Below are 222,793 nucleotides of genomic sequence, written 5' to 3'. Positions count from 1 at the left end.
CTCTCCTCCAACCTTCTTTCTCTCTTATGCTGCAGCAAATTCACTTCAGAGCAACTGGTAAGCAAAGTTTACCTCAGGAGGCAGCAGTGGGCAAACCAGCAGCACCAACAGCCTTTTTCCCCCTTTTCCCTCCACCAGACAAGCTGGATGCTTTTGGGTTTGAAGCATCCAGGGAGACAGCAGCAGCCCACTACCACCATCTGTGGAAAGCAGAGATTTCTATTCTATTCCAGCATATATGAGGCTGAGGAGAATGGCTCACTGCTCCAGAGACAGCAGGTTTGCAACTGTATATTAAGCAAGCAGCATGCAGGTAAAACCTCTTAGAACTCAATTCCATGGTTTCCTGGAAGGTCTCACATCCCTTCAGATTCCAAACGTGGCACTCAAGAGAAGGGTGTCTACTACTGTCAATAAAATTAAACTACTTTCATAACTAAAAGTGTCTGAAGGTTTGTGTTCTTTTAATAAAGTGAGATTTTGACAACCATCATTCACATTCCATGTGCAGGATTTCTCTCCCAAATATGCTTTACTTTAAACAAATATATGGATTTAAATCAAAACAGGCAGACTCAGAAATATGTTGGATGTTACTAAAAGATATAGCTCACTGCATTAGTTTGTTTCTTTTTTCCATCAACCATAGAAAGCTTTATTCCAAGCCTCATCACACTTTCAGTTACAAAACGTGGCAAAAAAAATAACAGTCAACACGCAAGATGTGCCATATTTCTACTTGCCTCTATTCTCATACTGGATTTTCCATATTGACGGATGGAGAATAAACCTCTCCCATTTTTAACATAATGAATATACCTAATGGTAGCAAATAAAGGTTTTTATTATTTTTAATTTCATTTCACAAATCTTTTACTTTCCCCAAGCCAGCATTTGTTAGTGTACCAATCCAGCACAGTGCTAGTTGCTGAGGTATACATGGTTAAACTAATTTCACCTTCAAATGAAACCACAATGTTTTCCCTCCCTCCTTTCCTTTTTTTTTTTTTTAATAAAAAAAAAAAAAGGTAATGAAAGCTCTATATTCACTATTTTAGATTTTTAAAAATAATTTCATTATAGAGTAAAGAATGGTTTTGTAACAGTGACAGGCTGTAAAAAGCAACAGCCTTATCTTTTATAACCCATAGAACTCCTGCTGTACTTTTTTTTCTTAAAATATATTTTGTGCAAAATTAAGTTCTGTGTAGGTCTGTACCATAACTTGGAAAAAACTGTGTATAAAATGTACTTAATTTTTAAAAACAATCCCAACATCAAACAACAGAGAAAGAAGAAACAGATCAGATGCAGCTGAAGTTTTCACATGAGAAACTAAATATAGTATGTTCTTAAAGCTCCAGTAATACATTCTTTCAAAAACCAGAATGCACTTTGGTCATTATTAAATATTAGTACAGAGGCAAATAAAATACAAAATGCTTGTTTGTGTTGCTTTATATATAAAAATATTTTTATACCACATAAGTTTAAGAGACATTACTTCAAAGCTTTCAAGATTCTGAAGATTAGCAAACATAGTGCAAAGTCCAGACTCTTGCCACTTAATTTCTTGTCATTTTTCAATATGAAGCCACTATTTTAGAAACATAAAATGTAAGAATACTTGTGCCTGGTGATATCAATCCTCCCAATATAATTTGTAGATGGAAATGTTGTTCCAAGTAACCTAATTTTACATGGACTGAACACCTGTTTGTCACATGGAAGAACCACGGATCAATATGGTCCATGTACGGAGGGCAGCAGGAATGGTGGGGAATCCCGGCCAGGGCCTGAGCCCTGCTGGGGAGGGAGGTGGGACAGGGGTATCTGGAGACACAAACCTCCCAACACCAGGCTCAGGAGCTCTACCAGACAAACTTGTTTTCTGTTCTTAACTGTTCTTAAACTTCAATGTGGTATGAACGGCATATACTATAGTGTACAAGAGGGGAGCATCTACCTGGCTTATGCTCTGTCATTCATAGCATTCCTTCCACTAGTAAATCTTTCACTTGTTTAAATATGCAACTTCAACATATAATATATACTGCTCCATAGTTCACCATAATATATTCCAATTAATATACATTTATATGTATATAGATAAAGTTTCTCATTAAAAGTAACAATAAAAAGTGCACATATTGAGCATGCACAGTCAGAGCTGCGCAGAACAGCCCAGTATTTCAAATAAATACAATATTTAATTTTATCAAAATATCATACAGCATGGTAACCATTTACAGTTATTGCTCTAATAAAAGTGTTATCAAAGAGCACTTGTTGACTTTTTATGTAATACCTTATTAATATCTCAGGATACTTAAACTGCAGCCTACCTGATCCTGGAATTACTCAAAATATTGAAAATTCCCACCTGCTTCTAATAGCAATATAAAATATTTCTGCTACCTGTCATACTGTATTGTCAGTACTTCATTATTTGTATGCATCTCACTTTTCTATTGCAACCAAACATCTATTGATGTTTTGTTGTCTTCATAAATGACTGAGGCAAATGAAATATCCTAAGCAATTTTACCACGCTATCAAAAATCCAATTACTTCCATACAGTATTACTGTAAATAAAAACGTTCAGCGTTGGCTTCAGCTTTAACAACAGATGTAGTAACTTAGCGTAATCAACTTCCAGGATTTCAAGTTCTCAGATACACAGTTTTTGATGCTTCCCAAATCTGACCATTTCCAAAACTAAACAAGGAAGTTTGAAAATAAAATATAAATGTCTACTAAATTGAACATAAAACAGTGAGAATGTGAAATAAATACAAAGATTGCACAAGACAGTCAGATGTAAACACTTCAGTTTTCCAAACGACATCCTTGAAGAGGTTGTAGCATTTGAAATACAGGTTCAGTGGCTGCTTTGAGGCAGTTTTGTCAATCAATGAGCTTTTCTGTAACACTGTGTTATCGCATCTTCTTTATATATTGTCAAGATTTGATCTTCCAGAGCTGGAAAAGTTAGAGCAGTAAATCAACATTATTTGCCATCTTAGTTTTCTGTTTACCAGAACTGCAATATCACCACGCTTTTCTTTTTTTCTTATTGTATTTGCTGCATATTCTATTATACACAAAATACATTTTACATTCATTTACTTCTAACAGGAAAAAAAGTGTAGATGTAAGCAAACTCAATGGCCACTTCAGGGCTTTGTGCTACAAGCTTGTGGAAACTCACATGCCTCATAACCTGAACCTTGACATAGTTTCCAGTTTGTAGTTCAGAAGTCACCAAGAGCAGGACCTAACAAGAGAGTCCTTCAGCCATGACAAAATGACACTGTGTAAGACTGGTCACAGTAATGGCTTATCTACTGCAACGCCTTCCTGCAGTGCAAGACAAGGATAGCTTGCAGCTCTCAGCACCCCTTAAAGTCAACAATGAGAAATTCAAGAGAGAAATCAGATCTGAGATATGAAGAAAAATTAAATAAGGTCTTGTACTTATGTGTACAAATGTCTCTGTATTTATTTCTAAGATTTCTTAGTAATTATCTGTCCTAAACAAAGTTAGAAAGCCACAACAATGCAGAAATGTTAAAAGGGCTGCTTTGACAAATACATCACTATTCTTCTCACATAGCTTAAATTTCATAACAATTTTCAGACAATAAATCTTCTAAATAATACATTTAACAATTCATTAGGCTGCAATATACGATCCATCTATCACAACCTTCTGAATGACATGGTGAAGAAAAGGATGCTTAGCGAGGAGTTACCTTTAGATTAAATCCAAGCAAGTCACTGATGACACCAGAAACAGCTGACAGGATGACAACTTGGGTGATGTTATAAAGCAGTGGATTCATTGTGAGCCCATACAACCTAAATGGACTGTCCAGTTCCTAGTAATGCAAAACAATGACATCATTAAAAAGCAAAAACCACACAAAGAAGGTTTTGTTCACATACATATTGAGCAACATTAGATAGTTAAGGAAGTCTTCATGTCACAGTGGAGTAAAACATTCTCCTGTTCTTCTGCATATAAAAACAATGCACAAGAAAATAACCACCACATTAACTGACTTTTGACCGATGGTTTTTAAATAACCCTTCAGAAAATTGGAGGCTGCCCATCTAGAGCATCTATCGATTTGCTCACGGAGCCAGGAAAAGAGAGAGCTGGTTTTCCTCGCACCAAGTTGCCACCATTTTAGAATTCCTTATAATCTTCCAGAAATCACTTTCTGTGTTAAAAGAGCTAAACAGACAGTAGCACCACAAAGAAACAAGAGAAGAACTTTCTGCAGTAACAGAAGGCTACCTTACTACTATGAAAAAAATGCAATTTCCCCTCCCCTTTTACGTTAACTTTGAGAACAACTACTGGTGAACACAGCCAGAAAAGGAAGATAAAGGAGAAAAAAATAACCATTTAACTGAGAGTATTTTACTTTTTTTTTAATTGGAAGGATAAAAAATTTAGCCAAAATTAATCTTCAACAAACTTAACAAATAGGCTATTTCACCAATTTTCAATTCTTGGTGTGTGAATAAAGTCACCCAAACTTTCCTGACCTAGAAATATCAAATAAAGGAAGAAAAAAAGAGTTTTAAAATATAAGAGTGGATGTGGATTATACAAAAGCGTAACAACTATCACTGCTTGGGTCGTTCATATTTTCTAGCTTTAATTTAATCTTCATTCCTCTCCTGCATTATGTCCTGGGCCTTGAACAAGGCCTTATAAACCCCTTCCTAATAAAGAAGAATTTGAGAGCTCTGACTCTCCTTTCAAAAAAAGTGAAATAAGAATGAGCAACCTTTTCATTTAGACGTAATGTGGTATAAAACTCTGCTGCAAATACAAAAGATACAAAAGACATGACTCTGAGAAGAACAGTAGAGAAATTCTTTAAGGAAAAGGTTTTCAGCTTTTGGATTCATCTTACCAGTTTTGGGAGAAAGAAAATAGCAAGAAAATTCAACATAATATAGTCTTCAGTAAAATCTTAAGGATCAAAAGTATCCAAAACCAAATAAAGTCCAAACCCCACACCTCCATTTAGCTATTGGGCATAAAATACATAATTGCATTGATCGCTAACTACCAGTCTCACTAACTACCACACAAGTCTATGGGGCCAGACAGGATCCTGCCAAGGGTACCGAGAGAGCTGGCAGAGCCATTTTCTATCATTTATCAGCAGCTCTGGCTACCTGGGACGGTCCCAGTTGACTGGAACTTGACAAATGTGACACCCATCTAGAAGAAGGGCTGGAAGGAAGATCTGGGAAATTACAGGCCTGTCAGTCTGACCTTGTTGCCAGGGAAGGTTATGGAGCAGATCATCTCAAGTGCCATCACACAGCATGTACAGAACAACCAGGCGATCATGCCCAGTCAGAATGAGTATTCGAAAAGAAAGTCCTGCTTGACCAACCTGATCTCTTTCTATGACAAGGTGACCCACTTAGTGGATGAAGGAAAGGCCATGGAGGTTGTCTACCTGGACTTCAGTAAATAGAGTCTTTGACACCATTTCCAACAACATTCTCCTGGAGAAACTGGCTGCTTGTGGCCTGGACAGGCAGACTTTCCCTGGGTAAAAAAACTGGTTGGATGGATGGGCCCAAAGAGTTGTGGTGAATGGAGTCAAATCCAGCTGGTGGTCAGCCACAAGAGATATTCCAGAGGGCTTGGTATTGGGGCCAGTTATCTTTAATATATTTATCAGCTATCCGGATGAGGAGATTGAGTGCACCCTCAGTAGGTTTGCAGATGGCATCAAGTTGGGTGGGAGTGTTGATCTGTTGGAGGATTGGAAGGCCATATAGAGTGATCTGGACTGGCTGGATCGTTGGGCTGAGGCCAACTGTATGAGGTTCAACAAGGCCAAGTGTCAGGTCCTGCACTTGGGTCACAACAACCCCAGGCAGCGCTACAGGCTTGGGGAAGAGTGGCTGGAAAATGTCTGGGGGAAAAGGACCTGGGGATGTTGATTGACAGCAGCTGAACATGAGCCAGCAGTGTGCCCAGGTGGCCAAAAAGGCCAACAGCATCCTGGCTTGTATCAGGAACAGTGTGGCCAGCAGGACTGGGAAAGTGATTGTGCCACTGTACTGGGCACTGGTGAGGCCACACCTTGAATCCTGTGTTCAGTTTTGGGTCCCTCAGGACAAGAAAGATATTCAGGTGCTGGAGAGAGTTCAGAGAAGGGCAATGAGGCTGGTGAGGGGTCTGGAGCACAAGTGTGATGAGGAGCAGCTGAGGGAACTGGGGCTGTTCAGCCTGGAGAACAGGAGGCTGAGGGGAGACCTTATCACTGTCTACAACTACCTGAAAGGAGAGTGTAGCATGGAGGGTGTTGGTCTCTTCTCCCAAGTAGCAAGTGATAGGACAAGAGGAAAAGGCCTCAAGTTGCACCAGACATGTTTCAGATTGGATATTAGGAAAATTTTCTTCATGGAAAGGGTTGTCAAGCATTGGAACAGGCTGCCCAGGGAAGTGGTTGAGTCACCATCCCTGAAGGTGTTTAAAAGACGTGCAGATGAAGTTCTTAGGGACATGGTTTAGTGGTGGACTTGATGACCTTAAAGGTGTTTTCTAACCTAAACGATTCCATGATTCTATGAATTCCCATAGAGCTCACACTAGGTGGCTTAGAAATCCCATCTCACTTTTGGGCACATTCTCATAGTAACTAAGTGATGGCCAGAGTTTGGGATTGGTGCCACGAAAGACTAGTATCGTTAATTAAAAGTTATATACTGCTAATTTTAGTCTAAAACCACATAAGAAATTCTAGATCTAATTGATCTTATTTGTTCAAAAAAGTCAAACCTAAAATAAAAAATGTTTTCAAATTCTTAATCACTCTTTATCAGTCTTACTTGGCATTCAGGTAAATCCTTACTTAAGTTTTGCATTAGGGAAAAGTTTAGTTTGAAGGAGAATGAGACAACTCTGGAGCAAGAATTAAGCTCCCAGACAACTTCCCAAATTATGACAGATCTGTGAGCCTGAAAGAACAGAAGAACTTGGCAGAGGCAATTTGGGATTAAATGTTTCTTCCTGAGAACCTCAACCACTGCTTTGTTAATAATTATAACAACAATAATAATAACAACAAGTTTAAAATAGCCCTCAGCATGTCCAGGGTGTAGCTCCAGATGAGTGAAAGTAAGATGATTTTTCTTTTGCAAAATCTAGAAAGTGGAAGTAATTAAAAAAAACCATGTTCTCTCACTGTGAAGAAGTATCTTCTACCCACCCAGTATAGTTGGCTGGCAAACAGGATAATATAATATTGCATAAACAAAAATATTTTCTACTAATCAGCAAATCTCAATGCAAAAAAAAAAAAAAAGCCAAATAGTTCCAGGGCACAGCTGACTTAAATATTTGAATTACACACATGAACATTACATCTTTAATTCACTTCTAAATGGATCTATGCAACAACTTCTCTGTCTTCCAAAAGGATTCTTCCTGTGACAGTAAGTGAAGAAGACATCAAGAATAATACAGTTTTGATTTGAAACACTGACCACTGCCAGTTTTTAAGGTAATTATTTTTCTGGAAGAATACAAATCCTCCACTAGCTTATTACTAGAAACATTATCAAGACTCAAAACAGACAACAAAATTGCATCATTTCCCATTTATTTCCCTGTCCATCCCTAAGTATCTTTGCTCACACTGCTTATATACTGCTAAACAATAAAACTTACTCCATATAATAATTTCTAATCCACAATTATAACAACATAACAGACTGTAGTGTATGAACAAGTAGCATCGCTGTAACAGTCACAGAGCAGAGTTAAACTGAAGCACACTGTGCTGCTTGCAGAAGTAGCACAAGTGACTCATTAAGCAATCTATTCTGCTTCTGTTATATGTAATATGACATTATTAATTTAATTCTTACCTTCAATAACTTAGTAGCAAGTTTTAAAACATTGTTCACTAGTGTCAGTTCCTCCTTCTTATTAGGCTTTTTCTCCATTTTCAAGTACAAGTTTATCTGAGTTAAATAAAATATAAGTATCAGCACTTATTCAGAATTTAAAGGAATTCTCTTGGAAATATTTAATAATAAAAAAAGTGATTACTCAGCAGCCATATGATAGAACAGCAGTGATTCTGCAAGTAAGCAATTTCTTTTTCTTCTCTTTTAATATTTAAGAACAAATACTCAGTATCATAGGAAAATACAAAGTTTTATGATACAACAAAATACTTTTGACACTATTATAGCAAAAATTTTAAAGTTTAATGTAAACTACAAATTAGGCATGAAAAAAACACCACGTATGTATGGTTTGCATAATTTCTTTTTCTCCCTGTGATCACTGTCTGAGGTTTGTCAATTCATTTCCAGAAGGTTTTATACTAGTATGCAGACCTTACAAGGCTTAATATCTCCCAAAATTATTGAACAGACTGAAATGATAAAACATAATTCCGTCAAAGTGTAATTTCTTTTAACATATTTTAGTGTAATTGAGTACTTCATGTGCAACTCGAGTGCAGAAAATCAATCTTTCCAGTGCCTTCAAATACTTGAAAAATTATTCAAGTCTTTGTTGCTGCAGAAGAGCAGTATACTGATCATTTCAACACTGAGATCCAGGCTTTTTGAGGCCATTGTTTCTGAGAAAGTTCAGTTAAGAGTACAAATTAGATGTTTTTGAAACATCAGCTTCATTCTCAAATGACCCATCTTTGATATCCTAGACCAGGCAAAGGTTAGTTTTTCTTTTTTATCACCTAACAGAAGCAAATCAAAGGAAATATTATCTTGAAAAGCCATGAACTGTTTGTTTTAGGACGACGACCTTCAACAAAATAAAAAATGAACAATTTACCAGTATGCCAAGACAGTCCTTCAGATGACAGACTCTTACCAAGCTACAGAAGCGAAGTTGCAGAAAAGAACTGACGCTATATGATGCTATGATATATTTAAACACCTTGTTGTGAGGTGGTTATTGAAATGCGGGCCACAGACATCTAAGCAAAGTAACTGAATATTATCAGATCTCCCTAAAAAGGTCACTGTAAGTTTCTTAAGTTAAAAATCAAAACTATGCTTAATATATTACAAGGCATATTAAGCTCCTGACTAACAATTTTATTTTAAAGCAAATCATGCTTCTAGAGGAAAAGAAAATCCAGTTTTTAAATATAAAATTACTACTTTCAACAATTCAAGTGTTTCTAAACAGGAATAAACTAAGAATAAAGGCTCTATTTAGCAATGTGGGGAAAAAAATGGTAAGTAACAAACCCTAGGAAGGTTCAAATCACTTTAAAATGTTACTGTGATTTCATTAACTTATGAAGAAACCAACATTCAATTACAAACTTTGGAGGAGGGGAGTTCAAATGCATATACACACAGCTATCTACCCTACCTATTCTGAGACTTGAAACTGGCAAGACAACAACTTTGATCAGACCATACCTTGTGTTTTACCCTACAAGGAACCACTGAGATATTTACAAAACCAATTCAAAACACTGTCAGAAGGACTTGAAAAAGTACAGGCAAACAGCATACAGTCAAAAAATCCCTTGATGTAACCGGATTGATCTTTCAGTTTCACACCATGACTCCTAATCATGAAATTCCTAAGTTGAATATAAAGCACAAAGAAGTGGCTGGAACTTTGATGACTGAAAGCAGAATTTGCAATTTCCTCTTATCTGTGAAACATTGAAATTGAATCTGGGGGTTGAGGTTTGTTTTTCCTTTCGTGGCTTATTTTTTTTGGTTGGTTTGGGTTTGTTTTGTTTGTTGTTGTGGGGTTTTTTTGTTTGTTTTAAAGCTTCATTCTCTTCTCAATAAGCCTAACAACACTGGCGTGTGATTTTCAAGAACACCAGTTCAAGGTGTGCATCTTTAGATCAAGCAAGTGTCAGTCAATTGCTCAGGATTTACCTCTCACAAAAGGCCAAAATATCACACTTCAACGCGTCTGTCTCAAGAACACTGTCAATATGCTGTGGTATCCAGCTGGTATGTGAAACCAGTCCAAAATTAGTTTTACCCAGGGTGATGAGTATCCTTTTTATTTTCTGAGAAACAATTGTGAATTCTATTTTGGTTTTCATTTCATGAAGCTCTCAGGCATTTTTGAGGGAAATTACTTATAACAGGATAAGCTGGACTAAATACAAAACCAAGCCTCTGATGGTGCCGTATCTTCTGAATTTTTGTTTGTTTTGTTTTGTTTGTTTGGGGTTTTTTTAAGTTCTGGGGACATAGAAAGTGCTTCTTTCAATGTCCACACTGGCTTAAAATGTTCAAACACTGACTCTCATGAAAAGCATAGTCTAGAAACCTATGAAAGCAAAACAAAGGTTTGACGTTCTCTGTCTCTCTCTCGCCTTGCTCTCTGCAATTTTTTCCCAATCCTTACCCCAAACACTTCATTTTCATTCCAGAAATAGAGGACATGAACCACACTGGGACATCAGGCTAACCGTACCCTGAGGATCAACAAAACAATGCAAAGCTCTCCAGGCTCCAGAATTCTGACATGTTTCACACTGGTGCAAAACACAGCATTCAGGACAAAGTCAACAGGCAGTCTGACTTCTCAGTGTCTAGCCCAGGGGTGTCAAACTCCTTTTCACCGGGGGCCACATCAGCCTCGTGGACATCTTCAAAGGGCCAAATGTCATTTTGGAGTAGTTATATTTATACAGTCCTATACATTTATACAGTCCTATACATTTATACAGTCCTAAAATTACATTCAGCCCTTTGAAGACATCCACGAGTTTGACACTGCTGGTCTAGCCTCATCATCTTTAGTCAAGACAGAATAAACTCTCATTGAGCAAATACGTAAGCAGTCATTTATGCCATCTGTCAAAAGCTTCACCTCCTGACTTTGGGAGACTCAGTTTGGAAGATGTTATTCTCCAACTTGAATGCATTTCCAGTAGGAAACCTGTGAAGATTTCTTGAATTGCTTATTTACCTGTCGGGAATCCTGTGTTCTGCACCAGTGAGAAAATTCTCCAAGCAGAAGGGGATTGCTGCTAACCTGACACTAACTGTACCTGCTTAGCTGAGAAAACTATCAGCAGGACCAGGCAGAGCAGAGAGGGAAGTTCAAAGGACAAATGCCAACTACAACATTCCTGAGATGTAGACTCAAAGCTGAGCTTGAAAGAAAATGTTTCCAAGGAATCTAGACCTAGCAGTCAAAACTATCAGACTGGAAACAGTGACCCATTCTGCAGAGGATAAGTTTGTTTTCAAGTCTTTTACTCTCCCATCAAACACTTTGAGAGTTCAAGTTTCTTCTTCTTATTTAAAAGTTACTTTCAATGTTTATATTCTGTTAGACCTTTTAATTATATTAAATGGCATATACTGACACCTCTAAGCCCACGCACTTAAGAGAAATCGGGCTACGGCCATCTCAGTGTTCCGTACAACTTTTAAACTGAGTCACACACTTCCCACAGAAACTGAACTTCAAGTTGTAAAGTGTTGTTTCACTACATCATAATTAACTCCCTAATCCAGACTATTTTAATACATCTAAAATGCATGCCTGAGCCCTACCACATGAATGACTTGTTTAGATATAAAAATACATGTCCATAACAAATTCTCACCTGCTCAGTAAGTAAAATTGAGGTATTGCTGTACTTTTTACTGGTTTCAGATCCAAGAGTAACAAATCTTAAGAGAAAAAGAGTCAGTGAAATGCACCAAATGACAAGTTCCCAATTGTAGTGACAATCAAGGAAGATCTCATGCATGTGAAGCAGCTGAAAACAAAAGAGGAAAAAAATATAAAAAATTTAATGCAAAGGAATAATTATATTACAACATAAGAAAATAATTCTGTATCTCTCAAACTCCAAGAAAAATTTCCCAATATTAAGTATATAGATAGGTTTTAGGCATAAATGATTTTTTAGTCATAATTTAAAAGATATGACGTTTGACAAAATGATAGGCTCTGAAAGGCTCAATCAGAATTTAGACATCTTTTTTTGTATCCCTAAAGCAATATAAAAAATATACACTTTAAGACAATTTTAAACTCGCATTCAAACTTGCAAAGACACTACATGGGATGAAAAACAAAATAAGTAGTTACTGCCAAATTATAATCTTATTAAAATATTTATACCTAGTTACCAGAAAAACACATAATATTAACTAGGTAAGAAAAGTGGAAGTGGTAATCAGAAGCCATTCAGAAGCTTCCCCTTATTCTGAAACAAAAGCTCAAAACACTTAAGCAGTAAAAATAATCCTTAAACATAGATTTGCTCACTAAGACAATCCACTAGAGGGCAGGCTAATACAGCCAACAGCCTTGGTTCGCAAAAACCATCAATCGAGGGCAGCCTCAAGTGGCTTTTGCACAAGTGTTTTGATGCAAAACGTTAGAAAAAAAAAGTGTTCCAAAATCCGTGATGCAAAATGAAAGAGGACGCAGATCTAAAAAAAAATATCACGTTAGGAATTATGCTATCAATAAGTTCCTTTAATTTTAGAATAATATCATAAAAATGTACAATGTAAATAGAGCTTATTCTTCTAAAAAACTGTTAACAGCTATTACTGATTTTTCACTATGGTCTTTTAACTTAATAGGAATCACCATGCAACAGCACTAAACTACTTTAAAAACGATTTTAAGTCATGGCTGATTTTAGACATGTAAGATTTACTCACCTGTGCACAACAGATAAACACAACTGAGATAGTCAGTAGGAAGGCAGATGAAACTATTACATCGACAGAGCGTTGAGGACCTCGACGCTGAAAATAAGGGAGAAGTATATATGTGAGTGAAAACCTACCCAGCCAGCACTGATATGTAGCACATCCTGAGAGATTCACACTTTGAATCTGTTTCATCCTGGCTCACAATTCAGCAACTGAAGTTCCAAGCACTATATTTGAACCTAATTATATCACTATATTTGCATACCCTTAAAGTCATGTGAGATTAATTGAGATGCAAACATTTAAACACAACTATGAGAAAATATTCACCACTTGTTCAGTCAGCTCCTTCAATTTGGGCAGCATTCCCTGATGTAACAAATTCAATACAGCAGTAGGCTTTAACCCCCAGTATCAAACCAGTGCTAACTAAAGATTTTTGGATACCAGATTGCAATGAGATATCAACATAGGATTTCAGAGGGTTTGTATTTTCCATTACCTGTACCTTTTTGGCAACAAAAATTGTAGCTGTAAATCGCTGTCCCATTGCAGAGTGCAATAATGTCATTATCTCACATGGAACAGGCTGTCCAGGGAAGTGATGGAGTCACCATCCCTGGATGTGTTTTAATGTTCTTAGGGACATGGTTTAGTGCTAGTTAGGTTATGATTGGACTCGATGATCTGAAGGGTCTCTTCCAACCAAAACGGTTCTATGATAAACAGACAAGTAATATGCAAGTGTATTTTGGACAAATGCTATGCCAGTATACGCCAGCAGCTCCACTGCAAGGCAGCCCTGTTCCTTAGCTGCTGCTCTCCTTGCCTTTCCTTGTGCCAGCACGGGCATGACGGAGCTGTGCAGTGAAGCAAGTCAAGTAACAGACGGAGGTGAAAATTACTGTTCGTGACTGGTGATTTTCCAGTTGGGTCAGTTCCCTATGCACCTGCCTCTGACCATTGTCTGATTGCTTTTTTCTTTGCCACATAATTACACAAACGTTTCTTGTGGTGTAAGAAAAGGTGTGTTTGTGAGGAAAACAGATGTGTTTGTGAGGAAAGAAGGCATGACACTCCACAACAGTGCTATCACAAATAGCCTTTTAAGCACTAGAAGTACTTTTTATTGTCCTAGTGAAGTTAACCTCCTTTCTTCCCATCCAGCAACACATTACAGACTACGAGGAAAAAGATACAAGTGTCTCAAGTGTAAGGTTTAAAGGGCATCTCTTTTTAAAAACCTCCCCAACAGATACTTCCATAATACAAGGGGTATCATAAATCAATCACCTCAATTTCTCTTAAAATTATGCATCTTTTAAATTTAAGATTGTGCTTTACATTAAAAACTTTGCCTGCTTTCAGGTCCTGCTTTCCACACTCTCCAGTCTGCACCCCATAACTTGTTTATGCTTTCATAATCCTTTACCTAATTCTAAATACTATTGATAGCAGATTTCATCTAACCCGTCTTAATTGCTTTTGAAAGCATAGATGCAAATAAGGTGATTACCACCACTAACAAGAGATTGTCAGTTGCTGTTCACCAAAAAAACCTGCTTCTATAGAAATCAAACAGGGAAAAAATCTAGCTTCATCTGACTTTAATTACCTAATGCAGAGAGAAAAAATGGAAAAAACCTAGGGCAGAAAACAAAACAAAACAAAATGAAATACTAACCCTGAGTTAGATAATACAATCCTTTACACAAAGAATCATCAAAATGTTCTGGTTTGAAAAGATCATTAGAGAGATATAAGGAGACTGCTAAAATATGAGTTGAACATACACTAGAGAGATCAGAATGTCTTACAGATAACGCTTGGGCTAATTTCTAGTTCCCCCTGGTACATACCACTCACAGCACAAATATGCATGAAAACTTGTCTTGCTTCATAAATTCCTTCTGCACTAATGACACTAACTGGTAGGGCTCTTACAATAAAGTATTGTCTGTATTATGCTACAAGTGGTCATTTTTACTTGACATATTAACCTGAGAGACTTTTCTGCTAGCATTAGTAATACCAGACTCCAACTCTGAACACACTCATACTTTACTTCAAGGTAAAAACTAGACAGTTACTTTCTCACAATCTGGCTGCCTATAGACACTGCTGGCCCAGAGACTCCAAAACAAAGGGATAAGTGCACAGAAGGAAAAATTCAGACTAGAGTACCAACCTTCCATCAACAGCATATGAGTTATTTTACATTAAAGTGGCAGCAAAACTATATTTTACCTTTAGATAGGACCTGAGAGAAAGCCACATTTTTATATTCTGTACTTTCTTCAAACGGAAGTGAGGAACCTCTGATTTTCTTGCCCTTCTGGCAGATGTTAAATGACCAAAAAGTTTGGCAAACAGTAGCCTCTGCAGAGAATAAATAAAAGTTACTTGATTTATTTTCAAGGGCACTAAAAAGAAAAAGGAAAAAAGCTATCACTTACTATGCCAAATTAATGTACAATGTATCAATGCAAATTAAAATATGTTAACAGTGCAGAAATAAGAGTAGGAAGTTCCTATTAGAGGAGACACACTTAAGAGTTTTAAAAGTCTTCTTACTCTAACAAAAACCAAAATAAAGCTACACTTCGACTTCCTTTCTTGAAATTCAGGCAACAGATCTGCTATGCTATTTAAAATTTGGAAGAGAATCAAACCTGTCAGTCACTTCCATTAGAACCTGCCTGTATCACAGAAGTTCCTTCCAACAGAAATTGTTATTAGAAGCAGGTTAATTCTATTCTGCTGTAATAAATCACACATTTTGGCTATCATTTGAGAAAATAAAGTATATTTTTTTTTTCCTGCAGACCAGCAAGTATCTATACTCCGCAGTTACTAAGGGATATTGATACTCTCTTAAAAGTTTTATTGCGATAACAAGCAATAAATTAAGAGGTGTATTATTTCAGATGGCAGCTTTCATGGTCTCCAGCCATGGAACTGATCTACCAGCAAAGCAGGCAGGGCTCTTGGCTGAGGTCTGGACTGAACTGTTTCGAATTAAACTGAAGACTTTGAATTAAACACATGGGTAGAACTAGGTTTTTAGAGTTCTTTCATTGAAATTATTTTTCCTTGGGGAAAATTGAGACAAACTGGGACATACTGAAAGCTGGGTTAATTCATTGAGCCCAAAATCTGAAATAAAAGATTAAAAAGTTTTCCTTCAGAAATGCTCTCCGGGAAAAAAAGTTTAAGTAACAAAGACTGTACAGAGACTTCAGTCCATTGCAACTGAGTCATCTCCTAAACTGTAAGCCCACTGAAGTATCTCTCATCATTGGTACATTAATCACAGTGCACTGAAGAAAAGTCTAAAATATCCACAAAGTAAAAAAATCCACAAACACTAAACCTTGTTTTGCTTTGTATGAAGCCTCTTGGTTTGCTGTTCATACCTGTTTATATGTCCTCTCTGCTACACACAGCAGAAAAAAGAAAATCCACACTAGAGACACTCGGACCACAAAACTGATAGTAACCATTGAGATAACCAGAATGTCTCCATTTGATCCTAAAGCAGTCATACAAAGTTCAGTGGCAGAATGTGTAGCTAGTTGTTCCAAATCTTTAGCTTGGGAAAGTCGAAAGACAAATGGCATCAAACCCAAGATTAAAGATATGATATGTCCAAAAATCTGATAACCAATTCCTGGTATATAGCTGTTCACCTAAAAACAAAAGAAAATAAGAGTCTGCTTTTAATTTTGGAATTAAATCATTCAATTACTAATGTTAGTATCACAAAGAACACTTTATAACCTGATAAGTTATATGAAACCTTCAACTAAGCAGCTTCACAATTTACTGTTAAGAAAAACAAAGTCCTCAAAGAGAACTTAATGCACTGGAACCAAATATGACAAATCATTTAAAAACCAACAACATAACATTGCCGTTAAATGCTTTTAGGTCATTTGTTTTTTTTAAGGAATCAAAGTGTTCACAGGTCAGACAAGACTGGAGTTCTATTGTGATGGCTGTGGCTTTGTTAATTTTATTTCTGCTGTGGATTACACCCAAAACTGTATCATCTCTGAGTCAGGTACAGAGATCTGAACTAAGTTTGTGAATACAAAGCTTTTTAACAAGCTGGAGATGGTAAGTATCAACTTCTCGGGATTAACAATAGTTTTCTTAAGCTATGCTAAGATTTTATGTTCAACTCTACAAAATGCCTACAATGTCTATACTGAAAGAGAGTACGACATCAATTAAATGCTGTTCCAACTGTTTTCTGAGAGGAGTACTAGGACAAAGAAGGGAGGACTAGTGAGACATTTTACTCATCCTCTTAGATGTTTATTTCCTAAAGAGGAAAGCTCCCTTTCCAGTCTTAACTTTAGCACCCAGATACTCAGGTCTGTTTATTCTTAACCCAACATACTAGTGGTTCATCAGAATCAAGGAGATAAATAAGAATATTCAAAGCATATATCACTTCAGGACAATAAAACAGAGGTTGGCTATCTTAGTAAGCACCTAAGAAGCAAATACATTTTACTGTCCCAACACTTAAGATTTGGTTGCTCTTTTATCTGTTAGTAACAAGTAAATCACGGTACTGTAGGACATGGAATAATGTCAATAAAAGATACTTAACCAAAACAAAACCCATAAAACAAGCTTCATTTTGGTAATGCTTAGACTTGTAAACACATTTGCATAAAGTAAAAAGAATACTCACTCTGTTCATTATCATACCACTGATTTCAAGCACAGACATATCTGCTTTCTTGCAGTCATTACCCTCCCATACAATTGCACTTATTTTTTCTAGTCCTGGATTCAAACTGTGGATCCAAGGCAGATGACTCTGAGGAAGACAAGGAATATATTCCATCAGAGATAAAAATCTGTCGTTGCTGACAAAAACTGCTTTAGACTGACATAAATATTGTTATATAGCATTTTATTCTACACAATGTTAACCACATTCCTCAAAATCATCCACTTCTTCTTCAAGAAATAGCTTTGAGTACAGACATCTCTCCTTCCCCATACTTCATTTTCTACTAGCACTGAGTTATTGTGGTTGAGGATTAATTGGCTTCTATTTTTGCTCAAACAAATCAAAGATAGAGGTATGAAAACAAAGGTCTATTTATAAGCCACCTTTAATTTTGCCATGTGTTTAATGGAATATTTTATTTTTCTGATTTTTTTTCCCCCCTTAACATTCTGAAAAGTACTCTTCTCAGGTTGAGCCTAAAGCTAAAAATTTTTTTAACTTGCTTCTAGTGATATGGCTACAAAAATGATCAGAGAGATGGAACACTTCTCCTATTAAAAAAGGATAAGAGAGTTAGGGTTGTTCAGCCTGGGTGGTGAAACACTGGCCGAGGTTCCCCAGAGAGGTGGTAGATGCCCCATCCCTGGAGATGTTCAAGGCCAGGCTGGACAGGGCTCTGAGCAACCTGATCTAGTTGAAGATGTCCCTGCTCATTGCAGGAGGTTGGACTAGATGAGCTTTGAAGGTCCTTTCCAACCCAAACTAATCTAAGACTCTCTATTCTATATTTAGATTCTATATTTATCTACTTCCCAATCCCTGTCACGGCTGAAGGTCCCCCCTTTGCTAACCAGATCTGGCAACACTCAGAGCAGCCAGGGTTTAATCAATACATGCTGCTCCAAGAGCCAAGCGATCCCAGCCTCATCTACTGAATGCACTTGTGGCTGAGGCACTTTTACTCGAAACAGAGACAGGTGAGAAGTGAAGGATCTGGAAAAACGTTGAGGCAACAAGTTCTGCTGTGGCCATTTCTTGAGTTCCCTCAGTCCAATCTCACTCATTTCCATTTAGGTTATTAAAATTGCTCTCAACTCTGCCTGATCACGTAGCACTATGTGCATCAAATTACTGAAATTACTGGAAGTGATGCTCCTGGGCAAGGGGAGAGTAACAGTATTTTCAAAAGCTTTATTTGCCGTTGACTAAAAGTAAAGCTTTTTATTTTATTACTTGCTTTAACAGTATTTATCTGACAACTTTGTATTCTGCTAAGTACTCCATTATCTGTGTTTTTTTTTTTCTGTAGCATGAAAAAATAAATTAAAACAATGCAAATATTAGTTGCAGGATTTTCTTAATCACAGATTGCCAGGATCTACCTCTAGAGGGAGTATCAACACCAGGAGCTGACGCTCAAAACCCACAATCAAACAGAAAAACATTCAACTGCAGAAGAACAAAGTCAATGAAAATACTGCAATTTAAATCCCTATTGAAAGGCTCCAGTTTTAGGGTTTATATGAAATGGAAGCAAGAAGAACTAAAAATAAAACAAAAAAGCAAACACTGCATGAAATCCAAATTGCTGTCTCTTTTGTTTTTGTTTTGTTTTTTTTGGGGGGGTGGTGTGGACGAGAGAGTTGGGGGGTTGTTTTTTAAAATCAACAGATACATGATTTTCAAAAGTGAAAAGCCTGCCTTTTGAAATGTTTATCCTTATTAACACCATCTCTTGCATGACATTCCTTAGTACTGAGGTACATGCTACCAACACAGGACATGTTTATCCAGGAAAATGTTTCACGTTCTCTCTCTTATCTTTACTTAAACGGTTCAAATTAGCAATGCGATTAACATGCAATTTAAAGATAAGACTTGTACTACAAGTATAAAATATAACTGACACTGTGACATCCAAATGGATTTTATCAAATAAAGACGAATACTTGATTGTTAATGATCAAGTATTACCAATGGATTCTGTTTGACATTAACCCAACTGCCTATATGTTGCTGCAGAAAAGCATTAAATAAGGAAAATAAAACTATTAGCTTTAAGGTAAAAATAAAAATATACCCAAATAGAATTTAGACATACAATACACATGTAACATCAAATATATTCATTATATATATATAAATATATATACACAAAACATTAAATAATATGTATGTTATCTTGCTGTTTGCTTTTTTATATATACATCTATATACAAGCAAACAGAAAGATGTCTAATACGTGTTCAAAAAAAAAAGTAATTCCACTAAGGAAAAGCAAACAAAACGTCCACACAGAACCATCTACCACAGAGGAAACTTAAATCAATTGGTACTTGACCTGAACTAGAACTAAGATTCAAACACTCAAATATTCTGCAGACTATTTTGGTATATTGTCGTATTCTCTTAATTTGACAAATTAATGACCAAATAGCAGAAATCAAATTTTCCTTGTTTTAATTCTATCAAATTGCTTTGGCTTTGTTACTTGCATTTAATATAGAGTTTTTTTCTCCCAGGCCTTCAGTCCTATGATATAGCTGATAATACTGAACTTGTGTGCAGTGCAAAAAAATCAAAATGGGTGGATACCAACCTGATGAAATGGGTCATCTCTGTATTCTTTCTTCACACACGGGTTCACTTGAGGGCTTTCCACATCCGTCTCACTGGTACAGGAGGAGTGACACTCCGCACAGTGTAAGAGATCCTCCCACAGCACATCTTCCGTTTCCGATTCGGGTCTCGCACTCTCAGAATCTTGTCTGGAGCTTGAACACCGAGAACTGCAGCTAGTACCTGATTTAGGTATATCCTGAAATTAAAATATGCATGGGAATTAATTAATGCAGCTTTTGTATTCTACGTTGTCTCCTGACAGAAGAGTTATAAAGCTCTAATTACTGAATCTGTGTTTATCTGGTTTTTATGTTCCAGCCCACTGACACCGTACAAACGACAGTCCGTGATCCTGCTTTGCTGGGGAGGGAATCACATAATGATGAATCAAATCATATTAACTATTAAAAGGAAATAGCTATTCTACACATTTTTAGACTTGAACAGCAAGTATGAAGCCATAAACTCCAATTATGTATCAAAGTTCTGATTTCATAAGCTATAGATTAAGCCTCTTCTAAAACACTTTAGAGCTTCATTATTTTAGTGAAAATGTGAAAAACACAAGTGAGGCTTAAAGCCATATACTGGACTGAAATTGTAATTCAGAAATGTGACTGAGAAAAGTATCATTCACAATGTATTTTAAATTAATTTGACATTTTCATTTTCTGTCTCTAGTTGTTTGAGCTGAAGTACTTTAGCTATCTATTAACTTCTGCATACGGTACGGAAATCTTTCTCTAGAAAAGGCAAGACCCCGGAGGAAGACTGGACAGGTATTTCCAGTCATCCGAGACCTGAGGCACTCAAACAGCCTTTCAAGCAGTGTGGACACAATTGAACCGGTTGTAAAAGAAAGCTTGGTATGGTCCACAAGTACATTACTAAATGTAAGAGTCTGTGAATTGTCTCTCGAAGTCCCCTGTAAATCACATTTCCCCATTGTTACTACTAACACAGCTTCTCAAAGGCAAAGAGAGAGTGAACTTGTTTGAAGACAGTTATGCATCACGTCTAAAGCGGAAAATTAAACAAAAGTATAAACAGCTCATGTTAGGTATATGTGTAATCTACATAGTCACACATAAAATCTCAATTATTTTAAACAAATTGTGCTTGAGAAACATGCCTTATTATGCTCAAACTTTAGCTATATCTTGGACAAAACTCCAAAATATTAAGGTTGGGGCATTCAAATCTCCCCATGCATACATACAAAACCATCTAATGTTGTCTTCAGAACAAGAATGCAGCACGTTAGACTACTTTCTACAGTAAGCAGAATCCATATCCTGCAAGACATGTAGGTAGTCTTAAAAGTAGTACCATCCTACTCATCACCATCTTCTGGCACTTTCTGTTCCCTCTTAACACAAAATTTATTTATTTCTACTGGTTTCTCTTCGGAATATACACAATTTTTACACTGAAAAAAATAAGTAAGCAATATTTCAGCAGACATCCTAATTCAATTATTTGTAATGCATTACTATCTGAAGAAATTTTGTTCTTCCTGAAAATCATGCTTAATGTCTTTTCTGTAAGCAATTTTGTAAAGAAATATTTAGAAAAAACTTGGTCTGAACTATTTCCTTTACGAAGTGGGAGATAACATCAATGCAGAAAGAGCCTGAGATAATTGTTTTCTTAAAAAAAAATATATAGAAGGCAGTCTCTACTGGGCACCACTGAGTCCTAAAGTTAATAAATGAAGAACATTAGAAAGCTTGCTCAAACAACAACTAAGCTGACAAGTAAACACAAAGATCAAGAAAATGTAGGACAGAAGTTGACAGTATATTCACTGACTTCACGATTTTTTATTTTAATACAAAGAAAGCTTTCACAGATTTGAAAACTATTGTTTCATTTCCTTTGTAATCATGTGGGGGAGGCGAGTTTGTAACAGCAAAGAAAGGCTTCCTCTTTCAGGGCATCAGCCAGAGCAGTAAACGGGGAACAAGGGTAAAGCATTACTGCCAAAGCTACACACATCAACTTCAGTCTTTTCAGTTTCTGAACATACCTACACAGTCTTCCCTCACTCTGAAGCACTCGATGCGAGAGAAAACATATTTAAGATTAAAAAAAACCTGACTGTACTCATGTCTTTCTGATTCCTCTTGTCAAGCACTACAAGTTGTACAAGTATACAGTCAAGTGGTGTCTTCTGTAATATGAAACAAATGGTTCCAAGTATTGACCTGTTCAGTTACCCTAAACCAAACACGCATACGGCATTAAACAGTCAAATCAATTAGCCTTCTGGATCTTTTTAACCAATGTCTGTGAGAAATAAATGGAAGATTACCTAATAATATTTTTTACAACAAAACGAAAAAACAAGTAAATAAAAAAATAAACATTTCAAAACCGTCATTAAAAGAAAAAAAATCTCTGTCCCCCACTAGCATGACTTCCAACTAATAGACTCCTAAAATCCAGTATAGGAGAAAAAACGTTTGAGGAGAATATACACATTCAATAAGAAAACGAGAGGTTTTAACAATTTACAGAAAAGAAGCAATAGAAAATAACATACCTCCACAGGATAGTGTTTCTTATAATGGTGAGATTTCCTGTTTCGAAGTGTACAATCACTAGAAGCACGTTCTACATTGCGACGTAAAGAATATCCAGTTTCAGGCCCTTCCTCACTAGAAACTTCATCTGATAAATTTGTCACGGTCCTGTGAGTATCCTAGTGCAAGAAATAGAGTATTTCTAGGACATACACTTAACCTTACTAGGTCTTGTTCTCAACTACTGAAATTCAATTTATTTCTACAATATGGTTATCTATGCTCAGTTAAATTAGATATTAATACATTTCCAATTGTGAAAATTAAGTGGTACAGAAGGAATTATAAAACAGAAATTGTAATATCAAAATAAACATTCCTCAGATGATGAAGGGCTAGCTCATATTATACTAAAGAACATGACATTCTTCTCTTAAATGCGACTTTGTCTAAAGCAAACCTACTAGGAAAGGCTTAGAGGCAACAATAGCCAGAAGATTTGAAAAAACAAACCAACAAACCTCAACAAAACTGTGATAATAGACACTACAATGTGGAGTTATCAACACATACAGTACAAAGTTAACATTTACCTCTTGTTCCAATGATAAAGTGCTACAGATTACATGTAGAATACTCAGATCATTATTTTATTCCACTTTCCAGTTTCCTGATTTTGAACTATAGTTAAAGTAGCCCTTTCAGTAACAGAAAGAAAAAAGGGCAGTGAAAGATCACTCAGCTGTCAAAAAGCTTTTTTGTGTGTGTATTCTCATTTATTATGAGATCACCAGAGACTATCCTGCAAAGTTGTCTTTGGAGTCTTGCTGTCATCACTGAAATGCTAAAAGGACAAAAATAGTTAAGCTCTTCTCTACAAATACAACAAATTCTTTCCCCTCTCTGCAGCTCAGACATCACTCTCTTCCATGATGAATGCTGTTTTCTGAGATGCTTCAAGGTCAGGTCATTTCATTTGTTTTAACAGCAGTGTTGCACAGAAAAAGGACACACAGAACAGTCTGGGGTGTCTTATCTACTACCTTTTGCAGTGGCACCAAAATCTATTGACTGTCTTTGGGGGAAGAAAAGAGGAGGAGAGAAGACAGAAGCCTATTCTAGACTCTGCCAACTTCTCTTGAATGTGGGTGTGTACTTACTGAGTATGTTCAACACAGGCAACGTCTCATCTATTTTATCAAAGAAACTCAAAACTCTTAAAGTCACTTTTTCTAAAAAGTCCTTGATTTGTTGAATTTCATCCAGAATGTAAAATGCTTGGAACTGATAACGAAAACTGACCCTCAGTTACTATCACTGCTGAGAAAGCACCTCCTGCAGAGCAACAAAATGAAGTTTTTGCCCCAAGATGAACCTTCAACACCTCCATTCTGACTCCATCTATGGATCTTTAAGGGGCTGTTAAATAACTTGGCTATGAAATCCACAAAGAAAGTCTTTCCTTTATAAAACTGTGTACTTGTAGACTTCCGTAGAATAACCTTTCCCCCTTTGATGTTATAATGGAAAAACTCTGTCTATGACTGATCACTGATGGTCAATCCCAGTGAGACAGAGTCAAGTGTAAAAGCTGTAATGACAGTCAATATATGTTCAAATACCACTGACAGGCGAGCCAGGAAAAATGTTTTGGAAAAGTTATTGCATAGATGAAAACAGGATATCCAGGAGATAATCAGACCTAGCCAAATTAAAAGTTCTACACTCCCCATGCTTCCATCTCATGCCTGTTCCTTACTCTACAGAGTCCTGCCTGTTTCACTGAGAGGGAAATTGTGCTTTCCTCATCTTCTACAAAGATCAGCTCCTCAATAAAAAAAAAAAGGAAAAGATGATTCAGAGGTGAATGCTCAGAATGACCTCAAAATTGTAAATTGTCAGTAATCTAAACTTGGTTCCATTTTAGCATGGAGACAGACCTGTGCCCAGAGTACCAAAGAGGCAGGAAAAGGTACAGTGTGTTCAGCTGGTCTGGAAAAACCCACAGCACACAAATTTGTGCACTGAAATACAGAATGGCAAAGGATGTTTAGATGTCAGTAAGGAACTTTCAACAAGAAAAAGGAAAGGTGAGGAATATAAGGATGAAATAAGAAGACTTAACATAATTTTTGGTCCCAGGGCCTTAAGTCCGATTTCATTTTAAAAACATTTTTAAGGATAAAGTAGATAAGAATGCATGAAAAGCATCATAAAGATACACCTCACACATCATTTGACAAGTGAATAATCCTGCTTTGAAAGCAATAAGCACACTTACTTTGTGATGACTGTGGTTGGTGAAGGCATCTCGCACTGGCGCTGTGCTCCAGCCCGACTCTTCTGGCTTGATCACTTCACATCGACGTTCATGGGCCTGCACACATTCTTCACTGCTTTTACCTGTCTTTTTCCCATCAAGGGACACGTAGCCATTATCAGTCTCGGTGGATTTATCTATTGAGTTTTTTGCTTTTTTAGATCTATATTTGAAACAAATATATGTATTCAATTAATTATCTCAATTTTTTTCCTAGTCTAAATTGTGTTTACCCCTCTCAACCCATGTTTTAGTTTTAGTATTAAAATGAACACAAACTAATAATATTAACATGACACAAACTAACAATATTAACACTTCATACACTACTTGTTACAAATTGCTACAAAAGAATCTGTCAGTCTGAAAGAAAATTACATCATTAGCTATTGAGAGAACAGTAAAGGCAATCCATGTTTTAAAACTAGAACCTCCCAGCAACTTTGGCAACAGAAAAACCACAAGCCTAAAATCTAAATGACAAACTTCCCTATTCTATCTTAAGAAAAAAATAGGTATGAGAAATGTTTATTTAAAGTGTTATTAATTCAAAGCTAGTGGCCATTTCCTGAAGCCGCAAACAAACATGCTCTGTTTAGTACTGTGTACACAGACATTTTTTGATGTTTAAACACACTTTGCTTATTGAGAACTCTACTAAACAGACAGTGATTTACCCTTTTCCATATTATCCAGTAACACCCCTGGCAATATATTTCAATATATTTTACAAACACAGTAATTAAACTTGTTTTCAAATCACATGAATTATACTTCAGTATTATTGTTAAGGCTACTGATACTGATGAATAGTCTTCCAAAACATTTTCTAGACATCAGGGTCCTTATCTAGTCAAAAGATGTAGCAGAAAGAATACCTAATGCCAGAAAAAGGCTTTCTCAGAGCAAAAATTTCGATGATTACACTTCCAAATTAGAAAGTGCAATCCATGAAGGAATGAAAAGGAGTAGCAGCTTGCAACCTTATCAACAGAGGATACTTTAAGTCTTCACTTAAGTTTCTGTATTCTCAAAGTAAATGACAAGGAAAATATCAGAAAAGCAATTAATATCTTACATTTATTATATATTGTTTGTTAGATTCCCAGAATACTTGGAGGGAGGAGGGAGAAGTGTTATAAATCAAGTTTCCATACTTTTAAATTTTTATTAGAAGTTAAACGGCTGGACATTGGCACAAAACTATAAAGAATCTGTTCAACTGATTGTGTGCTTCTGCAAAGGAATGTGTGTTGCCTTTCTCTTTAAGGAGTGAGGAATTCTGTGAGAGCTTGGCTTGCACAGCAGAAGATTCAATTTCTCTTTAATATGTACATCAAACGAATCAGGATAGTCACCTCACATTCCTCCCAAGGTAAGGTATTCCACATATACAGGAGTGACCTGAACACAAAAAAATATCTAGGGAGAGCTGGATAAAATGAAAAAATCCAAGAAGGAATAATTCATCTGTTGGAATGCAGATGAAATAGTGAAAAGGCAATGTTACTAAGGTGTTTCATACTCTTTTCCCATCTTCAGTCTCACTCTACCTTCCCTCACCCCTTCTTGGAAAAATGCTAACAACATTTATAGTTTTTTTAAACTAAAGTAACTGCTGCTCCACTTCTCTTGTAGGAAGCCATAGGGCTCACCTATAATTCGCTGATCTATTCACAAAATTCTTAGTATTATTTCTAAATTAGTACAAAACCAACAGAAACTTTTTTGTAGTTATATATCTGCACGGATTAATTTTTATTATAAGCTTACCAACTAAGAGCCAGCAAGGCGCTTTAGCATGTGGTTTGTGCTGGAGAAGCAGTTAGTAAACCTCCTCCTGTCTGCAGATTACCAATGTGCTAGCTCACATACACAGTTTTAGTTTTCTATGTCCGTTAAGAAGGTCATCGAAAACATGACTGAAGCTTTGGACAAAAAGGTCAAACTATCAACAGTAAACATGTTAGAAGGTTATTTCTGTGCCATTCAATAATGTCGTTGTTTAACTAAACAAAGATAAGACAAATGAAGAAAGCTTAGCTTATTATTTAATGGGAAAAAAAAACCCAGTCATTCTGTTTCAGGAATAAAGCAAGTATCAGCATTGCAGTGGCAACTCTGTAAAATAATACGTTTCAGTAAACTCAGTTGTAAGCACTAAGGAAGTAGCACTTACATTAACAAGCAGGAGCCCAGAGAGGCCAATTTTTAATGCATTAAATACACTTTGGGCACTTCTAAAACATTTCCTTTAACAGTGTAAAAGGGAATGCAGTTCTCCTCAAATACACACATGCACATGTCCAGTCAGAGAGATCTGCCCCGAAATTTACTAAGCTGTGTGAGTGGAGTAACAGGACAAGTCTTCCAAGTATGACTTGAGAAGTTCTTCTACATTTCACGTGAAACCTGAAAGCTACTAGGAAGAAGTAGCCTCAAACAGTTCAGTAGGAAGAGATAAGAGTAAAAAAGAAAGTATGTGTGTATGCACAATTTGTTCAGATAGGACTTTGCTAGTCAAGCAATGTGTAAGTGCTAAAACCACAAGACAAATACTAGTCTGATATCAATTAAAGCTCATTCTGAGAAAACAGGTAACTTGACTGAAGTCTTCAATTGTTTCCAATGTAGAAACCAAAGTTAGTTTTTGTATGAATACCTAAATTCCAGTGTAAATCATAAGCCAGAAAAGCAGAAATTTGGGCTTAAAGTTAGGCTTCCATGCACTACACTGTGTTAAAAGAAAAAACAATAACAAACATGAACAATACTCCCTAGCTGACAGAAATGTATGGTTTCCTAGAACTACTACATATACACATCCTTAATCAACTTCTAAACTTCCTAGTTTACAACTTGGACAACGCCAAGAATAAATCCAAGAAGGTCTTAATAAGTCTGAACTGAGTCAATAATTACTTTCAGTCCTATTCACACATTAGCTAGAGAAAATATTAAGGAAGATTGAAAGCCAGTTTCTGGAAGACTGTAGATTTTCACTGTCAAGTATTTAATTCCCATGTATTTTCATTTGTGTTGGTCAAAAAACTCTTCTCCCTGTCCACACTGCAAAAGGCTTAAGAAAGTTACGGTTTTCCAAAACTGGAATAAGGACACAAAGAGAGCAAAGTCCCTAATCAGTACTACGTTCTGAATAAATTATTTATTTGGATATTGTGCTCCCTTCCACTGAAGCTAATAAATAGTCTTTTCCAAATTCCCCCCGTGCTGGATTAAAGTTTAGACTTCTGTTTTATTAGTGAGACTGAGTTCTGGTATTCAGAAGGATATTTATTGAATACACAGTTTCAGATTACCAATGACCTGAGTGTAGGCAACTGGTCTACGTATGCAGGAGCCTGCTCTAAAGCAAAGAACATCATTTCTGAGGTTAATTTTGAAACCATGTTTAAGACCTATCTTCAAAGCTCCAGAAAATGGTATCTCAAGGCTTAGCATATGTGAAAAAATAAATAAACACTAATGAGACATTCTAATGTGCTTATCTAAAGAGCTTCAAAATATGTTTCAAGAAACAGGACACATGTTGCTGTACAGCTTCCTTGCACTGAGGCCTCATCAAATTTTCTTCAGCAACATCACTAAGTAAAGCAGTCGATGTACCCCCCACTGCACTCCTGCTTACTCATTCCCAGCCCCACTCTGCCATCCCACTGTGCTGACAAAACTGTTCATGTTGCCATGAAAAAAATGACATGAAGAAACTGATCTGCGTGATCTCCTGGGGGAAAAAAAAAAGGTTATTTTTCAGTTGGATGAGTTCCTGGTGTGGTTTGTACACAAACAACTGGGAATCCGCAATTAAAGAGGTAACAACTGACCAGGGGCTACTTACAGCTTTCTCAGCTACTCTGAGCTCTTTATCCTTTGAAGATACTGTATATACTAAGTAGTCACCACTGAGGCTTAGCATCTCTCTCTATATATATATATACATACATATATACACACTACCTCTCATTAAATGGTTTAAACAAGTCTTTAGAGAAAGTCCCACACATCCTTTCTCAACTGAAAACACAGGGCCCTATATGATGGAAGGTAAGGAAGGAAAACAACCAAACAAACCAACCATGCAAAACCCAACCCAAACAAACAAAACAAAACAAAAACAAACACACAAAAAAAACAAAGCAAAAAACCCAAACCAACCAAACAAACAAAACCCCAAATCTTCCCACACTGCTCCTCTTACTGCAGATCAGTATCTTCAATGAATGGAAATATTAAAAAGTTTACAAGATTACACTCCAACCATATCAGATATGGTTGCATACAGATTCAAAGAACAGCTTCTCAAAGCTATTATAGATTAAACTATATAGAGAAAAGTCAAATGAACTCTGCTCTTACAATATTTTTAAACATTTTTATAACTTTGAGTTTCAACTAGGTATTCCCAGAACGTAACATAAGGTAAGCTTTACCAGTGGTTAAGAGCACGCATCACGAGTATGACAGACATGTTAGTGTTGCCATATTAACAATGCAGCACGCACAACGAAACATCAATATAATAACTTGCAGTATCCCTTTTCTCAATTTCATACCATTTTATGAGCATATTTTCTCTTGTTAATAAACGCTCACATATAGCACTCACAATACTGTGTACAAAGCATATCTTGAACACAACCTGTTACAATTTTTTTAAAAAAAACAACTTTTTACTTGCCCAGAGCACTCCATTACCAGATTGATCGTTTGCAAAACAGCATTAGAATCTAACAGTGTTAGAAGTTTCTTCCAGTTATTAGAAAAAGCATCTTTGATGTTTTATTTATAAACTAAATGCTGTGCTAATCTGAATCCTGAAGGCTTCTCCTTCAGAAAAAATGTGTGATTTGAGGAAAGTGATAGAGTTCAATAAGCACTCTCTGAGTAATAAGCAGCTAATGTAACAAAGTAATATTAAAGAGTTACATTTTCTCATCGGATTAAAATTGAGAAACTGAGTTGGTTTGTTCCTGATAGCCCACACAGAATACTCCTACAAAACAGAATTTAACTAAAAGTTAATTCCACATCTTTTCAAAATTGCATCAGCATTTGCAAAAGTCAAGAAACAACAAATTAGTACATGTTCAAATACGAAGATGAGTTGATTATTAAAAACAATAACTGGATCAAGCAAAGTTTAATCAATGTTTACTTATTTAGAAAAGGGATAGCGCATCTCTAACACATATGTAGCCTTGAATAAATACAAACCCTGGTAAAAAGAAAGCAGCATGCCAGATATCTCTGAAGACAGCGCCAATACTGCAAGAGGTGCTTGTACCGTAGCTCTGCACTGTTCCCTCCTGTGTGTTATCTGTGGTACTAGAGCCATCTCCTTCCCTATGTACTTCCAAATGTGCTGCTTTCCTTAATTTCCTTCATCAGAAGAGATTAAAATTGGAAGGTAGCTTTATAAGTGCAATCAACTAGTTCTATAACACGTTCAGCAATTTAAGCATGCAAAACCAAGCAAGATTTTAAAATACTTTGCTAAAGCCTTATCACATCAATTTAATAAACTCCATTTAATAAAACCAAGCATAACAATCATTACCATAACCCTTAAACCCAAAATGTATTCCATCTCATCATCAGAGGCTTAGATATGCAAGAAGTCACTGCTGCAGGTTTTCCCATTTTAATGGGACAAGTCACTGTAGCAAACCTTATTCATTTAAGTGCTGGGAGACAGGTTCCAATAGCATCTCTTTTAATGTATATTACCCACAGAGATCATTAGTCAGTATTGCACATAAAACTAGATTTGCAGTAACATAAATACTGTTACTCCACCACTACTCAGATATAAACCTTTTTGAGGCAAAATGTCAGATTCAACGCATTAAAATTTAAACAATGCATAATTAGTCAATGCATAAAAGTTGAAAAGCACCGATTAAGTACTCATTTTAAACTTTTAGATAAAAACTGAGCACCAATTTCTCTTCTCTTGCAGAGCAGAGACTGTAAACCCCTACATTTTTTCATGCACATTGTTTAGAATAGTTTAACAATCCTAAACGATAAGTACTTTAACATGGACTATACCTTCTTCTTTTACCCCCTGTGCTGGGAGGTGGCTTAGGAGTTCGTGTTGAAACAATCTGACAATGCACAGTTCCAAGTAGCAACATGAGCCATATTGGCCCAATTACTTCAGTCAGAGGTATATTATGTGGGCTTTGGGCTGTATAGAATAACACTACAGCAGCAACTGGAAAAGAAGGGAAATGAAGTTGAGTTCAGTATCTGAAATGTCTGAAATGGCCAGCTCATCATACGGCTTTTGTCAGAAAGAAAAACAGTCAGACGTAGTCCTTTAACTGCATTTTAAACCAACCCATGTAATTCTGAGAGGAAGGAATTATAATTGCAACGAAATAGGCTGCAATAAGATTTAAACAGTTGCCTACTGTCTTAATATCCATCTCTTCTTTTACACTTGTGTTATTATGTCTATTGCTAAAAAAAAGGTGGTAGAATTAAGAGGGGGGGGGAAAGCATTTGGAAAGCTCTGTCATGAAACAACTTTAAATTAAGGTGAAACTTCTGTAAGAGACAAAACCAAAAAGCAAATGTCACTCTTAAAGCAGCCTGAATAAAACTAATTCTGTATCACTCAAAATGATGCAGCACAACCCAACAAGTTTGGTGGGTGCAGGAGCCATCAAACCGGGAGCAGGGTGTCCAGACAAGTCAAAGTCTCTTCATCCTTGGAAATACTCCAACCCAGACTGGACACAGGCCTGAGCGCCCTGGCCAGCTGACCCTGCTTTGATCTCCAGAGGTCTTTGCCAACCTCAACTAACCTGCTACTCTGGGGAACCAGACATCTATTTCAACACTGTAAGCACCAAGAGACTAGAAACTCGTTGTACTCTCTAGCACAGAGCATTTTCTCCATCTTCCAGTCAAAAGACAAAATTCCCCATACAGATAGACAGACATGTGTAAATGAAACCCTGAATACATTTCATATATACTTGTATGTATATTTTCTTGAAATACTAAGATCAAAGGCAAACCACGTAAACTATGAGGCAGTCCAGCTGAAGTGACCAGGACTCCAACTTGCACTCATGGTTGGAAAAGGAGCAACTTCCAATTCCATAGTGAAGCCCTAATTTTGTGACCCTATAACCAGCTTTTCATATATAGCCAACACACATGCAGCTCTCCTTGCTCCTGTACCCAGAGCCCAACCACTTCTACAGCTCAGAAATATCTTTACAGGCTTCAGGTCAGTCTGGACACATTCAACAAGCGGGGGGTAAACAGACAAGGCAATCTCTCTCTTTTCTCTGCTATTGTACGTTCTCGATGAGCTGCCTCCATGGCTTCAAGTGCTGTGTTTCATAACTGAGCTGAGAGAAGCTGCCAAGGAAAAAAACAGAAACTCCAAGAAACAAGTCAGAAACAGAACAGAAGAATAATTCCCTGCTCCTAACATCCACATATCCCATGAGAACTTGGGTTTACCCTTGTACCACTAAAGAAGTGAAAATCCCATAACTTAGACCTACTCCTAGCACAAGAAATATACCATACAAGTACAACAGCTTTCACCACTTCTCTACTAAAACTAACTGAAAAAAAATCCAACCACGGGTAAATCTGTGTGCCATATTCAAACACCCAAAATATACCACATGAAACCACACCTAACACAGCAGATATCTGGCTGTGATGTTTTCCACTAAAAAGAGATTAGATGTGTTTTTCATGAAATAATCTTTAGCAAGGTAACCAGTAATAGAAACATAATGAACATACAAAACAATGGAATTATTTTTTATTGTGGTAAACTAATTTCCCATCGGTCTTTTTCCTAAATTAAAGCACAACAGTCTTACATAGAACACATAGGGGATCTTTTATTACTATGCGTGGACCAAGTTTTTGCTGTATGAGATCTCAGAAGGACAGTATTCATCAATCAGAAATCAAACTTACTACAAAATAAATTTTAAAAAGTACAGACAGTAAAAGGTACAGATAATATTCCCTCTTTCTAAACGAGCTTATCTGAGTTTCTCACACATATAATAGGCTTCAGAAGACATAAAGTAGCCAATTGTGACTTGTAGCATACAATTTGGATAAGCATATAGTTCTGAGTACATGGAGCTCCACGGATCCATCTGAAATCATTCGCAGGAATAGGCCTCCACTAAATAATTCCAAACTTCACTACAAGATTTCTTCTGCTACTTAAAAAACACTTTAGCAAAGCAGAGTGATCTAGAAGAAACTATCTTTTTCCAGAAGACACAAATCTGTAGATTGCAGATTCCCACCAATTCACACAAATTTAAGAAAGTGTCACCAATCTTTTCAGTAGGATTGGGGGGGGTTGGAATCCAATAAATTATTTCTGCATAGTGTATCAATACACTATAGTTCAGGTTATCCTAGAATTGCTCCTACCAACAGCTAGGTCATGGAACAGAACTTCTCACACCACTTTTAATTAGTTCTATACTTATTTATAGTATTTGGACTGGGACTTTGCTAAATTACAACAGTTTATTTTGTGCAATGGACACAAATGAAATTATTTCACACAGAGCAAAAAGCTGCATCAAAGAAAACAACTGTACATTTCAAAGGTCAGCATGCATTTATTTTTAGAGCATTTAAAGCTTTGAAATATTTGTATTATCAAGTTTAGAAATGCATGCATACATACATATATATGTATCACAATAAACAACCGTTATATAATTATTAAAGTTTCTTGTTTTACACTTAAGAAATACATCATAGAGAGACATACTATAACTTAAAAATTTTCCTATTAGAATATAGAAACATTTTTAAAGTAAAAATGAGGTAATGCTATAAACTAAACGGATAAGGAGTCAGAATAAAAAGGCGTTACTTCTGCCTTTATTTATCAGCCTGTTCCGTGACCTTGGACAAGAAAACATTTCTCTGTAGTTCTCTTATCACACATTTAGCTAATCATACTTTATACTAAAGGAAACCAATGCAAATAAAATCTGGAGTTTAAATCCACAGCCAAGGAAATAATTCTTTTCTGTTGACTTACAGAAACACTAGCAAGTATTCTTTTAAAGGAGAGGCTTGTTGAGGGCTTTTTAAAATAGTTTCCAGTCAAAAATTTTGTCAATTTAATTTCACTTATACGTACATTACAAATCTTTCAATTGATTCAAAAAAGCATCAAAAACTCTGCAGTTAATTCAGCACAATTTAAATGACAAGTGTTTCAAATAGTTGGATTATAATGTACTATAGAATACTACTAATTTTTTCCACTATTTGTTAATTCACAACCTCAGAAATATCAAAAATATTTTGTCACATTTCAGCCTATATGGATTAGGGAAATGATGCAGTCCAGCCATAACTTTAGTAAATCATAGATCCCAAGAAATCTGAAGGGGGAGGGAAGTAATTACAGAGCTATCTTGTAATTAAATGTCCAAAAAGCCTGCTTGCACTCAGAATCTGCACTGTCTTACTATTTTGCTGCTTTTAGAATCTTACAAAGGCTCCACGAACAAAGTATTTTTGAAAATAAATTTAAGAATAGGAACACAAAAAAATACTATAATTGTTTTTCTCAGATTAAGCCACCTATGCCATGTTAACAAATGAACTACAACTTACGTATTTTACTACCTGTATTACTACAAATTAGATTAAAAGTATTAACACTATAGGATCACTTACCACAGTACACATAAATGCTAACGTACAGAACAATACTTCTTAAGCACCTATCTCAGAAACGGGGATAGGGAGAATTTTATAGGAGATCACATGACTATTTGTCAATATTTCCAGTTTTGGGGCACTGGCACTACGAAATTCATTTTATACATCACACAAGAGACACTGTCATCTTTTCTTTTAATTCCGTTTCTTGTTTTAAATATCATTTTCAAATGATACACTGATTCACAACTGCAAGGACAGATGGCTAAATTTAAAAAGTAATATTGTATTTTAATTGGACTTCAGTGGGAAACTTATCAGTCATTTAGCTTCTCAGGGTACTTAAATTGCTCCCAACTTCCATTAACCTTCTGTTCCATTTCTGTTGTACACGCATCTGATACACTTATTCTTTTGGTGACTTTAACGCTGTTAGATACTCACTCACTACATTACATTCTTCCCTTTCTAATTTTCTTCTTATATAGTACAAATAATTAAGAAAAGCACAAAGTCAGAGTACCAGAACTCAAGATTCAGCATCCTGAAAGCTGTGAATTGCCTTCTGTTCATTAACAGTTGTCCAAAAGTCCTTCTACAATCTAAGAAATATAAAATTAAGATGCGTAGTCTCCCCATTGCAATAGAAAAAAGAGCAGAAGCCCATAGAGCAATAAGCCCCCCATCTGCCAGTCATTCAGGAGCATGGCTGAGGTCTGACTAAAATATAAGCCAGACGTTCGCTGCCTCTGATGTAACAAAACAACAAACGTAAGGACAACGAGAAACTGGTCAAACAGATCATCCAACCAGGCCTCACAAGCTGCACGCACCTTGGCAGGTTTCGCTGTGCTTTCTTGATCAGAGCTCTTGATCTGCACAAGTACTGGAAAGATTAAAAGCCCAAGACAAAACACACGCCCTAAGTCAAAGGTTCCTTTGATATTGCTTAGTCCTGAGTTAAATTAGATAGCCTTGAAAACCTACATTATATACAGAGATGAGAAGCTAATGTGTGCTAAATGCTGAGGAAAACCTGTGAGGAAATCCTTAAATCTTCAGTATGCCCCCTCTACATATGTAAAAGGAATGTCAACCAAAAGACATATGCTTGGGACTGTCTCATTCCAATGCTGGAATTTATCTTAACAGCATAAAGCAAACCAACTAACATAAAGTAGCTTCCATATGGTTAAAATAAGACATTCAGTTGAAGCTGTGCCTGTAATACAACTCTACCTTGAAGAAGGTAAAGAACAAGCAGCCAGAAAAAGATGAGCCTCGATGTCACTTGTAGCCACCACCTGTAGAAGAACGGAAAGAAAACAACTCTCACAATTCCTTTGCGGGTCAGAGATGTCCAAGGACTTTCAGGCTTTGCTTTAGCAAAAGCAGATCCTTTAAAAAAAAAAAGAAAATAAATTTCAATATATTTCATTGTTAGAGCTCAAAATAACCTTACTTGTTCAATAGCCGAATAGTTGAGACAGTCATTTAAAATAGTAATTGTTAAACATAATTATTTGAATAAACCTCATACTTCCATTGTTTGACTATCTCCTCAATCCAAAATTTGTGAAAATTGTTAGTGGTCTGTTGATTGCCATTATCAGGAACTTCTACAAATACCTAGATTTTGGAACGTGTGAATAACAAAACATTGCCAATTCTTATTATTTAAAGATAAATTATTAGAAATTATTCTGTTTCACTGAGGTATCAGAAACTTGCTATGAAGCAACAGGAAGTCAGATGAGAACTCCACACGCCTGTGTGTGCACAGCAGAGCCCTTTCCTGACACAGTAAAGGGATCTAAAACAACATCTGTAAATTGCTCCAGCCATGTCATTCAGGAAAATGAAATGAGGTTGAGAAGTATAGAGTAAGTATCTGTCCAACTGAGGACTGGCCCCAGGAGCAGGGAAGCCACCTAAAGCATAACTTATCTTTGTTTCTCCTACAGCATTTGCACTTCGCTCATTCAGATGTCCTTTCTCTCTCATATCCTTCCATTTCTTTTTCTTCCTGCACGTTCCCACTTTTCTGGCAGCTAGAAAACTGTGCAACATTTACTTAATTGGGGTGTGACTCAAGTCATGCCAAGGTTACTGCTTGGGAAGGGCAACTACTGTGTGCTGCTTTGCCATTTCCACCTTTTTTACGAGCTGAACTGGCATTAGTGAGCTTTCCTGCTGGCACAGGTAAAACATTGCCCATACTGGAACTACGTCAACGCCAACTTAGACATCCATGCAGATTAGTAATTTAAATGCTATTCATGTATACCACTATACTGAAGTGGTCTACTACTGTTCCTAAATTCCTACAAACATTTAGTTTTCAATTCTGTTTCTTCAAACTTCAAATGTTATTTGATTTTGTTTCTTTCTCTCACATTCCTATTTTTAACAAGTTATATTGTTAGGTGATGTGACAAAAGCTCATCTGCATGCCCACAGAAGAGCTCAGAGGCAATGGCAGGAGGGTGAGCCCAAATAATACCCTGCCAGGGTTCTTCTAGACTCATCAGCCCTTTGAAGGCCCATCTCCACAAGGCCAGAGCACGACACACAAGGGCAGGCTGGAATTCCAAATCAAGGAAAGACCTTGACCTTAAGCAGGCCCTTCCCAGGGGTCCCAGCAGAGCCATCAGCCCTGCTGCCCTGGTGGAAACCATCACCATGAGCCATTGGAGCAGCTCCCCAGATCACCTTTCAGATGAAAGGGGGTTGGGGATTGCTGTCCAAGGGTGTGGAACTCATGGGCTGCAAAGGAAAAGGAGCTCAGATTGCACAGGACTTGCTATGGAATGTTTAAAGAAGGAACCAAGAGTGGGAGGAAGCAGGTGTTTAGGTGATTTCAGAAGGAACAAGTGTGGTGCAATTGAGGAGCCAGGGGATAAAAAAGGCCCATTGCACTTTAACAGCTGCTAATCAATACGTTGCTTATCTGGCTGTGCCATGTGCCTGATCATAGAATCATTGCAGTTGGAAGAGACCCTCAGGATCATCGAGTTCAATCAGAACCTAACCTAACTCTAGCACTAAACCATCAGTGCGGTCTGTCCTGCCTTCTAACCGAATTCCTTTAAGTCTCTCCTGGGTGAGGTGGAGTCTATTCCCTGTGCACACCTGCGCAGGGGGGCTGAGTGCCAGCTCTGGGAGCCAGACCCCAGAGCACAAGTTGCGGCTGTGTGTCCCTGGTGCCAGCAGCCCCAACGAGCCTGCGAATGCCAGCAAAGACAAAGCCAGACCAGCTGGTGATGGGGGGGGACGGGGCTGGGAGCAAGGGGTGCGCGAGTCTCTGGTGCAGGCTCTGGGTGTGAGGGTACCTGGGTATCTCTAGGACGAGAGGACAGTGGGGTGCTTTGGTTAATTTGGGATCTGAATTCAAAGAGCACTGCCTGAAATGGAATCAGGAGACCATGCAGGCTGCTGGGCTCATGGAAAATAAAAGTATTTTTCCTAGCCTTCGTGAGGCATGAGGGAAATCAAATAAAGATAAAATAAACTAGAAATAAATGAAGACTTTCTGAAAAGTCTCTTATCATCTGACCTTCTGTTGCTGTTTTGTTATTTAAAACAGGCAATAAATATTCCAGGCCTATGCAATTTTCGCTCTCCAGGAATTTAAACATAACCTTTCCTCTAAATGTCAGGAGATTTGGAAGAAGTCCGAACACATGGAAATAAGAGATTTCTGAACCAATAACTCTAAAACTTTAATCCGTCACAATCACATATTTCTTTTTTTCTAAATCTATACAACAAAATTTAAATCAAGTTTTTAAGCCTTCAGTGTAATCTAGAGGTCATCTCTTAACAATATTTCTTACCCATTTTCTTTAGGTAGGAATTATGTAGCATTGTTTGGTTTGTTTTTTTTAATACTTACTAATACACTTGTTACAAGACACAGGATAACAGTTATCTTTATACTGAGAAATTCAGCTTTTTCTAACTCAGGACCTACCTCTTACAAGATCAACATCTATGAGGTCTGGTTTCACATGTCCTGTTTTCTTTGGTTTGTTTCTCAAACCCTGCAATACGCAAATGCTATCAAAATGTATTCACGCAAATGACAGACATTACAAAAGAAAAAATATTGATGTGGTCAGTAATTGTATTTAACCTATACTGTTGTTGAATATTCAGACAAATATGTCAACTTCATAGATTTAAAGTACTATAAAATCAACATTCCAAGGAACAAGGCACAATAAATGCTTTTTACACACTTTACAATCTAAACAAACCCAACCAATTACTGACCCATTAGGTGATTTTTCAAACATAGTTAAGCACTGAGCACTCATCTCCCATGGCTTGGGATTATGCAGACAACATATGCACACACTTGCAAGAATTAGTAATACATTTACATTACATTTGCAGAACTTTTGCAACAAATGACTCTCCTGGATCTCTTTTCTCCTTAGATGTCTAATTAAACTTCACAAAATTCTTACATTGTAACTCCTTAATTCCAAATTTAGACAGCAAATCATGTTGGAATGCAAGAGCCACTAACCGGCAAGTTCCACTGTCAGAAATCCAAATTATAGAACAGCATTGACATTTTCTTAATAGTAAATATAGATTAGTTAATCAAAAAGAGGAAAAAAAGCCCACATAACAGAAAAAGGCAGGATAAAAAGCAAGCTTGTTTGTCTTTTAGAAATGCTATCTTTCTTCACTGAAAAGCCAAACAACCTGCAAACCTTTCACTGTTGTTTGTAATGCTAAAATGTGATACCATACTCTCAAGCCTCAGAGATAGCTGTGAGTTTATTCTGACCCCTTTAGATCAGGCTCTTGGTCACACCAGCCAATAATGATTCCACAGAGTACAATTCATACTGTGGAAAACACAACGTTTGAAAAAAACAGTTTGGGTACAAATGGAATTATGATGGAAGTGATTTAACCGTTTTCATTCAAAAGCAGTTAAATTCACTGGTGAGCTGTAGATTTCCACCATGGTCATATTTCATCCATGTGTAAAAACATGTATTACTTGAATGTAAACATTAAATTCAGGAGAAAGTATAAAAATTAAATTATTCTCAATGACAGAAATATCAGTGAAATCTGGTCATGTTAATCCTCATAGGAATGATATCAAGTAAATTGTTCATATAGGTAGAGTGAAGCTCATAATATTTCTCACATCTAAATGCAATGGGATTTATTTTTCATGCTGAAATAAAAAAGAACCAAAACAACAAAACCATGACACCAAACTGTTCACAATGAACTACATTATATAGTCATCACTTGAGGTGTCATTTAGAAAAATGAGAGATTGCTTTAAATTAAACAAAATTAATACACAGAACTCAAACATGGAGAGGACAAAATGTGCTCTGAGGATGACGAATAGAGAAAACCAGATGTACTGTAGACTTAAGCACTGCACAGAGCTTAACGTGCAAGATTTTTTACAGAACAGCAGTCTTAAAGCTGCAGTAATTTAATGTGGAATGAGAAAACGAGCCCATAATTAGAACTGGAAATTATTATAATTGTAGAACCAGCTACAGATTCTTGTGAAATCTTGCATAAGTGAGCTACTCCATTTCATAAAAAGATCTAAAGCTTAAAAATGAAATACTGAAAGATACTATAATTTTCAAATGTATTACTGCTTATGGGCCTCGAGATTTTTCTTGAAAGTCTACATAAAGAGGTATCTTAGAAAAAATAAGCCCCTGGAAACACATACACAATCCTAGGAAAAATTTACCACTGTGGCTAAAATTATGTTTTCAATTGAAAGAAAGAATTCTGCAACAGTATGACTGGAAGCAGCTTTCATAGGAAAAGCAGTGGTGACACAGTCTTTAAAAACTCCATTGGTCAAATCCCAAACACTTTCAGTGTCCGTGGAAATGTACAAATGCCTGTAATATATGCAGGAAACAGCAGTGTTTCAAACTAGGGTTAATGAAAAAAAAATCATCCTGTTTCATACTGTTGAAGCCCATCTGGTTAGTTCATACAACTTCTATTCTGCACTGAACACATTTCAGCTGACTCATAGCAAAAAAAGAAGTTAAATAAAATCCTTAAAAATAGTTGCTATTATTGTAAAATTTTTTTGCAGACATTTTAAAATTAATCTTAATAGATTCTATTATAGTTCTAACTAAACTATAAATTTATACTATCAGAAACAGGTTTTCTACTAAAAAAATTATAAATGAACTTTACTAAAAAAATGTAACAGTACTGTAGTAGCTTGGAGATTAAAGTGCTAACATGCAATGCCTGAATCTAGTAGTCTGGTTCATTACTCTAAATTCATCAGCACAAACTCATATAGCGGGCATCATTAATTTGTTAGTTATTGGACTACTGAGCTAAACGAGATGCATTTTTAATAAGCGCAAGGCATTATTTGCAATACGTTGTTTAAATAATTTTAATTACTATTTTAATAAGCTGGCTGGGTCTGGTAGCCACGGGCAGGACAAGTCGCTGCCAGGGGGTCAGGTGGGGTCCCAGGGGGTGCACTATGTGGGGCACCCTGTATCATCAGCCAGCCCGGGATCAGCAGCACCGCCAAGATCCAGGCACAGGGTTTAGAAGCGCTTCTCTCCCACTTAGAAGTTAATTTGTAGATTTTTGTACAGAAATCAAGTAACTCTGTAGTTCAGGTCAGTAAGTTTCCATATCGTGCCAACAAGTCCCTCAGCACATTTTGTTTAATTATTTAAGTGCTGGGGAGGAAAGAAAAACAAACAAACAACCACCCACAAGGAAACGGAAGCCATGTACACTTCGCTGATGTTAGGAATTAGGAACGCCTTGAAACTCATGCAGTAATAGCATATTTTTTGTGTGCAATATTTGAAGAAAAAAGGTTAATTGCAAGGAAATGTTAATTAAATTAACATAATTGAGTATAGCATGATATAATATACAATCCATAAAACTCTTACAATTAGGATTGATTTCTTTTTCTCCAAAACAATTTAGCAATGTGGCAGACACCGATGGCACTGTTAGTTAAACCAAAATGCAAAGAATGCTGTTAAACTGCTTGTTCGGGGAAACAAAGCCTGAAGTACTTACCAGTCTAATAAACTGTACAAAACAATGACAGCATCATAAAGGAGGAAAAGTAAACTGCAGGTATAAGGTAACTAACTGAAAGTAAAGAGAGCTCAGATAACTGACATTAGAATTCATCACAAAGAAAAGTGAGAGACAGAGGTATTACAACAACTAAGCCCTGGCTTAAGATAACAGAAAAGAAAAAAAAGTACCGAGATACAGAAAGGTGCAGCACTTTAAAAGCTGCAAAGTTATTAATTATGTAAAATAAATAGAGCATAATATGCCGGTTACATTTGGTTACACTCCAGAAGCCTGGTTTTACTTTACCAGTATTAAATACCACCACATACACTGTAAATTACATCAACATACACAATGACGGACACCACTGCTCACAACTGGAAAAAAATAAGTTGAATTGCTATATTATTACCTTTATTTCTCTTTGCTCTACTGATTTTTCCCATATTTGTTGATCATATGCTCCAATCTAAAAAGAAAACACACACACACACAAAAATCTACGTTAAGTTTTAAAACATTTTGATCAAACAAAACCAACCAATCTTCAGCAAGACAAGCATGAAGACGGCAGGTTGTTTACTCGGGGAGGCTTATTTACAAAGAAATCTTTATCTTCTCCATTCCGTCTGGGCAGGAGTGGGTGTAGCTGAGCTGTGAGTGGTGTCAGAGCGAGCAGGGAGTGGGCAGACACCTCAGCCCATGGCACGGCCAGCGCAGCTCTGAGGATGGGGCAGCCCAGGCTGGGATTCCAGTCTGTGTGCTGGCACAGAACTGACCCACGGCAGCAACGCTGACAGGCTGTTAGTTAACTTCAGAGAAAACACTATGCACATCTCACTGAACCCACACCTTAATTCATTATTTTTAAACCATCTCTGTATCTACGTTGTCTTTAGCTTTATTTCTTAAAATTGCACAGCAACAAAATACATGGTCAGGCTTGTAAGCAACCAGATTACAGGCCAGGGAAAACCCAAAGAACATCGGGAAATGGCACTTTTCCCACTGAAGCTCTGATGAAATAATGTTTCTAGTAGAACTACTTCAAAATTTGCCCACTCTCATTAAGCTGCTGGTCTACTTATTCATGAAACTCCTCTAATTGCTGACAAGTATTTGATTAAAAAAATGCAATAAAAAGGAATTGTTTTCTCCTAGGCTCTAACTTCACCACAGCAGTGTAGAAAACTTTGTGTATTTATAAGAGCAAAACCATAGAAAGACTAAGGGTTGATTCTGCAAGCACTTACAATCCTAGCACTAAGAGCAGTTTTGATCAGTTCTCACATTTTAAATAACTATCAATACAGGTAGCTAAAGTTAATTTAAGATATTACAGTGTGTTTGTTTATAAAAGAATGCCACTCCATGACTATGAAATATTTTGAAGAAAGGCATCCTTAAACTTCAGGAAATTCACATATAAGATAAAGTGACAAGAACAAGTCAATATATGAGACAATATTTCCAAGTTTTTGAAGAAGTTATCAAATTTCAGATGGCTTTGAACTCTGCACAATTGGTGTTTCCAGATGATATTCAGTAATCATCTCTTTTATTACGTTGATTTTAAAGCTTTTCCATCCCAGCAGTTTTACCTAGACGTACACACGCCTTCGCTCACACACTGATGGGTATCTGGAGTTTGATCAGATCGTACCCTCTGAGCAGGTAAGTGCAAGACTGCTTTTAGGTCATGAGGGAGAGACAGATGCATGTTCCAAGATTAAAAGTCCTTTAGCGGCTGTGCAGAGAGCGCTGACACAGGCAGCTTATTCCAGACACCTGACGGACAGGAAAGAGGAACCCCCACCAATTCAACCTTCCTGCAGGGCCATGAGTTCCCTTTCCACTTCACAAACTGCAACAGACAAAGGCCCAAGCACAAGCACATACAACTCAAACCAGAACACTGCTTTGATTTGCCTTTTACTATTGCAGTGGTAAACAAAAGATGTCACATATTTTAAAAAAATAAATTTAAAAAAAAGGCTATTCTTGGTTAAAAAGGATCTTTTAACCAAGGATCCAACATAAATAAAAAGAGACATGAACAAAAAGCCCTAGAGGCATCCTCTGTGCCTCTAAACCTGACCCAGCAGGTAGGGATGGGGTGGGGGGAGAAAAACAAAAAAAATCTAATTTATAGCAGTAAAATCCAAAGCATATCTAAAATTGAAAGTGAGAACAGTGAAGCAAATTACCCATTCTCAAATTCAAATAATATTTCCAATTCACAAGAGCTAAGTACCAAAACAATTTTTATTTTGTTACCTTAAAACTATGGAAAAAAAAAAAATCTACTGGCTTTTTGGCAATAATAATATACACTTTGCACCTCTCACTTGGAAAAAAAAAAATGTGGACTGTGGAAAATAATTAGGGAGTTGGGCACTGTACTGGGCAGAATTAAGCACTTGCTATGATTAAAGTAATTAAACCAAAGGAAGTTTAAGAGCTAACTCCACCTGGATAACAGCCAGCAATTAAAAAGTCAGTATCTTGAATAACCACTCCACCCAGACATTTCTATCTAATTGTTCTGGCTTTTTCTCTAAATACAGTTTAAATGAAATTTCAGGTCTTCCTGTTTTTCATAAAATTTACTGATAAGAGCCCCAAGTAAAGTTTTTGTGCTGCATAATATTGCGCCCTCCCCTCCTCACTTCTAAAAAAGATTTCTTTCTACAGAGACAGAAAAGGGGATGCAAGTCTGTCTACTTCTTGATTACGCAAGAAAGAAATGCGGAAGCCCTTGTGCCAATAAAGCTGTGAAAGCAAACTGTATTCCTAATTCCATTCATAGCTGAGACTGGTTTAAAGTTGAAAGAGTCTTTAGACGAGCATTCTTCTTCCAGACAAATAGCAGACCGCTTGTTAAAGGAATTCTGGGAAACAGATCCCAGAAGATATCCGAGGCAAGGAAGTTGACTGATTTAAAATTTGACTTTGTTATATTTTCCTACAAACATTTCTTCTCCCTCAAGGCTACGTAGAAGCTTCAGTCTCCACAAAAGAAGACAAATAGTGATTTTGCCACTCACATTTTTCTCTCAACATTGCCCCATAAAGCAATTCTTCCAGCAGGAGGTAAAATGAGAGAGCCAAAACAACTTTAAGGTCAATGGTCTTTTACAACTGTTTTATTAGCCTAGTGGATCTGGCCAGTCACCTCTGATCAACTTTAATTATTAAAATCTCAGCACAAGGCTATTAAGTAAAAGCATATTATTGCAAACTAAAAAGAGTTAAAGGAATAATTACCGACAGTAATTATCATTACAACCTCTCACAATTTGTAATTTTTTTAACCTACCAAATTTCACCTCTTTGTGTTTTAAGAAAGTTTAAGGAGTACTTTAGATAGCAGGTGTACATGCTCAGCCCATCAAATTTAGACCCAATTTCCCTCCTGAATCCCTCTATACTTCTCTTGCACGTGTACCAAAAGGAAACACATGCAGACAAAGACATCGTTATGCAGTAGTGTACTGGCACACTGCATTTCCCACAGTAAACAAAAATAGGTAAAACTACTTTTACTGAAACAACACCAAAAAACACAGAGGCATTAATATTTTTTTTTTTTTGTTCTCTACCTTATGTCAGGAAAAAAAACATATACAGTTTGTGAAACATATCTTGCAGATTTCAATGAAAAGTGTTTTACATTAACAACAAGCTAAATTACAACACAGAATGATTACAAGAGATGCTTGGACACCTGTATGAATTCAAGAATGTAATTCCTAAATGAATTCAAGAATGTAAGTTAATACTACCAAACCTTCTCAGCTTTAAATTATTGAGAGCAGCAGTCAATTCCACCTTCAAAGAGTTTTGATTTACAAGTATTTGCATCTAAATTATGTTTCATGTTAAATCTAAATATTAAGTTGTCAAGCGTTTGCACGTAGGCTCTAGCTCTTGGCTATTCATGCAATGCTTTAAAATTGTACATACCCGCAGGACACTAAAAAGAAGTCTAGCATCTGGCAATGCCAAAGAAATTAAGCTTTAAAGGCACATAAAATGAAGGAATAAACTTCCAGAGATAAGATCATTCATGCTTCCAACCAGAAGAATTTAAATATACACAAAACTTGATCAAAACCAGCCTTCCCTCAATGTACACCTGTCCCCAGGGCTCCCCCGCAGGTTCTCAAGCTCCCTGTGCCTGAACTGTGGGGCCAACGTGAAGGTTCCCATCAACTCAAGCAGCTCCTGAAGCCACCAACTCTACCTGGAGTCTCACCCATTGTTGCTACAGGTCCTGCAGTATCCTTCAAAGAAAATTTAGAGTACAAAATACAAGGGTCCAAAAATGTCCAAATTTTAAGTATACAACAATAAGTAATGCTTTTAAAATCTGTTCAGGTCTTAGAGGAAGACTGTTTGTATAATAGCTTGTCACTGGTATTTTCAATCCATTGGTCCAGTCTAAACCTGGCAACAGACTTTTTTAGCAAACTATACAACACATTATCCCAATTTTAATCTGATTTATCACATAAATGTCTTCTATTTAATTCGTAAAATATCTAATCAAAGATAACCTAAAATTTGTATTCTACAGCATTTATTTGTTAAGATTTGGCATGAAAAAACAACTCTCTTGATCTTTTTCAAATTATTTGTTAATTCAAGTGAGATAATTAGCCTATCCTATCATTTTTAAGTGTAACTTTCATCACCAAGCATCAACAGCAACACAACCCCATTGTAGAAAACCTGTCAGTAATATATCACAGATACAAAAAATCATGGTATAACGTACCTGTAGCAGAACTAGATAAATTACCAGATGTTATTTTATACATTTAGTGGAAATCATGCATCCCAGGTTTCCTCAACGTCAAGATTCTATCCAGTCTATCCAAACCAGTTACCTCTAAAATATTCAGTTCTAAAGACACTGTGCCTCAATAAACACCAAGAGGATGAAAGGAAATCTATTCTTTTATGTATTTGTAGAATCAACAACTATTCTTCAAACACCTATTAAAATTTTCAGCATACAAGGGATTATGTGCAAAGACTGAAAATTCTGCCAGTCTTCTTTCACAATGGAAAAGTGGGGGTTTAGCATCCTAAATCAATAAAGCCTAATAAACTTTCAAATATGTTTTCTAGGGGGAAAAAGTTTCCTCAGAAATAATTGTCAAAAAAAATTTACTTTTATTTGAATTGGCATGGGATATTAAGCAACTATACATTGGAAAAAAATAAACATACCTGATAAACCTAGTTATTTCCTGAAAGATTACATAAATTTGATATCCTAAGTGCAGACTCATCATAACTTTTTCTGTTTTAAGAGATACGTACAGCTCTTGAAATTACCTAAAATAACTACACTTATTCCTTCCCAATCAAATACCTCAGAAAGCATTGGATCACATTTCTTTATATATCTCAAATTGTTTGGCACCTGAAAAGCTTGGTTTTACAATATTAACAGCAATTAGCCTAAGTCAAAAGTTAAGCTGTTGAGAATACAGCCTATTTTTACTTCAAATAAAGCCCAGTGCGAAGGGTTTCTGCACTGCTTAATATTTCTTCCCAACGTCTTTCTCATAACAAGCCATACGTGCATCAAGATTGAATTTGAGCTTTGTGAATGACACTGATATTCACTTAAAGCTAATGTAGTGATGGTATCAACGTGTAGCCCAATACTCACAAGGCCTTCTGATTCTAATAGAATCAATCAATATTTCAAGAGACATTTATAATTTATGACCAAGCAGACTAGCAAAGATTATAATCCTAAGAATACATCGTATTTCCTGCTGGATCTTAAAACTTTAATGTTTATCAATAATGAAATCTGCATGCTTAGCTTTGCTCTTTAAAACCTCTAAACACTATTACAAGCAACATCACAATAGTATTACAAATCCAAAAGATACCAGATACAGAGCTTGGTAAAGAAAAAACAAAATTGCTTCCTTGGACTGCCTACTGACGAAGTTAAGAGTTTAACACCTTATTAAAATATTTAGTGTTAAAATATTAGCTAATATGTTTTATTAACATATACAGTCCCATATTCTTATAATAATATATGATTATATGTATCCATTTTAATATTAGGATAACAACATAGAAATAATTTCTATACATGTAATATTACTAATTTTAAAACATCTTTCAAAGTGCTTAATAATTAGTTTATGATTAAGTATAGAGTTTCAGATATTCGATAAATCATTTCTTATTTTCTCAAAACTCGAAACAGGATTATTAAAAGTTATTTTAAACCCCATTTTATTCCTTACATGAACTGATCCCCATTGCAACAAAGGCAATAATCTAGTAGCTCAGAAGTATCATTATCTCTGTTGGAGTAGATTTCTAGTTTTAGGATCGGATTTTTCAGGCTGTTTTTTAGTGGATGTCAAGGGTGGTGAGGATTTTTCAGTTTGGTTTATGTGGACCAGACAAGCTAAGCTAAGACAAACTTGGCTAATAGACCACAGATGGAAATCACTATATATAATAGTTGTACCCTGTCTGCTAATAGCAAACAGTTTAGTAACTTTTAGTCAAATGGAGAAGAACAATGAAGGGATTAGAACTGTATATCCTAAGGTGCAGAGCTCTGAATTTATGATTGCTGAATTGTTACCTCTGATTACTAAAAGATTCTGGGATTCATGTCCCTTCTCCCTGTTCAGCCCCAGAGGCAGAGCTGAAACCAGCTATTTAGAGTAAAATGAAGCAATTTAAAACCTTAAGGCTTATTTATTTTTAACTGTTTTAATTTTCGACTAATGACCTGCTAAAATTCTGCACTGGACTTACAGCCATTTCACTGAACAATAATTTAACCAAAGCTTACTTCAAAGATAACATCCCTTTCAGGGTACAATAATACATAATTAAACATTTATCAACTATATATTAAAAGTTTTTCTGTATCATTCGTTACAGATTAATTCTGGGTAACTACAGTCAGCCCTACTTATTGCATTGAGTAATGGTTTACAGATTTTAGCATATCTACTAAAAACACAAAAAGTCTTTTTTCATTGCACAATTAAGCATAAGGGAAAATTATATACATCAGAATAGTTAGAAACAGTTTGCATATTAAACTAAATGAGATTACAAGAGTAACCAACACCTACTCTAAGCCATTCCCTAGTGACATGAACTGGACACTAGAGGTAAATTTAGGTACCGTTTCTTTGGCTTCATGGACTATAGAGCAACACCTAAAAAGCAGCACAAACTGAGATTCCATCTCTGTCATCAATCACAGTTAAGCACAATCCCTTAGGACATTTATTCATCTTCAGATTTCAAACTAAAGCCATCACAGAAGCGCACAGGTTGGAACCTCTGGCGGTCATCTAGCCCAGCTCCTGTGCAAAGCAGGTCCAGTTACAGCAGCTTGCTCAAGGACTTATCCAGTAGAGATCCCAACATCTCCAAAGACTGGGCTTTCCATAGCTTCTCTGGGGCCCTGTCTCAATGTTTGGCAAACATCACACTAAACATTTTTATCCTTATATCTAATCAGAATTTCCCACATTTCAACTTCTGTTAACTGTCTCTCATGCAATCCCTGCCCACCTCTGAGAAGGGCCCAGCTCCATCCTCTCCACAGCTTCCAAAGCAGCAGTTGAGAGCAGCAAGCTCTGCCCTTTGCCCTCTCTCCTTCAGACAGAGCAAACCAAGATCTCTCAGACTCTTGGTACATCACATGGTTCAGCTCCATAACAGTACTGGTGGCCCTCCACTGGAGGAATATCGCTGCCCAAAGCTGGACACAGCATCCAAGGTGCAGTCTCGCATGAGTTAAACAGAGGCGAATAATCCCTTCCCTTGACCCACTGGCTACACCATTGCTAATATAGCCCAATTACTCGCCCACTCTTAAGCAGTTAAGATCTCCGCAACGTTCTATTTTTCTTACAATTACGTACTTACACAAAACAAAGTAGCCTCAAGACATAACTGTGAAAAGAAAACCACTCTGACAGCTCCATTATTCGGTATAACTGCCTGAAGACCAGTGAAAATCCAGCAATTTTACCAGCATTGCACCTAGGCTTTTGAAACTGCACTGCCCTTATACCGCTGACCATTTCCACTTCTCACAGCACACTTTCCTGGTGCCAGAACACTCATCTGGGTGGCTGAAAGATCCACCGGATCACTCAGGAAAATAAAATGTTAGTTTACAGTTTCACAAGGCATAATGAAACATTTCAAGAACAGACAGAGCGATTTCAATCCCTCCATTAGATAGGTTCAGCTGCTTAGAGACTCTCAGTCTTAAGTTTTAACTGGCTTAGTCCCCTGACCAAATTCACCAGATGAGTGCATGGAAGTCTGTGGGAAGGCAAAGCAGGCATGGGAGCCAACAGCCAGGCAAAACGCAAGCTTGCTTTGTTTAGCCACAGCATCAGTTTCTGAGTGATGTTTTACACAAGATTCAGAAACTTGAGTTTTGTCTCACCGAAACAAGGAGCTGAAAGAAATCCCCCCTATTTGGTCAGATTACAACCCAAGTACTGAATCCCAGCACCATGTGGAAGGAAACTCTTCTAAAAATATCTTTTTTCTTCAGTGCTTTCACAAGTAGCCAGCTCTGACACTGGTCAAGTTTTGGCACCTGAAGAAAGACCTTTTCGAACTGATGCAGTTTCAGAATCCAAAGTTTTAAGTAACAGAGCCATACAGCCCAACCATTTGGCAAAAATGGGTTTTGGTGCCAGGGTCACCAGCACATGACAAAAATTCAGTGCCAAGAAGGAAACTGGTGGTTTCAGGGTATTATATAATTTTTTTTGTTTATTTCTTCCTTTATTAACTTGGCAAGCATAATCTAGGACTAATGAGCTGTAAAACACTGAATATTGCATATCTTCAAGCAATGAAATTAGAACTCTAATTTTACCCTTTATAGCCATGAGAGAGAAAACATCTCATTTGTTTTATTGTGCCCTTTAACAGCCATACCCAAGGGACACCTGAAACAGCAGAAAGCTGCATTGGCAAAGTTAACTGATATGCAATTAGGTGCAGGATTCAGGTTCAATTCATTAAGTTCCATTCTGCCTTTCCCTACAACCATCCCCAAGAGAAGTAGCAACATAATTCTCTCCTGCAATATTATTAACTATTTTGTATAAAGTTCCCTATTTTAGCAGCAAAGCTTCTATAAGGATTGAAATAATTTACACATAGTTGCCACACCAGAAACCAGACCAAAAACTGCACATCTACTATCTGTAAAACTTGGAAGTATTATGAGAAATTAATGCAAAAGCTTAAGTTACAAGCAATATGTTTGATTTTTAATGTCAGTTACTGTTACTGAGGCAGTATGTCAAGTATGCATAAACTATCAGTATCAGAGAGGTGAGCGATCAGACAGTAAAATTGTTTAAAGTAATTGTGAGGGGTCTCAGATTTTTTCAGAGGAAACATTATTATGTTTTTTCCATAAAATCCATCAATTACAAATCTGAAGCAAGATCAGTATTCCGGCAAATACACATAATTCTAAGGATATTAACTAACAAAGTGCATGTATGTAAGAATTAGATTGGTAGCTGCCTGGGACTAATGTAACAAACCATTCTAAAGAACAATTCAGACACCCCGCCACACCCTTTTATTGCAAGAGCCAGTGCAGCAGAAAGTGTTGAAAACAAGCCAGACAAACCACGTCTGACATATGAATCTCAGCATTGCACTCCCCAGTTCACCCAGGAATGCAGCAGAGGTTTAATTTATTTTGCTTTCTACAGACCCAACCTGTGTGTACCAGGATTTATCTGTTAACATTTCGGGCCTTGGAAAAGTATTTGTAGCATCTAGAAAACACAGTTGTAAAGCTCTGTCCATGCAATCTTACATCTCCAATAACAAGCTGGTGTAATACACTATCTGAAATCTTACAATCAAACTTAAAATAACTAAGAATTTATTATTGTATTTTTATAAGACAGCAATTAAGAGCTCCAACACACTAAAAGCAGAGTACCTCTATTGCAACAACAAACTACAAGTTTACATAATAAGGCATCTGACCTTTTAAACGATGAAGTGCATTACTAAATCACCCTCGTGTGAGGAGCTCAATTTCAGACAATAGAATGAGTCACATGAGTAAATATAGTATTTAGTAAACTTGCCTGAAGTAGGGCTGGAAGAGCTCAATTGCTTAACTCTATGCCTTACTTTTGAGAAACAACAAGACCTTTGAAATTCAGTAGACAGAGACATAAAATTAATACATCCAAAAATACATTACAATGGAAAACAAACAAGGAGCAAGTTCTCTGCTTACCCAACCTCTACCTACTCAAATATATTTTTCTTCTTTATGTATGAATATAAACATTAGAAGTTCTTCATGCTTTTCTTAGGGCATTCATACATCAATTCATTAATCCGAAAATTCTCCCCAAAACAACACTTTATTTTTGTCACTTCATAGGCAAGTCACATCAATTTGATCAATACTGACTGCAAACCTGGTTCTCTCTTGCCCCAGAAACTGTGTTTTACTGCCAGATTGTGATACGTTTTGATCCCTCCCCACCTTCAATTTCAGTTACTTCTGTGAGGAATAAACAGATCCAAAAATCATGGTAAATAGGACAACTTGACAACTCAGAAATCAAAATGTGAAACCGAAAGCAACCTGAACTGAAAGTTCACAGAGTTCAGAGTTCAGTATTTTGCCATCATAAGCAATCACATAACAGAAATGTATCAGAAAGGACAAAAAAATGTCTGGTACCCAGTAACAGCTAGCATAGCTCTTCCTGTTCCCCAATTTGAAATCTTTGGTGCAAACAACAAATCCATGAGGAAAAAATATTGTGCCATGGGAGAGATTTAAATAAATAAATAGATAAAATCAAGGACATGGGTGAAAAAAAACCCTCGGGGATACCAGTCTGATCCAAGAGAACCTTCAATAAATGGGGCTTAAGAAATAATGAAATTAGCACGAAGATTTTCATGAGATGCAACATTTCTGCAGTGCATCCATTTGCCCCCAAAACAGACTCCACTTCCTCATACCAAAAGAAGAAAAGCCTGCTGATTTGGCAGGGCCCAGTCCACATATGGACTGCAATTAGATTTTGTTCACGCCATGGAAAACATCAACATCTGGTTTACACAAGATCTTATCCCTCCTGAAGACAGCCCAGTCTTTCATGAAGTAACAAGAGTCACCTCCCCAGAACTCCTCACCATAAAGGCAGCATGCAATTTCTAGCTGAGCAGACCTCTGTAAACGCCTGCAGAGACTTGTAGCAGAAATATTATTGGTATGAATGAAATAAATGGAAACATGTGTGGAATAACTGGAAAAAAATGACAGAACAAGGGTTAAAAGAATGACCTGTACTGATAATAAGCAATTCTGTTAGGAGAAGTGTCCTGGGAAAAGTAAAATTGAGGAATGGGTTGTTCATATGAAAAACAGAAGGCCTGCCCTCCGGAAGGTCAGAGCACAGTGACTCAGCAGCAGATCCTGCCTTCCTAACATCAGGATGAAAAGCTGGTGAATATCACATAGGGCATTCCTTTTCCTGTATCACCAACAGGAAAACAGACATGTAGTTAAAAAAAAATATAGAGAGATAACAAGCATCAACTTCACCTAAGATTTACAGAGACTTCAGACTCTTTCTTGCATCAAAGGACCGTTTATACATAAAGCTGAATACCATAAAAGATCTGTCCAAAGACTAGTTCATCATCATCAATAAAACAACCGCAAAGATGTGATAAGAGTCTGACAGCCAGCATCTCTTGCATTGCACAAAGGAGGTCCTGGCCAGACCAAATATGGACACAACTTTGTGCTTTTAAGTATTATCTGCACTAAGTAGGTAAAGTCAGCATCACTTTCCCCTTCCATAAGATCCTGCACTGGATTTTGTTTACACTAAATCTTCTACAAGTAATCCTTCAAATCTTTAAAAAAAGGTGACTGAACCTGCAATCAAGAAATAGTTCAAAACCACACTGTAATTCCACTGATACTTTTACAAAAATACTTTTTGTAAAGCTTGAATAAGAGAAGGGAGAGAGTACACAGTACAAAACCAAACAAAAACCTAATTAAAATCTAAATTGTTTTCAATTTCTTAAATATGTAATTGAATGTTTTGTATAAATTAAGTCAGCAAAATTAATCTTTGTGCTTTTCCAACTATACCTTTAATTCACAGTTGTAAAACTCTCAAGGCATACCCATATTGTCTAATTCTAGAAATTAACTGTTGCTTAGCTAGAAGTTAACCAGAAGTTCTGTTTTGAAGAGTATTGCCATTATCCTCCTAAGGACAAGATGCATTCACTTGGAAACATGGCCATAGCCCCAAGGAAAATGATAACTCATAGAAACTTACTAAACCATGGAGGGCCAAGAAAATAAAATCATCACACCTTATTTATGTCTTAGTAAGGAAATATACCTCAAAATGTAGCAACATCAAGAGGATATGATGCTTTGAAATTGTCAAAATACTAAATTAGAAAGAGACATCAACATTTCTATGTGCAAACGTGAATCAAAAGATACAGTATCTGGTGGTACTGTAACTATGTATCTCCAAATGTCATATTTTTCTTCCCCCCTGATTTTTTTCCCTAATTAACTTCCAAAAAGCCTTAGCCTATCTCTTTTGGATGTGGATTACACAGTTCCTTGTTACTGACAGAAAATACATTTCAATTCTTGCTTTCTACTTAAATACAAGGATTCATTTATATGCTATACAAACATTCACCTGTATGTTAATTAACATTCTAAAGAGTGAAAAATTTCTTTTCTGCTTTTTTCCATAGCACAAGTAGCCAAGGGAGTGAGGAGTTTTCAACACAGACCACAGAGCTATTCTGTTTCATTAACTAAATATTCATTTACTTTTGGAAGAAAAGTTTCCAGCTACTCACTCCCAAACAACGCTAATCAATAATGCAATAGTATTTTATGTTTATTATACTTTACACATAAAACACAACAGACCAACTGTTTTGGTTTTTTTTTAAGCCACCATAAAAACAAATAGAAAGCTTACCTTCTTCTGGTACCAAACTATAGCATCAGTTACTTTGGACGCCATTTATTCCACTGAATTCACACAGTCATTTTAGGCTGTTAACAGAAAAAGACAGAACTTTACTTCCACCTTCTCTATGAAGGCCAACATAGGGAATGCAGAAACACTCCCATTACCTGCAAAGCACTGAACAGCTATCCTTACTTCACACCATGCCTAATTACTATTTTAGTAATAGGGTTTTCTCCTCTAAGTAAACAGAAAAACAATGATACTGCTGCTACAGGACATCAGAAGCATCAGCTTTGGCCACCCTTCTCAGTAAAACACAGATGGCACAGAGACGATCTGTAATAGCCTCACAAGAACCTCACGAGAGTTAAATTACATGCAGCATTTTTTTTTTAATAAATTAAGCAACCTATAGTTATTACCACAGCACAGTATTCTGAAATCCAGGAATAATTGTGTTATAAAATGCAATAAAATTTCATATAGACAATTACTTATTTTTGGAGGAGACAAAAAACAGTGCTAGATCAGTCCTGTAGTGGGGCCCATAGCAATAGGACAAGAGGCAATGATTTTAAACTAAAAGAGGGAAGATTGAGACTAGATATAAGGAAGAAATTTGTTCTGATGAGGGTGGTGAAACACTGGCCCAGGTTGCCCAGAGAGGTGGTGGATGTCCCATCCCTGGAAACATTCAAGACCAGGCTGAACAGGGTTCTGAGCAACCTGATCTAGTTGAAGATGTCCCTGTTCATTGCAGGGGGCTGGACTAGGCAAGCTTTGAAGGCCCCCTTCCAGCCTAAACTATTCTATGGTTTTATGATTTCTGATAAAAATATCACACTTATCATAACACCGTCAATACCAACAATATTGCATCTTATATTTCTTCACTGGAAGAAAACAAAAATTATTCATCTGTAGGCAATTTTTATGGTGAAAGATTAAAGGTGATCCTTGTCTTTTAAAACAAAGGGAGAGACATTTGTTTACAGCGTTTGCACAGATAAGAAAGGCAAAGAACAATACACTTTCCAAAAAAATGGGATGGAAACTGAAATTGTGCAATACATTAAATTAGAAGTGTCTTTATAAAATGCGTAAACACTAGAACAACTTGTGACACTTTATTATACATTGTTGATCACAAAAAATTTCACGTTTTTTAAAAATAAGCAGATACTGGATGACCTGATCATAACAACTATTTGTACAAAAATCACAAATAGTCCCTCTAAAACTGCCCTATCAACACTACCATCTTCCAAGGCATTCCTCAGAATGAAAAGATGACCCTTCAAAAGACTCGGTTCTGCACTGACACCTATTTATTGCCTTCCATGACTCATGTATGGATGTACTTGTATTTTACACAGTTCATTCCTTTAAAGACACCATATTTAGCAAGTTTAGATATGTATCATATACACTATAGTACAAACCTTCAACAGTACAAACATTTTACACTTGATCTCAAGAATTTCTAAGAAACATAATGCCATACATTTTCATGTCTCACAAAGCTTTTTCAAAAAAGAGACATCAAATACCCAAAAGGAGCTATATTTAAGATTTCTAACTCAAATATCCTCTACACATGTTCAGACAAAATTACAACACAATAGAAAGAAATGTCTCCAAGAGAGCTTCAACAGTCATTAACATATTTCTGAAACATCAGGACACTGACTTTTGGTACAACTGAGTAAATAAACAGTGCAATTTTTCCACTGTTGATAATATTGTGTAAGTCACATCAAGTCAGTTAAAGCTGGCAGCCATGACTGTGTCAACATGTGTAATTGTTTCTGATCCATTGGTTTCTGATAATAGTAGCAGTTTTTCTAAGAGCAAGTACCAGATATTAAGAATTCATTGTCACAGTAAATAAAAAAATATTTCTATCGCATAAAGCATGGAGCCCAACGGAGACTTTGATGTAACTTGGCATATTCCATAGACCGGCTACCCTTCTTTCTCACCCATACAAAGCTTAAAATAGGATGTTCTCTTATTTGAAAACTTGTTTAAGTGAACTTAAATTTAAAATAATTTGCTACACTGGACTACAGACTCAAAGCCACATAAAACCCTTGGCCATACATAGTCTCCACATATAACGTGACCTACATAGCACAGTCACAGCGAGAGCAGCCCCACTGCTAACGGAGACGCCAACCTCATCTTGGAGGATCTTTATTTCCTTTGCATTTCTCTTAAACCAACATCCCCTCTTATATACAACATACTCTGCTTCCTGCCACCATAATTACAGGATGAGAAAAGGGTTGGAAAAACTCACTATCAGCAGTACAGAAAGAAACATTCAGCCTGCACAGAAACCTTTCCCTCAACAGGTACATTAACTCTCTCTCTCTCTCTCTCTCTCTCTCTCTCTCTCTCTCTCTCTGAGGACAATGATTTTTCAGGAAATGAACACTAAGTTGTGAATCCAAGACTTTCAGCTGTGTCAAATATGGCTAAAATTGGACAAGTCATTTTAAAGGCTGCACCTTTTTTGCAGTAGTTCTCCAATTTACTCAAAAACCCTTTGCCTCAAGAAACAATTACGTCACAAAACTATAAACCAGTTATAATGAAGTACTTTTATTATTAATTTATTTTATTTCTATCAACATACCTGATATTTAAATTACTCATGGTTTTCATATTTTTAAGAAACCCTCTACATTAAATCCTTCACAGAGTCTATTTTGGTGGTGTTTAAAGCAAATTTGCATACGTATTTGCATACACAAATGCAAAGATGATGCTTACAAAAGTAAATATGACAGAATAGTGGGATGCATGTCTCAAAAGACTTTAACAGAGTTTGGTGTGCTAAATAAAAACACCTCTACAAGGAAATATCATATGCTTTCTTCAAAAGATATAAAACAATTTCTGAGACAGTACAAAACTGAAAGGTAAAAAGGTTGATTTAGTTATTTCCAGACAGTGTTCCTGCTTACAGGGTCTGGGATCTGTCTGTGGTTTGTTTTTTGGTCAATTTATTTTTTTTTTTGAGACAGTATAATGAGCTCAATAGTCTTGGCCTGAAGGTAACTTATCTGATGAGAAATGGATGGTAGCAATTCAAGGCACTAAAGCTGCAGCCCTGGATCTGACTCTGCATCTGCCCACAGCTCACTGAACACCTAGAGAGGAGTCTAAGCATCACAGCAATTTCAGAACTCTGCATATTCATTGTAAGTTAATATGTTATTCAGCTGACGATTTGTACTGATGTTGATCCTGAAGTCAGTCTGTACAAGCTGGGCTCTAAGGCACATCAGCACCAAATGGGTGAAGTGAACAAATCGAAAGTGCTGATGCACACCCACAAGCACCACAGAGCATGGCCTCTTGCTCTGCCTTTTTCTCCTCCCATCCTCTCCAGATCCAGCCATTTGTTTCATGTTCTCTCTCAAATACCAACATCTGGGACAGGGACCGACTTTTGCACTCAGTTGTATGAGGTCCTGTGCAGAGTAACTACACCAAGATTAACTTAATCTTAACTAGTTGGAGACTTAAGAGCAATAAAAGAAATACTCCCAACTTCAGAGATTAGACAGAACATCCAAATACAAAAGCTTGAATGTCACAGGGTTGTTGTGATCAACATAGCTGTTCATCACATTTCCATCAAACTCACAGTTAATACTAACAAGCAACATTTGTTTTTAATCAAAACTGCAGTACTTCTTTAAAACTAAAAATAGATGACTACCTGGTTTTAATGATCCCTATCTAGAAGCAGGGTTTCTTAGCTATTTCTTTTCTATTTCAGAGCATAATCACATTCCATTTTAAGTAAGTACACACTACACCTCAAAATCAAATGAGCAGTTCCACAAAAGCCACAGAAATCTATACTTAGATGTCTTCAGGTAGTTAAATGCTCACTCAAGCAATGCAGCACTTATTGTATAAGACAAGATTAGACACTACAACACGGATTTTAATAAATTCAAAGTAACTATATTTTAAAATTTTATTCATATCCACAGTGATTTGGTGACCCAAGTCAGACACAAATGCATACATTTCTAAATGACAGACTACAGAAAATAAAATCTATTCTGAACTCTGACAGAAGTTCAAAATAAAATTGAGCTCCTCATAGTGACAAAAGGAAAAAAAAAAAAAAGACATTTTTAAGAAGAGTATACAGGTCTAAGCAGTGTCAACTAGCAAAAGGACACCATTAAAAACACAACACAAGCAAGGAAGCATGGGCCAGAAGTTGCTTTCCTTGCCCCTAAACACTGTGAATCACTAAGTATTTCAAGGAACCTCCTTTCCTTTGTAACAATCCTAACCTGAATGGTCAGGATAGCATCCAGCTGCTGAGTCAAGGCTTGAATGTCCTTCTCAGCTCATTATGATCACGGAATGATGAACTTGGTATGTTCACTAGACATCATTAGAAGTAAAATTGCAGAGCTATGGCATTTGGCTCAAATGTTTTTCAAAACACCATCGATTCTTATTACCTCCAGAAGCTTAATTTCCCTTAGCAGCAAATTAAAGGAAGTTTTAAAAATGTTACTGCATAAAGCCATGGGACTATCAGAACTTGGTTTGAACTGCTTTCTACAATGGAACTGTTTTACCATTATGTTAGATCCTCCATATTATAGTTTCACAACCACAGGCATAACTTCACTAATATTTCCTGGAAGGAAGAGTAAGAAGAGACTATGAATCAAAATAGGAAAACCTATGGCCTGAACTCCTAATTTTGTAGCAACATTTGTCACACACAAACTCACTTCAAAGTAAAACATTATACTTGCTCATATATAGCTAGAAAATAACTTTAATGAGGAAAAAATACCCCTCACTTTCCAGGTTGAACATCAAAACAGAAATTAACATTATCATTAAACTGTTGACATTATTTGATATTTTAAGCTAACTTTAAATGAGCTCAATAAACATCTTAGTCATATTAGGCATCTGCTGTTGACTGAAAAGCTGTTTCTGCCATGACGAAACAAACCAACATACGTCTGAACACAATGCAGATACACCACTAAACTTAGAGTCATCCTTCCTGTGCTCAAATCCACGGGAGCTCTGCCACTGCCACCAAGAACAGGATCAAACCCTTGAACCAGTGTATCAAAAGACACACTCTTTCTACGTGCATTACAAATAAACCACTTACACTTCATTTTAAAAAGGAACATCAAACACTACATAATGCACTCAGTGTTCTGTTTAAGTACTTTATCTATGCATTGCTGTTCTCAAAGCAGCATTTCAGAATTGCAAATTGTATACAAGCAAATGAGAAACTTGTCACTCCCAGGTTCACACCTTTCAGTGTAAGTTTTATCACGTTTGTTTCAGCTAGCCTTAAAAATATCTGAAGCGGCCAAAGAAAAGCCAAAAAAGAAAATAAAATTAAAATATCAGACACTGATAACCTGGGCCAGCATGAAAAGTACTCTTGCTGCCCAGCCAGCCAAGGCCCTCCCAGATTGTTGCTTTGCAATCCAAGGCCATGATAGTTTGTAAATAAAGAGGAATTAACATTCTTGCTTTCCCAAAAAACAGCATGATATTCTGTAAATAAAAAGGAATTATCACACTTGCTTTCCCCAAAGAACACCGACAACTCTGCTAAATTTGGATATCACCATTCCTAAGACACTGCTCATGAAAGAGAATGAATTTTCACGACATCTCAAAAAAAAAAAAAAACACACAAAAAAACCCCACAACAACACTAGAAAACAACCACCCCCAAACAACTGGTGGAAAAAAACACTGAACATCCCTAGGTACCTGTTCGAGGAGTTTTGATGTTTGTTTAAGGCGATTATCAGGCCAACAATACCAACAATAAAGTATGAATCAGACCTTATGCTGGCTGCTGTGTATCAAGCCCTGTTCTTATATACACAGACATACCAAACGGGATGTATCATGACACACACAGACGTCTGGCGGCATGTCCATACCTACCTGTGCCTCCAGTTAAGATGTCAATTACTGAAAAACAGATACTTTCTCAGGCCTCTGTATTTTGCACACAAACCACCGTATCTGATCCCATTTCTGCCACTGCATACACAATCTTCCTTATAAGCTCATGCCATTTATCCCTTATCATTCCAAGCAGGAAGCTCCCACAGTTGCAGCTGCAGCATTGAGCATGCAGCAAGAATCAGTTTTCAAGTTCTGATAGGAAGCAGACTCCACTTAACCATCTTCACTTCCACAGTAAAAACACAAATATCTGAAGGACAAACTAGCAAGGAAGTATCACAGAAAAAATGACTGTCCCCAAGGAATACTTGTTTTGCCAGTCAATTACACAACTGTCTGAAATAGTAACAAAATGTTGAGTATCAGGATTTCTGAGATTTATTTCAAGCTCTGGGAAAAGAACATTGCGTGCAGTTGTTGCAACTGCTGTAGCCATTTCTGGATTCTATGCCCTCAGCTTTAAGGTCTGTGCAAATTTCCTAATTTTGTTCCATAACTGTTTTCTGTTCATGGCTCCATCTGAAGTGATATCACACAGTTTCCTAGTTACCTTACTTGTAAAAACAGGTGGGGAAGAACTCTGTACTGAGAATTCCAGGATTCTACACCTGTCACAATTTACTCCTGAGTCTGCTGCAGTGGTTACTAACTAGCAAAAGGCTCCAAATATTTAAATACATTATACTGTTTAAGAAAGTGAAAAAATTTCAAGGCCTTAAAGTGAACTATAATCAAGTTAATTTTGCATCTTATCTAAGAGACATTGATTCCCATCAATCCAAATGCAGTAATTGCTGCTAGCACACTAGATCTACAAGCCAAGACATTTCTGAAAATGCTGCATCTTAAAAAAGACAAGTAAAACACAGTATACGGTCAACCTCAAGTTCCACTCTTTTTAATTGCTGGTCTTTATAGTGAATACTACACACATAAATACATATCCCATTATACATACTTACAAACATATAATGAGAAATCCCAAAAATACTGCACGTATACATCTGCTCTTAGAACCGTAACATCTTCTTTAAGGAATAGAACTTCTATAAATATAATTTTTTTCATTTATATATACACTCTTCTCAACAAACAGTCAAAAAAATATACAGTGGCCACCTTGAAGTAAAATGCTATGTTCCTTTTCTCCTCCTTGTGATTCTAAACACAACATCAATTTCCTGCAACAATAAATCTTGCTCAGTGAAAATACTGACTTGGTATTTAGGAAGACGTGTTTATCTGTCACCAGGCAATGCACAGCAGAGTTGTGGCTTCTCGATGAGTACAGTCAGGAAGCTGAAAACCACTCCTAAATAACCAAGTTTGCATCATGTTCTACAAATAGTTATCCAGCAAGTTCTTGAAGCAGCTGAGGCACGAAGTGGCTGAGCTGTCAGAAAAAGCTGCAGTCTCTTGTAACAGACACTGTTCTATAGGAACATAGTAGAGAATGCTGAGCCTGTATTTTTTAAAAAGTCTCTGGAGTGATCCAGAAAAGGAATTGCAGAGTAACAAGCCTTACATGTGTATCTGGCAAGATCTTCAAAACTATCATTAAAAATAGAACAACATTATACCTGAAAGACTATCTGATAGGGTCTAATCAGCAGGTTCTGCAAAGGAAGATCATGTCTTAGTCTATCAGCATTTCTGAACATGTCAAACTAACTGATAAACAAGAGCAAGTGATAAAACACATGTGGACTTTCTAAGAGCCTTTGGAAAGATGTCAAAGACTTCTAAATAGACTGCTGTTTGTGAAAAGCAAACACTGCTATGGATCAAATACCAGCCAGAAAACTGAACAAAATTTTGAGTTCACCATTCTGCATTACAATAGGCTAACTGGATAATAAAGATTAATAGCGACATCCACTCTGAATAAAACAGCCTATTTATTGCCTGCTCAGGTGGATCATACACTGCAGGCCTGATAGCTTTACCATTTAGCATCAGTCCAAGGAGAAGCGTACACAAAACCCCATTCTGCTTCACATAGAAGCATCCTGATCCCAAAACTAAACTCAGACTGAATCTTGCTAGTCTGTTTTTTTTATGTTCCTCTAGCTGCCACATACCTGACCACCCTGCAGTGACAGATGCAGACATCTGGGATCTCATTCAATATACACATGCCCTGGCAGCAAACTTCTTCCAGAGGTTTCACATTAAAGCCATTCAGGATCACAGCAGCCAGAAATCACAGCTTCCAATTTTCTAAGTATGCTAATCATTAGTCTTTTATGAGAAAGATGAGCACCAACACTCATCACACCACTGCTTCATTGGGTGCGGACAGCTAATGCTAGCTTACAAATAGAGATGCTTCACATTCCTGCTGGTTCTCTCTTAAGAGGGAACTTTCAGCAGGAGAAATCACTCACTAAAGATGTGTAAGGCCCACACAGAGTGATGGAGAAGGTCAGGGTGGCCTGGTAAGGCTTCGCAACTGTTCCAACCACTCTAAACCAGTATTACCACAGACCACACTCTTTCTCAGTCACCAGCTTCTATCCCTTTTACCAGCATCAGAGCCCATCGCACAGGAGACATCTCCACGGAACTGACTACCATTACTAATTAAATGAGCAGTTTTCATCTGAATTAGCTCTACAGACCTATGGACCATGGAATAAGGTGAACACTGAAGCACTGCCTGTAGTAAGGCAGCTCTGTCTGAAGCCAACTTGAACACTCCAGATCTCTACCTGCAAACTTCCTGAAGTACCATTAACAGAGTTAATCTGGACTAATTAAGACAATTTCCCCTCTCCTCCTTGCCCTGTTTAGACCTGTAGCCTAAAGTTTTTACAAAGCATTGCCTAAATTAAGTCCTTACATGGTGTAAACTGAGCCCTGCCCTATTATTCCAAACTTCAAGCTTCTGTAAATAGGTTCAGCAGTACTCACTATATTTATATTTTATACATCAGAGAAGAAAACCTGAAGTAGTAACACTTCCACATGACAATTAATCTAACATTAGCAAAGCTTAAGAGTATGGATCAACTTTGGCAATGAACTGGATCAACTTTAACAACAAGCAACATAACCAGAATTCAGTATCAAGAATGCAAATTATTATCTATAAGGCGGGGAGGATGGGCATGAACTATGTACACCACACAAGACTTTAAAATCAGATATCTCAAATCCAGAAAGGGAATTTAGCGGTTCAGGGAGCTCTTCTATTCAATATACTACAGTCAGAAGAACACAGAGACACCTGAAGAGAAGAAGAATAACAAGGAAAACACCACAATACAGCTCTGTAAATCAGTTGTGTGATCTAACCTGAAATGCATGTATTTTATTTGAAGAAGAATATTAAAATACTGGGGGAGGGGGAGGTGTTTTGAGAAAAGCTATAAATTATCAACTGCTCAAAAGAATCTCCTGTTGGGACAGGCAAGTCCGAACAGGAAAAATAAGGAATTATAAATTAAATGAGACTTCAAGAAATACAAAGAAAATATAGTCAAGAAAACAACAGCTTCCAACAATAAAGGGAACTTCATTCATTAATTGAGCTTAAAGCATAGCAAAGCCAAGCTTTCAACAGTGAAATATTATATCACAACACATCAATAGACTGTTAAACTCAGTACCACAGGAAGTCACTGAAGCCAAGATTTTACTCAGAGTCAAAAAGAAAGCAGCTATTTAAACACACAATAAGAAGGAAAAAAAATAAAACCCACAGCTGAGGGAATCTCAAGCTTTGTGACCCAGGATGCAAGAAAACATCCACAGACATCACTGGGCTGATTTGGCCACACAAATACTCTGCCTAACCCGAACCCCCAATGGCCAGCAGCTAATACCAACAAAGGGTACAAGCAACACAGCAAGCTAAGAACAAACTGTCCCTTAAGACAGCTGAACACGAAGAGTGTTTAGCTGCCACGCTTGCATCTGCCAACCACCTAACCCCCAAAAGCATCTGGCGCTGGCCAGCTTCCAAAATGCACGGCTTGCATGACTTCACATTTGATGCTACACTGCTTTAATTTCTTCTCCCACTTTGCAATTGTATTTTAATTTTTAAGAACAAGAACCACAAATGTATTTGCAAACAGGAGTTCAATCCAATGCTTGGAGTCATTCCAGGAAGCCATCTAGTCTCTCTGGAGTGCGTCTACCAAGACCACCTCAAATGAACAAAGAATTAAATACTGAACACTACATGTCTCGCTTAAAGAGTATTCCCAGCAGAAGTGAATTTGGAAAAAAATCCTCTTTACACATGTAAATTAAGAACCAAGATAATAGCTCTGTGAACTCTCTGATATCCTGCCCTCAACAGAAAAAAAACCCACAAATATAAGCTGTATTTCCACATTTCTTGATGACATAATGGGTCTCTATATATGCACGTGTTTGCTCTAACTTTGAAGCTGATCCCGCTTTGAGATGGGGTTGGACCAGAAAGATGGCTTCCAGTGAGCCCTTTTGACCTAAATTATTCTATGATTACATGTAGAGCATGCCCAAACATTACACAGTAATACATTATATCCCTAACTACTATTAACTCTTATTTTTGCCTATAGGCAATTTATTAATCTCTTTGTATTCTCCTTAAAAATTTGAATGTAATTTCTTCAAGTAGTTAACTGCTTCCTCTGTGACCAGCAAGGACTTTTATGAATAACAGCACAATAAACTCCAGGGAGAGCACATGGTATTTATAGCTTTCAAAGTCTTTTGCTTTTCATGTCACTACATATCTCAAAGTAGTATGTAAAGTACATATCTTAAAGTCCTTGAATGGTCAGAATGAGCACTACCTCTGGTAGAGGTATCCTAAAAGATTTCTGTTTTGTTTCCTTCATAAAACAAAACAAAAACAACAACAAAAAACCACAAACCAACACAAAAAAAGCCCATGCAGAAAACCAACAACAAAATCACAATCAAAACAGACCTGCCTTGTTCCGTGGAAAGAAGCAATTAAGTTTGCCTGCATTTACCAGTGTCCTGTGGCTCCCTATTGCCCTTCTCCATCTCACTCAACAATTTTTTCCTGCCCCACACCTATATGACCAGCTGCCCCAACTGTTTGGCTGGGCCAGCAGCAGTGGGCACCACAATGGCTCAGAACTCAGTACAGAGACTGGCCGGCAGTTGATCTGAGGCAAGAAGTGACTCAATTATAACTGCCTTTCTTCAGATGGAAATATTGAGTCACCAGCTGTCAAAAGTTTTATAAAAATCTGTTACTGTGTAGGTATTTAATGTCTTTCAGCTGCCATTAAATTTGGTTTCGCCATCTGACTGACTAAAGAAGTTCTCAAACAGGAGAAGACGGACAAAGAAAGTAATTGTACAAGCTTTCTGCCCTTCGTAAGCCTAGCTAAAAATTCACACAAACTGGTCAGTGATGAATCCATAGAGCATGCTGTTTATCATGAAAAGAACTTCCTTACAGACAAAAATAAACCCTCTGACTGTTACCACTCTCACTCACAGTGGTCCTGAGAAAAGTGAAATAAATTATGTTTTTATTTCTTTAACAAAATTTCTACCATAAACAAGTAGAAAATATAATATTTAGAAAAAGCCTGGGAATCCAGTACATGTAACTTTGGAGAACTGAGGAAAAAACTAATGTCCACTGCTTTCCAGTGACCCCTGCCAGCTGCGACAGGAACAGCATTATTCACCTCCAAGAGCCGCTCCACCCTTGGCTGCCTGGTTAACCGCCTCAAGCAAAGCTGACCAAAGGCTTTTTAACGCACCTATGCCTCCCTTCCAACACAACACCAGTACCCTGTGTCCCTGTTTCAAAGCCTACAGGATCCTGAGTTTGCGAAAAACTCACACCAACATTCAGCAGCTATGGATACAGCCGGGAGCAACTTTCTGAGCTGAGCCGAGCTAACTCTGCTTTGGGAGATATCCAGTACCACCAGAACACTTGAAATGCTCCATGGAGTTCCCAGCAATTACCAACCATTTATTTGTTTGTCACATTCCACACCGTACAAGAGGAAAAAAATTCTACTACAAACATTGAACTAAATCAACTAGGTTTCCAAATTCTTTTTCAGATGACTCAGGCTCATGTTTTATCCTTTATAATATTTATATCCAGAATAAAAACATACACTGGCAGCAAAACATAGCAACAGAAAACTCAACGGTGCAAACATTCCACTTCAAATGGGGATCAGGATCTTAAGCACACCAGCTCCAAGTATTGCTCTCAACCTTCACCTTCAGAAATGAAAACTGTTTGTACATACTGTAAAGTAGAGCTTTCGGGAAAGGAAACAAAAAAAGAAAAAAAGTCAAAACTGACAGAAGTATGGTGTGCGTACATACATCAGCTCATAAACGCCTTACCGAAACAAAAATAAGACTTCTGAGAAAAGGATTATCCTTTCCAGGGAGTCACAAATAAAGAAGCAAATCAAAGGTGATCATCAAAACCTTCAGAGCTACAGAAATAGCCAAATACATACAGCTGTTTATAACTCGGAGATTTATTCACAGAATGCTTTTAGCCTCTAACTCCAGGAAAACAAAAACGTCTCATGCCAAGTGCTAATGTATATAGCAGAAATATATCCTGATGCTTAGTGACTACCCTACACGCAGCTGAAGATCCTAGGACTCACTTCCTAGGATTAAGAGGCTATTTCAAGTGATGCGCTTCTCCCTGACAAAACAGATAGCACCGTCTATTTAACAGCATCAACAGGAAGATAGAAGTGGGCAAATTGCTGATGACACACTATATTTAGTCTCATTACTATTACAGAACTCATGTGTCAAAATTGTAAAACCAGCTGTATTTTCTGTAGGAATCTTTCATCACAAAGAATTTCAGAGCATTAATTAAAGTACTTTCAACAAGTCAGGTTTTCCAATTAATTACTTTTTCCAGTTAATTATATGACAGATGGTTAAGACATCGGCAAATTTGGAACAAAATGCAAGACTCAGCAGCATTACCTTTCAAGTGACCAATAACATGTAAAAGCAGTAAGAGACAAAATACCAAGCACAGAGCATGAGAACATGGACTAAAACTGCCAGTGAATCTGATACACCCAAGTCACATGTACCCAGGGAGTATGTGTGAAAACAAAAGTAAAGAAGATGACACCTGGACAGTTCTACTACTGCATGATCATTTTTCCCCACTGGTCGCCTGGCTTCTGATAGAAAAGATGGCAAATACAGCACTTACCAGGAAAACAAATTTGTCAAAAGAAATTTTAACTCACAGGAAGTAGCCTGACATTTAGTTTCCCAAATTGAGAGCTAAGGACAGCATACAAGCTGTAGATAGGTTGTCATTGGGTTAGGGTGAAAAGGGGAGAAAAGTGGTAAGGAATAGAAAGCAAGCACCAAAGGAAGAGTAGAGCATATAAAATACGAGAACACGAAAGTAGATGAGGTCAGACATGAAGGTAAAGATGCTGAAATTTAGGACCTTTAAAGAAAAGGAGAAAAAAAGTCCCATCACCTGGCACAGACACTAAAGCAGGTCACAATGCATTACAGCAACTTACCAAGGTAAAGGTGTGTTAACAGCACAAGTCAGACTCAGCCAGCAGGAGTAACACGAACGGAAACGGTCAGAGGATCAAGGCTTTAACGCGTAACTGACCGTCTACCACCCGCAACGAGCCCAGCTACCGGAGGCCAACGAGCCCGACTGCCGAGGGCTCCCCAGGACGGCGCAGCCCCCCGCCGGCGGAGCGGCCCGCGGCGCGGCGGGAAGGGCCCCTCAGCGGCCGCGCTCGGACCCCCCGCCCGGCGGGACGGGCCCGGGGGGCGCGGACACCCGCGCAGCCCCGCCTGAGAGACCTCGCGCCGCGGAGGCCACGGGCCTCCCGCCCGCCCCTCGGCCAGGCTGCCCCGGGCGGGAGGCCCCCGGCGGGCCGGCAGCGGAGCCGCTCTCGCCACCCGGCCACGGGTGACAGGAGCCGCGGCAAATGGGGATGCGCGAACCGCCCCGCACGGCCGAGCGCCCCCCCGCCTCTCGCCCCTCACCGAGCGGGCACCCCCGCCTCGCCCCGGCTCCTCAGCCGAAGCCGCTCCGGCCGCCTCCCCCCGCCCCCGCCGAGCCGGCCCCTTCCCCCGCCGCGTGGGGAACTTGCCGCCCCGCTTCCCCCCTTCCCGCCGGGGTGGGGACACCTCCCCGCCAGCCCCCCCCCCCTTCCCCGCTGACCGGGGGTCCCACCCTTACCGGCCGCCAGTGCCGCGCGGAGCGGGCCGGCGCGCGCCGCAGACAACAGCAGCGAGGGGAGCGCGAGACGGCGGGAGGCGGCGGCGCGCGCGAGGCGGCAGCCGGGGCGGCGGGGGAAAGAGGATGAGGAGGCGCGCGCGCCCGGGAGGCAGCGGCGGCAGCAACAGCGCGCCACCCGAGACCGCGCGCGCCGCCGAGCCGGGGGCGGGGCCAGGAGCGGGTCGGCAACTAACCCCGCCCCCTCCCCTGCCCCCAGATATGACTGGCGGTGACGCTACCCAATGAGAGCGGGAGGAAGGTGGGGCGGTTATTGACGGACATCTCTGAAGAGTGTAGGCGGGGCCGGTGTGACAGACAGCCTTCTGCACGAATGGACGGCAAAGAGAATGGAAGGAGGTGGACTCAAGGCTGAACTGCCGCCGGCTGTGAGGGGAGGGCGGACCTTGATGGGCATCGCCACGACCGAGTAGATGAGGGGGAGGCGGGATTTAACTTGAGCGACCTTATCGCTGCCCAGTGACAGCGGAGCGCAGCAGCACGTGCGTCCCCGCTACCCAATAGCCAGGCCCGGGGCGGGGACTGAAGAAGGCGGTGGGTTTCCTGTGGCGGAACGGGCCGGGAGAGCCCGGCCGCCCCTCAGCTGCGCGTCCGGCCTCGCGTAGCCGGACGGGAGGGGGATGCGCCGGGACCCTGCGAGAGCGGCAGCGGCGGCGGGTCTGTGTGAGGGCGGCAGCGGCGCAGGGCGGCCCGGGTCCGTGTGGTAGGTGGCGTAGGAGGGAGGGTGAGGGCTTCCACCTTAGGGTCCCGCGTTGGGCCCGTCCTCCCGTAGGCGGGCAGGGCCCCGCTGCGGCTGGGGGAGCGGGTCTGCCGGGGCAGCTGCGCGGGGCGGGAGCGGCGGTGCCGTGGGACGGGAGGGTCAGCCGGTCCGCACCTCGGTTAGCGAGCGAGGCGGGAGAGACGGGCGGTTCCCCCGCCCGAGGGGCTCCGGGGTCGGCCCTGCCGGTCCGGGAGCTGCCGGAGCCGCAGCCCCGCGGGGTTCGGCCCGGGCTCCCCGAGCCGCTGCCGCCGCCCGGGCCAGCGGGCTCTGGGCGGTCCCGGCCGGGGACAGCGACCGGTGCTCGAGGCGCCGCGGGCGGTTCCAGCGCTGCCGCGGGTTCGCCGGTTTCCTCAGCCTTTTTCTCGGAATAGGTTCTGAATTATAGATTTTTTTTTTTCTTTTTTCAGTCAAATTCAGCACCCGGGAGTCACAAAGGCTCTTAAATTAGTTTCTCTCCAGTTAAGGGGATGTTGTAGTTTTACTTTGTTTACGCTTTCAAATCTACACAGACTACCAGAACTAAGAAGGAAACAACTGCAAGGACAACTTGTGAATACCTGACCTGTATTCCTATCAGACCAGTTTAGCGTGGTTTTAAAATGGGGCTACCGGAATATTTCTCTCTAGGTGTTAAATTACTCATACCTACTGGAATTGTCTTTAAAATATCGCTTAATCAACCTAGAGTTCTATTTCATTTGTTTTCAGTATAATATCACTTTCTGACCTTTATTAGGCAGTGGTTAAGGTTTAAATTTAGATCTATAGATCTATGTTATCATTAATATTGAGTTGAATGTTATGTGTAAGTTTCCCTCCTCTTTGTTTTTTTCCTTCTAAATAGGATATAATTAGCTATCATAGCATTCTAATTATGCAGGTCATCTCGCCAAGGTCAGTAATGGTGTTTCTCATTAGTGAAATGTTTCACTTACTATTAATTATGTGAGTCCTACAAGGAGTCCAGAGCTTTTTTATTTTTATGTTCTGACATTTCTTCAGTGTTTTCATAGAAGAGCTAGTTTAGACTTGTACCGTATTTGCATCCTTTCTCCAGCATTAAGCATCTTGTGATAGCTGGCCTGTAGCTAAGAACCTGCTGAGAATCTCCTCTCTTTCCTAATAGAGGTGACCAAGTGCTCCATGTAATGAAAGCCTTCATCCTCATGTCACCCCAGCTCTTAGTCTTCAGAATTTCAAAGCTTCCTTTACCTGGACTATAGGACACGTGGATTTTCTTGAGTTTTCATCAAAAATAGCTGCTGATGTTGAATGGAGTCTTGCAGTCCTGTCCAATCTTGTGGTTACATCTCTTCAGTTAGGTCAAAGAAAAGCAGTATAATGTCCCATGCTGAGTTTTCTGCCTGTTCCTTTTACAAAATTGTTATAAAGTGGTTCTGAACGCTTAGGAAAGCTGCAAATCTCTTCATCAAGTGATCAACCTTCAAATTCAGTAGCCTCATCTACTGTATCTTTAATAGCTTTCTGTTTCTTTCAGAGACAGTTGATAGCACCTTCTTTAAGTATCTGATAACTGGATACTTTATCACAGTGTTGAATTCCTTTTTTCCTTTCAGACCCAAGTTTCCATTGTTTCTTTGGTTTCCACTTTCCCCAGTTTGCTAACAGGAGAGTCTCCTTCTTGTAGTATCTGTAGCATTGATTTCTATAACTAATTATCAAAAACTTTCTCATTAAAGGAATGTCCAAACTTTGTTTCAGATCACTGCCTGTTTCACTTCAGCTGCAGTCTGGCACTTGAAAATAATGGGAATATTGTCAAAATACTGGAAATACTTCAGGCTGGTAACAGTAATTGTTCTGTAATCTTCTGCACCTGCCAGCTGCTTTAGGTGTGTTTCTGTAACGAGAAAAGAGCAATGCTGTCTAAACCTCCTCCAGTGATTTGTCTGCTTAGCAATTAACTCTTGCATTAGTGTCCCTACTCACCTTCACCCCTTCCCTAAGGAGGGGGCCTGTTCCACCCGGCCAGTAGCTGGTTGTCACCAGACCCTTCGATCTGAGCAGAACTGAGACAGCAAGAAGCAAACTACGAAAATCCTATTTTAAACTTTTTTCTTTTGCTGGTTCTGCTCAAGGAACTGGTCTGCTCTGGGTCACACAAGTGTCAGCCCTAACGCAAAGGAAGAGATGCACTGACAGTAACTCCAATTTAGATTATTTTAGGCTAAACTGGATCTTTTCCTTGAGAGAAATCCCACTACTATCCACCAAGTCAAATCCATTGAACCTTCAAGCCCAGACTGAACAAAAAAGTAGGTCTGCTGAACTGTCTGAAGACCCAGATTGAAATTGTAGGATAATTTTAGTGGTGTACAAAATAGTTATCCCTTAGCTTTAATGTCATCTCCTAACCAGTTAAGCCAGCAGCTTTTACTTCCTTTCTGGTTCCAATGCTAATCTGAGTACAAAGCTGGTTCAACTTGATAATCTGGCAAAAAAAAAACTAACCCAGTTAAAAATAAAAAGGTACTAATAGATTTCTGCTTGTTCACTGAGTTTAATAGGCTTAATGGGGTGATCTTGTGAGGATCAGGAAGAACATGGGAAGCAGCAGTAGCTTGTGAGCACCGAGGAGAAGGGAGAAGCAGCTCTTGTCCTTCCCTCACGGTTTCTGGCAGAGAGGGTTAGATGCTTCAGAACACATTGTCTCACTTTCAGTTATTTAAGGATTTTTGTAATCTGGAACAAATCAAAGCTCAGTTTCTTCTTTCAAATGAAAGAATATCAGTGTTCCAAAGGGAATGGGCAATTTTTTAAAATAGTTAAACCTATTTCAGCACCATTTCACTGATATAGATTATCCATGTATTTGTAGCGTGAAGTCTTAAGATCATAGTTGTTCTCACCTCTGCTCTTTACACTTGCAGTGAAAGGCTTTTGGCAGATGCAGTAGCGAAAGCCTTTCAGTTAGGAATATCAACACTACGTTTCGTGACTGTAGTGCCAGATATCCTCCTTGTTTTTCTTTTGCCATGACTACATAGAAATATAAATACACTAGCAAGCCAATAAACCTCAGTAGTGTTCCTGTCTGCATACTTGCCAAAATGCCAACGTTATCTGTAGCTTTTAGGAGTTTGCTGCTTGACAGCAAGCGGCAGTGCTGCCTGGCTCAGCTTCAGCCTGGGGCATTTCAGCTGCAGGATCTTTCAGATGGTTGGTTACTTGTGATTGTTAGTTGGTTTATGTTTTACTATGATTATTCATTATAGAGAGAGAATTGTTAAGTTTATTTTCAAGTGCTAATTATGAGCACCTCAGTGCTGGAGGAAAACGAATCTAAACATATTCTTAGCACACAAAAATGCCTAAAGGAGCTAGTTCAGGATGAAAGCATCATTTGTTTCACAGAACAAATTTACATTAAGGTGAGTTACATAGCTGACTTAAGGCTCTTAAATGGAATGGTGGACAGGGCCAGAAGAGTGCCTTGCTGAGGGTGGTGGTTACCAAAGAAACACGAGGTGTGTAGGTGAGGTTAGGAGGGGTGGGAAAGCAAGACCAAGAAATGAGCCTCCTTTTAGGAATATACCTAATGGTTGGGTAGTGGCATCTTTTGATGGCTTCCCCCTCCTCTTTTGTTTTGTTAGGTTGTTGCTGACAGTGAAAGACTTTCCTCTGAAAGCTGTTTAAATGAGAATGTCCCTGGCACAGAGAGTACTACTGACATGGCTCTTTACGTTACTCTTCCTCATCATGCTGGTGCTAAAGTTGGATGAGAAAGCGCCATGGAACTGGTTCCTCATTTTTATTCCAGTCTGGATATTTGATACTATTCTTCTAGTTATGTTGATTGTAAAAATGGCTGGACGTTGCAAGTCTGGCTTCGACCCTTGCAATGGCTCCCAAAACATCAAGAAAAAAACCTGGTATCTCATTGCAATGCTACTTAAATTGGCTTTCTGCCTCGCCCTCTGTGCTAAACTGCAACGGTTTACAACAATGAAGCTGGCCTATGTATTTATTCCCTTGTGGGCCTTGCTTATTGGGGGTATGATTGAACTTGGATATAATATCTTCTATGTACGAAGAGACTAAGCTGTACTATATGGTTTTCAACACTGAGGTTGATACCAATTACTGGATTATTACAGTTTTCCCACAAACTTGATCTCCAAACTAAAACACCAAATAAGAAATAATCAAGCTGGAGCCTTCACCTAAACCAGGCGGGAGACCAGAAGTGAACTTGTTCCATTTTTTTTTATTTTAAAACTATCACAGATGCTCTTGTAAATAAAAGTATTTGTTCAATAAAAGATGTTCTAATATGATTATTACTGTTGTTACACAGAATAACATACTGGCTCTTCACCTCCAGGGAGAAGGTCTTTCCAAAGGAACCACAAGTGTTCTATCCCAGAGCATTCAGCACATGGGGTAATCCTTGAAACAAGGACTTAAGTCTTCTGCTACTTGATGCTGTCACTCAAGAAATAACCAGTTAACGGTAATTTGTATAGTGTGCTGAATCAATAACAATTCATAGCTGCCAAGTAAGAACAAAAAAATAATGAAATTACTTGGCCTTTCTGACAGTGAGAATCCACTTTTGAGTCTGGAAGTCTAAAAATAAGCACTTTTTAAGCTGCTGAGACAAGCAGTATGTTTACCCAGGGAAAACTGGAGCTGCAGAGAAGAGAGAGACAATGGTGATGACCTTTCCAAGTGAGAATCACCAGAGCTGTTAAAGACTGAAGCTACAGGGTGAGCTCTGTGATGGCTTTGTATTTGCTGAAGTGGTGCCTTAGGAAGATGTATTTTAATGCCCTAGTATATTAAATCTCTGGGGGTGAAGTCTTTGTTTTATGGAATACTGGCAAGCTCAGATGTGAGTAAATGAACTTGAAATTTGAAGTAACAAATGCAATGAATGGGGCTTCTGGGTAGAGCTGGAAACATAAGCATAATTTATGGACTGAAAGTGCACTTCCAGGAGCTACAGTAACACCAAATTCAAATGTGAAAGTTGTCTAGGACATAATTAACATGCATGCTGAAAATACTGAAGCATTTAAATTGTCTTAGGTACAAAACAATGTCTAGTGAATGAAAAGAGCCGAGAAAAAACACCCTAAGGTAACAGGAGGTAATGAGATCAAAGTGTCTCACAAATAAAATTTTAATTATGTGCATTCAACTGTACTTGTCTTTAAAAAAAAAACAAAACTTCCTATAGTGTTTGGATTTTCTGTTTGCTCTTCAGCAACACAGATGTGGCCATAAATACATGGGAAGCATAGTGGTGGAAACTGCTACAGGGCTTTATTTAAGAAACCAGCCTGTTCACTTCTAAGGCAATGGATCCCAATTCAGAACATCAGGTAATAAATGAGCTTTAAAAAGAACTGAAATCATGTCTGCCTCAGAGCAGCTAACTGTCCCACCTTGCTAAAGGAGAAACCAAGGAATGACCAAAAACATTTCTAATCATTAGCTGTTTAAAAAATTCAAAATATTTACATCTCCTTTATTATAACAAGAACATGTCGGCTTTTTCTGAGCAAATCCATGTACTCAGCCCCGGCTTATAAATATCACATAATTTATAGGGAGCTGAAACCATGGTTGAAGAAGCCCTTTTCCCTTCCGTGCCTATGAGGAACAGCTCTTTGGGAGGTGTGTATCTCCGCCCTGCTTAGGTTTGAACAAGGACCTTGCTCCGTGTTGGAGAGATGTGCCCGCTCACACAGGATTCCTGGGACAAACTGGTCTTGGGCCTGCTGAATACGGAAAATGTGAGAGTGAGCACACACATTTATATGCTATAGGTAAGTGTATGTGTGTATATATACAGTATAGAGAATATGCTTAATCTGTATGTCCCGTTTCACCCCTTTCAGCACTTCATCAGCACTGTCAAATGGAAACTGCGGTCACTGAGCTGCCACGGATGCGACAGTCCAGGTACAGCCCCTGGCAGGCAAGCTACACCTCAGGTGTAGTTTTATTGGATGCCTTAAGAATTTATGGAGAAGGAAGCATCTAAAGAGTTACTGCAGTTAAGGTACTTAACAAACATTCCTGCAAATACATAACAAGCATTTAAGCACTTAAGACAAATACACACACACACATATCTCTGGTATGTTATGGAACCAAGTACCCACAGTCTTCCCACATCTGATGATTATCACGGAATAAAAAGCAAAAAGGCCCTGTTCACGTGATGCCAAAACCCCCCACGCTGCTCAGAAGAGCAGAGCAGCTTTCCTCAGTCAAGCTGATGATTTTAACAGATCATTGTAACTTATCACAACAAATGATGAGAGAATAAGAACTACCCTCATTAGGACCTGGTATATTATTAGCAAGATGGGCAACGAATGGTGAAATCTGCCCCTTTAATAAACTCCTTCTATTCCACAGATGTAACAATTATCTGAAAGTTTGGCATCTCTAATTAACTGGAATTGAACACAGTTGTTCCAAATCTCCTTGTAATTGCTGCCTCTAATTCAGGAGAAAAATACCAACAATTGCAGTGTTTTGCTTGTGGGTTTGGCTTGTTTGTTGTTTGGTTTGGTATTTCAGGTTGGTTTGGGGTTTTGGGAGTTTTGTTTGGGTTTCCTTCTTTGTGGTGGTGTTTTTTAAAGGTTATAAACCTTGAATTAAATGACAATGGTTTTGAAAGCTGAAGCAGATGTTGCTTTCTGGTGTCCTACAAGAGCCACACACATATTAATTTCCTTTTGAACAAGGTGTTTTTAAGGACACAAACACATGCAAGTGGCTCAGCTTTGTTTGCAAAGATATTTCAATAAAATATTGTCAAAAGGGATATTTATCTTATATGAGATTTAACAGACCTAAACCATACTGACACTTTTGTACACACACTCGGGCATCAGAACTTCATTCAAAAGGATTCATGACACAGAGTACACTGCAGCCCACCATGACCTTCCCAGGAGCTGTTGCAGGAATTACCAGCTCTCAAAGGTGCTGCTGGCAGCTTCGACATGGAACGAGCTCCACTCGCACCTTTCCTGAAATTTACAGCCTGGTCAACTGATCTTGGTTAAATGGAACAGAATGAGTGAAAAGCAGATTTGGTGAAGCTGGCAGGGAAAAGGGGAAGCTGGGGCTGAGACAGCTCACGCTGATTTGCGAGAAATGGGCAGAGGGGAAAGGGGATCCAAGTCCCCAGCGCAGTGGGGACAGCAGGGAGGACTCTGCCTCCAACAGCTTTGTTTTCAAAGGCATTTCGAAAGATTGCTGTTCTGAAATGAAACTGTTGATAGTATATATTATGTACGTAATATATAGAGATATATGGAGATACATATTCTACATTTATTTCTCTTCAAATCATTTATACAAGCTTGAACACTTCAGCATGCATTGCAGGCGAGTATCTACTTTTCTCTGATTAAGGAAAATTCTCAATGCATATGTGTGAAAGGCCATGAAACGATAATTTCCAATTTTCCTATTCATACTGATTTTCCTGACTTGTCACCATTTTAGACCAGTATCCAGTTTTCTTTTTATACTTGAAAAATACAATTGAATGACATACACATCCCCACCCTCAAAAACCTTTAAGTACTCTTAAGAACATGTGTAAACACATCCAAAATGCATTGCTAGGCATGGGTGACAATGTTAAAAACAGGGTCTCTGTTACACAACAGTTTAAGAGATGAAAGCAGTATTATTTTCTGGTGTATATCCATAGTCGTACAGAAACAAAATCTTAAGAGTAACCTAATAGAAATTTTCACATTTGCCCAGTCTGAAAGTTGGGAGACATAAAGGTATTGACAAAAGTGAAACTGATGAGACTCGCATTGTAACAACATCAGGTGTTACCTGTTTTAACACCACTATATTTTGGGAACACGTAACATTGCTTTTCAGTAATAAAGCTCCTGAATAACTGCATCCTCAGATATAAGTTCTTTGAATGTATTAAATTAATTAACATGGGAAACACAGCACTACTGCATAACACACCACACTTTTTTTTCCTTTTTTTTTATTGAGGTAAAAATAACTACACCAAATTGGAGAATGGGTGTTTGTACCTCTTTGTTGTACCGTTATTAAGGTTTGGGTGGAGTTAACCTCCCATATGAGCCTTTTAAATCTGCACAGCCCTGGGTATCAACTGGCTGCTGAATTTGGAAAGCATCAGGCTCTGTGGCCTGAGGCCACAAAGGAATCACTGCAAGTGGGACCACTACAGTACTATTAATTCAACATCTTCTCCTTGTACTGAAGTTGGATAAAGAGCAGAAAACTCAATGATGCTATTTCCTTCCATCTGCTTTTTCTGACAAAACCAACATCACAAGCAGGCAAAAGTAAGAAAAGTCTTAATACAGTGCAGAATGATAGTGCAATAGCAAGAAACAGGGAAGACATGAGCACTCAAGCTTAGTTTATCAGTGTTCTTTTTGAAGTTTATAAAGAAATCACTGCTAAAAGATGCTTAAGAGTTTGATTTCTGAGATTAAAGGCTCTCAACTACATTGATTAGACAGACAAGGACCAGAGGGCTATTGCATGTTTAGGATACAGCTTTAGCAATCCTGACTTATTTTCCGTTAGTTTTCCACAGACAGGTCTAATTCTCAAGGTTTTCTTTTTGAGACACTTACAGAATAGCTTTCTCAGGTAACTGCCCTATTTTGTCCAATACAACCAGATTAAAAACCTTAAACACACACCTATGCTCTACCAAACACTGCACTTTTCATTCAGGTGGGATGGAAATTAATTGGTAAAAAAGGCAGCGTAATATCAAAATACTAACTGAAAAATAAAACCTGATAAAATTAGAAGTTTAAACTGCTGTTATAATCAATGTTTGTATCAGATTATCATAACCGTACACCAAACAGCATAGGACTACTTAGGACTGATGCCCTCGTCAGGAGGCTCATCTACCAGCACGACCAGAACGTGAGAAGATGAATGTTTAGCTGGCACTCGGGCACCTCCCAGCTCCAGAGCAGAGGAAATATCAAGAAAAACAGTGGTTAGAATATAATACACTAAATTTGCAAAGTCAGTGTCCCTGATGATTCTAATAGAAACAGCAACCTAGATATTATTAAGTTAAATCACAGCTTCTTAGCAGAACACAATTTGTATTTCTAAGAAAAATGAAGTCAGTGACTGATGGGAATCAAAGTTCCCCAGGTTTTGCCATGTATGCTGCAAATGCAGTGGAAGCTGCATGAAATCTCAGTATTGCCTATTATACAGGTTTTAAAGTGCATTTCATCCATTTGAGAAATTAATAGAATACCAGTTGAACACAGTGACTGACAATCAAAGAGAACCTCCTCAACAGCATCATTCACGGCAAAGCACAGATCACAGAAAATGTGTGTTTTCTGTTTACAACTTGTACACATTCACAGCAAGATAAGAGGCGCTGGTCTGCCTATAGGAAATGTTCTCTAAATACCTGACCACTAGAAAAAAACTGAAGAAAATTACACATGAGAAGCCTGAAAAGTTCTTTTATCTTTTGATCTGAATTAGTACAGCTTTCATCCTAGTAGGGTCATGTCTGTCATCTTTCAACAGTTTATTTTGCCAAGAAGCATGGAGAAAAAATGCATTTATTTCAATCAATTCAGCATCCTTATTCACATGCAGATATTAGAAAACAGTCATTTTGATCAATGAATACCTGTTCTGTGTTTTTTGGAAGACTTACTCAATTTTCCCAATCTGTAACATTCGGGTCTGTTTCACAGCCTCCTACTATTTCACGTTTCCATTTTCTACATCAGTTGCAATGCCAATGTGCACGTGTATTTCTGCTTAAAAATCAATTTTATTTATCACCAAGGAATTCTTTCACAGATGAATACTTAAATCATCACCCTCTCAAATAATACTTTATTTCTAATACTAGATAGAATTAATATTTCAGTTAAAGTAGTATTGAAATATTCACTATAGTAACAAGGAAGGGAAAATCTGCATGCCAGCAGTACCTGTAACGAAAATGCTGTTTCAGAGTCAATTTGCAGGCATTTGAAGGGCTGGGGGATGACACAACACTGAGTAACACTTGTACGTAACACGTGAAGTCAGTCGCCAGTGAAATGCAAAAGATCCAGTAATTAAAAAAAAAGGAAAAAGTAGCTACCATCTTGAAAGCGATTGGTAGTGACAGCAACAATGCAATTCTTTGCTATCCACAAATACGGTACCAATATCTAGGAAAACATGTTTAAATTTCTGCACATCATGTCATTAACTGGAACACCACTGCAAACGCACAGATGTCAACACCACTGCGGCACAGGCAAGAGGCCTTAAGCAGGTTTTCCCAATCTGCAGAAGAACAAGGGCCAAGAGAGACAACAAAACACCAGAGATTTCAGCCCAAATAACAGAAATATTTACATACAACTGAAATCCGGGGAGGGGGGGAAAAGCAATAAGCAAAGACTAGTTTCAGTACATCAGAAGACATGAAAGATTTATTGCTGAAGCAAAAGTCTGAATATAAAGTTGTATGCAGCAGGAATAAACGTTATAGTATAGGAGCACTGGAAACCAAAGCAAGACCTTTGTCAGATTAATGAACAATTTGGGAGCTGAAATTGTCAGAAAACGTACTCCCCTCTTCAAGAGCAGCTGCGTCAAAATGAGTACAGCACAGGTACAGGACAAAGAATCTCTTTTCTTTTTAAAGCAAAGTAAGAATATACACTAATATAGGCAGTCAACCCAGACCGTTCACACCTTTGAATGCAATGGGAGCTCTGAGAGCCATTGGTAATCCCTGTATTGTTCAGATCGTGCCTGCAAGGAATTCTGCCCCAAAATGAGAATCTAGTCTGTCTCAAAAACCAAAATAACGGATACACAAAAACTGCAAAACCTGCCAGTTTGAGTTCCTAAAATTCTGAAAGTGATTAAAAAAAAAAAGAAGAAAAAAAAGGGTTGAAGCTGTAGGCAGTTTAGAAGCACAATTTCAGAACCGCGACATAACCTGAGCAGAGGTTTGAGGCCATAATGGCACTGAGCAGGTCTTCAAAGGGAAACGAAGTTCTGCTCTTAAGTATAAAGTTATGATTTTGCTAAATCAAAGATTTATTTTTTCAGTCGAGACAGGGCCTGTGATGCAGGAAGATGTTGGCTGCCCAGGGGATGTATGCATACACTTCACTAAAATCTGACCAATAGGAAAAAACAACAAAAAACCCACCAAAAAAACCCCCACAAACAACTCCAATGAACAATCAGCATATGGATGAGTAGTATACAATCTTTTTTTAAAAACCAGTATCTGGCAAGGCTGGTTTTGATAAAGCTGGAGCCTTCTGCTTAACCCCCTTGGAAAGCTGCGTGCATGGAGTAAATTACAACGTGCAGCTCTGCTCTTTCTTCTCCTCCACTGCTCTCCAATGGCGGGCACAGAGAACACAGACAGAAGGCTCCAAAATTGTGTATGGATGTTCAGAACGTCAGAGATTACAGGTGGAAGTTTCCAGATAATTCAGAAAACACAAAGGGAGCTGAGACCACATTTTTATCAGAAAGGCTCAAATTGTTACACAAACGAATTAGTTTTTCGAATCAGAATCTGCCAGAGGAATAAATAATCGTGTCACACATGAATCATCTGCTCCTGGTGTGAGGGGAAAGCAAGATCCCTGAGGCTGCAAAACTGGTACTAACCTCTTAGCCAGCATCCAAGAATCCAGCAGTTAGACTTACAGACATATCAGCCACATCCAAAAGATTCATGTTTCTATTGCTTCTCCAATAGGTAATTATGGCTACGTAGGAGTAATGTTTAGCAATTCAAATATTGATTTAATTAATAATTCCTTGCCAGACCTATTTTAGATTTAAACAAATCAGGGCACTCATCTGTTAAATGGCAGATTTGAGTGCCAGGCATAAGTACGCAGTAACATTTTGAATTTTAACTACCTATAAGCAAAAACCATTTGCAACAAAAGGGCCTCAGCTAGTTGAATTGGACATCACCCGGAAATCATATTGTTCTATTGCTACAAATGAAGCCAAAGTGATCAGTTAAGCGCATCAAAGGTTATAAACTGGGTACACACTGGGAACATACTTTCAGAAAGTTATAGGGAAAAATAAAACAAAAATCTGAGATAGATAGGGCTTTGGAAATAACAATAGGCCTAAGGTTCTTAAGTTTTAAATATTTAGTTGAAAGACAGGCTGTAGGACAGTTTACTGCTAGTTGTAGCTACCTGAAAAAGAAATATCATTCAGATGTGTTTGAACTATACAGTAACATGTTACACAAAGAATCAAATAAGTTAAATGCTGGAGTTTTTGCCATTACCACGTGAGATGCTAGCTAGCCTTGAAATCCTCTTCCCTCAGAGCATGGCTTAAGAGAACTCAAGCGTTCCATAGGTGGGAAGAGAGAGCAGTTAACTTGGACACCACTGTTATTATTGTAATGAAACAACTCTCATTTACAAGCTGAACTGAGGAGGAATCTTCCTACTAGACATACTGGCAAGTATCTTTATTGCCTGGCGCTATCAGTGCGGGGAGCAATTCCTGGGAATCACAGGCCACTGCTAAACCTGAGGCCTTTACAGGTCGATAAGTAAAGGTTTAAACATTCTTTAATTTTAGTCAGATAACTGATTTAAGTTGAGGGGGGTGGTTCTCTCTGCTGTGAGATGGCGCTGTTCCAGCTGTGGTTTGAGCAGGGGCAGAGGTGAGCGCAGCAGGGACTTGGCTCCCTCGCTTGGCCCCACCGCTGTGCCCCACAGGAGGACCAGGGCTGCCGCTCGGTTCCACCCCAGCATCTGACCACAGCAGCTTGGGGCGCGCCTGTAGCGAGCAGCTGTGAGGGATCCTGTCAAGGGAGGACTGATTTGCACTGACTGATCTCCATTTACAAAGAATGCCTCAGCTCTACCTCAGGTTGCTACATCTCGCCCCACGACAGCGCAAGGGCATCCTATGCCTTAGTGCAGGTAGAAACAGAACCATGTAGAGAGGCAGTTTAACTGAATTATTTTTTGCAGACCCAAAAATAAAACCAATCTGTTATTATGAACCTTTATTAAGTGGCTCACATTTCAGTATAAATCACACTAAAAAGATTTTTAAAAAAGATATTTACACTACAGTGCTGACACATTTAAAATGAAAAAATTGGTATAAATAAGCTCTATGGAAAAGCCTGGAATTGTCAAAAAGAATTCTGGCTCATCTTACAAAAAATATATATGTTAAATGTCAGCTCTACTCTAAAACCTACAACTCAAAATTATTTAAAGACTTCTTTATGTTAAACCTGCAGTGTTTACAGTGCATCTGGCCCTAAGTGCTTTGATACTTCACAGTTATGGACAGGCACTGAGGAATGTTACAAAGCTACATAACTATTTTCTGTAACAGATGCGAAGGCAAGTCACAAACTTACCTCACAGAGTTTATGAATCTTTACATTATTACATCATTAAGTTTAAAAAGGAATTTAAAACCATATATACAAATTCAGCACAAAAAATCATCCTCTCTTTGTCCATGCAGTTTGGGATACGACGAGCTATGTTGTCTTGTATCATCTGGATGTACGTGACCTCCAGGACATAACTTGCCTTGTAAGTCCTTGTTGCCAGGTTCAAATTTAGAATCCATTTCCAACTTAAATGCCGTTAATTCCACGTGATCCAATCTAGTCTGAACATTCTGGCCCCCGACGTCATTAGGTGCCACCGTCTTTTCAGCAAGATCAACATTCATGGGTTCTTCTTTTATTCGGTGAGGTGCAATAGGTTCATGTTTTATCGGCATAAATTCCTGCTGCAGATACTTTGTCTGCAGAGCATCTGAAAATTTGGTGTCTTCGGAGGTATTTTTGCTTATCGTACAAATTCTGCTGTCAGTCTGAAGTCCAATAACCGAAGACTTGGGGTCTGCAGAGGTCCCTGCTTCAACAGTACTTGTATTTTGAGAAAGTTCTTCCTCTGAATGATACAGCTTGAGCCGGATGTGCCAAGCCAAACTGCACACAGCCGAAACTGTTTTGAACTGGTGCACAACATTCCTTGGGATAAAATAAATGTCATTATCGAATAACTGAATTCTGGCATATCGAATGCCTTCCCTTCGCAGCTGATTAAGTTTTGCATCGTCAACCCACTGGACACACTGGAGGAAAAGAGGGAAAAAAAAGGAGGGGTGAAAACTCTGATTTAGGACCTAGAATACACCTGATCAACAGTTCATAGCACGCTTACCTGTGAGAGTGGAGGCTCATGCAAATCTAATTGCATTCGCTGAACTACCTCTAAGAAGTCTTCAGCATGAAAACAAATTACATCTTTGGTTATACGAGGCTGCTCAGACCTGCAGAAGAATAAGGATTGCAGAGTCAGAGGCCAAAACTAACATGCTACGGAGAATAATAAAGACAATCTGCAAGCAAGGATAAAGCTAATGATTAAAAACCTCATCCACTCTAGTATAACCTACATTAAGAAAAAAAGGTTGATTAAAATGGTTAATTCTCAAACACAACCTCATTAAACTGGTTAAATGAATTAACCACAATTTATTTACAGTGACAGTAAAAGCAACAATGAAAGGTCAACGAAAGTCAGTATTTTTATTTTTTATTTTTAATTGACCTCTGTCTCCCTTGATGCTGAAAGACAGATGCCCCAGATCCACTGGGCTTACTCTGTCAACACTAACATGATACGCCCATCAGGTACCCCAAAGCGCGCAGCAGTCTGACTAGTATTATGGGAAACATTGTGGAGTATCTTAGTAGTAAAGCCGAACCGACATGAAGCTGCCTAGTGAGCTACAGAAGGGCAAAATCTGAATTAAGGTTCATCTCTGTATTCAAGCTGTTAGGAGAATTCACCTCTCAACCCACAATATCTCCTCCGAAGAAATGCACACCCTTTCTGTAATTCCTTTAGAGTCACTATCCAGAATCAGCTAACAAAATGCTAAACCAGCTACAATCCTTATCACTTCCTGATCTGAAAGCCAAACTCAGTTCTTCAAGGGAAACACATGAAACCAAGCTCCACGTGTTTGTTCTTGCGGGATGTTTGGGTTTTAAAAGGTTTATTTCAAAACATGGTGATATAAAGATTTCATTGACATAGGATAAAGCTCACATGGGAGTGGTTTGGCAAGGAAAATCGATCAGCCAGAAAGAGCCTGGTTGATGATTTTCTTCCTTCCCCGCCGCCCTCCTCATCCCACCACTGGCCCCCCAGCTCCCGCCGGGACCCCCGGGATCCCCCTCCTGCTGCCGCCAGCTCCCATGTACATTTCAGAGTTTATTTAACCATATTCACGCACTCTTTTTTAAAAGCGAGATGTATACTTTGTTACTAGCATTCTGAGAAGTAGGCAACGATGTAGAGATGTACAGTTTATCAGTTTTTTTTAAACTGAGGAGACGTTTATTTTATATAGGTTATCCCATAATAAACCAAAACAAAACAGTTTGAGGCCGTTTTCAGGGAAAAAAATAATTCCAGATCAACTACTGGAAGTGTGTGAAGGAGAATTTTCAGATCATTTTACAGACATTAAAATGACTCTATATTTTGGTCTATATACTCCTGAAGAACATTTAAGCACTGAACGCAAAAGGCTGCTCTAGAAGCTATTCAGTGGCATAAAAAAATATCAGCTACATTAGTCTACTTTTTATAATGGGGATATGTTGTTGGTTTGGGTTTTTTTTATATGCATCTGGAGTTTACAATATTTTAAATAAAAAATTAAATAGAAATAATATGTGCATACTAAAAGAACTTCAGTGCAAAGCAATGTTTTCACAGCACTGCCTACTCTGTTTTATGCATTGTACAGGACAAAGTATAGATAATGATGTCTTTAAAATCATTCCTTTTCTCAGTTCCTATATATATATGTGTGTACATGAGTGTACGCGCACGCATGTACATGTGTGTGTACACGTGTGTGTATATATATATATATATATGCACAACAGCATTCCTCACCAACCCCATGCTGCAATTCTAACCCAGAACGTGACACTCCTTTTGCAAACACTGAGAAAAAAATATTGCCAGATAATATTTAATTCTGCATCTTCAGATTTGATATTTAGCACAGCTTTGAGATTATATTTTGTAAAACCTGAAGCTTAGGGGGTGTCCCTCGCTCCAAAGCAAAAGGTTAGCAAAAGAATTTAGTTAGATGTCTAAAAAAAGGTTAAATCCAAACCAAACTGTAAGACTTCAGAAAAAAAATGCATTTAACTCTCTCCTAGAACACTGCTAGAACTATTTTCAGCATTTTTTTTCCTTAACCTCATTTTTCAAAAGGGTTGATTTTTCTATTTTTCTATAACTTTTCAAAATAGATCCAAGACTACAGGTTTTACCATTAATATTTCTGACCTAATGCAACAAATACAGCAGTATATAACAAATTCCTGCCATCAGACAGAGAAGCATTAACAACTTCATGCTCTGAAACACAAACTTGGAAGCCGCTCACTGAAGCACAGGACAGGGGTTTATTTGGCCAACAACAATGCCATGAAGCGCCTTTTGCTGGCCCTGTAAAAACCCACTCAACTTTCCCACATAAAAATCTTGCAAGTTTCCATAATTTAAAATGTCACTGGCACACTTGGTATCACCTACTGGAATGGCATTGAGCAATCAGTACGACCACACTACCGTTTATCAGGCTTCAATGCAGTGCAGTCTATAAAACGGTTGCTAGCAATAGCCAGAGCTCTGTTACAATTTGTAAATATTCACAGAAATAATAACAGATCTTAACTCAGTAATTATACAAAACATCTGAAATCAAGCGCCTGTCATAATTTGGAAAGCAAATATTATTTTTGTGTTCTTCCAAGTACTATGTTTAGTTTCCAGTTCTATCCCCAAGAGCTGTTTGTTGCCTTTCAACTGTTCTGTTCCCGTCTTTTCTGAAAGACACCAGTTGTCTTAACACTAACATTCATGCCTATCAACTACTAAATACATCTCACTAAGTCTACAGCAACTTCTTGATTACAAAGCTTTTTTGTTTTGGCAAATTCAATTCATTTTTATACCAACCACAGACTAATAGCTCAGTTCAGCAAGTCTAGGAATTGCTTTATTTTCTCCTCACAGAAAACATGAATTTTCTATATGGTATCTCATCATGAAAACATGTGCATTATTGCTGCCATAGTGCCCTACTCACCCCTGGAACATCTCCAACTTTCAGTTCCCACAACTCACAAATTATGGTAAAGCTAATACCTGAAATTATTTTAATGTGTTACATTATGATAATGAAGCATCATTAATTAAGCCCTGATTAGTTCTCTTCATGTAAGTACAGTGAAGTGGCTTGTCAAAATTATACAAAAATGTGGAAAGCGGAAGATGCAATTATCATTGAGGTCAAGTTTGAAATACATCATTTTGTTGTGTTGATTATGTTATACATTTTCCTCCTCTACATGTCAGTCTCAAATTTTTTTAATCTGCATTAAAAACTGCATTTTCAGTCCTTACACTGAAGCAAAATACTGTTACTCTTTTTTCCCCAAACTGAAGTACTTTCAAGTTTCTTGGGCAGCTTTCCCTAGTGCCTATTTTCACATCACTTCTTAATATACACAATTTATATTTTGACTAATTCCATTCATTTTTCAAGTTTAATAGGTGTTTTAATGGAAATTGAATAGCCACGCTTTTCCACAAGTTCCAACGTATAAGAAAAGATGATGGTTTAGATCTGAAAAGCAAGAAAACTTATTTTTAGAATGTAAATGAATATGTAATGATTTTCAAGGGAGGAAAATCTTTTTATGAAGGTATAGGATGAGAATGGGATGGTCCCACAGACATTTAAATTACTATCAATTATTCCATTCTCTATCTTAAACTCATGCACTGTAACACAAATTCACGTCATTTCATCCAAAGGGAGTTCACTCTTCTAATTTCTAGACAAAGAGCAAAAAGTGGCTTTAGTGCTTACGTATGCAAAGGTAACCTCCAAAACTAAGGTCACTCTCCCAAACCAAGGCCAGAAGATCCTGAAAAATGCTCCCTAGATCTGGGCCAGGAAGCCTATATGATCATGGGCTATTTCGCTAAAAATGTGAGCCACTTCAAATGAGATATATTCATTTCTTGAATCTTATATGGGAATTTCAAAGACAAACACCACAGAATATCACACAACCTCCAACAGGATTCTTCCCAGGTGATTTACCACAAATAAATCAGGGTTGTAACAGCCATGACTTCAAAGCAGAAGCATAAAAATTCTGCTTATATCCAGATAAGATGAAGAATTGCTGAAAGGTCTTCATGTGCACCTCTAAGGCAGAAAGTCACCTCAATCCATACGCGCTATTTAAAGCAAAATGAAGTGCGTGAAGTGTTTTTACATCGGCAACTCAAGTATAGCCATTGAACTGCTATTGTAAGGCACCTTTCTAGTTTCAGCCACACAGCAAGTGTATGCAGTATGTAGCAGAGGACAAACATCTAATGCACAGAGACAGAAGGGAAAAAAAAATCCACTATCTATTAAGTCGTCATTAAATCCCTAACACTAGATTAACCTATTCTGCACTCCTTCTACCAATTACAGTCAGAAATTTAGGCAAATATTTTTCAAACGCCTAAGTGAATAAGTCCCTCAACACATACCACTCTCCACAGTGCACAGCCTTCAACACTCCCACAGCAGCTGTGGTCTGTCGTTCAAAACCTTGTCCGATGTGATCCGCATGGGCTCGTGTCCGGTCTTCAAATAGCATTTCACGTGGTTCACTGGTTCGAGGTAGGTACTGCAAGTTTTTTATTTCATTGGTAGTTCTGTAAAAGAAAAATATTAATGATACAGAAATTTCTGCAATTACCTGATATCCACCATAGAGAACAGCATTGTTTTTCTCCCTTCAGGGAAAACATATAGTTAAATGAGAAAGTAACGCTTAGGACAAATTAAAAATGCAGTGAGCTATACAAAAAAATATCAGAATACCTATGCAATAATTTAAAAGAATAAAAAGACAAAAAAAACCCTACACAAAACAAAACACCAACAAAACACATCACATCACCATGTCAGGGCCCTGAGTTCACCACGAGGCCCTAATGACTGAGCAGCCTCACCTGCAGTCTCCACCATCAAACCCAAAGAGCACAGGAGCTCTATTTAAGCTCAGGCTGAGCCTTCAGTCCTGGCCTGAGCCATGCTGCAGGAGCACTGGTCTTCACCTCAGTCAGAGGTGTGCTGGGCCACAGACTTGCTTCCCAGCTTGAACCTCAGGACTGCTTTGCCACGATGGACCTGCCTGGCAATCCCTGGACCTGCTCCTCACTGGCAGACTGATCTCCTGGCTGGACCTTGGACCTGCCCCATCACCACACACACGTCTGATGCGCTGCAGTCCGGGCTGAATCTGGTCCCCAAAGCCCAGGCATTGTGAGACTGGGCCCTACCCTGATCTGCCCCTGGCAGGGAACTGCTGGTCTGTGCTGTCCCAACTGTTTGATATAGGCTTCAGTTGTCTCTGAAGTTGTTCTTCACCATTCCTGTTTCCACCAAACTGCTAGGAAGTGTGTTTGTATATTTAGTCCCATGTTGTAGAACTGGGAAAGTGAAGCATCGAAAGATTATTTCTTCAGGGTTTAATGAAGGTGAGGGAAACACAGCAGAGCAGGAGCAGAGCCACAAGCCACCTGGAGCCAACATACTGCATCACGTTTTTCCAAGAACTGCTTATAATCATAGGGTAGCCAAGGTTGAAAGGGATATCTGGAGACTGTGTCATCCAACTTCCTCCACTCAACTGGAACAGGTTGCTCAGGACTGTGTCCAGTCAAGTTTTGAGCAACTCCAAACACAGAGACTTCATGGGCTCTTGAGTAACCTGTCCATCCATACAGGAAGCATTTTTTCCCCCTTCTTGTAAGGAGGGGGGACGAAATCACTGCTCACTTGAGAAAAGTCCTTCTTGTAGCCTCCTATCAGCTGCTTGTACACATTGATATGATCCCACTGAACCTTCTTTTCTCAAGAGTAAATCCCAGTTGTCCCACGCCCACCTTTTGTATCATCAGTCCTGCTCCAGTATGCCCATGTCTGTCTTGTACTGGTGAACCCAGAACTGGACGTGATACTCAGATGTGTCTCACCCGTGATGAGCAGAGGGGAGGAACCACCTCTCAACCTGCTGGCATTGCTCTTCCTCAGCCAGTCCAGGAGGCTGTTGCCTTACTTTGCCACAAAGCCACACTGGTAGCTTATGGTCAACCTGTCATCTACCAGGACCTTGTCCTTCTCTGTCAGGCTGCTCTCCAGCCTGTTGGTCCCCAGCCTGTGCTGGTGCACAGGGTTATTCCTCTCAGGTGCAGGACTTCACACATCCCAGTGTTTAACCTTGTGAGACCACTGAGTTGGCCCATTCCTGCAACCACTCGATGCCACTCTCACAGTCAGCAAAACCCTGTGGTGCATCAGCCACTCCTCCCAGTTTTGTATCACCAACAATCTTGCTGCAGGTGTGCTCTGTCCCACAATGTCAGCCATTAATCAAGGTGTTGAACAGTATTGGCAATAGGTATCAATGTCTGAGTTACTGCAGTAGCGACCATCCTCCAGCTGGACTTTGTGCTGATCACAACCCATTGAGCACAGCAGTTAAGCCAGTTCTTGAACTACTTCACTGTTCATCAGTCTAGTTTGTCCTTCATTAATTTGTTCATCAAGATCTTATAGGAGACAGGTGTCCAGTGTGGAAAGGCTTGCTAAAGTCAAGATAAACATCACCCCTGGCACTCCCCTCATCCTGTGAAACAGCCATTTGTTTGCAGAATGGTATCAGGTGGATAAGGTACGATTTCATTTTTGCAAATCAATACGAGCTACTCTCAACGATGTACTGGAGAGAGTTCAGAGAATGACAATAAAGCTGGTGAAGGGTCTGGAGCGCAAGTCTGATGAGGAGCGGCTGAGGGAACTGGGGCTGTTCAGCCTCAAGAAAAGGAGGCTGAGGGGAGACCTTATCTCTGTCTACAACTACCTGAAATGAGGTTGTAGCATGGAGGGGGGTTGGTCTCTTCCCCGAAGTAGCAAGTAACAGGATGGCCTCGAGTTGTGCCAGGGGAGGTTTAGATTGGATATTAGGAAAAAATTCTTCACAGAAAGGGTTGTGAAACATTGGAACAGGCTGCTCAGGGAAGTGGTCGAGTCACCGCTCCTGGAGGTGTTTAAAATACACACAGATGAGGTTCTTAGGGGCATGGTTTAGTGCCAGAGTTACATTAATGGCTGGAATCTGATTTTGAGGATTTTTTCCAACTAAAATGATTCTATGATCTTGCCCCTTAGGTTTGAAATGGCTTTCTTCCCAGGATGAAGGTACAGCTGACTGGTCTGCAGTTCACTGGGTCCTGCTTCCTGTCCTTCTAAATGACTGGAGTGACATTTGCTTTCATCCAGTTCTCAGGAACCTTTGCCAATTACCACAACTTTTCAAAGACAATCAGGAGTGGCCTTGCAATGATACTGGCCACTCCCACAGCACTTGTGGGTACACCCCATCAAGTCCCATGGGCTTCTGTCTGTCCAATCTGTATGTCTAATCTATTCCTTTCCTTCAGTGGAGAAGGATGAGGTTAGGTAGCCCTTGCTCCAGACATTCCTACTGCCTCCAGGACTTGCATTCCTGAAGGTAAATCTCATCAACAAACACAAGAGCAAAGAAAGCACTGAGTATCTTGGCCTTTTCCTTGTCCTTTGTCTCCAGGCCCTTTGCCCATTGAACAGGTGGCTTACCTTGTCCCTAGTCTTTCTTTTGTTGTCCATATGCCTGTGTAAGTCCTTCTTGCTGCCCTTCACATGCCTAATTCAGCTCCAGATGGTCTTTGGCTTTAACTGCATCCCCTTCATGGCTGAATAGCATCTCTACTCTCCTTCTGAGGAACCTGACCCTGCTTCCACTTCTTGTAAGCTCCCTTTTTATGTTTGAATTTTGAACAAGAACTCCAAATAGACCTGATTTCCCATGATACATAATGTTCAATTTCTGCAGAGGACATCTCTACTCTTAAGCTGGTACTTACACCCAGTACCCACAGCAAAGCTTAAAGAAGTCATTCAATGTTGGAGGTGTTACCTTTCAGATGAGAGACAAAGCCTTGTCCCTTGATGTCTTTAAACATCCATTCACGTTTAAGAACAGGGGTATTAATTCCAGTCTCCTGACATACATCAGTAATTGTATGCCTGTTCACATTTCCCTTCAGTTTTCACCTTAAATTCCTACTAAAGCTCCAAAAAAGAACCAGCACCTTACTTGGCCAGACAGAAAAAAAAACAAACAAAAAAATCTACATCTTCACAAAACGAAGCAACTTAGAATTATATTATGAGATGAAGATATACAAAAATTTATACCAAGATACAGTATCAATCAGTAAAAGGTTTGGGATAAAGTGAACTTGTAGAGAAAGAATATTAACCAGACATTCATCAAGCAACATAATTCAACATACCTCTTCCTTTTGAAAGGTGACTTTGGCATGTCAGCCACAGGGATCATCTGTTCTCCTGGACGTACCCACATAATGGGACCATCATCACTGTCTTTACGACTCTCTAATTTTAAACTAGAAAGCGTTCCCCATGGCAGTGTACACTAATGGGAAATACAAGCCACAATTTTGAAGTGAGTTATTGAAATTTTTTTTTTGAATCAGCCTTAATCTGTCATAAGGAAAGTATTAGACCACTCAGTTATCTAAGCAAGTATCACATACTCTCACTTTATTATAACAGTACTAGACAGTAAATTGCCCCCCTTCTCCCAACCCATTCCCTTCTGTCCTTACTTTTAAGAAGGGTGATTCTTCCAACATATCAAGGAATTCAGGGAAGTAATCCCCCACTTCCTCATCAACTGCTCCAACCAGGCTGATCTGTCTCATTGGGCCAGCTCTATACGTACCGTGAGAGTATGTTCTTTTTACCTACAAGTAGAATATGACAGCAAAAGTTATCCCGAGGAGTCTACTACGGCTCGGAATCTACATTCAGTAAGCACCTTTAACTTCTATGCTTACGTTTTCCGAATTATATTTGTCCTACAGTCTTCAGTATCCTTAAGATTATTATTAAGTAAATTATTATGAACTCATCACCAAAGACAGAAGTTCTAACTGAAGATCAAAAGTAAAAATACAAGGTTTTTTGTAAGTCTGAAGGTAAGACTAACTCTTTTTTGCCTTTCAAGAACACAATATTCTGAAGTATGAAGTGTGAAAAGCTATTAACACATGTTCTGCTCAACAACTAGTAAATAAGGATTCTTACCTGGATTACTCAAGTATAGCTGAATTTTTACCTTTTTCCTGTAACAGGCAGAGCCCTGAGTTACAACTGATTAAACTCTATGCATTTCCTCTGCTAATCATCCCCTCCACTATGGCCTCTATGTGAGCACATTAACTGGAGCTAATTGTGACAGTGATGATGAGGCTCAAAGAGCAGAGAGGGAGAAAATGACAGTTACTCCATTTTTGCTGTGCTGTGCTAACACATTTTGTGCTGTCTTAACGTTTTAAGGACTGTGACACTCAACTCTCATGATTTTTTTTAATTGAACAGAAATACATATAGTTATAAGTGTTTTTCAATAGCTTGATCTATCATGTTACATCAACAAAATACTTAGGCATGAGAATTAACGATGATCACTTTGGATCTCCTATTTAACAGGCTGAAAGACGTAGTGGTATTAGTAGATGAGACGTGACCAGATCAGAACAGAGGGAAGAGCAGATGGATTACTGCACAAGCCACATAAGGCTCTTGCATACTTCTTTTTCTATTCTTTTCTTGCTTTGGATGCAGAATGTCCAGAGGAAAACAGTAAATGAAGTATGCTGAGCGATGGTCCTCACCCAAACAGACCATTACAATTCCTAGTAGTGATGCAGCGCAGACAAGAATTCGCAGCAGTTCCTGAAAACAGAACTAAATCATTCAACATGGAACAACGCTGTGCTCTTCTGAGAAGAGAGACTGATGTAACCAGGTGCATTCCAGAAATGCAGAACCAAATACTCTCCTTCAGATCATCTCAGTCATCATACACACCCGAGAAACGCAGGACTGACTACAAGTAGGATTTTACAAAGTGTCTGAGCTAATGTGGTGGGGCAAGCCATCACAGCCATACTGAAAAGAGCAGTACGGCTGTACAGTAGTATTCCCTTATTCCCCAAATCCTCAATCATACATTTCTGTACCTTTTTTGCACTGACAGCCAGTAATTTTGTAAAAATCATCAGAAAACATTCATTTCTGCTGAATCTGTGCCAGCTTGGTCCTCAGCTGTATCTGCACTGGCACAAAGCATCAGGAGCTCAGACAACTAAAGCACCAGGACAAGGAAGGAACACTCGTCATTACTGGCTCACCGGATAGACCAACTCCAAAACACCCTAAAGCCACTTTCTGAAGCTACAGATAGTCATAAATCTGTTACTCACAGTTTACTGACAAACCTACCATGCAAAACGATGTTCTTCCACTGGCATAAGTAGCTTAGTATTCCACCATTCCAGGCCAGTATGTTAAGTCACTGTTTTTATCCACACCCCTGATTAAAAGGGAACCATTTTTCTGCCTTTTCCCTTGCTTCCTTCTGCTACCACTATTGTTCACAGAGCATGTGATAAACTAGTTGTGGAATTGCTCCAACTGAAAACTCTACAACTTCCCCTAAAAATACTGGCTGAAGTGAAGACAGGAGAGGCTGTGAAGCTTTCAGCTGATCTACTTGCCCACCTGGCTTATCGTGCGTCACTTGACATTGGTAGCGAAGCACACAGCAAACTGTTTCAGTGCAATATAATCCTTGATTAAGGTGGCTCAATTACGAATTTCTTATATATTCCCAAAAAGACCATGTCACTGAAAGTTAAAACTGAAAAAAAATCAATGCAACTTTTTTCAACACTATTTGTCCATCCCAATTCAGTCCTCCCACTCCCGATCAACTCTTTTCCCCTCATTCACCAGGTAGAACAGATTCATTTTCAGGATCCTGCTTGGGGAGAAGGGAAATATCAAAAATAATGCTAAGATAATATCAAAGTTAAACATGATGAGTGGTTTCTTCTAGGGCAATATTCAGAGTCACATCACTGGAAACACACAGAACGAGATGTTTGAGCGTTTAAGAACTCTGTGGAGGGTTAACCCCAGGCAGCAGCTGAATACCTCACAGCCCCTTTCTCACTCACCCCCCCAACAGTGAGAGACATGGGAAAGAACAGGAGAAGCAAGGAAACACATGGGCCAAGATAAAGACAGTCTAATAAGTGAAGAAAAGAGGGAAAAACATCAAGTGGATGCCCAGCCATTCTCTGAGCAATAGCTACTTTCCAGACCTAAACCACCCCCTCCAGCCCCCTCAATTTTTTATTGCCAAGCATGATGTTACATCACATGGAACATCCCTGCGGTCAGCTTGGGTCAACTGTCCCAGTCCTGTCCCCTTCCACCCCAGCCTACTCGCCAGGGCTCCAGAACGGGGAAAAGAGAAACCTTGACACTGGGCAACGGCTGCTCAGCAAGAGCCAAAACACCAGTGTGGTATCAACAGTTTTAGTCATAAATCCAAAACACAGCCCCATAATCAGCTGCCACGAAGAAAATGAACTCTTACCCATCCAGCCCCAGTATAAAAAGAAAATAAATCCATGCTGGTGATTTGAATCCATGCTCTTCTTTCCTGCTAGTATGAGGTCTTCTGAAAGTGGACAGGGAGCCAGTTTAGGGAACTGGTCTGATTTTAATCCACACATTACGTGAAGAATTTTCTTTTTTTTTAATTTATATAAGTAAGAGTTGAATTGACATAGGTCATAAAGACTAATGCTTTGCCAGAAGGAACAGGAGGGAGCCTGGAAGGGCAGGCAGTTGGCAGTGAAGAGGGATTCCTGTCTCATGTCACCCATGGACTGAGTTACAGCAGCCTAAATCCTCGATTCAGATCAAGGGTTGCTATGTAAATGACACTATCTTAGAAAAACACATATAAAAAGGTGAGGTCATTCCTAGAGGGAAGAACTAGCTAGCAAGCAAAGTTAATTTTCACTCACCCCAAAATTAGACTGCTACCGAGTAACAGTGTGAAAATACAAAAACCTGCTAGTAATGTTTGACCAGTGACAACTAAAACTAATCCTCTTAAAGACAACAACAAAATAAATACATGCTATGGCATGTTAGATAACAGCAACATTTTCCTTTCTTTTTACTGTCAGTATCTTTTGGCTGTTTTTGGTTTGGTTTTGGTTTTGTTTTTTTGTTGTTGTTGGTTTTTTTCGTTTTTTTGTTTGATTGTTTGTTTTAATAGGAAAATATTCCTCTTAATATTTCTAAACTCTCAAAACCAATGCTGATGTACTACATCCAGTACTACTTCATCAAATTCTATACGTTAAATTATGCACTGATCACAAATCAAATATTATACACCTTTTATAAGGTAATTTTCCTGAACATAATTTTACATGTTACAGTCTGATTATGTTTTTAGAATGTTACATTTGCTCAAATAAATAGCTGGAACAACCTAAATCCAGAATAAAAGGAGGAATCAATGACATGCAGTTCTTCTACCATGGGGACAACATGATCAGAGTCAATACACACACACCCCAAAACAAATCACCAATTAAATGCAGTATAATACAATGGACAGGTACAATAGATATAAACATAACTGAATAAATACAACATAGCCTAATTTCATTGTTCTCATGTAGATTAAATATGAAGTATGTCACCTAAAAAAATACACAAAAGGAGCCTATGTTATTCTCTTACATAAAGGCAATGGAAAATTATGACAGCAAAACCACCACTGAATTCAGAATTAGTAAAGTTTGAGAATTATCTGCTTCTGTGGTTAGTATAGCATCAATTGATTTTTTTTTTTTTTTTTTTCTAGTGTAACTTGCTCAATTTTAATTAAGGAGTTCTAAAAAGCACATATTTCGGCATAAATGTCTTGGTGTCTATAAGAGGACTAAACCTGAATACATATGTAATACTAACAATAAGACACATGAGCATCAACATCCTACAAATAGGAAAGATTTTAGAAGCTATTTTAAACGTTTCCATTTTCTGTTTGAAAAAGACACAAACTGGAAGGAACAGCACAGAGAAAGATTAATTTTCAAAATGTAAACTGGGGCAAGTCACAACTGCATTTCTATTTTTAATAGCATGAGGGTTTTTTTTTTTCAGTGATGTTCTAACATTTTTATACAATAATTTTAAAGGTTTAGATTTCTCTTGGGTTTTGAGCTTTGAACCAAGGAAGTCTGGAAAAGCAGCCCTCACAGAATAAAAGAAAAAAAACCCAAGCTCACTGAACCAATTTCAAGAAACCTACAAAACAAAGACTCAAAGACCAACAAAAACATTAATAACCATCAAAATATGCTGGGAGATCAGACAGAATAGTGGGCTTCCATGTCACCACACAAGTGCACAAGCAATGCATGAACGCGTTTGTATCTTAGCTTCACATTCGCTGTTATTGCTCTAATCTGTTATCTCAAATGCTACAGTCATGAACAGGAAATGTGGCGTTCATTCTTATTCGGCACATTTTGACAAAGTGCCCAAAAGGCTTTCTGCTCCTTGCCAGCTCTTTTGAAAACCTTAAAAGCTTATGTGTATTTTCAGTTCCAAATGGGAACTAATACTGAAGCATCAAAATTTTACTGAACAAATATTCAAACTTACTCTGAGCTTAAGAATACTTACTACTTGGCTACTTTGTGATTTTAAACCACAAGTACTTCATACTACTTATTTTTCTTAAGTCAGGGTTTTGGTATCAGAATAAGATGCCTTGACAGTTCTAGCATTATTCAAATGTAATCCATTACCATTAAAGCTTTAATCCTAATAAATATACTGTTTCCCAATTGGAAGCTTCTGGAAATGCAACCCCACGTATTTTTACTGCATTAGAGTTCCACCAGTGTCCTCTTACCCCTGTGGTTTGTGTATCACTTCACATGTTTCACTCTGCAGCTGGATTCCTCAAATAACACAATGGGTGGACAGACATTTTTGAAAGCAAGATGACCTGTTACTCTGAATTCCGGTGACACAAAACCAGTGAAGCAGTTGATAAAGAATTTTTAAAAAAATCATATAAAAATAGCATCAACTAGATATCTTCATGGACAAAGATATTGTAAAAGCAAAGCAGCTACTAAGCTCTCATAACTCAGGAAGATTTGTGACAAGGTTCAGACTCAGATCCTGTCCACACTGCCAGTACAAACCTCTAGGGTTGTAATTAGGTTTGCATTTTCTTAATACAGAATAAGTGACCAACAAGAGCAACACAGAACGCCATTTCATATTTATTGGCTGAAACTGTCAAGAAGCAATCTGGAAAGGTAATTCTTTCGTAAGTGGAAAATAAATAAGCATAGGTTGCAGATTTGTAATGTCATTCCATGTGAACCGGTTCTTTGTTCAATACTCTTCAGTAAGTGATTTTTTTGCCATCATCCATCAAAGAAGTCTCTTACACATAGCCTTATGGATTATTTGATTTTTTTTTTTTTTTAAAAAGGGGGGAGGCCAACATACATGCTTTAACAAAGCTAAAATTCAATTTTTTTCATCATCCAAAAGGGAAAAAAAAAAAAAAAGAAGAGGCTATACTTTGGGGAACCTGTGTAACAGTTGCTAAGAATCATTAAAACCTATTTTAATAACTAACCAAGATTCAAAGAGCTTAAAAGGAGCAGACTCTATTGAAAAGAAAATACTACTGAAAGCCACTGGAACACAAATGACCAGACACATAGCTCCAGTATAAAGAATTCTTTCCAGACACAGAAAAATTAAACAATATATGGAAATAGGACACTGTACAAATCTTTAAGAAAACTAAGCACTAACAAATTATTTCAGATTTCCTTTAAAGAAAAATATTTTCAGTAATTCCCCTCAAATACTGAAAAAAAATGAGTATTTTTCAAGCAAGCAGGATCCCACAAATTAGGAAAGGGGTAAATGGCAAAAAACTCTTTGCAAAAGATAAACGTTTAAGAGCTACACAAGGCAAAGACAAGATGATATTAAAAGGGCCTAAAGAACTGGAACGCAGAACTCTGTGTCCAGAACTTTAAGAAGTGAGGACATTCACCCATCTGAATAGTCACAACACAAACATGAACTATCATTACTACTGTGTTGCTTCCTTTACACTTATCTGAACATCCAGTGTCCATCACTGTCAACACAAGCAGCACAGCATAAGTCACTTCAGAGTAGGAGGAAAAAAGGAAACGGGGAAAGGAAAAAAGGAAACGGGGAAAGGAAAAAAGGAAACGGGGAAAGGAAAAAAGGAAACGGGGAAAGGAAAAAAGGAAACGGGGAAAGGAAAAAAGGAAACGGGGAAAGGAAAAAAGGAAACGGGGAAAGGAAAAAAGGAAACGGGATGCTCTCTTTTAGCAGCAACAGATACTGGATGGGCTCCTGCAATTTGTCTAAATGCACACTAAGCGGTGTAAAATACAAGTGACTGTTCCTAAATCGAATGGGCTTAATGACGAGTATCCTCACACACCCTGAAACATGAAGGCAGTAAGCTAAAAAGAAACAAAGCTTGAATACATCAATGAGAAGTCAAAACACAAAACAGATTTTTGAACGCTGGAAGAGAATACATATCCCATCTTAAAGAAATGTCAAGAGAAGCAAGGCAGAGAAGAGTTAGAGACCATTTAGCCTAGCTTCAATTTCCAGAAAAAAAAGTTAGCTAGATACTCCTGTATTAACTGCCTGGTATATAAGAGGGTAAAAGCTAATAAATATGGACATGTTAATAAAACCCACACACCAAAAAAAAACCCCAACATACAATCAAGCCAAACTAGCCTTTCTTTCTACGACAGGATTGGCTTTTTCAGAGGACCAGTACACACTTGACATTTGCATTATGTTCTCAAAGCTACTACAGAAACATGGTCTAATAAGAGCAAATGGTGGGCAGTTTTCATTTGTCGGTGTTCACATAACTATCAACATGAAAGGACCGATTTTGTGGCACAAAGCAAGGATCTTTCCTTTGAACACAATGTATGCTGCTTAAACCTGCAGGTAACACAGAGCTGCAAGCCTACTGCAGGGAAGGATCAAAACTAACAAGGTCTTTGGTAACAGATTTGAATACACAGGATATAATTCAATTTGAATAAACGCAAAGAACTACACTCATTTATATATAATTAACTGCATAAATAGAAAGAGGGGAGTGACTCAACAGGAGCTGCAGCTACAGCAGATCACAAACTGCTCTGCAAAGGGCAGGAGTGGATAACAAGAGCAATACTTGGCAGGACACTTGAAGCGATCTTCTCATACTGCTTGACACAATACACCAGGCAGACACTGTCCATTCTCAGTACAGTAGTTAAAAAAAATAATGATGACTGTAGAGAGCATATGGGGGGAGCAGTAAGACCAATAAGGGTAGAATGTGTAATGGTAGACTGAAATTACTCAAATTACTTCATCTAGGAAGCGGAATAAAAGGAGCTGTTGAGCAATCTTCAAATACAGAGAACACTGAAAGAAAAGGACAAACTGTCTGCCTTGTTCACTAAAGATCAAAAAATAAAAGGAGGGGTGGTTAGTAGGTTGACAAAGGTTCTCCTTCCCCTCTACTCCGCCCTAGTGAGACCGCATCTGGAATATTGTGTCCAGTTCTGGGCCCCTCAGTTCCAGAAGGACAGGGAACTGCTGGAGAGAGTCGAGTGCAACAAAGATGATGAAGGGAGTGGAGCATCTCCCTTATGAGGAAAGGCTGAGAGAGCTGGGGCTCTTTAGCTTGGAGGAGACTGAGGGGTGACCTCATTAATGTTTACAAATATATAAAGGGTGAGTGTCACAAGGATGGAGCCAGGCTCTTCTCGGTGACAACCAATGATAGGACAAGGGGCAATGGGTTCAAACTGGAACACAAGAGGTTCCACTTAAATTTGAGAAGAAACTTCTTCTCAGTGAGGGTGACAGACACTGGAACAGGCTGCCCAGGGAGGTTGTGGAGTCTCCTTCTCTGGAGACATTCAAAACCCACGTGGACACCTTCCTGTGTAACCTCATCTGGGTGTTCCTGCTCCAGCAGCGGGATTGCACTGGATGAGCTTTCAAGGTCGCTTCCAATCCCTGACATTCTGTGATCCTGTGAAAAGGACTGGCAGGATGATTAAGATAAGAAGACAAACAAGAAAAAGATATTGTTCAACAGATTTCTTTGGAAAGTCTGGAATCAAACAGAGATCTCCAGCAAACACGTCAGACAAGCATTTGTCACAGAATGCTTAAAAAACAGTCAATCTTGTCTTGATGCACAGGAATTGCTCAGCATTTTACTTCACTGTACTAAGAAGGTGCCTCTGGGACAAGACTGAAGCACAGTAAAATGGATCCACTGAGCATTATTATGGTTACACATGAAGTGTGTGCTTTGGGGTTTCAGCAATACAAATTCATGTTTGCCCAGCATAAGGGCACAGTAATGGGTTCAAAATATTAGAGGCATTTGCCTCAACAGCACTAAATAGCTTAACTGAAGTGATGTAAGCCACAAGTAGGTGGCAAAAGCCGATTATTTACGTTCTTTGAAATCCTCGTAAGAGCCTGACAAGTAAGATTCACAGCTATCGGGTAACCAATGCAGCTGTTGCCATCTACACAAGTGATGGAGCCCACGGATGCACCTACAGTGGACAGTGACTTACCAGCTACAAGGATACCCAAACAAATTCCAATTTGCTCAATTATAGAAACACTTGACTAAGCCTTACAGAGAGTTGCCAGAAACTGAGCTGTTCCACTAACCTAAAAAAAAAAAAAAAGAGAATCAAGAAGTACTTAAACATTGGCCCAGTCTATGTGATGAAAAACTCCCCAGTCCTTCTCTCTCCAAAATTTAAAAGCTTATTCTGATGAGACAGAATCAGTTACAACACAAATTCCTGTCTCCTGTATTTGCACTAACTATTCTTACAAGCTTCTGCCCATTTCTAATCTCTTAACAAGCGAGACTGTATTACTTCGGTCTGACACAGGTATATTGGGAAGCTGAGAGGAGTTCATCTTCAACTCCACAATTGTGAAATCTAAGTAAATTACTCGAGAGATGCAGACTCACCAGGAAGACTTAGGAGGACTCAAACAGTTTTGATCTCACCAAAAGAACTTATTGTGAATCCCCTCTTACCACATAACTCAGTGACTTGAAAATTACTTGAAAATTACTTAAAACTCATCTGCTGCTAAACACGAGGTGGAAGACTATTGATTAGTACTGGAAGAATCAACTTGAGGAAAACTTTTATAAAATACTCTGTAATACTTTCAATTTAAGGTATAGCTCATGTTTCCTTTTTACTTGGGGTTGGTTTGTTTGGTCTGTTTTTGTTGTTGTTTTAATACTTTTTAAGATCTTTTCAAATACTCAGATTTGTCAGACTGATGGCAAGTGCTACAATGCTCAAAAACAACCAAAGACCCTTATATCCTGAAGTGAGCCTCTTTTTAGTGTTTTAGTGAAAATTAGCAATGCAATACCCAAGTTTAAGGCTAAAGAAGGTTGAGATAGTCAAAGCAGACTTGATAAAACTAAGTTCCTACTTAAGACATCAGAAAACAACTCACCTCTCAACTGGGACTCTACAACAACTGCAAAACATTGCTCAGGACAACAGAGAACACAGCAGCACAAAGCTTTTGCAATGTAGGAACAGAAAACTACATTGAAAATTTCACTGAAATATAATGAAACAGCACATTAAAACACCTTTTAAGTTTCACAAAGAACTCGGTGAGACAGGAAAATGTCATCAATCTGCACAAAATATAACAAGTTATGCAATCGCTTAGGACTTTTTATAAAGTTAGGTAGAGGCAGAAAACAGAGAGAGGTAACTGGTACTGATGAATCAGATCTAGAACCAAATTGACACACACACACACAAATACAGTTGAAAGTTAAAACCACAAAATTCACAACTCTCAGACTCAGAAAGCTCCTGTCACATCCCTGGGGGATGAGCATTCTCACACAGGAGCACTATGATGATGAGATTCTCATATTCCTTCCTAGAAATCCCAGTCAGAAAGGATAATAGCAACAAAACCTTGCAACTGTAGCAGATCACCTGAGTAAGACAAAAGCAGCAGCCAGAATAAGACAAAAATAATGAAATAATAAGGAAAAATAGAATCAGTAGCCAGGCAACCAAGATACTGACTTAAACGTTCCAGGAAGCAGCAATGCTGCACAGAAGACTGTATAAGTAAGTCTGGCGTATGCCTCTATACATTATTTATGTGCACTATGCCCGTGATGTCAGCAAAAATAAAAGGAGCCAATCGCTTTCTATCAAGCAATGAAACTCTGACAAGTGATACATAAAACAACCAAAAAACTGAGAGAAAACAAAGGTAAAGAAGATACCAGAACTGAACCTCCAGTCAAGTAAAATATAGATTAAAAAGTCAGATTATGAAGCTGACCATTGGAATGCCATCAAACACAGTTGGGCTTCTTTCATCTACTATATTGTCTCTCTGTTCCTGCTTCACTTAGAGAAGAATGGAAAATTATAATCTCAAAACCAATGACCACAGGATCAACTTAACTACAGGTATTGATGATACCATTGCAATACCAAGTTAATCCATCCTTTCAGTGAAATAATTCCGTTTTAATTCACAAAAAATAAAATTTGGTCTTTTCTTAACTATTTCTTTAGGGCAGATACAAGCACACAGCTGTGCTTCCATTAATGCTGCCCAAGATAACAGGCTGAGCTTAAATAACACACTTACAAGGACAGATCCAGCTTTCCTTATATAAAAGGACATAGGGCAGAGAAGCTGCCCATAATATATTCTGTGACTTTTACTATTAGTAACTCAGTTTACATACTGAAAAAAAAAAAGTAGTGAATATATTTCATAGAATATTCATATTCAATGGCAGTGCATATTTTCTTAAGCAGCAATGCAAGTGCTCTCCTGCAGCAATACTTCAGTTCTGTACATCCTTCTGAATAACACACACCTGAAATTTGTCTATAAAGGCAAGAGCATTCCATGCAAATGTTCATGTAGCCAAACAGAAGCATGTTTTTCATCAAAAGCTGACAGTATAACTTACACTTGAACTCCTTGTTATTGTCTAAAACCTGAAGACTAAAATATTTTAAAGGTGTTCCATACAACATCCAAGTTCACAAATAGGGAGTTAAACAGGCAATTGTGAGTTGAAGTTGATAAAATGAAAACCAGGATTGAGTTTCTTCATAGTTTCAGAATATCTGTACAGACTTTACATAATGCCCTCATCACCAAGATGACAATCTAAGTTAGATTTTTTTTTTCCCCAAAAAAACTTTAAAAGACGTGAAATAGAAATAATTTATATGCAACAGTAATGTATCTTCTACGGCAAGTTAATAAACAGCAGAGGTGATGTTTAATCAGTACCTGTTAAGAGTTTTCTATGGAAAACAAACATCAAAAAAAGAGATATGCAAAAGATACCTGACAGTTTGCCACGTAACTTAACAGCTTTTAAGAGAATACAACTGGGGTGAAATGCGAAGGGGTAAGGATCGAATTAGTAAGTACGTTAACCACCATCAAATTCTCCTTTAAGAATGGGTTTAGAAGCATCAAACTACAAATGAAACTAATTAACTGTGCCCTATAAGAGGTTTTATGTATAACATTGTTCTAAGGTATTCAAGCATTTCAGTTTTACGAAGAAGCTCATACAGATAAGCTACAGCTCAGACACCCAGACAGCCGCAGCTAAATCATTTAACACCCCAAAACTCATGGTTAAGCTTCAGCTACAGAAAAAAAATCAAAAGAAACCTACACACATTCACATGCAAATAATTCCCCTCCCCCATAAAAATCCAACTTTGTCTCAGTTATTAGACTCCTTATATTTAATATTGCAGAGCTAACTTAAAAGAATTCCCTTGCTTCTAGTCTTCTCCATCATCCACACAGCACAGCTAATAGTAACTAAAAAACCCATTCACAGTTGTTTGAAACCATTATATGACTTTAGAAAGTAAAATGTATAACCTCTTACCTGAGCATGAAAATTTGACATAGTCGTTGTCTCTATATCTTTCTTTCCCAAAATCTCCATTTTCACTGGTGAATTGGGAAAATTAAATGAAAAGTAGTCTAAAAAGTCAGGTAAATAAGTAGCTGCCCCATGAACAATACCCATTACATAGTAAGCTGCACAGTTTTCATTTTCACTAAAAACCAGACCCACAAACTCTTCTGCAAATCTCTCCATCTCCACAGGAGATAAGTGGGAGAGTTCATTACTGTAGGCATGGATAACTGATGCACCTCCGTTAGGCTGGTGCTCAATATGAATCAGCTGTTTGAACTCCAATGTGTCCAACCTTTTGAGTTTATTTTGAACCCGTGGCTCCTTTAACGAGACAAATGGAAACTCACTGTTCTCTGGTATCTTGGACTCACAGTCCTTCTTGGGATCCATATTTTTCCCATTGAAATCCTTAAGATGACCATCTATGATGCCTTTGGTTTCCTGATCCTCAATATCAGAAACCAATCCTGAGCAGATGGTCTGAATGGATTTGCTGTACATTTTTGGACGCTTCCTCTTCTCATTCTCTTTATGTTTCTTTTTCTTTTTCTTCTTCACTTTTTTAATCTGTAGCTCTTCCGCATTGGTTTTTGGTTTCTCCTTCCCACCTGTTGAGAGGAAAAGAAGATCTCTTAAGTATATTCACATACAAAAATATGTATTTAAAGATCAGGATTTGAAGTTACCGAAACTCTCATTATGGCCTACAAAGACCAGAGATCAATACAGAGGGTCACAATGTGTATCTTACTGAAAATTAGCAGTAAGAGACACCTGCCACGTTCACATTCTGACTAAAAAATAAGAAGCGGGTGGAAGGGGGGAGGGAAGAGGAAGAAAGAAAAAAAAAAAAAAAATCACAAGAAAAACAAGTTTCCCAAGGCTGCTTTCATGATGAGTCACAATCCTTAATCATACCCTTTAACTGGTCATCAGCAATTACTATTCCAGAAAGTTCAGAAACATTATACAACAGCTGTCAACAAACGTTGCCAAACAAAGGGTTTACAGCCAATGATTATCAACCACCATCAGCAAGCTGTTCACAAGATGCCACTGCCAGAACCTTCCTTGGCAAATGGCTTTACACGGTCATTCTTCCAGAAGCAAATAAACTTGGTTGAAATACATGTGGAAACATCCGAAAACGGACCCCCTACTTGTTAAAAATAACAAAACAAAAACACCACACACCAAACAATCACCAAAAACCAAACTCTCACAAAACAGAAATTAGTTTTATGTGTATACAGTATGGAACTTGAACTGAAAACAAACTGTAATGACCTAAAGCCAAAGGTCCTCATTTGGGGGTAACACGTTCAAGTGATGCCAAATGTAAACAACCAACAACCTCAACCTAAGAGAAGTCCTGAAAATAGTTCATTGAGGGTGCCAAGGTACTTGGGTGAAATGTCATCACCTGACAAAAACCACTTGCTGCTCACATTCTGGGGTGTCATTGCCGCACCAGTTCCATTTGGAAATAAAAACAAATAAATAATTTATGACAGTGGGAAGTTCTGTATTATAGGCTTAGAAATCTCAATCCAAACTTCAAAATATGGACTACAGAATAGCCAATATTTCCGTCCTCCTGACTGCAGGAATACACAATTAGAGAGTATCCAGGAGTCTATCGGTATTTCAAGCTCTTAAAAATGCTTAACTTACTATTTAAAATTTTTTTCACTCCAAACATGAAAATTCGTCACTACACTGATGTATATCATAAAGAAGTCAAACAACTCCAGATAGTATATTAGACTAATATATAACATACGACATTCCAGCACTGAATGCTGCAGCAAGGTGAGGCAGGGGAAGAGGGGATTACCCGTCAACCCACTTCATTTATTCTCAAACGGAGATTTTTGTGGGGACTGGTCACTCAGCCCTGGGACTCCATGCATAGCAGGGAAAGGATGGAAATTTATATTCACTGGGCTACAATCAGCAGTAATAAAACTGGCAACAAAATACAACTTCTATGTTTAAAGCAATTAGTTATTTGCTATGGCAACAGCTATATTGCTCTCTCGTACTTCAGTATGTCTATAATCACCAAAGAAAACCTTACGACTGAAGATCAGTGTCTATAGAACCTTGCTGAACATCCAGCTACTACATTACACTCCATTATCACCAGCTGAAAGGTGAAGAACTTACAGAAACTATGGGTATGAACCTGTATCTGTGCATAACTACCTCAGAAATTGTTGACCTCTGTTCCTGTAGTATGAGAAGGAAGATTATGTGATTTCCTGTCTCAATCTGTCCTATTCCCTGCCTTTGATTACATCTTCTCAGAAGTTTTACAGATTAACAATCAATTTCATTCAACTCCTCATGTAGTATGCAGTGGCTGGCTTTTTTAAATCTATCAATATATTTCACAGATGCAGGTATGGAGAAAAATCACACTTCTAAAGTGACAGAACTACTAAACTACAAAACAGGCTTCCTAGAAAGGTGGTTGAGGCCCCAGGCCTGTCAGTGTTTAAGAGACATTTGGACAATGCCCTTAATAACATGGTTTAACTTTTGGTCAGGTCTGAAGTCACCAGGCAGTTGGACTAGATGATCATTGTAGGCCCCTTCCAACCAAAATACTCTGTTCTAATAGCCACTAAATAGCACTCAAAAAGAGCAAAGCCATGGTCTCAAAAGCTGCGATGCTTTTAAGAGAGAAACAACAACAAATGTAACATACACTATTAAAATCAGGCAGGCAGAATGTACATCAGTGTCAACTTACTCAAAGTTCACGTCAGTACATCCAAAAAGGCTTGCACTCAAAACCAGTTGTAAGACCACGTTTTAGTTAACTTGTTATACACCTACACAAGTGCTCAAAACCTTCTTAAGAGGGATGACACCGAGACATTTTTAAAATGAAGAACATTTATCATTCCCTATTTGTTTTCACACCATTTCCATGAAACCTTTGGAAGGGAAAAAAAGCTCTTAACCACAGAATGAAAATAATTCTTCTTCTGGTATCCAACAGAGTCCTCCTTACAGCTTGAAAAGAAACTTCCTGTTCAGCTTTAAATGCAAATATTTTAATAATACAGACTCGTTTTACTTTCGATCACAGACTACAAGGGTTATGGCATTTACACATACATCAAGTATTGAATTTCATCAGTATACACTTTCTCAGATCATAAGAAGTTGCAAAAATGGTGCATGCAATTTGGAACCAAATAAATATTTGCTGGCAGCCTTTTGTCTCTAAACACAGAGGATCTGAGTTACTAATGCCACTAAAGAGGAAAAAAGCCTAAAAACACAGAAGTCAGAAGGAATGGGGATTCCAAATGGGATTTTTTCAAAACATTACTGGGATTGGAGACTTAAAAACAATTACATACCAACAAGAGTAAAACTTAGTTCTCTAAAAGCACTTCAAGCAGAAATTCAAAGACAACATGACTTTAAAAACTGATTAGTTGCTTTGAGTCTTTTTCAAATCCACACAAGCTTATGCTACTGCACACTCAAGACAAATCCTGTCAAGAACTCTACTTCATTTTCATGCTGGCAGCAAATGATGTACTTAGCAAAAGTTACTTTCAGATACTTTGGACACTGTATTTCACAGAGGAAATCGTATTTATATTATAATGTTAAACTGAATACTGGAAGACTGGAAAAAATGTCAAAGTCATAATCATTTGTTTGGCCTGCAAATTTGGATATAAGATAGAGCGGAGCAATCTAAGGTCTCATTGCCACAGACGGGTAGAGTCTAACTCCCCCGCTCGTGGCACACGCTCCTCCACCCTTCCTCATACTGACTGATGCTCATCTGAATTGACTTAATGGCTCAGCAGAAAACTATTCACTTTGCTGCTAGAAAACTGAACAGAACTAGAGCGCGGAGACCATCAGGAGCAGACAATGAGGAGCAGCAGAACCCACCCCTCAGTGGCAAACCACTGGATCTGCTCAGCGACGCCGCCCACCACACCTTCACCCGCCCACACGAACAGGCCTGAATTTTTAAGGGGAAAAAAAAATCCCTCCCCATACACATATTACCTTAATACATATATGAGATAGGGTCAAGTTCCTAGCAAACCCAAATAGTAAGTTTCCTAACCCAAAATCTTGAATTTCTACATTTAACATTAAAGTTATACAATTTCTCAGCCTACTTTTTTAAAGGAAACATTCTAGTACATGTAACTGTAGTATGGATCAGACTACAATTTCTTTCCTCTGTCATTTACTACCCACACACACTTGCTGTACAGCACGCCTGTTCCCAATTCTGCTTTGACAAGTACACCCAACATCAGAATACTTGTGTTCAATTATTTTAGCATACAGCCCAAGTTTTCCTGAAGAATACAAACGCAAAATGAAAAACTAATACTAGAAGCAGAATTTCCCAGCAAAGATTGAATAGAATTGTACATAACAAGGAGGAGGCACATTTCTAGCTTAAGGCTTCTGTTTTGCTGAATTTCAGAGATCCACCCTGAAGTAGGTGTTTAAAGATGCTCAGAAGTTGCAGAATTCACTAGCAAAAGGAATTAATTTGCTGAAATACTGGGACTGCTATCAGCAGTGCCCAATAAAGTGCTTTCATCTTATTTTTCTTTTGCATTAGCTGTAGAAAGGAGCAGAGATGCTCATTCAGTCACTTCTCTGCTGGATAGATCAAAATACTTTAAAGCTAAATGTGCTGCTTCTTCCAAAATCAATAACGCTGCTTTAACACTTGGCTAATGTACACCTCAAAGAACAGGTGCCTTCAGGGTCTCCCCAGGGCAATCATTAAATTGACTCACAGCAGACAGACATACAGAATTTGGTGAAAGAGGCAGCAAGCAATCCAAAAGGCTACATAAAGATCCAAACGCTGTACGACTGAGATATCCAAACCCGCTTTGCGTTAAGCAAGACTTGGCAGCAGCAGTGCAGTGCTTGATGCAAGCCAACTTATTTCCCCTCCCAAGCTGTTACTATTGAGGTACACACAACTCAAAACCTTCAAGACGGGTGTTTCAGAGTCTTCCCCAGCAATCACAACAAAGGTGTGTCACATACACACATATACGTACAACTTCTGGAATCTCATTCCAGCCAAGGCAGTAGCCAGTATGAAGTGTATGGTATCTTCTGTCTTTGTGTTCTGAGACGGATTTCAACAAGCACAGCTACTGAAACACCCAGAAACAAAATGAAACACTTCTTCCACTGCATGATTCAGAAACACAAGACACAAGTAAGAACTTTCACTTGTATTAAAAAAGTCTTCTAGTTAAGGTGAGTCAGAGAACTGTTTTGGGACTCCAGGAATGAGGAAAAAGAGGTGCAGGGGATGGGGAGAAAAACCCTCAGCACCCATAGACATTTACAGGACCTTTCCCTTTGATCCGACTTTAAAAAGCAAATTAAGCTCACACTTTACTGGAGTGTAAAAGACCAAAAAAAAACCCGCAAAATTTTAATTTTGCTTCTGCTCTTATTTGGTTAGCAATATCTGCACACAGATAAAGTTACAAAACTTGCACTGTATTTTTAAAGAAATTAGAACAATGCAAATCTGTTTATTCTGTTCATGCATGCACATACTCAGCAATAACAGAACTACCTCCAAACAGCTTTTAACCATCTTCTAGGCAAGCCAAGCCTTACGTACCACAAAAACTTCTGCGACCACATACATCTACAGGATAGATCTTTCAAGGTAACTCATTAAATTTATTTCTTGTGGTGTCACAATATCCCTGTCACTCACTGGGCAGGACCTATCACTAAGGACTAAGATTCAGAACAGTTCAAATTTTATGCAAATAATCCCAATCTGTTATTACTAAATCATACATACTTGTAATTTAAACAGTTGTTTTCTAGCTGTCAGCTAGTAACAGGAAGGGACAAACATTTTTAACTGCAGCCAGTAATTAAAGCTAGTTTTCACTTCCCTTCTTTAGGATAACTCAGTCACCAACATTTAATAGAGCTGAGGAACAGTTGGTGGGGGGTAGGAGCCCAGAGGAAAGAATATCAATGCAGAGAAGCCTAAACAGGGTCCATATCTCCTAGATTTTCCAACTGAACAGGACTAGAACACAGCATCTTGCTCCTCATTCTATGGCAGATGAAAAGTCACAACAATATCAACCAGCTGCAGGTGTGCTACTTGTTCTGCAGCAAGAGAGCAGCCTGGCTATTCCTGTCACCAGCTATAAAATGTTATTTAAGTCTGGCTTGGTCCTGTACCAGCTATCGCCTACTGCAGTACTATGAGATGTCATGCCTAGTGCTCTCCAGTAAGGGGACAGAAGTAGCCTCCAATTAATGATCTTCACTTTCTTCCCGTAGTCCCACATGGCCAGGCGCACAGCTCAAGTATTTTCTAGCATTCTCACAGTAATTCAAACTAAAGCTGACATATTAGAAATTCATGATGACTCAGCTCTGCTACAGCTCTTTAAGCTAAGTCTTTAAATAGTCAACACAAAAATCCCAGTTCAAAAAATAATAAATGAAAAAAAATACTTGGTCTACTTAAATAAGCAATATCCTCACAGAAAAACTGATACAGCATGACCTAGATAAGTGAAGAGCGAGAACTGGCTTAACTGCTGTGCTCAAGGGGTTGGGATGAGCACAAAGTCCAGCTGGAGGACAGTCGCTACTGCAGTAACTCAGACATTGATACCTACTGCCAGTACTGTTCAACATCTTCATCAATGGCTGACATTGTGGGACAGAGCACACCTGCAGCAAGTTTGTTGGTGATACAAAACTGGGAGGAGTGGTTGACACACCACAGGGTTTTCCTGACTGTGAGAGTGGCATCGAGTGGTTTTAGGAATGGGCCAACTCAGTGGTCTCACAAGGTTAAACACTGGGATGTGTGAAGTCCTGCACCTGAGAGGAATAACCCTGTGCACCAGCACAGGCTGGGGACCAACAGGCTGGAGAGCAGCCTGACAGAGAAGGACAAGGTCCTGGTAGATGACAGGTTGACCATAAGCTACCAGTGTGGCTTTGTGGCAAAGTAAGGCAACAGCCTCCTGGACTGGCTGAGGAAGAGCAATGCCAGCAGGTTGAGAGGTGGTTCCTCCCCTCTGCTCATCACGGGTGAGACACATCTGAGTATCACGTCCAGTTCTGGGTTCACCAGTACAAGACAGACATGGGCATACTGGAGCAAGCCCAGCAAAGGACCCCAAAAATGATCAAGGGAGCGGAACATCACTCACAAGAGAGTCTGAGAACATTGAATTGTTCACCCTGGAGAAAAAAAGAGTTGGGGGGGGAAGGAAGGGAGGAAGAAGAATTTTATCAGTGTGTACAAATACCTGATGAGAGGGCGTAAAGATGTAGCCACACTCACAGAAGCACTGAGGCTGGAAAGGACTCTGTGGTATCATTTAGTCCAATCCCCCTGCTCAAGCACAGTCACCTAGAGCAACCTGTCCAGGATTGTATACTGGTTGCTTGTAGACAACCTGTGCCAGTACTCAGCCACCCACACAGTAAAAAAGTTTTTTGTTACATTCTGACAGAATTTCACAAGTTTTAATTTGTGTCCATTGCCTCTTGTCTCATCCCTGCTTAGAAGAGTCTGGCTCTATCATCTTCATTCCCTTCCATCAGATGTTCATATACATTGGTGAGAGACCCCTAGACCTTCCTCCTCTCCAGGATGACCAGTCCCAGCTTTCTCAGCCTTTGCACACACGAGACACTCCAGTCCTTTCATGATCTTTGGCTGTGTGATGGATTCACTCCAGTGAGTCTTCCTTGTAATGGAGTAACTCAGACATTGTACTCCAGTGAATCTTTCTTGTACTGGTGAGCCCAGAACTGGACACAGTACTTCAGACACAGTCTCATCAGTGCTGAGGAGAAGGATCACCTCCCTCAACCTGCTAGCGATGCTCTTCCTGGTACAGCCCAGGACACTGTTGGCCTTTTTTTCGCCGTGAGGCTGCATTGCTGGCTCACAGCCAGCTTGTTGTTTGCCAGAATACCAAGGTCCTTCTCAGCAAAGCTGCTTTCTAGCTGGTCAGCCCCGGTATGGACCAGTGGTTGGGGTTATTCTCCCGCAAATGCAGGATTACTCTCAGAGACATTCATTGACAGAACAGGAGATAAAGGGTACAAACTGAAACAAAAGAAATTCCTTTTAAACATAAGACAACACTTTCTTACTGCAAGAGTGGTCAAGAGGTTCCACTTAAATTTGAGAAGAAACTTCTTCTCAGTGAGGGTAACAGAACACTGGAACAGGCTGCCCAGGGAGGTTGTGGAGTCTCCTTCTCTGGAGACATTCAAAACCCGCCTGGACACATTCCTGTGTAACCTCATCTGGGTGTTCCTGCTCCGGCAGGGGGATGGGACTGGATGATCTTTCGAGGTCCCTTCCAATCCCTGACATTCTGTGATTCTGTGAAATAGTATTAGTGGTCTCCATAGAGATTGTGGAGTGTCCACCACTGGAAATAAACAGCATCTGATAGCCATGGGCAACCAGCTCTAGTTGACCTTACTTTGAGCAGCAGCATCACACTAGGTCCCTTCCAACCTCAACTAGTGTATAGTTCTAAGGTTCAATGGGTGCACAAGCAAGTGTGAGAACATGATCTTAATTACTTTGCATTACAGTAAATGAAGTTGAAGAAATCAGCCAAGACTGCCTCTTGCACATAATTTTTCAGTATTTAACAAAAATCCTGAATTATAAACTCCTTACTTATTCAGTTTTGTGCATGTAATGTTAGATATAAAATTTGACGTGGATTCATTTTTCTTCTCCACAATATATAAAATTATAACCTTCTTCAGTAACTGCAGAAATGGTGTAGGTATCACCAATATTATTCCTTGAAGTACTACTCTTTACTACTACTGTATACGCAGCATTCTGAGAATAGTTATATTTTTAATATCCAGTACATAACACGGTGTCCTGGTTTTGTTAAAAACAAGTTTCTCTTTCAGTGAATTTTGCCTGTCAGCTAAAGCCTTCAAATTAACTGCATTTTCCTGGAGAACCAGACACATGTTTTGGTAAACCTAGCAATGGAATGCAAACTTACTGATAAGCATGGATGGACATCTCGCGAGAGGGGCAACAAGAAACCGGTGACCAAGAAACTGACCAACTGTGTATAACATTCCATTCACGTGAATACTTCACATAAAAGTGGGAGACCATGAGGATCTCATCCCTTTTGCCTTTGCTTTTTCCCCTTCTGCTTATGGCCAACATTAGGAGAGGACCTTGCTAGTCGTCCCTCCAAACTGAGGCCTAGTGACAGACTGAATCCAGCTCCGGTTGGCTGCAAAGTCTAATCCAGGACTTTGGGTGCCGGTTCTGCAGTTGCTTTATTTTGTATTATTTTCTCTATTCTTATTAGTAGCACTAGTAAAACATTGTTAATTTTTCGAACTCTCTTCTCTCTGTCCTTCTTTCCCTCCCGATCGCCTGTCCTGAGTAGGAAGGGGGGAGAGGGAGGAGCAAAAAGGGGGAAGTGGGGGGGAAGAGGGGGTTAACAATACATCTGCCAGGGTTTTATTGTCACCCTGCAATCTTAACTCTCGACACACGGTTGACCAAAAAATAACATTTATAGTTAATTTTAAATTTACAATCCTCATACCAACTAATCAGGGAAAATGGCATTTAAATTAAAACCACAGTATTAAAACCCAGCAACCAATCCAATCACAAAGACTTTAAAGCACTAGAATGAAATACTACTATATAGTTTGAACCTACCTTTCTGCAGTAATTTAACCTCTCCATTTTCTTTCTTGATTTCATTCATTATTTTGTGCTTCTTCTTCTCTTTTTGCTTCTTTTCCCTTTCTTTAATTTTGTCTTTGATTTGAGCTGAAATGCAAATATTTTACAATTAAGCAGGAATGGAAAACAAACTGTTGCATGCACGTTTCATATTACTCTTCTGTAAGCTCTATTAAGAGGATAAAAGGAGTTACAAGGAAATCCCAGTACTTATAATATGCTTTTCATGCTAATATTTATCTCTTGCATAATCCACCATAACCTTATTGAACTCAGACAAGTTTTGTTTCTATTATGTTAGAACTGCGTGCAATGACTCAGCATGTTAACTACATACGATTAACAATTTCTGCTTACTCCTACTACCCTCTGCTCTTATTTTGCATCTGAAATCAGCTTCTATTTCTTGAAATTCTAATTACAGGCATTAGAGAAGAAATAGGGAAAAAGAGTAGGGCTTGTATTTTCCTGGGTGCATACACACACTGAAAAGCTCACGTAACTTCAAAGTTTTTACAGGTAGCTTGGAATGGTGACTTAATTTGACAGCCAGAAAATCTTTACATGAAGTTCACAGGCTGCACTAATGCACTAATAGCAGTCAGATGTAATTAATAGAGACACATGAAATGTGCTGTGTTTGCACAGCAGATGCACTGGCACTTCCCTTGCTTACCTACAATCAGCAACAGCTGACCTGAGCAGTCTCATTATCCATTTACTTTCTTGTCAAGTCACTCCAGGTTTTTAAATCATTGTTTTGTATACAAAAGCAGAGCCTTTAGGTATGCTTTCTACATGTAAAATACGAGACCCAGAGGAATTTGTTATTTCAAGAAATGATCTTCCCAAGCTGAGTTTAGATTTACTCTTGAGGCCAGGCATTTAGAGAAGTCAGATGTAACCAGGCTTAGACACAGCACAGCCAGCATTTCATACCCAGTTTCTTGGCCTGAAGCCAAGTACCTGCTCCAAGAGTTTACTGAGCTCTTTAACCTCCACAGGGAAATAGGAAATCTGATTTCAAGCTTCTATATAACGTTGTGCTTCAGAATGCTATCTCAATAATACAGCTGAAAGACAATCCTGATGTTTTATTTATGGTACTTGCATTAGAAACCCCACATGGAAACAACAAGAAATCCAATTACTTTTCCTCAAGCATTCACATGAAATTGACGCAGCATGTATCTTCACTACTAACAAATAAAAATACTCATCTGAATCAAACCAAAGAAAGCCTTCAGTTCTAGTAGCCAATATAGAGTCTACCATAATTGACTATTTATGAAGCATGTTAATAGTTAAACAAAAGGTGCAAAGGGTTAACAGTAATCCACATAGATTAATACTGTACCAATGACTCCACAACATTCACATCTTTCCTTGTAGGAGTTTTCTAGTAAGGCTACAGAACTTGAACCCTAGTAGTTGTTAGGGTAAAGAATGTATTTTGGGAAGAGCCTAGGAAAGAAAATAAAAACCAGAAGAGATGGCAATTGAGATATATCTGTTTTCTATCCAGAGATCCAGATAAGCAGTGGGGAGAGAACAGAAACTATGCTGGCAAAAACCAGTAAGGAATAAGGTAGGTGTGCTTAACACTGTCTGGAAGTTTTAGTTCCAACCATCACACGCAGTCCCGTTTAAGAACGGCCCTCTAAGGGTTCAGTGACAAGGGATGACAAAGCAGATTCATCTGTGTAGCAGACCATGGAATCCAAACAAGTTTTCCCAGGCAACACAAACCTGTACTTTCCAGGCAGAGGTTAAGCAGACATGAATCCTCCTCTCCAGCCTGCTTCTCCCCCAAAAGAAACCCAGCAATTGTAAATTCCCTGCAACTTAAGAGTTTGGAGTAGGAAATAAATTATACAACAGGAGTTTTAAGTAACACTCTGAAAGCAGACACTCACTCGGCAAGCAGGCAGTAACACTAGGCTTGACTTGTAACCTGCACTGAATGTTCAACTCAGCCAGGATTGTAATTATCATGGGAAAACCTAGATCTTATCTCGACATTTGCATACTGTTAAGAGGCACACTTGACTTTTGCTATCACTTACGAATCAAAGAAAGATTGAACAGCATATACAAATGCCGAGCCTTGTTGAAAGAGGACGAGAGAACGACTGAAAGAGTCCTTTATTGCAGGTTTATGAATAGCCAATGAATCCTCCAGTTCTGTCAGAAGCAACACATAAGGACAGAGAACAAACTGAAACCTTCTGAAGAGCCTTGAGTTTATTTCACATCTCGAAAGCAACTGGCAGAGTCAACGGTAAGACCTTCCAGACAAAAGAAACAATGGAAGCATCCTGGGACCTCCTCCAGCAACAGCCACAAGCAAATCACACCTGAAGGGATTGCAAATAAAATGTAAACGCGGCTGAGGAAGGTTTGAAATAAATTAAACTATTTCCCTTGTAGAAATCACAGTACAATAACATAAGCAGTGTACAGCCAGAGGCAAATAGAGAACAGGTGAGAATCCCAGTTTAAATGTACACGTTCTCAAGCTTCCTCCCTCAAAGCCCACAGAATAAATAAGTAGATGGTAGCGTTCTCCTTAAAAAAGCATAAATAAATAATTTTGGCTTTTTTTTTAAATGATAGAATGTTTTGTTTTTATTTTAGTAGAGTAATTCCATGGATTAACACTTGGTCTTCATTCTCACCTCAAATGTCTTCAGTTTATGAGTAAAAATAAGTATTTTCTAGTCTGGCTGGCAGAACTCAGTTTTCAAACCAAATTCTGCAAATTATTCTCCTCAGTCATAGATACTCCATTTCACAGCTTTCAGTGCCATGCAGAGATAAAAAACAAGCAAATTATTTTAAGATTGAGTTTACCACAAAAATCTATTGCAACTTAGCTATGCTGGCTCTGCAACGTCAGTACATTTAGAAGCATCAAATAGTCATTATAGTCAATAAAAGTGATAAAAATATGCCTATGGCACAGATATCTAACAAGAAATGGCAAGTGCAATTCTCCAACTACAGTCTCCATATTAACTGCTGCCACCATATGATGCTGCCCCATAAGGCTGATACAGTTCAATACAAGCAAGAGCTCTTGGGGATTTTCCAAAATGCCACAGCCCAGTATCTCTCCAAGTGTCTTCTCTAATATAAGGCATCAATCCCCCCCAGCCACACATAATTTCAGTCCAAATCTCACTTTCTCAACCAAGAAACATGAAAGCTTTTCACAGAAATCCTGCTTTAAAACAAATGCCTCCAACATTATGCAATTTAAAATCTACATGTTGCAGAATAAACAACCAGTAAGTGAGGCTGGCAAGGGAAAAAAAGGCAGAACTTGCTCTGTTGAATATGTTAAGAAAACTTGGAACCTTCTTGTATAGCTTTTTTTGAAGTTTACTAGTGGCAGCTACTACTGATCCAAAACCTTAGTTTTCCACTGCATTTGTAGGGAAACAGCATCTCAAAGCAGTAAAAGGCAGAGAGATGTTTATATTAATTTTCCATGTCCACAGATTATTCTGCAACTAGCTTTCACCAATACTACTTCTAGCAAATTAAGGAGGAAAAAAAAAAGTAGCTTGAGATGGAACAGGGAAGAGAATTAAATAAATCGCCAGGGAAATAATGTAACCCAAACGGTCAGGACATGAGCACCACGTACCAAGAGCTATTACCTCTGTGTGTCACAGCACTGCAATTGCCACTGGAATAGTTTTGGTTTTCGCAATGATGAAAAACTGAAGCTTCAGAAAAGCAATTAACAAATTTAATTTTCATATGCTAATGAGAAGATAATTTGAGTTCAAAGTAAGGTGAAGGGGTAAATTGTCTCAACCAGGGAAGACAAGTTTTAATAAAAAAGGTCTTCATTCTAAAACAAACAGCATATACGGATGTACCGGTGACTAGAAGCTAAAGTCTGACATACCTAGCCCATAAACTATCACATTACAGGTGGGGTTTGTTTGTCTGCTAAACAGAGGCACATGTTAGTCGCAGGAACAATTTACCAAATAGTTGTGGTCAACTATTGGAACTTTTTCCACAAGGGTGTGGGTATTTTGTTTTGGTGTGTGACAGTTTGGCTGGTGGTAGGTTGGGTAGGGAATTTTTTTAAAAGTTCTAGTCTAAATAAAAGGTTAACTTAAAAAACAAAAAAGCAATAGGCATAGCGTATGTTCCGCAGGAAATCATGAAAACATTTACAATACCCCTCTCAAAATTCAGCAACATTATACTATATTTTTAAGTGAAGCTACCTAGGCATATTTACATTTCAATAACTATTTTTCCATTTTAGCAGATATTTTAAAATAGCATTCCAGCAATATAAACTTCAGTTCGAGCTCAGTTATTTGCTCTCTCCCTTTTAACAAAGTTGTTCTGGTAAAGGATAATCAAAAGACTAGCCAGGTACTGAATATTAGGATTTATCTAACGTTTTACCTGTTTGCTGTTTTGTGGGTAGCTTTTTTATTTCTATTATTGGATCAAAACAGACACAAAAAATACCCTCTTATGTCTAGTCTAGCAAATCTTAAAAGCTGGTATCCTGATTCTTCCAGTGGGATAAAGTCTATCATGATGCCATGACCCACAACTGAAAAGATAGGAGAGATACTTAATAGCCATACAAGATACTAACAAAGTGCAACGAAACAAGCATCTCTGGGGAAATACCGGTTCCTGTACTAGAGGTTTAAATTAACACGTTGGCCAGAACACAGCTGGGTGTCTCTATTTCCACTCATCACCACACTACACCGAAGCAGCCGACAGCCGCTCCTCCTCAGCCCAATGCTGCTGCTGCAACAACTTCCTTGTGAAATTCAACACTAAGTCACTGGTCCTCAAAATATTATCTTATTGTTTATTTGATGAATTTTAGCAACTAGCTCCAAAGAGCAGATGATATATTCAGGTCTCTCCACATTAATCCATATTTCCTTTTTTTTTTTTTTTTTTTACTACATTAGGGACAATTATGACTAAAATATAGTAATCATTACAAACAAACTTTTCATACATTCAAATATTATTGTAGCATAGTAACCCCTAGAGTCTTCTCACATCATTACTCATTGTACTATGTGCTCTTCCTGCACACACACCATCTTCTTATTCATCTACATACCTCTAAGTTCACTAAAATTAAAAGCCAAAAGTTTGAAGTAAATCGTATCCCAGAGTAAAGACCGAAGAACCCTGGATCTTTCCATGAAGTTTTTCCCCTATCAAAATGCTCTTTTGTTTTATATACTTTTGACAGAGAAATACACTACTCAGGAAATAACTGGTCACAGACAAAACAGAGCTTGTAAATTCTCCCTACTAGGATTTAAAAATCCAGAAACAGTGGGATCAGCTACAGAAGGTCCAAGTAAGCGTTAGCCTTGCTCCTCAGCTTTCAAGCTCTACTGCCTGAAGAGGAGTCTCCATTGTTATAGAGCTATTTTTTACTCTACTAACTAAGGAAATGCCATGTGTAAACTTTTTAAAATACAGAGTTCTGTAGGAATAATTATCCCTGTTTGGAGAAAACACAACACCCAAGGAATAAAGAGATTTCTAGATGTCTCATTCAAGTTCACAACATGAGTGTCACTATAAAATCCATGTTATTTGATTTTAATGTCATAGAAACAGGACACTCATGAACAGAATGTAGCAACAAAGTTTATTTTTTAAACTGCTACGTACAGACAGGAAGAATTCCATTAGGAAGAAGTGTTCCACTTCACTTTCCTAAATAGCACCTGAAGAATGTTTTCACTTTACCATGAATCCACATGATCAACTGTATTATTCAGAGTGATATGCATACTTCCTCCTCAAACCCAAAATCAGGGGAGACCTCCTTGTTCTCTATAACTACCTGAAAGGGGGTTGTAGCATGGAGGGGGTTGGTCTCTTCTCCCAAGTAACAAGTGATAGGGTAAGAGGAAATGGCCTCGGCCTCAAGTTGCGCCAGGGAAGGTGCATATTGGATATTAAGAAAAAATTATTCACGGAAAGAGTTGTCAGGCATTGGAACAGGCTGCCCAGGGAAGTGGTGGAGTCACCATCCCTGGAGGTATTTAAAAGACATGTAGAAGAGGTTCTTAGGGACATGGTTTAGTGACAGTTAGGTTATGGTTGGACTCTATGATTCTGAGGGTGTCTTCCAACCAAAATGATTCTATGATTCTATCCTGCTTTATCTGGGTTAAATATATAAATAAAATAAATGGAATAGGTAGTGTCTGTGTAAGGTAAACAGCCATTTACAACTACAGGCTGTAGAAAAAGTTCTCCATTTCCTAATTACGTAGATAACTTCTCATAACTACTGAAGTGATTTCATAAGCAGTAAATAAAAGAATACAAATTCAGAGACCCCACCATTCAGATTTCAGAAATTTAACCAGATCTCTGCCTCTATTGCAAGCTTTCTAAAGACAAAAAAGGAAATCGAGTGCATAGAAAACAAGTGGGAAATGGTCTGTAGTGGATTATGTGCAACGTGGTTACTGTCACATTGTGAAATTGGCACCTTGAAGCTGATGCAGGAGCTGTTTCAGCAGAGAAAGAGCCAAGCTTTACAGCTTTGTCAGATGCCAAAAGCTGCAGCTGCTTTGCATCAGTTTTCCAGATGGTAACCCACATTAGTAGTCAGTCATAGATTACGTTCGAAGTATTCTGCCCCTCTCTTCTTCTTTTGATTTAAGGGTTGTCACTGCACATCAGGCAAAATATTTACAAACTACTGCTAACGGACACCATCAATATGGTTAACACCAACAGAATTGTAACTGAAGGGGGAGGAGGAGGGGAGGACAACAACATCAGTCACTGTTCCTTCCTTCAGCACTCTCCTCTCTTTTATACAAACACCCATAAAAATAAAACCTCAAGAAGCCGTGTTTATCTGGTTATGCAGATACGTGAAGTACGTTTACCACCACTATGTTAACGGTTTTGACACCTGCATTTTTATTAAGTCATACAAGGTACGCTGGAGAGCAGGCTTCCTGACTTAATGAACATAAAAAAACCCACACAGTATTTCTGACACAAAACCCAAACCCAAAACACAACCACTACCACACACAGTAGCTTTCTCCTTCCAATAACCAGGAACATTTGGCTGACATCCATTTCAGTAATTAAAGTTTAAAAGTCAACATAAGACTGAAGAAATCCCCTTACCAATCAAGAACATTTCCCCAAGCCCTCCAGTGACTGGGAAGGAAGACAGATCCCTTTCAGAATCTAAACATTTCCAAGAAATTTAGATCTAATCTTTGCATTTCTAAAGATGACCTTCTACACGCAGAACTGAGTGAGCCAAGTTTAAACTCAAGCACTGAGGAGTTGCATCAGCAATCGGCAGTGGAGACCGTGACAGCTGCAAACGAGGCCTCTACAAGAGGTTTCAGATCTGATGTTCCAGCCTACTGATCTTGTTTCAACTAAGGAAAATTATTTATTATTCTACAACCAGAGTAAGTTTCTGCAGTGTAAATTAGAGTCCAGCTCTGTGTGTAAGGTACAAGAGGGGCTTTGTTTATTCTCCAGCTTAAAAAAAATGAAATATTTTGTTCTGTCTAGCAAAGCTTCACAATTACTTCATATAAACTAGAAGGGAACAGGGTCCCACAGGAGAAAGGTACACTCCTCCAAATTCATCTCAACATTGGACACTCACTTTAATGTCACTATCAGCTCTCAAAACTACATTGCATATAAATCTCCAACAAGAAATGAGAAGTCCTTATTCCTCTTGTACACCACAATTAAAACTCCAAACACGTTCCAGACACTGCTGGTTACAGTGGGGTATCTAAATAGAAATATATTAAACAGTTCAGAAGAGAGTGATCAAGAGGTCTCACAAGCATGAAAACGACTGCTGAATTTAAGGAGTTTGGCAGGGGGGAGTGGGAAGTGAGTCAAGCTACACAGTACAAAAAAAAAAAAAAAAGGTAAATAGAAGTAAACAGAAGAATGAAATGTTTAGCAGAAAAAAAAAGACAACCTCACTAGCAAGATGTGTTCCCAGCTCTAAAGAAGGGGAAAAAAAATCCAAAACTTCCTCCAACCTACTTCAGCACATCAGACTACAAAAGGAGCATCCCACCAGATGCAAACCCAAGTCATGAAGTGCAATTACTTAAAACCTTAAAACCCAGAAGTGTCATGCAACTCAAAGCAACAAAGTTAGCAGAACAATCACTGGTAAATGCCCACCTGAAATCTAATCTACCCTTCAAAGACAGCCGAAGAAAGAAAGGGGAAAAAATAGCAAAGCCCAAAAAAATAGACTAGAAGTAAAAACAAGATCTGCAGTAGTACCATATTCAGCTTTCTTGCTCATACGGGGAACTCCCGTCGGCAAGTTAAAAAAACCATTCTCATTCTGTAGTTGCTTGCACACTAAGGTGATCTTATCAGCAAATGGATCACTGAAAAAAAAATGGAGGGAAAGAGAAATTGTACACAGAAATGAAAAAAAATAAAAATATGATTCATGCGTCTGGATCGCACCTTGCAGCAAGTCTATGGACCAAAACAAAAACTTCAGGCAGGCGTCATCTGATGGAGTAGGGAGTGGCTGAGCTGAGCTTTGCACTGCTGAGAAAACAATTTCAACTATGAAGTGCTAGAGCAGAGTATCAGTTAAATGACTAACTGAATCAGTACGGTCATAACCTGGAACAGTAATCGTTTCCGTCAGATTCACACCATGTTTTAAAACACAAATAGTTACACAACTTTTAGTTCCACTATCAGAATGTACTTGACAAGTGAAATTTAAGTTTATTTTAAACAGCCTAAACCTTGGATCTGCAGGATAAATCATGCATACGGCAAAATGGTCTTCCAGGTTCTCTGCATGCTACAACTGCATTCATTTAATTGATACACATGCTGTAAGGCCTGGTTATGACTCTGCAAGTTAAAGGTCTTCTCAATGAATTAAAAGACCAGAGAAATCTGTAAATGAAGTCTTGTACAAGGAAGAAAATACAAACATTTTAAAGGGCATTAAACACATCACCCATCTTGGCTATAACCAAGCTTAACATATTCCTATAACTTAGGAAAGAAAGGTGCCTCAAAACCAGGCAAATCAGTATTGCAAGCAAAGGACACACATCAGCTCCTATAATCAGCTCTTCTGAATGGTAAGTGAAAAAAATTCTCACCATTTCCTCCTCAGTATCAACATCTCTTATTACCATCACAGTAATTAAACCAGAATTAGGTAAATGGTATTAGTAGTATTCAAAGTCCTATGACGACAGTTTTCCAAGTGCAGATCTCACATCCATTCACTCTGCACCACTGCACACTCTGATTCACTGCAATCCTAGCAATCCCGTGAGACAAATCTTGCCATTTTTCTCCCAGCCCCTCTAGCTGCTGCATTCCTCAGTTTCTCCCGTACTAAGGTCTGCACAGGCCCTTCTTTCCCCGCTCTCTCCCTCACCGGTTAAAGCTTTCTCTCCTAGCATCACAACTGCTGTATGCAGCAGAGTTATACACAGCTCACTAATTAGAAATGTGACTCCTCCCAGTTCACAGTCACTGGAACCCTTATCAGTACGAAGTTCAATCGGGAATTCCACTCCATTCCATGTACCCACATGCAATGCATCTCTACTTCAGCTGCCAAGAGAAGGATGGAGTTTTTCCATCTTCACAGCGTCAAAAAAAAAAGAAACAAAACAGGGAAATCTCACCTGTCCCACCTGCTTATCTTTTTATATTTTACCTCTTTTAGAGACTTCTGCACCTCTAATCTCCTTATCTGCACAAATTTCTTTCTGGCAGGTGCAATACTGATATATGTATCAGTTCTGATTGCTATGAAAGAAAAACAAACAATATTGTCAATTCAGTGTTGCTGTTCATTTTCTATAGCATCAAAACCAAAATCCTTGTCTAACTGCAGACTCCAGGAAAAGAAGACTGCATTTGTCTGCATCAGGTTGATTTTCAGAAAGTACTACCAGCTGCACATATGTCAGCTTCTATGAACTCATCACACCTACAGGCACATTTTATTCCTGCTTTCCCCCCATATATTCTGCACGTGCAAGCCTCTGGGGTTTTTTTTATTATATAAAACTCTCTGAATTCACTCTGATGTCGTATTTGTAGGCTGCCTAAATTTTTCAGTCCCCTTCTATCTTACCCTTCCTCTAACCTTCCTTGCTTTTTTTTACAGCACCTACATGTTTTTTGCTCCTAAACAAGATCAGAACCACCTCCCTTTGACACAGCTTTTGCATGCTATTTCCTCCCTGCTTCATGTCAGTATCTCCAATTCACTCATTCCATATTCACTGCTGCAACCAGAATCCCTACAGCATCTATTTCTAGTCTATGCCATTGCCCAGCAATCCCAATGCACAAGCTCTGCCTCTTCCACCCTCCCACCCCAATATATCATTCTTAGTTTTCCTCTGTACTTAAGATTCTGCATGCTCCCCTGACATTCTTTTCTCCTTGCATCATAACTGCTTTCCTCCTTTCCTCTCTGAAAAGTAAATTATTCACAGGATTAACAGCACAAAAATGTCCTTTAATCTATGGTCAAATACAGAACCTCTTTTAAAAGGCTGACTGCTCTCAGTGGAAGACTCAGAGCATCCCTCACTTTCTCACAGGCTTCTCTGCAAAAACATACAGTTTAACAAACATGAAGTTTTTCATTTATATGGGAAACTACACCACAAAATTTCACTTACAGAAACCACTTCCTCTAAACAGAAATCTGGAGACTCAGATGCCATACAGGTACCATTTACCTTGGAAAACATTATTTGTTGCCTGTACTTAGGTTTTCAAGAAATAAATGAAAGAAAGGTTAAAAGATCTGTTCTGAGCAAACAACAACGAAAATGTCAAGTACCCGTGCCTGACAGCATATAAATTCTGAGAAAATATCCTTTCCAGATACGAGGTGCAGAATCTCCTCTTTAAAAAACAAATCACTGCTTCCGGGAGGGTTCAACTAGCAATTGTTCAGTTGACACCATCCCTGTCAACATTTCTTTTACCAATGTACAAAAATCATTTCAACCTGTTACCATAATACTGTTCTCTGAGATTTATTAACATTATTGTGTAACACTGGTAGGACACTATGACAACCTGAGTGAATAGGGTTATTATTTCCATAGCTTTGCTCGAAAGACTTTGGAGGAGTTTCTTAGCAGCTATCCTTGAAAACAAGAAGTCTTCGCCAATATGTAACATGTACTGAGTATTACTTCTGAAGACTTCTCCTAAGTCATCTTTTGGACAGGAAAAAGAAAAAAGACCCTAGTATGAAATACCTGAAAGCACTGAAATGGCATATTTAAAGTCCATTTGTACACCAGCTATTGAGATTCCAAAAACAAAAAGATGCATGCAACATGCTGACCAAAAAGAACAAGTCATTTCAAAAAAAAAAAAAATTAAAGGTAAGCGAATCAGAGACTAAGATACTAGCGGAAATGGAAATAAGGCAGCCAGACAACATAATCAATAGACAAAAAGGCATACTGATATTAATAACTGTTCTCTAAAAGCTTGGCTCATTTCATAAATACAGATATAGATCACAGTTAAAGTTACCTAAGCCTACACAACAGCTATAATTTATCTTTCCTTTGAAAGAAAGAAAATGTAGTGAATGTTTTAAGTTCTTCATATTTCAATGTAAATGCAAAAGCATCAACATCTGTTTTAAGGTCACTGCAGACTGGCAAAGCCTACACCAGAAGTAAAAGTATGTATTCTTATATTGTCTTCATATATTCTTACATTGTCTTTTACTTCCCAAGCATCCACTGTTGATCACAGTCAGCAAGAATCTAAACAAGAATCTAGCCTAATATCTTGTTTTACCTGCTATGGCCATTTTTGTCCAGCCCCACCAATAAACTAGCCCAGAACCCCTCCCTTTCTCCTGAAGGCCTCGAGCATTTCTTGGAATATTTTAGCCTAGTTATCTTCAGGAAATAAAGCAAACCTGAAGCAAGAACTAAATGAGATGTCGAAAGTCTAAGTACCTAAATTTGAACTGCATGCTGTCTAGTACTCCGTGACTTAGCTTGTAAAAACTAATAGCAACGACAGAAATTCAGTTGTGTTAGCAGATCCCTAGTAAATTACTAGGCACCCATATTTCCCTAATAGGTAAGAAAACCTAAGGCCTCTGGCAGCTTCGAGCTGACGCCATCGTCAACTCCACACCCCCTTTTTTGACAGGATTGACGGCAGACCAAGCCGCCGCTGCCTTCTTCACCAACGCACGCAGCGCCAGCGGCCTCCGGGCAGGGTCCGGCGGGCCGGGCCGAGCGGGGCGCGGGGGCAGCAGGTGGGTCCCCCGAGAGCGGCGGCGACCCGGGGCCGGCGGCCATTCTAACGGCTCGACCCGCGCGTCACGACCATTTCCTGCTCCCTCACGGCAGCTCCGCGCACCTTCCCGCACAGCTGCCCCCTCCAGACCTCCTCCCGCCTCCCCTCAGCCCGCGGGCACCGAGCGATCCCCCGCGGGCCGCGCTCGGCCCCAGCGCCCGCCCTCACCTTTGGGCAGCAGCAGCTTCACCTCCCCGTTCTCCTCCCGGCCTGCCGCGCTCAGGCCCCCGCCGCCATCTCCCACCGCCGCCACCACGGGCAGCGCCCCGTGCTTCCTCCTCTCCTTGTCCCGCTTCTCCTTGGGCCTCTTCGGCTTGGCGCTCCCGCCGCCGGCCGCCCCGCCGCCGCCCACCTCGACCGCCAGAGCCAGGCGGTGCCGGTGGTGGCGGTGCTGGTGCTGCTGGAAGGAGGAGGAGGGGGAGGCGGACGACGGCAGCAAAACGGCGGGCGACAGCAGCTTCCGGGACAGCTGAGCAGGGAACGCGAAGCCGCCGGTGCTGCCGGAGGGGAGCGCGGGGAAGCCCCACGCCGCGGGGCTGCTGTAGGGCGGCACGACCGCTGGCATCGGCAGCGACTGCTTGCCGCTCCCGCCACCGCCGCCCCCTTCACCGTTAACGCGCTTAGTGCCCTTCAGGCTCCTCTCGTCAGCTCCCTTCATCTTCTTGGCGGCTGGCTGGGACCCACGGGAAGCCTTCGCGTCCGGGGCCGGCCTGGTGCCGAACGGCTCCTGCTCGGGCGACGCCGCGCCACGAACCGAGCCCGACAGCTCCGCCATTTTGGGCTCCTGCTTCTATTTACTCTCGGCTCGCCTCAACCGACAGAACCGGGAGGGGCGGGGTGGCGCCCCCGCCTCGCCCAATGGGCAGGGGAGACACCGGAGAGACAGCAGGATTGACCAATCGCAGAGCGAATAAGGGGCGGGTTCTCAGGGGATTGGGGGCGGCGGGCTCGGCTGAGTGCGCAGTCGGAGAGCGGGGGCGAGAGGAGGGGGCGCCGCTGTCCGGGCGGGCGCAGCCGCTTGGGGCGGGGAGGCGGCGCTGGGCTGGGCTGGGCTGGGGCCCGGCGGGTGTGGCAGGGAGCGGGGGCAGGGCAAGCAGTCACCTCGGGCGATAGCGGGCGGGGTCAGGCCGCCGCAGCCGGAGAGGGAGGCCCTGGCCCGAGGGGCCGCTTCTCCGGGCGCCGGGTGGTCCGCTGCGGCTTGTTGCGGCGGGTCCTGGAGGCGCTAGCGAGCCGGGCGCTGCTTTTTCTTTTAATTCTTCAGGGCTGGGGCTTCCCCGCTGCCGCCTGGCGCTGCGGCCCGCGGGGGCGGCTGAGGGGTCCCTGCGGGCCATTCCCCGAGAAGGGTTGTTGTTCAGAAACGAAAGTTGGGAATGGCGCCTTTGCGGGCGGTGCGGGGACAGGGGCCCTGAAGGGACGAGCCGAGCAGAGGCCGCCGGCGTCGGGCTTTGTCCCGGGGCTGCCGGGGTTCGCTCGGGCGGGCGCTGCAGGGCCGGGGCTGAGCGGGCAGCGGCGGCTCCGGCCCAACCCGGGGGTTCCGCGGCTGAAGGGCTGGGGGCTCCTGCGGGGGCAGCACCAGAGGCTGCGAGGTTTCCGCTCTGAGAGGTGCCGTCCCAGCGGACAGCCGGGTGTCCCATGGCTGCCACCCGGCAGAGGCTGCGCTGCTGCCGCCTCCAGGGGCTGTGAGGTGGAGTTCATGGGCACGAACAGGAGCCCCCAGCCGAGCCTGTGGCATCCACGGCTGCCTTGGCTGCTCTTCGGGTGCCGACTGGTTCTCCCAAGACTTGGTGTGAGCGGGAAGCGGCCGCAGGAGTGAAGTGAAGGTGAAGAGCAGGTGAGCCCCTGTTTGCTGCAGCGTTTGCGTTGCTGGTCTCCTGCTGCCCTCGCTCGTACCTGAAAACCTGCTTGTTGCAGCGGAAAGAACAGAGAAGCTGCCACGTTAAACTCGATCCGGCAGGCTGCTGCCGAGTAAAACCGTGCTGTAAAGTTTTGTGTATTATGTATTAGCAGACAGACACATTTTTTTATATTAGATTTTTTTACCGTCACTTTTCATTTGAGCCACAACCAGTCACCCCCAGCATCGGCTTGCTCCTGGCGGTCTGTCTCCTCCTCTGTTTCATATTTGGCAAATTTTAAACCAGGCTGAATTCAGTTAAATCTTCATCTCAACAGCAGCAAAGAATAAATTTTCTATATCCAGCCAACTGCATTTAAACTATTTTTGCTCAGATGATTCGAGTTTCACTACTGTGAGAATGTGTCCCCAAACTGTATTTCTGGGCATGAGGGGGAAATGTGATCTGTGTCAAAGCACAGGAAGAACATCTCACAGCACATGCTGGAGCAGTGGTTGGTCCCATCCCTGGCTGAAATCCAGGTACAAATCTACCTGTATGTACTGGTATAGCTAGAACGGGCCTATGAGTTAAAGGTTATTTCAGCTCCCTCAGAAACGCATTACTTGTATTAATAGGCGAGAAAAACCTGGGTGTTTTAATACCTTTAGAATTCGAAATTTTAGGCACCTCATGCCATTGTCTCAACCTCTCAGGCTTTACAACGCAGTTCATCTTACTTCTATGCTGGTATTGATACCAAATCAACAGTATATTAAATTCACTCAATAAACTTATACTTCAGATAAGCCACAACTGTTTTTTCACACTCTCGCTTTTGGGGGCTTTGAAAAACAGAACAGTGTTTCCTGAGGGCATTGGGCTTTATCTAGAGTAAATTCTGGGGCATGCTTTTGGTTCAAGAAACTTGACCACAACCTCTGTGAAATGCCAAAGTCTCCTGGGAGTACCACAGCGCTTTTATCTGTGCGGCAGGCCTTTCAATGTTTATTACACTAATTAGGCTAGATAGCTATATAAATAGCTGAATATCTTCAAAAGTGCACTTACATTAATATAGTTAATAATTAAGACAAATCTTCATATTTCTGAACTTCTTACTGGGCATGCTGGATGTAAAAAAAAAAAAAATGCATTGAATCATAATGCAACATATTAATGTGAAAATAGATACAAAGATAAAACTGGTGAGAAGGGGAATCGTAGCCCAAAACTAGAATTAAAAAATGACATCTAAACTAATAAATGTGCAGCAAACTTTAACAGACAGCTTTGTCTATGCTACTGAACTTCAGTCAAGCTGTTGTTTCCTTTGCTTTTTGAAGTAGTATATCCTGCTTGTAAGCATAAGCCAAGTTTTTATTAGTGAATTCTTTAGAAAATTCAACTGGACCAAGATGACAGAGTACCTATTAAGTATAATTGTTGCTTGTTGGAAAGCAGCGTAACTAATGTCTGAGAGGTTTGCTGCTGCCATCTCATAAGCATTTGTCAGCAAGGGAAATTATAGGGCACTTGAAATTCGGAAGCCGGCTCCGTGTTTCAGGTCCCAGTGTCCTGCAGCGGTGTGCAAACGGAGGAACAGGCACTGGCCCTGGCTCTTGTCACCACTCACATGGATGCGTTTAAGTGCTACACTGTACCTACAGTGAGCGTGCATTCCAGGATATTCAAGCCAAATTTCATTGTGCCTGCCTTTCTATTGCTTTTTATTTTAATCAAACCTCTGGATGCTGGTGTGAGAACCACAGACAGACGCTTATGAGCAAGACACAGGCAAAACAAGAAACACCAAAAATGCTTTGGAATAAGAAGTGTCTTTGAAAAAAAGGAGATAAATACAAGGAGTATACCTTGCATAAAATGCAAGTTAGAATCACAAATTTGTTCTGCTGTTAATTGGAAAGAGCGGAATAGTATGCTTATAGTAAAATGACACGATCTTGAGAAACACTGTCAAAACCATTGCCCCCAAAACTATTATAGATAAATATAGTAGTGTCTCATGTCACAACTCCAGTCCCCCGCAGTGACCGTGGAGATTTATGAACTCAGCCGTTGTGGGGATCAGTCTGTGGTGGAGTGACTGCAGCACACTATGTAGCATATAGTATATAGCATCCAGAAACACAGAGACCAGAGAAGCTCATCTGGGTTTGTAGGAGACTTTAAACCGGCTATGACAATGATATCAATGTGCTTTTCTCTATAATTTTATATGCAATCTGTGAAGATATTCTAGACCATGAAAATCCAAAAGAGGCAAAACCACAACAGTAAAAATGCCGAGCATGTATCAGTCCAGTGTCCAACATGCATTAAGGACAAGCTTACCAGAGTATTGGCCTGCTTATTGCAAACATGTTGTCGTTTCAATTAGAATAATTGAAATGCTGATATAATTGCTTATTAATCAAAATATTTGTTCAAATACCTATCTTGTTTCATTAACTAAGGAAGCTAAAGAAGTTAGTGAATATGGTCACCTAAACTTTGTCAAATTTCAGTCATCCCGTATAAAATAAAAAACTATAAGTGCTGTACACAGATTGAGTTACGTTGTTTTGGCTTTATGCTTTTAGCTGCTGACCAGAGTGATGCTCCGGAACCTTACTCAGGTCTCCAAATAGAAATACAATTTTCAGAAATGTTATTTAAACTCTTTATACTTTCAGCGGTTTGTGTTCCATGCACTTACTTCCTTGGTTTGGCATCTGCTCAGTTCCTAACTCAAGCATGGAAATAATTGTGCCAAGAGTAAATTGAAAACACTCAATAACACTTAGACATCTTTATACTGGTTTTTTGTCTGCAAAATTAGCTAAATGTAATTGTTAATGCTGATCATTTTTTTCTTATAATTTATTAAAAGCAAATTTATTCACTTTTGGAAATGGAGGTGAAAACCAACCTTCTTATGTGCACAGAGTACACTTACAAAGGTAGCTTCATCATGTAAAAATGTGGTTTATTTTAGAAAAGCCTCATTTTCCATAGTCAAAGTTTTCAGAACAGCCAGTGGTGTATCCAAGTTCTTTTGTAATTACACCCCAAACAATTGAACTAAATGAGACAGTCGGGACTAACTTGATGCGTAACCAGGAGCTGCTGACAGTGTGACAAGCCTTGTGGCAGGAGTAAGAATTTCCAGCCCCATTGTCCGCTGCAGGGGACAGTGTCCCCATGCCTAAATGACATGGATGTGCAGCCAGCATCTTCCATTAAACAGGTGACACAGCTGGGTTTATGCTAAAACACCTTTTTTTTGTTCACGGAAGTAGCTGATGTCTTTTGTGACCGCTCAGGGGTAGTGGGTTGCACATCTGGAAGAGGGGAAGAGCAAACAACAGGGGACAGTGATGTTTTTTATTACACTGTTCATTTGCCAACACTTTGTAGAATCCACAAAAAACACAAAAGGGAGTTTATGCTTCAGAGAGAACCTACTATAATTGATTCTTGTTTAATGTTTTTTTCAAATAGCTACATCTTTACTGTTGCAACAGCTCTTCAGTCTTTATAACATTTTTTTCTCACTTGTGTTTAACGTTAAATGCCTTAATCCTGGTATTTCTTTTTTGAAGTATAATAATAATTACAGCAATGGAGCAAACTGAGAAAGTATTGATATACACTATTTCAAATTATATCTTCTTGCAGTGGAAAAGATGACTTGCTTTGCTGTTGTCTGGATGGGCAAAAGGAGAATTATCTCTCTGAAAGATGACAGGTACAACAACTGGAATTTTTCCAAAATGTCCCTTCTGAGGAAGTATTTGGCTTATATTTCATCTCAAATTCAAAGCTGGAGCCTTTGCAGCAGCTGAGGTCCTGGGGTTCCACACAACCTCAAACACTTCGTGCACTGTGTCATGAACAGAGAGGTCAGAGCTGATCCAACTGCTGTCTGGCTACAAACAACACCCGGCAAACCTGTTTAAATGATAGCCTGATTAACGCAAACTGCATCTTTATCTTATTTGGCCTCTGTTGGTGTTAAGTAAAAGCAAGTGACATCTGAAAGACTTTATCATGAAGCTTGGAAACATCTTTTCATATGGTCAGTATACCCCAAGGAGAATAAAGCACAATCCAGCAGCTGTCAGCAAGTAAAAGGAAACAGAAGTTTTATACTAAAAATATCTAGACCATAAAAAACTTTATCTTGTTTACTTACAAAGCCAGAATTCTAGCATAAAGCTGCCATCTCTATCACACACATCCAAACTCTCTGGAGAGGAGGCCTTGCTTCCCCTCTCATAAAACTTTTGAACCATTTTCTACATAGAAAAATCCACAATAAAAAGCTTTCTGTCTATTCACAATTTTTATTCCAATTAGAGGCAGCAGCTCTTCAGATCAGTGGCCTTGGTGGTTCTGGGAAACAGTTAATTCAAGACAAACTGCTGCAAGTAAAACCACATTTGCCGTCATGTCCTTGGATTTTCTCAGATGAATCCATGTAACTGGAACATAATTATATTAATACCTGAAGTTTCTAGACCACAGGATTAGGAAAGCATCTCACAGACTGCAGGCTGGGTTTAAGTGGAAGATGCTGTGCCTACTTCTCATTGGAACATATTTACATTAAATAAGTCATCCCAAAATGTTTAAGTATATGTACTGGATGGCAGTTGAGGGCTTCAGGATCCATTCAGGATGGAATTAATAACATTAATGTAAATCTAACACATCACTATCAGCCTTGAATCACTGTCTTGAACAAGGCAGATAACCCATCTCCTCCCAGCCTGTTTACGTAAAACTGCAGATGTATTTGTACAGTCTTGCCCTGGCTTAGAGGCAGGAATGCGAAGCGTACGTGATGAATAACCCAAATTCCAGTGAACGTGTAGAAAGGATTTGTCATCTGCCCACAGACTGTGGCCCAGAGGCTGCTCCAAGTGAGCTCCCTCGTGCTGCTCAGAGGTAATGGGGAGGGAGGAGGAGGACGGGAGGGAGAAGGAGAAACAGATGGAAAAATCCTTCACACGTAAAATGCATCGTAATCGCTGAAAGAAGAGACATTGAAAAGTATTTTCTTGATACATCTACAGAAATACCACTGAGATAAAAATCTACTGCAGCTAGCTTTCTGAATCATGTAACTGAAGTATGCAGCATGTTTACAAATGTCACATCCCATTATGTCCTCTGTCTGGCTCTTACCGTTATGTACATTTTGGTCTCCAGCAAACTGAGGATTTGCTTCGTGGTTTTAAATATAAAATCAGATGATAGGCACATGGGGCTCTGAAGAGCTCCTGTACATTTATGAGTTATGAGGAAGCCCCTGGCGTGTGTCAGATGCGCCAGAAGTGGTGAGGAGAGGAGCCCGGAATTGCCAAATCAAAAGATTCAGCTTAGTGACAAATGCCGGTCCCTTCCAAAATACTTTCCGCGTGATCTCGGCGCTGTGGACAGTCCCAAGAGAGGAGCTGCCCCTGTCGGAGCCAAACCCCTCCTGGAGGCAGCGCTGAGCTGGATCCTGTAGACTAATCTAGAAGATCTATTAAAGAGACCTTTTTGGCTCCCTGCATTCCAGCTTTGTCACCCAGGGAAGGTGGCAGTTGCCTGTGGTCCAACAGAGGTCGGGCTTCTTTCATTTTTTTAATTAGAAGAACAGAAACCCCATCTTATGAATCAAGGCATTTGAGACCACCCTCCCCGCTGTGGAAGAGCCGCCTGAGTGGGAGTTCAGTTTTTCTAACTTAAAAAAGTGAAAGGCAGAAATGATGGAGAGGTAAATCCAGGACAACCTTGACCACCACACTGTAAAGAACTTATTTATCTGTAGAAATATTTTTGTAAGGTCTGAAAATTTATTTCCAAAAAGGCTGGATTAAAAAAAAAAAAATCCACGTGAGTGTTCTTTCCAGCATCACTTCACTTGTATCCATTTGCCGTCTGAGGACACAGAAGGGGAAAGAGCTGCTCAGCAACACTGTTCAGAACTGTGAGTTGTCCCACTAGTCATAAAGAACAATAAAGGTTTGATTTATATTACCAAAATAATTATTTGTATTGCTTCCTTCTTATCAGTGGATTACATATCAGCAGACAGTTAGATAGATATGTATTCATTACACAGCAGTGATATCATAACGTGCCGCTGTTCATGGGTCACTTTGCAGTCTCCAAATCTACATGTGACAACAGGTGCTTTCTAAACTTGTCATTCTTCAGTTTTCCACCTCTCTCACTCTCCCAGGACAGTTCAAGGATCGGTTTATCCTTATTAAGTCCAGCACTAATTTCTCTCCCACCCTGAGGAGTAGTGTCTCCCAGGGCCTGATACAGCAAAACCAACAAGGCTGGTACACAATCGCACATTTTGTAGAAACTCAAACTCTAACAATTCATTTAAAGAAGCATCTTCCTTGTGCTGCATTCCTGCTGCCCAGCCACACCTCTTCTGCCCTTCTGAGGCTCTTACTAAACTGGGAACCTGCCTAACAAGTTCACTTCAGCCTTTTACTACCCACAGGCAAAGAAAGTTTCCTCCTTGGCGTTGCAGTTCAGCTCTTCCCACCTCTCTCCCCCTCAGCTACGTGCTCCCCGTTCTTCCCAGCTCTGCTGCACTCGCTTCTTGCCACACGCCAAGCAGAGACCACGATACTTCATGAACAAGTTTTGGATGAGGTTCTCTATCCAGGCAACTTGCTTCACTTTTGAAGTGCTCACAAACTGCTCCCCACAGATCTCATGAGCTGAATTATGAGTAATTTTTAAATTAACTTTTGTAAAAGCCAACGTACAAGTTCTTTTTCATAAAAGCCTGATGGTGTGGACTGTTCACATCAATGGGAAAAGTAGCCTTGGATTCCTCACTGGAGTTCATGGTGATGGCTATTTTAGTTTTTAATTGTGTCTAATGAAATACAGATCAGAAGCTCCGTAACTATTTTTTAACAAAACCGCCATCCTTTCACCAGTGAGTTCAACTGTGTTCAGATATCAGAGTAGCATATGGCATTAGACGGTACCAGACCCAACCTGCCTTCACTTACAGCAAAATAATTGTGTTCAGTGCAGCCAAGACAGACATTTCATAAGAGTGAAATCCTGAAAAGAGAAGCGTACCAGGCAGTGCTGATGAAATGTGTAAGTGATATTACAAAGTTATATTAACCACAAAGCATATGCAGTGAATGATGAAACTGTTTTGGAGAGGCAGTAAGTAAAAGGAGAGCAGCTACCGCCAAAGGGCATCGTGTTTCCTTATCAGATTTGTGTCTTCTTCCCACCACATTCTCCAGGCTCATCTGAACAATGACTACATCACTTAAAAAATAAATAAATGAATAGAAGTAAAACCAGCAAGAGAGCTAATAAAAATTTAAACAACTATAGCAAGAGATTTAAAAACTTGCAGATTCCTGAACCTGATGTTTTTTTTGTCCTTCTAACATCAGGCCAGAGATGCAGCAGGTGGAGTCTGTGCTGGGATGGAGCCACACCAGACATCTTCTGGTGAAGTGAGCACAGTCAGTGAGCAGAAAAGCTCAGCACGGTCTTTGATGCTCCATGTTTCAACCAAGTCCAGCTCTTCGTTTGACTTCACAGTTAAGCTCTCCATGAGATTTTTGGCCCTACCTACCCAAAAGATCAATTTTCTCACATGCCTGTGATCTTTTACACTAAGGCCTGTAACTCTGTGGATCAAAGGGGGAACTGTAGATGTGAGAGAGAACTTCCACTTCACCGGCTGAGATCCGTGGAGCTCAGTCGCGCTGCCGGAGACAGAGCCGCTGCTCTCCTTACCAGAGCCCCAGGACTGCAGAGTCTCACTCTGTGGATGAATAGCCCCATTGAGCCCACGGCGGCTGTTTACGTGTATGAGTTACTCACCTAACTTTGCAGGATTTAAGCCAAAATGTAAAACTAATTTCTTGCCTTGGCTTTGCCACAGTAAGTTCTTCATACAGACACCATATGTTTCCAGAGAAGAGAATCAAGTGCTTAAGGAAAGCAAATGTTATAGCCACAACGACTTAATAGATCAAAACAGAAGACGTTCTCAGCTCTCTTCAAGGAAAGGCCATTCACCTCAGAAGTTCAGACTGTGAGATGTGAGCACACAGGGAAACATTATTTTATTCACTCTTTTAAGACCATGAATACTAAGCTTTTGCCACGTACAGCCTTAGAGCTGATGAAGTTCAGCATTTGGTACAAATGCTGAGAGTGACTGGGGATAGCATGGTATTGCTGCAGATAAAACGGTATTTTCTAGCTCTAGCTGGTCACCCAGCACTCAACAAGCCCATGTTTTGTTTAAGTGCGTGCATTGAAATGGCCAGAAAAAGTCACATCAGAGAACACCTGGCTGTTACTGGATGCTACTAAGATTGTTACCAGTGGCTTTGCAGACTTTCTTACTACCTTACCAGGCATAAAATATGCTGAGGGTTCCAGGGGGCCAGTGCGCTGCCCAGACTTGCCCCAACTACCCTGTGTCCTAGTGCAATGTGCTCTTTGCGTTCAGCCCTGCGTTTTAGCCCACACAGCATATCCTTCCTCAGGTAACGTGCGAAGAGCATTTTGAGATCACGTCAAAGCCTTACCTTTGGCGAAGGGCTGCGGTAATTGCAACTTGTTCATACTGCTGAAATGTTACTTCTCCCTCAAGCACTGAGAAAACTCTCTGAGTGGTAGTTGCGTGCAACTGTATGTGTTAACTTATTGCTCAGTTAGATGAAGCCTGCATTGCCCAAAGTCCTTAACACCTTGTTCCTCCTCAATCGCCCCTTTTCAAGGTGATTTTAATTTCTAGTCTTTCTCCAGTCCAACCTCTCCTGCTCAGTTTTCTGTCTGGCTGCAGTGTGCTGGGGTCATGCTGCAGGCGGGAGCTTCGCAGCTCGGGGCTCAGCCTGCGCCCCGAGCGCTCACGTGCATCCCCATCACCCAGCTGGGGTTGAGCTTTCACTACCACATCACACCCATGGCAGCAGCAGCAATAAAACCCCGAGGAGCAGAGTCTGAGCGTGGCCTCTGCAGCGCCGCTTTACGTGCTTGGAGGTAAAAAAGATACTCAGAAAGCAAGAAAAGGCTCCAAATCAGAAGAAACAGCCTGGCCTAGAACCTGCAGCCGGGTGAGGCTGCTTTTGCAGCCTGCCACTGAGGACACGGCAGGAGCAGTCCGGTAAAAAGCTGTGCAAGCAGGCGTGTATTTTCAAACACAGCTGCGGCAGGAACACTAGTGATTTCACGGTATGTCTAGACGCATTCTGATCTCACATTCAATGTCAAGTGCAGCTTTAAAGACCTTCAGACTGAATTAGTGGAACCCTGATGATGCTCCGCACTTGAGAAAAGCTGTGCCCTTACTTCCAGGCTGTACCTGCAGAGAACCCTACAATGGAGGGAAGTCACTTCTATACAGCTTGTTAGAAAGTATCAGCTTATGCTTTATCAAGTTAGATCATTCTGAAGTGGTTTCTAATTATGCTGCTTCCAAAAGCCCTCAAATAGTAAATATTCTTGTCTTTGAGCCTGTTTACAGTGATGTCACGTCATGTTTATCCCCTATGATTTCACATTACCCTTCCTTTCAATCTGAGCCAACTAGGTCAACGTTGTTCTCCAGTTCTATATGCAAAGAGAGCTAATGGCTGCAATGAACATGTACACAAAACCGCATATTGTTTGCATGTTGTTGACAGCAAAGATGATAATAATCCTTTCAGAAAGAGTGAGCCAGAGCTTCCATACACTTATCTTAAAGGTAACACCCCAGACAAGGCTCAGAGGTCCAAATCGGTTGTGTTTTGTAGTTCAACGGGGAGCACAGGTGAAGCAGCTTTGAGCTAGGGGATGTTTCTTTATCTGGGTTTGAGAGATTTTCCCTGCATGTCTATACATATGCCACGAAGTTCACCCTCAACAAAAGGGAAGTAAACTGCTTCAATAAGTGTCTGAAATCTTCACATGCACAGCTTTAAGGGATAACGTGGAACTGAGCTGTGCACTGAAACAATAATGACAGGTGACTGGTCTCCTTGTAGAAGCTGAAACACCCCGATGCAGCTCAAATTCTCGACTTCTGCCCTTCCCTTCGCTGTAGGGAACATTGAACTGCACCATTTTCTCCCACTGATTTACCACTCTCACATCTCACCTTTCCACCAGCAAATGCACATATTTTTTGTCTTTTCTCCTCAAGTTATTCTGCTTGCCCTCAATTCCATCCTAACCTTGATCTCCATCCTGCTGTTGTCTTTTCCCCTTCCCCTGAAGCTATCCTTTTCCCTCACAGTGCACTCCCTAGTCCCTGTGTGGGTGTGTACACATGAATGTAATACTTGAACATATAGCATTTTAGCTTTTCACCTCCATGTTCACTCCTTGCATTCATCTCCTGAAATGTCTTTTTGAACTATGTCCAGTCTGACTTCTCTCTCAAATCAGTTTCCAAAGGCTTTTTGATTTCAGACACATCAAATGCAGGGTCCTTTTCCTTCTTGCACTGTCCTGACTTGTGAGAGAAGAGTTTGGGTTGGAAGGGACCTTAAAGATCATCCAGTTCCAACCCCCCCACCATGGGCAGGGACACCTTCACCAGACCTGGTTGCTCAAAGCCCCATCCAGCCTGACCTTGAACGCTGCCAGGGATGGGGCATCCACAGCTTCCCTGGGCAGCCTGTTCCTGTGCATCACCACCTCATGGGGAAGAGTTTCTTCCTTATATCTAATCCCAATCTATCCTCTATCCATTTATAGCCATTCCCCCTTGTCCTATCACTACATGCCCTTGTGAAAGTCCCTCTCCAGCTTTCTTGTAGATCCCTTTTAGGCACTGGACAGTGCTATAAGGTCTCGGTGGAGCCTTCTGTTCTCCAGGCTGAACAACCCCAACTCTCTCAGCCTGTCCTCATAGCAGAGGTGTTCTTCATCTCTGTGGCCTCCTCGGGACCCTCTCCAACAGGTCCATGTCCCTCTTATGCTGAGGGCTCCAGAGCTGGACACAGGACTCCAGCTGGGGTCTCACCAGAGCAGAGCAGAGGGGCAGAATCCCCTCCCTGACCTGTTGGCCACACTCCTGTTGATGCAGCCTGAGATACAATCGGCTTTCTGGGCTGCAACACACGTTGCCAGCTCAGGTTGAGCTTCTTATCAACCAATACCCCCAAGTGCTTCTCCTCCTCAGGACTGCTCTCCACCCAGCCTGTATTCACACATGGGATTCTTTCCTGTCTTTTTAACCCTTTCAGTGTAATTCAGGAGACTCCTGTCCCAAGCCTTCTAGCAGCGTGGGCACTCTGAGCAGTCCCTAACAAACTCTAATATCACACAGGTGTGCTCTTATAATGCAGATTTGTTCCCTCCTGCACAAAGGCGCTACACCATTTCTACTCCCTCTTTTCATAGACACCTCGCCCTTAGCTGAAACTCCGTTTGGCTTTATCAGAACCTTTTCTCCTATTTTCCTTCTTCTTCCCGCTTCTCTCATCCCTGTGCTTGCTGCCAGCACCCCAGCTGTCACTGATACCTGTTCCCTTCCACCTGAACTTCTCTCCAGGTGCTCTGACTAGTCAGATCTTGCAGGTCTTTCCTACTGAACATGGAAGATCTGATCTTCCCAGAGTTCTTGTGCATCTCACATCTCATTTCACCTTCACAAATGAAATGTCTTGCTTATACCCATGAGAGAACAGAACAGACTTTCACTAAATACATAATTTAACCTTATCTTTCTTACCTCTTGCTCTGCTGTTTTCCATCACACTTAACTACTTGTTTTCAGCCTCAGTGTTCTCCACACCTTTACTTTTGCCCTCCATGCTGTTCTAAGTAATCAATCAACTTCTGCACGACTGACCTGTTACACCAGCCTTCATGGTCCTCTCCAAGTTTTAAGGCCTGCCTTGTAATTTCTTCCATGCTGCCCTTCAAGCCTGCAAGTTTCTTTCCATCCTTCCAAAGCCACTTCACTTTTTATGTTCCTCCTCTAAGAATTTCCCTTGACTGAGACACAAGCCAATCTTGTTTAGATTGCACATCATTTTGGTTTCCTATCCCTGAGTGCGGTTACAGGTTCCCTGCACTCCTGTGCGTGACTCGGGGTGGGGGGAACCCACATCTTTTTGCTCTGTACAGCCTCTAGCACAGCGGGTCCTGCTTAGAAGCCTGACAGAGCCTTTAGTGCAGTCCCGTAACCCCGGGTGTCACCGACACCGTCTGCAAGCACCTTGCACACTTGCCACGTCCTATATGAGAAGGGCAAGTATAAAGTATGCAACTGCGGGACAAATATTTTCAGAGAGAAGATATAGCAAGGAGTGATTAGCACAAAGCTACCTCAGCGTGAGGAGATTAATAACTGACTTGTGCAGGGGATTAGGAATGTTTAAAGCAAGCCTGGCCAGCAGCTCAGCAGCCAAAACGCTGTTTTCTTTGAAGCGCTGGGCCCAGAAGCCAAGCTGGCCAAGACGAGGTGCCTGTCTGCGAGGGACAGTCAGGCTCGCAGTTTGGAAGTGCCAGGTCTGGACTGAAGGTGTATTCCTCACACACGTGCCAAATAATTATCTTGTCATCGCTACAGTAAGTTTACTTGGATACAGTTCCCTCCCCTGCTGCAAGACCGCTGGTTTCTAAACATCCAGCACTCCTCCACTGTACTCCCCTGCTTGCACTTGACCTTCCTGCCCATGACTGCTCTACTGATTTACTAGTAAAGGATCTCCTTTACTGCCAAAGGATCTCCTCCTCACTACAGCTAAGTAAGAAAAACCATTATTCCAGATGTACTTTATGTCATATGGGAGATGAGAAACAGCAGACTATCACCTAACCAGAGTTAAATCATCCCACATTTACATCCCAGCCAAAAAAAGGCAGTGTGTTCAAACCAAACCCAGTTGCTTTGGGCAAGTATGCAGCTTTCCATCTGCTGCCTTTCTACACAGGATTCGTGTCCAACTTCTGAGCCCACAAGCTCCTGCAAGGTTAAGGAAATTAATTTTTAGGTATTTTGATACCCTGGAAAAACAAAGAAAAAAGAAGTCACTGCATGGTCATTTCAGGTATTTACACTTTGTACTTAAACTTTGTTTAGGAGTGGGCTGTGTCTGCTCTCTCCAGTTTAGGGAGCGAGCATACAATAGCTCCTGCTAGGATACAGAGTGGCAGTTTTCTATTTAACTTGTACCGTGGTATTTCTCTGTTGACTCGATGTTACACTATACACAACACTATATTTTCACCATGACCTAAATGTCAAACCCCCATAAGTCTGAGTCTTGCTCCCATACCAATTATAACCCAGTGACTGAACCTATGAGGCCAGCGGAAGAAAGTATCCCATGTGGGATTGTGTGTTTATGGCAGAGCCTGCAAAGTAATATTTGTGTAGAAGAAAGCACTTGGGCTTTTGAATTTGGGTCCATTCTCACACATTATATACAAGTCACAGTAAGTGGTTATATCAGGTATTACATCTGCCTAAATAAGAGTTACTAACCTGGCCACAAAGACATGGTACCAAGGTGGCTAAAAGGAAGAGAACGCACAGATGCAGATGCAAGATTTAAGCAAAATAAAATTTGGCACAGCAAAATACCAAACAGCTAAAATCAAGACAAGCATTAGAAAAAAGGTACTGCTCTGATGGTAGCTAGAAAATCAGTGAATTCACCGAAAATTGTGAGTCAAGAGAGAAGGTGGGAGGAGGTTAAAACTGATCTTCAGAACCCCTTGTGCTGTGAGCACACCTCCTTGGCAGCCGTCCTGGCTTCCTCTCCTGCCCGCTCAGAGCCATCACCCAGCTACCGGGCCAAGATCTCAGAAACACTCCGCTTCGTCACCTCACGTTACCCTTGCGGCACATCAGCCCTTCCACCCCAGCGCTCTGAAAGCAGCGAGTCAGCTCCGAAACTCAAATTACACCTGCAAAGTTCTTCAGTCTTTCATTCCCTCGCTCTACGCACAAATCAGCAGAGACAACAATAACAAAAAAGCCTTTACGTCTGGGTCATGATACCTTCAGATATCCTTGCCAGCGTTTGCAAGCTTTTCTGGAGCAGCTGAAGGGCCAAATGAGACTGGCAGAAACACAGGCTTGTTTGCAGTGTGCTCGGTGTTGTCCAAGGCTTATCACCTGCTTAATGCTGACAATCCATTCCCTCCTCCTCCCAGCCAGGAAGTCTTAGTTCTCATTTCTTCTGTGATCTAGCAGTGGAAAAATATTTTCAGACTGCAAATTATAATAATGAAAAAAATCAACTTTTATACTTTTTTTTTTTCCTGGATGCCACTCATGATCTTGACTTTTTACCAGGTTATTCCCTCGCTTCAACAATCATAGTTGTTCTGAAAGATTGTCATTAGAAAGTCTTACATTAAGCAGATAGGCTAATCAGGAGTTCATTGAATGAATGACGAATGGCTACAGCTGGAGCGTGGGTGGGTGGTCTGCCTGGCACAGGCCAGAGTCCCGGACGTGTCCAGGCTCCATGGAGCTTCCCCCATCACAGCTCTGCCTCCCACCGTCCATCCTCTCACCCCTCCTCACAGACACCTTCTCCATCCTCCGGCACAAAGAGCAGACGCACTAAGATACAGCCACTGCCCAGCAATGCCTTTGCAACTCAAACCCTCTGCTCAACTTGGACAAAAGCGGCTTTAATTGCTGCACAACCCTCTATCCACATCCAGACAATGCAGGAGGAGCCACCATCACCCACAGCAAACACAGAACACGGAAAAGCTACAATCTGCACAGCTCTGTATTGTCTTGGTAGAGAAATACGGAAACGATCCTTAAAAAGCACATCCAAAACATATTTGGAAATTCTCTTATTTAACAGTTGTTTCAAAAACTGACACTGATTTGGACTGGCCAGTGGCACTGACCGCCCGTCGTGCATTACAGCACTGCAGGAGGTCCATGAGAGTGAGTCTAAACTGATCATCTCCAGCGCACGGGGAGGAGAACAAGTTCAGGGCAACTTTATTCTGTCAACTGTGAGACGTTCCAGCTGTCTGAACTGTCTACAAAGCAGGAATCAAATTGATAGAGATTATCTGAGATGGCATATATAATCGAATTATTTTTAAATGAATAATTGCAAAACTATCTGTGTGTAGTTCAGTATTTACAGGGCATACAGGTCTTCGGAAGAGTTGCTGAGCCCAGCAGTCTCTCACAGGGACAGGGTTTAGTGCCAGACTTAGGTTGTGGTTGGACCTGATGATCTTGAGGGTCTCTTCCAACTGGAATGGGTCTAAGTGGCCCAAATGCCCAGCGGCCAATCCACAGCCAAGGACAGTCACGGCAAGTCCTGTGCCTTTTGGAAGTTAGAGCAGGGCAGGTCATCGGGGCATTAGCTCTCTTTTAGCAGAACGGCCCTAAAGGTACAAGCGGCAAATTAGACATAACATTTCCATGGCCAGAGCTCAGATGAATAGACAGCTTCACTACCTGAAATAACATATTATTCTTCACTTCTCTGGCATTGTTGCCAGCCAGAACTTTTAAAGTACTTACTAAAAATGAGGTCCTGAGGGTCACTACTTTGTTCAAGTACAAGACCCATAAGCTAAGCCAGTCTGCCATCCTTCACTCTATTTTAGTTTGCTTCTGAACACATTTTTTCCTCTAAGAGTAAAAACACCCATTGTGAGATTTTGACTTTCTTTAATTTAAAGATTGTATTACAGAAAAGTTTAAGTAAGGAATCCTTATAAGGATTAACTCTTGACATAATATATTGCCAAGATACAGTGTAGCTGCAAGGGCTCTATGTGAACCTTCATATAAGTTGCTTTCTTACATACACAGTCGCTGAACAACAAAAATGGTATTTACCATTTGTAAGAGAAGACAGTGGTATTTAAACAGTCCTTTTACCAGTGTGTTCTGGTTTTCCCAAATTAGAAACGTGCCATATTAAAAGTGTAAACCCCTATTATACAGAAAGATGATAGAGATGAACTGTCTAAAGATTGCAACTGATGAAACATTAAAATGAAAACTAAGGAGTGTTGATTATGCAGAATGGTTTCTCTTTTACTGGCAGGTCAAATATACTAGAAACATACAAACATTTTTGATAATCTAATTCCCGATGAACTCGAAACACTGAAGTAACATACACAGGCTAAGAGAATTCAATACTGTTCCAAGGCACTTACTGAATCTCCGTGACTAGATGAAAACCAGAACAAATTAGATCTGACAATTAAACAGTATATAATATAAAAATAACCTTTTGCTTACAATTTACAAAATGTATTACAATCTTTATCTCTGCTAACCTGCAATTCTGGCTGTGTGTGTCCAGCAAGTTTTGTAAAAAACCCCAGAAACTATTTTCTAAAACTTCAGGGCAAATAATTTACAAATAAGGTACACAAAAATTTAGATCATGCAGAGATTTCTTACATCTTCTGTTAATATTTTATGATTGCAACTTTATCAAATTATATACTTACTTGCCCTGTACATATACAAAATAATGCATACATGGTAATCAAACGTTAGCAAAAAGTAGTCCATAAACACAATCTGTCAAAAGTATTACTATATTAACATATGTCTACAAGCAGCGTGTAACAGGGTTAAAAGACATTAAGGCAATAATACTTGAGTTACAAAATAAATCATATGTAATACTTTCTCCTAAGTGTAATAAGGCAGGTAGATGGCCCCAGCAAAAGTTAAGCTGTAATACCGGAATCCACTGTTGTGACCAAGGTTGACGGTTCTGCGTGGGATGCGCTGCGGGAGCGTACCATTCGGTGCTTAGATCTACACTGCGCTGTGTTAGTCGCCCCCCAAAAAAGTGGAATACTATTTTTCTAGTTCTCAGCGGCACTTGAGTTTTCCAGTATAATTTAGTGAGAGTATGTCCGTTGGTTCTTGAATCATGTCCATTCTGAAGGCGGCTCTCTTGGTCCTCTGGGCTTTCCGCAGCGGTTACCATAACCTAAGGACAGAAACTTACTTAATATTTCCAACCCCTCGGACCACAGGGTCTCACAAGTGCTGGCGGCAGTCACCAGGGTCACTGTAAGACATGCTCAGCTCCTACAGAAAAGGTTTATTCTCAGGGCTAGGAAATGACTTTGTATACTAGGATCTCTAAAGGCACCATGGCCATAGGCAACACAAGTGTGAAAAATACATAAATAATTATAGTTCACGTCCTGGTTTTGTTAAAAACAAGTTTCTCTTACAGTGAATTTTGCCTGTCAGCTAAAGCCTTCATATTAACTGCATTTTCTTGGAGAACCAGACACGTTTTGGTAAACCTAGCACTGGAATGCAAACTTATCGATAAGCATGGATGGACATCTCGCAAGAGGGGCAACGAGAAACAAGTGACCAAGAAACTGACCAACTGTGTATAACATTCCATTCACGTGAATACTTCATATAAAAGTGGGAGATCACGAGGATCTCGTCCCTTTTGCCTTTGCTTTTTCCCTTCTGCTTATGGCCGACATTAGGAGAGGACCTTGCTAGTCGTCCCTGCGAACTGAGGCCTAGTGACAGACTGAATCCAGCTCCGGTTGGCTGCAGAGTCCAGTCCAGGACTTGGTTTGCCGGCTCTGCAGTTGCTGAGACTTTCAAGATACTACTTAAACCTCACTTGGGAAGTACTTCTCAGTAAATATAGTATTACAGCCTTTGTCAGCATTTATTTGGGTTTTTTCCCTTCTCAGTGTACCAAAGTGGTTCTCTCAGTATTATTTCTGAAAGCATTCAGCATTCTACAGAAGTTATACACTATTTGACTCATTCTATATTTCATATACTCTAAATCACAAAGTGAAGAATGACTGAATGGCTCATTCTGCAGCATGGGTGACTGCGCCGGGTTCTGCACCTCAGCGAGTCGGAGGGAGATGCTCGTAGCAGCTCCCCAAAGCGGGACTGTGAACGAATCTGCTGCTTCAGTTAGCCAGTGATCACATTTTGAATGAACTGTAATTACCAATATCTGTTACTTCTGCAGGAAATTCTGAAATTTGACCTCTTGTATTAGTGGAACCAGAAAAAGAAATCTGAGGTAAAACGTCGGTTGGTGTTTTGTTGCTTCTTTCAGGACAATCTGGAAAACACACACACATCCCTTACTGTAACACTGGTTTAGCCAGCACTGCGTGAACGCTGTTTTTACGTACAGCTCAGTCCAGAACACAAGTTATATCAAATATTCTTTATAAAAATAAAGATTTAAATCCAATTTCTCATCTCTTAAAAAAAATACTTCAAAATTATGTGTGAAGCAGATGTTCAATGACAGTGATGCATTCCCATTTGCCAAATATGGTTTTTTTTTAAAAAGTTTGTATGGACATTTAAAATCCCATGTAGCACCTACTTATAGCAAGAGCATGCAGTACTATTTAATACATCAATATAAATGCATCTGTTCATGTTCTTTGTAAAGGTGCTTAAGACATAACTACATCTTGCATTATTTGTATAATCACCCTATTAGCAAAAGTAATATTAATGAAAACTGATTTATTTAAAAAATAATCTACCAGGTATTTAACATGCAGCTCCAAAGGCAACTGTACAAGCCCTTCCAAGCAGACGCAAAAGGTAACAGCAAACAGATACAGCTGAAGCAGTTTGCTGCACAGTTAAACATCAGCCGATCTACATTTCTTACTGAAGCCTTCTCAAAAGACCAACAATTAAAGACTTTGGCAAATACAGAACACACATTTACACACATCACCAAACTCCTGTTCTTTATTAAATTAAATACATTAATTCACCAACTTGTACAATTTTCAGAAATGCTGGTGTTTTGACAACATACTTAGATCTCTTCAGAGCCAAAGCCAAGTTCAGTACTTTGAAGGAAGAGATCAGCTTGTTGCAAGGCTACTGTAATTTTTAGAGATTTGCCCATAAAATTCAAGCATCATGGCCTGGAAGTAGCTTTTGAAGTCATCAGATGTTCAACATCTATTTCAAGGTTGGATCATGAAATATTTGTCAATTTCCATAAGAAAAAGATTCCCTCTAGTAGTTTCTAATCTTGTAATAAAAATACTCCCCAAATGCTTCACCAGTTCAAACTGTTACGTTACTTCAACTTTCCACCCTCAGGGGTTTACTGGACAGATTAACAAGTGGAAAAACCATTCCTTTTCATATTAAAATAAAAAAATAGTCTCTTACATTACTTACCAGGTAGTACAGGTGAAGTTGTTTTCAAACCCTGTAAATGAGAAATATTTAAAGTCATTCTATGTGTCCAAAACACTAGAAGAATACCAGAAATTTGAGACAAAAACATCTTCAAAAATATACAACATCCACAGAAATATCTACTTGTTCCTACATTTCTGACTGGCTATATATATATAACACTGACAAAAATGCTACAGGAGTTGATAAAGAACTTACTATCAGAGCATTAATGTATTTGAAGCTTTGCCAGCTGTTTATGCTGAATGACTCCGAGCAACTAGTAGACTGATGTGAAAAGTGAAATCTGGTGGGCAGAAGTGGGTTTGTTTAAAATAAATATGGATACAAGGAACATCTCTATCAGGCCATGATGCAGGCTGCCCACAGAGCATATGAAGTCTCCATCTCTGGATGTTGTCAAGGCCCAACTGGAAAAAGCCCTGAGCAGCCTGGTCCAAGTCCCTGCTTCACGCAGCAGGTGAGACTAGAGACTGCAGTTCTCCAGCTTGAATTGGCCTATGGTTGATTCAGGGCAGACAGCAAGTTCCATAAAACCAGCATATTTACACTCTTAAAGCCATAATTTAAGTTATATTAAGGATGACTTTTAAAAGTATTGCTTAACTTAGAAAATCAGATGGTTTTCATGAAAGCAAACATGCTCTTGATGCATCAGTTCAGCAGCTGAGGCAGAGGAAAAACTAACTACCTGTAGATGATCAACAGCCGTAACTTTTCACAAGTATGTATTTTGTTTTTTGTTGTAGCTCCCAACTGAACTAGAAATTACTCGTCAGTACAGACTTGTAACTCCTGTACTTACCGTAGAGACTGTTTGTTCAGGAAGATGCTGATCACGCAATATGCTCCACTCAGACTGTGCAATCACAACTGGCTTCGGCAAGGGTGAGCCTAGGAAAAATTAAATCAAGCTCAACATACTTGAGTTCTCTACAGCACAGCATTAGCATTGTGTTACAAAGCAATTTTTTAAAAAATTAAATGCTTGTAAAAACATAGAATCGGAATCATTTTGGTTGGAAGAGACCATGAAGATTGGGTCCAAGCATAACAAATCTAGCACTACACTATGTCCCTAAGAACCTCATCTACATGTCTTTTAAACACCTCCAGGGATGGTGACTCCACCACCTCCCTGGGCAGCCTGTTCCAATGCTTCACAACCCTTCCTGTGAAGAACTTTTCCCTAATATCCAATCTGAACCTCCCCTGGTGCAACTTGAGGCCATTTCCTCTTGTCCTGTCACTTGTTACTTAGGAGAAGAGACCAACCCCCTCCATGCTACACCCTCCTTTCAGGTAGTTGTAGACAGAGATAAGGTCTCCCCTCAGCCTCCTGTTCTCCAGGCTGAACAGCCCCAGTTCCCTCAGCTGCTCCTCATCACACTTGTGCTCCAGACCCCTCACCAGCTTCACTGCCCTTCTCTGAACTGGCTCCAGCACCTCAATGTCTTTCCTGTAGTGAGGGGCCCAAAACTGACCCCAGGATTCCAGGTGGGGCCTCACCAGTGCCCAGTACAGTGGCACAATCACTTTCCTAGTCCTGCTGGCCACACTGTTCCTGATACAAGCCAGGATGCTGTTGGCCTTCTTGGCCACCTGGGCACACTGCTGGCTCATGTTCAGCTGCTGTCAATCAACACCCCCAGGTCCTTTTCCCCCAGGCACTTTCCAGCCACTCTTCCCTGAGCCTGCAGCGCTGCCTGGGGTTGTTGTGACCCAAGTGCAGGACCTGACACTTGGCCTTGTTGAACCTCATACAATTGGGCTCAGCCCAATGATCCAGCTGGTCCAGATCCCTCTGTATGGCCTCCTACACTCCCACCCAACCTGATGGCATCTGCAAACTTACTGAGGGTGCCCTCAATCCCCTCATTCAGATCTTTGATAAAGAGATTAAACAGAACTGGCCTCAATACTGAGCTCTGGGGAACCCCACACAAACCTCTCTCTGAAGAGCATTCAAGATAAGGGAAAAATCCACAACATAATTCAGAACACAAGATGCAGCATTTGCATTCTGCATGTTCATTTCCTTAATTTGGAGGTACCTAACCAATAGGAGAATTAGCTTATTTTTCAATTATGTTTTAAAAATTTTGTAATACCAGCTACACAATAACAGTAGATCTGAAAAAAACATCTTCAGTAAAGAAAACATACAAGTCAGGACATCCCTATCTTTTACTGACATCACACAAACACACAATCAAAACAGAAATGGTTTTAGTGATTCCAATGCCTTTTCTTTTTTAAAGAAAAACAGCCTTGTTTCTTGTGTTCTTACAGAAAAGAAGCAAGTCCATAGCATACAAAGAAAGGGTCACTTGAACTCTGAACTACCCATGCGTATTATACTCAAGGGACATATTTCTAAAACTTCAGTGTTTTTATGCTGAAAATATCTATATTAAGCACTTCAGCAAAAAATCTTTGAAAGTTTCAAAAAGTGACACTAAACAAAAGCCTTGGTAAATAATTACATCACACTAGGTTGCTTTGGAAGATACAAAACATCAGTCTAATTTATCACTTCATTTAAATTGTTATTTTTGTTATTTTTTTTTATTCTGCCATTACTAACTTGATGAATGAAACACGAAGCTATCAGCACAGGAATCTGTCAGTGTCAGTTTTCTCTTCCAGCCACCCTTTTGGTAAAGGCAAAGGGTAAACTATGTTAAACTTCAGCTGGGCTTGTTCACTAAGATGCAGTGCTGTACGAAATGCTGTCATCCTTCCTTGGCCCAAGCAGGGAGAATCAGATAAGTGCTGTTCATGTGTTTTCCCATTCCCTCCCCAGGAACAGCAGGAAACTAAATTAGCTGGGGAATCCCCTAACTGTACTGCATTTCCCCACTGTATCTCATTTCCATGCCCTTCAGATTGAAAACCAGCTCCGCTAAAATCAATATTGAAGTCTCCAATATACTTAAATATCATGTAACAGCACGCTTAGTTAGAAAACGAGATGTAATTTGACTGTCTTCAAGGGCTTCTGAAAGTTAAACCTCAAAATAAGCCATGATGTGCTAGATTTCATTCCATTTCACAATTTGCTCCAACACTTCAATCAGAAAGCAGGGCTATTCAAATACAACACTGAAATGCATTTCACATTTTATCCCAAATCATCACAAAACATTAAGAACTCACTCTGTTCACTTGCTACTACAAATGACTCTGGTGTCCTTTCTGGGAGCGGGGGAGAGGAATCTTCATTAGTATCAGCATCTAAATCAAATACAACAATTAGGTAAGTTAAAAAACACAACTAAATTTTCCTCCTAGATTTTTAGAAGTTGGTCTTTTGGTACGTGAGATCATCCTAATGTTGGTATTAAATTTAAAACAAATGGAAAATTTGATCTAAATATTAAAAACCATTTTGGTTTACCAAATTAGTGCTTTGGGAGCAACTTCATGCTAACAACACTATCTTCACATTAAAGGGGTAGAATCACTTTGTGTGTTATGAGAGAATAAGTAAAATACATTTTCAGTCTAAATAATTTAGAACATGTAAATTTAGGACTGTATTTATGTATGAGTAGTTACATTGATACAGTCCTAAAATTACATTTGGCCCTTTGAAGGCAACCACGAGACTGATGTGGCCCCCAGTGAAAATGAGTGACACCCCTGATTTAGAGGAAAAAAAACCCTCAGCAACTCCAATGAAAACTTTTTCTTCATTCTTTCAGAAACAGAAGTTAAGCAGAATTAACAATCTGCACTGGAGCGGTACATTTGCTCCTTGAATGCTAATTTGCCAATAACAGTAACCATACTAGTTACTGTAATTTAATTGCAGTTCATTATCAGTCTATTTGCAGCCACTGCAAGTGAGAGATCAGCTCATCCCCACACACTGGCTCCCTGAACCCTTCTGTAGATCCGAGTAACTACACCGTTGGTGCCTACCAGCCAAACCACTGATAAAGCTCCCAAACCACGGTAAGAAGCATGTTGAAAATATGTACAAGCTCTTCAGCTGTGCTGAAGACAGTAACTTACTGATAATGAGCAGTGATTTTTTATTTTTAAGTGGCCCTAACCATACTTTCAAAGTCAATACAACAAAGGTAGCTTGCATGGTGCAAGGACACCCAGCAATGTTGCTTTTCAGGACTGTATCATGCAACAGTAAGAACCATAGAACAGTTCGGGCTGGAAGAGACGCTTAAAGGTCACCTAGTCCAACACCCTGCAATGAGCAGGTTCATCTTCAACTAGATCAGGTCACCCAGAGCTCCATCCAGCCTGGCCTGGGATGTCTCCAGGGATGGGGCATCTACCACCTCTCTGGGCAACCTGGGCCAGTGTTTCACCATCCTCGTCATAACAAATTTCTTCCTCATGTCTAGCCTGAATCTCCTCTCTTTTAGTTTAAAACCATTACTCCTTGTCCTATCACAACAGGGTCCACTAAAAAAAATATGTCCCCATCTTTCTTACATGTCCCTCTTAAGTACTGAAAGGCTGCAATAAGGTCTCCCTGGAGCCTTCTCCATGTTGAATAACCCCAACTCTCTCAGCCTGTGCTCACAGCAGAGCTGTTCCAGCCCTCTGATCATTTCTGTGGCTCCTCTGGCCCCTCTCCAACAGGTCCATGTGTGTCCTGTGCTGAGGGCTCCAGAGCTGGATGCAGGACTCCAGGTGGGGTGTCACCAGAGCAGAGCAGACGGGCAGAATCCCCTCCCTGACCTGCTGGCCACGTTCCTTTTGATGCAGCCCAAGATATGATTTGCCTTCCAGTCTGCAAATAAGTTCTAGGGAAGTTCCACATTAACCACTTTTCCAAAGCCGTAAGTCTCAGCTTTGCTTCCCTAGTCCATGCTGAGGCCCACCCAGGCAGGCTCCCACATCACCAACACGAGTTATTTACACAGTCCAGTGCAAGACTGTGGACCAGCAGGGTCACCAGGAGCCTGAGGAGATGGTGAGGAGATGGCTAGCGCTGGTGCCAGGCACACAGCCCGTCCCCACTCTGCTCAACTAAGACAGGCTGCTTTGGCAGCACAAGCCCCACTCTTGCCTGCTCAGGAATTTGGAGCAAAAATCGAATGTTTAAAAGAATTTAAAGTAGCTGCTGCCACAAGAAGTCTCATCTGACAAGTGTATTTCACACAGGATTCATAAAAAGATGAAGCCACATGCCAAATAATGAAGCCATGATGCTTGCCCTGCCAACACACCAGCAGCAAGGACAGGAACTCCATCACCTTTTACAAGCCACTGTGTTCAAAGCGACTGCTCTGAGACCTGCTCCATCTCAAGTTTACTACACAGCGTAAGAAAACTTCCATTTTTTGAAACAATCTCTATAAAAATCAGGAAATAAAGTCACCATGGAGTACGCACTAATTGAAAGTGAGGGTTTTGGGTTGCTTTTTTGGTTTTGTTATTGTTCTTGTTGTGGGGTTGTTGCTGGTTTGTTTTTGCTTTTAACCCCAGGGTACAACTATTTTTCACTTCATTTGAATTAAAAAGAGGATTTAATTACGCAGTAAGATCATGCACACCAACAGGTATAGGTCAGTAACTGGGGCGCTGGTGCTCACGGGGAAGCCTCGCTGCTGACTGTACCACCTGTCCAGCTTCGGACAGAAGAGGCCCAAACAAGTACAAAAAAGGAAAAGCCATATCAAACAGTCTAGGATCATTGGTGTGAAGCGATCCAACCCTATACTCTTGAGCCCCAGATGGATTGCAAGACCTGCAACCTGAATATAAAATCGGAAGTGATCGCTGTCATAAAAAAGGGAACAGATACACCCTCGATAACGAGAAAAATGACAAACAACTAATATTAAATTTTAAGCCATTTCTGCGAAATCAGCAACGTACCAGCATCACAGAGGCTGTATTGTTATTTCAGGATGTTTCTGATACGCAGTTACATGAAACAAGTTATTGAGTGACATTTTCCCTTTTTTTTATCACATTTATGACACATCACTTATTTGCATATTCTTACAGCATCCACATAACGAGATGTGTAGAGAAGTAATGATTTTCAAACAGTGATGTTCTGGGAAAGAAGGAAAAAAGCCCAGCTAAAAGTAGTGTTGGAAAAATACCATCGCATGGAAAGCTACCAAAAACAAAGCCAAGGAGGACTGCTTGGTATAAACATGACATAAAGGGCTTTGTCTTTGCTATCCAGAGCACTTTCTAAAGTGTCACAGAGTTAAAAACGTACACATATGTGCAAGTATTGTTTTGTGTGTACACAATGTCACAAAACCTATAGAAACAGATAGTTTTTAAAGCTGCAAAATAGTTCATGTTTCTGACTTGCGGTGAAAACTGAGTTCTCAAAGCAAATGTGTTCAACACAGATGGCTCTGCACCTTGCACCACACACCGAGCCCCACTTGGGCTCAGCGGGTCACACGTCTGCACAGACCCTGGGCCAAGGCGGCGCAAACATTTCTTGCTCAAAAAACTCCATGAAGTGGTGGAAGATTTAAAGCAATTGAATAAATTTCTAAGCACCACTAAAGCAGAACTTGGATTTTTTACATCAACAGCACTATTACTTTGTTTCCCCCGGCCACATACAGAAAAAGAAAGCAGAGCTAAATATTTACAACGCTATTAACATGCAGAAGCCAAATGACGAGCAGCTTCAAAGACTGATACAGTGAAAGAGGTTACATCTGCATTTTTAGGACCCGCACATCAACCAGTGAGCATGAATTTGATGTGTTTGGACAAGCCTGTTCAAAATACTTCAACTACCCAAAACTGCTGTTATTATAGACACTTCCTTGAAATCGGATGCGAAGCAAAAAATGCTATAGTTAACAACACAGAAACCTGCAATTACAGATGCATTCATACCTCACAATAAAGCTTTTGAAGCAGCTTATCAGTCTGTAGTACGAGGAGTGTAACAGACACAGCTCACACGTGAAATGAAAACCGTGAGGAAAAAAAGTGACACGCTTTCTGAATCTGCCATATACTGTTTAAATTTACATTTAGAAAGTCGCATTGTAAAGAAGTTAATGTTGTCCAGCTCCACAGATGCAATCAGGTTAAAGAGCAGCACTTCTAAACCACAATGAAACCTACCTTTGCCATCCTCCGAACACGTTACGGCTGTTAAGTCTTGCCGAGCAATAGACATTGGCAACACCTTTCTGGCAGAAATGTTTCCAGTGTTAATGGGAGCAGAAACTGTGGCACTTGCGGTTGAAACATTAGAAGCGCTTCTGCTCATGGCTCCATCAAAGTTCATCTCATCTGTGTCAGAATCATCTGAATGAAGAGGATTAGTAAAACAGAGGGGTGCTCGGACAGAAATAGGAGTATGTTCAACATTATCACTGGAAGGATGTTCAGCCGTGGTGTTTGATACCAGAGAGAGAGTTTTAACACCATGACATAAGATGTCTGAGGACACGTCTTCAGACACCGACGTACGCAGTGCACTCTCAGGCCTGTGCAGCGACCACGTGGCGTGTCCCTTTTCCGTCAGAGGCAGCCGATCTGGTCTTGGCGGAGTATCAGAAACCTGCTGACTCTGCAGACTTTCCGGTGAAGGTATTAAGGCCGTGCTAGACTGAGGCACGCTGCACTCCACACACGAGTTTTGAGAAGCATCTACAAGCGAATCTCCTGAAACCTGTTCCTGTGGCTTAAAGCTCTTATCGGTTACACAGGATGACACAGACTTGATTTTCATTGCGTGGCCCCGGTTCAACAGGGAGTTCCCATCAAAGCTTCGTGGTCCCTCCTGAAGAGGTACCTTCTTGATTTCAAAACTCAAGTTGCGCTCCAGCCTTTTCCCTGCACATTCACTGGGTTCGTTCTTCCCTGAATGTTCCGTTGACTTATTATAATTCTCGTTGAGGTCTGTTGAATGTTCTGATGAAACCATGTGCAAAACTGGCTTTGGATGGTATCTGTCATTGTCCTGCCACACAGTAGTGACTGTTGGATAAGCTGATGGGGGAGATGGTGTTAAGATCGGTGGTACGGGCTGAGGCTCCGGAGGCTGCAAAATTTCTTCTTTAGCATCTCCTTCTACAAGGCAACTGCAAAATAAATAATAAAAAGTCTAAGTTTTCTGTATTTCGACAATATTTGGATGTCTATCCATCTATCTCTGCAGTAGTAATGCTCTCATATCCACACTGAACTAAAAGCAGCACTTCGCCTACATACAGACAACAGTCATAAAATAGGATTAATGGGATAGGCAAGAATTAAGTCAACGCATTCAAAACATCTTCCAGTTTATCAGAAAGACATACATTCCGGCCACAACTAATCGTCACTGATGGTTCAAACATTGCTCACATCCTGTCCCAGCAGCATTGTTCAAAGACTCTGTAAGAAAGGCCCTCTTGTGGCAGGGTTTCAGTATGGTTTTGCTTGCTTCTTTCTTAAGTGGCTCAGAGGAACCTGACATAAATAGTAGTTTTCAATAAAGCCAAGAAAAATATATTAAAATATCTTTAAGCCTGCTTAATACCAACTATTTTCTTTTTTCCTTTTCCTGGACATGTCCAGGGCAATTTCATGTTTATATTTGTATATTTAATAGTTTCTCCACAGTTGTAAGGCTAATGGTGCAGACCAAGTTTAGCTGCTGTATGATGCACACTGTACAAAAAACATACACAGTAGAATATATGAACCAAATTGCAGTGCAAATTAGTGAGACCACAGCACTTGTTACTACAGTTCATCTTAAGCTACTTAAAGCAGAAGCTCATCAGGCATACGATCAATGATACAGCTGCAGATTATTTGACTACAGACATTTTGCACAACCAAGGTCTTGTCTACAAGCAAGAATCACGCATTGTCATTCAGACCCTATAAAAATATTTCCTTTCATTATGTAAGACTAGTAACAGCAATAACGGAGGTGCAAAACAAATGTGTGACAAGAACAGAAATATGACCAGACAGTTTAAAGAAATTATAGTTTCAACCCCAGCCAGATAAATCAAAGCACAATGGACTACGGTTTGCAAAGAAGCACAATTGGGCCACATGCTTGAGCTGAGAAACCAGCCCATTGTTTGTACAAAGCTCAGAACACTTCCTGCTGTTGGCAGAGATGTCCTTCATGGGGAAGTAATAAACCCACTACACAGGCCAGCACACAGTGTCCAAGACACTAATATTTAGAAGACAGATGCTCCCATTCCCCCGTATTAGGAAAACAGACAGCTCTAGGGTCAGAGAGTCTTTAGTGACAAGTTCAGGTGGTTCCAGCAATCAAATAACCCGTAAGAAGCAGGACTCAGCCCAATCCTTGTATACCTTTCATTTTTTTTGGATAATCTGTGCCAGAGGCATCATAAATCACCCAAATCCAGCTCTGCAGCAGGAGACCTGGAACCATTCCTTGGAGATCAGGTTCTAGCAGGACACGCTCTTCCCCTGAAAATGAGTCACCAGCAGACCTTGGACTGCACCTTCCTTTCACGATCCAACATCCTGAAGAACTGAATTTATTCAGTAGAGTGTTCACATTGCCCTTGTGAAATACTTTTATTTGCAAATGAGTTCAAGGCTATACACCAAAAGCCAGACAGCAGAAGCTTCCAAAAGGCAAAAACTCTCGCTACCTGCTGTATGACAGATGACGGTGACACTATTCTCCTGCTGCATTTGCCTAAAACCTGGGAGAGGACAGCATATCTGGAAGGTCTGGACAAGGTGTGCCAGCAATAACTCATGTTGTAAGGGCCATCAGGATGATGTGATCATATTCCCCAGGCCTTAGGATTTCAGGCTATTTAAATGGTATTTCCATTAGAGTAGTAGTAGTTAATCACACATTACTCACTCAGATGAAGAATGAGAATGAAAAAGTATTTATATTTCAGGGAATTCGCAGATGGTATGGAAGAAAAAGAAATCTCATAATGGCCCACCAGCTGCCTAACAAAACCAGACCTCCAGAGCTTGTAGGTGAAGTCTGGCATCCAAATACAGGTGCCAGCCAACTTGGAACAGCCCGTGTCCAGCTCTACCACTATCTGCCTCACTCCAACAAGTCTTTCACAGAAGAAGCCCGGTCTGAAATCAGGAGTCTAACATAGACCTAACAAGTTTTACCAACTGCAGGGGAGCTCCAAGAAACCTCAGCTGGATCACTGCAGTCAGTCTCACATGTAAAATGCTCAGTAGTAAGAGGTACGCCTTTCAAATCCTTTTTAATCAGACAACTACCTACACCGAGAAAGGCTGTCACTACTGGCAAAACATGAACGAGACTGTTCAGAGCCATGGACAGACAGGACCAAAGATATTAGTATCATATCTTGTCTGACTATAAAACTAATACCTAAAAATAGCCATTCTGAGATTTGATAAATCAATTACTTCACTTTGAAGACTGACAAAGGCTAGCACTGTCTCCTGCACTTGTTGATTAAGGCATTTTGCTTTCCAAGACAAGTCTCCATCTTCTTTTCGTTGCTCTTATTAGGTCTGAAAAAGCCTTATTATTTGAGAGAACATGGGCTACTACCACAGCTCTATTGGCCAAAGAATTTATAGTTTATACCACACATTAATAAGAAAGAATGAATTACAAAGAAAAAAGTAGAAAGGCTTTTAAGAAAAGCGCAGAGCAGGAAGTTATACTCCAGATCCTTTCAGTATTGTTTACACAGCAACCCGCGGTGAGGTTTCTTCTGATAGTGTTCACACTTGCAAGAGAAGAAGCAAGAAGGATTTGAAAATCTCGATCTTATTTTCAAAACAGTTACTGGAGAGCAGAGCAGACAAATAAAAAACCCCAACACCTACAAAACCGAATCGCCACTTATTCCCCAAGGGCATCATTTACACAGAACACAAAAAAGTGTTAAGTCTGAAACACGCTGGTTCCACTATGCTGGAATAAGGCCAAGAGCGGGGTGGCTTTTAGGAGTTCCAGGGAACAGGGCTGAAGATCAAGCCCTTGCACAAGAATTCCTGACTGAAAGGCATCAAACAGGCTCTTGTGACTGGTCTTTATGTCACATCACACACCAAATCAAAGCAATGCTATCAGCTCCCCTCCTTGCAAACAAGGCCTAAGAAGGACTTAGCCAGTGCCAAATCTTGAGACTATCACACCAAGGTAAACACACCTGAATCTTCTACAACACCGAAAGCAGACCTGCCTTGGACAGACCGCAGCACCAGTTGTATCCCTGGGATCATATTAGCACCAAGTTATCATAGTATGGCATGGGTAACCAAATCCTTATACAGGGGACTCCAAACTGAGGAGAACTGTTTGGATTTTCAGTTTATGAACATGCCCACCACTAAAGTACTGCAAGCTCCCCAGCTTCCAAATTATCTTCTACAAGTTACTGTATCTTTGTACCTGGAAAACCCCAAATCCTCCTGCAGGTCTCCCTGGTGTCCTCCTCCATTCTCTGCTCATTTGACACCTGTCACAAAGGGCTGGGCCTGAGACCCCTTCTGTTCAACCCCCAACCTGCACTTGTATATTACAATTTAGCTTTACATTGAGATAGGAAGAATACAAAGCACATCGAAACAACTTAATACAAAGTAATTTAGGAGCTGTTTTGCCTCTAGATGTTCTTGAAAAATGAACACACTTGAGAATAAGCTGTTTGCTTGTATTAGTAAAGATAAGCCAAGAGAAAAAAGTCAGCCTTAGTCCAACTTAATACACACTAAGGAGGACAGCAGAATTTCCCTTGGATTTCTCTCCTGTGTTCTGAGGGGGTGAGAGAGACAGAGGGAGTTGACTTGCATAAAAATGGTTATATGCCCCCTTTACCAGCAGTGATGCTCAGTAATCTCCACTAAATCCTCCCACTGAAAATGAGGTTTTTCTTTTACTGACCTCATTTTCCTGACCCAGAGTTTTACATGCAGTCAGAAAAACTAATTTTTTATATGGTAGGGACATAAGCATTACAATTAGCTAAAGAAGCAAATTAGCATTAAACCAGATATGACGAGATGATAGGCCCATAATACCAGTCAAAATTCATGAAGTTCTTCACTGATTACTGCTTAATGAAATCACTCTCTCATTTGCTTCACTAGTAAACAGAACCCCCATGTACACAAACAGCCCACTGAGAGGTCCGTGTAGAACTGCTAAGCCAGGAAACACGGCAGCTGTCAGCAGCCTGCAGCTCATAGCCCTGGATAACCATCTTCCTCGTACACAGCTAAACAGGGCTAGTAAAATATCCCCCATTATATTAGGAGTTCAATTGCATTCCCTCACTCTTAAATGCAAGCTTACAGTGATCAAACGAGAAATTACCTATTAAAAGAATTCTTGGCTTTATTTAATATTTAATATTTAATAATATCCATCCTCAGAAAATGGGATGCCTACATAGTATTCTGATGTATTTTTTTAAAAAAGGAAATAGATGCCACCCAGGATTTCCTGGTTTTCTATGAACATGTAACAATTTTTCTATTTTACTGACATCATAGTATTATTATTTCATATATTCTGCATTGCAAACAATGGTTCTGATTCTTTCTACAAAGAGGAAATACTAGGATATGTATACCTTTAAGAGGTCTCTGTTTGTCCATAGATATTTTTAAAACTCTTGCAAAAGAAACACTGGCATTTTGGGCTGCCGCATAGTGCTTTCTTTGGGCATTTCCTCCAACAGTTGTGCTCTATAGACACTTCTCCCCCCAGAGGCAGAAAATTATCCAAAGATGAACTACTAATATTATTCCAAACAACAGGAGACTGTACAGTAAAAACAGAGTGATTTAAATTACCTAATAGAAATAATAGACTAATAGAAAACTAATAGAAAGCTCATGAAAGAGGATATTGAGACAGAAAACAGCCAGTGAACCAAAGAACACCAGAAAGAGAAAGCTTTCCCATACTAGACCTTTAAATTAACCCTGCAATGCTTTTTTATATTGCACAAGCAAGCATTTCTCAAGTCCATTTGTAAAATTACGCTGTGCAATAAAAAAATGGAGTGCCTTCTCATAACTCCACCTTGACAGTGTCTCTTCATATACAACTGCTACTGATTATCTTGTAATTCTGCTGTCTCTGCGCTTCCTCATACATTACTGCAGATAGAACTTCCCAAGGTGACCAGGGCAGCTTTTCCATTGCTCTTATTGCCACACAACCTGAGCAGCTGCTGCAGCATCTTATGCTGAAGACCTTCACCTTAATGCACCAAATAATAATGTTTTTAAATTATTTGTCAAAATAAAAAGGAATTGTCAAAAGTACTATAGGTTTCCACGAAAAAAAGCAGCGGCAACGGCAACACTATTTTTGCCTTTTTCTTTTCCCCCACAATATATTCTAAATTTTTAGTATGTTTTAAAATCTCAGACATTCTAGCCCTAATGGAAAAGAGCTATATTATTAAAACAGGGTACCATGGGTTCAGATTTAAATGAAAGTTGGCCAGTGTTCAAAACAAAAAAACCCCACTCAAGTAATCCACGGTTATTCCACACAGCATATTGTAGGGTTTTATTTTTAAATATGCCAAGGTCATGGAATGCAGCTGCTGTGATCAACCAAAAATAGATACCAAGCTCTACATCCTCCCTCATAATTAAAATAGGAAAATTAAACTCGATGTAAGCAGGCTGAAGCTAGACAGCCACATTATTCTACTTAAGCATTAAATCACTGCCATCCACATGGAAGAAAAACTGCCATTCAGTGAAGCTGTCAGAGTACACTACAGATAACTTTTACAAAAGTATGAGGAATTAATAAAAATAACCAACTGCTGAACTTTTATTGCAAAAATTGCATGAGGCTTTTTTTTTGCTAATTGTTAACATACAAATCAGAGTGCTGACTAACAAGGAACACCAATCAATGGTTTTAATCTTAGCTTTGCAGCAGATGCAAAGAGAGGGTTCTGCAGGGCTTAAAATTAAATGGAATTACACATAACCCTTGAAATGTATTTAATGTCATAAGATTCAAGTCCAAGCATAATCTGAAGAAGAGTTATACTGCTCCAGTATTTTGTCATTTCTCCTTCAGACAGTGGCACGCAGCTCTTCACTACAGCGCATACAAAAGAGCCGTTACCTCATCTTTTATCTTTGTGAGTTTCTGTCTCTGTTTCTCCACTTTTTCAAATGGCAGTTGAACATGAAAATGAAGAATTTTCTATAACCAAGCCTGATTAAAATAAATGACCTTGTTTTCCAAATACTTCAAAATGAATTATTAACACACAAATATTTCAAGGACTATTACTTAAGGGTATTAAGAAGATCCCTATGAATTCTGAAGTACCAATCAAGGCTTCTAGATCTGAAGTAGAAGCTCCAGTTGTACAGTCACACAAAACCATGTACAGTCCTAGACTGTAAATTTTAAACTTTTGTTCTTTACAGTCTTCTACCTGAACAATAAAATAAAAGCATCCTTATGTCCTCCTCCTGCCTAAACCTGGAAATAGTTAAACGTGTCTAACAAAGCACGCAGTCCTCCAAGTAAATGTAATATAGATGTAAGTTCAAGGTGACTTTCACAAGACTAGAGTGAGGCCCTGATGTATGCACTCATGAGTTGTTAATCTCTGTAACAAAGAGTAATATTTGAATTGTTTTTAACATTGACATTGAATGCAGATAGACATTAACCTAAATGACTGCTTCTACATCTTGTACAGCAAGTATGAATTAGATTAAAGCATTATAAGGTCATGAAAGGTTGAAAGACAGTATGATTCCAGAGCCTTTACAAAACAAGTAGTTAGATGCTTCATAGTGAGTTGATAAAAGTAAACAAAATTCCAATTTAATGCTGATTTAATATCAATAGCCTAAAGATACTTGTAACTTCCAAGAAGAGACAGACATAAAAGTAGTCAAGAAAAGTGCAATTAGACTGTGTAGAACTCCTTATCCAAGACATCCCAAGCCAAACCAAATACCAAAGGGATAAATTATGGCCCCTGAGTAAGCTTCCAATCTTATATGTCAAAAGTCTTCAGCAAACTTCTTCAGAGGCAATGCATGTGCAACTCAAGCACACATTTGGCTGGCAACCTAAAAATGCTACTGAACAAAATATTTTTAAGCAAGTTCCCAGAGAAAATCCTAAATCAAACTAAAAATGTGTGTTAAACTAGATTATTTCAGAGTAGTTACTGAATATGAACTTGTCTGTAAAGGCAATGACTCTTAGAAACAGTGTGAAAACATTCACTACAGAAAAGATTCAGACAAATACCTAAAATAGTTGTACCAAGATATTTTTAGTCACAGCAATGTTGAGAAAAATAATAGAGGAGACATGAAAAAAGTTGTAAGAGAACAGTTTGGGGAAAAAAGCTACAGATGCAATAAGGAGATGTATCATGTTTAACAGTTTCCTTTTCCATATGGGGATTAAATTAGAATCCTTCATGGATTCTGCTCTCCCATCTTCCCCAGGAAAAGGATGTCAACCTGTGCCAGAACATCCACAGCACACAAAACCTGGCTCCAAGTCCTGACGAGCCAGGCTGCAGATTTGTCAAACTACCTCCGCACATCAAGAAAAATCATCCTTGTTAGTGGGAATGGCAGATGAAGCCTTCCCTCAGAAGCATCTTCCATGAGGAGTGTAGTTAATTGTTTTTCAAAAAATTATCTCCATTCGAAAAAGACAACAGCTTCGCTAAAAGCTTCCATTTATTCACCTCTAAGGAACTAGCCTTCCCGCCAGTGCTGGCAGATGGGAGAGTTCATGGAAGCAGGCCTAAAAAAGACCAGGTTCTATAGCACAGATTAAAAGATTTTCACTTCATAATGCAGCAAGTAAAAACCAATATAATGCAGATAAGGCAGAACAGATGTGGCCTAAAACATGAATTACACATATATTATTATTAAATGCATATAAAAAAATGGAAAAAAACTAGGAATACGTAAGATTATTTCAAGGAACAGTAATAAAGAAATTACCCATTGAACAGAAATCATATCTAAGTTCAATGACCAAATTTCAAGAAGAGCTTGGAATTCATCATGAACACAGGATAACAGACTCTGTCATCATCTTAATCTATGTAATTGAATCAAGTCACTTTACCACTGATCTAAAGGTAAAAATGCTATTACCTACCTAGCATAAACTGCCATTAGTTTGTGAAAAGCCCTAACTTATTTCCACCTCTCTCTTTCAATGCCTTGTTCTCCTCCAACTTTTGCTTCACATAACTAATGCTAAGTTAGCTACAACAGCTACTTATATTTTTATCCTGCTGTACCATTAGTCACTGTTATAATAGATTATTTCCAAAGTCATCTTATTGCAAATACCATCCCTGGGGCCACTAAAGAAGTTGAGCAATAGGTCTATTTATGGTAGTTCTCAGATACCCTCATCAGAATGGGTGTGCAATACTCCAAATCTGGTCCAAATTACTAGTTGATGGCACAGTGGAACACCTCCACACCCAGCTTTAAACTGTATTTATTCCTGTGACAAGAAGACTATGTTGCAATATTAAATATATACACACACTGCCACCTATTCTGACTCACCAATTCTCAGATGGCTTTCTATACCCAATTCCATTTTCTATATAAATACACATGTTTAAACTTCCTTTTTTACCAAACCCAGAATATTTTAGGATTTAAAATTCATTTTACTCTATAATCACTGCTCTCATCTTGCTAGTGCTTCAAAACCAGGCTCACCTCACCACATCATTTGTACCCCACCAAATGCAGTATTGGAAAGAAGGGGTTAATTCTCATCTTCTACCTTTAACCATTGAAGTATCAAATGAATAGAAATTCCTAATACTGTCCTGATCTTGCGCTACTCCAGTCTGATTATCTTTTAAAGCAGTAAAACTACTCTCTTTACATGACTAAAAGTTACACAAGAATATTAAGTGGCTGATAGTTTCTTGCATCATTCTACAACTTCAGGAAACTCAAGTTCTTACCTTAAATATCTATTTAGCTACAGGTACTGTAGCACAGGCAAGATCACCTGCCAAAGGGCCTACAAGCCTTCCAAAAAGCACCCAGGAAACTTAGGTGCTTCCTTCAGGAGAGCTGCTTCTTTAGCCAATGCTTGGGTTTGATGCCCATTTTACATGGACAAATCTGCTAGTTCAGTTTTACTTTTGGCTTCCTTAAAGTCAAGTCTATGTCTTTTAAGAGCTAGAGAGATTTTCTTTTTCTCCTGTTAAATGAAAGGACTGGTGAGACCAACTTTCCCTCTCATTAAGAAAAGCATTCTTTGGCATATTTTATTCAATAGCAGTACTTGTCTGTGAGGTAACATTTTCTTGAATAAAGGATATTTTTCATTGTGTTCTTGTCTCCAAAAAAGAGATCAGTCATTATTTGAGCCTATTTTGGAGTACATTTTGCTACTATCACCTCGCTGAATTAGAGCACAAGTAGATCTAATATATCTGAATGCTAAAGGGGCATGTCCTTGTCTACTCACATGTAGTCCTCGCATTGGTGTATTCAAACACATACTATTCAAATTTTACAATATTTACAGATCATATTACAAGACTTCTATTTGTATTATATATATTCCTATTTAGAAATAGAAAAAATGCATCTTAAGTCCTTATATTATCAGTAGTTTTAATGTATTTATTATTTATAGAACATGTCAACCTGTCAGCTTAAAACAGTACATTAACGTGGTTAACTACCTGCGGGTCCGTGGAGGCTTTGGTGGAGGAGAATCCTGTTTCTCAGCATCTGAAGAGCTGACAGCATTCTCTGTATTATTTTCATCCTGATTAAAAGAAAAAGTTTTCATTCATGGTTGTAAAGTCAATACACACAATACTTAAGATCCATAGTGATAGTTGAAAATAATGTATGACAATATCACTTACTTTTGGCTATCATATAGAGATGACTTTCAAAATTACATACAGATTAAATTCTACTCTAAATTCACAATATTATTTTGTATATTTAACATCAAATTTTTCAGACCAAACATTATGTTTCACATTTTAATTGTATAATCCATTGGAGAAAATTCTCAACAGCTAACCTATCAAGTTAGTAAAAGCAAGCTCCCTTATGCCCTCCAAATTATTCATAGTGAAAGCATTTACTTCCTAGTCAAATTACTTTAATTTGTACAATCAGTCCATTGAAAATAAGACTAATTTACAGTGTAGTAGGAAACAGTGAATTTCAGCTCTTGTAAACTGACAAGTGGATAAGATATAGCACACTGTTCTAAAACACTTCCAAATCACCTCCCCTTTGCATACAACGAAGTTTAACTTAATCAGCAAAGCACAAAGACTTTTATTTTGTTTTAGGAGGATGATAAATATAAGAGATATGTTTAATAGATGTATATATTTAGATACATATGTATCCATACAAATTTATATGCATATAAAATATTGTTGTGGGTTAATCCCAGTATGCAGTCAAGCACCACAAAACCACTCGCTCACTTGCTTCTTACCCCCAACCATGGAGGGGGAAAAAAGGCAACAGAATTTGTAGGTCAACATCAAACTGTTCAGTAAGCAAAGTAGAAGAAAGAAAGAAAACAAACAAAACAAGTGATGCAAAAGCAATTGACTCAGCACCACCCCTATGGCCAGCCAGTTCCTGAGCACAGGATGGCCAGCTTCCCCAAACCCCCACCTTTTCCCTCTCTATTGCTCTTATGTGGCATCACGGAATAGCTCTTGGGTTGGTCTGGGCCACCTGCCTTGTTGTGTCCCCTCCCCATCTCCCGTGCACCCCCAGTCCGTGCACTGGGAGGCAGGGTCAGGAACAGGCAGTGTTGACACTGTGCAAACACTGTTCAGCAATAGTGGGAACACCAGTGTTTTGCTTTGTTTTGGTCACAAATCTAAACCACAGCACCCCAAAAGCAGCTATGAAGAATATTAACTCCAATCCAGACAGACTCAGCACAAGTACATATAAATGTATATGTATCAAAATCACACAACATGCTGAGTAAACAGTAAAACTGATATATTAATTAATACCATTTCCATATACATGCCACAGTCAAAGATACAACAAAACCAAGGAGGGCCTCAGTGTTACCTTGAATTTATAACATACTTTACCTAAACACTTTTCTTGCAGGAGTTTTCTTTTGAAAAACAATAAAAAACCAAACCACAAACATTTCAAATCTGTACCATATTTCAAAGCACAACACCAGGTTCATGACACAGGCCCCACTACCTGCCAGCCTGCCTGTTCACACCGGGTGCCGGACACTGACCTTCTCTGGGCTTACAAAAAAGGGAATTCCCTGTTAATTTCTGCTTCAAACATGACAGTTGCATTTGAATTTGCTAAGCATTTCCAGCTTTGGAAGAGAAACCATAACTAAGTTATTTCAAGAGCTAACTACCCTCACTAAGATTTAGATTAATTGGCTATATGTTTTAATTTCCATTCCTAGTTTTAAAATAGTTATATCACTGTCTGCTAGTGTGAAAAGTCTATTATCAAATTCTGTTCCTCAGAGTACTAAGTGAAGCACTTCCTGTGAAGAAATAAATTAAATCTTTTATTCTTCCTTATTGTTTGTCACTAACCTCCTCCACTAAGTGGCCGCTCAACACAATATTCCAGAAGTACTCCAGCAGAAATACCCTATTGTTGCTATTTCCGTGGCTTGCGTTTGCCCTTTCAGACACACTGCACAGGGAGTTCATTGTCCTGCTGACCACTGCCTGTAACTATCAACTTTTTTTTTTGGAGTGAGATTCAGCTAGCACATAAAAGCCACTTACATTTAGATGACCACAAATGAAGCTCCCATAACAGTCAGCTGAGGCTGGTTGGTTTACATAGAATCATAGAACCATTTGAGTTGGAAGGGGCGTTTAAAGGTCACCTAGTCCAACCCCCCGCAACGAGCAGGTTCATCTTCAATCAGATCAGGTTGCTCAGAGCCCCATCCAGCCTGGCCTGGGATGTCTCATCTACCACCTCTCTGGGCAACCTGGGCCAGTGCTTCACCATTCTCATCATAACAAATTTCTTCTTTATGTGCAACCTAAATCTCACCTCTTTCAGTTTAAAACCATTACTCCTTGTCCTATTGCAACAGGCCCCACTAAAAAGTCTGTCCCCATCTTTTTTTAAAAGCCCCTCTAAGAACTGAAAGGCCACAATAAAGTCTCCCTGGAGCCTTCTCTTCTCCAGGCTGAACAACCCCAACTCTCTCAGCCTGTGCTCACAGCAGAGCTGTTCCAGCCCTCTGATCATTTCTGTGGCTCCTCTGGCCCCTCTCCAACAGGTCCATGTGTGTCCTGTACTGAGGGCTCCAGAGCTGGACACAGGACTCCAGGTGGGGTCTCACCAGAGCAGAGCAGAGGGGCAGAATCCCCTCCCTGACCTGTTGGCCACACTCCTGTTGATACAGCCCAGCACGCGATGGGACTTCTGCGCTCTGAGTGCACATTGTCAGGTCACATCCAGCTTTTCATTCACCACTAACCAACCAGCCAGTAAGCTGAGGATGAAGGTAACAGATTAAATTGCCCCACTGACTATATTTGGAGCATTGATACTGTACTAAAAAGCCCCTAATTAATTGTTATCAACAACTAGAGATCAAAACTAACACAACTGCACCCTGAGAACATGGCGGGCTGCTCGTCTGGTTTCAGCACAACAGCACATCCCAGTTCCATCAGGCAGAGAGATCTCAGAAAGAGCGAGACTCCACAGAAGGAGTTCTTCCCCCTGACCACCAACTTCTCCATCCCACAGCAGATCAGAGGAGTATTCCAGTCCAATTCTGCCAGCACAGGAGTTTTGAGGAATAGGTGTCTCATTTCCATGCTCAGTTTTCTAGAAGGTACTGGGAAAGGGTGTGCCTGTTGGCTGTGGTAGAGACCAGCTCATCCAGAAAACAAACCAGCAACTGTATCCCTGTCCTTGTATATTTTGCAGTGTTCGTGAACAGAACATTTCCTGAAAAATATCCCCAGGCAGATGAAAAAGCTATTAAAGAAGCTAATATATGTCAAACTTTTCTTATACTATATATATATATATATAGTAAGAAGCTGTTTCTAGTTGAGACAGGCAGAAGTAGCTTAAGAGGCACCACTATTTTTGCTACTAGTAATAAAACATATGGATATACCTTGCAAAAATGTGTATAATCTCAAATGTCTGAGGCACACACACAACCATAGAGAATTTACAAAAATAACTCCTTAGGAAAAAAAATAAACCCAAGCAACAAAAAACACACACACAAAATAGTACTTCTAAATTCAACTCAGTGGTTACTCCAACTTGATATATTGGGAAGGCTCCAGGCAGATGTCATAGGTGTTCAAAAGGTTTCACTTCTACATTAGGTTAAAATCAGGATTGGTTCACTCTGTTCTAGTCCCATTATATCAGGAGCATGAACGTTATAGAAATTGTCACCAAAAAAGAGGTACTTGACTACTCTGCTTATTTAGCTCAGACTGATGTTTCTGCAAAGGCTTCATTTACTCTTAGACAACTCATTTCCCAGTAAATGAAGGATTTCTACTTCAAAGGGTGGAGATGATAAAAGATTAAGGCAGTAACCAAAAGCACCAAGCCATGCAGGAAAGAAAACAGTGTTCATACCAACTTCATGATGCTGCAGCATTTTAAAGTAGTTGTGCTCAGTTACTGCTGGAGAAATATGGCTTGCTGAACTCTCAGAGCAAGTCTGTTACTTGTTCTCAGTTCTGCGTCACAGGAGAGAGCCAACAACCTGTGTTTTGAGCACCCTTGTGTGACACCAACTCACAGATTTCCTTTTCTATCGCATATCAAAGTAAGTGAATTGGCAAAGAGGTAGAACAAAAAGCACCGAGCACAACAGGGCAAGCTGAACTGTAGAAGTGACTGCAGGGTATCTCGCAGGGATGGCCTCAGCCGCTCAGAAGAGCAGATGGCAGTATTAAGAAAAAGCCTCCCAGCCTTCCTAATCACAGCTTACTGGCAGCAGCCAACACTCTCTTGCTTCTCTAGACAGATGTTGCACTCTCAGGCAGAATACAATTTTTAAAAGTATCAGCTTAGAAAATCCAGGACAACATATGTAGTTCACAAGGGTCATCACACAGAACTATTGAAAACAACAAAAAACAAACAAACAAACAAACCAAAAGATACCACCAAAAACCAACCAAACACACAAACAAATTAACTAATGTGCAATCAGTCAAATAAGTGTTGAGTGCAGCATCCTGCTTTCTTACAGAAAGACACATACTGTTGTGGCAGGCTTCCCACTATAAGAAAGCTGTAAAATTATATACATAAATATGAAATGTGTATATCTGTCTATGAAAGACTACATGAACAAATGAAAGGACAATCAAATACTTAGAAGCACAGATTACATCCAGTCTAGAACACAGACTAATTCATGTTCCTGTGCTAATAGAGGAATTCACATGGCAGATGCAGTGGGTGCGAGGGCGACCTACATGGTGCCATCATCTCCCAAGGGTGGGTCTTCCCCCACCTACCTCCTCCAACAGTTGAATCAGCAAACAAAGCTGTCACTAACTTGGAGCAAATAAAGAACATCACGGTTTTAGACTGAGATTTCACAGGCATTGACCACAACTCAAAACCTTTTGTACAGGAATTGCAATGCATTGATTTTCTTTTGGAACTCACAGTGGAAATACTTAATGTCATTCAGAAGCTTTCTGCACTGGTAAAGGACAAGCAAATTTACTGTAAAGATGCTTCCAGAAGTAATCTCATGGTTTCCCTTAAAAGGAATTGAGGCATTCCTTTTGCTCTTATCATAAAGCAGCATGGGAACCACAGAGCAGCAGTGGATAAAAAGATAAATACTTCAGACTGAAATTATACACTGAAATGATTCAGATTAAATAAAACTTTCCAAGCACAGGCAAACAAGATAAATGTCTCTGAAGACATATATGATTTTTTAGAATGCTACAATGGCCAAAAATCTCCTCCCAAGCTGCAAAACAGTAAAGAGAATTTGGACAGCAAAGTCTTTTCACTTAGAGTTTCCAAACCACTAATGTTCTGAGTATGAAACTTCTTAGATCAGCTGATTCCTCCACAGCTTCTAAAAGCGCAATCAACCGCAGCAACAGAATTCTGACACTTTTACAGGAACAAATACAAGATACTTGGGAATACTAGCAGTGCCATATTTCAGATGAAGTGTTTATTAATAAAAGCTTCTACTAGTGAATAACAGTAAAACAAGGACTTGCAGTACTGTAACACACTTGTTACTGTCAAGGGACAAAATTCAACATAAATGTTTTTAAAGAGATAGTTAACTTTCTGTTGTTTATCTTTTACTCAATTTTCCTTTCTTCTTTCTACATACAGAACATCCAACTTGATGGAATTCCATTTGATTTGTACTTTCCAAGACGGCCATGGTTCACTTCAAATCATAGAGATGCCTCTCAAGTAACTCACAAAATATTCTACTGATACAAATCTGACTGATATCTTATCAGACGGTCAAGATTAAGCAGCTCAAATATGTTTCAAGGCTTCCAAATAGAAAACCAAGTGTAATATTTTCATGGCAGTGCTAACAACACCAATGATGGCAAGAAGCACGTAATTAAAGGCCCCAGATACATGACAACATGATCAAGAGTTTCAGTGGGAACGGGGCCGAGTCCAAGACTCAGTTCCAATTTAATTGCCTGATAATTTAAGAGAGTCCTACCACGAGGGTGTGGAGAGAGAGAGAGAAAAATGGTTCCGATTATCAAATTTAGCAACTGAATCTTTCCTTATCAGAAAAAAATTGCTTCTGAGCAGCAATTTCATCTTTGCCCTGAAATCTGGCTGCTGGGGGCACTGTTGAAAGTACTCTAGCTGGTATCTGAAGAAAGCTTTTCTTCATATAGTTTTCTTTACATATTATTTTAAGCACATTTACAGTTCTATATACACACAATATGCATAACTGTATAGTAAGAGTATACAATTATGACATTATACTATATCATATGTGCATTTTGTACATAACTGTGAATCCCATCAAATTCTAATAGAAATTCTAATCCTGTTACAAGTTTATTTTCAAACCCTGCATGTGTTTTTTTGTTGACATTTTACAGTATTGTTTCCAGCAGAGCAAAGTTGGCAAGTTCACAGGAACACACGTTCAGGATTGTGTCCAAGCTACTTGCCTCTGAATACTGCTACTCGTTGCCAATCAGATTAACTTTTTACTGTGATGTTACTGGCAAACGCTGCTTACAATGCTCGGGTAACTCAATTCCTTTCAAACACTGCTTGAAATGGGAAAGGCAACTGGACAACACAACCATGAAACCAGCCCTACAGAGTACTCCAGCTCTTCAGAGTCCTATCAAAACATTAAATGAAAGATGAAAGAAAATTTCCTCTTCAGTTCAGTAGTATCTTCTATATAACCAGCTATAATATATCTAAATAGGCACATTCTTTTATTTGGAAATGTTTCCATTGAACATCATTAAAACCATTCACATGCACACAGTGCAAGAGATGCTGTAGCATCTGCAAGTAGAATAAGATCTGGGAAGGAACATTAGGATATCACATTATGCTTAATAAAGTTATTTGAAAACTTTCTGTATCAGAGTTTGTTTCCTTTAAAAACCAAACATACATTCTGGGTTGTAACTTAGTTAAACAAAACCTACAACTTTTCTGGGGAATGGCAGGTGTTATACACAACAGACACCAGTCAACACCCTCAAGAGATAAAAAGGGAGCTTTTTGAGAAGAGCAAAACCACTGTCTCAAGTGAGGCTCCAAGTTGGGTCGATACTCAAATGGATGTGTAAGGTAGTCTTGTACCTCACACAACTAAACCAGAAGCCAATAGCTACAACTGATTGAAACTCATATGGGAAAGACACATACCACTCCATCTGCAATCTTCCAGTCTGCACAACTTTCATATTTCTGCAGTTGCTTTTCAAACAGTTGTGCTATGGCTCGATGGACAAGTTCATACTGCTCCTGTAGTAGATTATCAAATAAAAATAAATGCATGAGATCTTTACAAAGAATAATGCTATATTGCCATAGAATAAAGATTCATTAAAAAAAAAAAAAAAGATACCTTTGTCTGCACTGCAGAATGCCTTTGTGTCCTCATTTCCTGGATTAAATTGAATACATTGAATTCTTCAGGTATTTTCTGAAAAACAGAAGGAAATCAATTACGCTGACATAACTGGTTGTCAGACAGCAATAAGAAAGTTGTTTAGACATACAAAAATATGTTCAACTTTTGCAGTTAAAACTGATCTGTTTTCTCCACATTGCAGCTATTACTTTTTCTTTTTTAAAAACAGCAATTCATCTCCAGAACTGGTTTTAAACATTTGATTTAGACCACATGAGAGCATTTCAGGTATTTTGAAAATGAGACATACAATGAAAGAATTCATGACACTGCAACATGAATGACAATTCACAAGCTAAAAAGCCCAGAATGAAGTTATCCTTGTACAATATCAGGCTTTAGGAGCTGCAAGATGAAACAGAGATATTGAAAAAGTTGAATTCAAAATCACTTCATATCAAAATATATTTTTAAAATATTTAGAACTGTAAAGTGACATATTTTTATATACAAACTTGTTGCCAAAGGAAAGTCAGTCTATACTAAAGCATAAACGCAATTAAACTAAACACCCAACCTGTCAAGAGGTCCAGGATATCTTAAACATTTCACTATTTTACAATATTTGGGAGGTCAATCACTTAGGAAATGATGGAATACCACAAAATTTATTATTTTAAGATTCCTTACCCCAGCTTTAAGCAAATTCCATGTATAATCTATGGCACAGATGGCTCCTGTTCTTCCACACCCTGCACTATGAACATAAATGGTTAGGTGTGTTAGAAATCAATTCAATTTGTTGAAGAGATGCTATAAGCTTTATATTTCCAGAGTCCACACAAAAAAAAAACCAAAGTACTAAAATCTCTCAACTATCATTTTAAACTCCCTCAACCTGACACTACTGTGTCTTAAAAATTAAAAAAAAAGCAGTATAAAATGGAGTATTATAGTTTTTAATGCAAGTCTTCCATAGCCAACTGGAACTGCTATCATGAAAGATCCTTCAACGCTGATATTTTTATTGCCTCTTTCACCACACAATTGAGTTATCACTGTTTCAACAGGAGGGATTTTGCCCAAGTTTAATGACAGATACGTTAAATAGTAGAATAGAAAATGTTTAAAGACTTCTTACAGTTTTTTCTCATTTAGTATCACTTCTGTACTTTCTGCTTTTTACCTAAGAACCCCCTAAATATGAAAGTTATAAAAATGACTGAACTATCACATTTAGCCTTCCTAATAGTATGAATTTTTCTATTTTACAGACAGTTACAATGCACACACATTTACTACATTATAATTATACTGATGTAAAGAATCAGCATTCACAACTATATTGATATTCACCCAACATCCACCAGAAACAGGACAAAGTGAAACAGATTCAGCACTAAGTAAGTTTTGCATGGTTTTAGACCTCAGTTACCTAAGAGTGACAGGTTAAAAAAGGATGCAGCTAAAGACAGTAGATCTCTACAGACACTTGCAGAGAACAACCAAGCTCTAAAAAGTTAAGTCTCCAACAATTTGACACTACACACAGAATCACAGAATGTCAGGGATTGGAAGGGACCTCAAAAGCTCATCCAGTCCAATCCCCCTGCTGGAGCAGGAACACCCAGATGAGGTTACACAGGAATGTGTCCAGGTGGGTTTTGAATGTCTCCAGAGTAGGAGACTCCACAACCTCCCTGGGCAGCCTGTTCCAGGCTCTGTCACCCTCACTGAGAAGAAGTTTCTTCTCAAATTTAAGCAGAACCTCCTGGGTTCCAGTTTACACGCATTACCCCTTGTCCTATCATTGGTTGTCACCGAGCAGAGCCTGGCTCCATCCTCATGACACTCACCTTTTACATATTTCTAAACATTAATGAGATCACCCCTCAGTCTCCTCCAAACTAAAGAGCCCCAGCTCCCTCAGCCTTTCCTCACATGGGAGATGCTCCACTCCATCATCTTCGTTGCCCGACGCTGGACTCTCTCCAGCAGTTCCCTGTCCTTCTGGAACTGAGGGGCCAGAACTGGACACAATATTCCAGATGTGGTCTCACCAGGGCAGAGTAGAGGGGAAGGAGAACCTCTCTCGATCTACTCACCACCCCCATTCTAACACACCCCAGGATGCCACTGGTCTTCCTGGCTTATTAAACTGTATTCAGTTTTTCTAACATAGAATACATAAACTTCTGTTGCTTTAAAAAGTATCAGAGAAATTATCAGAAACTGACAATTCACCAAAACATCTTCATGTCAGTTTAGTTTTAACAGCCCTTCTGTCAGCCAGATTTCAGTTTAAAGATGAAACTGCTGCTCAGAAGCAAAGACTGACCAAGCCAGAACTACAGCCTGCTGATTAGAGATGGTTTTTGTCATATTAGAAGACTGACAGAAGAGTCCTCAGGTAGGGATGGCACCTGCTATGTAGTCTGTCCTATTGAGAGTGGAACCTTCACTCCCATATCTGATTTGCAACTATCTTCAAAGTTTGTTTTGTCTTAATGAGGATTTAAGTTTCTTAAAAACTACAAAATGGTTTCCCTTTCAATGACTAATTCTTTTCTGATTGATGGTCTGTCTTAAACTGAAATAGAAGCAAAATTTCACTGTGGCATGAGTTTTAAGACAATAAAGACTATGATTTTGAGCCAAGTTTTGACATGAAGAAATGCTACTTTTTACAAAATGAAAATAAATACAGAAGTTGTGATTTAGAATCAAATCAATGCATCTCATACCAGAAAGTCTAGACTTCAAAAAAAATGAAAATGTATATACAATTTTTAAAAATAAATATATTTGATACCTGCAGTGTATACAAATCGGTACATCTTCATGTTCCTGATATTCTCTCATCAAGCTGATCATGTCCAGAATAGAATCAAAAGACGAAGGGACATCATGGTCAGGCCAGTTAACATAATGAAACTGATAGACACTACGAGTCTCCTAAAGGAGAAGGAGGGAAAGGGGTGTTAATGATAAGACTTATTTTAGGAGTTGGTATGAAATAAATAGTTCTGTGAACTACATGAAAGTTACAGCTGCCTATTAAAGTCCACAAAGAACTTTCACTTAATTATATTTAAAGAGAAAAAACTGGTGATTTTTCAGAACTGTCTGGGGAAAAAAAAGCTTTTTTATATGGAAACTAAAGATGACAGTGAACATTCATAGTCCTCCTTTTTACTGCCACCTTTTGAGAACCTGGTGTTATAGTTTAATCATCTTCAAGTTTCAGTCAACCAGTTTTTTTCTCCTAGAAAGCAGAATAACTTCGTATATTTATATGAATTTTCATTACTTTTGCACAGTATTTTGAATGATACTCCACTGAAAATTCACAAGTGACAAAAGTTTTCATTATTCTGGAAAACCAGAAAGTGAACTGAAAATGACATTACTTCCTATCCCAAATCCGTATTTTCCTCCCCAGTCCAAGGCTACACTTAAAATTCTTCATTATAAAATGAAGAGTCCGTAAGTCATAAACAAAATGTGTGTTCACAGAAATCCTGAAGCAAATTTGTTAAGGAAGGCTGAGGAAAGATGATTTTATCAGCCACGTAGGTTGAATATCAACATCTCTTGTCAATCCTTTCAGTCACGTTACTCCTTAAAGGAACAACAACCTCGGGCTCTTTGCCAAGATCAAAGGCTGAGTGCAAACTGTAGCTTTTTGTTACTACTTCGTTTTTATGTAGCTCGCAGTCATCCTATTAAAAATTAACTGGAACAGAACTCATGGAAGTCACGTGGCTGAACATGACTTGCACGTGTATTGTACATAAGCAAAATAAAAATTAGCTACAGTTTCTGAAGTAGCCAGTTGCCATGACATTAGAATATTAAAAGTAATCTAGGTTCTGCTTTGAGGTTTTAGATATCTTCTCAGTTCTGTTTTTAAGTGCACCATTTCAATAAATGTTGCAAACCCCACAGTTATTATGCAGTTAATTTCCGCTATCTAAAAAGTTGAATAAAATGGTCAATTATGAGCACTCAAGATACCCTCACAGAAGTGAGTTAAGTTCATGCATCCCACTGCAGGCACTGGGCAAGCTACAGCAGCCAAAAATTACCTCCCAAAACTACACCCCTCACAATTAAACAGTTCTCACAACTATTATGATATCAGTTACTGAACAGGAATAAAGCACTGCTAAACAAAACATAACTGTGAGACTAACCTGTAATAAATAAATTCTTAGTATAGGATGTCAGTTAAAACAACAGGTATTCTGTAAAATACACTGTCAACCGTCATGTTCTTGCAGGACAGCTCTACACTGATTGTTGTTCACAACAGTTGCTTTTCAGAAAAGTAAACAGACACCTCAAATCTGACATTTAAGTTTGCAAGAAAGGCTTGAATCATTCATTCTTAACACTTACGAGAAGGCAAGTGCTTTTATTTCACTGAAAACATGACAATTTTCACAATTAACATAACATAGTTATGAAGTATATCTCATATTTTACAGTAGTTTGCGTCATAAGTGTTGACTAAGATGCATAAACTCTGTTTCTTCCATAAAGAGACTGATTCATATCATTTACAGTTGCCAGCTTAACGAATAGCATAAGCTAACTGGTTTACCAGAATAGTTGTCTGGTGAGCTGATTCTACGTCTTGAACACTAGGATATCAAACCTTCAAGAATTCCAAAGTCCTGAGCTCACTTCTAAAAAACAATCTGTCTTGACCCTTGAATTATTGCACACAATTCCCCCATTCTGAAGTTCTCCAAGCAAAAAGACAATGCATCTCAATTTAATCAAGAAAACGTCATATTTTTCATATCTATTTCAATTCCAAAAACACTAACTTTTTACTAGCTAGGATGAGAAACTTGGGGGAAAAATAAATTATTAAGCTGTTGTCATTCTCGCTTAATTTTTCTTTGGCAATACAAGTACATGAATGGGCATCAGACAGATCTTTTAACAGTGTAAAGCCCTCTTGACAATAAAACTATAGGACAAATTCTAACAAGTTAACATACTTTACCCCCAAAAGAGATAACTAGAGCAAACAGTTGAGTTTGACATTGTATTTTCAGTTTGGGGAAACTGAAATTCCCCAAGGGTGACAGAAGCTTTCTAGTTGTTAACATGCTGTTGAAGCCCATCACACATACCACACAAGTAAAGAGTTTCACTACTCATATATGAAGTTTTTAACACCACTTCTAAACTTGATGATTTACATGCATACAGAGTCAGCACCTAAAAAAAGTGAAGATATTCTCCCTGCATTTTCTCCGTTGTGTCATTTAAGACCTTTGAGCAACCATTGAAGTTGAGACTGGAAGGAATCATATACTTACATTTTGAAATTCAAGTAATAATGTTCTAATGAAGTAATCTGTTCTTGCTTGCTCCGCTTCCTAAAAATGAGAAACCAGTAATGAATTGGAAAAATAGAACAATATACAGCATACAGTACCTACCTAAAATCCAAAACTTGAAACTCTGATCTCTTTTTTGTTTTCAATTTACTGCATTTGTACCTACTATTTTCCCAGAAGATGGGGAACCAAAACATAGATTTTAAAACAGTAGCAACTCAATTTGCTACACAAAACATCTGTGAAAGATGCTACTTTTACTTCAAATAAAAATGTGAGTTTTCATACCAATAAGTGTCTAGCTTAGTCCTGAAACCATCGATAAACCTTGCAAGAGTATTTCAAAGTAGTTCTTTTGCTTTATTTCTCCATACGTTTATTGGATTTACAGGCTGCCTCCCAGAGCCATCCTTCTATATTCTATGCTTTTGCTGTCTCAACTTCAGTCTCTTATCGCTCTATTCTATGACATCTCCTTTCATTTTTTCCCCTCAATTATTTTCAATTAAGGGTGCATCTGAATGGATCACTACCATTATCTTGGTTGTGCATAGCTTCCACGCCCCCAGAATTTTCAAATCTGCCTTTGGAACATCAAGGAAAGATTATACAGTAGACACCAAACAATATTACTGTACTTAAAGTATCGGTAATATTAAAATTTGAAGATACCTTTAAAAGCTTAGCATTATAGCTTCCCACAGTGAATTAGGGAGACCACATATGCTTTAATATATTTTTATCTTCTACTAGGAATATACCATTTTCTGTCAAGGAAACAATTGCCCTATTTTACAGGTTTAAAGGAGGCAGTGCACAGCTGGAAGCAATGGAGCCCATAGGCAGCACGGTGCCCAAAGGTAACACATACCATCAATTCATGTCCACACAAACCCAAACAAATACTTGCCAGGTATGTGACCACCACCCACCAGGTACAGTTCTTAAAAAAACAAACCCAAAACCCACATAAAAACCCAAATCCATAAGCCAATTTTTAAATCAAGGTATGAAGAGGCTGCTCAGAATCTCTATAGACTAAAATTCATAATTATATTTTTTCCTGGCCAGATTTAATTCTTTGTAGACAATTTCAAAGTGGGATTAAGAACAGCTTGATGAATTGGCAGGCTAGCTCTTTCTGAACAACTTAAAGAACTTCAGCTAGAAAATAGCAGCTATTCCTGTCCAAACCCAGACAGCTTTAAGTTAAGAAGAAGAAAACACAGTTTTGAGATCAGTTAGGAATGGATCAATTCCACTGTTTTAGAACAAGTGAACAACTATGGCCAGTCATGAGCTCCAGTGTAAAAAGTTCACAGTAAAATCCCTTATACTGACAACAGTTATACTCAAGACTTTAATGGCAGGTTTCATTCACATCATAATAGTAACTGATGGAATGTAATAGAACCTGATTAAACTACCATGTGGCATGATTAAAAATAAAGACACAAGAATGTGTTTTCTTCCAACACCACAATGATGTTAATGCCAGAAAGAAAAAGTGACAAAAAAAACAAAATCCAAAAAGTTGGCCAAATTTATCATCCGCTGCATCATAAAAATATTGATAACCCAGGGGCAACACTCAATTAAGGAAATCCTGCTAGTCCATCACTAGAAGCTGGCAACAAGCAGAAGGATCATCTTATAAGTGGCTTTTCTCTGTTCTCTTCCCTTAAGCAATCAGGCTGTCGCTGAACACAATGTGATAAACCGGACTGTGCTTGGCATCATCCAGAAATGCAGCCTCGATGACGCCATCACAACTCCAAGAGATACAAGCTGGACAAACAGGCCACAAACGTGTTTAAAGCAGGAAGGAATAACAACACAAACAGGCGTGTACAAAGGCAACCAGGTACTATCCCACACCTGAGGAACGCTGATCATACTGATTTTTTCAGCCAGTGCATCCTCAGCCATACCCTGAAAATGACTTTGGATTATCCAGCTTCCTCTGCTGAGGAAAGATGACTGCAGACCCCATGGGCACACACTCCTGTGTGATGCTGAGATGACAGGTGCCAAAAGAATGATTACTTTCGATTCCCCACTGTGATAGGTGTAGGAAATACCCACAGTCCCTCTCCCTGCCTATTAATTCGCAAGTATCAAAACTGGAAGAGGCTCTAACAGTTATGCTCAGAGATCAGAACTCCTGATAAGGCTGACACAACATGCAATGGAAATGCTCAGGTTTGCTCCATCTTTCTGCAGTCATGACTTACTTGACAGTTACCCCCTGGGAATTCTCTAGGAAAAGATTCAAACCTAACGGTATCTGCTCCTCATTTTTGGCTTGATTTTAAAAGCAACATTAGAAGCAAAGGAAGTATTTGCAAATAAACCTGTATCTGTTGCCAACGGAAACAAGTTTTAAAACATTATGAGTTAAGTTTCCATTTTCTTTATTCATGCTAATTAACTTTATGTAACTTAAAGAAAACCTATTTCAGTGTTAATTTAATTTCTCATGCACATCCACAACGCACAAGTCATAACTAAAACAGCTGCATGAATATTAGTTCATTTCTTCAGTATAGTACAAACATTGAAAACTACACCAAGTAAAGCAGAAAAAAATGATACATAAAGATACAAGACCCAGGGTTCCCTACTTTTCTCATTAAAAAAAAAAAATGACAGAAAATTCAAAAAAAATCACACAATGAAGATACACACATTGTCTTTCACTGCAATCCTTTGAGACTATTTGTGTAAGATTTGGTACCAAACAATTGAAAAACATTTGTTTCGGAATAAAATAACTGTTCAACAGAGTTTGTAAGTTGCAAACGCATTAAATCCTTCAAAATTAATTTATAAAGCTTTATACTTACACAAGAAACACGAAACGGTCCAAAAGTTACAGCTGCTTCTCCATACAGAGGCCAGTAACGTTCACATTTTTTCTGTGAAAGCAAAGAATCCTAATTTAATTCATGTGTAGTCCTGAAAGATGATGATGAACAGAACAAGAGCAGACAGAATGATAACCTCAAATGCTTTATTCTCTCTCTTATTTGGTGCTTTTCCTTGACATCTGTGTCCCGGTGCCTTGCGGGACTTCTAAGACTGCAAAACATATTTTCTTTTGGATACCAAAAGAAAACCAAAACCCCAGATGACCAATCAATACAGGCAAAAGACGCTTTGTGAATTAGGACGTGAACTGTATGCCTGCCTACACATGCACAAGCACTCATTGTAGAAGGGGAAGTGCTAAGAGTTGGAGTTGTTCTGAAAGTCTGGAGTTCACAACTACTCCGGACCGCTTTTTCTTTTTGCCTTCTCTGCTCATAAAAACATAGTAGAGATATTTAAAATATGGTTTTTGCAGCTGTATCGATTGACAGGAAATGCTAAAGGACTCAGGATTTCGATAGTTGGCCAACATCCCACAGAGGAGGATTTCTTTTCCAGTGACATGACCAGAAACAGACCATTGATACCATTCTGTCTACAAACCTATATATTCCACTGAGATGATTCCTAAATAATAATGTAACACTATAAGCAGAGCCAAGATAAGCAGTCACATTCGCTATTTTCTACACATACAAATGCAAGAATAGGCATTCTCATTCAATCTGGCAGATAATTTTTACAGTTACGGATTTGCCATATGAAGCTTCACAGGTATTGCCATATCGCCAAAAACAAGCAACGCTTATTAAGTTTTGTAGTTAGTATACATACCCTTCCCATTTCAAATTCTCGACAGGCCATGACAATTATCTGAAAAGAAAAAAAGATGCTTGAAATTAACTGGTTTTCGATCAAGTAAATTCACCAGCACTTCACTGCTTGCTTCTATCTGGGCAGATACTGATACTCCTTAATTGGTTACTACTACTACTACTACTATTTTCCTACCTGCACATGCATGCTCTTTTAATTCTACAGTAGTATCCAAATTTCATCCTACACAAGATCATCAACGACACTAATACATTTTAAGGCTACTTAATTTGAATTTATTGTAAGTCCGTAAAAACGCCTCATTTATTTATTTATTTATTCAGCCTAACTATAAGGTCTAAACTTATTTATAAAAATATAGAACTGTTTGCAGATTGGAAGAAACAGTTATATTTGCTTAAAATAGGTGCTGAAACTTATTTAAAAAACAAGAATCAGATTTCTTAGATAAAGCTACTTCACATACACTAATGTGAACAGCACACTATAAATACACCAACTGATAAGCTATTTGTTACAATATCATGGAATCATCAAATACCAGCTTAGAACTGACCCCAAGGATCATCTGATCCAACCTGTCTAATAAGTTACCAGGATTTAAATGTCAGATAAAAAGTATTTTCAGAAACAATTTTTAACAGTACTTAAAAGTTAACTCCTGACAACAGGTGTTTAAAAACAGATACAGAATATATAAACCAACAAGTAATCCAAAATTAGCATAAATAGAAAGGTAGGCTTATTTATTTGTTTCACATGCTGTTTCTGCATCTGATTTTCTCAGTCCACATTAAGTCACAGTTGTAAGGTCTCCTACAGGACACATGTAACCGAGCACCAATCTATTCATAAATATGCTTTATTTCATACTCATTTTATAAAACAATTACCTTGAATTTACATTATTAAATTTAGTTTATAACATAAATGATATATAGAATGCTACTTAAATGACAAAAGGGAGAAGTAAACGGACTAAATCACTGTCAACATTTTAAATAATAATAGCCAGCTCAGGCAAGAGCCACACAATCACTGTGCCACGAAATAAAGTAACAGCCAATTGTGGTTTTTAAGAAGGTACTTACGGCAACATTGTATTCCCATATCATCCTCCAGAAGTCTATTACTGTATTTGCTAATGGTCCCTGGGTGGCAACATATGCTTTTGGCCCATGTACTCCCTAGGATTGCAAAAAGGAGCTATTAATGTTTATAAATAAAATTTATCTGCACTGAATAAAAGAAAGTATTTAGTTTATTACAACGTAAAATTAGAATTTTTTTTTTGATCCAGCAGGAAGGGTGTATATGAAATATGGGTCCTATGTACATTAGGGGGAATTTTGCTGGTGTTTTTAGGGAAGCCCAAGATTATAACAGCTACTGTGCAGCCAGAGAATGTAACAGAATATACTGAGTTTGTGTGTTCAGCTTCTGAGGATTCCCTTTCAGTCTGTATTTTCTTTATTACTCAAACATTTAATGATGAAAATTTGGAAGTCTTTGTGCCAAAAAGCATCCCTTGGAACAAATTTAAGTTCCCCCCTCCCAGAAATACATTTCAAAAATCAAAAATATAAACGTTCATTTTATATAAAGCTTGAAGACATTTACATACAGCTTTTCAAGCTGAACGTTCAATAAATGAAGGTTATAGGAACACCTGCATCTCAATAAGCATGACTATGTAGAAGCACTATCAGAATAGGCTACAAGGTAAATCCAAGATATTCACACTTGGAAACAAAAGCGTAACAGGTTTTTAGCCAAATTCTGGTTTCTCTTTAAGATTGTCACGTCATTCCATTGCCACACTTCTGCTATGGACAGGAAGAAGTGCATATTAACATATACGATTGATCCAATACCTTATTTATTATCCCTAAAAACAACCTCTCTTAGAATCTGGTATTATTAACAGTAACAACTGTTAAAACAATCATATCTGAATATTCCCATGGTATAAAGTTCAAGTTTGGTTGCCTGACACTTCAGAATGAAGTATTATAAATTATACTCACGTTTAGAGTAATATTAAAACATAAAATTTGCTTTATAAATGATGTAATGTTCACAACTTAATTCAAGCCATATTAAAAGAAAATCTTCCCTCACAGCTTTAAATTCTTGTCTCAGACTATAATTTTAAAGCTGCACTGACATGAAATAAAAGGGTAAAAATAATTTGTAAACTTTCAAGATAGTCGTACATACCTTAATAAAGTTTGCATTGATGTAGTCTGAATCTTGTGGGGGAGTTTTTAAGGTCAGTTTAACCCGGCTATGATCAACTAAAAGAAGAATTATTTTTTTAAACAATAGTTACAACACATAAATCAATATGTAAAAATAAATATATATAGTACTTATTATATTACGCAAGAAATTAAGCATTAAATAATGTTTTCCAAAGATAAGTCGCACAAGCAAGTCAGTCAATTTATGGGTAAACCAACCCAGGTAGAGATGAGCAAAGCAGCTCCTACCACTATGTGCTTCTTGTGCTCAGGTTCACAGAGCACCAGCTACTGGAATTCTAAGAGCAATTCATTACAAAGAGGCAAAATTCAACCGATCAGAAGCAATCGACACTGCAGTTACACAGCATTAGCACAGGTCACGATGGTCAGAATTAAAGGCACGAAGGAATAAAGCACCAGGGCACAGGTAAAGCAGCAGGCAGGTCTGCACGCCCTGCCAAGGGCGAGTCCATCAAGTACTACTGCATGAAGCGTGCCCCAGGGCTCATTGCTCTGGCACAGGCTGATCTGTCCCCCAAATGCTGGGCTATGCCCTTTGCTGGGGCAATTCTGAACTAGAAACAGCAGATACCTTCATTTAGGGCGTTTTGACATAGCAAGTTCCTGCCTCGCTCATTACTGACTGTCTCAAAGAAAGCTGCTTATAAAACAGTAGATCCTTGGAGACCAATATCCTCAGCAGTCTTAAAAATAGCCTTTATTACTTGTTGACAGAATAAACTAAACATCTTGGAATTCCCTTAGGTGTTGAAAAAAAATTAAGTGCATCTTTAATACAGAAACAACTCGGTGATTGTGAGAGGAGGTGGTTGACAGGTTGACCAGTCCTTCCAGCTCTTGTTGATACCAACACTTCCTAGCTGGCACAGAAAAAACCCCATTCAAACTACCTCTACAATAAAGGTTGGTTTTGTTAATTTAGTACTACAAGAAACTGGAAATCCAGACCAAAAAAGTATTTTCAAGCTGGGGGAACAGAAGTATCTGCAGAAACAGCATCTGCTTGAGTAATATCTGTTACATTCTGCTCACAGGGTCAATTCCTCAACCACAGAACAGCTGCTAAGACTTATTAGAGCTAAATTCAAGAAAAAAAGATAAGTCTATTTAAAAAAGGGATATGTGGTGGGGTGTTTTTTGTTTGGTTGTGGTTTTTTGTTGTTTTGTTTGTTTGTTTTTTGTTGAACCATCACTGGAATAGAACAGGGAACCATGTCTACAAGAAGTACATGGTAGGAGTTATTAATATTTCTGAAAAGAAAGCTCTTCCCAAAAGCTTCCAAGACACTTGCTTCCAAGATGCTGAAATTTTCTGCCGGAGTGCTGATAATACACAAAAAATGTGTGCATCACCATGTAATGCTTCCTAAAAAAAGCTCAAGTGTAGAGTACAAGACATTTAGATAACAGATGGAAGACAACACACTCTCACATAAAGGCCTGGAGAAACCCTTAAAACATATTACACTGTATTATACTCTCACACATACAATGTGAAAGCAAGAACACTTCATAAGCATGCAATGGTATCACAGATTTAATAGCAAAAACTAGCTCTAAATGGCAGATTAAACTAATTAAAGTGGTAAGCTAATGAGGATTTCTATGTTCCCAGAACAGCAGGTCCAAAATTCTATTGCGGTTTCCAAATGTCAACATCTCCAACCTGCCTGTATCCACTACGGCTCAGCTCTTTCAGTACTGGGTCTGGGACAGCATTCCCCAGGGAAAGTTCCATTGCAGGTTCCCAGTTCAGAAGATTAAGAACTCAGGTATTTATATATAGCTTAAGGGCTCAGTTGGCAATTACTAATTGGTGTCTTCTGGTAACCAGTGAACACCATGTTTCATGTAGCTATCATTTCAGGTGGGTCAGTAAACTGTCATGTGAACATGCACACATCTTTTCCTCTCAAGTACTGAACTGATTTTGAGGTACTGATCTCTCTGGTAGCAATAACAATTTCTGATGAATACAGCACTAATCTCCATTTAAGTTATATCCGTAAGTTGACAAGTTACATCTATAAATTGATAGGCAAAGTATTATTCCCCCCCGCCTCCTTTGACATTTGCTCGTTTTCCCCACTGTGATCTGTGTACCCTTTCAGATCCCAATGACTGTGTTTTTATTTTTGTGCAGATGGAAGGAAAGCATATCTACCACTCTAGTTGCAGCCATTCACTACTACACTAGCTATTGTTCTGTCAACTCAGCCCAGGCGCTACCAAGATTTCGCTATATTGTTCATGATCTACCAAAATGCCAGCACAGAAGAAAGATTATATCAAGTTTTAATAATAAGGCAACAATAACAACTTGCCCTCTCTTTTTCACTCCAACCACTAAATATTTCCTCCCAAGTGAAAAAACAAACAAAAAACAAAAATAAAACAACAAAGAACAAACCCAATGCTATTTAACTATTTTGCTGCAGTACTATTTACTACTATGTTCTACATATATTCTCCAGCAAAATATGAATACACATGCCTTCCCTTCTCAGTGCAGCAGCAAGCACCATACCCTTCTTGTTAAACAGTCTCGTTAAACAGGGCCTGCGGCTTTGAGGCAAAGTTCACTGCTCAAAGTGTTGCTCCAAATGCTGATAAACAGTAAAAATCCCAGTACTAGAAACATGGAGCACACAACAATTTATAACACACTAATACAATGGAGTTTATTACTAGAACACATTTTGAAAATGAAAACTAATGATACTTAAGACCATTTTCCAGTTCTTATGGGTTATAACCCTCCTAACACTTCTGAGAAAGCTGAGCAGAGGAAGCTGTACCTGCTGCTAATGTTCTGCGATATGAAAAATGGCATTTGTCAGAGGTCTTTCCTTTAACCTGTCAGCTGTTCATACAGAGAAGCACAGGAAGAACAGCTGAAATCCATGGCCTCAGGAGCTACACAACCTGAGCTGCTAACAGGTGATCTTGGCACTAGAGATCACTAGTCTGTTCTATCCACGACTTGCTGGTTTTAAATTTTAACTTCTGCTCTGTGTCTCCTTTTCTGTGTTTGAACATTAAACAGAATTTCATTTGGGCTCTAGCACAATGCAAACCAAAGATAATCACGCACTGGAAGTTCTCTGACATCATTTGCAGAGATCTATTTTATTTCAAACCCCAAAACCAAGGTTCCTTAGGGCTTCTTAAATTTCATTTAGAGTTTCTGCTGACATGTGTTGTTTTATACCAGGAACAACATGCTCCCAAGGAAAAAGTACAGTCAGTACCAAGTAAAGTTTTAGACTATTCCAAGCTAAAATAAAGATATCAGCTTCATATGGCTTGCAATCTAACACACATTTTATCCTTAGGTGATATCTCACCTAACAAAATACACAAGCATTCACTTACGTTGCCTGCCAAGTTAAAAATAAAGCATTTATAAAAGCTATCTTTCAGAAATTATCTCCAATTTTTCTTTTCAGTAAGAACTAAATAGTAAAATTCAAAATACACTAAGAATAACAAGCACTTTCCTTTGTCTTCTATTAGCATGTAAATCAGACTTACATGGCAATATATCCTTGTATCTATTCTTTTTAACATTTTCTTCCTTTTCTCCAGTAGCTGTTGGGTAGATCTTCTCTGTTCTGTATTTTGTTGATAATCTTCTCAACCTCTGAAATAAAATATTTATGTTATCTTTTCAAGTCTCAAGATAACAGAAACATCACTAGGTATCAGCTTCATTGATGAACTGTAAGAAGATCACTCAAAAATACCTCTTCTCTCCTTCTACAATATTCACTAAGATGAAATTAAAAAAAAACACAAACTAATAATACAATATTTTTAGATCATCAGGAGTTTACAATCAAGTTGACATCAGCTCTACACATGACGAGACACGGAACTTTGGAAAAGCCACTACAGCAGCAGTATGGCTGTATTTTATTTAGGAAATACACTGCCCTGTTACCGAGTAACAACTACATTAAGAATACCTGTATGAAACACAAAAATCTGTTATGGCTCTGAACAGCTGGAGGAGGAGCAGAGAGCAGGCTGGCTCAGGGACAGCTGCTGGCAGCAGGTACTTTGCTCTGAAACCCACGGCTTCCACCACACTGACAACTAAACCAAAAGCAAATTCTGACATGTAACAGGCATCACCTCCTAATGCCCAAATCATGTTGAGTTTCAGGCTCACCCAGAGAAAGGTCTCTGCCTCTCAGGTACGAGGTATTCGCAATTAAGATGACTGACAGGAGGTCTGCTGTATTCACAATGTCATTTTTTCCCCCTCCATCTATTTAAAATCCTAGACATTTGAAACAGTCAAACCTCAGATAACAAAACGCAGACCATGCCTTCAAGCAACCTAGGAAGTAACAAAAGCAACACAGCTTTTATCATCCCACTCAAATTAGGCCTTTTCAACCTTAAAACTGAGGAGGAAGACAGGAGTATAAATTCTCTTTGAGGAAAAAAATAAGAAGGTGCCATGAACGTTCATTATTTCACATTTTATAGACATCCAGACTTAAAATGTAACCTGAAGAACTCAAAGTTAACTCTGGCTTCCAGTTAAAGCTGTGTGGTTCCAAAACCAGCCACCTATCTACACTGACAACACAGTGGTGAGGTACATCACAATCTTCTTGCAGGAGGCCATACAGAGGGATCTGGACCAGCTGGATCGTTGGGCTGAGTCCACCTGTATGAGGTTCAACAAGGCCAAGTGTCAGGTCCTCCACTTGGGTCACAACAACCCCAGGCAGCGCTGCAGGCTGGGGGAAGAGTGGCTGGAAAGTGCCTGGGGAAAAAGGATCTGGGGGTGTTGATTGACAGCAGCTGAACATGAGCCAGCAGTGTGCCCAGGTGGCCAAAAAGGCCAACAGCATCCTGGCTTGTATCAGGAACAGTGTGACCAGCAGTACCAGGGAAAAAGATTGTCCCACTGTACTGGGCACTGGTGAGGCCCCACCTGGAAACCTGGGGTCAGTTTTGGGCCCCTCACTACAGGAAAGACATTGAGGTGCTGGAGCCAGTTCAGAGAAGGGCAGTGAAGCTGGTGAGCAGCCTGGAGCACAAGTGTGATGAGGAGCAGCTGAGGGAACTGGGGCTGTTCAGCCTGGAGAACAGGAGGCTGAGGGGAGACCTTATCGCTGTCTACAACTACCTGAAAGAAGGGTGTAGCATGGAGGGCGTTGATCTCTTGTCCCAAGTAACAAGTGATAGGACAAGGGGAAATGGCCTCAAGTTGTACCAGGGGAGGTTCAGATTGGATATTAGGAAAATGTTCTTCATGAAAAGGGTTGTCAGGCATTGGAACAGGCTGCCCAGGGAAATGGTGGAGTCACCACCCCGGAGGTGTTTAAAAGATGTGTAGATGAGGTTCTTAGGGACATGGTTTAGTGCTAGAGTCTGGTTATGGTTGGACTCTGTGATCCTGAGAGTCTCTTTCAATTGAAATGATTCTATGATCAAGAGGAAAAGCAAGAACATAACTTCAAAGAAGTTTAATATTTCCGCTGAATGGTATTCTGCATGTGTAGAAGGATAGAGACTGTTCATGTTGCACTCCCTCCACCTTTGCTTGATTATGATGGCTGAAGTTCCAAAATGTTCATGGCTTACTTTCTTTTGGTCAAGGGGGAGAATGGGGGCAGGCAGTTGCTAGTTAAAAATATACATGTTCTTTACCACTTCCTATGCAACAACATACAAGCAGAAGGACATAATAAATACAATTATTTGGCTGGAAAGCCAGTTTTCTTCTTGAGTTCTTCTAAAACTACTAAAACACTTGGGAGACTCATGGCACAATTCTTTTTTTTCAAAAAAGAAGGAAAAATCCATTGGCAACTCAAGTCCTCCAATAATTCTACCAGCTAAAAAGAAAAAACACTTCCATAAAATTTGTCTGGATATAGTGAAAAAAGAGCTAATTTTATATGCCAATGTAGATAAAACTTGGCATTTAGTTGAATAATATCCATCTAACAATCCATAAAAGCAGTATTTACAGAGCAAAACCAATGGCAAGGTAAAACTAAAAAAAGAAGGCAAATCAAGAAGTACCCGTTTTCAGACTCTCTTCTCCAAGGACTTAATCACAGATTAAATCACTGAACACTAAGAAGAGTAACAGAATTAGCACATGGGATGGTTTTCTTCGGGTGCATTGCTCTTGAAAAACTTGCAATGTTAGTCAGTGAAGAAAAAACAGTAAGTATTTGGAGTTGGGACAATAAGTCTCTGACCGCACAGTAATTGAAGTGCTAAATAAATTATCTAAAAACGCTGCTACAACAAAGAATAGGAAGATTCAATTTGTGAAAAGACATGTAAACAGTTCCAGGCAAGAGGAAGCTTCCATGCAGAGCACACACAGAAACCTGGTTTGTAACACGGTACTGATGTAAAGAACACCACTGCACATGGGAGAAATATTGCCATGTATAACACTGACCTTACTCCGTCAAACTAAAAAACACTGCCTGTGCTTGTTTCTGTTTTCTTTTTATTTCTTCTCTTACCACTTTTTATGGGACAAATAAAATGAGAAAAAGTAATAGAAGTTTAAAAGAAATAAGACCTCTAAAAACCTTGAGTCAAAGCACAAACTATTTTGCATGACAAAAGATACACTCGAGGAAGTGACTCGAGAAAAAGGTTGGGTATCAAAAAGCACCCTAGGAAGATGATCCCTTTTGCTTCACCCCATTCTAAAGAAATACAAGAATAAACACTTCCACAGATACAACTTGGACCTACTGTAAGCCAAAAAGGCTGCAGTGATGAGTAGCAGCTTCTGTGTTCCAGAAAGTGGTGCTACAAGAATTCAGCATAGCCTTCTCCCCTGCATGATTCAATAGCTGTAAAAGTTGCTAAACAGACTGGAAAGTAAGCTTAGCATACCCTGACTCTCAGGCAAAAACTAGAAATTAAATACAGGTTGATTTTAACACACATCCGTTCCTAAAATACTTTAAGGCTCATGCTAAATGCATGCTTGCCAGCTGTTCTGTGACACAACAGCTCTAAGTGCAGTCCTGAGAGCAATCACAAAGAGTAAGTAGCACTCTTCACAGTTTGTAGTACTATGTGTGACATAGAACAATGTCTACTTTATGCTTTGGAAGAAGAATTGACTAAAGAGTAAGGAAAGAATTCTGAAAATTGAGCTTTGAGTGAACTACCACAGGAAGGGAAAGGTGCCAGACTCAAGAATTTGCCCTACACTCACAGACAATTTCTGCAGAAAGCTCTTGGGATGTGCGCACACAGGCTGCTGCAGGATGGGAGAGGTTCAGGGCTTCCCAGGTACAGCCTAGAGCGACCAGAAGGCGGAGAATGTACTCAACAGCAGAATGACTGGAAAACAGAAGAAAGAATTCTGTTCAGACTATGGTAAGTTGATGACAAGATAGCCAGTAAGATCTGTCACAGCCCAGTTCCATGCTAATTCATAAGACATATAAAAAACACAAAAAATCCAACACAACTGTCCACAGTACAAAGCAGCATTCATTTGGGTAAAGCCAGTAAACCACCAAATCACTTCCCAGAAGATATTCAGACGCCAACAGCAGGGACAGAGAGATCCAGCCTGGTGCCTCTGCAGATAACAGCAGATGCTTCCATAAGACTTGTGTATTCACTGGAACTGCTACTTTGGTATCACAAAATCTTCATTTGTATGTTCTTTTAAGGACAAAATGGTCAAAAAGTGTATATTCATGATTCATCATGCTTAAAGAACTACATTCACAAGGCCTTAAGTTCCATCCTCATTAGAAAAGCTCAAGTTTAATTCTGCTTATTCATTGCATGACAGAAGTGGTTTGTGGGACGGTGACGAACACTTCCCACATGTGATGGTGAGGGGATGAGCCTCTGAAACAATTTGCTTTTCAGAAACATACTCCCAACTTCCACAGTGATTTTCCAGTCTTTACTACAAGTCTACTTCAGCGTTTTTTACAAAAAGACAAACCAGTTTTTCAAACCCAGCTTGTGGAATCCTATCATTTTAAGAAGAGCTTAGCCCAGTCACTCCAGGAAACACAGATCTCCGACTTACACAGTCAATCTGTTTAATCTTTTTATTTTAGAATGCCTGTAAAGACAAGATGCTTAGTACCAAAGAAATGTTGTTTGTGCATTAAAGAAAAAAATTATATTGCCTATTGAGATTTGAAGAATTCACTCTAAAAATAGAAATACTCAAAGAGCTGAAAACCAAAGAAAAGCTTCCATAACAGTTACCTTCAAAATCAAAGCATAAAAGAAGATACTTGGAAATACTTCAAAAATGTTGTATTAATGCACTCATTTCATAAGACAGCTATTTCTGTCATAAGCTTGACATTGCATTGTTCTTACTAGCAGCAGGGGCAGGAAAACAGATAAATTATGTCCGACTGTGCTCTCACTCTAATAATTTTGATAAATACTAATTTCCTAGTACTTTCATACAGTAAGAAAAACATACCTGTAAGGATCAATGTGAACCAAACTATCACAAAAATGTCAAAATAACTATATTCTGGTTATCTGTTGTCAGATTACAGAGGTTTCAGATTCTGTACCAATGTTATTATATTATGACCATGAGCCAGCACTGTGCCCTTGTGGCCAAGAGGGCCAATGGCATCCTGGGGTGTATTAGAAGAGGGGTGGTGAGTAGGTCGAGAGAGGTTCTCCTTACCCTCTACTCTGCCCTGGTGAGACCACACCTGGAATATTGTGTCCAATTCTGGGCCCCTCAGTTCCAGAGGGACAGGGAACTGCTGGACAGAGTCCAGCGTAGGGCAACAAAGATGATGAACGGAGTGGAGCATCTCCCTTATGAGGAAAGGCTGAGGGAGCTGGGTCTCTTTAGCTTGGAGAAGAGGAGACTGAGGGGGGACCTCATTAATGTTTACAAATATACAAAGGGTGAGTGTCACGAGGATGGAGCCAGGCTCTTCTCGGTGACAAACAATGGTAGGACAAGGGCTAATGGGTTTAAGCTGGAACATAAGAGGTTCCACTTAAACTTGAGAAGAAACTTCTTCTCAGTGAGGGTGACAGACACTGGAACAGGCTGCCCAGGGAGGTTGTGGAGTCTCCTTCTCTGGAGACATTCAAACCCGCCTGGACACATTCCTGTGTAACCTCATCTGGCTGTTCCTGCTCCAGCAGGGGGATTGGACTGGATGAGCTTTCAAGGTACCTTCCAATCCCTGACATCCTGTGATTCTATGATTATGAACACAGAGATGCAAAACAGATGCCTTTGTCAAAAGACAACTCAAGTGCAGACTTATATCTCGGATATAGCACTGCTCAAATGAGGCTCTGACTTTCTAAAATTGCTTTGGTTCCAGAAGTATTTTATCTTAATGCCCCTACAAATCCAACTGGAGTTTCCCTACACCACTTTCTTATTACCAAAGGCTCTGGGGAAACACCAAGACAGGCTGATGCTAACAAATTCAACTGGAGGATGGACTATTCTGAGCCAGGAGTATCTCTGCAGCTCCAGGTTGGAATAGCAGGGAATAAATGAACACAGGGAGCTGGGCTTCCTTCAGTCACTCTGCCAGAACAAGAGCTGCCTGCCCCAAGTTTCTGGGAAAGTCAGATCCAGTAGAGCTGAATGAACACTGAGCTGTCCCAAATGGGATACCCTGGGTTACCTCCTGCACTGTTAAGTGCAAATAATGCAGAGTCCACAATAATTGCAGGTATCGTTCTTGCATCCAAGTCCCCCAACTATCTCTGTGGTTTACATTCATACATGAAACACTTGGCATCTGTTGTTGCAAATAAACACAGAATTAAAAGACCTACATACAAGACAATGTCAACAGAGTCCAAGCTAGCAATTAGTTATCCTACTAATACATACTAAATTACAGATAAAACTAATTTTCAGAGTATCCCTTTCGCCACTTTGCCTTAGAAGTATTTGAAAAACAGCATGCACCTGTGACACATCAGCCTTTCCCCAGTTACTCCTGTCAGCTCTCAGGCAAAAATTATTTTTAAGAATTCCTAGCCCTCACGATGGAAGGAAAAAAGCCTTCCCAAACACTATTCAAGCATAAACAATGAAAGGAGAATGACTTGGTTCTGTAAAAGAAAATCTTCACTGTGTCTCAGCATTCACAGATGGCTTTGGCTGCAAGGAACAGGCTGGCAGTCTGGATTTAACCTATTTCTCTGAAATAAAGCCCTGAAAGGAGATCACAAGCAGAACCGATAGAATGAACAAGACACAGGAGGAGGAGTTTTCACTACCTTGGCACCCTCTTCCAGCAACACCTCCTCACTCACAGGCTCTCGGTGCTCCAAGGGAATCTCTGCCAAAGTGATTAACAGACAAACCTGGTAACTACAGTCTCTTGGGAGCTCCATCACCCATGTTTCACAGCAGGGCAATGACGGGTCTAAAAACCCCCCTGCACTTGAGGAAGCTTTTGTGACCTGCATAAAATAAAAATTCCTCCAAAATTACCCAAGGAACTGAGAACAGCATCATTTCCATATTAGACAGTATAGTGTACTTTATAACATCTTAACTCGGTTTGGTATTTTCTCAGGGAAGAGGGGAATTCATGTTATTGCTTTAACTGGTGATTCATATCCAATAAAGCAGCAGTCATCAACGAAGACAACACTGGCAGGTCCTCATGCAGAGAAGGCCAAATGACAATACTGAAAGGAGCCAGTTAAGCAGTTCATCCTTTCTTCGGTATCAGATTAAAACTGGGAACAGGTGAAAAAATAGCAGCATACTCTCAAGATTTAGGTACTGTCAGAGTAAGACCAACACCTTCCATCAGTGTCTTCCCTAACAAAAAAGTTATAACCAGGGAGGTCTCCCACACCACTAGTAACTAAAGATAGCTTTGCAGACATAGCAACAAAATGCGGGCTGATTACTTCAAAAGTCTTTCTCTCCCTCATTTATGAACCTGTTTTTATACTATCTGCATATTAATCCCAGCTTCAATTAGCAGTACTATCAATTACAGTTGCAGCTAATTGACGTTCAGCATACTAATTAAGCAACATACCTACTGACAGTAATGGGCTTGTTTTACAAGGATGGAGAAGAATAAAAAGATCTGTGGTCTGTTGATGAGCAAGTAAACAAGCAGACAAAGCAAAACATTACATTACTAAAGCATAATCAAGTTTTAGTTAATAAGTTACTGAAGTATGTTCTCATATTTCAGATAATTCTGCAACATACTCATTACGCATGCAAGAATTGGTATTATCACTTTCTGTGAACAAAATTGTTTCCTTAGCACACTCAATTTATTGCAGAGCCTACTGTGAACGTTAAGTGAAAACGTGCAGAACAGAGCAGTGACAGTTATAGGCTATGAGTAAAGAACACAAACATCTCTATTAGTCTGAAACCATGCGATTAGAAAACAGACTCCTTTGGGTTGAAGGCCGGGCAGCATGTCTTGAAGCAGAAACAGAAAATGTATTTAAAATTAGCGCACGCTACAAACAACAGGCATCTTAACAGTGCTAAAGCAATTCAGGAACAATTATTGATAATTCAAAACAGAAATAAGCCTCAGATTTTATGCAACAGACCACAAGATGATTTTTCCTACCCATCAATATAAACGGCATAAGGAAGTAAAGCACTTAAAAAAACAAACGAGGAAACAACATTCATAACCAGGGAACCCCCCCCCCCCCACACTCACAAGTTTAATTTCCAGTTCACTGGATTCACTATTTTCCTCTTATTCCTTCAGTCCTAGGTTTTGGTGAGTTTGCGCATGCTGACAGAAGAAGTATATTAAAAACACATCAATCTTGATTTTTCCTTAAAGTCTCTTTGAACATATACAGCTCTTATTCATCTTACCGTGCTATGTCATTATAAGGAAAGATGTTCCTAAAGAAAACTAAGGCAAATTATTTTCAGAGAATGTTTTTACAACAATCTAGTTGATGAAATGTCTCAACAGAATCAACCAACCTATCAGCAAAAATTCCTACAGCTTGTTACTGCAGAAAACATCTAAATACAGTAAAAAGCTCAGTTAACTGTAGTATATGAAATACGCCATCTTCGTATTTAAGTCTTCTATACCAATTTCCTCAATGATTCACTTTTCACAAGTAGTTGAACTTAAGTCAACTAACACCATTCATTTTACAGCAAATGATGATTGTTTCTTATGTGAAAAAAATAAATACTAATCTTTAAATTTCTTTAAAATCTTAACACTTGCAGAATAACTATGTATGCTGATCTACTGAATGTAAAATATCTTGATATAAGGAAGCAAAACAGTTTTCTCTACCTTTTTGTCACAACACTAGGTATCAACTGTATTAGTAGTACTTGTACGATTTTATCACCAGCATTTCAGCAGTCTTCCTGATTTTTGATGAGACCGATGGATCCATAGTTATGTCTCATTTAGGTTGACTCTACATTCAGGTCAGAATCAGAAATTTAAGTTCTTATAATATGATGGTTATAAAAAACTTGCAAAAAGAACTGTCAGACTCAGTCCAGTTTTCATTACATGCAAATTTCCTTGGTGGCAGGAATCTCCTGTGGCACCAGGGTACAAAGATGCAGAACCCCTCCACCTTCAGCAGCATCCTACAGAACAGGGCTTAGGCACAGTTTAGCTACAGGTTTAGGCAGCAGTGGTAAACCTGCAACACTGCCACAGCAGAGCTCTGCTGAAAAGCCTTACCAGGAGCAAGTCTCTGAGCAAGTAGGAGACAGGCGGGATCAACTTGCCATGCTGATGCTGCAGGTGGGTTTTGTTTGCTTGCTTTAAAACCAAGAACTGGTTATAGGTCCAGGTGAACTTGCTCTGAAGAGCCACCCTTTGACTCACCCAGGAGAGGTGACCACACTACAGTCCCCTCTGTCTAGACACACTAGCTCTGAAGTCAAATTTTGACATTCTGGGTGTAATGCTGACACCATCAGTGCGACACCTGAATTTACAGAATCACAGAATGTCAGGGATTGGAAGTGACCTCAAAAAATCATCCAGTCCAATCCCCCTGCCAGAGCAGGAACACCCAGATGAGGTTGCACAGGAATGTGTCCAGGTGGGTTTTGAATGTCTCCAGAGAAGGAGACTCCACAACCCCCCTGGGCAGCCTGTTCCAGTGTCTGTCACCCTCACTGAGAAGAAGCTGCTTCTCAAATTTAAGTGGAACCTCTTGTGTTCCAGTTTGAACCCACTGCCCCTTGTCCTACCATTGGCTGTCAACAGTGTCCTTCACCTGAAAAACAGATCAAAGTAGATGCTTGTCTGTCCTGGTTTTGTTAAAAACAAGTTTCTCTTTCAGTGAATTTGCCTGTCAGCTAAAGCCTTCATATTAACTGCATTTTCCTGGAGAACCAGACACGTTTTGTTAAACCTAGCAATGGAATGCAAACTTATTGATAAGCATGGATGGACATCTCGCGAGAGGGGTGACAAGAAACTGGTGACCAAGAAACTGACCAACTGTGTATAACATTCCATTCACGTGAATACTTCATATAAAAGTGGGAGACCAGGAGGATCTCGTCCCTTTTGCCTTTGCTTTTTCCATTCTACTTATGGCCGACATTAGGAGAGGACCTTGCTAGTCGTCCCTGCGAACTGAGGCCTAGTGACAGACTGAATCCAGCTCCGGTTGGCTGCAGAGTCCAGTCCAGGACTTGGTTTGCCGGCTCTGCAGTTGCTGAGACTTTCAAGATTGGTTTGGTATATTTTGTATTATTTTCTCTATTCTTATTAGTAGCATTAGTAAAACATTGTTAATTTTTCCAACTCTCTTCTCTCTGTCCTTCTTTCCCTCCCGATCGCCTGTCCTGAGTGGGAAGGGGGGAGAGGGGGTTAACAATACATCTGCCAGGGTTTTATTGTCACCCTGCAATCTTAACCCTCGACATTGTCCTACCTCCCTAGACAAGATTTAAAGTTTCTCAGGGAAGTCAAAACCCAACAACCGTGATGTGATAAGAATGGATACCAAAGCAACAGCATCCCCAGCAGAACCCATGCAAGAGTAGAAGGAGTTACCTAAAGACAAGCTGAGACTTGTTCCACAAAGAATATCCCTAAAGCAAGAAGTTTTATTCCAGCTCAGACAGCTAAAAGAAACATCAGCAACGCTCTTTTCAGGGTCACCTGCAAGGCGCTGGGCCAGTCACCACTGGTTATAGCTCTATAGTTCTTCAGTTTCAGTGCTCTTGCCTTAACATAACATCCTTAAACAGCCAAAAGCACCTGTGACAAGCATTCAAAGGAAGAGCTATATAACCAATACAGATCAGGTAAAACTCATACAAACAAGCAGCATAAGGATCCAAATAGGTATTGGCTAAACCTCTGTCTTTGAAGAAAATTTAGTTTGTTTAACCACATCAATGCTCCCTGATAAATTTTTTAATCTACTACCATCAAAACTTTTGTCCCCACACTCTTTATGAAGTCAAGAGCAAAGAAATCTTAGTCTGTGGAATGAGGTGTTAAGTTCCATGGAGAATATATCTTGGTTTTGTTTCTACTCAGCACTCAAAAAAGAATAAATCCTCAAGTTCTTCTCCCTCTTCCTCCACAAGAAGCAAAACTCTTCCTCTTTTCCCATGCCTTGGAACACATTTCCCTGAGGTCAGTGTTTGTTTTTGGCCTAATTCATACTAGGTAGAAAAAAAACGCACCACAACTGAAACAGGAAACCCTGAGCTTTCCCTCCAACAGAAGGAGAATTTCCTACCTGCTGGTCCCCAATACCAAAGCTGCGCAGAAGAGCCTTTTAATAAATCTGCACCTCCCAGAAATCATTCTGCTAGAGCTGTTATGTGCTGTCTTCCAAGAAGGCACAAAGGCTTTTTAAAAGCTCTGCCTTGCCGATTTATCTGAAACAAATCCTGCCCTGTAAGACTTTCACTGAGAACAACTTTAAGCTGAAAAGCTGGAGCCCAACAACTGCTCTAGGCAAAAAGCAGAGCTGTTTGTGCAGTCAAGAAACATGGCAACCGAGATCTGTGTTTGGGTCCAAATTACCTTACTGCAACATGTCTACAACTCCAAGGTGCTGTTCCCTTCAGTTACGTGACATCCTTTAGCATACAGTTGAATTGCTATGTGACAACATGAGTTCAAGGTTAAATATGCTGATGTTGGACATGCAAACCATCAAAAAAAGACAACAGTTTTATCTTTCACCTTAAGTCTTTTTTTCTTTCCTTCCTTCAAAACCAGGCTTGAAACTTGTAGAGAAATACAGTATCTGTACAGACCTTCAGTAACATATAACAGACAAGATCAGGATACTGCTAATATAGCTACATAAGTTCACAATTGACAAGCAGAACACCCACAAGGTTTTAATGACTATTGCCCCTCCAAAAACCCATAATCTAAAACATTTCCAGACAAATACAAGAAAGAAAAGTTTTGACAAGCACTGAATCAGTACTTCTATGCAATAACATACACAAGGAATATTTAAGGGAATGTAAAGGGAAAGAGAAGCTATCAAATAGAAAATAGTTTTCTATTAACTGGAGAAAACATGCTTACAACTATTTTCACCCCTTCTTTGAGGCTGCGTCTGGAAGCCAAGGAATGTGCTAGTTATAAAGAGGCCATTTATGATTATGTTCAATAGCATTTTAAAAGCCAGAAAGAAGTAGCCTCATTAAAGATACAAACTTGTACTAAGACTTCAACTGTAACAACCCCAGCTAATAACCCATGCAATACTTATGGATAGATAAAGGAATTTCATGTCATAATTGTCTATCTTTGTAGTATCTGTCAATTTTTGCCTAACAAACATGTTTCTCCATTAAGCTTTTTGTTTTAACAGCTGAACATTCAAGAGTTGGAAGTAACACTGCTAAATGCCCAAGTAGTATAAACTCTACCACTTACATTTGTTTCTGCTGCATTCAATAAATCCCTAAGCCTTCTCCACACATGCTATATTGGATAGAATTCTCTTCTGCAACAGTAACATAGTCATACACACAGCAGTTCCTGCTACCTCACAGTACTATCACTCGTATAGAAAATGTTTTAGTTTCCTCAATTTGTTCAGTGAGTTCCTTCAAAAAAAAGGAAGAGGCTGTGATTTTTCTCAAATATAACAATTTCAAATATATTGTCTGACATAGCATTAACACAAAGTTCCATGGTAACCTTAACCACAGGTATTCTCAGGCAATGCAAACCCAAAAATGACTAGCAAAAGAAAGAAGTAGTTGCCTCTTCCGCAGCCCTATATTAATTTCATTAGAAGACCCAGAGAGAAAAATACTACTGTGAAGTTACTAAAAAGTCAATTGAAATAGTTTTAATGAAATCATTTGAAGTTTAACCTTCTTAAATTATGAAGGTTTTACAGGAAATTTTAAATTCTTAAGACTCATAAAAGCTTGCATCAAAATAAAGGGTCAAGTAAAAACCATATTGTTTGTCCTCTTTTAAAACCAGCGCTAAGAACCTCAATCTCTGATACTTCAAACAAAAAAAGCCTTTAAATAGATTTTATTGCCTTTTGTACAGCAAAGCTGCAAGTCAAACTTCAATTTCCAAACAGTTTGTAGGTTGCCTTTATTATATTTATAATGTAATTACTTCTGAAATTCTTCTGTTTTGAAGAGAAATGTTTGTCATGTGAAGTATACACTCAATCACATAAAGGTTTCTAAATGAGCCTCTCATTGATGTTCGTACCCTGCAGGCAATGTTTGTTGCACAGCTCCTTTGCAAAATACAGTCCTTCTCCAGTGCCAAATTTCAACAAATAAAAAGTTAAAGTCAACTGGTAAAACAGTTCAGGCAAGTGCCTTGTCAATCAAGCTGCTGATACATTTTAAATAGCCCTCAACTGTCAGCACTTTAAAAAGCTGAATATTTACAATCCAGAGTGTAGAAGTAGGCAGTCTGTTTGGTAAACAATAGCAAACCATCATTAAGTTTTTCTCTATCTGAAATACAAACAGCTTTATTCAACACCCCCAGGTTCTGGATGACAGATATACTTCCAGATGTTTCAGAAAGACATGGGAATACCTTCAGATGCAGCCTCAAGATCATTATCTACAATTCTCATGCATGTGGAATAAGTGACACAGCAATGAGACTCCACTTCCTTTCTTGAGAAAGGAAGCTGTTCTAATCTGAGCTTCAAACAAGTATTTGGTATGGTGCCAATTCAAAAGAAGAGTATGTGAAATTTTACAAGAATTCAGGCAAGACAGAGACACTTCAGTTTGTTTTTACAAGGAAAAATATTGAAAAAAACCCAAACATCTGACTGAAGGGATTTCACCAGCAGAGTTTCTCAAAACCAATCAGGCATTTTCCTTTGTGACTTCTCATGGAAAGCAGAACACGTTAACAAGCAGTAGATGACCAAGCTAGACAATAATCAGTAAGAGGGGAAGATGAGAACACTACATAAAGCAAACAGGCAGATTCTCAGCGTAATAGGAAAAAAACATAAGTTTAAAAAATGCCAAATAAAGTTGTATTCTAGAAACTGACACAAAAGGAGGAAATAAAGACACAGGATATTTACTGATAAATGGGCTGTATTCAGTAGTAAGTCCCACATGCTGGAATATTTCTAGAGATTAGACAACAAATTATCAACAGCCAAGAGGAGATGAAAGCTATTTTTCTTCCTTCTTAATTAAAATATGGGGGTCAGTTGACCCTGTGATTTTTCATGGACTATACATTCTTATTTTTCTGCATAGTCTGATAGTAATAAAACTGATTCAATTTGAAATTACTGAAGACAGAAACATTCATATACTATTTTATCTATTGCTTGCATTGCTTAAGTGCCCTTCAGCACAAAAAGTGTTAGTAGCCTTCACATTTTGTTTTCTGGTATTTCATATAAAACATGAATTCTTTTTTATGTTAATGTTTTTGGTTGTGGTAGTCGGTTTTACTTAAGGATACTTCCTCTGTAACCAAAGAATACCAGCAAACACTCAATCTTCACATCTTCCAGTGAAAAATTCAATGTTTTCTTTGGACAAGGAAACAATATTGTCCTTTTTAAAGGCCACAAAACATTTAGGTCTAACACCCTCGTTCTAAGCACAGTCAGTCTACACTTTCTGGGACTCTTCCACCATTAAACAGGGCCCAAAGGGCTTCTTTTGACTTTAAGACATAATTTGAATGCCTTGAAATTATATTTTGTTTTAAGCTAATTAAGGAAGTTAATAGTTGATGAATAAATCCAAACCAGTACAATGTTGTTTAACAAGCACTAGTGCCAAATGACTAAAACCCTCAGATATCAACCCACCTGCAGCGATGGTGTGAACTGCTCACAGGCACAATGACAGGCTCAGTCCACAGCAACTACCTCTGACTGCAGAACATGCCATGCTTAACTACTAGATTATCAAGTTCTATGCAGTGTTTGTTTTCTTCCATAAACCTGGATTTTACTAATTCAACTGAAATGTCAATTTTTGTCTTTAAAGCAGTACTAATGTTTTGATGAACATTTTCAGAAAGTTTGATTTCTAAGCACGGTTCCCGGAAAAATGGTGTTTTTGTTAAAACTTTTCCTGTTACTAGGTTCCCAGTTAAACTAACAGATGTCTGAGACAAGCTGCAGAGCAACACAACCACATGTTATTAGCAGGCTTTGCGTTTCATTGAGAGGCCAGTCGCAGAACTGAAGCAACTCAGAGGCAGCACTTGAGGAGCTGGAATATCTGCCTCTTCTTGCTAAGCTACACAGGCAACTATCTTCTTCACACACTGGGAGGACAACTGGGCAATGTAATAGCTTAAATAATTTCATTATAAACATCTGCTGCTCACATGCAGGGAACTTGACTGGGAAAAAACAATCCAGCCCCGCCACCAAAAAAACACAACTAGGTGGACTGCACAGCCTTTAATCCTTAAACCCCTGAACACATTACAAAAAAACGGCTATGCTTTTCTTTTTCCCTGCCTTTTTCCAAACAATGCTGAGGATCCAAATTAAAGCAAAACTGAAGTAAGAGTCCAGAAGCAAGACGGCCATAAAGCAGCAGTTTGCTTGTCTTGTGCCTGTGGAACCCGCCCACTAGATGTCAGTGTCCTCTTGGGCAGGGATGAAGCTTTTTGGGTCCCCAGGAGAAGGTGACAGCTTATAGACCTTGGTGATCAGGACAACTGAAAGGAGGAAACTCTTATAAAGCATCCCTGGGTATCACCTTGGCCACAAACGAAGCAGCCAGCAACGGTAACATTTGTGGATACCAAACAGAACATAAATACATAAATATACAAAGTTTACCAGGTCAGGTAAGAGGCTAAAGACCGAGAGCTGTTCCATGCAACTTCACTGATTAAAAGTACAGCACACTGGTCACTAGATATTAAGGCATGCTGAAAATGGGTGATAAAAAAGCTGCAAGATAAAGGTAATTCTGCTTCCTATTTGCTAAAACACCCCAAAACACAACTCTGTTTTTTGTTTGTTTTGTTGTTTTTTTTTTGGGAGGGGGGGCGGAAGATACAAAAAATACAAGACAAGAATGGGCTCTACCACTACCAAAATTGAATCAGGCCTAAAGAGGCATAGACTCAGAAACAACAGAGTGAATTACTATAGCACAGCGTGAAATTCTCTGTGATAGGCATGAATACACCACACCCTAAATAAAGGACAGAGCAGAAGTCAAAGTTCAGGCACATTAAGTGCTTATGGCAGGAAGGAATGGGTAGGTGATTCTATTCACCTGTACAAAATCTAGGTATTAGGTTAAATTAGAATAGAATATTTCAGTTGGAAGGGACCTACACAATCATCACATCCAACTGCCTGACCACTTCAGGGGTGTCTAAATTTGAGTCTAAAAGGAAAATACTGATATAAAAGGAATATTAAACTTGATGGCAGGACCACATACTGGAAAACTAATGTCACCCTATAAATTATGGGGGACTGACAGGCAAGGTCATGCCAGAGGGGCAGCAGCATCATACATTACAAAAGCAGATAGACAATCAAGAGGAAGGAGAGAAAAATCAAGCTAAGTTTCTATAATATCGTTTAATGTGCCCAGGATTCTAGAAGACTCATTATCAAGGAAGCCATCACCCTAGTGGTAGCATGCACAAGAAACCTGGTGGTTCTTGTGGAGGAGATTGGGAAGGTTATAAAGCTGTGAGGTAAGAAATTAAGAATTTTGTACGGTGCACGAATACAGATTTCTTTCTTTTTAAAGATAGCAGATCAATTTGCGAGAGAACTCTCTCACTCCATCCACCAGAAAAAAAAGCACCTTGAAGATGTGAGCAACCACAGGACCTGGCTAAAGACACAGCTCCCAAAGAACCACCTATGGTTACAGCATACTTATACCTGGTGTCCTCGCCAGACAGGAAAAGGCTAAAAAAAACACCACCAAACACACACCACAACTTTTTCCTTTAGAAATAGGAACTTAAAAAAAAAAAAAAAGGAAGTTGACTGAAAAGAAATTATACAGAGCTAAAAAAGTAAATCACTTGCAAGCAGCAGAGTGCCTGTTTAAACACGGCAGGTGCAGCCCTGCTGGGTCCTGCTGTCCTATGGTCCCCAGCCTGGGAGCTTCTGCTCACAACCTGCCCCTGAGGGAAATCGGGAAGCTGGCTCTGCTCCATTCCTTACCTTCTCTCAGTATACACCAGTCAGAATAAAGTATTAGACTAGACGTACATTTGATTTGAGACATTACACTATTTTTTATATTCTGAAGAAACCATGAAGTATCATATGATCCTAAAATGTATCCATTCATCTTCCTCCCCAGTTAAAGATATACCAATTACACCATGTACAGTGGATTATTTTTTATCTTTCCAGGCAGCACAATACAATCTCATTCATGTTATGGCTTTGTCACAAACACCACAATTGTAGTTCTGATCACTTTAACTGTTCATTCTTCTATAATCAAGTTATTTTTAAGGAGCTGTCTGTCTTCTACTCAGCTCCTATTTCTCTGAGCAAGTCTCAGTTTCACCCTTTGGCTCTTATGCTGTGAAACCAAAGAAATCTCAAACTGCCCTCAATATGGAAATAACTCCAGGTTTTTCTTCCCTTGTCCATATATGCACTACAAGAACACTGTACCTGCTGGTCCATCTCTTTCCAAGGTAATTGTTTTGATAATTTTAATGAATAAGTGGTCCTTTAACAGCAAGAAAGGCAAGAAGGGGAGCATCCTGGCTAAATTCCAACCCTAGCAACATTTCCCGTAAGTCTTATTTACACCATATCTTCATCCCACCATGCTGACGCTATGGGCCAGTCAAAGACAGGTGCACTCAGCACCAACAGAACTGGCCTGTAGACTCACCTACTCATCTTGAATACACCTATTGTATCACATGTGGCAGATTCTAATTTTAACACCACTAAAAATATAAAACTAAAAATGTTCGTAACATTTCAAGGTCCTTCCCAGTCAGCACAAGACAATCTCATTCATATCACTCCTTTCTTCCAAAGACCACAATTAAAATTATTAATATCCAAGTAATTCACCAGGCTCAACTAACAAGCCCATCACCTCAGCATAAAAGTAGCCTTTACAAAGCAATACTTCTTTAGGAGTTTATTAATTCTGATTTAGTAATTATTAATGATGTACTTAAATATTTAGATACCATCAAAACCATCTAAGTTACAAATGCTAATGGATTAGTGGCATTGCTGGAAATAACAAGTTTCTCACATTAAGAAATCAGCAAAAATATAATAAAGCAGCAAAACTAGATTCTAGGTCTTTCCATCTTCTAAGGAAAAGCAAGTAACCACTTTGGACACAACCCTATGGCATACCAGTGATTTTAAAAGAGTTTTCTTCTAGCTGTAACCATAAGTACATAAATTTATATTCATACTTTACATCGTATGTTATAGAAGCTAACAAATGGAATTCAGGAAGATGGTCTACATTATTGTAAGATACAGATAGAGGGGTTTCCTACTTCTATGGCTTTGGGATATTTTAAGTTGGGTGTGAGCCGTGTTTCTTTATCAATGTACAACTATTCAACTTCTGGTACAATGAGCTACCCCCAGGACAGAGTTTCATACCCTCCCCTACAGACAAAGGGGAGCTGGATTGTTTTTGCTATACTGGAGGTAAGAGTTAACATAAATGACAAGAGCTATTGATATATTGAGACTTTACATATCAATCACTTAACCATTGCACCAATATTAAGAGTTTTCCATCTCTTAGCCTATTATTCCAATTATGTTTAATTTCATTTTCTAAGCCACTAGGCTCCTCTACTGCCATTCCTTCCTCATATCAGAGCAAACATCTGTATAGTAACTTGCAAGTCCCACTGGCTGCAGTCCACACTTGCCCATCTAGGAACAGGAAAGTTGCTCAACACCAACTGAAGTATTCCTCCTCTCTGTATTTACAGACACATTTTTAAAATTCTGAGAAAATACTACACTTGTGGTCAAAGTCGGATTCCAACTCCAGAAAACCAGAAACCATTTCAGCAAAGCCACATATCACCAAGGTGACTTGGTGAGACCCTCCAACTGTGGATGCCCCAGAGGAGGCATCACAAAGCCTGCAGAGCCCACCAGTCAGGCCTTGTCCGACCGTAAAATACTGGTGGCAGCTCCTGGCACAAACACAACTTCCACATTTTCACTGTCTCTTTCAAGTCAGTATATTGCTCAACATAGATAACCCACAGAGAGAAGAGCAGGCTGCTAACCTGCACGCAAATAAGCTATGAATACCTTCCTGTTTTAGCTCACTAAAATGCAATGTAATCTCCACAAAGAAACTCCTGTTTTTGAATAGCTTCCTCCTAACTTTTATTCTTCACTGCTTCCTTCTCTATCAAAATGGTTTTTACCCACCTCAAGAACAATTGCACTTTATAGCATCTTACTGAGTATAGAACTTACAAATAAAATTGGAGAATCAACACTTAATTACACTTTTATACAATGGAAATTTAAGTTTGCGAACCTGCTAGTCATGGCTCTTCAGAATGACAAAATAAGTAGATGAAATACCACAAATGAAGCAAGTTGCATTACCAAAGTTACTTCCTTAGACCTATCAAGCCACTCTTGGGAAAGACTAGATAAGAAAGAATGGAATCTAAACTTTTACAACCTAAGATGGGAAATACTGAAAGTAAGCCAACTGTGGATTTTTTTTTAATACAAAACAAAACAAAAAAACCCACAAACAAACAAAAACAAACACCACACAACAAACTTGGAAAGCAAGGGCACATCGCACTGAACAACTTAACAGGTTGTACCACTGCTTACAGCCGCAAAAACTATGTGACCTGCTTTTCAGCATGGAAACAGATATGCCTTTAGTAAGAACTAAAAAAAAACCCACCTTCTAAATTCTGACAGATATAGAAGACTGCCTATTGCAATATTTCTAGCTAGAAAACAGGCTAGATATTGCGTGCAGTTTGGACTGGGGAGAAACAAAGACCCTTTCCAAATATCAGGACTCCCCACACTTACTAGGAGAACTACTTATGCACACTATAAGCAAGACACAAAATTTCTCAATCTTATTTTCCCTTGATGGAAGCAGCAGCATTCCAAACAAAATCAATAGCTTCAAAAGATCTCTGTTTTCATAGTTTAAACCTCAACCCCAATGTCTGCTGCAGTTTGACTTTAAGGAGCAGCAGCAATGCCCTCTTTAATCCTTCTTCTCATTCCCACTTGCTGGCATTATGCATCACGTATTCCATTGGGTAACCAGAGCAGCTATTAATGCTAATAAGCCCAGACAGCAATACACGTTTGTTCTAAAGAGACAGCAACTGCATGACAAGTAATAGGATGAGACATACAGGATTGCTAAATCCTGGCTTTAAAATGCAAAATACAGAAAAACATACTCTACAGCCAGAGTGAATCCATTCACAGGAGCAGTGAAGTATCACAATGTCTTATCGGGACGCAAGTGCTTCTTATAGATGCGTTATGGTGAACAGTACATTATGTGCAAGCTGCACTGCTGCTCTGAATGCTGACTACATCTCTTGTAGCTGTCGGGACTCAACTCTTATTTCAAGGTGCTCAGATTAGCCTTTGATCTCCAAGAATCTCCATAATTACCAAGCTTAGATGATAGTTCAAGACTACAATTAGTCTTTTGAGGAGAGGGATCCATAAGCAATATTACCTGGTCCAGTATCAGTATTAATAATTAAATATTAATTATTAATATCAATATTAATCCTGGTGAAATGAACAAACCATAACCTGAGAATTCATAAGGAACTGCATGCACGATGATTCTTGCAAAGACTATTTCCAAAGTGACTTTAAAAAGCCCATCTTCCAGACATGCAGAGAACACAGCCTGTTACATTCAACACAGCTTTCGGAAAACCCTTCCAATCACTGCGGTTTGTTTCAACCAGCCTGGTTAAGTCTCATTGTCCTGCTTCCCGGGCTTCTTGCCCCACTGTCCAGAGCTAACTCACTTCTACTTATTAAAAAAATGTTTATTATGTTGTTATTAACATTTTCAAACTTAACTCTAATAAAAAAATAAAACCAAGGAAATGTTCTGTATTTAAAACCAGACTCAAATAGACCAGCTAGTTCTACTTCAACCATTTTATTAAAATAAAACAAAAAAATTCACCCATATACCTTCTCTCTTATTATAACCCAATCAATGATGAAATCAATCAATGCTTGCACAGCTTAAAAGGGTACCCAGCTACACTATAAATAATAATTTGCTTTCGGTTCATTAAACCCATAAGAAGCTGTATGAAGTCAATGTGTATTTCTAAGAGCTTCCAGTCTAAAAGCAAGACAAAGACAGAGCTGAAGATATTTAACTTGTTCACACAGTTTTCCATTAATTGTGCAATCACCTCTGTCTTCAAAAACAGAAACAACTGATGGTGTAAAAAAGTAACAAAATCATCCTAGCAGTACAGCAATAAGGTAACACAAGGACAGAAGGTGAGGGAAGAAAGGAGGAAAAAAAAAAAAACACAACAGAAGCAAAATAAAATATCCAAGATAAATCAGAGTCAATATGTGTTGGAATTAAAAAAATACATGTTGTAATTTGCATAAGAACTGACAGAGGTACAGTGCCCAGTGAAAAAACACACACTTTGCAAGGATGATTCAACCACCAGCTGACACAGAATTCCTCAAGGGCGTCTTGCTTCTCCAATGTCTGTCCAGAAGCTGGATCCAACGAGCTAAAGACAAGTCCAACAGCAATATGAATGCAGAAGGAAGCCTACATGAGAGAGCGTTTCTTCCATCTTCTGCAAAAATCCCTCCTCTGTGGCATTTGAAATAGCCTTAAACATTACAATAAACTTTAGACAAGCAAAGCTGCCCAACTTTCTTCTCAAAGTCTTCTCAAGCCCAGTTTATGAATTACATACTTAACTTTCCACATAATATGACAATCATATACCCATTAAGCTGACCTACCACAGGAAGGAGAGAAAGTTGTCATCTCTACCCCAAAAAACTCTTCAGTCAGAGCATATGAAATTGGCAAGCTACATTCCCACCAACAGAATATCTCGCATCCCCAGTTGTTGCCCGTCAGTGCTAAATTCCAGTACCACACTAGGAAGAATCTGTTAAGAGGGAAAGGAAAGAAGTAACAATACAAATCTTATCAGTAAATATTGCCTGCTGTGTTATTAGCACTTCTCTTATAATAGCTTGCAAGGAATAACCCCTGAAAATCCACACAACCAGTACATGATTCAGGAAACTCCCGACTTCAGGACCAAGTTTGGAGGTTTTAAAGTAGAAAGTAACATCTAAAGAACATGGCACTGAAATGTAGGAATAGAACGAACTAATTTTGGTGTTTATTTCCTAAAGCAAATTCCAGTGACTCCCAGACATGCTGTACAAGATCCTTTACCTGACTAAAATCATGGTCATGTTTAGTTGAAAGGTGCAGTCTCTCTAGAAATAAGTCACTTCACTACTTAATTATAGCCCTGCACTGAAGTCTCTTCCTAGTCCACTGCTGCTTTTCTCACTTCTAAACACATCCTGGCCTGATGCACACTTAATATGTCTGGAAGTTATCTTCATCCCTAAGAGCTAAAAATATCATCACTGAGGCTTTTATATACACATGCTTTCTTCACTGGATGGTCATACTGCCTTACTTTACCAGACACTGAATATTTCTTCTATTTTTATTATGAATACAGGAAGGGAAGCCCATTATGTATGCTATAAGACTGTACAAACAGGATGCTGGCTTCGTTTTCACACAACCATCAACTTAAACAGTGCTAATGCTTTTTTAAATGCTGTGCCAGAAAGGTATGTTGCTACAGCTTTGCACCAAAAAATGCTCTATGTTTAATAATGTATAAATTACCAAATGCAAATGCTCACTCAGGCTATTCCATATTAGAATTACTAACGGAATAAGCTAGCATTTTAGAAGTAAATATTATTTCCCTTTAGGAAATCACAGTTTATACACGGATTTATGGCAGCAGCTTACTGACTTTAGGATACACATGTTTTGTCAGTTATTGGTCTTTCAATTTGAATCATTTATTAACAGGCTATAGATCTCTGTAATTTGTCAGAAATACAACTAGGTTCCTCTCTGCCACAGTTTCACATATTCAAGTTTCTACCCGTTCTGTTCAAAACAACAAAAATAAAAAATTTAAATCCTAAATAATTTGAATAATTTGCAGGTTCTACTTTCACTGTAACAGAAAAAAAAAAAGTAGCTCAAATTTCATCATCTAAATCAAAATATTAAGAAAATCCCTGGCACCAGTTGAAGAAGCAACTGGTACAATGTTACTACAGAATATCAGGACAATTCCAACAGCAGTTCTGTGGAACAGCCTTTGGAAATGTTCTTCTCTTCATAAGGAAAATATAAAAGGTTATGACTGATTTGTGAGCGACTACATGGCTTAACATTCAGCCTAATGACAACCTACTTCAGAACCTTCAGTTTGAAAAACTGATTCCTGTCCAAAGCTTTGAGTACAAAGCTCCCATCCAGCTTTATAGCAAAAAGACGATAAGGGAAACAAAGTCAAATTACATTTCTTCCTCCTGGAAGAAATTCTCCTTGAGGTAGAAGTAATAGAAAAATAAAATTTATAAAACAATACATTTCTTTATTAAAATAAATTCCAGTTAGTGCCTGAAGTACTTCCCAAGATCCTTCCACCTGGTTAAAATCGTTGTCATTTTTATGCATTAATATTTAAATAAAGTTCCTTATTTGTCCATTAACATTTACACACAGTTATATTTATGTAACCTCACAGGAAATGAGTTAAAATTAGTGTTACCTTTTAGTTTGGTCATAATAAAAATCAACATAGCTTTGTGTAACCACCTATACTACTAAAAATGGAAGTCTTGGATATTGTGACTCTAGCCAGAATATTTTAAGTATTTGACAGCATCTTCTAAGAGATTATTTCCTTTCTGTAACAGCTGGTGCAACAGGAGTGCTGCCCTATAGGCAATTTATAACTAATTCATTTCTGCAAGAATTCTCAGGTTTTTGAAAGAGTTAAACTAACCTACATATACCCTTCCCTCCAGAATAGTGTTTCATTTTCCAGCTTTATTTTGAGCTAAATTATTCCCTTGAGTACTCCTATTGGGCAACTGTATTCATTTCAATTAACAATTACCTATTTGCTAAAATTATCGGAATATACATGAGAGATTAACTAATAATGAAAGTGTAGCTTCCACTTGTGATCTTGCTTCCTATACAGGAAAGCAAAAATTCAAGTAGAAAAATACTGCAAGACTTGAGACTTATTTTCTACACATGAAAAAGCTGTTAAAAAAAAAAGCTATGCACCGCAAAAATGCAGAACATAATACATTTACCACTCAGGCACCCTTATGATCGATTTTGCTCACAGAGCAGCTAGTCATCAGCTTACAAACCCAACATATGCCCAGTATAAGTGCAGTGCACTATTCGTATCACTTGTTTTTCTTTGTTCTGCTTCTATGTTAATTAATTTCTCCGTTTTATGCAGTAAGACTGTGCAAATACTGAACAACTAATCTAGTAATAAAATCTAAGTGGAAGGCTATACCCAAGCACCATATATGCTACCAGAACACTGAGTGCCTTGAGGAAAAAAAAGAGACTGTTCCACCACAGGGTTATACATTAGAGAGCCAAACACGGTCAACAAGAAGCAAAACATTTAGGACAGAGTAGAACACCATTAAGGCTTTCTAAGAGCTGTGCAGTTCCCACAGCAATCAGTCATTTCAACATGACACACAATCTACACTAGCAAGTCCCTTCAACACTTAAAAGACAGGAAACCTGTATAGCATCCTTTGAATTAGGAACCCAATTGTTCAAAGATAGCAGTGTCCTCCAAGAACTAACAGAGGAATAAGAATAATGTCATACTAACATACATGAAAGACCACATCTATTTAAAAAAGTAATGAAAAAAAGGAAAACAATATGAAATAAGAGGCCTCTAAAACTCTCCAATGTGGCATGTAGCTAGGAATCATGCCTACTAGGCTCTAAAGTCCAGCCAGAACCTGCATGAACTACAATCTCATCTAAACAGCTGCAGCCACCCCGCTCAGCACAAGAAGTAGACTTTTCATCCATGACATTGACATGATAGCAGGTACAAAAGACAGCAATGACAGAAGCAGTGCTAGCAGTTCAGCCTCAACAAAAGCAGGAAAATGAGACAACGCTGCTCAGATACCACATTCTTTTCAGCCTTCCATTGATTGTCCATTATTAACTGTCAACAAAAAGTCTTGGCCCCATGTACCCACTGTAGCCCAGCTGCACAGCCAAAAGGTGGACATCGCCCTCTCCAGAACCACACCGCTCTCGGTCTCACTGATCCACGTAGAAGCTGTTCTTCCTGTGATCACAGAGGACAAAACATCTGTGCGGTTTTAGACAAAAAACAAAAAGCAGATGTCATCCACATGGGGAATTAAGAATGACAAGACAGACAAATGCAGCAAAATGCAAAGCTGTTCAAGAGGACACCAATGTACTCTGACCTCTGAAAAATAAACAAAACCAGCTAGAAATTACAGGACTACATAAGAAGCAAGTTAACATAAAAGAAGTTTGTTTCAAATCAACAATTTCTGTATTACAAGTAAATAAAAAGATTAAAGTAGTGCATATGTTCTTTAAAGCAATGTGGTTTTAACTAAGTTAATTTCCCCTTAGAGACTGATGCTTTCCAACCCATGACTTCGGACAACAAAACTCGCAGCTAAGATAATACACTTAAAACTCATATATTACAATAACATTTAAGAATCAAGGCCTACTCTCCAACCTGGAAAACATAAGAGTATAGTCCTTCCTTAGAGACAGGAACCTAAATTATAAGGATAAGCTTATGAACACTTAAAAACGATAGCAGATTAAAAATCGAAAAAGCAAACCGATCCATACAGCACTTACAACTTTCAGTCTACTAATGTAGTTGCCCTTGGCACATTCATATCATTAAGCAATTCAAACATTTCTACTGAAGAGAGCTCAGAAGTAAAAGAAATTTAAAATATGAACTGTCAAAAGCATCATGGTAGGATTTCCTTCAAAATTACTGATGCTTCCTTCTAGAAATATGAATGAAATATGTATCCTTACTTGCTTTTGTTCCTAATGACACATCTAGCCCACAAGGAATCACTCTCAGCTTCAGTCCTCTTAGAGCTAGGTATTTTCCCCCATAGAAGTATCTGGTTACATCAGCTTGCTACATTTTACAGCAATAATTCAATTCTTGTAGGCTTTTCTCACAAGACACTTCCATTAGGGCAATATTGCCTTTAAGTCTTCTCACAAATTGATTCCCACGAATAAAATTACCTTTTAAAGAAATTAAAAGTAGGAGGATAGATAGGAAGAAAATCAGGTCAACCAAACTAGGTCATCCATTTATACCTCTATTTATCTGGTACCTTTTGGGAAACTTATTTCTCCACTTATCTTTTTAGCTGTGTAAGAATTTTTTCATTCCAAAGCTGATGGCAAAAGGGTGGCTAAAACGAGGCCCTCAGAATCACTAACTTTGCTATGCAAACCTTGCAGTGACTGCAATGTCCTGACATCAGAATCCGACAATACTTTAAAACAACAGTTCCCAACCCAGAATTATGGTCCTAAAGTCTGACAGACTTCACTGCGCTCTTATCCATTTGCAACCCTTGCCATACTTTGCTGTGGCACCCTCAGCTTCCCTAGCAAAGCTACAGGCTTTGTACTTGCACAGTCTCAGCAGTGGTGGGACTGGACACAGTTTTGTTCCTTGAAGATGTCAAGGGACTCCAGGCAGCACGCAAGCAATACAGCTGCTCTCTGGAGCTTCCAGTTCTGAATTGAAAACCCTACAGACATACCAGAGTGTTCTCCTTCCAGAAATACATTCTGATCATTCAAATTTGAACAAAAAATTCATGAGTTAAGTTTATATTGGCAAGTGGTTTTTTGCCAGATGAAGCAGGAAAACAAAGAGCTTAATCTCTTTGTAACATTCACGTGCTAGTTAACAGAAATAAAAATGCATATCCATGCTTCATTTAGGGCAAATGTACACAGCTGAACTATCCAAGCCTGCACTGGCTTAACTGCAGCTATTGTGGAGTACAACAGCCCCAGGAAAACACCAGGACGCAAATGCCAGGATGCAAACACCGCACTTCCTAATGGCACTAAGAGCTTTTGCTCTAGCAAATAACTTACGCTTTACTTAGCTCCACATCTGACCTTTAACACTGATGCCTCTCCCTAAACGACAGCTGTTTTATAAGACCAAGGAGAAAAACATCATCTAGCTTCTCATTTCAGTTCTACAAAGGTATACTCAAGGTACTACAGTTTCACCGTTTTGCAACACTAACAAGTATATTACTATTTTCCCAATGTCAAAATATCCTGTGTAGTAAGTGTATTACAGTATAACTGCAGTAGCACGCAACACAAAATCCAAGAATCTTAACAGTGAAGAAAATCAAACAGGATTTCTGTTTATTACAAAATAATGACTTTGAGATTAATTTAAAAGCCTCAGACTTTTGTCGCACTTACTATTAACAAATGTATACACACTGGAGAAGCAGATACTCATATTAACCGTTCTCTGCTTGCAGAGCTGATAACTTTTATTTAGCTATAATAACATCAAGGAAAAATACCCTGAACCTATTGCAGTTTCAAGGTAAATTGTGTACACTCCAAACCAATAAATTCTTACTACAGCAGTCACACATCTGCAGAGTAGTATATAGACATACATACAGATATATACCTATATATGCATATATCTCCACATGTATGTAGATCTACAGATTAGGGTCTAGGGTTGATGAACTACGGTCACGAGACATCTGCGTATAGGTATTTTGGTATCTATCTATCTATCTATGCCTCTGTATATATGTATACACGGCAAAAGGCACTGTAGGACCAAAATGAGAATAAAAACACAGTATGTATTTGACATGCTATTTAAATCACTTGGAGTGTGTGTAGTATGCCATGAGGTGCAAGGTCAAGATTGCCATTTGCTCCTCCTGAACAATTCTATAGCATTCAGCAAAATCGGTACACACGTCTATACTCCATAAGAACAGTACTTACATACTGCTGTCTTTAGACACTGAGCAAACAAAACTTACTGCCATAAAACTCCAAAAATACATTAACACTCAAAGCATAATATGGAAGATAAATAGAAACAAACCCATTTTTGCTCTGAAATTATAAAAAGGCTCAAAGCGTATCTCAAGTGACAGTTGTCTGTGACCTACTAACGCATCTGTAATAGCAGAGCTGCTTATAACAGACCAGCTGTACAACACACTTATGGGTCATTTTCTCCAAGGCAATCACTCTTTCTGTCACATTTCAGGGAAGAGAAGCGCCCAAAACTGTTGATGTTCATTTAAAAGCCTCCAGTTTATAAGATTTTCCATCTAGTTGATTCTATCAAAGCTTTTTCCTAGTTTAACCTTAACAAACAGAAATTATTGCTCTTTAAAAAACAGTATGTATTTTGCCACACATCAAATAGAGCATAAATTGAGAGTTCATGTTTCAAACTATGTGCTACAAGCATGAAACTCATAAAATAAATATTAGAAAATATCTCAAAAAAAATCTATATAGGTGGGTGTTTTTTAAACTTAAAAATAATAATACAAAGAGATATAATTCTCTTATCTTTCCTCGCTAAATTCCCAGATTATGTTTGCCTTATAAATCTGAAAAATATCTTCACAGATACTCAAGAGGTGCATAATGGTATTTGAATAAGAAAGGCTTACACAAATGCACATTAATATAGAGATGAGCTTTGAAGAAGGGTGTTTCCCAAGTGCTATGGTTGAGTATAGTATTTGTGATATCTTTAATTCTATTTCAGAGTGTACAGGAATTAGAAAATCAACTTCACAATTGGCATTAGGACATGGACTTTCGCTATATATTTTAGTAGTCTTCAGTGATTTAGAGTAGTCTAGATTTCTAATTCATTTTAGTAGCCTTAAGCATTTTAGAAAAGATGCACTTTCCTGGAAAAAGGCAGGGAAGGCAAGTTTTATAACATCTGGCGTAGCACTCTATGTGATCACCTTAGCGGTCAAGCACATTCCACTTCCCCTTTTCTTAAATAGGATTTTCACGAAACAATGACACAGAAGTACTTAATTCTGAAAATAAAACCATCAAGAGAAACCATCTTTTGCTGGTTTCAAAGCAATGACGCATTCAAACCCACTGCTGCTCTTTATAAAACAGCACATCAAGTTCTATACTATGTCCAAACCTAAGAGTTTCAGCTTAGATGAACAGAACACAGATAGACAATATTCAGTTGTTTGAGTTACCAGCATCCTCTTGAATGAAAGGTGTAAGAACATCTGAGACCAGATGTAGGTACTTAGTAACTGCTTCTAAATTTGTTTAAAATCAGTATTATTTAAAGCAATGATCTAGGGATCATTTTGACACCACTATCTCTAGACAACAGCTGAGGGTGCCTTACAGAGCACCCACTACAAAAACCACAAATAATTTCACCCATTCTCCGTGTTCCGTGACAACAGATTGGCCAGAGATATAAACCAAAAGATTAAGCAAGACTGTCATATACCACAAAACATTTGAAGCATAACATCTGAATTTTTTTTTAAGGTAAAGTTTTATACCATTCATATTCCAGTTCTATAATAATGGCAATCCACATCAGACAAACAATAGAAACAAAATATTAGAATGCCTTTGTTGAGATTATTGTATAAGAACACAAAAATGTGTTAGTTGTGGATAAATTAAATGAAAAATCAGCAAAAAAAAATACATATTAAGATCTTTCTAAATGCTAGCATCTAGAAAAACTGTTTTCTTCACCTCCATATTGAGCTTTGACTTCCAAACCCTGTTTGATGTAAGACACATGTTAATTATAGAAAAATCAGCATCTAGACCAGGCTGGTTGAATTCATACAACAAGAAACACCAAGAGCAAGTAATCTATACTTGCCTCCTTTTGCCCAATAGCAATGTCAGCAGAAAACCAGGAAAAAGTATACCCTTGGATGTGTTATAACCATACTAGTAAAATCCTAACCTGCATTATTTGCAGAAAAAGCTCACTTGCCCCTACATCCACAAATACATGCTTCTTGGCAAAACACACAGGCAAGCCTATACTATTCTCAAACTATCTGCTTCATTTAAACTTAATTGTGCACACCCATAGTACTGAAGAGAGAAGTACGTAAAATGAAGAACAGTGTTGGAGCGATAGGGCGCTTCAAAATCTGTTTCCCTGAATCAAGCACCTCTGCATGAGAATTTAGAGGTTAAATACTTTGTCCGAACCCTTTCATTAAGTGATAGGTTTAGTAGTATAATAACACCTCCTTTCTAGTGCAAAATAATTTAAATTAAATACATCTGATTTCCAGTAACCAACTTGCCATTGGTGCCCAAATTACACAATTTGTCTTGTAAATTGGAGGGGAGGAAGAAATAAAAAAAAAATTAAAAAAAAAAAAAACCACAAAAAAAAACAAACACAATTTTCCACCTTCCAAGTGAAACATGTTTTCAGGTATATCAATGGCATTATTAAATAGCAGTCATGGTCATCGATACTATGGAATTTCAGTAACCTCCAGCCAGACTAATCAGTCTACCTGTGCATAATTAGCTTCTCTACCGTCTTCTAGCACTCCCTGGCATCTGTCTATCAAGTACCTTTAATTCATCCACTCAGGCCTATTCTGTAACACTATTACTCAACACATTCAAGGCAAAAAAGATTTGAAAATAAAGAATTGTTTTCAGTTGCATTCACCCACTATTCTATTCCTATTTTTAGATTCCATTTTGACTTGGAAATGAAGCGATGAGTAACAGCAATTCCTATTCCACAAATTTGCCACTGCCTAGCAGCAACAGCACATCCTGCACTTAAATAAGAAAATACAACTTCCGCCCCCTCCAATCTCTACCAAATCTTGAAGAAAGCAGAATACTAAAGCTTTTCACCCCCTTGACCTCTCTTTTCGTCTCCATTTTCAGTTATTTGAAAGATTATCTAAGCATAGTTCTGTTAAAAAAAAAAAAAATCCCAACATGTTCATAGTGAATAAAAAAAAATCGGTTATTACAACTCTTGTCACTAATCTCCATCTGCTTCAGTACACGGAGGTGTATATTGAGACTAATGTGACTATTAAGGCCAAAGGTTAGTATCCTAATTTCCTGGTTTTCCTATAATTTATTATGCAAAAATCAAATATGAAAGTTTGAAATAGAAAGTGTTAAGAGAACAAAAGAAATTTTGAATGCAATTCTTTCCAAAGCATTTAACACTGTTTTAGGGACATCTTTCCCCTGAAATGCCTTGCCAATTAGTTTCTACAATCCTATTTTCCCCTCTCCTTTAGCAGCATCCTCTTTCCTTGCTGCTCTGTGAAAGCAATGGGGAAGCTTACTGACTATACAGTTGAAAGCAATAGAAACAATATGCTGTCAAATAGAGAAAATTAAACAAAAGCTATTTTTCCATACAGCGGTGCTACTACTTAGATGAAAGGATGACAAAACAATTTGACCTCAAAAAAGCTAAAACATTAGGCTATTTATCAGATATTAAATGCTAGACAGGGGTTAGGAGATGTAATATCTACGTATTTCACATAAAGGCTGCTAAAAAAAGCCTGCATTTTCCACTAGTCTAGGCCATCCTTTCTGTAAAGTACATGCAGTTTACATGAACAAGACAGACTCATCAGTACAAGAGAAAGTGCCAACTTGTGTTTAATAGCAATTATACTACTAAACCTATCACTTAATGAAAGGGTTCGGACAACATATTTAACCTCTAAATTCTCATGCACTGAATTTATTCAGTGAAACATCTGAAGCGCCCTACCACTCCAACACCATTCTTCATTTTACATACTTCTCTCTTCCTTTTCCACATGCTCAGATGTTTCGGCAGCGTACATACTTTCAGCATTTCCAAAAATCCTGCCCAAAGAGCACGGCTGATTTCCCACGGGCTCCCACCCCACCCTGGATGAACTCGTTACTTCCCAAAGTCCACTCCGTTTCCTCTTCCACCCCTGGACCTGCCAGGGCTCCCAAAGCGCCTCCGCCTTGCGCAACATCCGCGGCCTCCTCCCCGCATTTCAGACAATCTCCGATGCGACATTTACATTGAGATTTTTTTTCTTTTTTTTTTTTTTTTTTTTTTTTTGTTCCCAGACCACTAGTAGAGCCTGACAGCTTTAAGGGCTAACAATATGGTTTTAATCCCAAATAGCGCCAGATAATAAAACAAACTACAAAGATCGACGTATATGGAGGTCACTAACACGCTCCTCTCCAGCTCTTCTGTGGGTCAATCTGTATTTTGACATTAAGTGTTGAAACAATATTGAAAAGCGCCAGCAACATCTGCCCAATCGAAATTATTGTTCACAGCTCTGACCGTCTATTCAAAAGATGATTCCCCTCAAACATTTTAACAGCCCGATTAAACAGCTGAAATAAACCAGGAAAAGCGCTAATTCTCCAATAAATTCTTCCCCCGAGCACACCCGTTAACCAAAGGCTGCCGGTGAACTGATCTGGAAGGAAGAAAGGACGAGGGATCCGGGCAGGGCTGCGATGGGGGATGGGGAGCGAAGGGAGATGTTAGGGAAGGGCAGATGAATATTCCTCCAAGGACTATTCAATACATTTAACACATCTCCTGAGAAAGAAGAGCAATCTCAAGCAGGCGGCTACAGGGGCAGATAAAGGGGGAAGGAGGGGAGGAGAGCCCGATTATCCCCAGATGACACTATACATGGCAACCCCGCGAGAAAAGGGGCTGCAAGGGAGAGGAAGCGCCAAGAGCCCTCCCCGAGACGCCTGTCCCTTTATCTGCTCAGGGAAGGAAGGGGGGTGGGGGGAGGCTCCCGTTGAATTTTGCAAGAGCCGATCACCTACCCCAGGAGCAGAGGAGGGGCAGGGGGCTGCGGTGACAAACCTTCCCTGGGGGGGTGGGGGCAGGAAGAAGGGTAAATTAAGGCGGCCACCTTCCCCCCGCAACGCCCAGCTCAAAAAGTGGCGGGGGGCACGGGGGAGCTTCGGGGCGACACAATAGCGGGTCACTCACAGGGAAGCGACGCTTCCACCGGCGCCCGCAGAGGGATGGGGAAGGGGCTGCGGGGACAAGCCGGGCACCCCGGTGGGACCCCCCGTCCCCCGCCCCGAGGGGAAGCGAGAGCCCTGCCCGCCCCCCCGCCGCCGCCCCTCACCATGAAGTCGCTGGCGAAGTTGTCCTCCCCATTGTGGTCCGTGTCCTTCATGGCCTGGACTCGCTTAATGAATTTCCTCAGGATCTCCTCCTGGCTCATCCTGCCCCGCCGGCCGCCCTGCGGAGCGGGAGCCCGAGCCCCAGCCCCGGCCGCTGTCCGCCTGAGCCCCCTCCGCCGCACCAGCCCGTCACCCGGCTGCCTTCTCCCTGCCTCGCCTCTCTTCTCCCAGCTCCCAGGCCTGCCCCGCGGCCTGCAAGCGCGGCGCGGCTCCCCACCTCGCTCACGGCCGCTCAGCCGCCCGCTCCATCCTCCCCTCCCTCCGCCCGACCCTCCCTGGACGCCGCTGCCGACACTGGGACACGACGAAGTCCCCACCTCCTCCCCCGCGCAGGCGCGGCTCCCGCTCCTCCGGCGTTCCGTATACCCGCCCCCTCGGGAACCGCCCCGGCATTCGCTTCCCCCCCATTGGTCCCTCTAACGGCTGCCTCGTTCTATTGGTGACCGCGCACGCTCATCACCGGCTAGCCCAGCCTCGAGGGAGAACTTGGTTGCGTTGTTCGCCTCGCCCCGTCCTGCTAGCCCCTCCCGTTTCCCACGGATGGGACCTTCCGAAGGGCGCCGAGTGGAGCTCTGGAAGGGACCACTTGGAATGGCGGGGGGGGAGGGGAGGCTGAGCGGAGCCAAGTGTGGTTTCCTCTGGCTGGAGTACAATGGGGCGGAGGTGTGTGCCCACAGCTCCGGGACCGGGAGGCAGCGGCCGGCGCTGTCGCATGCCGGGACATGTAGTCGCGCCAGCGCTGCGTCCCCCGCGCTCGAGGGCCCGCGGCGGGGAAGGGCTGCGGGGTGGGGATCGTCGCCTCCTCACGAAGCGTCCGGCTGAAACGCCTGAAGGAAAAGGGTTTCTCCCCGGGTGGGGAGCCCGAAGCCGTGGAAAGTGCCCGGAGGGGTCCCCTGTGGTGGCCGTGCCCCGCCGGGGCGAAGGGCTCCCCGCGGGGCCGGGCCGCGGGCGGCGCCGCTGTGGTAAACACCGGGCGGCGGAAAGATGGCGGGCGGGCCGGAGCGGGCTCCTGTCCGGAGACCGCTCCTCACGTGTGTGTATATATATATGTATATATATATATATGCACCTACTAAAACCGTCCGCACGCGAGGATGAAAGGCGGAAGTGCTGTCCGGTGATGCTGGAAGGGCTGGGGGTTGGGTTTCGCTGTCAGCCGGGCAGGGCTCGGGGGACACGGCCTGACAGGAACAGGGACCCCCCGGGTACCCCATCCGGGTCCCCCCGTCCCTCAGCCCTGCAGCGGGGTGTCTGCTGGCACC

The 222,793-nt window shown here is 39.4% G+C and overlaps 4 protein-coding genes and 1 long non-coding RNA gene across 14 annotated transcripts; 2 read left to right on the top strand and 3 right to left on the bottom strand.

The window, feature by feature from the left end:
- Nucleotides 1–622: 622 nt before the first annotated feature.
- On the bottom strand, nucleotides 623–69,125 carry PHTF2 (putative homeodomain transcription factor 2). 4 transcript variants are annotated; one of them, XM_065049177.1, is made up of 18 exons: nucleotides 68,976–69,125; nucleotides 54,773–54,849; nucleotides 42,118–42,174; nucleotides 38,593–38,662; nucleotides 35,859–36,017; nucleotides 30,984–31,149; nucleotides 30,147–30,311; nucleotides 24,873–25,074; nucleotides 22,612–22,770; nucleotides 20,044–20,262; nucleotides 17,400–17,528; nucleotides 16,111–16,383; nucleotides 14,942–15,073; nucleotides 12,701–12,787; nucleotides 11,626–11,781; nucleotides 7,916–8,011; nucleotides 3,757–3,882; nucleotides 623–2,983 (listed from the first exon to the last, which is right to left on the bottom strand). In XM_065049177.1, exons 2-18 carry the CDS (start codon nucleotides 54,815–54,817, stop codon nucleotides 2,963–2,965), a joined length of 2,262 nt encoding a protein of 753 aa, XP_064905249.1. In that variant the 5' UTR covers nucleotides 54,818–54,849; nucleotides 68,976–69,125; the 3' UTR covers nucleotides 623–2,962. The 4 variants fall into 4 exon arrangements, with proteins under 4 accessions (XP_064905249.1, XP_005512134.1, XP_064905250.1 ...); XM_005512077.3 differs by lacking the exon at nucleotides 68,976–69,125 and adding an exon at nucleotides 68,296–68,751; XM_065049178.1 differs by lacking the exon at nucleotides 68,976–69,125 and adding an exon at nucleotides 60,746–61,914.
- Nucleotides 69,126–69,564: 439 nt separating this feature from the next.
- On the top strand, nucleotides 69,565–74,090 carry TMEM60 (transmembrane protein 60). Of its 4 annotated transcripts, none has more exons than XM_065049163.1 (3): nucleotides 69,600–69,735; nucleotides 71,515–71,598; nucleotides 73,407–74,090. In XM_065049163.1, exon 3 carries the CDS (start codon nucleotides 73,450–73,452, stop codon nucleotides 73,852–73,854), a length of 405 nt encoding a protein of 134 aa, XP_064905235.1. In that variant the 5' UTR covers nucleotides 69,600–69,735; nucleotides 71,515–71,598; nucleotides 73,407–73,449; the 3' UTR covers nucleotides 73,855–74,090. The 4 variants fall into 4 exon arrangements, with proteins under 4 accessions (XP_064905234.1, XP_064905237.1, XP_064905235.1 ...); XM_065049164.1 differs by having other exon boundaries at nucleotides 69,610–69,735; nucleotides 71,515–71,594; XM_065049162.1 differs by lacking the exon at nucleotides 71,515–71,598 and having other exon boundaries at nucleotides 69,565–69,735.
- A 6,155-nt stretch (nucleotides 74,091–80,245) lies between these two features.
- Nucleotides 80,246–128,033, bottom strand: RSBN1L (round spermatid basic protein 1 like). 2 transcript variants are annotated; one of them, XM_065049158.1, is made up of 9 exons: nucleotides 127,365–128,033; nucleotides 114,783–114,896; nucleotides 105,376–105,636; nucleotides 104,993–105,057; nucleotides 92,655–92,792; nucleotides 92,319–92,461; nucleotides 88,464–88,631; nucleotides 84,039–84,147; nucleotides 80,246–83,949 (listed from the first exon to the last, which is right to left on the bottom strand). In XM_065049158.1, exons 1-9 carry the CDS (start codon nucleotides 127,969–127,971, stop codon nucleotides 83,293–83,295), a joined length of 2,262 nt encoding a protein of 753 aa, XP_064905230.1. In that variant the 5' UTR covers nucleotides 127,972–128,033; the 3' UTR covers nucleotides 80,246–83,292. The 2 variants fall into 2 exon arrangements, with proteins under 2 accessions (XP_064905230.1, XP_064905229.1); XM_065049157.1 differs by having other exon boundaries at nucleotides 104,993–105,636.
- Nucleotides 128,034–128,793: 760 nt separating this feature from the next.
- Nucleotides 128,794–135,067, top strand: LOC135578235 (uncharacterized). The gene is made up of 2 exons (XR_010469627.1): nucleotides 128,794–129,027; nucleotides 132,713–135,067. It is a non-coding gene; the product is annotated as an uncharacterized LOC135578235 (long non-coding RNA).
- Nucleotides 135,068–144,672: 9,605 nt separating this feature from the next.
- Nucleotides 144,673–221,914, bottom strand: PTPN12 (protein tyrosine phosphatase non-receptor type 12). Of its 3 annotated transcripts, none has more exons than XM_065049161.1 (18): nucleotides 221,849–221,914; nucleotides 188,180–188,288; nucleotides 184,599–184,675; nucleotides 183,470–183,565; nucleotides 182,376–182,414; nucleotides 181,517–181,588; nucleotides 178,650–178,709; nucleotides 176,126–176,268; nucleotides 174,004–174,070; nucleotides 173,308–173,385; nucleotides 173,106–173,204; nucleotides 165,890–165,975; nucleotides 155,316–156,280; nucleotides 151,389–151,466; nucleotides 149,035–149,123; nucleotides 148,209–148,239; nucleotides 146,995–147,111; nucleotides 144,673–145,983 (listed from the first exon to the last, which is right to left on the bottom strand). In XM_065049161.1, the coding sequence occupies exons 4-18, from the start codon at nucleotides 183,491–183,493 to the stop codon at nucleotides 145,922–145,924; spliced, it is 2,010 nt and encodes a 669-aa protein (XP_064905233.1). In that variant the 5' UTR covers nucleotides 183,494–183,565; nucleotides 184,599–184,675; nucleotides 188,180–188,288; nucleotides 221,849–221,914; the 3' UTR covers nucleotides 144,673–145,921. The 3 variants fall into 3 exon arrangements, with proteins under 3 accessions (XP_064905233.1, XP_064905232.1, XP_064905231.1); XM_065049160.1 differs by lacking the exon at nucleotides 221,849–221,914 and adding an exon at nucleotides 221,474–221,832; XM_065049159.1 differs by lacking the exons at nucleotides 146,995–147,111; nucleotides 221,849–221,914 and adding an exon at nucleotides 221,474–221,779.
- Nucleotides 221,915–222,793: the final 879 nt, after the last annotated feature.

This window comes from Columba livia, chromosome 1 (assembly GCF_036013475.1).
Source record: "Columba livia isolate bColLiv1 breed racing homer chromosome 1, bColLiv1.pat.W.v2, whole genome shotgun sequence".
NCBI classification, from domain to species: domain Eukaryota; kingdom Metazoa; phylum Chordata; class Aves; order Columbiformes; family Columbidae; genus Columba; species Columba livia.
The sequence above is the reverse complement of the archived record's forward strand: the minus strand, read 5'-3'. Positions and strand labels throughout refer to the sequence as shown.

Excerpts from the sequence above, each read along its gene's own strand:
- PHTF2 (XM_065049177.1), bottom strand. The coding sequence starts at position 54,817 with ATGGCGTCCAAAGTAACTGATGCTATAGTTTGGTACCAGAAGAAG. Across the intron at positions 20,263-22,611 it reads AGAAACACTATCCTGTGGAG|GATATACCTAAATCAGGTAC; the intron begins GTATGTTATTTT and ends TTTTAATTTCAG. Across the intron at positions 15,074-16,110 it reads CAGAGAGGACATATAAACAG|AGGCTACTGTTTGCCAAACT; the intron begins GTATGAACAGCA and ends TATTCTCTGCAG.
- TMEM60 (XM_065049162.1), top strand. The coding sequence starts at position 73,450 with ATGAGAATGTCCCTGGCACAGAGAGTACTACTGACATGGCTCTTTACG.
- RSBN1L (XM_065049157.1), bottom strand. The coding sequence starts at position 127,971 with ATGGCGGAGCTGTCGGGCTCGGTTCGTGGCGCGGCGTCGCCCGAGCAG. Across the intron at positions 92,462-92,654 it reads AAGAATCACCCTTCTTAAAA|TGTACACTGCCATGGGGAAC; the intron begins GTAAGGACAGAA and ends ATTTCCCATTAG. Across the intron at positions 88,632-92,318 it reads TCACCTTTCAAAAGGAAGAG|AACTACCAATGAAATAAAAA; the intron begins GTATGTTGAATT and ends TTTCTTTTACAG.
- PTPN12 (XM_065049160.1), bottom strand. The coding sequence starts at position 221,572 with ATGAGCCAGGAGGAGATCCTGAGGAAATTCATTAAGCGAGTCCAGGCC. Across the intron at positions 184,676-188,179 it reads ATACAAGGATATATTGCCAT|TTGATCATAGCCGGGTTAAA; the intron begins GTAAGTCTGATT and ends TTCTTCTTTTAG. Across the intron at positions 173,386-174,003 it reads GGAATTTGCTTAAAGCTGGG|AAAATACCTGAAGAATTCAA; the intron begins GTAAGGAATCTT and ends TCTGTTTTTCAG.